General features: G+C 43.8%; 1 protein-coding gene, 1 non-coding gene and 1 pseudogene across 2 annotated transcripts; 1 reads left to right on the top strand and 2 right to left on the bottom strand.

The window, feature by feature from the left end:
* Positions 1–24,755: 24,755 nt before the first annotated feature.
* On the bottom strand, positions 24,756–24,830 carry Trnas-cga. The gene has a single exon. It is a non-coding gene; the product is annotated as a tRNA-Ser (tRNA).
* An 18,627-nt stretch (positions 24,831–43,457) lies between these two features.
* On the bottom strand, positions 43,458–209,477 carry LOC124716760 (organic solute transporter alpha-like protein). The gene is made up of 7 exons (XM_047243305.1): positions 209,393–209,477; positions 114,407–114,562; positions 83,665–83,816; positions 65,458–65,699; positions 48,555–48,651; positions 43,501–43,620; positions 43,458–43,463 (listed from the first exon to the last, which is right to left on the bottom strand). The coding sequence occupies exons 2-7, from the start codon at positions 114,498–114,500 to the stop codon at positions 43,458–43,460; spliced, it is 711 nt and encodes a 236-aa protein (XP_047099261.1). The 5' UTR covers positions 114,501–114,562; positions 209,393–209,477.
* A 16,199-nt stretch (positions 209,478–225,676) lies between these two features.
* LOC124717540 lies at positions 225,677–225,794 on the top strand (annotated as a pseudogene).
* The last annotated feature ends 13,810 nt before the right edge of the window (positions 225,795–239,604 follow it).

Genomic DNA, 239,604 nt, shown 5'->3' with positions numbered 1-239,604 from the left:
TGGTATCGTGTTGAAGCTGCATGGGCAGCTGTACCTTTACAAGCCATCCAAGTTCTGTCTGACTCAATGCCCAGGCGTATCAAGGCCGTTATTACGGCCAGAGGTGGTTGTTCTGGGTACTAATTTCTCAGGATCTATGCACCCAAATTGCTTGAAAATGTAATCACATGTCAGTTCCCAGTTCTAGTATAATATATTTGTCCAATGAATGCCCGTTTATCATCTGCATAGGGTGAGTCACCTAACATTACCGCTGGATATATTTCGTAAACCACATCAAATACTGACGAACCGATTCCACAGACCGATCGTGAGGAGTGGGGCTAGTGTAATTGGTTAATACAAACCATAAAAAAATGCACGGAAGTATGTTTTTTAACACAAACCTACGTTTTTTTAAATGGAACCCCGTTAGTTTTGTTAGCACATTTGAACATATAAACAAATACGTAATCAGTGCCGTTTGTTGCATTGTAAAATGATAATTACATCCAGAGATATTGTAAACTAAAGCTGACGCTTGAGTACCACTCCTCCGCTGTTCGATCGTGTGTATCGGACAGCACCGAATAACGTAGGGACCCAAAGGGAACGGTGATGGACCTTATGTACAGAAGAGACTGGAACAGCACATTACGTCCGCATGCTAACACCTTTTTATTGGTCTTTTTCACTGACGCACATGTACATTACCATGAGGGGTGAGGTACACGTACACGCGTGGTTTCCGTTTTGAATTACAGAGTGGAATAGAGTGTGTCCAGACATGTCAGGCCAATAGATGTTCAATGTGGTGGCCATCATTTGCTGCACACAATTGCAAGCTCTGGCGTAATGAATGTTGTACACGCCGCAGTACATCTGGTGTAATGTCGCCGCAGGCTGCCACAATACGTTGTTTCATATCCTCTGGGGCTGTAGGCACATCACGGTACACATTCTCCTTTAACGTACCCCACAGAAAGAAGTCCAGAAATGTAAAATCAGGAGAACGGGCTGGCCAATTTATGCGTCCTCCACGTCCTATGAAACGTCCGTCGAACATCCTGTCAAGGGTCAGCCTAGTGTTAATTACGGAATGTGCAGGTGCACCATCATGCTAATACCACATACGTCGACGCGTTTCCAGTGGGACATTTTCGAGCAACGTTGGCAGATCATTCTGTAGAAACGCGATGTATGTTGCAGCTGTTTGGGCCCCTGCAATGAAGTGAGGACCAATGAGGTGGTCGCCAATGATTCCGCACCATACATTTACAGTCCACGGTCGCTGTCGCTCTACCTGCCTGAGCCAGCGAGGATTGTCCACGGAGCAGTAATGCATGTTACGTAGATTCACTGCCCCGTGGTTTGTTAAACCCGCTTCATCGGTAAACAGGTAGAACTGCAACACATTCTCTGTTAATGCCCATTGACAGAATTGCACTCGATGATTAAAGTCATCACCATGTAATTGCTGATGTAGCGACACATGAAACGGGTGAAAGCGGTGACGATGCAGTATACGCATGACACTACTTTGACTCAGTCCACCGGCTCTCGCAATGTCCCGTGTACTCATGTGTGGGTTCATGGCAACAGCAGCTAACACACCAACTGCACCCGCTTCTCCTGTGACGGGCCTGTTACGGACCCTTTTGCGTGCTACGACCATACCTGTTGCATACAGTTGGCGGTAGATGTTTTGCAATGTGCGGCACGTTGGATGCTCTCTGTCCGGGTACCGTTCTGCATACACCCTGCAGGCTTCAGCTGCATTTAGTCGACACTCGCCATAGATGAGTATCATCTCCGCCTTTTCAGAGTTCGAATACACCATGGTCACAGTTCCTACAACACTACACTGTCACAGACGTCTGGTAACACGGTTTACTACAGTTGGTCTGCGTGCGAAGACGAATGCAGAATAACAATAGCAGCAAGCGCTACATGCGGACACTGCGACAGCTAGACCAAACCACAACAGTGCACTACAGCCACACTCGTAAACACGGTCGTCATCGTAAACATGTCCTTGCAGATGCTGCTCGCAGACCGTGGCCCGTGTTTGTTACAACACGCAACTGAACGTCGGAGGTTTCAAGCGTCTACTTTAGGTTACAATATCTCTGGATGTAATTAACATTTTACAATGCAACAAACGGCACTGATTACGTATTTTTTTATATGTTCAGATGTGCTAACAAAACTAACGTGGTTTCATTTTAAAAAATGTAGGTTTGTGTTAAAAAACATACTTTCGTGCATTTTTGTATGGTTTGTATTAAACAATTACACTAGCCCCTCTCCTCAGGTTCGGTCTGTGGTATCGGTTCGTCAGTATTTGATGTGGTTTACGAAATATATCCAGTGGTAACGTTAGGTGACTCACCCTGTATATGTGTGTGTGTGTGAGACAGAGAGAGAGAGAGAGAGAGAGAGAGAGAGAGAGAGAGAGAGAGAGAGAGTGTGTGTGTGTGTGTGTGTGTGTGTGTGTGTGTGTGTGTGTGTTCTCTGTGTGATGAATATGATTGGATGTACCTTTTAAAATCTAACATACTTAAATTATAACATATCAAATATTTGAGACTGGCTAAATTAATAATGTCTGAAAACAACAATAAACAAAAAATGGGGATCAGTAAAAGTAGAACAAGGATGATGTAATGTCGGTGAATGAAATTAGACAGTGAGAATTACACACACATCAAAAAAAGTTTTGCTTCACCTCGGTTCCGAAGGTGCCGGAACTTCCACAGAAAATTAGAATGGAGATCAACATAAACATCACTTGTGCCCTTTTTATTGGTCATGAAAACCACACATTGCATGCTGTACCACCATACAGCGAGACGCTCAGAGGTGGAGGTCCAGAATACTGTACACACCGGTACCTCTAATTCACAGTGAGACGTTCTATTTCACTGATGTATGCCTGTGCTCGTCGTGACATACTATCCACAAGGCACTGTTGGTCCAGATTGTCCCACTCCTCAACGGCGAATCGACGTAGATCGCTCAGAGTCGTTGGTGGGTCACGTCGTCCATAAACAGCTCTTTTCAATGTATCCCAGGCATGTCGATAGGGTTCATGTCTGGAGAACATGCTGGCCACCCTACTCGAGCGATGTGCACCATGGGGACGCGAATTGTCGTCCATGAAGACGAATGTCTCGCCAGTATGCTGCCGATATGGTTGCATCATCGGTCGGAGGATGGAATTCACGTACCGTACAGACGTTACGGCGTCTTCGAAGACCACCAACGGCGTCCATCGGTTCCTCATAATACCACCCTGAAACAGCAGGGGACCTCCAACTTGCTGCACTCGCCGGACAGTGTCTAAGGCTTTAAATCTGACCGGGTTGCCTTCAAACACGTCTCCGACGATCGTCTGGTTAAAGGATATGCGACACTCATCGGTGAAGAGAACGTGGAGCCAGTGCTGAGCGGTCCATTCGCCATGTTGTTGATTGATCTTGTAATTTTCAATTGGAGGCGCAGCGAAATCTCTGTTATTACCAGTTACCACAGATGATTAATTCTTCATGTCAGAATGTGTGTCTGTTTTGCTATTTTTATTTCCCAATTTATAAATTGCTTTTGTTGTTCTGGTTTCTTTGAAGCCAATAATAAAGGTTACGCTGTCTAAGATATTACATGGTGTGTCTGTTCTATGTACGTCGCTCGGATAAATTTTAGACCATTCCAGAAAGCATTTGTTCTTTCCGAATCGCTATGGACTAATGTGAACACTAAATTTTTTTTGTATTACCTTCTTATTGCTGCAACAACTTTTTCAAAATATTGGTAGTTGGTTTGTTAAATGTTTTGGTTAACTTATTAAAAAGCAGTTAACTTTTATGGTGTTGGGTTAGAGTTCAAAGTAATTAATTCTACCCTGAGACTTACGAGGGTTGTCCACGAGGGTTGTCCAGAAAGTAAGTTCCGATCTGTCGCGAAATGGAAATCACTGGGAAAATCCGGTAAAGCTTTGCACAGATGTGTTGGGCAGTGTCTCTAGTACGCCCGTCGATCGTGTGGCGTCGCTCTTTTCAGTTTTGAATGAACAGTGAGCACGTAAAGACGCGTATTGAATAGCGTCTCCCGCCAAGTATGAGGGCCTGGTTAGAGATTTCGCCTGTGTCATGCAGCCCACATAACACTACTGTCGAGCAGTTCCTTAGTCGTGCCAATTCTCGGCCGCACACTGCAGGGGCAATGAACGCTCCTGCAACGTTTCCGACCAGAAGTATTTGATCACCCACAAAACAGTCCGCAATTGGCTCCCCCTGAGTCTCATCTCTGCTCACAAGAACCGCTGGCTATGAAGACAAAATTTTTCCACAGACAACGAGCTGCAAACCAGTGCAGATAACTGGCCGAAAGCACAGGCGGCTGCTTTCTATGACGAGGATATTGGAAAGTAGATACAACATTATGACAAAACTCAAAGTTGGAGAGGCGAAGTAGGAGGAAGGTGTACCTAACTGCTCGAAATAAAACGTTTCTGGTTTTCACCGTGATTTCCATTTCGCGACCGATCGGAACTTACTTTCTGGACAACACTCGTATCTATTTGATGCACAGCTGTGTGTTGGAATTCCGTCTAATTAAAATAATCTGTGCTGCGGGGAGCCGTCGTTAGTAAGTCTCTTGTCGCCCATTGCTCGTGCGTGCTACGCAGGGTCGGGCCCCGCTTACTTACGCCCCGTCGGCTTGCTTAGCCGGGCTCTTCACGTCATCTGGTGTGCGTACGCTCGGCAGCCCTCGCCGCTGTCTGACTTTCTACATCTACATCTACATCCATACTCCGCAAGCCACCTGACAGTGTGTGGCGGAGGGTACCTTGAGTACCTCCATCTGTTCTCCCTTCTATTCCAGTCTCGTATTGTTCGTGGAAACAAGGATTGTCGGTATGCCTCTGTGTGGGCTCTAATCTCCCTGATTTTATCCTCATGGTCTCTCCGCGAGATATACGTAGGAGGGAGCAGTATACTGCTTGACTCCTCGGTGAAGGTATGTTCTCGAAACTTCAACAAAAGCTCGTACCGAGCTACTGAGCGTCTCTCCTGCAGAGTCTTCCACTGCAGTTTGTAACCTCCCCGCAAAAATGTAATAAATGAATGATGATAATAAAAATGTGCCAGAATGTTAACTTCCCTACAAAATTAAAGAATGATGATTGATCATAAACCCACAATAATATTAATTAGATAATAAACCATGAACCGTATGTAACATCTCAACAGAAATAATTAAGCCTGATAAATTTTATAAGGACAGAAGCGCTGACCTTCGGCCCTGTAATCAGAATAAAAAAGCAAAAATTCTTACCTCAATAAAAAACTGCATCTATATCTGCACTTAATTACATTCTTCTACATAGCTTCATGCAATGCTGGCGTATATTTAATTTTGATTCGTGGAGGAAATGCATAGGAAATATTCTTTAAATTGAAATGAATGTTTTTCTTTAAAAAAGTTAGTTTGTAAAAAAAATTATTATTGGGGCATTTTTTGAACAAATTAATTACAATTAACATACATTACCAGATGTGCGCAAAGCTGCGTCTTTACCTTCTATAACAATATACATCGTCCCGAACCGTGACCAGAGTCGCGACAAGAGCACGCCGCCGACGCATGCCGACTTCTGCTTAGTACAACCATCCACTCGATACTACTGTCGACTGACTACAACGTCTCCCGACTCGCTACACACAACAACTGTTCCTGCCGAGTCGCTACATGCAACAACTGTTCCTGCCGACTCGCTACGTGCTACTACGATAAATAACTCTCTGGTCAGAGATTCTGTCATGCCTCGCCATTGCTGGTAATGAATACATACGTGTTTCAAGTTTATCTATCATCTCCGTAACGCTTTCGAGATTATTAAATGATCCTGTAACAAAGCGCGCTGCTCTCCGTTGGACCTTCTCTATCTCTTCTATCAACCCCACTTGGTACGAATCCCACACTGCTGAGCAGTATTCAAGCAGTGGGCGAACAAGCGTACTGTAGCCTACTTCCTTTGTTTTCGGATTGCATTTCCTTAGGATTCTTCCAATGAATGTCAGTCTGGCATCTACTTTACCGACGATCAACTTTATATGATCATTCCATTTTAAATCACTCCTAATGCATACTCCCAAATAATTTATGGAATTAACTGCTTCCAGTTGCGGACCTGCTATATTGTAGCTAACTGATAAGGGATCTTTCTTTCTATGTATTCGCAGCACATTACACTTGTCTACATTGAGATTCAATTGCCATTCCCTGCACCATGCAACAATTCGCTGCAGATCCTCCTGCATTTCAGTACAATTTTCCATTGTTACAACCTCTCGATATACCACAGCATCATCCGCAAAAAGCCTCAGTGAACTTCCGATGTCATCCACAAGGTCATTTATGTATATTGTGAATAGCAATGTGTAACCTCCCCCTCACTTATCTACCTTAATGACAGTGAAAAATTAAACCGCGTGTACCTAATGGAAATTTGGGAAAGCAATCGTCACCGAAGTTAATCTGTCAGTAAAGAGGGAGGAAAGGGTTACATCTAAATGAAAGGAAAAATGGAAATGAAACTGGTGGAAATTAATTTTGAAAAAGGGGTAAAGTTAATAAAGAAAGTAAATGTGCGGCCATTACGTAAACAATTAACTAGCGGTAATTAGATATTTGAGATTTGGGGGAAATTACGGTCGCCAGTCCTAAGGACAATTACTATAGTAACTGAAAAAGAAAGGTTATTACACATATAATTAGCACTAGAAGCGTGGCAACTGAAGGTTGACACGTGTAGTGTGAAAACTGAAAGTTTGTCAGAAGTAATAAATTTCGCTACACTCTGACTTAATTTAGCAAAAGAATTAATAAACCTGGAAAATCGAAAGTTAATTTAGTGACTGAAGTTAATAGTGAGCTTTCTTTCTGAAGCACATCGAAATTCGGTAAAATACGGTTAGTCTTGGACTACCTCAACAATCATTTCAAAAGCAACTTGACTCTACGCAATTTAGAAATAAGAGATTTAACTTTGAACTTGAATTAAATGCTTCTTAACAATTAACAATAGTAGAATTTTGTACGTACCAAGCTGAGCTGCAGTCACAGGTAAGCTAAAATACGGTAACAAAACTCGCACTCTTAATTTGTGCTTGTGTAATCTAAATATTGTAGCCAGTTATGACTACTTTAACTGAACTTTGAAATTAAAGCAGTGAAATCGAATTATAATGCTTTAATGCTGGCGTTTGAATTTCAACGACATTCGGGTTCATTTCGGAAAAGGAAGGGAATGCAATTGGGACAATGAGCAAAAAGGTTCACGCTACGTTGCTGTAATTTTGTAATTTGAACAGTTTGAAAAGCTGAGGTCTGCCATACAGTTCTGAAACTTTACGTGCTTTTAGTCTTCCTTGTTGGTTGATTGAAGGTTTGAAGTCGCTGATCGAGGAGGTGGCGACAGTCACTCATTGTCGGCCGTCGCTGCTGCAGAAGCTGGATGCTGGCGCGCTTTCTTCTCGACACAGTCACCAGGCGAAACGGGCTCTTGATGTGTGCCAGCTAATGCTTCCCGTCCGCGACACCGTGCTAGAAACTACCATAGCCAGTCGATCGCAATTACATGCTGCCAAACCCCGAAAGCCCGGCAACTTGCGGGAGCGTCACACAACACACCTGCTCAATCGCACTACTCCAGCCACACTCCCCCTCTCTGCCCGCGCTCCACGCGACAGCGTTAACACTACCGAAGATCCTACACACTTAGGTTCTCCACACGACCTATCGATGTATTCGTTCGATAGCATAGTTTTCCCTACGCAAGACCCAGCGTAAAATACAAATAATATTTACAAAACAAACCAATTATACATCAACGTAAATGCATATATATATATATATATATATATATATATATATATATATATATATATATATGTATATATATATATATACAAATATTAAAACAACTACAATATATAAAGACACAGAAATGTTATATCTTCAGGTAACAAAATAAGGAAAAAATTATGGTACAATAGATGGAAATAGGATGATATGCATTTCCGGCGTTACAAACGGTCCTACGACACTCCCCTGCGGCACACCTGAAATCACTCTTACTTCGGAAGACTTCTCTCCATTGAGAATGACACGCTGCGTTCTGTTATCTAGGAACTCTTCAATCCAATCACACAATTGGTCTGATAGTCCATATGCTCTTACTTTGTTCATTAAACGACTGTAGGGAACCGTATCGAACGCCTTGCGGAAGTCAAGAAAGACGGTATCTATCGGGGAACCCGTGTCTATGGTCCTCTGAGTCTCGTGGACGAACAGCGCGAGCTGGGTTTCACACAATCGTCTTTTTCGAAACCCATGCTGATTCCTACAGAGTAGATTTCTAGTCTGCACAAAAGTCATTATACTCGATCATAAAACGTGTTCCAAAATTCTACAACTGATCCACGTTAGAGATATAGGTCTATAGTTCTGCACATCTGTTCGACGTCCCTTCTTGAAAACGGGGACGATCCGTTCCCCTTTCCATTCCTTTGGAATGCTACGCTCTTCTAGACACCTACGGTACACCGCTACAAGAAGGGGGGCAAGTTCCTTCGCGTACTCTGTGTAAAATCGAACTGGTATACCATCAGGTCCAGCGATTTTAATTGTTTCTCTATCCCTCTGTCGTCTATTTCGATATCTACCATTTTGTCATCAGTGCGACAATCTAGAGAAGGAACTACAGTGTAGTCTTCCTCTGTGAAACAGTTTTGGAAAAAGTCGTTTAGTATTTCGGCCTTTAGTCTGTCATCCTCTGCTTCAGTACCATTTTGGTCACAGAGTGTCTGGACATTTTGTTTTGATCCACCTACCGCTTTGACATAAGACCAAAATTTCTTAGGATTTTCTGCCAAGTCAGTACATAGAACTTTACTTTCGAATTCACTGAACGCCTTTCGCATGGCCCTCCTCACATTACGTATTTCGCGCTGTTTCCTCCAACTGCTTACTGTCGCTGTTCAAGTGAAGTTTATACTTGGAATAATTCTCGATTTGTACCCGTTAGCTCGTGACCTTCACCTTAAGGAAATTTTGACCTGCGGCCATACGAAGAAGGTATCGTCCACGTATCTCCAGAAGCACGTTGGTTGCAAAGCTGAAGTCCTCAGTGCCATAGCCTCGAAGTCCTCCATAAATAAATTGGCGACTATGGGTGACAAAGGACTACCCATAGCCACTCCGTCATTCTGTTCGTATGGCCGCATGGACGTGATGCTCTTAACAGGTTTTTGGACCACTTCAACTGTCTTCATCCCCGTATCAAATTTACTATGGAGGTTGAAAATGATGGGATGCTTCCATTTTTAGACGTAATGGTTTATAAAAAACCAGATGGAACTTTGGGACACAGCGTTCACCGAAAGCCGACACACACAGATTTGTATCTGCACCCTAAGAGTTGTCATCCACCACACCAACGTAGTGGCGTCCTGAGGACTTTGGTACGGAGAGCATATGCCATTTCCGACGCAGACAGCTTAACCCAAGAACTTGAGCGTTTGATGACTGTTTTTAAGGAAAATGGATACACTGAGAGTCAGATTCGTCGGGCTATGGAATTTGGACCGTCTCCGGAGGTGTCCGAAGAGGAACATAGATCTGTGGCCTTTCTTCCTTATGCTGGAGGCTTATCGTTTAAGATTGGACGAATTTTAAGGAGTTTTAACATTAAGAGTGTGTTCCGTCCACCCTCTAAGATTAGGGCTCTGCTCGGCTCTGTGAAGGATGATTTGGGACTTAGAAAACCCGGGGTGTACAAAATCCCGTGTCAATGTGGGAAAGCTTACGTTGGTCGTTCTATTCGCACAGTGAATGACAGGTGTGTGGAACATCGCCGTCACACGAGGCTACAACAGCCGGAAAAATCGGCCGTAGCAGAACACTGCCTGAATGAGAGACACAAAATGAAATTTGAGGAAACTGTTGTAATTGCCAACATTTCCGGCTTTTGGAATAGCGTGTATAAAGAGGCGATCGAAATTAGGTTGGCTGATAATTTAATCAACAGGGACAATGGGTTTCCTCTTAGTAAAACGTGGAACCCTGTATTATCTCGCATTAAAACAGAACGTTCTTCGGTGCGGCCTTGATTGCGATATATCGTTGCCAGCAGTGTTTCACTAAGGGCGGCGCCACCTCCCTGTTTTGGAAGTCAGAAACCGTGATGGGCGGCGCATGCGCCGTGTACTGAACGGTGGCCTATATAGGACGTCGAATTGCAATCTTGCGTCAGTTCTCAGCGGGACTCATCAGCAGAAGCAGCATTCCCTGAAGATGGCGAACAGTTGGATCGCCGAAATATCGAGTCAAGTTGATTTTAGGATCCGGCAGCGAACCCGAAAAGACTTTCAAGTCTAATGGAATGTTGTCTACTCCCGGGGCCTTGTTTCGACAGGTCTTTCAGTGCTCTGTCAAACTCTTCACGCAATATCATATCCCCCATTTCATCTTCATCTACCTCCACTTCCATTTCCATAATATTGTCCTCAAGAACATCGCCCCTGTATAGACCCTCTACATACTCCTTCCACCTTTCTGCTTTCCCTTCTTTGCTTAGAATTGGGTTTCCATCTGAGCTCTTGATATTCATACAAGTGGTTCTCTTTTCTCCAAAGGTCTCTTTAATTTTCCTGTAGGCAGTATCTATCTTAACCCTAGTGAGAAAAACCTCTACACCCTTACATTTGTCCTCTAGCCATCCCTGCTTAACCACTTTGCACTTCCTGTCGATCTCATTTATGAGACGTTTGTATTCCTTTTTGCCTGCTTCACTTACTGCCTTTTTATATTTTCTCCTTTCATCAATTAAATTGAGTATCTCTTCTGTTACCCATGGATTTCTACTAGCCCTCGTCTTTTTACCTACTTGATCCTCTGCTGCCTTCACTATTTCATTCCTCAAAGCTACTCATTCTTCTTCTACTGTATTTCTTTCCGCATTCCTGTCAATTGTTCCCTTACGCTCTCCCTGAAACGCTGTACAACCTCTGGTTCTTTCAGTTTATCCAGGTCCCATCTCCTTAAATTCCCACCTTTTTGCAGTTTCTTCAGTTTTATTCTACAGTTCATAACCAATAGATTGTGGTCAGAGTCCAAATCTGCCCCAGGATGACCTAAGTGTTCGTTAACATTTGAAAATGCACTACTTCGCGCGGAGTAGCCGTGCGGTCTTAGGCGTCTTGTCACGGTCCGCGCGGCTCCCTCCGCCGGAGGTTCGAGCCCTCCCTCGGGCGTGAGTGTGTGTGTCGTCCTTAGCGTAAGTTAGTTTTGGTAGTGTGTAAGCTTAGGGACCGATGACCTCAGCAGTTTCGTCTCATCAGACCTTACCACAAATTTCCAAATTTTGCACTACTTCAAGGAATAATGTAGATATTGAAAGCGAAGACGAGTGCAAAAAATCAGCCAGCAGATGACGCTGGACAGCGGCACGTCAGTAAGGCTCCATGAGAATCGTGTACGAGGTGTGTTCAAAAATTTCCGAAATTTTTTCCACAAAATTTTTCTGCCGTTTTACTTATTGTGCATGATCTCTTTCGAAATACTCTCCTCCACAATTGATACACTGCTGCTACTCTTGGTACGCCTATTTCTGGATCGCGCGAAACTCCGTTTGCGAATCTTCTTTTATCTCGTCTTTCGTTGCAAATCTTCGTCTTCTCGACGGGGTTTTCAACTTTGGAAATTAAAAAAGAAGTCCGCAGGGATCAGGTCTCGAGAGTACGGATGATGAGGCAGCGTGGTGATTTCTTTTTTTTGTGCCATAGTCACTTACCAACAGGCATGAATGTGCGCGTGCGTTGTCGTGAAGCAAGAGCCATGAAGAGCCTGCCTGTTTAGCTGGGTGATAACGTGTTCGCCTCCCCTGCAAACGGGCCCGGGTTCGATTCCCACCCGGGTAGGAGATTTTCCTCAGCTCGCGAACGGGGAGTTGTCCTCATCATCATTTCATCCTCGTCACCGTCGAGGACAACATACTGTGTTCTGTTATTTAAGAAGTCTTCGATCCACTCACATATCTACGAACTTACTTCATATGCTCGCTTCCATGCCCATGTCCACGAGTGCATCCAGAACTCTTCATCCCTTGATTGTAGGTAGTGTTTGCAGGGTTTCCCTCACTTCAAAAATAGTGTAGGCGGTCTCTCTGATACAAATGGTTCAAATGGCTCTGAGCACTAATGGACTTAACGTCTGAAGTCATCAGTCATCTAGAACTTAGAACTACTTAAACCTAACTAACCTAAGAACATCACACACATCCATGGGGATTAATCGAGCGGTCTAAGGCGCTGCAGTCATGGACTGTGCGGCTTGTCCCGGCGGAGGTTCGAGTCCTCCCTCGGGCATGGGTGTGTGTGTTTGTCCTTAGGATAATTTAGGTTAAGTAGTGTGTAAGCTTAGCGACTGATGACCTTAGCAGTTAAGTCCCACAAGATTTCACACACATTTGAACATTTCAACACATCCATGCCCGATGCAGGATTCGAACCTGCGACCGTAGCGGTCGCGAGGTTCCAGACTGTAGCGCCTAGAACCGCTCGACCACTCCGGCCGGCCTCTCTGAAAAGTGTTGCCACCATGGAATTACTACTCTCCGTGAAGCTAGGGTGTTCTTCATATCCGGTTCTGAAATTAAGTTCCGTCTGATCTATATGAAACCTCTTGCATTCGCTACAGTTAATTTTGTAGATCCCAGACCTCGAGAAGACATTCCCTTCTACATCTACATCTACATCTACATCTACATTTATACTCCGCAAACCACCCAACGGTGTGTGGCGGGGGGCACTTTACGTGCCACTGTCATTACCTCCCTTTCCTGTTCCAGTCGCGTATGGTTCGCGGGAAGAACGACTGTCTGAAAGCCTCCGTGCGCGCTCTAATCTCCCTAATTTTACATTCGTGATCTCCTCGGGAGGTATATGTAGGGGGAAGCAATATATTCGATACCTCATCCAGAAACGCACCCTCTCGAAACCTGGCGAGCAAGCTACACCGCGATGCAGAGCGCCTCTCTTGCAGAGTCTGCCACTTGAGTTTATTAAACATCTCCGTAACGCTATCACGGTTACCAAATAACCCTGTGACGAAACGCGCCGCTCTTCTTTGGATCTTCTCTATTTCCTCCGTCAGACCGATCTGGTACGGATCCCACACTGATGAGCAATACTCAAGTATAGGTCGAACGAGTGTTTTGTAAGCCACCTCCTTTGTTGATGGACTACATTTTCTAAGCACTCTCCCAATGAATCTCAACCTGGTACCCGCCTTACCAACAATTAACTTTATATGATCATTCCACTTCAAATCGTTCTGCACGCATACTCCCAGATATTTTACAGAAGTAACTGCTACCAGTGTTTGTTCCGCTATCATGTAAAGGATCCTTCTTTCTATGTATTCGCAATACATTACATTTGTCTATGTTAAGGGTCAGTTGCCACTCCCTGCACCAAGTGCCTATCCGCTGCAGATCTTCCTGCATTTCGCTACAATTTTCTAATGCTGCAACTTCTCTGTATACTACAGCATCATCCGCGAAAAGCCGCATGGAACTTCTGACACTATCTACTAGGTCATTTATATATATTGTGAAAAGCAATGGTCCCATAACACTCCCCTGTGGCACACCAGAGGTTACTTTAACGTCTGTAGACGTCTCTCCATTGATAACAACATGCTGTGTTCTGTTTGCTAAAAACTCTTCAATCCAGCCACACAGCTGGTCTGATATTCCGTAGGCTCTTACTTTGTTTATCAGGCGACAGTGCGGAACTGTATCGAACGCCTTCCGGAAGTCAAGAAAAATAGCATCTATCTGGGAGCCTGTATCTGATATTTTCTGGGTCTCATGAACAAATAAAGCGAGTTGGGTCTCACACGATCGCTGTTTCCGGAATCCATGTTGATTCCTACATAGTAGATTCTGGGTTTCCAAAAACGACATGATACTCGAGCAAAAAACATGTTCTAAAATTCTACAACAGATCGACTTACCCAGTGTGTGCTCAGTATGGAAGCAACTGTTTGAATCCACTAATAATAAATGGAATTTACACAGATAAATTAAAGAAAAGTAGAGCGAGAGCCCATACTGACATTACCTTGGCTGTAGAACTTCTGACACTATCTACTAGGTCATTTATATATATTGTGAAAAGCAATGGTCCCATAACACTCCCCTGTAATGAAGAAAACTAAACATGCCTCGGTACCGTATACTTGTTAACATCTCGGATAGAATCACTCGGGTTTTTAAAAGAAGATCAACAGTAAATATCAGCTACCGTGCCTCTCATCCAAATTCAGTTCCACTTGAGTTCCAGCCCGATCACCGCCAGTGTTGTTGTCACAAGTGCAGCCCTGTCTACTGTACACTCGCAACTCAAATGGAAATTTATTAATGTGTTAATGCGTTTTTCGGGCATGTATTGATTGCAATTTTCCTCCCACCGCTCTTTGTCCATTTCCTTCCCCGCCTCTCTCTGTCCATGTCTTCCTCCTTCTCTTTCCCGCATCTCTCTGTTCATACCCTCCTCTTTCCTCCCCCCCCCCTCTCTGTCCTTCTCCTCATTCCCCCTCTATGTGTCCATCTTCTCCCCCCTCCCACTCTGTCTACCTCTTCTTTCCCCTTCTCTCGCCACACTACCACACTCACCCCAATAGGAGAATGGTGGTTCTTACCCCCACAATATTTCCTCCCAGATGGGAAGTAACTTTAGTACTACATTTGGTTGAAATCGTTTTGAGAAAGGGTGACCTTCTTGCCAGTGGATTTGCCCGCATACGCACAGATCAAAGACAAACATCAAAAAAAGTTTTGCGTCACCTCGGTTCCGAGAGTTCCGGAACCTGTACAGAAAATTGGAATAGAGATCAACATAAACATCATTTCCACCCTTTCTATTCCTCATGAAAACCACACATTCCATTTGTACCACTATACAGCGGAACCTTCAGAGGTGGTGGTCGAGGTTGCAGTACACACCAGTAGCTCCAATACCCAGTACTATGTTCTCTTGCACTGATGCACGCCTCTATTCGTCGTGGCATACTATCCACAAGTCCATCAAGGCACTGTTGGTCCAGAGTGTCCCACTCCTCAACGGCGATTCGGCAGGTGGGTCACGTCGTCGATAAACATCATTTTCAATCTATCCGAGGCATGTTGAATAGGATTCGTGTATTGAGAACATGCTGGCCACTCTGGTCAAGCGACGTCGTTATCCTGAAGCAAGTCATTCACAAGATGTGCACACTGGGGGAGCAAATTGTCGTCCATGATGACGAATGACTCGCCAATATGCTGCCGATATGATTGCACTATCTGTCGGAGGATGGCATTCACGTATCGTATTGCCGTTACGGCGCCTTCCATGACCACCAGCGGCGTACGTCGGCCCCACATAATGCCACCCCAAAACAGCAGGGAACCTCCACCTTGCTGCACTTTCTGGACAGTGTGTCTAAGGCGTTCAACCTGACCACGCTGCCTCAAACACGTCTGCGACGATCGTCTGTTTGAAGGCATATGCGACACTCATCGGTGATGAGAACGTGACGCCAATCCTGAGCGGTCCATTCGGCATATTGTTGGGCCCATCTGTACCGCGCTATATGGTGTCGTCGTTGCAAAGATGGACCTCGCCATGGCCGTCGGAAGTGAAGTTGCACATCATGCAGCCTATTGTGCACAGTTTTAGTCGTAACACGACGTCCTGTGGCTGCATTAAAAGTATTACTCAACATGTTGGGATCCTCTGAGCCATAATCCCTAGGTAGCAGTCATCCACTGCAGTAGTAAGTAGCCCTTGGGCGGCCTGAGCGAGGCATGTCATCGACAGTTCCTGTCTCTCTGTATCTCCTCCATGTCCGAACCATCGGTTTCGTTCACTCCGAGACGCCTGGACACTTCCTTTGTTGAGAGCCCTTCCTGGCACAAAGTAACAATGTGAACGCGATCGATCCGTGGTATTGACCGTCTAGTCATGGTAGAACTACAGACAACAGGAGCCGTGTACCTCCTTCCTGGTGGAATGACTGGAACTGATCGGCTGTTGGATCCCCCTGTGCTCATGCATGGTTGTTTATATCTTTGGGCTGGTTTAGTGATATATCTGGTCAAAGGGACAGTCATCGTCTATCTCCTCTGGAAACCAGGGTGATGCAAAACGTTTCCTAATGTGTGTATATGTCATACGTATTAACATATTTTACATGTTCTAGTGCACACATATGGAGGGAAAAAATCGCAGTACCAAAAACTAATTAATGTAGAGAGATGAAATTTCGAGAACGCATTTGTCTAGGTAACAAATGTAAGTGGTTCCTATTGCAAGATCACAGGTTTATGTAAGAGAGAGGTACGCTATGCTGGTACATTAATAATCAGTGTAACCTCCAGAATGTTAAATGCAAGCATACAAACGTGCATGCATTGTTCTGTACAGGTGCCGGATGTCAGTGTCTGGGGTAGAGTTCCCTGCCCGTTGCACTTGGTCGGTCAACACAGGGACGGTTAATGATGTTGGTGGATGCGGCTGAAGTTGTCATCCGATGATGACCCATACATGCTGGATTGGAGACAGATCTGGTGATCGAGCAGGCCAAGGCAACATGTTGTCACTCTGTAGAGCATGCTGGGTTATAAAAGCGGTATGTGTGCGAGCGTTATCCTGTTAGAAAGTACTGCTAGTAACGCTTTTCTTGAATGGCAACACAACAGGTCGAATCATCAGACTGATGTACAGTTTTGCTGTCAGGGTGTTTAGGATAACCACGAGAGTGCTCCCACTGTCATACGAAGTCGAACCCCAGATGTCGGTCCAATGTGCCTAGCATGCGTACAGGTTGGTTGCAGGCCTTCAACTGACCTTCTTGTAATAAACTCATAATAAACTCACGGCAATCATCAGAAAACACAACAGACCTCCACCCTGCCCTCCACTGAGCTCTCGCTTGACAACTCTGAAGTCCCAAATGGCGGTGGTTTCAGATCAGTGGAATGCACGCTACAGGGCATCTGGCTCCGAACTGTCCTTGAAGTAACCGCTTTATAACAGTTCATTGTGTCACTGTGGTGCCAACTGCTGCTAATATTGCTGCTGCTGATGCAGTACGATGCGCCGGAGTCTTACCCCAAACACTATGGTCTTCCATCTCGGTAGTGCCACGTCGCCGTCTGGAGCCCGGTCTTCTGGTGACCGTTCATTCTCGTGACCACCACTGCCACCAGGCATGTACAGTGGCTACATTCCTGACAAGTCTTTCTTTCTGGAGTATCGAAGAAGGTACATCCAGCTTCTCGTAGCCCCATTACACGACCTCGCTCAGTGAGCGATTTTTTTTTTCTGTCAGTGTATTTCACCTGTCTCTATAGCGACTGTAGCCCTCGAGTTTCATTTTCATGCAGCTCAATGCCTATGACGTCGTCTATCCTGAACTATTTGTCATACAATCACATAATTTTGAGAATATCTCCAGTGGTGTATGTACACTATGTGTTCAAAAATATCTGGACACCTGGCTGAAAAGGACTTACAAGTTCGTGGCGCCCTCCATCGGTAATGCTGGAATTCAGTATGTTGTTGGCCCACCCTCAGTCTTGATGACAGCTTCCACTCTCGCAGGCATACGTTCAATCAGGTGCTGGAAGGTTTCTTGGGGAATGGCAGCCCATTCTTCAGGGAGTGCTCCACTGAGGAGATGTATAGATGTCCGTCGGTGAGGCCGGGCACGAAGTCGGCGTTCCAAAACATCACAGACATGTTCTATACGATTCAGATCAGGACTCTGTGCAGGCCAGTCCATTACAGGGATGTTATTGTCATGTAACACTCCACCCATCACTTATCTGGTTTTAGTATGTGTTCACCCCAGGTAATTGACTAACAGATCAACAGAGAGTGCATAACTACTGCAATGTCAGATAACGCAAAGAAAGTAATAATGCCCTGTGACTCCTGATTGAATGGCGGTGGCAGTGTTGACATTAATTAATTCAGAATTGATCCCTTTTAATTAAAAGGGGTGCACATTGATGTTATATTCAGCTATTGAACACCAGATGTAAATTTTGAACATAAAATTAATTAAGAAAGTGACCTGGGATTTTAACTACTTGGTTGAAAACAGATGCAGTCGACTAACTCACGACCTTCAATCATCACATTCCATGACTCTCCTAACAGGCAGTGGTAATAAATTGCATTTGCGTGGAGTAAAGCGTGATAAATCAAAAGTAATTGCTATCGACTGACCCAGGCGTAATATGAAGTGCGAGAAGAATGCTACAATTCATGGCCCATGAAACCCTCGTCGAAACTTTGCCGACGTGATCCAACAAATTAATTAGTGGCTGGAGCGGGCGCAATATCACCGAATTCAGCATGGCGGAGTGGTGTCGTTGTGCAGACGACGGCCGACCTCGTGGTGGTGCAAGGCTGCGCTCGTCTATTCACTCCTAGCTATCTTGCTCAGTACGTAGCTGATCCAGAACTTCCTATCTTCAGGCTCAATCGTTCCATTTGCTAAGTCCTAAAGTGCAGAGATGCTCACTCTTTCTCAGGCAAGCTGAGTAAAGAACGCTACGTCTGTAGTCTAGGCAAGCTGGGAATGGAAGACCACTACGGAGACTTTTCCCAGTCTGCTCTTCGCCTTGGTTTCCTCTCCAGCAAAATCACTTAGCCAATTGCAGTGCAAGTCGCGTTAAATATGCGTCGCTTCCCAGCGCCGACCAATACCTGCTCTGGGAAGTGAACAAATTCCCATAAAATTTCCCTTCCTCTCAACTTCTGCTATTTACCTCCTCCCAGGCCACCCATCAAGGTTAGCGTCTGCACAAACACCAATTTTTCCGGAATTCTGACTCTTAGGAGAGTACTTCAAATTCCTTGGTCCTACGTTCCCATCAGAGACCGACGTATTTCATTCTGTCGCTCTTCACCTGATTTACTTCAGACTCTGCAGACCGTGAATTCAGCATGAAGTTGCTATAGTCATGAACACACATATTTTGACCTCTGTTGACCGCTCCACTGTAGCTTTGCGCGGCTTTCTCACATGTTTCACTGAAAACTGGACAACGGACATTTATCAATAGGTGTACAAGTTCTCCGTCTGCTTACCGGTACACCAGCATGGGGTCAACCACCCACTCACTGTCACTCATCTTAAGGCAGCTGGAGGCCACGCCCTGTTACCGCTTTCTCAGAGCTTGAGCCATACTAAGCTGCCTATTGTCGCTTCCCTTCGACACTCCCCCGCCGGCCACAGTCTTTCAAATACTTCCCTGGGATAAACTAGCCTCCAGTAAATCGACGCATTTCCACGAAGTTTTCATGTCGTGTGAATTACTTTAAAACCATCACCCGACATTAATTATTCCAATACGTCCATACTATACCGTCTACAAGATGCATTGTGCCTTGTCAGTCATTTTTGTTCAGCCCTACTGTTCGCTCAACGTGAGTTAGGTGACCTTTATGACTTCATGTAAGGGGCATAGTTCTTTCCATCTCTCGCTTCCCACGGCCGGGTTCCTGGGTTCGATTCCCGGCAGGGTTAGGGATTTTCTCTGTGATGTCCTTAGGTTAGTTAGGTTTAAGTAGTTCTAAGTTCTAGGGGACTGATGACCATAGATGTTAAGTCCCATAGTGCTCAGAGCCATTTGAACCATCTTTCCATCTTACACCACTCCGCCACAGGCCGTGCATCATGAACAGGTGCTCGATCGCGTTCAAAGATGCAAGCGCCATCCCCGAATTGTTCATCAACAGTGGGAAGCAAGAAGGTGCTTAAAACATCAGTGGAGGCCTGTGCTGTAATAGTGCCAAGCCCCCTCCATGAAAAACACGAGCACACCATAACACCACCGCCTCAGAATTTTACTGTTGGAACTACACACGCTGGCAGATGACGTTCACCGGGCATTCACCATACCCACACCATGCCATCGGATCGCCACATTGTGTGCCGTGATTCGTCATGGCACACATCGTTTTTCCACTGTTCAATCGTCCAATGTTTATGCTCCTTACACCAAGCGAGGCGACTTTTGACATTTACCGGCGTGATGTGTGGCTTATGAGCTCGAACATGAAAGTTTTCTCACCTCCCCCCTAACTGTCATCGTACTTGCAGTGGATCCTGATGCAATTTGGAATTCGTGTGTGATGGTCTGGATAGATGTCTCTATCAGTTAACAAATGAGGACGGCCTGTAGGTTTTTGTGCTGTACCTATCCCTTCACGTTTCCTCTTCACTGTCACATCGGAAACAGTGGACCTAGGGATGTTTAGGAATGTGGAAACCTCGCGTACAGACGTATGACACAAGTGGCACCCAATCACCTGACCACGTTCGAAGTCCGTGACTTCCGCGGAGCGCCCCATTGTGCTCTCTTACGATGTCTGATGACTACTGAGGTCGATGATATGGAGTACCTGGCAGCAGGTGGCAGCACAATGCACCTACTCTGAAAAACGTATGTTTTTGGGACTGTCCGGATACTTTTGATCACGTAGTGTAGCTACTGTCTGCGAAACGTGCTCTGAATAGTGTTGGTATCAAACAAGTAATAAAAATGGAATGTTACGCTTCATGCCGCAGTTCTGATTCATGAACAGCGAAAATGTATCAAGCGATAAACTTTTATTCGTTCATCATTTGTGGGGGTTGTCAAAGAAAAATCGAAAAGTCTCGATATTATGTGTAATGCTTGTCGCAAGTCACAACGTATTCTCATTCTCAAATACTGGATGAATAAAATGTGGGTGTTTGCACATAATGGGCTACATTGTCTTTTCATCCCACTCCCTACTCTTTCATAAGCAGGTGGTTTTTACCCCTACAGCAGTTCTTTCCAGATAGTATCTGATATATGTACCAAGTTAGTTAAAAATGGTCATGTATTTTCAGTGAAGATGTGGAATTTATATACATTTGTACATATATGCATCCATTATTATAATATGTGTGTATTCTTCCTAGCTTACGGTGTAGGCACAATAACAAAAATTTCATTATTTCCGTTCGTTTATAGAGTTGCAGTTTGAATGGCCAACAGAGCAGGTAAATCTGAATACTATTCTCTTGTCGCTTGTATTGGAGCTTCTGCATGAGGGGGATTGAACAAGAACAGCAGTGAGTGACGACAAGTCTTTATCAACCTGTCTGTGTACTACCGCTCAGAAGATTGATGCTGATTGAACTGGTCTTCACGTAAGGATAGAGTTCAAGCTCAAGAAAACCGAGCGAGGTGGCGCAGTGGTTAGCACACTGAACTCGCATTCGGGAGGACGACGGTTCAATCCCGTCTCCGGCCATCCTGATTTAGGTTTTCCGTGATTTCCCTAAATCGCTTCAGGCAAATGCCGGGATGGTTCCTTTGAAAGGGTACGGCCGATTTCCTTCCCCATCCTTCCCTCACCTGAGCTTGCGCTCCGTCTCTAATGATCTCCTCCTTCAAGCTCAAGAAACCAGTCGCGTCACTGATATGCAAAGACATAAAAGTGCTTTAGTAGTGCGAGAAGTCTCGATTTTTGTTGTGTGTGTGTGTGTGTGTGTGTGTGTGTGTGTGTGTGTGTTTCAGGCTAGTACTATTGTTCAAAACCAAGTCAGTCAAATTCTTTAATATACTTCTAAATGAAATTTTGAGCGAACCAAAAATTGTTCTGTTAGCAACTTCCAACTAAATTAGGAACGGTTCACTATTACATCAAAATATAGCAATGTGGTGGTGACTAGGAGGTTGTGGAGGCTTTATCACCGTTTGGGATTGTCTTGCAATCCTCGAAATGGTTTATGAAGCTTTGTCTTGCTTACACAGACGTGAAAAGCTGAAAAATAAGTTTAGACATTAAAAATATAGAAAAGTAGAGGTTTGCAGACAACTATGTGTTATTTTCCACATATTTACTACAGAAGACAAATACGATAATAAATTAAATTTGGAGCAGTATTTTAGCTTACGAGTATGTATGTATACTGGAAACACACATACACATTTTTCACGATGATAGTTCCAGTATTTCCATATCTTAAGTCCAGCACAAACACACAGCTTGGCACTTCTTCGTCCTGAAAATGTGTGTTGAAGTGGCTCTCAGGATATGATTTCAGTAACTTCCTTATCAAGACATTTGTTTGGTGTCACGATGTGGAGTGGATGTCTCATCACGACTAGGTAGCCACTGTGCAGTAACTGCTGTCACAGGAACAATTTGTGTCGTGCGTCAGGATAGAGGAATGGGGCGGGGGGGGGGGGGGCGGCGAAGGAGGGGGGATCATGTCAATGTAATACAGCGACGCCATCACATTCACTTCATCCCCAATGATCGCCAAGTGTGGTGACGTCTTTAGAGTAGAGCCACTATTCTGCCTGGGCACCTGCAGTGACGGAGTTCAGCTGAGTCCGGACTGGTGAAACTTTTGAAAAGCAACCAAAATTGCCAAGTGGGTGCTTGTCGCGGTAGTAGCCAGCTGTGTCCATTACGGTGATAGCTTTGCAGCAGAATCAGTATCTCTACTGAGCGGTTTTTATTGTGGGGACCAAAAGCAGCTGGCATTTCCATGTCTTTGGAGGAGAGCAGCCACAAGCACTATCTATGTTTAATGAGGCAAGTCTAGCATGGTGATAACTTTGGTATGGAGCTATAGACCTTTCTAGGTGCCAACTATGACACAGCAAGGTAAGTTGAGTGCGCTGATGCCTGCATAGTAGAACCACTGTCCTCTGCAGGGGTGTCTGAACCTGGGGACTAGCTGTGCCAAGTGTGGGGATGCTTACTCAGTAGAGTCAACGTGTGGCTAGTGTAACTGGCACCTGCTAGGTCCATCCTGGACTATCCACACTAGAAAGCTTCTGTCATGGGGACCACCTGCATCTGAACTGTCAAGTTAATCACCGACCTTAGGCACCTGCACAGATGGATGTCAGTAAACTGCAACATACTATGTGTCTGCTATTACTGGGCCAAGCTAGATAAAGTGTTGTGATATCTTTAATATAGAGCCACTATTACAGGCAGCCACTATGATGGTGGCCATGTTAGTCTGACTTTGAAAATGCCTTCAGAACAGTCATGAACATGCTATACATCATTTATGATAGAACACAGCTCAGCCTGTTCATAGTATTCATAGAGTCAACTAATAACCACCACTACGTGGCTACCATGACTGATGTTGATTGAGGGTGTAATGTCTGTGCAGTAGAGCGATCCTCTATCTCTAGAAACTACAATAACGGAGAAGTTGACAGTCCCATGTACGTACATGCTGCTTGGCAGGTGTGGTGGTATTGGGCAGTAGAGAATACCTGGTGATATGTGGACAAGACCTGTCATCCACGTAGGCAGTTGCCTAATAATAGCGCCATAATATTAGCGAAGTAGAGGATCATTCCTACTATGAAGCTACTATGAGAGACAATAGTGAAGACTGGTGTCATGATGCCTTTGTGGTGGTTCTTCATTCCCTCTACGCGATTGTGGTTGCTGGTTTTGGGTGAGAGTAACTTATTGAGACAGAAAACCAGTTGAATGCTAATATGGAAGTATGCAGCTTTGCCCACTACCAAACCTCATGTAGAGTAGTTTACCACAAATTCTACTTGCAGTTGCAATGTCTGGGTGGGCTAAGTGAGTTTTGTCAACGACTTAAAGTCATATGAAGTGGTTGGCCACCTTTTCTACTGGCTAATTACAATGTCTGGGGCAGGTTCAGTGAACATTGTTGTCGTCTCCCCCGTAGTGAGGTCAGGTGGTTATCATAATCTTTTCTGTCAAGTAGAGGTCCTGCAGACGGCTATGGTGGCAGGTAGTCATTTAAGCCCATTATGGAACAATCTTGCGTGTAGAGGCACCATTCGCAGTTTATAGCCGTCACGACAGAGGCTTGCTGGACCTGGTGTGGTGTCTTGCGAGGAGCAGAGCTAGGCGGCTACTATGGCGGGCGCATGTCGGGTGTGGCGTGGTGAAGTCTGCGGCGAAGTGGTGGCGTCCCGACTCAGTCGGCGGATGCTCGTGAGGACGATCTTGGGCAGATCGCGACGGTACAGATCTCGCCCCCACGCAGCCATCGCCAGGTTGATCACCAGCAGAGCCATGTCCACCACCACTGAAACAGCAAAGTCATCACCTACACTGACGGAAATGGAAAGCGTTACGCTGTGAATGCCATTACCGAACACTACCGACTGAAACTCCAATATTGACGTGCTTTTTGGATATGTTAATTAAAGATTCATGTTTATGTGAACTTCAGTACTTACAGTACAGACAAAAAGGCCATCCTACATCAACATGCATAGTGCAGTGCATGTTGGAGGGCATGACATACCATTACTAGTCATTTCGTTCCATGTTGCACTCGCAAATGGAGTTTGGGAGAAGCGACTAAACGACTGTTTGAAGCACCCGCAAGCGTCCTAATTTCTCGCAGCTTATCTTCATCATCCCTACGGGAAATGTGCGTTGTCGGCAGTAGAACGATCTGCAGACGGCCTCAAATGCCGTTTTTGTCAATTTCCACAGTAGTTCTTTGCGAGAAGAGCGTCATCTTCCCTTGTTTCTTTCTTCCCATTTGAGTTCAAGAAGCGTCTCTGTAATGCACGTATGTATGTAGAATGAAATTTTCACTCTACAGCAGAGTGTGCACTGATATGAAACTTCCTGGCAGATTAAAACTGTGTGCCGGACCGAGACTCGAACTCGGGACCTTTGCCTTTCGCGGGCAAGTGCTCTACCAACTGAGCTATCCAAGCACGACTCACGCCCCGTCCTCACAGCTCTACTTCTGCCAGTACTTCGTCTCCTACCTTCCAAACTTTACAGAAGCTCTCCTGCGAACCTTGCAGAACTAGCACTCCTGAAAGAAAGGCTATTGCGGAGACATGGCTTAGCCACAGCCTGGGGGATGTTTCTAGAATGAAATTTTCACTCTACAGCGGAGTGTGCACTGATATGGTAGAGCACTTGCCCGCGAAAGGCAAAGGTCCCGAGTTCGAGTCTCGGTCCGGCACACGGTTTTAATCTGCCAGGAAGTTATGTATGTATATATTAAACTGGGGACCTAGAAACGACGGAGAGGCTTCGTCCCACCGTAGTCCTCAGTGGTTCACAACCTCACAACAGGCCACAGCAGTCTACCTCCCCCTCCCCCCCCCCCCCCCCCACCGCCACCCCACACCGATCCAGGGGTTACTGTGCGGCTTGGCCCCCAGTGGACTCCCTGAGAAACATCCCATACCAGACGAGTGTAACCCCGAATGTTTGCGTGGGAGAGTAAGTGTGGTGTACGCGTATGTGGAAATGGTGGTTGCGCAGCAATCGCCGACACAGTGTGACTGAGGCGGAATAAGGAGAGCCAACCCGCATTCGGCGAAGTAGATGGAAAACCGCCTTAAAAACCATCCACAGGCTGGCCGGCACACTGAACCTCGACACTAATCCGCCGGGTGGTTTCCTGCCGGAGACCAGCACGGCTTTCCACTGGGTGAGCAGCTCGTTAGACTGCACGGTTAGCCAGGAGGGCTATCTCCATGATACTTGCGTGCTGGTCGAATCTACTGACAACGAACCTAGCTGCAAGCTCCTGAATTTTTTCGATGTGTTCCTTAAATTCAGCCTGGTGAGATCCCAAACACTCGACCAGTACTCAACAATTGGTGGCACTAGTATTCCACATGCGGTTTCCTTTGTAGATGAGCTGTACTTTTCCAAAATTCTTGAAGTAAACTGAATTCGAACTTTCGCCTTCTACTATTCTTACATGCTCTTTCCGTTTCATATTCCTTTGCAACGTTACGGCAATGTATCTAATCGACGTGATTGTGTAAAGCAGCACACCTCTAATGCTGTATTCGAACACTGCAGGCTTCTTCCTATTCATTCGCATTAACTTTCATTTCTCTACATTTAGAGCAAGTAAATCATACCAACTAGAATTTTTTTCTAACTCATCTTGCATATTCCTACAATCACTCAATGACGACACATTTCCGTACGTCAGAGCGTCATGAGACACAGCTGCAGATTGCTGTCCACCTCGTCCGTCACATCATATATATATATATATATATATATATATATATATATATATATATATATATATATATATATAGAGAGAGAGAGAGAGAGAGAGAGAGAGAGAGAGAGATAGAGAGAGAGAGAGAGAGAGAGAGAGAGAGAGAGAGAATTATTGTTATTTTCGTATCAGGAGGAAGGTCATCTGCTGTGCAGGTGGCTGGACACCGTCGATATTAAAGCATATGTTGAACAGTCTGTCCTTCCCCACAGTCACATTGGGTTTTGTTTTCTTCAATGTATCCCAATTTCGCCGGGTTAACCCGTGTTCTGCCCACTCCTGACCTCAGACTATGCAAGGACTTCCACATTGGCCAATTCTCACCTCCACCAGGCTGTAAAAACCCTGAAAATCTTTAATAACCAGGAGGGCTGAATGTCTCGGTCCTCCACAGTTGCAGCCTGGCTTTTTCATCAGTGGATGTTGGTTTCTCCGATGCACTAAAGAAACTTTACCTTGATCTTAGCCATTGTAGGTAGTTTCCCATTCATAAGGTGCGTTTTTCCCGCTCCAGTTTTGTCCTTTCTCTGTTTGCTGCTTTTTCTCTTTTAACAGGTGGTGCAGTTCCTGCAAGGTGGTAGAGCCATTCGACAGGAGTTGACTTCAAGCACCCTGTTATAATCCTGCATCTGTCGTTTACTGCGATGTCCACCTGTTTGGCATGTGCTGACTTATAGCAAAAAACAGGACAGGCATACTCCGCAGCGGAGTAGCATAATGTCACTGCAGAAGTTCGTATAGTTTCAGCTTGACTGCCCCACTGTGATCCGGGCAGTTTTCTCTGTAGGCTGTTCTTGGTGGAGACTTTTGGTTTGAAATTCATGCAGTGTTTCTGAACGTTAGAGACCTGTGAAGTGTATTCCCATCTATTCTGAAGTGTCACAGTCTTCCAATTTAACCCCAGACCATTCTACTTTTAACTTGCAAAAAAAAAAAAAAAAACAAAAAAAATTTATAGAGAGTAAGAGTAGTCTTATCACATTTCTCTAGGGCACTCCTGATGATACCCTTGTTTCAGATAACATTCACCATTGACAAGTTGATTGCGTATTTCTAGATTTCCGGAAAGCTTTAGACACTGTTCCTCACAAGCGACTTCTAATCAAGCTGCGGGCCTATTGGGTATCGTCTCAGTTCTGCGACTGGATTCGTGAATTCCTGTCAGGAAGGTCGCAGTTCGTAGTAATAGACGGCAAATCGTCGAGTAAAACTGAAGTGATATCAGGTGTTCCCCAGGAAAGCGTCCTGGGACCTCTGCTGTTCCTGATCTATATAAATGACCTGGGTGACTTTGAGCAGTTCTCTTAGGTTGTTCGCAGATGATGCTGTAATTTACCGTCTAGTAAGGTCATCCGAATACCAGTATCAGTTGCAAAGCGATTTAGAAAAGATTGCTGTATGGTGTGGCGACGCTAAATAACGAAAAGTGTGAGGTGATCCTCATGAGTTACAAAATATATCCGTTGGAATTCGATTACTCGATAAATAGTACAATTCTCAAGGCTGTCAATTGAACTAAGTACCTGGGTGTTAAACTTACGAACAACTTCAGTTGGAAAGACCACATAAATAATATTGTGGGGAAGGCGAGCCAAAGGTTGCGTTTCATTGACAGGACACTTAGAAGATGCAACAAGTCCACTAAAGAGACAGCTTACACTACACTCGTTCGTGCTCTGTTAGAATATCGCTGCGCGGTGTGGGATCCTTACCAGGTGGGATTGACGGAGGATATCGAAAGGGCGCAAAAATGGGCAGCTCGTTTTGTATTATCACGTAATAGTGGAGAGAGTGTGGCAGATATGATACGCGAGTTGGGATGGAAGTCATTAAAGCAAAGATGTTTTTCGTCGCGGCAAGATCTATTTACGAAATTTCAGTCACCAACTTTCTCTTCCGAATGCGAAAATATTTTGTTGAGCCCAACCTACATAGGTAGGAATGATCATCAAAATAAAATAAGAGAAATCAGAGCTCGAACAGAAAGGTTTAGGTGTTCGCTTTTCCCGCGCGCTGTTCGGGAGTGGAATGGCAGAGAGATGGTATGATTGTGGTTCGATGAACCCTCTGCCAAGCACTTAAATGTGAATTGCAGAGTAATCATGTAGTTGTAGACGTACTGGGTTCTGTTACTTAAGAAGTCTTCGAGCCACACACAAGCCGTATGCTTGGATCTTCGTCAACAGTCTGCGGTGGGGTGCCGTCTCAAACGCTTTCCGGAAATCTAGAAATATGGAATCTGCCTGTTGCTCTCCACTATGGTTTGTAGGTTTGCTTTCTAAATCCGTTCTCATTTGTGGGAAAAAGCTTTGTCTTCTTATGGAAGTTTAATATATTCGAACTCAGAATGTGTTTCTCGGTTTCTCGGACAAACCGCGGGACTGCTACGGTCGCAGGTTCGAATCCTGCCTCGGGCATCGGTGTGTGTGATGTCCTTAGGTTAGTTAGGTTTAAGTAGTTCTAAGTTCTAGGGGACTGATGACCTAAGATGTTGAGTCCCATAGTGCTCAGAGCCATTTTTTTTTGTTTTTTTTGTTTTTTTTTTTTTGTTTCTTGGACTATGCAGCAAACCAGTGTTAAGGATATTGATCTGAAAGACACATTGCGCTTTCTTCCGGTTGGTATGAACTTTGCGCTGGGCGAGAAATTCGCAATAAACACACGCTCAACAATGGGTCAATGGCGCTGAGTACTCTCTGTTATATCGAACTGGTATTTCATCTGGACCTGGCGCCTTATTTGTTTTCAACTCTGTCCGCTGCTGTGAATGACGTGAGGACATGGCCTTATCTAATGTTACTGGATCGTTTCATATGGAGATCGCAACGCAGTGTGCCCAGAAGCTGTTCAAATGGTTCAAATGGCTCTGAGCACTATGGGACTTAACATCTGAGGTCATCGGTCCCATAGACTTAGAACTACTTAAACCTAACCAACCAAAGGACAGCACACACATCCATGCCCGAGGCAGGATTCGAACCTGCGACCGTAGCAGCAGCGCGGTTCCGGACTGACGAGCCTAGAACCGCTCGGCCACAACGGCCGGCCGAGAAGCTGTGTACGCTAGATAATCACCATCTACGCTAAAGTGACAGGGGTCATTGGATGTAACCTGACATCGTGTCGAACCTTCTGTTGCCCGTTGTAGTGCAGCATCTCGCTATATGATGCTCTCAACAAGTCGTTGGAAGTCACCTGCAGAAATACTGAAATATACCGTCCGTAACTGCGAAAGTGTTGCAGTGCAGGATTTTGTGCACAAACTGACCTCTCGATTATGTCTCATAATGGCCGAAGAGATTCATGTCGGGCTCTCTGAGTGGCAAATCATTCACTCGAATTGTCCAGTCACCAGCACTTGTGGGCTGGTGACATGACGCATTGTCATCCATAAAAATTCCATTGCTGTTTGTGAATACGAAGTACAAGAATGGCTGCAAATAGTCTCCAAGAAGCCCAACATAAACTCTTCGAGTCAATGATCGGTTCACTGGGACCAGAGGACCCAGTCTATTCCATATAAACACAGCCCACACCATTTTGGAGCCACGACCAGCTTGCACAGTGCCTTATTGATAAGTTGGGTCCATGGCTTCGTGGGATCTTCGCCACACTCGAACCCTACTATCAGCTTTTACCAACTGAAATAGGGACTCATCTGACCAGGCCACGGTTTTCCAGTCGCCGGGGTCCAACCGATGTGTTCACAAGGCGAAGAGGTGCTGCAGGCGATGTCGTGCTGTTAGCAAAGGCACTCGTGTCGGTCATCTGCTGCCAAAGTCCATCAACGCCACTTTTCGCCGCACTGTGCTATCGGATTCGTTTGTCTTACGTCTCTCGTCGATACGTGCTGTTATTTGACGCAGTGTTGCTTGTCTGTTAGCACTGACAACTCTACGCAAACGCCGCTGCTTTCGGTCGTTAAGTGGAGGCCATCAGCCACTGCGTTGGCTGTGGTGAGAAGTGATGCCTGAAAAGTGGTATTCTCGGTACACTCTTAACACTGTGGATCTCACAGTACTGAATTCCCTAAAGATTTTGGAAATGGAATGCCCTATGCGTCTAGCTGCAACTATCATTCTGTGTTCGAAGTCTGTTCAAAAAATGGCTCTAAGAACTATGGCACTTAACTTCTGAGGTCATCATTCCTCTAGAACATAGAACTATTTAAACCTAACTAATTTAAGGACAGCACACTCATCCATACCCTAGGCAGGATTCGAAACTGCGACCATAGGGGTAGCGCGGTTCCAGACTGTAGCGCCTAGAACCGCTCGGCCAAACCGGCCGGCTTCGAAGTCTGTTTCTAGAATGAAATTTTCACTCTACAGCGGAGTGTGCGCTGATATGAAACTTCCTGGCATATTAAAACTGTGTGCCGGACCGAGACTCGAACTCGGGACCTTTGCCTTTCGCGGGCAAGTGCTCTACCAACTGAGCTACCGAAGCACGACTCACGCCCCGTCCTCAGAGCTTTAAATCTGCCAGTACCTCGTCTCCTACCTTCCAAACTTTACAGAAGTTCTCCTGCGAACCTTGCAGAACTAGCACTCCTGCAGAGACATGGCTTAGCCACAGCATGGGGGTTGTTTCTAGAATGAAATTTTCACAGCTACCCAAACACGAGTTCGAGTGTCGGTCCGGCACACACTTTTAATCTGCCAGGAAGTTTCATAGCAGCGCACACTCCGCTGCAGAGTGAAAATCTCATTCTGCAAACATCCCCCAGGCTGTGGCTAGGCCATGTCTCCGCAATATCCTTTCATTCAGGAGTGCTAGTTCTGTAAGGTTCGCAGGAGAGCTTCTGAAAAGTTTGGAAGGTAGGAGACGAGGTACTGACAGAAGTGAAGCTGTGAGGACGGGGCGTGAGTCGTGCTTGGGTAGCTCAGTTGGTAGAGCACCTGCCCGCGAGCGGCAAAGGTCCCGAGTTCGAGTCTCGGTCCGGCACACAGTTTTAATCTGTCAGGAAGTTTCGAAGTCTGTTGATTCCCATCTTGCGGCAATAATTACGTCGGAAACTTTTTGACGTGATACACCTGAGTACAAATGACTGCTCAGCGTATGCACTGCCCTTTAATACGTTGCGTACGCGATAATACCGCCAACTGTACATGTGCGAATCGCTATTCCGTGACTTTTTGTCACCTCAGTATACAGCACGTTGAGATAAGACGAATCACTGGAATGAGAGACACGGGAGCGTCATAGAGAAAGCTGATAGACGTAGCTGCCCCTGTGGGCGTTCTTCGCCCCGCACACCGTTGGTCTTGAGTTCGGGGCGCTAGCCGCTGCCTAATTGCTGGCATAGCCTGGCTCAGCGATCACGTGACTCTGACAACCGGCGCGGCGAGGCCTCAACATATGGCCACGAGGCATCGCATACTGTCTGTAGAGCATGCGCCGCACCACCGCAGCAACAACGGCGTTAACGCTCGGAGTCGTTGGTCAGTAAATGGTAGTAGGCTACAATTTCCTCTTGCATTGCTAATTCCGCGCCAACCGCAGTATCAGAGAACAAGTCGCACAAGCTCGAATCTGGGGGCGGGGGGGGGGGGGGGGGACGGGGGGGAGGCATTTTAAGGTGGCGCCACATTCATAGACTTGAAACAAACAAAAAAAAAGAAACATATTCATCATTTTGACACGCATCCCACTTGGTTCTTGAAAGTTTTGAACACTTTCCAAATCAGCCAAAACTAAATATGGTACTCTCCTATAGATAGGCCACTTTCATACCAAATAGCAAACTTATTTAAAAACAAGAAAAATATCACAATCAGTTTTTCCACAAATAATAAATTACAACAAAAAGTAATCCATGATGTAAATACCTCCAAGAGTCCCTACTGTAAATCAGAAACATACAAACTCAAACGTGATACATGCCATAATTCTACATTGGACAGACAGGCAGAAGTTTTAAAATTGGATACAAAGAACACATTGATGCTCTGAGACTTGGTAACTTGAACAAATCAGCATTTGCAGCCCATATTGCTGAAGAAAACCATTCAGTGGGAAACATTGAGGACAACTTAAAAATTTTGCATCTAGCAGAAAAAGGAGCCACTATGAATATATTTGAAGAATTAGAAACACACACACACAAAAACAGCACCCCAGACTATATCCTTAACGAACAAACAGAGTTAGCTAACACCCCTTTCCTGAAAAATTTCCAAAACTTACCTTCCAGCCTCCAAAGCAAATAATATTAGTACACCTATCTGCAGATCAAGTAGCAAATTTATATGTTACTATAATTCTCATGATGCTCAATATAATTAAATAATATACTATTTTACCTATACAGTTCTATATATATATATATATATATACACTCCTGGAAATTGAAATAAGAACACCGTGAATTCATTGTCCCAGAAAGGGGAAACTTTATTGACACATTCCTGGGGTCAGATACATCACATGATCACACTGACAGAACCACAGGCACATAGACACAGGCAACAGAGCATGCACAATGTCGGCACTAGTACAGTGTATATCCACCTTTCGCAGCAATGCAGGCTGCTATTCTCCCATGGAGACGATCGTAGAGATGCTGGATGTAGTCCTGTGGAACGGCTTGCCATGCCATTTCCACCTGGCGCCTCAGTTGGACCAGCGTTCGTGCTGGACGTGCAGACCGCGTGAGACGACGCTTCATCCAGTCCCAAACATGCTCAATGGAGGACAGATCCGGAGATCTTGCTGGCCAGGGTAGTTGACTTACACCTTCTAGAGCACGTTGGGTGGCACGGGATACATGCGGACGTGCATTGTCCTGTTGGAACAGCAAGTTCCCTTGCCGGTCTAGGAATGGTAGAACGATGGGTTCGATGACGGTTTGGATGTACCGTGCACTATTCACTGTCCCCTCGACGATCACCAGTGGTGTACGGCCAGTGTAGGAGATCGCTCCCACACCATGATGCCGGGTGTTGGCCCTGTGTGCCTCGGTCGTATGCAGTCCTGATTGTGGCGCTCACCTGCACGGCGCCAAACACGCATACGACCATCATTGGCACCAAGGCTGAAGCGACTCTCATCGCTGAAGACGACACGTCTCCATTCGTCCCTCCATTCACGCCTGTCGCGACACCACTGGAGGCGGGCTGCACGATGTTGGGGCGTGAGCGGAAGACGGCCTAACGGTGTGCGGGACCGTAGCCCAGCTTCATGGAGACGGTTGCGAATGGTCCTCGCCGATACCCCAGGAGCAACAGTGTCCCTAATTTGCTGGGAAGTGGCGGTGCGGTCCCCTACGGCACTGCGTAGGATCCTACGGTCTTGGCGTGCATCCGTGCGTCGCTGCGGTCCGGTCCCAGGTCGACGGGCACGTGCACCTTCCGCCGACCACTGGCGACAACATCGATGTACTGTGGAGACCTCACGCCCCACGTGTTGAGCAATTCGGCGGTACGTCCACCCGGCCTCCCGCATGCCCACTATACGCCCTCGCTCAAAGTCCGTCAACTGCACATACGGTTCACGTCCACGCTGTCGCAGCATGCTACCAGTGTTAAAGACTGCGATGGAGCTCCGTATGCCACGGCAAACTGGCTGACACTGACGGCGGCGGTGCACAAATGCTGCGCAGCTAGCGCCATTCGACGGCCAACACCGCGGTTCCTGGTGTGTCCGCTGTGCCGTGCGTGTGATCATTGCTTGTACAGCCCTCTCGCAGTGTCCGGAGCAAGTATGGTGGGTCTGACACACCGGTGTCAATGTGTTCTTTTTTCCATTTCCAGGAGTGTATATATAACTTTACAATTATTTTAGCATCATCAAAAAAAATCAATGTCTCTGTACTAGTGTAAAGGCATTACAGTTGTGTAAATGAATATATGATCCTTTCCAAACATAGGACATCATCGTCAAATGTTACGATTTATCATAGCATCTGTGATACTCATATGTTTGTAAGCTCTTTGTATGTATCAAAACATGTGGTGCGTGGTAGAAATCATCTCAGTGACAAATCTTAAGTGTTCAGTGAGAACAATTTACGTGTGCAACAATAAGAATGCAGTGGGAATGCATTTACATCTGCTGGACGAATTTTATGAAAACGAACACTCGAAACCGACGTTTCACGTAAGTCACATGCAACGAAAATCTGTAACGCAACCATCTGTATGTGGCGTGTTTATAATTATGTATTATTTATATTTTAGGACAATTAATCTATAGAAAACACACCACATCTCATAAAGAAAGCATGTAAACCGTCTGAGGATGAATCACAACGATTCGAAACCGGTAACGGTAGCCTTTGAATAAAGGAACTGAAAGTAAATTTGTGGCTGGTTGCTGTCCTAACACCATCAAAATTTGTCTTCAAACAACAGCCACGGTCTCTATCATGTCATCACATGACAAAATTGCACATTCTAAGTTGATTTCTGCGCGAATCGTAAGTTTATTTTTGAATGCGTGCATAGTCTACATGATTTCTCTGCCAGGGGAATCCCCGTCGCATCTAGAAATAAAAAACTTTCCCGCAGACAGAAGGGGACGGGGCTATACAAGCTGAGCCATATAAACCCGAAAAGGTGAATACTATTTGCTGATTGTTTATGTGGTTGACTGGGTGATCAAATGATCAGCAGTGTTATAATTATTAGCTAAACCTATAGATTCAGACTACCAGAGTCGAAATAAACGATTCACAGAAACAACAGGTAAGAAAGATTACATATTCTCGGTGTGTTCAAGAAAACGAAATTTTGACACTGTGCCATTACACGGGTAATCGTTAGTATAGCCCTCGAAACCTTTAAGAATTAAACTTGTGGGGATGTCCATTACAGTCGGATATACTTTGTGTCACGTGAGAGTGGGAAAGTCAAAGCAGATAGTAATTCATGACGTCATCTCAAGTCCAGAATTTTTTGTTGTGAAATCTTTGCTGAGTGATTGACACAGTATACATGTAAATCATTTCCAAAAATGGTTCAAATGGCTCTGAGCAAGATGGGACTTAACATCTGAGGTCATCAGTCCCCTAGAACTTAGAACTACTTAAACCTAACTAACCTAAGGACATCACACACATCCATGCCCGAGGCAGGATTCGAACCTGCGACCGTAGCGGTCGCGCGGTTCCAGACTGTAGGGCCTAGAACCGCTCAGCCAATCTGGCCAGCAAATCATTTCCAAATTTTATTAGTTATTTATGGAGTAAAGAATTCAATTAAGTACACTATTTTTTAGGATCAATAGGTAATGAGTCTTTATGACATGGATATAAATGTGTTTTGACAAAGCAAATCACAATGCTACGATATGCGTGATATTTTTTCTCTTTGAGAAGGATGATACCTTCTGAGTTTCTCGAGTGCGCTGACAAGTCGTAATCGAGTGCGGGTCCTCTGTAATGTTTATGAATGGACATAGAACTGATTATTCACATCCCGGAGTTAGTTTAGAAAATATTCTAGGGAACCACGGCCAAACTTTGTTACAAACAAATCGCGCGCGGACTTTGAAATATCGGCGCGAAGTGTGAGATATGCGGTAGGCTATCGCACTTTATAGTCGCATGAAGGATTAAGTGACACTCACCACGATTTATTGGCTTTAACTAAATAAGAATCATCAAAAACTTATCGGAAGGGATACTAAGTGTTCTTGATGCTTAAAGCAAGTGTGAGGTGACAGATATTAATCGCGGAATAGTCAGTTGGTTGATACTTTGCTTGACAACCCATAAACAGATTGTGACAGAATTATCGGAACGATCATTTCAGTCATTAGTGACTGTTGTCTACACAGTTTTGTGTAGTCAGCACATACACAACTTTCCCACTAGAGCGCGCCCCGCTAAGCAAAACAGCACAGGCGCAGCGCTCGTCCATCTCCGCACTACGAGATGGCGCTGCCATAGAGACGGACCAAATTCTGCATCCGCCAATCCGCGTATTAATATGTAACGCAGCCAGTGAGATTGCTGCTTACGTAGAACCTTTTCTCTTCGCAGATCACACTCGCGCACTCATACCTGAATGCTCGAGGTATTTGTGGTGTCACCGCCAGACACCACACTTACTAGGTGGTAGCTTAAATCGGCCGCGGTCCATTTAGTACATGTCGGACCCGCGTGTCGCCACTGTGTGATCGCAGACCTAGCGCCACCACAAGGCAGGTCTCGAGATACGGACGAGCTCTCGCCCCAGTTGTACGACGACATTGCTAGCGAAAATACGGACGAAGCCTTCCTCTCATTTGCCGAGAGACAGTTAGAATAGCCTTCTGCTAAGTCTATGGCTACGACCTAGCAAGGCGCCATTAGCCTTACATAGTTTGAGAGTTATAGTATAAATGTCTCAAGAAGAACGCTGTAGTCATCAACTAATAAAGTTAAGTATAAAGCAGCTACGTACTTTTCTTGCTACCATTCAATAGTTATCCTGTTCCAGAATTCACGCCCGTCTGCGTTAGATAGCGTGCCTATCGGCCCCCTCAAAATAACACTGTGTCGGCACTTCTGTCGACACATCAGTATTATAATAAGTGTACAGACCTACGATTAGAGAGTCTGCATTTGTCTGCACCACTCTGTACCAGTCTGCATTAGTATGTACCAGTCTGTACGAGTTCTACATTTGTCTGTACCAGTCTAGAGTCAAGTTTCAGTCTGCGCCTAATAAGATACCATATTGCTGTACATAGCCATGAAGATAAATGTATAGACACTTTTGTCAAGAATCAGAGATATATGTGAGAATAAGATTAACGTACCACCAAAGGAAGTTCAGATTGTCAATTGTAAATAGTATCCAGAACCAAGTTAAGTAATTTTTATGCTTGTTATTTTAATAAATGTGTGTGAAAATCAATCAAGTTCTGTTTAAAGTTGGTCACCGTTAATCTGCTACTCTCAGCGTGCAAGTGGCATTTCTATGACCTAACGGCAGAATATAAACACGCTACGATAAGACCACGAAACATATTGCTGACACTCACCTACTTCGTTAGAGCAACAGGTCAAATAATCTGATGGTGTGTGTACTGAAGGTCTTACAGTACGCACACCACAGTGACCATTACACACACACCAGAAAACTAACTACTCTCGTTGTGAATGACATTTGGAACGGATGAGATTTGTTTCACCTCCTTAGGATCAATAAACTTGTTTCGAAGTTGAAACTTCACAAACTGTGTCGTGTTCCTTCAGTTTGGTAGAACGATAGACATTATAGTCTACACTACTATTTATTTATTTTTTTAAACAGAGCACTTACCTTTTTCTTTTAGAGGAATGTTTCTGCTCCAGTCATCAATCTTCTCAAAACGGAGATAAGGGTGACACTCACACATAGCACTACGTTATCGTGATCAACCGCACACATGTGCCCCCTTTCTCCCTCCCTTTTTTGTGTTGAAAACCTGAGATATAGCCGCGGTACGACGAAGGAAGAAGGAAGAGGAGGAGAGAGAGGGAAGGGAAAGGAAGAGAGGGCCAAAAAGGCGAGGTCACAACACAAAATTTTTGCCACATCGCTACATTACTAAGGGGCAGTTTTACAGTCCCCTGCTAGCAGCCGCATTAATTTCTACTCTTAGAATAGCTTGGAAAGCGTCCTACGAACACGTAATAACGCCTAACCGGAGAATAAACGAGGGATAACTGTACCTGTGATTCTGGCAGGGTTAGTGAAGTTAACCGGAGAACAAGTTTCGCCAGTGGCAGGAATAGTTACAGAACTATTGATGACGGGATTGTTTGTTTCAACGAGGAAGGAGAAAAAGGGGGTCGTCTCACAAATTACACAGAATCGCCAAAGAAAGTGATACATCCGTGCGTATTCAAATAGATATCTAAACAGGCAGAATACGGCGCTGCGGTCGGTAATTTCCATAAAAGACAACAAGTGTCTGATGCAGTAGTTAGATCGGTTATTGTTGCTACAATGGCAGGTTATCAAGATTTAAGTGAGTTTCAACGTAGCGTTATAGTCGGCGCACGAGCGATGGTACATAGAAACTGCGAGGTAACGATGAAGTGGGAATTTTTCCATATGACCATTTCACGAGTGTACCGTGAATATCAGGAATCCGGTAAAACATGATCACTGCGGCCGGCTAAAGATCCAGCAAGAACGGGATCAATGACGACTGAAGAGAATCGTTCAACATGACAGAAGTGCAACTCTTCCGCAAATTTCTGCAGATTTCAGTGCTTGGCCATCAGCAAGTGTCATCGTACGAACCATTCAACAAAACATCATCGATATGGGCTTTCGGAGCCGAAGGCACATTCGTGTACCGTTGATGACTGCACGACACAAAGCTTACCGCCATCCCTGGGTCCGTCAGAGCTGACATTGGACTGTTGATGACTGGAAACATGTTGCCTTGTCGAAAGAGTCTCGTCTCAAATTGTATCGAGCGGATGGATGTGTACAGGTATGGAGACAACATCACGAATCCATGGATCCTGGATGACGGGAGGAGACTGCTGAAGCTGGTGGAGGCTCTGTACTGGTGTGGGGCGTGTGTAATTGGAGTGATATGGGACCTCCGATATGTCTAGATACGACTCTGACTTCTGACACATACCTAAACATCCTGTCTGATCACGTGCATCCATTCATGTCCATTGTGCACTCCGACGGACTTGGGCAATTCCAGCAGGACAATGCGATACCCAACACATCTAGAATTGCTACAGAGTGGCTCCAGGAACACTCTTCTGAGTGTTTTACAGACAGCCCTGCAGGATTCATGGTGTCAGTTCCCTCCAGCACTACTTCAGACGTTAGTCGAGTCCATGCCACGTCATGTTGCCGCACTTCTGCATGATCGCGGGGGCCCTTCACTATATTAGGCAGATATACCAGTTTCTTTGGCTCTTCAGTGTATATGGAAGAATATGACGATTTTAAATTTATATGAAAATTTCAGCATATGATTGAAATGTCAAAGAATTTCCTGACATGAAACTTTTTGCTTGTTGTAGGCCTAACAGACAATTGGTATGTTACTTCATTAATTATGTTCTGTCATGTTATGTATGTAAATGACGTACATAAAAATTACAATTTGTACCAAAACAGTGTCCCTTATTTTGCGTGTGTTACAACTGCTGCGATATTAGAAAGTCCATTTTGTTTTATCCAGTAGACAGTGAGAAACCAGACGTAATCAAATCCAGAAACTACACCAGTCTGGGGTACTAATCGTATTAACAGGTATTTTAGTATTAGACAACGACATTTCGACTTTCCACGTAGCGTAACGTTTGACGACCTTTGATAAGGTGATAGATTCTTTCGCAGAAAGGAAAACACGCCGTGTTAGGCTGTAGCAAGATTAGACAAAAAAATTATGGGACATAAGGACTGAAGAAATGTGAACTGTGCCGCGCGGGGTAGCCGCGCGGTCTAAGGCGTCTTGTCACAGTCCGCGGGGCTCCCCCAGTCGGAGGCTCGAGTCGTCCCTCGGGCATGGGTGTGTGTGTTGTCCTTAGCGTAAGTTAAAGCTAGATTAAGTAGTGTGTAAGTTGACCGATGACCCCAGAAGTTTGGCCCGATAAGACCTTCCCACAAATTTCATTTTAATGTGAACTGTCTTGTTTGTCTCTTGTATTTACTGGTTTTATGTTTCTTATATTTAATTTCATGTGACACAAAAGTTATTAGCCAATAAACAATTAAGAGTGCAAATTTTCTGAACAGTTCTGATTTTCCCAGTCATTAATAATCCCACCCAGTATTCATTGTGAGTTTTTTAAAGGGTGAGGGGGGTAGGATGTCAGACCGACCGACTTGGAGTAGCAAAGGCACCACAGGACATTTTAATTTCCACTGTCCTGAATATCGGTTTGATGGCTTCCATTACAAAATATACACGTTTGAATTCCACAGTCCGAAATACAGTATCGTGAGGTATAGAATGCTGCGTGAAGAGTCTTGGCACTGCACTTTAACTATCATGTCTTACATTTTCTCGAACAAAAATCTTTTATATGTCAAACTCTTGCGCTATAAAGTGAACATATTTTTGAAAAATCGATTTTTTAGAGTTTTTGAACTCTTGTCTCAAACGCTCGAGAGGGTGGGTGGGTGGGGGGGGGGGGCACCTTCAAGTTTTAGCCCCGGGCTGGAGTGAAGTCAGCTGTGACCACGCCTGTAACACTTGCGCCACCGAGAGGAGGAGGCTCATGGTGTAAATTGAATCTCACGAGGCAACGTCACCATGGTGACATCACATTTTAAGTAAGAAAAGTTATACGTACAAGACGTCGGACCCGGCAATCGATCCCCTCGCGAATACTTGGGCCATAATTCTGGCAGTACGCACTTATGATCTTCTGAAAGTACAGATTCTAACTTGCGCGTGGACCGGTTGGTTGTTACTCGCTCCGCCACACTGCTGAAGCGTAAAGCTAGGAATGGCGGTTATAGCTGAAACCGGTTTTCAGTTATACCGTTTTTTTTTCTCCAGTTTATACTGGCTCTTAAAACCGATAAAATAAACCAGTTTTTGAAATAATCAGTCTTTTTATTGCTATTATTTCCAGCAATAAAAGTAGACTGAACAGCGATTGAAAATTTCTAATAAAGGTGAAGGATTAGGAGACAGTGGTCGACGATGAGGCTGATTCTGTGGCAGAAATCGGTCTCAGAGTCTCCAGCAAAGATTGAGAAGATATAGTAAGCGGGCAGGACAACGGCGACAGCTAAAGGTCACCAACTGACGACTTTCGTATATCGTCACTTTTGACTATTTTGCAAGGTTGTGTTTATTTTGGCACAAGATAGTATACACAGTTGATAGTACAGTAGAAACAACGTAAAGAATACAGAACGTAAACAACTGCAACAGGCGTACCCATAGACAAAAATGTTCTTTTTCCACTTAACGGATTTGCACACACTTTCTGACGAATGGGTAATGTGCTCAGTATGGGATGTGACCACCTCTGGCAGAAATACAGGAATGACACCGACACGGCATGCTGAGAATGACGTCGTCAGTCTCATTTTGAGGCAATAACGCCCATTCTTCCCGCAGAGCTGCTCGCATTCTTGGAGAGTGGTTGGTGGACGCTAACGTGATGCAGCCCGTCTCCCTAGTGCATCCCAGACACCCTCTACAGAATTCAAATCGGGAGAGCGAGCAGACCGAGCCATGAGTGCAATATCTTGCGTCTCCAAGAAAACATCAGCCACCCGTCTCATACGGGGTCAAGCATTATCGTCCATCAGTAAGAGGTCTGGACCCACAGCACCTCGGGACAACTTCACGTGAAGTCCCAAGATCTCATCGCAATACCTGACGGAAGTTAAATCTTGCTGATTCACCCGTATAATTTCATGAAGAGGAGTTCGAGCGGTCAACATAACCCCTGCCCACACCATTAAGGATCCACTTCTACATCGATATTTTCCCGCAATGTTTGGATCGGATTTCGGAATCCACGTTCCCTCCAGATGCGAATGCGTCGAAAATTATTTACCACACCAAATCGAGACTCATCTGTGAAAAGAACATTGGGCCACTGTTCGACCGTCCAGTCGGAAAACTGACGACTCGACTCTGGACCTTCCCTTCTGTGAAGACATACAGCGGGTCTCCAACAGTAAAGGCCACTCTTCTGAAGCCTTCTGTACACCGCTTACCTCGAAAAAACACGTCCAGTGGATGCTACGGGCTCAGATGCCAGTTGCCATGCAGTTCAAAGGCAGTACCATCGCACCCTTACAGCCAAATAACGGTCCTCTTTTTTCGACGTCACAAATGGTCGGCCCTGCCTGGTCTTCGGTGTTTCGGTCTCTATAAACGGTCACTATACCCCAGAAACAACGGAATGATTCACATTAAGCCACTGGTCCATATCAGTTTGCGGCTGTCCTGCTTCCGTTCTTCCTAAGGCCCTCCACCACAGATAGTCTGATAGGTATCTTCTCTGTGCCATACTGCACCGTCTGTGACTGTGCACACAGCGACGGTGGATGTGGGACTACCCGGCAGACACTACCCCGTTTGATAGGTGCCCTGACATCATTGCCGTGGTTGTCCATCTTCCGTGCAAAACACGATCGTACGAACATCTGCTGACAGTTTGTATGATTGTATCGTGAATTAGACACAGGAAGGGGAAATAGCGGTTTGTTGCTTTAATTTTGCACACCAGTGTAGATAGTGTCAATTTTTCAACTTCATATTAAGTGTTCAGATATTACCGCAAGTTTACAGCATGTCAATAAAGCTGTGTGTATACCAATCAAATTTACCGACTCTTACAAGAGACGTCGTGGATGTTTTATAATTATTTGACATCGCAAGTTTGCTATGCCCCTGCCGTTTTTAATTTTTTAAATGAGGCATTATACTCAACTGCTACGGCAGTCCGTAAAATACTGCCAAGCTTGGGAGGATGTCATTCTGCAATAAAACCTACATCCACTGACGACAGCGAGAAAATACCGTACAGACCAGATGGGGGCAAGTATTCCACGTACACGTACTCGTCCCGAATTAGCCATGAAGGCCCAAAGTACCGACTGGCCGCCTTGTCAACCTCAGCCCACAGGCGTCACTAGATGCGAGTATCGGGAATTTGGTCAGCACACCGCTCTCCCGGCCGTATGTCGGTTTTTGAGACTGGAGGCACTACGTCCCGATCAAGCAGCTCCTCAGTTTGCCTCACAAGGGCAGAGCTCACCCCGCTTGCCAACAGCGCTCAGCAGAATGGATGGTCACCCATCCAATTGCTAGCCCAGCCCGACAGCGCTTATGTTTGGGGATCTGGAGGGAACCGGTGTTACCGCTGCGGCAAGGCCATCGGTGAAGCAATTCAAAGTCAGATTTGTTACTGGCAGGTTCAAACAACACACAAATTTCACAGAAATGCCTTGGAAACTCAAATGGGAATCCATGGAGGAAAGACGACATTCTTTTAGAGGAACACCAATGAGAAAATTTAGATAACTGGCATTTGAAGCTGAATTGAACAATTCTACTGTCACCAAAATACGTTTCGCACAAGGCAGAAGAAGATAAGACAAACTGGGGCTCGTACAGAAGCATATATACAGTCTGTTTTCGCTCGCTTTGTTTGCGATCGAGGTAGAAGAGGAAACGACTAGTACTGGTACAGGGTATCCTCTAGTACACAGGTTATTGTGGCTCGGGGAGCATGTAGGTGTAGATGTAAAATGTGAAGAGGTTAGGAAATGTAGCAGAGTTGCTCGGTGTGTGCTTACTGTGGCAGTAGAGTGCCGGGGTGAGGGGTGGGTAGCAGGCCAGCGCCGCTGCTATTGGCCGGGAGACGGCCTTGAGCATCGCATTCAGGGCTACCACCACCTGCATGGCGACGAACTTGGACCTCACGCGGTGCTCGGCGAGGGCATCCCCGAGCAATGACAGAAACATGTTGGCGCCCCACAGCGCCACCATCAGCGAAACCATGGGCACCACCTGCACCCATTGGTAAACTGCCTGGTACACCGCCTGTGGAAATGTGGTTCAGATTATTTCTGACACACACACAGAATAGTGCAAGAAAGCGAATTTTTCTGAATTGGTCTTCTTAACCTAGAGTAGACTTTACAGATACTACAGTATTCCGGGGAAGATAAATCAATTAACCCAAAAGTTCCTATTATCGATTACACTATTAGCACCATCTGCATCCATTAGCACATCATCAAGTACACTATATAACCATTTGAGAAGTTTAAAAATAATTTATGTAATCTTAGTAAACTCACACAGTTTCAGGACATCATTTATCTTCAGTGATGCATGATTGCATTTTGTCAATACAAGCCAGTGCAATGTTTATAAAATTTTTTGAGTTTCAAGTCATACAAATAACTGTTCCCAGTTTTTTAGCATGTCACCATCAGATGAAACAATAAATAACCTCTATATACAACTACAGACTGATTTTACTATTATAGGTAGAAGTGAAAGGCGTTAGCAGAAGACAACAAAACAAGCAAATACTCCTAATAAAGATAGGTCCAGGAATCAATGGTTTCCTTGACACAACATTTACACAAGTGCAGTCATGCCAGTGTTATCATACTGTTAATGATGTCTGGGTGATATTCTTTACAGTGAAAATGTGTGTAGGGTGTACATGCATGGTGGTGAATCAGCTCACTTTCATGTGGCTGTTTGGCAACCTGCATTCTGAATCTTCGACAATAAGTGTATTGGTGGAGGATCACCAATAACATTTCCTCTGAGGACCCCTGACTTGCACCCACCGGATTTTTGTGTGGGAATATTGAAAAGCTATAGTGTACACGTAACGTGTATCCACAGGACATGTGGCCTGTATTTGAAGAAGTGTCATGATGATCTCTCCATTGGCAAAAGATTCCGGAATAGACTCCCATTCGGATCTCCGGGAGGGGACTGCCAAGGGGGAGGTCACCATGAGAAAAAGATTGAATAATCAACGAAAGGATAACGTTCTACGAGTCGGAGCGTGGAATGTCAGAAGCTTGATCGTGGTAGGGAAACTAGAAAATCCGAAAAGGGAAATGCAAAGGCTCAATCTAGATATAGCAGGGGCCAGTGAAGTGAAGTGGAAGGAAGACAAGGATTTCAGGTCAGATAAGTATCGGGTAATATCAACTGCAGCAGAAAATGGTATAACAGGTGTAGGATTCGTTATGAATAGGAAGGTAGGGCAGAGGGTGTGTTACTATGAAGAGTTCAGTGACCAGGTTGTTCTAATCAGAATCGACAGCAGACCAACACCGACAACGATAGTTCAGGTATACACGCCGACGTCGCAAGCTGAAGATGAACAGATAGAGAAAGTGTATGAGGATATTGAAAGGGTAATGCAGTATGTAAAGGTGGACGAAAATCTAATAGTCATGGGCGACTGGAATGCAGTTGTAGGGGAAGAAGTAGAAGAAAAGGTTACAGGAGAATATGGGCTTGGGACAAGGAATGAAAGAGGAGAGGGACTAATTGAGTTCTGTAACAAGTTTCAGCTAGTAATAGCGAATACCCTGTTCAAGAATCACAAGAGGAGGAGGTATACTTGGAAAAGGCCGAGGATACGGGAAGATTTCAATTAGATTACATCATGGTCAGACAGAGATTCCAAAATCAGATACTGGATTGTAAGGCGTACCCAGGAGCAGATATAGACTCAGATCACAATATAGTAGTGATGAAGAGTAGGCTGAAGGTCAAGACATTAGTCAGGAAGAATCAATACGCAAAGAAGTGGGATACGGAAGTACTAAGGAATGACGAGATACGTTTGAAGTTCTCTAACGCTATAGATACAGCAATAAGGAATAGCGCAGTAGGCAGTACAGTTGTAGAGGAATGGACATCTCTAAAAAGGGCCATCACAGAAGTTGAGAAAGAAAACATAGGTACAAAGAAGGTAGCTGCGAAGAAACCATGGGTAACAGAAGAAATACTTCAGTTGATTGATGAAAGGAGGAAGTACAAACATGTTCCGGGAAAATCAGGAATACAGAAATACAAGTCGCTGAGGAATGAAATAAATAGGAAGTGCAGGGAAGCTAAGACTAAATGGCTGCAGGAAAAATGTGAAGACATCGAAAAAGATATGATTGTCGGAAGGACAAACTCAGCATACACGAAACTCAAAACAACCTTTGGTGACATTAAAAGCAACGGTGGTAACATTAAGAGTGCAACGGGAATTCCACTGTTAAATGCAGAGGAGAAAGCAGATAGGTGGAAAGAATACATTGAAAGCCTCTATGAGGATGAAGATTTGTCTGATGTGATAGAAGAAGAAACAGAAGTCGATTTAGAAGAGATAGGGGGTCCAGTATTAGAATCGAAATTTAAAAGAGCTTTGGAGGACTTACGGTCAAATAAGGCAGAAGGGATAGATAACATTCCATCAGAAGTTCTAAAATCATTGGGGGAAGTGGCAACAAAACGACTATTCACGTTGGTGTGTAGAATATACGAGTCTGACGATATACCATCTGACTTTCGGAAAAGCATCATCCACACAATTCCGAAGACGGCAAGAGCTGACAAGTGCGAGAATTATCGCACAATCAGCTTAACAGCTCATGCATAGAAGCTGCTTACAAGAATAATATACAGAAGAATGGAAAAGAAAATTGAGAATGCGCTAGGTGACGATCAGTTTGGCTTTAGGAAAAGTAAAGGGATGAGAGAGGCAATTCTGACGCTACGGCTAATAATGGAAGCAAGGCTAAAGAAAAATCAAGACACTTTCATAGGACTTGTTGACCTGGAAAAAGCGTTTGACAATATAAAATGGTGCAAGCTGTTCGAGATTCTGAAAAAAGTAGGGGTAAGCTATAGGGAGAGACGGGTCATATACAATATGTACAACAACCAAGAGGGAATAATAAGAGCGGACAATCAAGAACGAAGTGCTCGTATTAAGAAGGGTGTAAGACAAGGCTGTAGCCTTTCGCCCCTACTCTTCAATCTGTACATCGAGGAAGCAATGATGGAAATAAAAGAAAGGTTCACGAGTGGAATTAAAGTACAAGGTGAAAGGATATCAATGATACGATTCGCTGATGACATTGCTATCCTGAGTGAAAGTGAAGAAGAATTAAATGATCTGCTGAACGGAATGAACCGTCTAATGAGTACACAGTATGGTTTGAGAGGAAATCGGAGAAAGACGAAAGTAATGAGAAGAAGTAGAAATGAGAACAGCGAGAAACTTAACATCAGGATTGATGGTCACGAAGTCAATGAAGTTAAGGAATTCTGCTACCTAGGCAGTAAAATAACCAATGACGGACGGAGCAAGGAGGACATCAAAAGCAGACTCGCTATGGCAAAAAAGGCATTTCTGACCAAGAGAAGTCTACTAATATCAAATACCGGCCTTAATTTGAGGAAGAAATTTCTGAGGATGTACGTCTTGAGTATAGCATTGTATGGTAGTGAAACATGGACTGTGGGAAAACCGGAACAGAAGAGAATCGAAGCATTTGAGATGTGGTGCTATAGACGAATGTTGAAAATTAGGTGGACTGATAAGGTAAGGAATGAGGAGGTTCTAAGCAGAATCGGAGAGGAAAGGAATATGTGGAAAACACTGATAAGGAGAAGGGACAGGATGATAGGACATCTGCTAAGACATGAGGGAATGACTTCCATGGTACTAGAGGGAGCTGTTGAGGGTAAAAACTGTAGAGGAAGACAGAGATTGGAATACGTCAAGCAAATAATTGAGGACGTAGGTTGCAAGTGCTACTCTGAGATGAAGAGGTTAGCACAGGAAAGGAATTCGTGGCGGGCCGCATGAAACCAGTCAGTAGACTGATGACAAAAAAAAAAAAAAAATAGTGTACTACAGCCCGTTGATAGTGCTGATGAACTGTGGGAACACGGGGATTGTTGTTAGGGCATTCGGAACAGGTGTGGAACTTTTGGCATCGATGAAGAGACGCACTGAAGCCTACCTTCACAAGAACAGTAGCCATGTGGGACAATTGTCATAATGTGTTTGTCCTCACGTGAATGTAACCAGCATGGATCCTAAGGACTCAGTTATAATGTGTTCATATACTCAGATAAATATTTGCTTGTTTCATTGTCATCTACTGATGTCTTTCATTCGCACTTAAAGTAGTTACAGACCCTGTTTAGATACTTCAATAGATTACTCAGAAACTTGTCAAAGTACACCAGGGGAGGAGGTATGCTCACAAAGTAAACATATCCAGATTGTAGTAACTGATGTCTATGGCTAACCACATAATAATACAAAGATAATACAAATGGTTCAAATGGGTCTGAGCACTATGCGACTTAACTTCTGAGGTCATCAGTCGCCTAGAACTTAGAACTAATTAAACCTAACTAACCTAAGGACATCATACACATCCATGCCTGAGGCTGGATTCGAACCTGCGACCGTAGCGGTCGCTCGGTTCCAGACTGTAGAGCCTAGAACCGCACGGCCACTCCGGCTGGCAAAGATGATACATCTTAAATCGCAAATATAGAATAAAATATTTACAACATAAAATTTATTTTCAGATATACCGTTCTTGTAGTGAAAATTGGTACAGCATTAGGATGCACTTATTAAACTTGAAGTTTTTCTAATTAAAAAAGTATCCACATTAATTGTTCAGTGAACAAAGTGATTCCTGTAACAATGCTTCATTTCAGAGTAATTTCTGATCTGTTATGCGATTCTTCCCTCCTTTGAGTAATTCAGTATGTAGTTTGGTTTCCCAAGGTGGTAACTGAAACTTTATGGTTACCCATGTATATGTGTGAAGACGTGATTAATGGAGGATGTTGGAGGAGACCTATGACCATCAGCAGATGCCAAATGGCAGACGAAGGTGACGGCTATAAGCGAGAGTGGTTATCTTTTTAACACAGCACATGGCAGTCATGCTTTAGCAAAGCGCCAGGAGACCCACCTGGTCCTCAGCCAAGAGGACGAAGAGCACCAGGTCGATGAGCCACTGCACCACTGGCAGCTGCAGGATGAGCACCCGGATCCTCGTCAGGCTGCTCCTGGGAACCACAACCAAAGCAAACGGTCAGTCGACGTTAGGCAGCTCCCACACCCTACGTCAGCTTACACTCTAGGATACTGTGAGTAGTGGTTCAATGGCAGTTATTTATTATTTATTTCATTAACAGTACCGAGTAACCCACCACCTTGAAATGTATGGTGAGTCAGATGCTACTAAACCTAATAGAAAAGACTTCTTATTGTTACAATCTTATTGATATGCAGTTTTTAATGCTATTTTAAATACTATAAATAACACAATATATAAAAATTTCTCTGAGTTACAGAGAATTTAATGGTTCACGATTGTTAATGAGGTTGTATATAATTTGTTTCTGCCTAGTTGAGGAGAATATAATTTATATAATGTAAGTATCAAAAGAAGTGTTGAGCTGTGCTGCGGCTCGCGTTGGTGCCGTCTGTAGGTTTCCGCCCTCTGTTGGAGGCCACACTGTATCCTTTAGTTGGCATGGTTGCGGTTGTTTGTCTTCTTCTCGTTTCGCAAGTGTCGCCTGTCTGTTACTGGCAGTTATCGACATGCAGTATCTGTTGTCCTATCTTTGGTGTGACGTCGTGATTCTTCCGGGTCGTCTGAGTGGGCAGTTTGGTGTGGGACTCAGGAGGAGCCAGGTCCGCACAGCGCGGGAACACGCAGGGACCGCTGGCGGCACGCATGGACTGCCGGATGGAAGGGCTGTGGTCACGAGGGTGCACGGCCTCGTCGTAAACCAAATTCAGCAAGCGTGAAGAAGAGAGCATTTTAATGCGAATAGAACAGAGTCAGCCACCTGTGTGTGCCCCATAGTGCGTTTGTGATGTTGTGACAGGTTACCATTGCGCCATCATGTGCAGTTCTGTGGATATTCGTACCGCTTAGTACTTGAAGTCCCTACTGTGTTAAAAGCACTTGGCTCAGTAATTTGACAGTGAGGTTACTCAGCTGTGAATTAATAAAGCAGTGAAGAGATTTGTTTCATTCTGCCAACCGTCCTCAGAGTTGTCACAGTGAGTTCAGTGTGCATTTGTGTGCCTAATGAATTTGATGTCGCTCATTTTGTACTTGGTTTTGGCTCACTTTGCGATTGTTTGTGCAATGACGTGTGGTTTCTGATTCTGGTTGGTTACGTTTCGGTTTTTCTTCGCACGCAAATCGAGTGTGGCTGTAGTTACTGTTAGTTTGTCTGGTGTTCTGTACTGTGATTGGTTTGTTCAGATTTTCGGTTCTGTGGAATCGGACGGAAATATGGCAGCGGTTCCTTTCTCGTCCCAGGCACTCTAAATATTTTATTCTGGGGGCGTAGTGCAGACCGCCAGTTCCGGCTTTGGCGTATTGTTCCATCGTTGTCTTTGGTTTGTCGGACGTCCGGTAGCTTCAGCAAGTTATCATTAGTCACTCGCTGGACTGCCACTAGTCTGAGTTACCATCTGGCGAAGTGAATGCAACTCTTGGGCAGCTTATCTCATCGTTCGCGAAAGTGTTTGTTGCCGGACCTCCTCAGAGGTCGTTATTGGAGCACCGTCTGGATTAGTTGCTTGTTTTTTTAAATTAACTTTTGCTATTGTATTTGCTGTTTTATAGAATGTTTCAATTTTTTTTTATAATTTTGTTGCCGATCCTGGCGTTTAAGGCCTTCAGCCGTGATTGTGGCCATTTGCCTTAAAATTCTAATTTGTACTGGCGGTTTAGCAATAAGCCTTAAAACCTTATTTACTGCCATTCCTGTGTCTGATATCTTCTGCTGTGTTTATGGCTACATACCTTTTAATATTTCAATACTCGTAAGTTGTAATTGCAGCGAGTTCTTAAACATTCTTAATTTATTGCCATTCTTGGTGAGTAAGACCAGCTGTGATCACAGTGGCCTGTTTTCTAACATTATATGTATCCGTATTTTATAGTGATTTGCAAACGTGTAACGCAATTAAACCACTATTATTTACACAGTTGTTTATTGCTTCGTTGATAACGTGTGGTATTTTTTATTTATTGTTGAGTCTGGAATTACTGTTTTAAAAATAAATGTGTGCAACTGAAAAAGGCAACCAATAGTAACTGATGACGGCCCCGTCCATAATCGTAACCGAATTCTGCCTTCCTTCATAAACCAGGTTTCAAGTGTGATGCAATAAGTGTGGCAAAAATAAGTTGCAGTATGTAGAATAAAGTGATATGCTACCTTTGGATGTGTAATATGGTCTAAGTAGCGTGCTGGTTGATAGCAGCCTAGTTGTACCTACTTCATATGAGAGGGTCTCAGTAGAACCTCGAGCTGTTCTCATCTCAAATAATGTGTGCTTATGTAGGTTTGCTATTCTTGTGTGTATTGATTTATTACTTGGAATTATGCATCTTACTGTGTGATATTCAATAGTTGTTTGTTTGTCTAGTTGTTGGTAGTTGTGCTATATTCTGTGTGATACATCAGATACATACACACCTGGTGTTATACAAATTATATACTGACTGAGCATTTGATACATGGAATACATAAATTTTAGCTTTATGTGAAGAATAAACTTATGGTTGTAAATTTATTAGTAGAAAGAGAATGTAGTTCATTGCTAATTGAGTGCAGTATTTCTTAAACCATACGTTACATTTTCAGTTTTATGCATGGTTTATACAGAAAAAATTTGATAAGTAACATAAATTGATTGTAGCTTTACATAAAAAAGAGGGTATACTTCTGCCAATTGAGTGCAGTATTTCTTAAACCATACGTTACATTTTCAGTTTTATGCATGGTTTATACAGAAAAAATTTGATAAGTAACATAAATTGATTGTAGCTTTACATAAAGAAGAGGGTATACTTCTGCCAATTGAGTGCAGTATTTCTTAAACCATACGTTACATTTTCAGTTTTATGACTGGTTTATACAGGAAAAATTTGATAAGTAATATAAATTGATTGTAGCTTTACATAAAGAAGAGGGCATACTTCTGCCAACAGATAATGAGACGAATAATACAGTATTGCTTGTGTACAGTGTACTATAAACAATACACAATGTTTCATTGGGGAGATGGAGCCTCGATATAAAAGTTCTTCTAGCCTTTTCCTCCCGAGCATGGTTACCTTATTACTCAAGTATTAGTATGTGGTGTCAGTGTTTGTGTCAGCGCTTTTCTTGTTTTACGATTGTTACTCCCTGTTGTATTGTTTGTGGCTGTGTTATGGCATACAGTGTCATGTGTTGTTGGTTTGGGTCACTTAAATGTTGATCCCAACTGAGTCATGCTCACTTAGTGTGTTGGTTCCTTCCTCAGTGTGAGAATCTGTTATTATGCTTGTGTTCTCCAGTGTTAAGAAACAATATCAGATGACATCAGTGTGTTTCCAAGTTTATTCTGAATTTCTTTGCAGATTAAAACTCCTTGCTTGGCTGACTGCTTGAACGCAATGTCTCCTCTGTTGACTCGGATTTTGTGTATTGATACACTAAACTGTTTTGATCTGTAAAAAATATTCATAACTGTATAATACTTTCCACTGTTCGGTGGAAGGTGTGTGTGTGTGTGTGTGTGTGTGTGTGTGTGTGTGTGTGTGTGTATGTGCGCGCGCCCTAATGCACACACATGCCTGTGTGTGTACTTGGTTTATAGGCACTCAACAAAGGGGTTACTCACTAAAATAATTAGACAGATGTGGTTAAAACATGTAAAACTTTAATACAATAAAAAAATCCGCTTCAGTTACAAGTAATTTCGTTTTTATTGCACGACCGGTTTCTAACTCTAAAGCTCCATCGTCAGTTGCGATCAAATAATTTTATTATGGCACCTGAAAATCTTCCTTCAGGCTTCAAAACTGGTCATGCAATTAATAATACATTACTGGCAGCTGAACCAGATTATTTTATTTTGTTAATATGTTCCTCAGTTGCGAGCATTTGCTCCATCAAGTATTTGGATACAAAACTTGAACAGATGCTAAAATACATTCTTATTTAAAATTGCACTCATTTTCTCCCAGCCTCAATCATCGACACCATCGTGTTTACACTTTTTCGCAACTTCTAAGATTCTGCAAATTGCTCTTATGTTCCAAAATATTTTTAAGCATGGATAACACAAGATAAAATCAACAACAATGAGACAGAGACATATTGCTTGAAAAATATACGTAAAAGAAAGATGGATGAACCAACCACCTTGATTCCAAGTTACGTGGTCTACCCTCATATTTCAAAGACCAAGTGGAATACTTCAAAGAATCTTAAAACTGGTACCAAATTGGTCAACTAAAATGTGGCGAACTGTGACTACATGCCACGTGCCTAACACTGGAGGGACCTCTTGCAGGATTAAGAAGACATGCATCAGATGGCTGTGTACTAAACATAGGCAAATGAAAGAATCCTACCTTGTCTGTGTGTTTGTGAGGGGATGTGCCATTGCTGCATTTTTGAGTTCACTACCCTTAGCTTATTGCCCACCACGTCCACCCATCCTTCTTCCCAGCTATGCATGACCCTGTATCTCGGCGGTGAGGTGACAGAACGTGGGATGGCAGGTAGAGATCAGAAGTGGGGTCTAAATGCTTTAAACTCGCCAACAGTCCTATGATGTTATCTTCATAGTGTCTATTTCCGTCCACTTGGAGACTCACCATACTCCGCTGCTGCCCATTTAACTGAAAACGTGTTGCATGAGTATGTTGTTGGCTACAGGAGGACTATATCAGTGTAGAAATGATAATGAATACATGACTTCACAAGTGTATCCGAGAATTCCCAACATTGCCACTAGATAGAGAACTGATGGGCATGACGATTATTTTACCAATGCATTGACCAACAAGTTAGCAGAGAATATTGTAGAATACTGTTATTCATGTGTATATACTTGCTTTTTCCCTTCAGCTTTGCTTGTTTAAGCATTTGACACCTATATTTCACACATCTCCTCCCCACTCTCTCTGTCCACATTTTCCTCCCTCCTTCCATCTCTCTGTGCATCTCATCTTCTCCAACTGTCCATCTCCTCATCCCTACTCTCCCTGTCTCTCCATATGCTTCTCAATCTATACCATCCCCTCTCTCTGAACATATTTTGTAATCCTCCCCACCCTCTCTTCGAACATCTCCCCCTCTTCCTTCTCCACATACCCATTATCCCACCTTATCTTTCAACTGCCTTAAGAATCTCCTCCTCCTCTCTCCTCTCTCTGTCCATCTCCTCCTCCCATTCTCTGTCTATCTCCTCCAATATCTCTCTTTGTCCATCTCATCCACCCTCACACTCCTTCTGGCCACTACATCCTCCCACCTCTCTCACTACCCATCATTTCCAGCCCATCTCTATCTGCATAGCAATGCCCATTCGCATGCATAGCTCCTGTACGACTTACCAATATATCACGTACAACACACATCCTTTCCCTCTGTGTGATCATCTCATTCTCTGTCCGCCCATCTCCTGTGCCATCTGTCTTTCCATCTCCTCTTGCCTCCTCTCAGTATACATCTCCTCCTCCCTCCCTCTCTTTGTCTCCCACCTCATCTCTCCTTATTCATCTCCACATTCCACCTGTACTATCCATTCCTCCTGCGCCCGCCCCATACCTATCTCTTCCTCCCCCTCTCCTTATCCATGTCTTCCTACTCTCCCTCTGTGTACATACCGTTCTATCCATGTCAAACGTTTCCATTCCATGTCCATGTGCATATGTAGCACCTGAAAAATCGGCCCATGAAGCAGCATAATACTACTGCCACAACATGCACATTGTGCCTACACATTATTAGCTCAAAAATTTGTTTTCCTTTTTTGCTGTGGCATATACACTACTGGCCATTAAAATTGCTACACCACGAAGATTACGAGCTACAGACGCGAAATTTAACCGACAGGAAGAAGATGCTGTGATACGCAAACGATTATCTTTTCAGAGCATTCACACAAGGTTGGCGCTGGTGGCGACACCTACAACGTGCTGACATCAGGAAAGTTTCCAACCGATTTCTCACACACAAACAGCAGTTGACCGGCGCTGCCTGGTGAAACGTTGTTGTGATGCCTCGTGTAAGGTGGAGAAATGTGTACCACCACTTTTTCGACTTTGATAAAGGTCGGATTGTAGCCTATCGCGATTGTGGTTTATCGTATCGCAACATTGCTGCCCGCGTTGGTCGAGATCCAATGACAGTTAGCAGAATATGGAATCGGTGGGTTCAGGAGGGTAATACGGAACGCTGTGCTGGATCCCAACGGCCTCGTATCACTAGCAGTCGAGATGACAGGCGTCTTGGTTGTAACGGATTGTGCAGCCACGTCTCGATCCCTGAGTCAACAGATGGGGACGTTTGTAAGACAACAACCATCTGCACGAACAGTTCGATGACGTTTGCAGCAGCATGGACTATCAGCTCAGAGACCATGGCTGCGGTTACCCTTGACGCTGCATCACAGACAGGAGCGCCTGTGATGGTGTACTCAAAGACGAACCTGGGTGCACGAATGGCAAAACGTCATTTTTTCGGATGAATCCAGGTTCGGTTTACAGCATCATGATGGTCGCATCCGTGTTTGGCGACATCGCGGCGAACGCACATTGGAAGCATGTATTCGTCATCGCCATACTGGCGTACCACCCGGCGTGATGGTATGGGGTGTCATTGGTTACACGTCTCGATCACCTCTTATTCGCATTGAGGGCACTTTGAACAGTGGACGTTACATTTCAGATGCGTTACGACCCGTGGCTCCACCCTTCATTCGATCCCTGCGAAACCCTACATTTCAGCAGCATAATGCACGACCGCATGTTGCAGGTCCTGTACGGGCCTTTCTGGATACAGAAAATGTTCGACTGCTGCCCTGGCCAGCACATTCTCCAGATCTTTCACCAACTGAAAACGTCTGGTCAATGGTGGCCGAGCAACTGGCTCGTCATAATACGTCAGTCACTACTCTTGATGAACTGTGGTATCGTGTTGAAGCTGCATTGGCAACTCTACCTCTACACGCCAACCAAGCTCTGTTTGACTCAATGCCCAGGCGTATCAACGCCGTTATTACGGCCAGAGGTGGTTGTTCTGGGTACAGATTGCTCAGGATCTATGCACCCAAATTGCGTGAAAATGTAATCACATGTCAGTTCTAGTATAATATATTTGTCTAATGAATACCCGTTTATCATCTGCATTTCTTCTTGGTGTAGCAATTTTAATGGCCAGTAGTGTATCGCCGCATGGGATTAGCCGAGAGGTCTAACGCGCTGCAGTCATGGACTGTGCGGCTGGTCCCGGCGGAGGTTCGAGTCCTCCCTCGGGCATGGGTGTGCGTGTTTGTCCGTAGGATAATTTAGGTTAAATAGTGTGTAAGCTTAGGGACTGATGACCTTAGCAGTTAAGTCCCTTAAGATTTCACACACATTTGAACCATTTGAACAGTAGTGTATCATTGAACTGGGATCCTAGTCTATGCTTTGGATGCATCGCTCACTCAGGGACTGACTTTGTTGATGAACACAGAGAGCGACGAAACTGACTTGGTGAGTGTTGTTTTAGACTGCTTGTCTCTTACCTTGGTTGTAACACTGTCGGCCGGTTCTGTCCCCACTATGTCGTTGATCTGGGAGCCTGGTCGATGCTTTGGTTGCATCGTTTTAAATGGTTCAAATGGCTCTGAGCACTATGGTACTTAACATCTGAGGTCATCAGTCCCATAGAACTTAGAAATACTTAAACCTAACTAACATAAGGACACTTCACTCAAAACTTCCGGGCTGATAGGCCGTGGTCGAAGTATAAAACTCTTCCCTGATGTTTCGTCTCCGACTGCGGGAGACATCCACGGAGGTTCAGCTGCGAACTGCGAAGAGAACTCGAGGAAGCGGTGATTATATAGGCAGTACAGAGGGTGCCACTGTCGATCACGTGGCGTCGGCTATGTCTCTGGTAATGCCAACATTCTCGACTGAAAGTAATCGATCGTCACGCTTGCGGTGCAACGCTGACATCCAAATTTTATCCAGTTTAACACCTTCGTCTTTCCTGTTAAAATTCACGATGTTTATCAATCTCGATAGCCTCTCTATACAAGCCTGCATAATAATGCGAGGTTTTTGATATGACGCTCGTCTCACTGAATTTTATTTCGTGATCACCTTCCTGGTAAACATGTTCCACTACGGCCGATTTATCCGTGTGACCCAAGCGGCAATTCCTCTTATGTTCAACAAGACGGGTGTTCACACTTCTACTTGTGGTACCGATGTAAATCTGCCCACAACTACAAGGAATTTTATACACCCCCGGTGTAGCCCAAGGGTGTCGTGCATCTTTCGCCGACCTTAAAAATTCTTTTATGTTCCTGGTGGGTCTGAAAATAGTTTCCACCCCATACTTGCCTAAAACTTTCCCAATGCGATCTGTGACCTTAATAATGAATGGAAGAAAAACTTTGCCCTTGGACGACTGTTGTTCGTCGTTACTCCTGATTCTCTGCCTAGAGCGAAGTTGGTTGTTTCGGGGAAGGAGACCAGACAGCGAGGTCATCGGTCCCATCGTATTAGGGAAGGACGGGGAAGGAAGTCGGTCGTGCCCTTTGAAAGGAACCATCCCGGAATTTGCCTGGAGCGATTTAGGGAAATCACGGAAAACCTAAATCAGGATGGCCGGACGCGGGATTGAACCGTCGTCCTCCCGAATGCGAGTCCAGTGTCTAGGCACCTACAGCGAAGTGCTCGATCTATATCCTTGCTAGAATAGCCATTCTTCACGAAAGTTGACAGTAGATGTTCAATCTCATCTTTTAAATAAACAGGTTCACAAAGTTTGTACGCCCTGTCTACCAAAGTTTTCATTACACCTCTTTTTTTTTCTGGGGTGGTGGTTTGAATCTTTGTGTAGATAACGATCAATATGTGTGGACTTTCTATACACCTTATGGCCCAACGTTCCGTCCCGTCAGCTTTAACTCCGTGGATGTCTCCCGCAGTCGGAGATGAAACGTCAGGACAGAGTTTTATCCTTCGACCACGGCCTATCAGCTCGGAAGTTTTAAGTGAAGACAATACTGGCCATGAAAGCTTACATTGTATGATCATAACCTAAGGACATCACACACATCCATGCCCGAGGCAGGATTCGAACCTGAGACCGCAGAGTTAGCGCTGTTCGAGACTGAAGCGCCTAAAACCGCTCAGCCACACCGGCCGGCTGCATAGTTTTACTTGCTCAGGATCAGGCATCTTGTCTGTTTGGCTAAAATTGTGGACGTCGTGCTGAGGAGGTTTCTGCATTGGGCAGTTGCTTATTTAACTTATTTGCTGGGTGCGCTGTAGCCTCCTACTATAAGATGGGTTGGACGGCGGGTTAATTTTAAATAATTTTGCGGTCAGCCAGGAAACGATGGAGGACAAGTCCACATTCCTCTTATGTTCAATGAAATTAATGTTTCTACACTCTGTTTAGTCATTGGTATCAGGAACTATGATTATAGATAAAAGTTTTGACTTCTGTCTGATTAGTATATGCAGTAAAAGTTCACACGCACAAACACAGTAACATACCACATAATAATAATAATGACCGTATCATAGAAGCGCTATGAGCAGTTCAGAGGTGACCCCTACGGTAAATTGCTCGCCTTAAAAGTGGAAAATAATCTCGCCACTTGCCCCGCAGTTTGGTCAACATTACTGGCGGCATGCAAACAGTTACTTGCGTGAAATCTGAGCGAGGCAGGACGGTGTACAGTCCTCGCGAGTTCACTTCCTATTTGTATCGAAAATACGCATTTGGTAGCAGCCTGGCTGTGACGTCATTGATAGCTGGGTGCGAAGCGTGTCTGTTATTGCCTCGCAGGCCTTACTTATATACGGGCGCAGCGGACGCCGAAGGGGACACCTGCCTTCATCCGCTCTATCCTCGGGCAGCGGCATCTAAATGGCCGCTTTCACGGACAAGTATTATTTAATAACTCGGTCATGAATCAATTTAATATCTTCATAATGTTTATATCAATGGAGTTAAGTTACCTTTAATTACAGAAAAAGTTTTAGATCGACTGCCGGCGATAATTTTTAGAATGGAACCTATGGCAGAACGTGACCTCTGAACTATTTATTGGTATCTACGCCAAAGTCTTGAAACTTGTTATACCTTTATTACTTAATTGATGTAATCACGTGCTGTATCTAGAATTAATATACACTGAAGAGCCAAAGAAACTAGCATAGCCATCCATATTCAAATACAGAGATATGTAAACAGGCAGAATACGGCACTGCGGTCGGAAACTCCCATATAAGACATCAAGTGTCTACCGTAATTTACCATCCTCCACACCTACAAATCCGTCCCATCCTCTGTTATGCCAGTCCCACCAGGATATCTGCCCCCCGCCCTCCAAATTCTATAAGTCCCTCCAGATCCTCGAGCACCATGCACTCCGCTTCGCCTTCTGTATACGCCTCCCATCCCCCACGCGGATCCTCTATGACCTCATTCCTTTCCCCCATCTGCTCCTATTCCTCGAACATATCCACATCCTCTAAACCTCCCGCTGCCTTTATCCCTCTCACCCCCTGGTTGCTCCTCTCCTCTCCCATCCCTGCACCCCGCCACGTCTTCACTGTTGTATCCCTCCTACCATCTCTACAACCTTCATCTCCTTTCCCAAGGTGGCTTCCATCAACTCCCCCTCCCGGATGATGCCCTCTCTCCCACCATTTATCCCTCCTATCAACTCTGATCCTCTCCTCCCTCCTTTCCTCCGTCCTTTCCCTGGGCTCCCTCTTCCCCTCTTCCATCCTGTGTTTCTCCCTGCCTAACCTCTCCCTACCTCCCTTCTCCCTTCTCCCCCCTGAGTCCTTTTGATTTCCTGTCCTCTGCCTTCCCCACTCCCTGTCGCGTCTGCCCAGCACCCCCACCCCTCTTATGAGTCCTCATCCTCCATTGGCTCCTTTCCCCCTCCCCCCCTTCGCTTTTCCTCACCTTCTCCCCTTTTTTATTTTCCCATCATCTGTCAGTTTCCTCCCACCTGCTCTCGGCTGTGGTATGTCATATTTTAGTGCAGTGTTCCAGTGACTGTTCAGTGTTATTTCATCTTTTCCCGTGTTGCAAACAGAAACTGTGCTGTTGCTGTGTGTGAATTTTATGTATTTTGCGATCAGAAACCGGACTGTCGCTGTGTTTTTTAATTGTGTGTCTATTGTTTTACCTGTCTGCTTCATATGTATTTTATTAGCATCATCATCCCTTTGTTCTCTGTTTTAAGTTCCACGATTTTTTTCGCCATGTTACCCTTTGTCTCCGATTTTGTCGCCTGTTTTTTTATTTCATATTATCTTCTCCTTCTTTAAAACAAAGTCTGTAGGCTGAAGAGCGGCATACTAAGCTGCTGCCAGCCCGCCCCCTTTGGGGGAAATCGAAATTCAATAAAGAAAAAAAAAATGCCGTAATTGTTAGATCGGTTACTGTTGCTACAGTGGCAGGTTATCAAGATTTAAGTGAGTTTGAACGTGGTCGACGAATGAGTAATGGGACACAGCATGTAGCGATGAGATGAGGGTTTTTCCGTACGATCATTTCACGAGTGTACTGTATATATCAGGAATCCGGCAAAGCATCAAATCTCTGATATCGTTGCGGCCAGAAAAAGATCCTGGAAGAACGGGACCAACAACGACTGAAGAGAACCTTTCAACGTGACAGAAGTGCAACCCTTCACAAATTGCTGCAGATTTCAATGCTTGACCAATCAAAAGGTGTCAGCGTGCGAACCATTCAACGAAAATTAATTGATATGGGCTGTCGGAGCCGTAGGCCCACTTGTGTACGCTTGATGACTGCATAACACATAGCTTTACGCCTCGCCTGCGACCGTCGACATCGACGTTGGACTGTTTATGGCTGGAAACATATTGCATGGTCGGACGAGACTCGTTTCAACGGGTAAGGAGACAACCTCATGAATCCAGGGACCATGCAAGTCAGCAGAGAATTGTTCAAGCTGGTCGAGGCTCTGTAATGGTGTGGCGCATGTGCAGTTGGAGTGATGTGGGACCTCTGATACACCTAGATACGACTTCGACAGGTGACAAGCACGTAAGCAGCCTATCTGATTACCTGCATCCATTCATGTCCACTGTGCATTCCGACGGACTTGGGCAATGCCAGCAGGAGAATGCGACACCCCACACGTCCAGAATTGCTACAGAGTGGCTCCAGAAAACTCTTCTGAGCTTAAACATTTCCGCTGGTCAATAAACTCCCAAGACATGAACATTATTGAGGATACCTGGAATGCCTTGCAACGTGCTGTTCATAAGAGATCTCCTCCTGCTCGTACTCTTACAGATTTATGGACAGCCGTGCAGGATTCACGGTTCATTTCCCTCCAGCACTACATCGGACATTAATCGAGTCGTGTTGCGACACATCTGCGTGCTCACGGGGGCCCTACACAATATTAAGCAGATGTACCAGTTTCTTTGGCTCTTCAGTGTATTTCGTTGAGATATAACGAGTCAGAAGCTACCAGTACCTAGCCCTCCATATTCTTCGTGGTGTTGGACCCAAAGATGATCCATAACCACAGTGTTTATCCACTACACCAATCAAAAATTCAGGCTGTCAGACGGCTGTTATCACAGCACAGGCTGAAGCTTTACCAGTCTGAAAATACCGTATTTGTCCACTCATTACGACATACTCGTTTTCATGCGTCCTAAGCAGTTTGCCAACATCATTTGGCACTGGACTGTCGACGTCGTCAGGTCCACAAGACCTTCAGCGCTCCAGTGTCGAGACAGAACAGCTTTCTGCTACAGACGGACAGATAAGACGGGGAATGCCCGATGCTCTGCGGTACTAGCTCGTAACTGTGGGCGATTCTTTCCAAGCAAGCAACACAGCTTCAGCGGCATACTCGTATAAGCATGGCAGACCTGTGTGGTTCAGACTTATCATTCTCTTTTGTTCGAACCCACTCGTGTCATAATACCGCGTCCTTTAACGTCAGCAGTACTTCTCATGTTTTCACCTCCACTCATTCTGAAAGCGTAGTGTCTCAGTACTGCAGCTAAACCTTACGAGTAATTATTAATATCGTGTCAGAAACATAGATATAAACACAATTTACGCAATTTTTGACAGATCTACACAGTTAATATAATCTTTGGCCAAAATTGGCCACTTTCAAGGCAATTTTCAACACCTAGTGAAGGTCAACGTACGTTCAGGTGGCTGGACACAGTTGACTCTGAATCATATGTTGAAGAGTCTATTCTTCCCCGCAGTCACATTGGATTTTGTTTTCTTCAATGTAGCAGGTGTTGACAGATGTGAAAATTACCGAACTATCAGTTTAATAAGTCACAGCTGCAAAATACTAACGCGAATTCTTTACAGACGAATGGAAAAACTGGTAGAAGCCGACCTCGGGGAAGATCAGTTTGGATTCTGTAGAAATGTTGGAACATGTAAGGCAATACTGAGTCTACGACTTATCTTAGAAGGAAGATTAAGGAAAGGCAAACTTACGTTTCTAGCATTTGTAGACTTAGAGAAAGCTTTTGACAATGTTGACTGGAATACTCTCTTTCAAATTCTGAAGGTGGCAGGGATAAAATACAGGGAGCGAAAGGCTATTTACAATTTGTACAGAGAGCAGATGGCAGTTATAAAGAGTCGAGGGACATGAAAGGGACGCAGTGGTTGGGAAGGGAGTGAGACAGGGTTGTAGCCTCTCCCCGATGCTATTCAATCTGTATATTCAGCAAGCAGTAAAGGAAACGAAAGAAAAGTTCGGATTAGGTATTAAAATCCATGGAGAAGAAGTAAAAACTTTGAGGTTTGCTGATGACATTGTCATTCTGTCAGAGACAGCAAAGGACTTGGAAGAGCGGTTGAACGGAATGGACAGTGTCTTGAAAGGAGGGTGGGTATAAGATGAACATCAACAAAAGCAAAACGAGGATAATTGAATGTAGTCGAATTTAATCGGGTGATGCTGTGGGAATTAGATTAGGAAATGAGACACTTAAAGCAGTAAAGGAGTTTTGCTATTTGGGGAGCAAAATAACTGATGATGGTCGAAGTAGAGAGGATATAGTATGTAGACTGGCAATGGCAAGGAAAGCGTTTCTGAAGAAGAGAAATTTGTTAACATGGAGTATTGATTTAAGTGTCAGGAAGTCGTTTCTGAAAGTATTTGTATGGAGTGTAGCCATGTATGGAAATGAAACATGGACGATAAATAATTTAGACAAGAAGAGAATAGAAGCTTTCGAAATGTGGTGCTACAGAAAAATGCTGAACATTAGATGGGTAGATCACATAACTAATGAGGAGGTATTAAATAGAATTGGGGAGAAGAGAAATTTGTGGCACAAACTGGCTAAAAGAAGGGATCGATTAGTGGGACACATTATGAGACATCAAGAGATCACCAATGTAGTACTGGAGTGAAGTGTGGAGGGTAAAAATCGTAGAGGGAGACCAAGAGATGAATACACTAAGCAGATTCAGATGGATGTAGGTTGCAGTAGGTGCTGGGAGATGAAGAGGCTTGCACAGGATAGAGTAGCATGGAGAGCTGCATCAAACCAGTCTCAGGACTGAAGACCACAACAACAACAACCCCCATTCTGCCAGGTTAACTCGTGATCTGCCTACTTCTGACCTCGGCCTATCCAACGATTTCCAGGTTGGCCAATTATCATCATGACCTGGAGTTAAAGATTCAGAAAATCTTTTCCTACCAGGAGAGTGGGATGTCTCAGCCCTCCACAGTTGCAGCATGGCATCTTCATTGGTGGTTGTTAGTTCTTCCGATGTTCTGAGGAAACTTTTCCTTGACAGTGGTTGGGGGTAGGGTTGTTGCCCATGCGTGTGATGCGTTTTTTCTTGCCCCGTTTCGTTCTTTCTGCGATTTCTAATTTCTCTTCGAACAGCAGATGGTGTAGTTCCTCCAAGTAACCTGTTCTAATTCGGTATGTGTTGTTTAGGGCAATATCCATCTGTCTGGAATGTGCTGACTTATACCAAACGGGAGAGGCATACTCTGCAGAGAGTAGCATAATGCCGTTGCTGCACTGTGATCTGGCCAGTTTTCTCAGTAGTTTGTTCCTGGTAGAGACTTTTGATTTGAAATTCATGCAGTCTTTTTTTAACTCTGGAGATCCGTCAAGTGTTATTCCTCGCGATTTTGGAGAGTCACAGTGTTCAAATTTAATCCCCGTCCATTTTATCTTTAACTTACGGGTGTTTTCCCAATTTCTCATATGGAAAGCACACACTTGTGTCTTTGATGAGATTGGTTTAGGCTGGTTTATTCTGTAGTATTTTGACTTATCTTCAAGAGGAGGGTGAGAAAGAACAGAACAATTTGTAAGTATACTGTTTATTCCTCTAGTAATGCTCTTAGTGGAACACTCTGCTTGAGGACCACACTTTACAGTGAAATCGCCATTAAAAGTCTCACATGGCCTCGCAATATGACAGGCTACTTGAAAGCTTAGGATATAAGACAGGAGGCATGTTTGATCAGGAATGAAGCACCGATATATCTCTATCGTATCTGGACCAAATTTCAGAGACTATATCATTCCCAGCACTAGCTTAAGGGGAGGTTTACTATCTCTTGGTTCAAAAAAACGATTTTTTTAAATCGCATTTTTGGATCCATAAAGTGTTTGGAATCCACCCCGGAAACGGTCTTTCCGAATACGGAACGGAAATGTTTGTTTTTCGCGGTTGAACAAAAAAATGCACCTGCCTAAAATCAGCCTTTTCCACGCACCGGTTTTTTTCCTTCGGAGGGCGACTTATTGTCCCGGTGCTTGGGAGGAATCACACAAAATTCAAATGAAAGTTTAAGCGAGTGTGTTCGGAAGTTATCCCCCAAGCATTTGCATTCTGTTGCGAAGATTGTGGAGACTGCAAATTCTGAATACCATGACAACGTCGGACGTCACCCTGGGACTCTATTCGACGCAGTTCGCCAAGCATTCGGACGACCACCGATTTCAACCGGCCGAGAACCGCTTGTCACCGGCCGTACGAGCGGATCTGGAGCAGCGCAGGATGGCGGCTAAGATCGAGCAGAACGCCCTCTGTGAGGAAGAGGAAGAGGAAGGACTAGTTTATGGACGCAGAATAGCAGATTGAACGTAAGTTGCATAATACTGCATTTATATGTAGCCAAAACTTCAAACGCGTTTTTCTCGCAATGATGTTTTTTATCGCGTGGTATGGTAACTTCAAATCTACTGAACCGATTGGTGTGATTATTTGTTTCCGACGAAGCTAATTAAATTGTCTAGGAGTTGTACCACTTTTATTCCGATCAATCAACAATAAATATTTTTACTTGGTCGATGAAATCGAAAAATGGATGAAAAAATTGTTTTTTTTTTTTCAAATGACTGCCATTCTTTTCCTCTGGTCCAAATAACTTAAGTGAGGTACAACTGCTAAGGAATCTTATATACTTGGCTAACGTCAACTCAATTTTGATTTCAGACGAGCCGGCTGACCTGTGACATACCGCGCTTGGAGGTCTACATCGAAATTTTGTTTCGTTCCGACGGCACTTCCGCCTTTGCTCTTCGACATTTCCGGTCGAAAAAATTCCAGTTTGTAGAGGAAATATCGATAAACATTTTGACTAAATTCAGCATTGATATCTCTAAGACATCCCGAGAAAAAAATTCTTAAGGAACGTGCTTTTTTCGAGCCAAAGATAGTAAACCTCTCCTTAATGCTACGTGATTCAGCGCGACCGTAGAAACACATGTTACGACCTGAGGCAAGGTACGAGTCTTGTGTTGAGGTTAAGGCGGTACGCACTTGGAGACCTCTAGCGGCGAGCAGCAGAGACGGCAGCACGGACAGCAGCAGCAGGGCCCCGTGATTGGCTGGAAGGCGGCTGGACGCAGCTTGAGGGTCAGCTCCTCCTCACCGCCGCCGTACGCCACCAGCAAGCAGAAGAATTTGTACAGGCACACCACGAAGGTGCCCTGCAGCACCACCTCCACCAGGAAGTCGGCACGTGGCACCAGCAGCGACAGGAACACGATCACTGCACCCACCTACGGCATCATCACATGTCTTGTTCAATGACTGGACAGCAGACATCATGGACACTATGTGCATCGCCTTCTCCAGGAAGTTCACAGGCGACAGCAATACTGACTGCAATATGGTTGGGACACCTGTCATCGGCTCCAGGCGCCAAATTTGGAGATTCTACGTTATGAGGAGCGTCACTTCCACCAACAAGTTAGCTTGTGACTTTATCAACATGAGAACTGTTCCTCGGCACCAGCTCTGCAAACCACCCTTGGTACTCTCCACACAGAAAACATCATACAGCATTTTCAGCAGAATACCATCCTCCAAGAAGTTGACATGGGGCCTCAGAACTGATAGGAACACACCTCTCTCTGGCCTAACAATCCACATTTGGTGACTTGACAGCAGAAACTTGCAAGTAATCAAAACTAATTACGTCTCAGTAAGATGCTGGCAATTGGCATAAGCGCTGAGGGGAGCTTGCTCAGCACTCCTACTTGTGCTTCTAAACACCATGTTTGGTAACTGAACAGTTGACAACATGGACATTACCAGCAGCATCAAGTCTGATACGCCCTGCTAAATCCGCAGGACAGGACAGGACAGATAGAATAAATTGTGGAAAGGGACCAAAATAAGGGGCTGTCAGTTACACTGGGAGATATGACACTGCGTGAAGAGTTTGACAGAGCACTGAAGGACCTGAGTCGAAACAAGGCCCCCAGAGTAGACAACATTCCATTAGAACTACTGACAGCATTCGGAGAGCCAGTCCTGACCAAACTCTACCATCTGATGAGCAAGGTTTATGAGACAGGCGAAATACCCTCAGACTTCAAGAAGAATATAATAATTCCAATCCCAAAGAAAGCAGGTGTTTACAGATGTGAAAATTACCGAACTATCAGTTTAATAAGTCACAGCTGCAAAATACTAACGCGTATTCTTTACAGGCGAATGGAAAAACTGGTAGAAGCCGACCTCGGGGAAGATCAGTTTGGATTCCATAGAAATGTTGGAACACGTAAGGCAATACTGAGTCTACGACTTATCTTAGAAGGAAGATTAAGGAAAGGCAAACTTACGTTTCTAGCATTTGTAGACTTAGAGAAAGCTTTTGACAATGTTGACTGGAATACTCTCTTTCAAATTCTGAAGGTGGCGGGGGTAAAATACAGGGAGCGAAAGGCTATTTACAATTTGTACAGAAAGCAGATGGCAGTTATAAGAGTCGAGGGGTATGAAAGGGAAGCAGTGGTTGGGAAGGGAGTGAGACAGGGTTGTAGCCTATCCCCAATTGTAATTCTGTCAGAGACAGTAAAGGACTTGGAAGCGCAGTTGAACGGAATGGACAGTGTCTTGAAAGGAGGGAATAAGATGAACAACAACAAAGGCAAAACGAGGATAATGGAATGTAGTCGAATTATGTCGGGTGATGCTGAGGGAATTAGATTAAGAAATGAGACACTTAAAGTAGTAAAGGAGTTTTGCTTTTTGGGGAGCAAAATAACTGATGATGGTCGAAGTAGAGAGGATATAAAATGTAGACTGGCAATGGCAAGGAAAGCGTTTCTGAAGAAGAAAAAGTTGTTAACATCGAGTATAGATTTAAATATCAGGAAGTCGTTTCTGAAAGTATTTGTATAGAGTGTAGCCATGTATCGAAGTGAAACGTGGACGATAAATAATTTAGACAAGAAGAGAATAGAAGCTTTCGAAATGTGGTGCTACAGAATAATGCAGAAGATTAGATGGGTAGATCACATTACTAATGAGAAGGTATTGAATAGAACTGGGGAGAAGAGGAGCTTGTGGCACAACTTGACTAGGAGAAGGGATCGGTTGGTAGGGCATGTTCTGAGACATCGAGGGATCACCAGTTTAGTATTGGAGGGCAGCGTGGAGGGTAAAAATTGTAGAGGGAGACCAAGAGATAAATACACTAAGCAGATTCAGAAGGATGTAGGCTGCAGTAGGTAGTGGGAGATGAAGTAGCATGGAGAGCTGCATCAAACCAGTCTCAGGACTGAAGACCACAACAACAACAACAGTTACACTGAAACATACAACTTTATTATTTGATCAAACATCACAAGAGCCCAAAAAAAATTTTTAATTATACAACTTTAATCTTTGGGACTTAATTACTGGCTGAAAGCCCCTTTATTTAAAAATGGCTAAAGGCCAATAACTTAAAACGCAAGCACAATCAGAAATTTAAAAGGCAAGCCTTATCTTAAAACAGTTCTTTAGTTAGGCTGAAATAAACAAGCTAAATTCAAATCGGCTGAAGGCCGAAGACTTAAAAATTCAAAAATTTTCTAAAATGCCAATGAAACATTAGTTTAAACTAGGCTGAAGGCATTAAGAGCAAAACAGCTCTAATTTAAAACAAAAATCGGCAAGAAGCCATACAAGTACAAACAAAAAGAAGAAATTAAAAAAATAAGGCAGTACACAAAAGGGCACCCAGATGTTCGAGGGTCGGCCTGTAATTCAATGACTAATGCACGTTTAGGTGAGACAGGCAGTCGGGCCAACCATTCATGATCCGACGACAACGCAACCGACCGACATTCAGCGGACCCACCGACAAAATAACTTCCACTTCACCTGACCAGGGCACAACAGGGAGTTCAACGGAACAAGGTAGAAGATATTGGCGCTCACAACCAATCATACACAGAGCTGTCAAGCTACACACCATGCTGGACAGCAAAAACGCAATGATGAAATTATATTGCCTGAAATTTACGTCAACGGCCAGGGCAGGTAACTGGAACATTAATGGCCACAAGGCAGAAGATTGCACTGGAGCACTTGAATTCAAATAACCAGATACAGTGAAACTCCACTGGACGGTGGCTAGAATTTTCCAACTTGAAAACCAAGTTGTTGCTCGCAGGAATAACCCAACAGCCGACAACGAACTCCAAACGACACAATGTGAACAGTCTTGACTTGCTGGTAGAGTAAATCAAAACTCAGCTTTTATGTCCAGTGTCGGTGAGCCACGGACCTCGTAGCAATGGGAACAGCGCCACACACTCTGACACCGCATAGAGACCGCCAGCGGGCCCAGCCATACTGTGCCCCACCGAGAATTCCTCACTGCTCCACACCAACCGACCGACTCCTCAGAGCCAGTATGTCAACAACATTTAAAATAACTTGTCCATCAAAATCACACAAACTACACACAGTTTCACGAACACTTGCACGAAGGACCAGACAATGCTAACTGCAGTGACTGTACAATAGCAGGGACGAATCATGAGTCGGCTCACACAGCCAACCTATAAGCGATCGCCAGCCAAATACACGTCGTCCGGCAAGACGACCGACCGACGACCAACCAAAGTCGTCGCCACTCCAGTCATGTGTGTCGGCAACCGTCGGGCGAGTCATGGTGGTCCAGACCTTACTGCTGCTGCGCCCTGACTGAACTTGTGCCACGTGACAACTCAAACACTGACAGGTCCGAACTAACTGCTGGCATGTTCCAATTGGCTTCGACACACGACGACTGGGAAGTCTAGCAGTCTCGCAAAGATAATACAGCAGAGCTTATATCGATAAGTGCTGCTGCTACCGCTCACGGGCAGGCAAAGAAGCAACTCAGTGACACAAGTAATTGAAACTAACATAACGAAGTGGCAGTACGGCTAAAACAGGATGTTGAATAAGAGATGGCAAGAACACGAGCCACGCTCAGCTCAACGTCCTCCAAGAAGTTGACATACACAACCAGCAAACAATCAGTACTCCTATACCCTTGGACCCATGCACCACGTTTGCTGAATGGACAGTGAACATCGTGGCCATTACAGCTAGCACTACCAGGAAGTCGCTGCAAAGTACCACCACTGACATTACTGTACACAACACTCTCACCTCCAGCTCCACACATGTTCTTTGACTAGATAGAACACATCACTGACATTACCCACAAACCGGGCTGATTATCAATTTGACCTGTAGCACCAACAGCAACAAGAAGATGGTCACCGAATCCACCTGTAGCATTAAGCAGCTTGCTTGACAGCCATTTGGACAGTACACTCATTGAACATTGCATGCGTCACTGTGCCCACCAAGGAGGTCTTGTGTTGGTAGACGCAAGATGGAACTTGTCAGGCGACATTACCAAATCCATGTGTTGCTAAATCTTTACCTTTTGGACATGCACATGGACATCCAAACGGATGAGGAAATAATAAACAATGCTGCACGAAAGTATTGCCAAACATACGATCCGAAATTATACCTCTTAATTCTTTAGGCCATCTGTTATAATTGCTGTTACACGCCCGCCGAAGTGGCCGTGCGGTTCTAGGCGCTGCAGTCTGGAACCGCGAGACCGCTACGGTCGCAGGTTCGAATCCTGCCTCGAGCATGGATGTGTGTGATGTCCTTAGGTTAATTAGGTTTAACTAGTTTTAAGTTCTAGGGGACTAATGACCTCAGTAGTTGAGTCCCATAGTGGTCAGAGCCATTTTGCTATAACACGAGGAAGGATAGAAAGTTATGAAATATTGTTTGTTGTCCGTGAACAGTGTACGGTGATTTTTGGTGCACAAGATGCGAAATTTAAATATGAATAGTTGCCACCTTTGACAGTAATAACGGAGGATGACGGTTTAAATCTCAGTCCAATCATCCAGGCCGCGAGGGATTAGCCGCGCGGTCTCAGGGGCTGCAGTCATGGACTGTGCGGCTGATCACGGCGGAGGTTCGAGTCCTTCCTCGGGCATGGGTGTGTTCGTCCTTAGGATAATTTATGTTAAGTAGGGTGTAAACTTAGGGACTGATGACCTTAGCAGTTAAGTCTCATAAGATTTCACACAAAAAAACAATCATCCAGATTTAGGTTTTCCGCTTTTTCCCAAGTTTTCTCCATACAAATCCCGGGATGGTTCCTTTGAAAATGCCAAGGCCGATTTCCTTCCACATTCTTTCACAATCCGAGCTTGTGCTCAGTCACTAATGAACGTGATGTGGACAGGATTTTAAACTCTTACATATTTCTTCTTCCCTTGTAGTAATAACGGATCTCACCTAGTTTCGCATAGACTCAAACTGAGTCTGTACAACTGATACAAATAAGTCATCCTGCGCTGCTTCATTTCAGTGCCAGAGTTCATCAATCACAAGTGGCTTGTGAGTCCTGTCACGCCAGTCTCTTGGTGGCGCATTGGCACGGTTGTCAGAGTTTATTGACATAAGAGATCAAGTATTTATTGTAAGAGTTGACATGGCTGCTAAATTTTATTAATGTAAGAAGTGTCTTGGACAGTATGAAAAGAAAGGAAATGCGATTAAGTAATAATGTGTAACACGAAATACAGACACAGTGCTGGGAAGGAAGAATGAGTGAGACCAAAAAGCATGGCAAACTTAGCTGTTACTACATGCATAAGAGAAAGAAATGAGGGACGGCCAAGCCCAATGCCCTAGGATAGCAGACCCATACGTAATAGCAGCCAAAGCAAGGAAGGGCTAGGCCAGGTGGGGCGTTTCCAAACTGTTCGACAAGCTTCGAGTAACTTGTGGATATATTTCGACGATTAAACAGACTTTCAGTAACAGCTGGGGAAAGCAAGACAGCTAGAGAAACTCCCCCAAGACCCTGAAAAACCGCTTTATAAATGGCCAGTCGGGGTCAGTCACAGCAGTCACAGTAAGAGTCACTGTTATCGGGGAGGTACCGAGTCGCTGGGATTCATCACTATGGAGCTACGGTGCGATGGTTCTGCAGACAGTAAACATAGACACAGAAATGAGCATACCTGGAGTAGAGAAACAACTGAAAGATTTCAAAACAAATAATAAAATCACCAGGTCCGGATGAAACCCCAGTTTGATTTTGCAAAGAGTGAAAATGGTTCAAATGACTCTCAGCACTATGGGACTTAACTTTTAAGGTCATCAGTCCCCTAGAACTTACAACTACTTAAACCTAACTAACCTAAGGACATCACACACATCCATGCCCAAGGTGGGATTCGAACTTGCGACCGTAGCGGTCACGCGGTTCCAGACTGTAGCGCCTAGAACCGCACGGCCACCCCAGCTTACAAAGAGTACTCCAGGCATTGGCTCCTTTCGTAGCTTGCATTTTTCGTGGATCTCTCGTCCAGCACAAAGTTACAAGCGACTGAAAAAAAGCGCAGGTGACTCCAGTACATAAGAAAGGAAAAAGAACGGATCCGCAAAATTACAGACCAATATCGCTAAACTCTGTTTGATGAGGAATCCTTGAACATATTCTCAGTTGGAACGCAATACACCTTCTTGAGACTAGGAAGCTTATCTTTACGACTCAGCATGGTTCTAGAAAGCTTCGCTCGTGCGAAACTCAGCTTGCCCTTTTCTCACATGATATGGATGAAGGATGAAGGGCAACAGGGAGATTCCAAATATCTACATTTCAGGAAAGCATTTGACACGGTGCCCAATTGCAGCCTGTTAACGAACGTACGAGCAAATGGAATAAGGCCAGAATGAGATTTTCACTCTGCAGCGGTGCGCTGATATGAACCTTCCTGGCAGATTAAAACTGTGTGCCGGACCGAGATTCGAACTCGGGGCCTTTGCCTTTCGCGGGCAAGTGCTCTACCAACTAAGCTACCCAAGCACGACTCACGCCCCGTCCTCACAGCTTTACTTCTGCCAGTACCTCGCCTCCTACCTTCCAAACTTAACAGAAGCTCTCCTGCGATTCCTGCAGAACTAGCACTCCTGAAAGAAAGGATATTGCGGAGACATGGCTTAGCCACAGCCTGAGGGATGTTTCCAGAATGAGATTTTCACTCTGCAGCGGAGTGTGCACTGATATGAAACTTTCCCGCGAAAGGCAAAGGTCCCGAGTTCGAGTCTCGGTCCGACACACAGTTTCAATCTGCCAGGAAGTTTCATATCAGAGCACATTCCGCTGCAGAGTGAAAATCTCATTCTGGAAACATCCCCCAGGCTGTGGCTAAGCCATTTCTCCGCAGTATCCTTTCTTTCAGGACTGCTAGTTCTACAGGGATCGCAGGAGAGCTTCTGTAAAGTTTGGAATGTAGGAGACGAGATACTGGCAGATTAAAGCTGTGAGGACGGGGCGTGAGTCGTGCTAGGGTAGCTCAGTTGGCCGCGAAAGGCAAAGGTCCCGAGTTCAAGTCTCGGTCCGGCACACAGTTTTAATCTGCCAGGAAGTTTCATGTGGACTAAGTCCTTAGATATATCAGTGGCTCGAAAGCTTCTTAAGTGATAGGATACAGTATGTTGTCCTTGACGGTGAGTGTTCATCAGACACAAAGGTACCGTCAGGAGTGCCCCAGGGAAGTGTGATAGGACGGCTGTTGCTCTCTGTATACACAAATGATTTGGTTGATAGGGTGAACAGCAGTCTGCGGTTGTTTGCTTATAATGCCGCGGTGTACGGTAAGATGTCGAAGATGAGTGACTGTAGGGAGATACGAGTTAGACAAAATTTGCAGTTTGTATCATAAATAGCAGTTAACCCTAAATGTGGGAAAATGTAACTTAATGCGGATGAGTAGGAAAAACAAACCACTAATGGTCGGATACAGCATTAGCAGTGTCATGCTTGATACAGTCAAGTCGGTTTGAAGATCTATCTATAACGTTGCAAAGTCATAACAGGCGAACGAGGTTGTGAGAACTGTGGTAGAGAAGGCAAGTGGTCGACTTCGGTTTATTGGAAGAGTTTTAGGAAAGAGTGGTTCACCTCTAAAGGAGACCGCATATAGGACGCTGGTGGGACCTATTCTTGAATACTGCTCGAGTGTTTGGGATCCGTACGACATTTGATTGAAGGAAGACGTCGAACCATTACAGAGGAGGGCTGCTAGATTTGTTACCAGTAGGTTCGAACAGGACGTAAGTTTTACAGAGATGCTTCGGCAATTAAAATGGTAATCCCTGGAACAAAGGCGGCGTTCTTTTCGAGTAAATTAAGAAAATTTAGAGAACCGGTATTTGAAGGTGACTGCCGAACTATTCTACTGCCACCAACATACATCGCGCGTAAGGACCACGAAGATATGATACGAGAAATTAGGGCCCATACAGAGGCACTATAGACAGTCGTTTTTCTCTCTCTCTATGTGCGAGTGGGACAGGAGGCGATGATGACAAGTAGTGGTACAGGGCACCCTCCACCACTCACCGGGCTTGCGGAGTATCTATGTAGATGTAGATGCAGATGTAAACATTCGAGGGAGGCAACTGACCTTCCGATAAGTGTCCACCACAGTCATTATCTTGTGTCTTCTGCCTGTTCGTGCGGAATAAGCACAGTAGAGTTTGTCATTAGAAGTAGCAACGAGTAATAGAATGAAACTTCCTCGCAGATTAAAACTGTGTGCCGGACCGAGACTCTAACTCGGGAACTTTGCCTTTCGCGGGCAAGTGCGAGTAGAGCACTTGCCCGCGAAAGGCAAAGGTCCCAAGTTCGAGTCTCGGACCGGCACACAGTTTTAATCTGCCACGAAGTTTCATATCAGCGCACACTCCGCTGCAGAGTGAAAGTCTCATTCTGGAAACATCCCCCAGGCTGTGGCAAGGTTCACAGGAGAGCTTCTGTAAAGTTTGGAAGGTAGGAGACGAGGTACTGGCAGAAGTAAAGCTGTGAGGACGGGGCGTGAGTCGTGATTGGGTAGCTCAGTTGGTAAGAGCACTTGCCCGCGAAAGGCAAAGGTCCCGAGTTCGAGTCTCGGTTCGGCACACAGTTTTAATCTGCCAGGAAGTTTCATACCAGCGCACACTCCGCTACAGAGTGAAAATCTCATTCAGTAATAGAATGTCTGTGCGTTAGAATATACAGGGAACAAGAGACGTCTTACATTTGTCTCCTAATGCGATTAAGGTGTCTAGCTGCATGAAGTGCAACGAGGGATAATTAGTATTTCTCTGTGCATCAGAATATAGGAAGCAATGAGCGCTGTCTCGCACTTGTTTTTTATCTCGGTTCGAGTATTTGGTTGTGCATCATCGGACTGAGTCACAGCCAGAGCACTTGTCTCTGACAGTGAAAGGGAGACCTGAGGAAATGGGACATACTCGAAACGAATAACATACAGAATTGTAGAGATTAATCATTGACATGACAATTATTGAACGACATGAAATAAAATCATCATAACTTCTAAACGGTTTGCGTTAGGACGTTCAAACTGCACGGTGAAAGGACGGCCGGGGTGGCTGAGCGATTCTAGGCGCTACAGTCTGGAACCGCGCGACCGCTACGGTCGCAGGTTCGAATCCTGCCTTGGGCATGGATGTGTGCTATGTCCGTAGGTTAGTTAGGTTTAAGTATTTCTAAGTTGTAGGGGACTGATGACCTCAGAAGTTAAGTCCCATAGTGCTCAGAGCCATTTGAACCATTTTGATGTCCTGGAGGAGCAGTCTGGGGACCGCATTCTAGCTCTGGGGTACCCAGGGGCCACGCCTGGCCGCCATAATCTCCGGATCTGAACACATGTTGACATAAAAGTTTTCTGGGTTTGGTACCGCGTCATAATGTAAAAACTACTACTGCTATAGAAAAACTACGTTTCGGCCACGATTGCAGCGGCCTTCTTCTGGGTCTAATGGTGCGTTCTAGCTATGCAGTGTCCTTTATATTTTGTTAGTGTTCACTGCGCATGCCATTATGTCATAATTTTAAAAAGGTAATTAGTTTCATTGGTCACTTAAGGAAGGAGAGGGAACTTTATTTCGATAGGTTATTGCGGTGGAAGGAGACCGTGACCTCCGTTGTCTATTGGCTCTTGTGTTATGTACCATGATTGGTGGTCACCGTCGAATGAGAAGTTTGCTGCTGTTTACCAACTGCTGGACGCCGGCCGCGCGGCGGCAGTTACTCGCCGGTAGTGCTCGTGCCTCGTGTTGACAGTGCGGTCTGTTGGGCTCTGATTGCTGGCAGCCAAGATGGGGCAAGCCTGAGTCCATCCTCTCTGCTCATGCTCTTAGGGTCTTTAAGTATTTCGATGGCCTCTCTGATTTTGCGTTTCGTCGTAATTGGCTGCTTGGCCAACACACAGGCTTCGCTGAATTTTATTTCCTTTCCGCAGTCATGGTGATGTTCTGCCACTGTGGATTTATTGTGTTGCCCTAGACGAATATAACGCTCGTGCTCCCGAATGCGCGTTACTATTGCCCTACCAGTCTCGCCGATGTATGCCTCTCCACATTCGCATTCCATCTTGTAAACACCTGCAGTGTGTAATGCATCCACCTTGTCCTTGGTGGAACCTAGCACGTCCTGGATCCTACGACCAGACCACATGCTGGTCTATATTAAAGACATTATGTATAACACCAACCCGAAAATCACTGCTGAGCTGAAAACAGCCGTTCAGGAGGTCATCGACAGCATCGATGTTCCGACACTTCAACTGGTCATGCAGAATTTCGCTATTCGTCTGCGCCACATCATGGCCAATGGTGCCGGGCACATCGAACATGTCATTACCTGAATCCGAATATCTGTAGTAACGTTTACATACTGAATAAAGTGAGTGCACGCCGTAGTTTGTAACTAATTTATTTTTCATATAGTTCAATAATAGTCAAGCTGTAAAAAGCCACTGTAAGACAGCTGTCTGAGCAGGAGTCAGATATTGAGTAAAAAAAGTGTTCTTACCCATTTTGTACCAGGAGGCGTATGCACCGTTATTCACTTCCTAGATAGGCAGAGAACTTCTCCTCCCCTTTCCAATGTCGGCTCTGCTGAGTATCCTGGGAGACATTCCTTTCCTACTCTGTTACAGGTAATTTAGCAGATCTCAGTCCACAGTGTTGTCAAACGTCCTGACTGCGCCACATAGCCCACACCTTCATCCACAGCTGGTGGGACGCGGCACCCCTTGACCGAGTGTTTCCAGCAGGTGAGGGGCGTGACGCGGAGAACGTGCTGGCCACGGCAACAGCCGACTGCCGCGAGAAATTATTTAAATAGTTTGGTCAACTTATTCCATGCGGCGGCGTGGTTCTTTTCGTCCCTTTACGACGAACCTGCACCTACCTGTAAACATTGTCTCAGTAGATCATCAGTAGGAAAGCCGAGTGAAACCTACTGTACTTCGACGTGAACCAGGCTGCAATTACAGTCACTAATCTATGTATCGGGAGAAACACGAAATGAAACGTTGGAAATTTAGTCCTCAATTAATATATTCTGAAACTTAGGTGAACAAGTATCACTGCCAAGCCTGTGCTAGTCTTAACACAGTCACTCACAATCCCTTTCACTCACGTTAGCAAGTTTATGGTGTTGCATTTCCCGAAAACGTAATAGCTACAAAAATACTGATTGTTTTTGATTGAGAATGCTCGCCAAATATTAAGTCTGTCGGTACCTAATGCAGTCACAGTTTTTAGCCACCGACCTGCTCAATACGCCACGCGGAATGTATGTCTTTTCTCGTCACAAAATTCACTTAAATATTCCGAAATTTCTACACGCCCATCGGAATAATTATGCCGTCACTTTACCACACTTTTGATGCATGAAACACTGCTAGATCGGGCAACTTATCGTTTCCATCGGAACTACTACTACACACGTCCGAACTGTTTATGGCTAGGCTCCGACTCCTCTCTAGAATACTCTAAGTCTTCTCTACCAGCAGAGAAAGGCGCGCGAAGAATATTGCTTTACCATTGGTCAGTTTACTCAACAGCCAATAGCAAAACAACATTCTACCGCGTCAGTCCGTGCTTTTCATCAATAACCAATCGCACTTTTTACCGACGTAATTTTCTAATATGCTGAAGTTTTGTTTATGCATAAAGTTATTTACTATTGTTATTTATACCTGAATTAACTGTCCCTTTACCATAAACTTACTTTACAAATCTATTCTACAAAAATCCCCTTTGTCCATATCCATACTTCTTCGAAATGTTCCCACACTAAATCCTACTACATAACTCGTTAAACAATTATCTTAATATTAACCTTAAACCACACTCACGCATCATTCATACTGCTGAAACACATTTATAACATTTTATCTACACAAAAAAGACATAATAACACTTTATGAAAATACTAGAACAGTTTATCAAAAACATTCTATTACTTTAGTGCACTCCAGTGGACGCAATCGAAACTAAAATCACAGTCTCCCTTTCCAATATTGTCCTCTATCGGCTGATACATAAACTACGTGCGCGTCCAGTCTCGCGTCACCATCTGTCACTATCCAGCTCTGAGACACTTCTCCCACTTAACCGCTTCCAAGACAGGATCGTTATACGGCGCTACGCCTCAACCAGACTTGGAGGAAAATGTGATGAGCACTGCGGAAGGCGGCCGCCATGTCAGTACCACGCAGTCGGCCCACCCGTACAGGGTAAGCCACACGACCGTGTGGAACATTCTCGTGTGCAGGACTTACTAGCGATAGACTTTCCACAGAGGGAGCAGCTTTGTCACTGGTTTCTTCACCAAGCAACCACGATTCTGGGATTTTTCACCTATGAGGCCACCTTTATGCAGAGCGGTATCGTCATCTTTCATGACAGTCATCTGTGGGACAGTGTGCTCAACTCCCATGATATGGTGACAGCGAATCATCATGCAGCCAGAATGTGGGACGGCTTTTTTTGTGGTTTTAGGACGCGCAACTACAGTGGTCATTAGCGCCCAGACTAAATTATGAATGCGCTGCGACGCACAATGTTAAAACAGCAACAAAAAGGGACTACACTATAAAAGCCACATTAACAGGCAAGGCATTAAAAGAAAACAGCATAATCAAATGTCCTTAGACAGGTTTGTCAAGTGGATAAAACGAAGAAAGCGAGCAGCTGCTCCTGGGTCATCCGCTAAAATGGCATCCAGAGTACATGGCAGGCCAAGATCAACGCGCAGTGTATTAAAATTCGGACAGGACGTTAAAAATGTGGCGTACCGTCAGCAACTGCCCACATGGGCAGAACGGCGCCGGCGCAGCTGTCAGCAGATGGCGGTGGCTGAACCGGCAGTGTCCAATCCCTAACCGGACCAAAAGGACCTCCTCCCGCCGAGAAGGGCGTGAAGAGGTCGTCCAAACCGCGGGGAGAGGTTTCAAGGCCCGAAGCTTGTTTTCAGTAAGTGTAGACCAATCGGCATGCCACAGGGGAACCGACATGGCCAGGAACCCACAGAAACGTAACCGGAGAACCGTCGTCTGCCAGCTGCTGAAGAGAGCGTTGCATCCAATGCACGAAAGGGTTAACCGGATACGGATCACTGAGGCTCTGGATGGCGCTCAGGGAATCAGAGCAGATGACATGTGCAGCGGCGGATATAAAGAACAGCCTGATAGAGGGCAAAGAGCTCAGCTGTGAAGACCAAACAATGGCCATGGAGCCGGTATTTGAAACTGTGTGCCCCAACAATAAAAGAGCACCCGTCATTTGTCTTAGAGCCATCTGTATAAATGTGGGACAGAATAATTGGCGACCGCATTTTGGGATGTCACCTAACAGGCCGGAATTTTCGACCTTTCTTGCAGGTGACTTTGCCTTCCCCGTTGGGAGAAGTGCCATCGATGATTCGAAGGGTTGTGTGGCTGCTACATGATGGTGCTACAGCCCACCTCGTCGTTAACGTCCAGACGCATCTGAATCATGTCTTCCCTGGTCAATGTATCAGACGATGCGGTCCAGTTGCATGACCTGCTCATGCATCGGATCTCAACCCGTGCAATAACTGGTTACGGAGCTATTTCAGAAGTAACATGTATGCAGAGCGCATTTCAGATGTGGAGACAGTGGAGCACCATATTCATGCTGCCTTTGACACTGTTTGAATGCAGCCTGGTTGATGCGATCGTGTGAGACAGGACATGCTATGGCACATACACGCATGCATTGAGGCACATAGAAACCATTTTCAACACGTACTGTAATGGTGGCTGCATGGTACAGCACGTATTAGACCGCAGTCTCTGAACAATGTATAGTTGAATAAATGATCTCTATCGGGGAAACTACGCATTTCCGGACATAAGTTCATTAGACCTTTCTTGTTCCATATCGTCTCATCTATTAGTCCCTAGAGTTTGTACACTGTGAAAAAATCACCCTGTATAAGAACTGTAGCGACCTTCACGCAACATCCAACCACTTGAAAATGGCAGAGGACAGCTAGTGGGGAGTTAATCACTTGATGAGGCGTGAAACCCGAGATTACTTTATTGTTCTGAAAAAGTTACGCTTTAACTGGGACTCAGTGCATATCGTATGCGAAGCTGATGAATAACGCTGTCGTAGTACTAATCGCACACTTTAAACTCAATGCCCTGGAAGCAGCAGCCAGTGCACTATGACCCGATCATAAACTTTCGCTCCCAGCGTCCACCACATAGTGTTCAAGTTAAAATGAGCAATTAGGTGAGCACAGAATTGTACGAGGGTTGATCCAGAAGTAAGGTTTCGAAAGAGCTCCAGCCACACTGGAAGGTGTTACGTGAAATCTGTCAACACTGCTCTGTGCGGCTGTTCCCCCACTCTCGATTCCACCCAGCCGCACTTCACTGCACCCACTCAGTATTGGCTCAGCAGCCACCCATGATGGAGGTTCCCATTGTTGATCTCTCCAAGTACGAGATTCGTTCTGTAATTCGGTTTTTGCACTCCACTTGGGGACATTCGTCATGAGCTGACACAAGTGTATATTCGTTCGATACGTCCGAAAATGGTGCAGGAAGTTTAGTGTCAGTTGGAAGAAGGTCCACGATGAAGAGTAGAGTGGAAGACCTTCAGTGTTGGTGGCGGTTATCGAGATGGTCCAATGCAAAGTGTTTCAAAACAGGAGGATCACCGTCTGTGAACTTGTTGCTCAGATTATTGGGAGATCTTACACCAAAGCTGAAAGAACTTTAACAGAAAAATTCACTGTGCTCGCCAGTTTCTTCAAAAGTGTCAAGAAGATAAGGAAGGATTATTGGACTCCATTGTTACGGGAGATGAAAGAAAAATCCAAATGATGGCGTAAGTCAAAAATGGTTCAAATAGCTCTAAGTACTATGGGAGTTAACATCTGAGGTCATCAGTCTCATAGACTTAGAAGTACTTAAACCTTAGTAACCTAACGACATCACACACATCCATGTCCGAGGCAGAATTCGAGCCTGCGACCGTAGCAGCAGCTTGGTTCTGGACTGAAGGCCCTAGAACAGCTCGGCCACAGCGGCCGGCTATGGCGTCAGTCGGGTTCACCACTCGCAAAGCAATTCAAGCAAAGTCCCGCTGGTAAAACCATGGCCACTGTTTTGGAGGCGTACAGGGATACTGGTGATGTATTTCAGGGAACCTGGAACAATAATCAACTCAGGCAGTTGGTGTGAAAGACTACAGAAACTCAGGCGAGCTATCCAGGAACGTCGGAGGGGATGACTGACAGAAGGTGCAATGCTGCTTGACGATAACATCCGACCTCACATATCCCCCAAACCTAGAAACTTTTGACAAACTTTGCTTGGACTGTCATGTCCAACCTACCTTACAGCCCACACCCCACTTGCTCCCCAAGTTAACCCTTTCGTGGGCAAAATTATTGAGCAGTTTTTTAATGAATGGAGAGCAGATAGTAGTTAACAGATAGGTATATTTATCATACAAAATATGAAATTTGCTCCAACGGTGAAAGTGAGGTCACACAACAAGGTGGGAAGTATTCTTCCCACTGCCCTTCCTTGGAGTTAAATAACAAAAACAACTTTTTTTATTTATGTCATATTTATTTGATAAATTTACTTCTCTTGTTACAATGATTGTTCACAATTACTTGCCTTGAAATTTTCTGAAACATGGGTCTTTGCAAAGTGGTATTTGACAATATGTACAAACACAGTGAGTGCTCTTTTCTGCAGCTTTGGTACTACAATGACGGCACGTCCAGTAGGTTTCTCCTAAAATGGGTTGATGCTTCCCTACAGCCACATGACAAAAATCTTCAGGTACTTTACCCTTTTTTGCCAGAAAGACAGGTTTTTGTCCACGCCTTTTTTGGGATGAGAATCCAGCAATCAATTGTCTGGCTAGATGGATCCTGTATGTGAGCTGATCATGCTGTCCACTTTCTCTTTTGCTTATTTTCCACAGGATAAAACTGTTCACTGCAGCAACGTCCACCAGGAAATAAAATATTCTGTGCCACCATTTTACAGAACGTCTGACAATAGCATACTTTTCTCGTAATTGATCAAAATTATCGACACCACCGATTATTTTGTTGTATTCTGCCACAACTTCAGGACAAGAAATCTCTGCACTAGTACCATCCTTGTTTTTCCTTTTCACTGTGGCTGTTTCTCATGGGTCATGAACTGAGGACAGGAAGGTGACTGGACGTTTATCCATCCATTTTACAGCAGAAATGGTTCCTTTTGTTTCAAACTGGTATTCTCCTCGTTCCGATTTTACGTGTCCCTTCATAAATGTGAGTATATCAAAAGTATTTACCTTATACTACAGCTTTGAGGAAAAAAATCACAAAATGTCACGCAAACAGCACTGAAAGGCTCCTCTACAGAGCAACACTCAGTTATACAATGGCTCTGCGCGAAGGTACAGCAAAAACGGCGGGAACTTCCGACTGGAAGTAGTACCCTATACTGATCACTAGGTGGTAGCACCGTACAGAGGTGGGAACTGTGAATCCCACGGGACTAGGAGCGAGTTCATTGTAGTGGGAAGCATGTTTCCCACGGCTCATGAAAGGGTTAACGGAACACATGGATGGCCAACACTCCTGGAGCGACGATGAAGACAAAGAAGAGGTAAAATGCTTCCTCACCAGGGTGGATGTGGAATTCTACATGGAGATACAGAAATTGGAGACACATCTATAAAAATGCATAGAAAAAGATGGGGATTATGTATACAAATAGAGCTAAATTTATTCTTTCCAACGATATAAATTTCCATGAGAATAAAGGATACTGTGTATTGGTCAAAATGAAGGGAACCTTACATCTGGATTTTTTTTTCAGCATGTTGATGCAGTATAAATTTGAAAACTGAATAAATCACGGAATAATGTAGATAGAGAGATACAAATTGACACACATGCTTGGAATGACATGGAGTTTTATTAGAACCAAAAAAACTATAAACGTTCAAAAAATGTCCGACAGATGGCGCTTCATCTGATCAGAATAGCAATAATTAGCATAACAAAGTAAGACAAGCAAAGATGATGTTCTTTACAGAAAATGCTCAATATGTCCACCATCATTCCTCAACAATAGCTGTAGTCGAGGAATAATATTGTGAACAGCACTGTAAAGCATGTCCGGAGTTATGGTGAGGCATTGGCGTCGGATGTTGTCTTTCAGCATCCCTAGAGATGTCGGTCGATCACGATACACTTGCGACTTCAGGTAGCCCCAAACCCAATAATTGCACGGACTGAGGTCTGGGGACCTGGGAGGCCAAGCACGGCGAAAGTGGCGGCTGAGCGCACGATCATCACCAAACGACGCGCGCAAGAGTTCTTCAACGCGTCTAGCAATATGGGGTGGAGCCCATCCTGCATAAACATCGTACGTTCCAGCAGGTATCAGCCAGGCTGGGAATGATGCGATTCTGTAACATATGGGCGTACCTCCCACCCATCACGGTAGCAGTTTTTCTGTCCAGCGCCATCTGTCGGACATTTTGTGAACTTTGTTTTTCTTTGGTTCTGATAAAGCCCCATGTCATTCTAAGCATGTGTGTCAATTTTTACCTCTCTATCTATATTATTCCGTGGTTTATTAAGTTTTCAAATTTATACTGACTTTTTGATCACCCTGTACACTTGGGTCCAGAGTTTTTTTTTTTTTTTTTTTTTTTTTTTTTTTTTTTTTTTTTTTTTTTTTTTTTTTTTTTTTTGCTAAATAATTCATTAGGCCTCGGATAGACAGCAATAGTCACAAATGTCCTTACAGTTATCATCGCAGAGTGTGGCTGCTGGAGTGGAGTTTGACTACTCACCGGGTGTATGGCGAGCACGGCGGCGGTGTCGCCTTTGACCTCGCGGGGCGCCCGCTGGACGATGTCCCTCATGGTGGTGGAGTACAGGGTTATAGTGATGGCCACCACAGCCAGGGCGGTGCACACCAGCACGATGATGAGCGGGTCCACAGCTGCGGGCACACACACCACATACCGCCGTTTGAGTCTCGTACAGATCCCTGTATGGAGGACATAGTGATAGACATCCCTGGGGTATTGAAGTAGCAGAATGGGTTGAAAATAAATAAATCCCCAGGTCCTGATGGGATTCCAATTCGGTTTTACAGAGAGTACACTACTGCGTTGGCTCCTTACTTAGCTTGCATTTATCGCGAATCTCTTGCCCAATGTAAAGTCCCGAGCGACTGGAAAAAAGCGCAGGCGACGCCTGTATACAGGGTGTTACAAAAAGGTACGGCCAAACTTTCAGGAAACATTCCTCACACACAAGTAAAGAAAATATGTTATGTGGACATGTGTCCGGAAACGCTTAATTTCCATGTCAGAGCTCATTTTAGTTTCGTCAGTAAGTACTGTACTTCCTCGATTCACCGCCAGTTGGCCCAATGGTAATTGGGTAATGTTGACTTCGGTGCTTGTGTTGACATGCGACTCATTGCTCTACAGTACTAGCATCAAGCACATCAGCACGTAGCATCAACGGGTTAGTGTTCATCACGAACGTGCAGTCAGTGCAATGTTTACAAATGCGGAGTTGGCAGATGCCCATTTGATGTATGGATTAGCACGGGGCAATAGCCGTGGCGCGGTACGTTTGTATCGAGACAGATTTCCAGAACGAAGGTGTCCCGACAGGAAGACGTTCGAAGCAATTGATCGGCCTCTTAGGGAGCACGGAGCATTCCAGCCTATGACTCGCGACTGGGGAAGACCTAGAACGACGAGGACACCTGCAATGGACGAGGCAATTCTTCGTGCAGTTTACGATAACCATAATGTCAGCGTCAGAGATGTTGCTGCTGTACAAGGTAACGTTGACCACGTCACTGTATGGAGAGTGCTACGGGAGAACCAGTTGTTTCCGTACCATGTACAGCGTGTGCAGGCACTATCAGCAGCTGATTGGCCTCCATTCTGCGAATGGTTCATCCAACAATGTGTCAATCCTCATATCAGTGCAAATGTTCTCTTTACGGATGAGGCTTCATTCCAACGTGATCAAATTGTAAATTTTCACAATCAACATGTGTGGGCTGACGAGAATCCGCGCGCAATTGTGCAATCACGTCATCGACACAGATTTTCTGTGAACGTTTGGGCAGGCATTGTTGGTGATGTCTTGATTGGCCCCCATGTTCTTCCACCTACGCTCAATGGAGCACGTTATCATGATTTCATACGGGATACTCTACCTGTGCTGCTAGAACATGTGACTTTACAAGTATGACACAACATGTGGTTCATGCACGATGGAGCTGCTGCACATTTCAGTCGAAGTGTTCGTACGCTTCTCAACAACAGATTCAGTGACCGATGTATTGGTAGAGGCGGACCAATTCCATGGCCTCCACGCTCTCCTGACCTCAATCCTCTTGACTTTCATTTATGGGGGCATTTGAAAGCTCTTGTCTACGCAACCCCGGTACCAAATGTAGAGACGCTTCGTGCTCGTATTGCGTACGGCTGTGATACAATACGCCATTCTCCAGGGCTGCATCAGCGCATCAGGGATTCCATGCGACGGAGGGTGGATGCATGTATCCTCGCTAACGGAGGAGTTTCTGTTGATCTATCGGTAAGTCGTTCTCAGTTTATTATTGAGAAACATGTTTCAAATAGGCAGCTTTCGTGGAAAGTGAATCAGGGTAGCGTAACTGTATAGGGAACATATCACCTTTAGAAGGCGTGTTGAGAAAGTAAGTGGACTGTGGCCAAAACAGGGCGTGGTGTTAGCGGGGGACCCTGTGACCACAGCAAGCATCCCAGGGACACGGTAGTAGTTAAGGGTGGGGCGGTGGGAGGGGGGGGGGGGTATGACGTCAAACAGGCACCACAGGACATTTTAATTTCCACTGTCTATACTTTTACAAATAAATTCATAAAACTTTGCCAGCGTGACCAGGAAGGATTCGGGATTCACACTCATAGCAGTGGAAGTTCAAACACACGAAAAATAATATTTTTTAAATGTGAAATTTCATAATTTTTTTCACTTACTGTTGGCTGCATTTGTTGCTATAGGCACAGTTTTCTTCATAAGTAAGAGAGATTCTTCGATGAATTTTGCACGGCTTACAAACCATACTTACAGGTGTATGAAACTCTAGAATATTAAAAAACTAGAAACCCGCCTCGATTGCGAAAAAAGCACCTAGTGTTAACCTAAGTTTCGGCGTAGATAACTACACCTTCTTCAGAACAATAAAATCCACAAGTGCCTAAGAAGACCTTTGTCAATGATTAAAAGAACACCATAGCTGTACATTTATGAACGAAAAAAAGGAAAACACAAAGAGTACATATGTACAAAGTAAAAACCACTACTTAACTTAATGGTGTATGCTCCACCTCACACCAGCCTATGTTCGATGGGCTATGACCCGCCTTAAACTGCAGCTACAAACGGTCGCTCACTTCATGGCGGGTCATGGCCCATCGAACATAGGCCGGTGTGAGGTGGAGCGTACACCATTAAGTTAATTAGTGGTTTTGACTTTGTACATATGTACTGTTTGTGTTTTCCTTTTTTTCGTTCATAAATGTATAGCTATGGTGTTCTTTTAATCATTGACAAAGGTCTTCTTAGGCACTTGTGAATTTTATTGTTCTGAAGAAGGTGTAGTTATCTACGCCGAAACCTAGGTTAACACTAGGTGCTTTTTTCGCAATCGAGGCGGGTTTCTAGTTTTTGATATATTAACCAACGATTGCTGACGCGCTGCGATGCTGAAGGTTCTTAAACTCTAGAATAAACTTAATCTATGGAAAAATTAATGGGCTGTTACGTTTTAAACTTCGTGTTTAGGGAAAACTCGAATTTTATAGTTAATTATCTCAATTTTTACAACAGTTTTTAACAGATTTGGGAAATTCTAGAGTTTCATACACCTATAAGTATGGCTTTTATGCTACGCAAAATTCATCGAAGAATCTGTCTTACTTATGAAGAAAAGTGTACCTACAGCAACAAATGCAGCCAATACCAAGTGAAAAAATGATGAAATTTCACATGTAAAAAAATTTGTTTTGTTATGTTTTTGAACTTGCTCTGCTATGAGTGTGAATCCTGAATCCTTCCTGGTCATGCTGACAAAGTTTTATGAATTTATTTGTAAAAGTATAGACAGTGCAAATTAAAATGTTCTGTGGTGCCTCGCCTGCTCCAAGTCGGCCCGTTTCACGTCCTACCCCCCCTTAACCGAAGTAGTGGCATCCAGCTGCGTGAAAGATGTCGGTAAGAAATCCAGCCAAGTGCGAGCCACGTGCTGTGGTTCGCTTTATATTCGCGGAAAGAATAGCACAACGAGTGTGTTTAAGTGGTGGAGGGAGTTAAGTGAGGCAGAAATAATGTTCATGACAAACAGGGGAGTGAGAGAACCTACAGTTTGACTGTTGAGTTGGCAAAAAAATAGAGCAAACTGTCCGTGAAAACCGCCCCTTGAGAGTGGATGAAATTTCTGCCATGTTTCCGCAACTCTCCAGAATTTTCTTATACGAGACACTCACCGAAGCGCTGATTTATCGAAAACTGTTGCACAATATGGGTCCCAAAACACTTGACAGAGCAGCACAGGAAAAATCGGGTGAGTAGCGCCCGCGAGGCCATTGAACGACTCGAATTGGAAGCTGAGGAAATTCTGAGCTCTGTTGTGACTGGAGGTAACACATAAGTGGCTCACTACACTCCCGAGGCAAAAAGACAGCGGCACAATGGCGATACAGCAGCTCCCCGTCCGCCAAAGAATTCAAAACCACAATTTCTGGCACAAAAATCGTAGCCACTGTTTTGGGACCGGAAAGGCATCATTTAGGTCGAATTTCTGTCTCGGGGAGAGATCATCAACGCACAACGATATTGTGAGAGCCGAAAAATCTCAAAAGCAGCATTCAAAACAAAATGAGGGCGATGTTGACGAGAAGAGTGTCCTTGTTGCACGACAACGCCGGTCCTCACACTGCCTTTGCAGCCAAGGCGCTCTTGGATTCATTTTGTTCGGCACTTTTCGACCCCTCCCACCTCCCCGTATTCTCCTGACTTGGCGCCTTCGGATTATCATGTATCCACCTCCCTGAAGGCGCACGTGAGTGGAATTATCAACCTACGAGCATGTGCGGAAAGAGGTTGTGAAGTGCTCGAAGGAGCTAGCGGGAGAGTTCTTCGAGGAGGGTTTAAAGAAGCTTTCAAGGGGATGCTGATTAGGTGGAAAAATAGTTAACAAGAGAATCAACAATATCCTGTATTTTTTTTTTTCAAATACGCTTCTTTTAAAATATAAAAATGTAGAACACTTACTTTCTGTTATACCGGAGACAATGTAGCCCCTGACGGCCGGCAACCCACATAACACCACAGAGGACGAGGTTGCCTATGGCCAAAGGCGTACCCAAAAGCGCCATGGTAAACATCGGTTATTTACACACAAGATAATGCAAGCAGACATTCCGAGAACTACTTCCTGCAGGGGGAGCCACGGCCTGCAGGAAGTATCACTACGACGAAATCTGATTGGCTGGAGACAGCTATTTAGGGGCTAGAACCAGACCCGAAGTTCAGTTCACGCCGGATGCCGACCTCGTGTCCTGCAACCATCGAAAATTACGTCTTCGTCTCGGAGTTGGACTGTTACTAGTGTGTGAGTGTGTTACCACGAACTTTTGTGGAAAATAAGAAGTGAACTTTTGTTTTCCTCAATTAGGAGACTTTTTTCGTTATTGTTACTTTTCGTTTGTGTATTAAGTTTTCTACCTTGCGGAACTTCCATCAATAAAAGTTGTGTTGTGAAAAACTGCGAAATGTCAGTCACAACACTTTCTCAACATGTCTCGTATATTATAAACGCCGACGAAAGAGACCATCCAAAGCTTCGAGTGTCTTGCGCCTTTTCCTGAAAGAAGACCTAGCGCTCGTTCATTTCTGCGAAAACGACAACTATCTGTGTCACGTACTTGGATAAGTTGGAAACCTGGTTTTTCACAGCAGGGCGAAAGGCCATTACAATGTCTCCCGCACGTAAGAGCATTTCCTAACAGTGAGCTGCCTCAGCGATGGATCCAAAGGAGTGTGCAGGTCTAGCTTTGCACCACTGGCCCCTTAGGCCGCTTCCTCAGGCGACATCTGATCTTTTTCTTTTCTTTTCTGACTCTTAAAGAATCTCTGTGTGTGGTTTCCCTTCCAACAGCTTTCGGTGAAGTACGACGTCACAGAGCGACGTCAATGAGACATGCTCACCGAAGTATGGGACGAGTTTGACCATCTCTGGATGTTTGTTGCACCTGGTGGAAGGCACGTTGGACATTGCAACGACTGAGATACATTCGATCTTTCATCTCCTCATCAAATATTAATTCCAAACGTAAGATACGACAGTGACTTGCAAGCGTTTACTGAGTGATGTTAGCAAAATGTTTTTATTGACGTTTTGTGAAAATATGTTTCATGTTATCTTCAACTAGCAGCTTCAGAGCTGCAGGTTCGAATCCTGCCTCGGGCATGGATGTGTGTGATGTCCTTAGGTTAGTTAGGTTTAATTAATTCTAAGTTCTAGGCGACTAATGACCTCAGAAGCTAAGTCGCATAGTGCTCAGAGCCATTTGAACCAAGCTTCAGAGCCGCCAATCAGCCTCGAGGTCTAGGAAAAGAAGTACCTCGATGAAGGAACGAAAACGTTGGAAGCGTCGAACAGTCGCCAAACGGCACGGAGACTACACCTGGCTGTTGCCGTGCCCAGGAAAAGGAAAACTGAATTGTATTCCTGCAGGACAAAAGTGTAGAAATCTAAAAAGACATGACTATCGGAAGGTCTGATTCAGCACAGTGAAAAATCAAAACAATCGTCGGTGAAATTAAAAGCAACGGCAATAACATTAAGAGCGTATGGAAATTCCACTACTAATGCGGTTGAGATAGGTGGAAATACGCTGAAGAGCCAAAGAAACTGGCACACCTACCGAATATCGTGTACGGCTGCCGAGAGCACGCAGAAGAGCCGCAACACGACGTGATATGGACTCGACTAATGTCTGAAGTAGTGCTGGAGGGTATTCACACCACGAGTCCTGTAGGGCTGTCCATAACTCTGTAAGAGTACGAGATCTCTTTTGAACAGCACATTGCAAGACGTGGCAGATATACTCAATAATGCTCATGTCTGGGTAATTTGGTGGCCAGCGGAAGTCTCTAAGCTCCGAAGAGTATTCCTGTAGCTACTCTGTAGTAATTCTGGACCTATGGGATGTCGGATTGTCCTGCTGTAGCTGCCCAAGTCCGTCGGTATGCATAATGGACCTGAATGGATGCATGTCATCAGAAAGGATGCTTACGTCAGAGTCGTATCTAGACGTATCAGGGGCCCCATATCAATCCAGCTGTACACGTCCCACACCATTACAGAGCCTCCATCAGCTTTAACAGCCCCCTGCTGACATGAAGGATCCACGACTTCATGAGGTTGTCTCCATACCCGTACAAGTCCATCCGCTCGATACAATTTGAAACGAGACTCGTCCGACCAGGCAACATGTTTCCAGTCACCAACAGTCCAATATCGGTGTTGACGGGCCCAGGAGAGGCGTAAAGCTTTGTGTCCTCCAATCATGAATGGTACACGAGTGGGCCTTCGGTACCGAAAGCCCATATCGATGATGTTTCGTTGAATGGTTCGCAAGCTGACACTCGTTGATGGCCCAGCAGTGAAATCTGCAGCAATTTTCGGAATGGTTGCACTTCTGTCACGTTCAATCATTCTCTTCAGTCATCGTTGGTCCCGTTCTGGCAGGCCTGCCGGAGTGACCGAGCGGTTCTAGGCGCTTCAGTCTGGAACAGCGCGACCGCTACGGTCGCAGGTTCGAATCCTTCCTCGGACATGGATGTGTGTGATGTCCTTAGGTTAGTTAGGTTTAAGTAGTTCTAAGTTGTAGGGGACTGATGACCTCAGATGTTAAGTCCCATAGTGCTCAGAGCCATTTGAACCATTTGAACCGTTCTGGCAGGATCTTTTTCCGACAGCAGCAAAGTCGCACATTTGATGTTTTACCGAATTCCTGATATTCACGGTACACTTGTGAAATGGTCGTACAGGAAAACCGCCACTTCATCGCTACCTCGGAGAAGATGTGCCCCATCGCTCTTGCCGCGACAATAACATCACGTTCAAACTCACTTAAATCTTGATAATCTACAATTGTATCAACAGTAACCGATCTAACAACTGCGCCACAGACTTGTATTATATAGACGTTGCCGACCGCAGCGCCGTATTCTGCATTTTTACATATCTCTGCAATTGAATACGCATGCCTATACCAGTTTCCTTGGTGCTTCAGTGTAGTACGCTGGAGGTCTTTATGAGGGGGAGGACATGCCTGATGCCGCGATAGAAGAAGAAACAGGAGCCCACAGGAGAGAGGTAGGGGGTCCAATACTAGAATCAGAATTTAAAAGAGCTTTGCAAGACGTAAGATCAAATAAGTCACAAGGGATAGATAGCATCCCATCGATGTTTCCAAAATCATTGGTGGACGTGATAACAAAACAACTATCCATGTTGGTGTGTTGAATGTCTACATAATTCCGAAGATAGCCGGAGCCAACAAGTGCGAGAATTATTGTACCATCGGCTTAGAAGCTCAGACATCCCAATAATATACAGAATAATGGTAAAGAAAATTGAGGATGATTCAGATGACGTTCAATTTGGCTTTAGGAACGGTTAAGTCACCAGAGAGGCACCTCTGAGGTTGTGGTTGATAATGGAAGTAAGACTGAAGAAAAGTCAAGACACATTCATAGAATTTGTTATCATAGAAAAAAGCATTCGACAATGTAAAATCGTGCAAGATGTCGTAATCCTGAGAAAAATAGTGGTAAGTTATAGGGAAAGACGGGTAGCACACAATATGTAGAAGAAATAAGAGGGAACAAAAAGACTTGAAGAGCAAGAACGAAATGCTCTGATTAGAAAGGATGTCAGGCCAAGATATAGTCTTTCGCCCCTCCTGTCGGATCTATAAATCGAAGTAGCAACGACGGAAAGTGAAAGTGAAGAAGAATTACTCGAATTGTTGAACTGACTGACCTGTCTAATGAGTTCACATGTGATTTGAGAGGAAATCGAAGGAAGTCGAAAGTAGCAGAAATGAGAACAGCGAGAAGCTTAAATTCTGTATTGGGGACCACAGGGTTGATGAAATTAAGGAATTCTGCTTCCTATGCATCAACATAACCCGTGATGGACGGAGGAAGGAGGACACCGAAAAAAAGGGTATTCCTGGCCAAGAGAAGTCTGCTAATATCAAAAGTAGGCTTTAATTTGAGGGAGAAATTTCTGAGAATGTACGTTTGGAGCACAGCACTGTTTGCCAGTGAAGCATGGACTGTGGGAAAGCAGGAACGGAAGAGAATCGAAGTGTTTGAGATGTTATGCTTCAGTTAAATGTTGAATATTAGGTGGACTCATAAGGCAAGTACTCAGGAAGTTCTCTGCGCAATTGGCGAGGAAAGGAATATATGAAAAACACTGACAAGAAGAAGGGACAGGACCGTAGGACATACGTTAAGACACTAGGGTACTAAAGGGTGCTGTGTAGGGTAAAAGCTGTAGAGGAAGACAGAGACGGGAATTCGAGAAATAATTAAGGACGTAGCGTACTGTACGTTCAGAACAGTGGAAAGGTCTCTGTTGGATTCCTTTCATGTTAATTTCTTAAATCTGTTGTCTTTTACGGCATACATTCCACTTCTAAATTTACTGTGGTGTTTCTGACTCTATCTGGGAGGAGACTGAGCAGTGGAACGAGTTACTTTTACACATAATCAAGAACGATCTGTCACACTACTACACTTTAAAACACAGTTTATATGTAATTCATGTCACACAGTCTCACACAGAACCTACACCCGCTTTCTTTTATATACTGTATATGATAAGATACTGTCATCCCCATTTCCTTCCGTGTGAAAGGCTGAATGAGCAAATGTATTTCTACTTGCATGCTTGATGGTAGCACACAAGCCTGTCTGCTAGAGAACAGTAGGACCAACGTCGGGACAGGTAGCTACGCTTTCTAAAAGCAAAGAGGTTTCTATTCTTGGTATGATCCTGTCCGTCCCTTGTCATGTTGGTATAGGAAGCTGCCTCTCTGGTCACTTCCGTTTATACCTGTGAGGCACTCTCAGCAGGGGCAGTCTGTCCGCGGCGAGCGTCTGAAGTGGTAAGATCTCCGGCTGAGCGCGCCTCTGCTAAGTCCGTAGGACAATGGATTTTTTAAGTTCAGCCTAACTGAAAATTTAATCACATTTATTTCAGGTTAAATATGTTATCTTAAAGTGCAACGCAGTGTAATTCGAGTGTGAAGTTCAGAATATCTTCTAGTAGTTGCTTCGTCACTACTTTGTGAGTAAGGTGGAACCACGTGTTGATGATCCGTAACTCTAACTAAGATCATCAATCGTAAATGCGAACGTCTCGTCTTGACAATATTTTTCAATTTAGCAACTTTTTTATGTTCAACCCACGTCGGGTGTACTTTGTGAGACCAGTACCACGTACTTATACAACTGTTTGGCCCATCAGGTTAATAGTAAGACGATAGTAACCAGTTCGAGGTTTTTCTTTTGTAAATTGCGTTTCGATGTAATTTATTTTAATTATCAAAATTATTGTGGAGTTACACTCTTTGTGTAAACCAAGTTGACTACGTGAAGCATGTGGTGTACTCATCAAAGTAGCCCTCAGCTATTCTTTTCGGGAAGATTTCACAGAGAGTTAGTATGAATTTAGTATACCAGTGTGTGGTAATTTCATGACGGACAGGATTGCGCTACAAACGTAACTTCTTCGGACGAAAATTGAATCGGTTGGTTGTGGTTAATTTCCTCTTGCACATGTTTCAACGTTCTTCGTGTGTTATTTTATGAATGCAGTGTTGTATGCAAGCTCCCAATCTTGGCTCCATATTTGATGTGTTCCGTAAGATTACAAACTCACATTTTCACAATCCTAAATAAGGCACCAGTTTAGTTATGAATCAAGTTTAATATGCTGAAAGTTTAACAGAACAATGATAAATGTTAAAATAAATGTCCAAATATAAACTGATTTATTTAAATATTCTTTATATATACATATCACCGGTTGTCGTAAGATGACTATTAAAAGATTATAATTAATGTTAGTCTGGTTGGGAATTTGGTAAGCTAGACTGGATACCTGGTGAAACACTTCCTCAGTAATGCAAGGTTGACTTCCCCAGATAGCTCACAGCTTTTAACCCGCTTTTATTGTCTTGAATATCAGCACCACTTTCAGAACAACTTAATGCATCAACATTACACAGTACTGATGCATTACAACAGCGGCTCGATGTGGCGACCACCAAGATTGTTACAGACGTTGTACCTACGAAGCATTGGTACACACTCTCCATCCCACCTGATACCTCTTCAGTTTCTGGTGCAGCGGCCAGAATCCGTGCCAGCACATCTTCCTCTGTCGCTACAATTAGGTAGACGTTAGATGAGGTGAGGAGACCGTCTGATTTAGTACACGTCATCCTGTCTACCCTATTGCATACCAGGAGAAGCAACTCTGAGACTTTTCCCTCTCCCTCAGCAGACGTGTACGCGTTACACATCTCAACTGAAGCCGTCGTTAAACGAAAGGGGTGCGTCTCCGGACATGGGTTTCTATTCAGAATCTTACGTATTCACTCTCTTCTACTAGTCCAAGAAGTTTGTCACGGGAATTTCCGAACACCCTGTATAAGTCTCCACACATTTCGTTCGCGAAAACTGTTGCAACTGACAGAGGAATAACGCGTGCGACTTCAGAATTTTACTGTCCATACAACCTCTTCCATGGCAGCAGATTTAGCAGAAAGCGCTTCTTGATAAATGGATTTTAAAAGGTTTGTGACGATAGATCGCTGGACTGCCTCTTTTTGTGCAGACTGTAACACCACAGTAAGATATTATGTAATATTTCTTTCTTTCTTCTTCTGATTAATTATGCTTTGCATAAAGCGTATTTTCTTTAATATGTGCTCTTTGATATGTTGTACTATGTTTTCTTTTTACTGACTAATTCCTTTGGTTGTATTTAGAAATGGACGATTTTTGGTTAAATGATTTTGTATTGTGCTTTTTTTATTCCAGTCTATGATCACAAATGAATTCTTTAGACGATGACCGGTTTCAGTCTGTAATGACCATCCTCAGATTTATTTTACACCATATCCTAAAGTGATACGGCCATAATGGCATCGTCAAAACATATAAATATAATCAGCATAGCATCGTCACATAGATTTAAAATATGGTGCAGAATAAGCTACATCGTCCACATAGTGATTATTGCCAACTAGCTACTCAGACTGAAACCGGTCATCGTCTAAAGAATTCATTTGTGATCATAGACGGGAATAAAAAAAGCATTTTACAGTATTGGATCACTGTTTGTACACGCGATTCTGTCGCAGTTGCTGATTTTGTATTGTTTTGTTAATATGGGTAACTGCAATGTTTGCTTAAAAATGTTTACTTGCTACTTTCTAACCGCTGATCCACACTTAGGGCTCTTGGTTCATGTTATGGTAAAATGATGGAGTGGTTCCCCTCTACAACGGAAGCCATTTAGCGCGCGCAAATTGCGGTTGGTGCGACTGAAAAGGTGTGCATGAGTGTCAGTCGGAGGCTAGCTACCGTACAGTTGGCAGCTAGTGATTGGAAAGTGCATTGTGCAGGTGCCGAGAGAGGCTTCTAATGCTTGGATTTATTACGCCAAAGACTCGGGTGGATAAATGGATTTAATACAGTGCTCTGTGGCCTGAATTTATTATGAAATCTGATGATCGTCGCCATAAAAAAAATAACAGAGCATATCAATTACAACTCCAACTCCATCTTCCATCATATACTCGCCACCAGTATTGCGCAATCACTGTGACAAAGAGGAGCAATGATATATTTGTAAAGTGATGGATCAGCACACTTAGTATGTGCAAATACAAGGTAACTCATACTAAAATTTATGTACCTACCCTGATTTTTTCCCTATCAGAAAACCTATCAGGATCCTCTCCTTTTGAACTATGATTTCCGGGTGTCCAGATTGCGAGAAATGATTATAAAAAAAAAGGAAAGACAATTATTTGATTAAATTTTTTCGAAATTGAGTGCAATAGGTTATTTAAAATTATTGTGGACTGAACTTCTTCATTTTAAAGTTTTGTGATCTCTTAAAATTACTTGCTTAAACCCTGGTTTCAAAAGTAAACAACATATATGATAACAAACAGACAACAAACCATTTTGAGGTCAGTTTAAAGTAAATATCCTTAATGACTGGTTTGAAAAGCAATACCTAGTGAATATATTGACTGTAGAATCTGTTAAAAAATGCACACAAGGTGAGTCAATTTACAAAGAACTGTTTTCCTAAGTTGGCATTCTTTATATTGTTCAAGAAAGTGTGTTTAGTTTGCTTTACCATAGTAGTCAAGATTAGGGGGCCTCCCATTGAAAGTTGCTCAAAATGCACAAAGTACTTGATTATAGAAAGTTCCAACTACTCTTGAAATTTACGTTGAGTTTTGTGCACATTGTATGCTGAAAGGTGTAATATCAGTTTATGAGCACCCACTTACTATTTTATCCTCACTGACAGTTAAGTTACAGTGAATGTCATTATCCATGAAAACAGTTACTTCTTTGCTTTTAAAGAATAGTATGGATTTTACTGCATGTGAATTTTATTTAAATCTGTATTGTGTAGAAAATATCTGATGAAATAAGACTAGGCCCATGCCCAAATTCCAATTCAGCAGTGACTTGCTTTTGTAGTGTTGATGAAGTTGTTCAGTTCTGGCAAAGTATTTAATATTGATGAGTGTGACAGCGTCTTTTGTGATTGTGAGAACGTGAACATCTTTCTGCTACTGCTTTTATCCATAACAACTTTTTTTTTCTTGTGACTGGATTCGTTGCACTTTCGTGGGAAAGAAGTATAGGCTGAGTTTTTCCACTAAAACTCTTTACTTTTTCAAAAAAAAAAAGAAATTTTGCTCATTTCTGTGCCTAATTAGGCTGGCGACCGTATTCTATTTCTTTTGTGCAAGTTTAGTTATTTGCAACAGTTTCTAAATAGGATCAGTTACCTTCAGTGCGTTTACGTAACTTCAATTTCATGTCCGATAAGCAAAACCCTTTAGGCATTTCACGGTCAATTCTGCAAAAATCCTCACAGAGGGTAACATTATATTGCATCCTAATACCATAATTGATTATAAATATAGTACCAGTACACAAACGGTGCAGTGTCTTATACGTGGCTTTTCCTGTGACAGGCCTAGTAGTTGTGTTCGGGCATAGTGTGTAGAAAACCAAATTTGCTAATTCATAACGAACACGCTTAGGCACTATAAGACAGCTACTACACCTGTGAACGTCGTTCATACCACGAAGAGAAAACGAAGGGTAAGCAGCGCTCATACCACCATTCTGACAAACTGAAGACAGCTGTAGGCAACCGAAAAATACAACACCGCAATCCCAATAAGGGGAGGCTCTGACATGTGGGTCGCCGATTTTGATTTTTGCAAGGAAGTTCTATACTGAAAATAAAGAGATGTGTTTCGGCTAGATTTTGGAAAAAAAAATCTATATCAAAGTCGATGATGGAAAATCGTGTTTTCAACGCTGTGCAGCGAAAGGTCGAAGTAATATAATGTGGAGTCCAAAACGAATAATATAAGAGTTATTAATGTTTTCGTGTTCCCATGCTGTCACTTGGGTTGGCGTCACTGTAAGAGTCTAGCAGAGTGGAGTCGGCGGTCGATCGGTCAAAGCATTAGATTAGCAAACCGCTGGCCAGTGTTCGATTCTCTCTCATGACTTTTTTTCATTCTGTAATATTCTGAGAATCAGAATACTTTTCTTTGTCTTTTTTTTTAAATAAAACATCCTGATGTGTGATTAATAATCAAGTAACAATATAGAAAACAAGTATTTATAATGCGTTGACAGCTATTTTCATCGTGATAGATAGTACAAAAGCACACCTACACGATATTATTTCGTAATCCTAACTGATTCTCGCAATCAGTGGGGTGAAACGTATCATAGAAACAGGCAAAACATAAATATTTCTCGCACCATGCGGATCACACGAGTAAAATCTCGTTGCATTGACATGTTTTTCTGTACACTGTTCGTGGAAAAACAGAGCTAAAAACAGAGTTGTCAGATATCACTTTGGATGGGTAACAAGCCTATAAAACAATATCTAGAAAGATAGGCGCGGATATCTGGTCATGAACCAAAACATGAATTCTCACAGCATCCGCGCTGTCTTGCAGTTCTCTGCCCTGCTGTGATGTGGCATGGTTCTCAAGTGATCCGATGAAATTCTTTACCTCTCGGAAAAAGTAAACGTCACACGGTTGACAAAGACAGGTACATTTCGGAGCTATCACTTTCACGCCGCAGGTCGGTCGAGCAACATCTTCTACAGAAGTCCTATCGTAGTGTGTCATGTATCACAATGACTGTCAGTATGGTATGTATACTACACACATCAATAAATGTTTTTCATCACCCCTGTTCCCAGAACTCATGAAGACAGACGTTGACTGTGGATATCGTGTCACAGGCACAGTGCCATTGACTGTTCAGAGATGTCACTAAACCTACCCAAAGACGTAAACAATCATGCATGAGCAGCGCCTATTAGACGGAGGGGTTCCAACAGCCGATCAGTTTCAGTCATTCCACTAGCAAGGAGGTACACGGCTCGTTTTGTCTGTAGTTCAACTATGTCTAGACGGTCAATACCGCGATTCGATCGCGTCTGCATTGTTACTTTGTGCCAGAAAGAGCTCCCAACAAGGGAAGTGTCCAGGCGTCTCGGAGTGAACCAAAGCAATGTTGTTCCAACATGGAGGAGATATAGAGAGACAGGAATTGTCGATGACATGCCTAGCTAAGGCCGCCCAAGGCCTACTACTGCAGTGGATGACCGCTACCTACGGATTATGGCTCGGAATAACCCTGACAGCAACGCCACTATGTTGAATAATGTTTTTCGTGCAGCCACAGGACGTCGTGTTACGACTCAAACTGTGCGCAACAGGCTTCATGATGCGCAATTTCACTCCCGACGTCCATGGCGAGGTCTATCTTTACAACCACAACACCACGGAGCGCGGTACAAATAGGACCAACAACATGCCAAATGGACCGCTCAGAATTGGCATCAAGTTCTATTCACCGATGAGTGTCGCATATGCCTTCTACAAGACAAGCATCGAAGACGTGTTTGGAGGCTACCCGGCCAGGCTGAACGCTCTAGACACACTGCTCAGCGAGTACAACAAGGTGGAGGTCCCCTGCTGTTTTGGGGTGGCATTATGTGGGGCCGACGTACGCCGCTGTTGGTCATGGAAGGCGCCGTAACGGCTGTACGATATGTGAACTCCATCCTCCGACCGATAATGCAACCATGCCGATAGCATATTAGAGAGGCATTTGTCTTCATGGACGACAATTTGCGCCCCCATCGTGCACGTCTTTTGAATGACTTCCTTCAGGATAATGACATCTCTCGACTAGCATGTTCTCCAGACATGAACCCTATCGAACATGCTTGGGATAGATTGAAAAGGGCTATTTATGGACGACGTGAGCCTCCAACCACTCCGAGGAATGTACGCCGAATCGCTATCGACGAGTGGGACAGTGCCTTGAAAAACTTGTGGATAGTGTGCCACGACGAATACAGGCATGCATCAATGCAACAGGACGTGCTACTGGGTATACAGGTACAGGTGTGTACAGTAGTCTGGACCACCACCTCTGAAAGTCTCGCTGTATGGTGGTACAACATGCAATGTGTGATTTTCATTAACTAATGAAATGATGTTTATGTTGATGCCTATTCCAATTTTCTGTACAGATACCGGAACTCTCGGAACCGAGGTGATGCAAAACATCACACCTTCCGATGTTTTACTGAGAAAAGGAAAGAAAGGTATTCCCATTATCAGAATATTATCAGATATACCGACAAATATATCGAATGAAAAAAAGCCACTTCCAAGACACGGATCAGTAGTGTGACAGTCGCGACTGCTCGACCACCGACCGCGCTCTGCTAGATTTCTTCAATGAGGGATATCCGAATTACAGCATAAAAACCCAAATCGTTGACAGCTAACATTATTTCCTTTGGGCCCCGTATTATATTAATTAAAATATTTGTTTTTAGACGATCTTTCGCTATATAGCATTAAAAATACGATTTTCCGTCATTAACTTAGACCTCGATTTTTTTTCAAAACTAGGGAGTGTCTAGAAGGAAGCCAACAAACGTGTCTGTTTATTTTCAATATACAGGGCGAAGAAAAATACGAGCACTCGGACTTCGAAACGTGATTCCACATATACCAGCAGTATAAAAATTTCTATTATATAATTAGGTCCTGCGCGTATTTCGGACAGTAAATGGACGTTAAAGATTGGCAATGTGGCAATGTAATCAGATGTCCGGTAACTACCTCTGTCAGCAGAAACAACAGCGCTGTGCAGTTGGTGCAGTAGATGGCGTTTTGTGTTAGCATGCAGGAAGACTAGGGTTCGATTCTGAATCGAGGCTTATTTGTTTCTATTTGTAAAAAGTAGTCTGCGTGGTACGGTATCTGGCGTCTTAATCTTCATACAACGATTACAGTGGGTCTTCTGCAAAATATTTGCAGTTATGTACTACGACACAGAAATGGAAGCACAGTCGTTTTCATTGGTCAGCTTTTAAAGAAACATATCCCTGAGAAGGAATATTTGTTGCAGTTGTTAGATCTGTTACTGCTGCTACAGTGGCATGTTATCAAGATTTAAGTGAGTTTGGAGGTTTTATAGTCGGTGCATGAGCGATGGAACACAGCCTCTTCGAGGGAGCGATGAAGTGGGTATTTTCCCGTAAGACCACTTCACGAGTGTACCGTGAATATCAGGAATCCGGTAAAACATCAAATTTCCGCCATCGCTGCGGCCGGAAAAAGATCCTACAAGAACCAGACCAATGACGACTAAAGAGAATCGTTCAGCATGACAGAAGTCCACGCCTTTCCACAAATTGCTCCAGATTTCAATGCTCTTCAATGCTGCCTCATTAACAAGTGTCATCGTGCGAAACATTCAAGGAAACATTATCGATATGGGCTTTTGAAGCCGAAGGCCCGCTCGTGTACCCTTGATGACTGCACGACACGAATCTTTACGCCTCTCCTGAACCCATCAACACCGACATTGGACTGTTGATGACTGGTAACATGTTGCCTGGTTGGTCGAGTCTCGTTTCAAATTGTATCGAGCGGATAAACGTGTACAGGTGTGGAGACAATCTCATGAATCCGTGGACCCTGCATGTCAGCAGGCGATTGTTCAAGCTGGTGGAGACTCTGTAATGGTGTGGGGCGTGTGCAGTTGTGGTGATATGGGAGCCCTGATAGTCTAGATACGATTCTAACAGGTGACATTACGTAAGCATTCTGTCTGATCACCTGCATCCATTCATGTCCATTGTGCTAGACGGACTTGGGCATTTGCAGCAGGATAATGCGATGCCCCACACATCAAGAATTGCTACAGAGTGGCTCCAGAAACACGCTGCTGAGTTTCAACACTTCAGCTAGTCACCGAACTCCCCAGACATGAATGTTATTGAGCATATTTGAGATGTCTTGCAGCGTGGTATTCAGAAGATATCTCCATCCCCTCGTACTCTTACGGATTTATGGACAGTCATGCATATTTCAGATTGTCAATTCCCTCCAGCACTACTTCAGAGATTAGTCGAGTCCATGGCACGTCGTGTTGCGGTACTTCTGCGTAGTTGCCGGGGCCCTACACGACATGAGGCAGGTGTGCTAGTTTCTTTGGCTGTTCAGTGAATATCTCATATTCATAAACATACATACAGAAACTGAATAACACATAACTCCATTTCTTATAGAGATACGGTGAGACGAGTGATAATTAAGATATTCTTACAATGTACTGGTGATTGTGAGGGAACCTGCGTAAGCCACATAACCTTCATAGTTTAAAGTTTTGGCAGCATCTCAACAAGCAAGAAATGAAACTAATAATAAACTACTTTCACTGGAACATGATGTCTACTTCCGCCGCCCCTCTGTAAATTAAAAAGCCACAGTTGAACCTATTTACGATTAAAAAATAAAATGTCGATATAATAGTGTAACGTTGTTACTGCATAACATCCCTATTTGAAGGCATTCGTACTGAGTTCTTAACTCATTACATTTAATATTTACAAACTACCACACGTGAAATATTATATTTCAATTTTTCTGTCATATATAAATATCTCTGTACTCATTAATTACTGTTCGGTACACTTCTTACATGCAGTATCAAATATTCTATAAGAAACATTGTAGAAAGTTTAGTGAATAGTTTAATCGCCCACAAGGAAAACATTGCCGTGTCCTCAGAGTTGAGGAGAACATGGCAGACGATTCAGCCTATTATATAGGAGCTATACGGCGGGGCAGTCGGCTGTGGTGAGCTTAAGGTGGCTGTTACTTGTGTAGAAACGCAGCCCGGCTTGCAGTTGCTAGAGGCACGTGGGTCTCGAAGGGCCCTATGAGCTGATCACGAGGCTGTGTGCTATTTCGAAATTTGTGGAGCCTGCGATGAATAGTGACAATGTGGCAGACTATTAAGGGAGATTCGTCAATTAATCTTACTTTGGTTCCCCATCATCACCGTGTTCATTTTAGCTGATGTAGAGCTAAACTAGTAAAGGTGGTTTTCCCCTATCGAGTCCTCCAGAAAGAGGTGAGCATTTTTTACTGCTTTTACTCTTCCTGCGCTTCAGTTGTATCTGAAAGCCGAGTTAAGTATATTCACATGTCAACGTTTGAGGAGCTGCACTCCCTCATGTTTTAGTTACGCTGGTTGCTTTTGGTAACAAATCTTTTTTTTTTTTTTGTGGTAAGGTCTTGTGGGACCAAACTGCTGAGGTCATAGGTCCCTTAGCTACTTAATCTAAAACTAACCTGCGCTACGCACAACACACACACCCGTGCCCGAGGGAGGACTCGAACCTCCGACGGGAGGGGGAAGCCGCGCGGACCGTGATAAGACGCGCAGCTAATCCGTGCGACAACAAATCTATGTTTCAGGTATTTCCACCCAAATGTTCCTCATTGTTAACACATTGTAAAGGCCACCTTGGTGACGCATGCTTTGTTAAAAGCCAAGCAAGCAGTTATTTGACAGCGGGGCTTGTACCTATGAGTTACTATTTGGAACCAGGCTCCTATGCAATTTGGGTTTTAATTAGTCCTGCTTTAAGCTAGCCATTGTTTTAATTTGTCATGCTGCAAGCTAGTCAATGGCAATTATTACTTAGTGTTAGTTACGGAAAGTCGCTTTTTAATTCTAAACTGTCACCACTGTTTCTGACGAAATGCGCCAGCTTCTAAAGATAGATACAGTTGAAACAACTGTGTGCCGGAGATTTACGTTATTTGCTTTGTATGTATTCAAGTTTTACAATTTGAAGAGTTCAATAGCTGAAGTTATGTAATTATTGTTGCGCCTTTTAAAATCTGCAGTGAACTTTGCTATAACGTCTTTTACAAGCTTTAATAATTTGTATAGTAATTGCGAGTTCATTCTTCTGGAATTGGATTACATCAGAATTAAACGAGGTTATAACTCAGGCTTCAACTTGCAGAGTTGTTACCTAAGGTCCATGGAACTTATTTCAGTTTCGAAACCTTCTTTTTCTGAGTTACAGTCCGTGTGTACAGCTTGTAAATTGAGCTTGATTTCATGTGCATTGCCGTCAAACTCTTAAGCTGTTATTCTTATAGCATAGTGTCATTAGAAACTGTAATATGAAGTAAGGGTATGTGACGTGTAACTGTGCAGGAAAACGAAGTTTTGAGCATTAATATTAAAATCCTATATTTCTGTATTAACTTTTTTTTTGTGTAAAGCAATTTCGCCCCAGTACGTTACCTCTTCCTCCCTGCTCCTACCCACTACACGAGGTACATGAAAACTGTGGTGTACGAGACACCCGTCCAGTCAGTGCCAAGATCCTGTGACACGAATGCGAGGAACAGCCGGATCGTCCGCGATGCACGTGGAATCTTACAAAGGGGTCGCAAGAGACCATGAGGCGCTACACAAAATGTACTGAAATTGGTTCAAAATGGTGCAAATGGCTCTAAGCACTATGGGACTTAACATCTGAGGTCATCAGTCCCATAGACTTCGTAAACTGCTGTTTCCTGACAGTAGTGTATAATGTCCTCTTTACTCCTTGCCTAGCTTGTGTGGTCCCAATTGCCAGCGCCCTCCTCCGCATTCCAGAGACGCTAGCACGCAAACAACGCGTTTTCCAACGTAAATTTATTGGCATAATGTGCTCACGTAGTTCGCATCTACCAACCATCACGCTCTGCAGCTCACGTAGCGCGTTCAATAAGTAATGCAACACATTTTACTTTCTGAGATCAAATTGATTTTATTCCGGATTCCCGTACAACACCCAATTCCTCACTCCTTCGACTGAAAACCCAATTTTTCAGTATAACCTCCGATCAATGCGATGGCCTTACGCCACTTTATTGCGAGAGCCTGTATGCCCGCGTAGCATCACTCCACTGGTCGACATCGGAACCAAAGTCTTGCTGCATCAGTAACCTTCCCATCATACAAGTACTCTTCCCATGGAGCGCATCCTTCATTGGGGGGCCAAAGAGATGAAAGTCGGAGTGTGCGAGTTCTGGGCTGTAGGGTGGGTGAGGAAGAACAGTCCAGTGAATTATTGTGAACTCCTCTCGGATGCTATTATGAAGCCTTGTGTTGGCATGGTGAACGAGAAACTTGTTTGTACTTTTATGGCGACGAAGACGCTGAAGTCATTTCTTCAGTTTTCTGAGGGTAGCACAATACACCTCGGAATTGATTGTTCAAACAGAACAACCCCTTCAGAGATCAAGATGAGTGTTGCCATGACTTTACTGCGCAAAGACTGTCGCTTTTTCTTCGGAGGAGAGGTGGTGCGGCGTGTGAGTTAACGAGCATTGCGCTTTCATTTAAGTATACAGACGAAATAGTCAGCTTGCAGGAATTGTGAAACGAACCCTGTCGTCCAGGACCGCGTCCCATAAAGGGCTCAGATTCACCGCGAGGTGGGGAAACTCAGAGGCGTCTATTGTCTATTGAGGCCTAAGCGCTGTAGTGTACGAGTGAGACAGACGAGAACCTACGTCACAGGGAAACCCAGTAAAAGCCGTTTGTGGCCAAGGTGACGTAGCAACGTTAAATATGGCAGACGTAAGATCGGTCATAAAGGGAAACATATAAAAACTATTTAATTCTGTAGTAGTGCAGGGAATCAAGCCACAGTAATTTTAATCTGCCATCCTCCATGAATTTTCATGGTGATCTCAACAAAACTTGAATACTGATCATATCTATAACAGTTTAGAATTTACAGCTAAAGTGAAATTAACAAGTTTTGTAACAAAGACCTGAATGCTAAAATCTGAACGCTTTGGTCGATCTTAACGATCGACATTTCATACAGAAGGGCATCATTAGAATGACAAATGTTGCAAATATTAACTCTGTAACTTAATTTGTTTAAAATATATAGTAAATTTAAATTATCAGTATTTACAGTTAAGAATCAGATTGTCATTTCCTCCACACAAAACACACTGAACAATGACAGCATGACACCTTATAGAATCATCAGGTTGTAAAGTTTAATGCATAATAGTTACTTTCGTTCTTTATTTATTTATCAGAAAGCACATTGGTGGAAGGCTACTGGCCGTGACATTCAAAGTTAAGAAGGAAATTGTATTGGTTTTATGTAAAAGAATTTAACAATGGCTATTATTGTTACTTTATTTAGAACGTGAAAGTGGTCAAGCTTTGATTGTTTAAATATGGTAAAATGTAAAATACTGTAGAAAAAGCTTTAGCCAATCAGATGGACGGCTTCAGGCAAGGGAACTGCCCTATATAACGGCACTTTGCGGGCAGGCGTGTCAATTAGCATCATATTAATTAAAATCGGGGATAAATAGGCTTTATTTTGGAAGAATTAAAAAGGGGAAAGTAATACGAAACTTTAATAACTGCACAGTATTACTAAGAAGAAATATGATGAAAAGTAATAAAAAGCAAAGTAGCACATACCAAGCGGGACAGATAGATATAGGGGTGCGTTTGTTTTTTTAATACATATAAAAGAACATGTAACACATTATTGAGCTCTCTACCTTCAGTTATCGCGATCGGGCTAGTCGATGAAAAAGTGGTACGAGACTGCGAAATTCATTAAGGAGATTATTTAAAGACTCTTCAAGCACGATTAATTTACATTACGTGTGACGAAGTGATCAGGGACGTTTATTGTCGGGTGAAGTGAAAATGATTCCGACAACATAATTCGAACTTTGTGTTAGCTGGGAAAAATACTGTTGGGAAACTATTATGGTTGTGGAACCCACGAAAGTTGTACGCAACGGCAAGCTACAGTTTACGTAATTCTGCATTTTATAAAATTGTGAAACGCGTGTGCGTGGAACATTAAGAGAATCTTATCCTTGGACGGTTGCGGGGGTAACTGATACAAACAACGCGCCAGCATAAAAATAGTTCTGTTATTAACTACCAGATATTAATTAACGGAGACCAAAAATACTAAAAACAGCGCATACATCGTTAAATTGAACCCTGCGTGTGAAAGACAATCGCATCGAACATTTCCAGAGCGAAGAATAGACATTTAAGTGCCGAATTGAGAGCCTGGGTCGTGTCGATATTTGGACATTATGTGACACGCGTTATTCAGAACACGATATCGACCATTCTAATACTGAAAAATAGGATCATCACCTCCAATCCCGATTCATATTTCATATTTAGTTAGTGAAAAGAAATGTGTTAATAAACAAACTACATTTCAATTTTATCCACGATTTTGTCTCCATTACGTAGCCTTGACTACATGATAAACAATATCTGTGGAAGTTTTATACAACGTATCGTCATAATATTTAGCCAACCAATATTGTGGGACACCAAAAAATGTAAATGCATGAAATTGTTCTTACAGCGGATGTCTAATGTGTGAGTGCGACGAACTATATTGAGAAACTGAACATCCATTACGTACTTGCATGTTTATCTGCGAAAATGGTCCTTGTAGGTACATCAGTATAGAGTTCGAATAGAATCGCTGGAACATTGCAAACCATTCAGATAAATCGAACATCTAAATATGTATAATGCTGGTATCACCAGGATGTGTTCTTTCTCATCCACGTGGCAGTAATTGAATTAAGAGACAGCCGGGAATAACATTTAAATCAATTGACGACCATTGAGCTAGAGTCACGAATTTTCAAACGTCCACTGCCATGTATGAAGGCGAGTGACACCACGAGTGCTAACGTCGATCGAGGAGTGTCTTCGTGATCGCATTTAAGGACATTGAGCGGTCAGACCTAGTCAGTTGAGCGAGGAGTTTCGCCGCGCGGGAAACACGGCCGGGGACGAGCAGAGGGAGTTCTGGTCAAGACACAAAAGAGGACAGTTCGGCTGGAGACATCAAAAGGTACAGTTAAGATGCAGAAGCGAAAGCGGACGGTCGGTCTTCAGGGAGTTAGGAAGTAAAACGGATAATTTCGCTTTGTGTGGTATCGCGGGACTTAGTCTCTGAGCGGTGAGCAGCCGCGCGCCTGGTGTGAACTCTAACCTTTCGCATAGTTAACGAGGTGGAGTATCGAACTTGTAATTTGCGATGAGATTGTGAATGTCGAACTGTGTCAAATGGATATGCGCACGAGTGTAACAGTAACTCTAAATAGGACCACTTTCGCTGTTAGTTTGCTTTCTGAATAAACATTATCCTAGCAAAATCGCAACTGTGTGACCACGTCATTTACGGATCGTTAATTTAGTTCCCGATATTATTATTACTTTTATTATATGTTATAGTAACTCTGTATTTCGGAAACTTGCCATCAGCTAGACAATTTAACCAAAGGGTCACAAGTATCTAATTTTGGGCATCTAATGCGACACGTGCGGTTCAAACCCTAGACGAGTTTCAGCCAAGACATTTCGATGAAGGGGAACCGCATGTGAGCCCGAACATCTTAGGGGTGTTAGCTCGCAGGCGCCACTGCATTGGTTGCCATTTTGTTTCCCTTTATAAGTGAGAACCTATGTTTCATCACCTGTTACAATGTTCTACAAAAAATTGTCGCTCTGAGCCTCGTAACACGAAAGCAATTCAGCTCTTTATGGTCTTCGGTTAGGCGGCGAAGTAGCCAGTGGGCACAAGCCATTGAGTACCCCAACTGGTGGACGAGGCTGTCAGCACTACCAACAGAGACGTCCAGTTAAGCAGCGAGGAGTTTGATCGTGATCCATCGATCACAATGAGAGTGTCCGCACGTTCCAACATTGCAGGAGTCACAGCTGTGTGCGGCCGACCGGCACGCGAGAGATCGGACTTGCGCGCCCTTGTTGCGATGATGACAGAAGTCTCGCCCACCGACTCGCCGTGCTTTTGTTCACTGCCAGGTCGCCGTAGACATTCTGCAAGCGCCTATGAATATCTGCGATGCTCTGGTTTCCCGCCAAAACAAACTCAATGACAGCTCTCTGCCTGCAACGCAGTTCCGTTACAGACGCCATCTTGAAAGTTACGTGTAGCACTGCCAGCTATCGAAACTTAATGAAACGATAGGGACTAAGGCGGGGATAACCCGTGACCTCTCACAACAAATTCCACACTTTTTTCAACCGAAACTGGCCAAGAAAAATATGTCTTGCTCTACTTATTGAGCGCCTCGCGTACCTTCTGATACGCTCTGAATGCATGCAAGTAAACGAATAACCTTGCACCATTGGATGGTTGTTATGAAAACAAAGGTTTTGCAGTCCTGCGGATAAGTTAACAATCCGTCCCCAGAAGCTGTGTAGAGGATATAGACTTGGGAAATCTGATAAATCTTGTAACGTTACGCATATGTAAGCGATGTAATCGGCTGAGGCCTGGCGGGCCCAGGGCATAGGTCGTAAGGCGTAGCGCCCAGGGCATAGGGCGCTCTGCGGCCGCGCTGGCTGGATGGCGGTTTCTGCGCACCCACGTGCAGAGACCACGAGAGCGTCGCCGGAAACGCGTAGATTCCAGTGCTGGAAATTTGGACGGCCGATGCTCGCACTGCCTTCGTGCAGGAAATGGTGGAGTGTCAGACTATCTTACGGATAGATGGAGAACAGCTCTTCGAGACTCTATCAGAATTCAAAATCAAATATTAATGCAAAACTGAAAACATTAGTGATCCCAGAAAAATGAGACGCATCCAGTGACACTACAATTTCTCAATATCTTTCAAAGCTACACAAGCTAATATCTCACAGTGAACAAACATTTATAAATGGTTCAAATGGCTCTGACCACTATGGGACTCAACTTCTGAGGTCATCAGTCCCCTAGAACTTAGAACTACTTAAACCTAACTACCCTAAAGACATCACACACATCCATGCCCGAGGCAGGATTCGAACCTGCGACCGTGGCGGTCGCGTGGCTCCAGACTGTAGCGCCTAGACCCGCTCGGCCACCCAGGCCGGTCAAACATTTATAAAATCAACCTCTGAATTAACAGCTTTTAATCGCTTGATGCGGTTTCAAGATACGATATCTCAGATGATAGCATTGCACTATAGCTGTCATCCTTGAAAGTTACGTGTCTCTAAGTTATTTACTGATTTACGACGTCCTTTATATCTTTTTCATTATGCAAATGATTGTCAGAACACCGTATTCGCCGGCCGGTGTGGCCGAGCAGTTCTAAGCGCTACAGTCTGCAATCGAGCGACCACTACAGTTGCAGGTTCGAATCCTGCCTCGGGCATGGATGTGTGTGATGTGCTTAGGTTAGTTAGGTTTAAGTAGTTCTAAGTTCTAGGGGACTGATGACCTTAGAAGTTAAGTCCCATAGTGCTCAGAGCCATTCGAACCATTTTTTGAACACCGTATTCTTCACATTTACACAGATAATGAATTCTCCATGAATGCCTCATATTTTGTGATACATGTTTCTTTTTTAAATTTTTTTTGACGAATAGTTTACTACTTGGCAGGTAACTTTATTTAAATGTTGATCGCAGGTCCTATTAAAAAACTTTGCTAATTTAAAGAGGTCAATCGCATGTGTCAGCGGACAGCAACTTTGTAAAAGAATGCCAAAAGACACTTCTCACAAACAGGCCTAAATAATTGTTTAAACTGCACTATGTGATCAAAAGTATCCGGACAGCCCCAGAAACATACGTTTTTAATATTAGGTGCATTGTGCTGCCATCTATTGCCAGGTACTCCATATCAGTAGTCATTAGACATCGTGAGAGGGCAGAATGGGGCGCCCCGAGGAACTCACGGACCTCGAACGTCGTCAGGTGATTGGGTGTCACTTGTGTCATACGTCTGTACGCGAGATTTCCACACCCCTAAACAACCCTAGGTCTACTATTTCCGATGTGATAGTGAAGTGGAAACGTGAAGGGACACCTACAGCACAAAAGCGTACAGGCCGACCTCGTCAATTCACTGACAGAGACCGCCGACAGTTGAAGAAGGTCGAAATGTGTAATAGCCAGACATCTCTCCAGACCACCACACAGGAATTTCAAACTGCAAGTACTAAGACAGATAGGCGGAAGATGATAAAACTTGGATTTGATGGTCGAGCGGCTGCTCGCAAGCCACACATCACGACGGTAAATGCCAAACGACGCCTCTCTTGGTGTAAGGAGCCCAAACATTGGACGATTAAACAGTGGAAAAAAAATTATGTGGAGTGAAGAATCACGTTATACAATGAAGGGATCCGATGGCAGAGTGTGGGTGAACGTCATCTCCCAGCGTGTGTACTGCTGACAGTAAAATTCGGAGGTGGTGGTGTTATGGTGTGGTCGTGTTTTTCATCGAGGGGCTTGCACCCCTTGTTTTCCATGGCACTATCACAGCACTGGCCTACATTGATGTTTTAAGCACTTTCTTGCTTCCTATTGTTGAACAGCAATTCGGGGATGGCGACTGCATCTTTCAACACTGTCAAGCACCTGTTCATAATACACGGCCTGTGGCGGAGTGGTTACACGACAATAACATCCCCCTAATGTCTGCACAGACTCATGACCTGAATCCTGTAGAACACCTTTAGGATGTTTTGGAACGCCGACTTCTTGCCGGGCCTCACCGACCGACATCGATACCTCTCCTCAGTGCAGCACTATCCGAAGAATTTGCTGCCATTCGCCAAGAAAGCTACCAGCACGTCATTGAACGTATGCCTGCGAGAGTGGAAGCTGTCATCAAGCCTAAAGGTGGGCCAACACCATACTGAAATCCAGCATTACCGATGGAGGGCGCCACGAACTTGTAGGTCTTTTCAGTCGGGTGTTCGCATACTTTTGATCACATAGTGTATATTTAATGACAATTCGTTGTCATTTAATTTGAGCGAACTTGCGTTAGAATGCTGGGTTATTTATTTATGAACGAACTATTACCCAAACAATATATACGAATCAGGAGACCCCGGGTTCAAGTCCCGGTTGAGGCACACATTTTCAACTGTCCCCGTTGACTTCTATCAACGCCAGTATGCAGCAAGGATATTTATTTCATTTCTTTGTAATTCCAAAGAAAATGCTTCATCTGTAGGGCCCGCGAGCGCACAGAACGGCCGCAACACGACGTGCCATGGTCTCGACTAATGTTTGCAGTGGTTCTGGAGGGAACTCACACCATGAGTCCTGCAGGGCTGTCCATAAATCCGTAAGAGTACGAGGCGGTGGGTATCTTTTCTGAACAGCACGTTGCAAGGTATCCCAGATTTGCTCAATTCGTGTCAGGGAAGTTTGGTGGCCAGTGGAAGTGTTTAAAACCAGAAGAGTGTTCCTGGAGCCACTCTGTAGCAGTTCTGGGTGTGTGGGGTGTCGCATTGTCCTGCTGGAATTGCCCAAGTCCGTCGGAATGCACTATGGACATGAATGGATTCAGGTGATCAGACAGGATGCTTACGCATCTGTCACCTGTGAGAGTCGTTTCTAGACGTATCTGGGTTCCCATATCGCTCCAACACACACGCGCCAAACCGTTACAGAGGGTCCAGCAGCTTGAACAGTCCCCAGCCGACATGCAGTGTCCGTGGATTCATGAGGTTGTCACCATGCCCGTACGCGTCCATCCGCTCCATACAATTTGAAAAAAGACTCGTCCGACCAGGGAATATGTTTCCTGTCATCAACAGTCCAATGTCGGTGTTAACAGGCCCAGGGGAGGCGTAAAGCTTTGTGTCGTGCAGTCATCCAGCGTACACGAGTGGGCCTTCACCTCCGAAAACCCGTATCGATGATGTTTGAACGGTTTGAACGGTTCGCATGCTGACACTTGTTGACAGCCCAGCATTGAAATCTGCAGCAATTTGCTGAAGGATTGCACTTCTGCCCCGTTGAACGATGCTCTTCAATCGTCGTTGGTCCCGTTCTCGGCAGGATCTTTTTCCACCGACAATGATGTCCGACACTTGATGTTTTACCGGATTCCTGATATTCATGGTACACTCGTGGTCTTATGGAAAATCCCTACTTCATCGCTCCCTCGGAGATACTGTGTCCCATCGCTCGTGCGCCGACTATACCACCACGTTCAGTCTCACTTAAATCCTGATAACCTCCATTTGTAGCAGCAGTAGCAGATCTAGCAATTGCGCCAGACACTTGTTGCCTTATACAGGCGTTGGCTATTGCATCGCCGTTTTCTGCCTGTTTACATATCTCTGTATTTGAATACGCATGCCTATACCAGATTCTTTGGCGTTTCAGTGTATATTGTAAATGGTCTGAATGTGACACAATGCTTATAACATTTCTTTATTTAACAATTGTTGTAATATTTTGGTCCGGGAAGTGGCCAAGTGAGTCAAATCATGTCTATAGAGCTTGAGAACGATGTATTTTTGGTGGGGATTGGCTTCAGTCAGTGGGAGCTGGATAGAGGCGGAACGTTGCTGGAGTCAAGCGAAGACCGGGACTTCTCGAGTGAAGAATTCAAGGCTTCGATTCTGGACACTTTATGTCGAGTTTTGAAGAATGCAGACCTGCCTGTGAAACAGTGTTTTAGTCGGTCGTGTGGCTGATAGATTCTAGGCGGTGAAAGGCCGCTACCAACTTCTGAAGGTTCGAATGTGCTCCAGAGTTGGACTCTAATTATTTCCACTTGATTTACGGATTTGAGAATAGACAGAGTATGTGTTACTGTTCTTTGTATCGCGTGTGTTAATCTGTGAATCGTTGAACTCAGCTCTTAACAGTTTTTAGCTGGTGAATATTTCGTGTACTGTGATCACGAAATGGATTTAGTTTACGCGACTCTTTGATGAATATTTGGTTTTGGATTTTGCTGCCATTCTGGTAACAGTCTCAACGTGGCTTTACTGCATTCGATAAGGGTACTTACTGTCTGCGTTTTACTGAATATCATATTTCCACTTCCCCTTTATCTGAGATGTCTTTTCCTGAATAAATATTATTCAACATAATTATCTGTCGTCTACATCAATTACAGTCGTTAGAACAGAACCCTTGTTATACAGTTATTCATTTTACTTTTATGTCGTATCTCTGCATTTTATTAACTCGCATTTCTAGCCAATGTATAGACTATTTGGATATTTGTGGTAAGGTCGTAAGGGACCAAACTGCTGAGGTCATCTGTCCCTGGCCGGCCGCGGTGGGCGAGCAGTTCTAGGCGCTTCAGCCCGGAACCGCGCGACTGCTACGGTCGCAGGTTCGAATCCTGCCTCGGGCATGGATGCGTGTGATGTCCTTAGGTTAGTTAGGTTTAAGTTCAAAAATGGCTCTGAGCACTATGGGACTCAACTGCTGAGGTCATTAGTCCCCTAGAACTTAGAACTAGTTAAACCTAACTAACCTAAGGACATCACAAACAGCCATGCCCAAGGCAGGATTCGAACCTGCGACCGTAGCGGTCTTGCGGATCCAGACTGCAGCGCCTTTAACCGCACGGCCACTTCGGCCGGCATAGGTTTAAGTAGTTCTAAGTTCTAGGGGACTGATGACCTCAGATGTTTAGTTATACTACAATGACTACATCGAGCTATTCTATTTAAACAGAGTTGTGCATAGCCCCAGTACCTAAAGTGCGTGTAACCGCAGGTTAAAAAAAAATAGAAAGACGCAACACTTTTGCTCGTATAGACTGCTGTTTAGGAAGAGCAACTACATTAGCAGTAACAGCTAGGTACCCTCGCAGTGTTTTTTGAAACACTATAAAGTTGAAGATGTCGGTGGCGACTCATCGTGAAGTCCAGCTCCTCCTCATCGGAATACGCACACACACACACACACACACACACACACACACACACACACACACACACACATACTCACCTCCATAGTATTCACGCAGTGAAGGCAGAGAGTCGGGGTTGCAGTATGTAGTATTCCCGACACTCCACGAGTCTGCCGCCGTGTCTGAAGCCATGACGGAGTCCGCTCACACGCCGAGGGGTAGCCGACTGCGCTGCATCTCCTCCACACTCCGGCCTGGGAAAGGTAAACAACTTTTACACGCATACACTATTGGCCCTTGAAACAGAAGCACAATGAAAGTTGTATGTAACAAGCGTTAAACTGGCATGGCGAGTACTACATGCTTCGGTATGTAAGTGATTATCACTTCAGAGCAAAATTTGGAAATTTGTGGTAAGGTCGTATGGGACCAAACTGCCGAGGTCATCGGCCCCTGGCCAGCCGCGGTGGCCGAGCAGTTCTAGGTGCTTCAGTCCGGAACCGCGCGACTGCTACTGTCGCAGGTTCGAATCCTGCCTCGGGCATGGATGCGTGTGATGGCCTTAGTTAGATTTAGGGGGAGTAGGACGTCAAACGGGCCGACATGGAGCAGGAGAGGCACCACAGGACATTTTAATTTCCGCTGTCTATTCTTGTACGGAGCTCAAAAACGTAACAAAACACATTTTTTTACATGTGAAATTTCATCATTTTTCACTTACTACTGGTTGCATTTGTTGCTAAAGGTACACTTTTCTTCCTAAGTAAGAGAAATTCTTCGATGACTTTTCCACAGCATACAAACCATAGTTAAAGGTATATGAAACTCTAGAAGTTATTTAATTTATGAAAAAATGAATGAACTGTTACATTTTCAACTTCAGATTTAGAAAAACTCAAGTTTTATAGTTAGTTATCTCAATTTTTTCCACAGTTTTTAATAGATTTGGAAATTTTAGAGTTTCATACACCTGCAACTACTGTTTGTATGCTATGAAAAATTCATTGAAGAATCTCTCTTACTTAGGAAGGAAAGTTTACCTATAGCAACAAATGCAGCCAGTAATAAGTGAAAAAATGATGAAATTTCACATGTAAAAAAAGGTGTTTTCCTACTTTTTGAACTTCCACTGCAATGAGTGTGAGTCCTCAATCCTTCGTGGTCATGGTGACAAAGTTTTATGAACTTATTTGTAAAAGTATAGACAGTAGAAATTAAAATGTCCTGTGGTGACTCCTGCTCCAAGTCGGCCCGTTTGACGTCCTACCCCCTTTAAGTAGTTCTAAGTTCTAGGGGGCTGATGACCTCAGATGTTAGGTCCCGTAGTTCTCAGAACCATTCGAACCGTTTTTCATTGGTCCCTAAGCTTACGCACTAACTTAAACTGACTTACGCTAAGGACAACACACACACACATCCATGCCCGAGGGAGAGCTCGAACCTCGACGGGGGAAGTCGCCCGGACCGTGACAAGTCGCCTGAGACCGTGCTGCTACCCCGCGCGGCTATTTCAGCGCAATCTCACAAAATAAGAGTGGCGCTAGTAACGGGGGTTGGGCAAAAAAGTAGACAACAAACACAACGTATTACCATGCCCAACATTGTGGAGGAAACACGTTGGCGTTCAAAATAGACTCCACTCGTCTCGGAAGGGGTAAATACAGGCCCTCTACAGTTTTCAAGGGGACCTTATACCATTTTTCCTTAAAAATAGTGGCAAGCTCAGATAACGATGACGGTGGTGCATAGCAATGGCGCACCTAAGTAGACCATAAGGCTCAATAAGACTGAGATCTGGTGACTGCAGCGGCAAGAGGAGATACGAAAGCTCACTTTCGTGCTCACAAAACCATTCCTGAACCATGCTGCCCGTGTGAATAGGGGCTGTGTCGTCGTAGAGCAGAGCGTCAGCATTGGGGAACAAACATTGTACCACGGGATGGGCCTGACAACAAAAACCGTCACATAATCCTTGGCAGTAAGTAATGCGACTTTGGGGAACAACCATGGGTCAGATGGAACACCACAGTGCTGCCCAAATCATCACCGAACTCCTCTGTCGAAACGTAACCTCGGACAGAAGTCCGAAATGGCGAGGAAAATTTGAAAATTTGTGGTAAGTTGCTATGGGACCACACTGCTGTGGTCATCGGTCCCTAGTCTTACACACTACTTAATCCAACTTAAACTGCGAGGGTAGTTTGAAAAGTTCTCGGAACGGAATAGAAAAAACGTACTTACACCAGTGAAACTTTTTTATTTGTCAATGTAGTCTCCTTGCAGATTAATGCACTTCGTCTAACGAAGTTTCCTCCAGGCCCGCAAAATAATTGTCAACTCCGGCTATCAATTCTTAGTTTGAAGTGAATCTTCGTCCACCAAGAAAAATTTTCAGTGTGGAGAAGAGATGGAAGTCTGACGGAGACATATCAGGTGAATGAGGCGCGTGTGGCAACAATGCATACCTTAGTTCGTGTAATTTTGCCATGGCGACGGCACATGTGTGCGGACGCGCGTCAAGAGTCGCAACACCCATCTTGCAGATAATTTTTTCATTTCTAATTCTTCAGTTAAATGTGATATTGAAACGTCCCTTTAGAAAAATTTATGAATTACTGTGCTGATAAATCTCTTACATCATTTGATTTTCCACTGCTGGTGGCTCACCTCCAACTGCACAACGCTACGGGCCGTTCACACGCAACTGCCCAACACTACAATGGCGAATATTCCAACAATGCCAACCAGCCACAGACTGCACACAGCACAGCCAGTGATTTTCATACAGAGCGCTAGCTGCGCAAAACTGAACGTACTCTGACATTTCTCTCTTAACTTATTCTGATCATCACTAAACTGACACACAGTATTTTTAGAGTAACGCAATCTTTCAAAAATCCCTACAAAAGAATGGCCCTGATTAACAATAACCTATACCTTTCATAAATCACTTACCTCACAAAAATCTTAATTACTCGAACTACTGCAATACAGCGAGCGCCAATACTGCCAGCTAAATAAAAGATTCTAACTACTGAAGGCACTAACTACTGATAGGCATACTTAGCAAATGAAAGATTTTTGATAGAGAACAAACAATGTATTTACCTTAATAGTGTTCAAAAGTCATAATTTATATATATCAGTTCTTGACATCCAGTCTTACAAATTTACTCTCTTTGACGGACACACGTCCAGATCATCCGCTCTCAAAATTGTGCCATCTCTCCCCCCACATCCACTACTGCTGGCGGCTCACCTCCAACTGCGCAACGCTACGCGCTGTTCACCCAGTCTTACAAATTTACTCTTTCTGATGGACACACGTCCAGATCATCCGCTCTCAAAACCCTGCCATCTCTCTTCCCACATCCACTAGTGCTGGTGGCTCACCTCCAACTGCACAACGCTACGGGCTGTTCACATGCAACTGCCCAACACTACAATAGCGAATATTCCAACAATACCAACCAGCCACAGACTGCACACAGCACAGCCAGTGATTTTCATACAGAGCGCTAGGTGACGTTACCAACATAAAAACCTAAACAGCCTACTTACAATATATCCTTTCAGACGACACCTGGCAAGCGTGAGCAATTTCACGAACTTTCAATTGGCGATCCTCCGTAACCATTTTGTGCACTTTTGCAATGTTTCTGGAGTAGTGACACATCTTGACCGACCACTGCACGGATCATCATCTAAGTCCTCCCGGCACAATTTAAATTCATTTGTGCACTTGGCAACAGTTGAATATGAAGGAGCAGAGTCCCCCCACTGTACTCTGGAGATCGGTATGAATGTCTTTTGCTTTCATATCTTTTTTTACGAAGTACTTAATCACTGCTCGAATGTCGATTTTTTCCATCATCACAAATCACTACCCGGTAACTACAAGAGCCACGTCACCTCCACAGCTCTCTTCCAAGAGCACTGACGTGGCACGTGTTTACAGCCAACAGTCCAATGAATATCACGTGGACAACTCGTTGCGATAGCGCTGACCTCTTGTGATTATTCCGAGAACTTTTCAAACCACCCTCGTAACTTCCGCTAAGGACAACACTCACACCCACGCCCAAGGGAGGACTCTTAACTTCCGACCGGGGGAACCGCACGAGACCGCTGCGTGGTCTAGGGCGCCTTACCACGGTTAGCGCGAAACGGCGTGAAACAAGACCTGCCCGTCTACATGAGTTTCTTCCATTATTCCAAGTTTTATAGCTTCCGCACCACGTTTTCCTGTTGCATCACTGATGTCCTGTTTTGGAATTCCAATTCCCCATGCAATTCCTTGCTCATGGTGCTCCCTCCGCGTTCTTTTGGTGCTGACAGCTTCCGCGCCGAGCGGGATTAGCGGAGCGGTCTAGGCGCTGCAGTCATGGACTGTGCGGCTGGTACCGGCGGACGCTCGAGTCCTCCCTCGCGCATGGGTGTGTGTGTTTGTCCTTAGGATAATATAGGTTAAGTAGTGTGTAAGCTTAGGGACTGATGACCTTAGCAATTAAATCCCATAAGATTTCACACACATTTGTTTTTGACACCTTTCGCAAGTGCGACATTCAGTACAGCAGCGACTTTCGCTGCTGCCGCCACTTTATTTTTCGTCACAATCGTCTTCAAGGACCGCCCATCACGATCACTCAACACATACTCCCGTCCGCATTATGTTTTTCCGCTTTCCCTAACTGCGGTATAAATCTTCTACACAGTGTCTCTCGAAACATCTCGTGTCCGTTGCTTATGGAAGCACCCACCATACGTGCAGAGGCCGACAATTTTCCCACGTTAGAATTCACGTAGGTCCGGCATAATGCACTCGCAACTACCCAGAACACAGCCTGCCCGGCTAGCCGCGCGTTCTCCCGGGTTAGATTCCCGGCGGGGTCAGGGATTTTCTCTGCCTCGTGATGACTGGGTGTTGTGTGATGTCCTTAGGTTAGTTAGGTTTAAGTAGTTCTAAGTTCTAGGGGACTGATGGCCATAGATGTTAAGTCCCATAGTACTCAGAGCCATTTGAACCATTTTTTAGCCGCGCGTTCTAACGCACTGTTTCCTGAGCGGGAAGGCGTGCGGGTTCCCGGCACGAAACTGCCTGGAGGATGAGTGTCGAGGTCCGGTGTGCCAGGCAGCCTGTGGATGGTTTTTAAGGCTATTTACCATCTGCCTTGGCGAAAGCGGGGTGGTTCCCCTTATTCCGCCTCAGTTACTGCGAAAACACTGTCTCCATGTATGCATACACCGTAATTACTCTACCACTCAAATATTTGGGGTTACATATCATTGACGTCGGTTTGCTGTAGAGTTTTGGAGCATATACTGTATTCAAACATTATGAATCACCTCGAAGGGAACGATCTATTGATACGTAATCAGCATGGTTTCAGAAAACATCGTTCTTGTGCAACGCAGCTACCTCTTTATTCGCACGAAGTAATGGCCGCTATCGACAGGGGATCTCAAGTTGATTCCGTATTTCTATATTTCCGGAAAGCTTTTGACACCGTTCCTCACAAGCGACTTCTACCTATGGGGTATCGTCTCAGTTGTGCGACTGGATTCATGATTACCTGTCAGGAAGGTCGCAGTTCGTAGTAATAGACGGCAAATCATCGAGTAAAACTGAAGTGATATCAGGTGTTCCCCAGGGAAGCGTCCTGGGACATCTGCTGTTCCTGATCTATATAAATGACCTGGGTGACAATCTGAGCAGTTCTCTTAGGTTGTTCGCAGATGATGCTGTAATTTACCGTCCAGTATGGTCATCCGAAGACCAGTATCAGTTGCAAAGCGATTTAGAAAAGATTGCTGTATGGTGTGGCAGATGGCAGTTGACGCTAAATAACGAAAAGTGTGAGGTGATCCACGTGATTTCCAAAAGAAATCCGTTGGAATTCGATTACTAGATAAATAGTACAATTCTCAAGGTTGTCAATTCAACTAAGTACGTGGGTGTTAAAATTACGAACAACTTCAGTTGGAAAGACCACATAGATAATATTGTGGGGAAGGCGAGCCAAAGGTTGCGTTCTATTGGCAGGACACTTAGAAGATGCAACAAGTCCACTAAAGAGACAGCTTACACTACACTCGTTCGTCCTCTGTTAGAATACTGCTGCGTGGTGTGGGATCCTTACCAGGTGGGATTAACGGAGGACATCGAAAGGGTGCAAAAAAGGGCAGGTCGTTTTGTATTATCACGTAATAGAGGAGAGAGTGTGGCAGATATGATACGCGAGTTGGGATGGAAGTCATTAAAGCAAAGACGTTTTTCGTCGCGGCGGGGTTTATTTACGAAATTTCAGTCACCAACTTTCTCTTCCGAATGCGAAAATATTTTGCTGAGACCAACCTACATAGGTAGGAATCATCATCAAAATAAAATAAATCAGAGCTCGAACAGAAAGGTTTAGGTGTTCGTTTTTCCCGCGCGCTGTTCGGGAGTGGAATGGTAGAGAGATAGTATGGTTGTGGTTCGATGAACCCTCTGCCAAGCACTTAAATGTGAATTGCAGAGTAATCATGTAGATTCCGCCTCAGTTACACTATGTCGGCGATTGCTGCGCAAACACTGTCTCCATGTATTACTCTACCACTCAAACATTTGGGGTTACACTCGTCTGGTATGAGACGGAAGGGACGGAGTGAGGGGGGATGGGTCCACTAGGGGCCGAACCACACAGTAACCCTGGGTTCGGTGTGGGGCGGCGGTGAGGTGGGTGGACTGCTGTGGCCTGTTGTGGGGTTGTGACCCCATCGTTTCTATGTCCCCAGTTTAATACACAATACACCTAGAACATTGCGCTGTGCAGGGTAGCCACGAAGTCTAGAGTGCCTTGCCACGGTACGCATGGCTCCCCCATTGGAGGTTCGAGTCCTCCCTCGGGCATGGGTCTACGTGTTGTCGTTAAAGTTAGATTAAGTAGTGTGTAAGCCTAGGGACCGATGATCTCAGCAGTTTGGTCCCATAGGAACTTACCACAAATTTCCAAATTTCTACCACCCAGAAAACGGTAGCGACCATGACTGACACGTGGAACGTATTGAGGACATTTCACAGGTGCCGTCCATGGTCAAATACAACAGTGCGACGTTCTGACTTGGCCGTCACGTGCATTTATGTTCTAGTATGCATTTCTAGCGGTGTTTCCATATTTTCGTCCAGTCCTTGTGGATCCATATGCATTATAAATTAGTCCCCCTCTGTCCTTTTCTGTCTATATGTTCAGACCGATGTCAGGAACTACCAAATGGTTACAATTAAATTGCAGCTACTCACAGAGGTCCAGTGCAGGATGTAATTATCGTATGGCACCAATCTCGGTAGATATTCTAACGCATCAGTGTGGAAACAATTTACACTGGCAAAAATTAGTTCCGATTTTGGCCATCAGGTGTAAGCCTGCCGCAGTAGAGCACCTCGCTGACATCAGCAGTACTTACATTGAACAAACTGTGTAAGTGGCGATAAATAGCAACTTCAACATCATTCATTTTTCACTTGCTTGACCTTTTCTGCCATCGCCTCGTTCCTAATTCATTACATATGGAAACATTGCTATATGTATTTCTTACATTCACAGTGCTGTATTTGCACCTATTGGCCAAAACGGGAACTAATTTTTCCCATCGTAAATTGGTTCCACATTAACGCATTAGAACGATAATTACAGCCCACACTGTACATCTGTGAGTAGTTGCACTTTAATTATAACCACCCTATACTAAGGGAGTTTGCTGTTTTGCTGTGGTTTTCACTAATAGACATACAAATTTACGAGGTAGATTTGTATACATCATTTACTAGCGAACCTGGCAATGCTTCGCAATTGCTAAACTTGTGCAGGAATTTGATATATTTCCTAAACTCCTTCGCCCTCTCTCTGCCAACCTGCTCCATCCTCCTCTCTTTGTCAATTTTCTACACCGCTCATTCACCTTTCTGTGCATCGACTCCTCCCTATCCCTCCCCCCCTCCATCACTCTTCTCTATGCATGCTCTCCTTCCCTAGTTAGTTAGTTAGTTACGTGTCCATTGATCAATGTCACAGGAACCATTTTGATGTGTAATATGTCAAGTGCATGAGAAATGCACACATGAATTAAGGTTTTTTTTTTAAATTTTTATTACCCACCCCATTCCCTTAAATGGCACAAAATGCATGTATTATACCTACAGATACATTTATTCCTATTGTGAATTAATCTTTGATATAGAAGGAGTTGTCAAGGAGATGTGGTTGCAATTTATTTTTGAAACTATTACTGCTGTCTACCCGACATTTTATTTGATCTAGTAATTTATAGAAAAGTTTCATAGAAGTATATTTTACCCCCTTTCTGCGCCAACGATAGGTTAAATAGAGTATATTGTAAATCCTCCTACCATCTGGTATTGTAATCATGAAAGACACTGTTGTTTTTATACTGGTCCATGTTGTTTACTGAGTAAATGTACTGTGAGGCTGTTGTAAGAATTCCTAACCTTTAAACAGATGCCTACAAATGTACGATTATGAGCCCCACACATTATTCTAACCACTTTCTTTTGAGCAGTGAATACCTTTTGCCTAAGTGTTGAGTTACCCCAAAATGTTATTCCATATGATATCAGAGAGTGAAAGTATGCAAAGTATGATACCTTGCTAATTTCTATATCCTCAAAATTATCAATTATTCTGATTGCAAAAGTTTCTGAACTTAGTCGCTTTAGGAGATCCAGAATACTAATTTTCCAATTAAGATTCTCATCTATATGTACATTCAAAAACCTAATACGCACTACCCTGGCTACTAAGTTCTGTAGATGTGTTAAATTTATTCAAGGTACTGTACTCCTTGCAGTAGATAATTGGATGTACTTTGTTTTTCCAAAGTTCAGAGCAAGCCCATTTGCAGAAAACCAATCAGTAACTTTTCTAATGACATTATTTTTCTATTGGAGTTTCTTTTACTGACTTAATAATGATGCTTGTATCATCAGCAAACAGTTTCAGTTTATCTTCTTGTTTCAGATAAGAAGCGATGTGATGAACATATATCAAGAACAGAAGTGGAGCCATGAGCGAACCCTCTGGAACGCCTAATGTAATTTCACCCCAATTGGATGAAGTGGGAAACTTCCTTAAATCACTTAAACCATATAAAGAAAGTTTTCGCTTCCTGTTCTGTAGATATGATTTAAACCACTCATACACTGTTCCATTTATACCATAGAATTGTAATTTCTGTAACATAATGCCACGGTTCACAAAAACAAATGCTTTGCATAAGTCACAGAAAATTTCTGTTGGTGACATTTTACTATTTAAAAACTCTGTTATGTGGGCAGTGAAATTGTGTATTGCTGTTTCAGTAGAACAGCAGTTTTGAAATTCAAACTCTGATTTACTAAGCATCCCATTGCTGTTGAGATGGCTAACCCCTCTTGAGTACATTACTTACTTGGTGATTTTTGAGAGCGCTCTAAGCAAGGATACTGGCCAGTAATTATTGACATTTATGGTGTCCCCTTTTTTGTAGAGAGGCTTGAAAATAGCATATTTTAACCTGTCTGGGAGAATACCTTGAGTTAGTGATGCATTACAGATGTGACTCTGAACATCAGCTGTAACTGCTTCATATTGCTTTAATATCTTGTTAGAGATATCATCTACTCCAACAGAACATTTATTTTTCAAAGATTTAATGATTTTCCTTATTTCACAAGACGCTGTTAAATGAAAATTAATCTGACAAGAATTTCTCAAAACTGACTCTTCCATGTATTGTTTGGCTTTTTCATTTGAACTATTCTGACCAATTTTTTCACCTACACTTAAGAAATTATTGTTAAATACAGTAACTACTTGTGTACTGCTGGTTAAGATGGCCTTATTCTCTTTAACAGTAATAATACCTACACCAGTGGTTACTTTTCCTGTCTGTCTTCTAACAACATTCCATATTAATTTGATTTTCTTGTCCGAGTTGTTAATTTCATCTCTAATATACATATTTTTTGATTTTCTGACAACTTTTTTCAGCATGTTACAATAATTTTTATAGTGTAAAATTACTTCTGGGTCTTCACTAATTTTTGGTGTCTCATACAATTTTCTTCTTCTTTCTCCAATACCAGTAGTGAACCAAGGTTTCTTTGAAAACTGTTTGGTGTTACCTTCAGTAATCTTTTTGGGGAAACAATGTTCGAAATGGTAATTAGATTTATCAAGAATTATGTTGCATTTATCATTAGCATTTGGCTCATTATATACATCTCCCCAACTAACATTTCTTAAACTTTCTATAGATACTGGGCTGACCAGCCTTACACTTTTACTTAATGGTTTCTGAACTGTACACCCTACTAGATTTTGTAGGTTAATCAATAGTGCATCATGGCATGATAATCCATTTATCACAGGGAAAGCATGTGTTAGTTTTACATCCTCTTGCTCTAAATATACATTATCTTTTATAGTGCTTCTGTCTTGAGCAATACATGTAGGGAAGTCGATAATTGATTCTAAGTTATATGTCATTAATAACACATCTAATTCACTTTTCCTATCAGAATTGTTTAGAACGTTTACATTGAACTCACCACAGATTAATAACTTCTTCTTTTTGTCTGACAGACGGCATAATTGGGAGTCAGACTTTTTATGAATAGCTCCCAAACTCCCAATGGGGACTGCACACTCTTGCTAATATCAACACTACATTATCTAGCTGTAGTTCATATGCACAGATTTCAAACTGCTGATTGACACGAAATTTATTTACTTCTACAGTTTTGTACTTATACCCTTGTTTCGTGTAAATGGCAACTCCTTTTTTATCCATGATAGATCTGCAAGTGTAAATGCTAAATTATACCCATTTATACTGACACTTTCCATCCCCATAGTTACATGGTGTTCAGACAGACAAAGTATATCAATCTCATTCTTATTTTTGAAATCATCTAAACACACTATCAGCTCATCTACTTTATTTTTTATTCCCCTGATATTTTGATGAAGTAGTATCAACATACTTCATCAAAGTTGATACTACCCTTAGCTTTATCCCTATTTAGTGTACATGAAGCTTCTTTTATTCTATTTTGTTTGATTGTTGTCTGTCTGGACTTTTGCTTTAACCTAAGAAACCTGTTTGCCTGGTACCATTAACCACAGGGATCATCCCTTGTTTGACTGTGGCCTCCATCACAGTATATGCTAGTAGAGAAGCTAACTTGTCTTTCCCCTATTTAGGTGCAGGCCATGTGAGTGTAACCCCACCTACCGATATCATCAACTGGAACAACACTTATGTGAGATTTTGCCAGAGTCTGGAGCATCCCGTTCAGCTCAGTGTTAACATGCCTTACAGCAGTGTTTGCCCAGGCCCGATCATGGTGCTGAAAGACCTCCACAAATCACACATTTGTGTGCCCAATTTCTGCTCCTATTTTGTCCAGGTCACTTCTCATACTATATCTTGGATTCAAAGCCAGGCTGTTTCCTGCTCCACCAACTATAATTACCTGATCTTGCTTCTCAAAGTCCCTGCATAGCTGACCTAAGTTTTCTGTCACCTGGCTAAGGCTAGCACTTAGTTTCACAAAACTTGTGACCTGGTATTCTGCGCCTAATTTCTCCTTAAGCTGCTGGCCTACACCCCTCCCATGACTGCTACCTAGAATCAGAATTCTTCTTTTCCTATTCTGATTTGATCTCGATGTCTTTTTTCTTTAAGCTAATATTCTGCTTCAACATACATTCAACTACATCTGGATGAAGCTCTTCCTACACTACTTCAGATAGCAAGCCAAACTGATTTACTAACTTAATTTCTAAAGGTTTTTCAACATTTTCCCTTTTTCGCCCTTTGGTTGCTGTCTTTTCCCAGCACCCCGTTTCTTTTTCTTCCTTCCAAATTCGCGTTTTCTAATTCAGCCTTAAGGGTACAAATTTTTGCCTCTTATTCAGCGATTTTTCTGACCTTTCTACATAACGTACATTGCCATGGAAGAGCCTCATTATCTGCCACCGTTCCCTCGCCGCTACATTCGCCCCAATGAAACCATAACAGCCCCTGCTTCAGATTTCTAGGCAAACACCACATTTGTCGCACATGGTTTGATAGAAAAATTTACGCAAAATTTACCCAAAAGCAGAGAATAACTTGGCAAAAGAGCACTGAAGTTTCGTAGCCTGTATCAATACGTAACTAAACGCTAACGTAAACAAACAACTTACTTCCGAAAGCTTTAATCAACATCGTAAACTCTATATGACAGACACGAATTAATGTAACTTTGAAGCGCTAAGTCTCGTCAAAAAAATAAAGATCTACACTCACCCGAAATTTACGCCTAAAATGCAAACAAAATTAACGACTATCGTCCTTTACAAAATACTTTCTTTTCGATCTAAATACGCTCAGAAAAGCAAACCTTCAATAGATAGCGTAGCGAAGAAGTAATTGCACCAGTCTAAAATGTAATATTAACTAAATTAGAAGAAGTAATTGCACCAGTCTAAAATGTAATATTAACTAAATTAGCTGTTATTTCAATGTTAATCACTTAACTTGGAGAGAGTTCCGTGGACGTGTGTCTGTCAGATTGTGAACTAACCTTGATTGGGAATGGACGTCGCTTAAGATGATGGCTACATCGACAGGGATCATTGGTATACAAGACTTTCAACTGATGGATCTGTGAGGATAGTAGCTTAAATGACGTATTTCACATAGATTTAATCTGTGAACGGGTAGGGCTACAGAATTTCGGACAATTCAGATGTCGAATTAGTGTTCTAATCATAAGCCGATAAGCGGTAAGTACACATTTCTTGTTTTCTGTGGAAACGACGCCGAGGAAGAAAACAAAACAGTACGTTGTTTCGTATACAATTTTTGTTTGAAATTGTATCTCAACAGCAAGGATATACACGTGAGAAACAACTTATCTAATGGTTTACAGACCTTCCTATCGTAGCTGAAACTGACTGCAAGAAAGGAAACGAAATCGCACTATTTCACATCACAGCACAACATGTTATTTCTCACAGCCAGTTTTTACAGAACAGCTGTATATTATCGTTTGAAAAAATATATATAGCTAATGTTTATCTAAATGATTGTCTGTGTATCGTGTGAAAATTTTAAATAAATCGGTCGAGAATCTGTTGAGAGGATTGTTAACGTTTTCAGTGCATATAATGCATATATTATTTATTATGTATTAAAAATACAGGGTGACAATTATTGAACTATATGAAAAATAGACGTAAATTATTTACAAACAACGGAGTGCACACACTTTATTCAACATGTAAACGTCGCTACAGATATTCGGATTTAGGTTATAACATGATCGATATACCTGCCATCATTCGCGATGATGTGGCCCAGATGAATAGCGAAATTCTGCATGAGCCGTTAAACTGTCGGAACATTGATGAAGTCGATGACCTCCTGAATGGCTGTTTTCAGCTCAGCAATGGTTTTGGGGTTATTGCTGTACATCTTGTCTTTAATACATCTCCACAAGAAGGATACAATTGTGTTCAGATCCGGAGAATATGGCGACAAATCGAGGCCCATGCTAGTGGCCTCTGGGTACCCCAGAACCATAATGCGGTCCCCAAAGTGCTTCGCAGGACATCAGACATTTCCCTGCTTCGATGGGGTCGAGCTCCGTCTTGCATGAACCATATCTTGTCGAAATCAGGGTCACTTTGGATAATGAGGATGAAATCATCGTCCAAAGCCTTCACGTAGTGTTTGGTAGTCACCGTATCGCATCGATTATTCCATGCCTGGACACTGCACACTACACAGTCAGCTGTTGAGCGTGAAGAGACTCCTTGATCGCGAAATGCGGATTCTCAGTTCCCCAAATGCGCCAATTTTTTCCGGTTATTATTGACGAACCCATCCAAATGAAAGTGGGCTTCATCGCTAAACCAAACCAAACAGTGCATACTAATTCCCATCATGCCCCGCGGCCAACCGTGTACTTTGAACGTCCTAACGCAAACCGTTCAAAAGTTACGACGATTTTATTTCATACAGTTCAATAATGGCCAACTGTATGTAGCCTATGTCCGTCCGAAAATTTATTAGAGTATCGTTTCAAATTTGAAGTAAATCGGTCAAGAACATGTTGAGAGTTTTTCCAACAACGTTTTCCCTTTACGCAGTGTATATATATTAAAGACATATATAGCCTATGTCAATCCACAGGTTTATTAGGGTATCATTTAAAAATATAAAGTAAATTGGTCAACTATTTTCTGAGTGTCTTCATGTAGCAGTATAGATTACTGCTGCGCCAGACTAATTGTACAACCGTAAATACTTGGTGCTACTCGTGCGAAGCCGAAACGGGTGGATAGTTCCGTATATAAAGACAGTTTACACTAATGGGCTCGGCATTTGGAAACACTAGACTATCTGTGCGTTGGCTGTTTGTGAGAACACCGTGTTACACAGTGTGTGAAAGGAGAGGAATCCGCCATAAAACTTGATTTTTTCACAATCAATCGCCTTGCAAACATCACAAAAAATACCAGCTGGCGATATACTACTATTTGAGGCTTGTACTATCTGATGAAGCCAATGGCCTTGCCGCAGTGGTAACACCGGTTCCCGTCAGATCACCGAAGTTAAGTACTGTCGTGCTGAGCTAGCACTTGGATGGGTGACCATCCAGTCTGCCGAGCGCTGTTGGCATGCAGCGTGCACTCAGCCCTTGTGAGGCAAACTGAGGAGCTACTTGATTGAAATGTAGCGGCACCTGTCTCGGAAACTGACGTACGGCCGGGAGAGCGGTGTGTTGACCACATGCCACTCCTCGGTGCCGTTGTCCTTCATGTCCTGTTCGGGCGGAGTTTAGTTTAGTTTTACTATTAGATGAGTTAATGTATTGGTAGTATAATCAGACACTACTAGTATTATAACAAATCGCATTAGAGAGGAAGCGACAGAAGAGCTGGTAAACGATACTTCCAAAGAATTATTAAATGGTTCTCTGAAAATGGACACGTCTTAAATTTTGAAAAAACACACTACATTCAGTTCTGTACAACAAATGAAGTCATACCAACAATTGATGTAGCACATGAATAGGAGTCCGCGTAAAGGGTAGGGTGCTCCAAGTGTGTCGGTATACATATTAACGAAAACTTCCTGGAAGAAGCACATTACTGAGCTTCTCAAACAATTAAGTTTAGCTACTTTCGTTCTCCGCATAATTACTAATTTTGGAAACAAACATAACAACCTCTTGACATGTTTGACATATTTCCTTTCAGTAATGTCGTACGGAATAATTTTCCGTGCTGAGTAGTGAGAAAGTATTAACTTGCACAAAAGCGATAAGGAAGAAAAATATGTGTTTCCAGAATGAGATTTTCACTCTGCAGCGGAGTGTGCGCTGATATGAAACTTCCTGGCAGATTAAAACTGTGTGCCCGACCGAGACTCGAACTCGGGACCTATTGCCTTTCGCGGGCAAGTGCTCTACCATCTGAGCTACCGAAGCACTACCTACGCCCGGTACTCACTGGAGACGAGATACTGGCAGAAGTAAAGCTGTGAGTACCGGGCGTGAGTCGTGCTTCGGTAGCTCAGATGGTAGAGCACTTGCCCGCGAAAAGCAAAGGTCCCGAGTTCGAGTCTCGGTCGGGCACACAGTTTTAATCTGCCAGAAAGTTTCAAAATATGTATTGTTTACCCACGGACGTAATGTAGGCACGTCTTCACGCCATCGTCACAGTATATGTATCCGTTAATGACATTCGTCGTAAGTAATCCATCACAACTTCAGAAGAATGGTGATGTTCATGCATACAATACTAGGAGGGGGGGGAATGACTTTTATTACCCATTGTTAAAGCTCAGAAAGGAGTTCAGAATGCAGCAACAAAAATTTTTGCTGATTTGCCAAGTAACATAAATGACTGACAGGTAGCGAAACAAGTATGAAATCTAATTTAAAATCATTTCTCCTGGAGAACACCATCTATTCCGTACAGCGAAAAACCATTCCGACGTTGCAAATTTCACTTTTTTTATTCGCTCGATGACTAGTTTCGGGGCGGGACCCATTTTCAAATCATCGTACCATGGTTAAGAATAGTATTTCTGAAAATGCAAAAATGTGCAAACGAACAATTACAGCGCATACAGATACTGTACCTCTGTAACAAAGTTACTTTTGACATGGTTTTTGCATTTTCGGAAATACCATTTCTGACTATGTGATGATGATTTGAAACTGGGTCCCGGGCCGAAATTAGTCCTCGAGTGAATAAAAAGTGAAATTTGCAGCTTGGTACTGGTTTTTCGTTGTACTGTTTATCAGAAGTTGCTGACCTGCAGCTATTCCAGCGTGCTGAATGTTCTTCCTTCCATTCCGTTGATGAATTTTTGCTTAAAAACTGGCAGTTAGTAATTCAGTTAAGTGTAGTTGCACGTGTTGGACTAAACCAACAATATGTTCACTAATGGTAACACTAAACATCTATACGTACCCTGTAAAGTGACTCGTTCCACACCTTTTCGATAAATGAATCGTCCCTCCACATCACATCTATAGACGGATCGTTAAAATGATCTATGGAACACATAATTAACTAATTAACTATCAGGATCCTGACCTATCGAGACGGTGGTTCACCGTTATGCAATTCCATCACTCACGCTGGAATCACCCAACTGGAATCGATGGTTGCAGGAGGGCCCTACTTAGGGCCAACGTATTGCAGGATCATAGCGCCCCTACTAGACTAGCGCCCGAAAGGACAGATATATTGGTCACTCGACAGTCAATGTAGTATCGGTAGCTGGACCGACACTGTGAAGTGGATTGCTGAAAAAGAAAGCTTAACTAAAGCTGTGGCCGATAGTGCACGTTCGGCATAGAGCAGACGGGCGTGAAGTCTGGAACATGAGAACTTATGAATGAATAAGAAGAAAAGTATGTAGATGCTTTTTACTTATCTTTTCTTTATTCCTTGGAATACATCGCTCTTGAATACTAGTAAGCTATAGGCACTGATACAATTGGCTCCTTGCTAGTTCGTAGCCATTAACGTCTGATGGCTATTCTGTCTCTCGGCTAATGAGAGAGAAAGGCTTCGTACCACTGGGCGATAGCTAGGTTCGCGTACAACTGGGCGGTAGCTTGGTCCTCGTACAACTGGGGTCGAGTCCACTCTCGTATCACGAGACCTGCCTTGGTGGTGGCGCTAGGTCTGCGATCACAGTGGCGACACGCGGGTCCGACATGTACTACATGGACCGCGGCCGATTTAAACTACCACCTAGCAAGTGTGGTGTCTGGCGGTGACACCACAGTCAATTTGTTTTTACATTATATTGTGTGGACTGAAGTACAATTTATTATTGTGAGCATCGTAAATATTGGTTTAAACCATACTGTATACTCAGTCAGGTCAAATTTTTTAACAGTCATAATAACTTTGTATTCACAATAAAGGATGACAGACAAAACAGTTGCGGTCATCCTTTATTGTGAAGAATTTCAACAGTTGCTGTTTCCGCCATGTTTAAAATCTTGATAACTTTGTATGGTAGCACTCATTATTTTTCGTTTCCTGTGCTAACAGTGGCAGTTTTATCTAAGATTTCCATTTTGTAATTAAATTACCATCAAACCATGCTATTAGCTCTTCCGACTTTTTTTTTGCCTTTCGAATGGATTGGAAACCAAGTAACAAAAATGTAAAAAGGAGACAAAGACAAAATATCAAAAATGAATGAAATAAACTGAATGGTTAAGTCGAGTTCCTGCTACATTTCCATTACGACCAATATTCTCCTTCTTGTTGCATCTCTTCCTTCGGAAGGAATTCTGTACAGTTTTCCTCCCTTTTCGCCTCGAAGTGGAGAGCTAAAAGCAGTGCATTGAGGCATTATTCGACTTCGAAGATACACGCCACATCCTATGCGCATAACGTTTGGGCCCACAATGGCTGCTATTGCCAGGTGACGCGATTTCAGGTAATCCTGAACTGCGGATGTCGGCAAACGCAGGGGAGGAGCATAGCCATACTTTCCTTTATACAGAGCTTTAGATGCTATTGCAGAGACATCTAGTGGTACACTGAGGTACTCTCACGAATGTAGTGCATTTCATGTCACTTATGACGTTCACAGCAACAGTCAGCGTAGAGATTGTGCTACGTGATTGTGGCGGATTGTGACAGGTTTCTTTTTTTTTTCTAGTAATCATATTGAGGTGATCACTATCAGTGGAAGTAACTATATCTGAATGTACTGTGACGTAAATTTGAACCTGTACAATTCCTTTTGTGAGTGCTTTCGAAATGAAACATGGAGCAGTATGTGCTTTTCTTATAAATTTATTAAATTTTAGGTCCACTTTTGCTTCTTATTTAGGATGATAATTTGGTTTAGGTTATATTAGTCCATCGAATTTTCGAGATGTTGTATTGTGTCAAGAAAAGTGTGACATTCCTTTCAGGTATATCTTATGAAATGATGGGTAGTTGAAAACTTTATGTCCCAGTGGTTTGAAAGTTAAACTTCGTCATGAAAACAACTGAATGTTTCCAATTTGCCATTTTCTTGCATTTGTTGCTTACTGTGATAATAAAGGATAATTTAGTGAATTTTTTTAAAATCATATTCCAAACTGAAACCACCAACTTAAAATACACTCCTGGAAATTGAAATAAGAACACCGTGAATTCATCGTCCCAGGAAGGGGAAACTTTATTGACACATTCCTGGGGTCAGATACATCACATGATCACACTGACAGAACCACAGGCACATAGACACAGGCAACAGAGCATGCACAATGTCGGCACTAGGACAGTGTATATCCACCTTTCGCAGCAATGCAGGCTGCTATTCTCTCATGGAGACGATCGTAGAGATGCTGGATGTAGTCCTGTGGAACGGCTTGCCATGCCATTTCCACCTGGCGCCTCAGTTGGACCAGCGTTCGTGCTGGACGTGCAGACCGCGTGAGACGACGCTTCATCCAGTCCCAAACATGCTCAATGGGGGACAGATCCGGAGATCTTGCTGGCCAGGGTAGTTGACTTACACCTTCTAGAGCACGTTGGGTGGCACGGGATACATGCGGACGTGCATTGTCCTGTTGGAACAGCAAGTTCCCTTGCCGGTCTAGGAATGGTAGAACGATGGGTTCGATGACGGTTTGGATGTACCGTGCACTATTCAGTGTCCCCTCGACGATCACCAGTGCTACACGGCCAGTGTAGGAGATCGCTCCCCACACCATGATGCCGGGTGTTGGCTCTGTGTGCCTCGGTCGTATGCAGTCCTGATTGTGGCGCTCACCTGCACGGCGCCAAACACGCATACGACCATCATTGGCACCAAGGCAGAAGCGACTCTCATCGCTGAGGACGACACGTCTCCATTCGTCCCTCCATTCACGCCTGTCGCGACACCACTGGAGGCGGGCTGCACGATGTTGGGGCGTGAGCGGAAGACGGCCTAACGGTGTGCGGGACCGTAGCCCAGCTTCATGGAGACGGTTGCGAATGGTCCTCGCCGAAACCCCAGGAGCAACAGTGTCCCTAATTTGCTGGGAAGTGGCGGTGCAGTCCCCTACGGCACTGCGTAGGATCCTACGGTCTTGGCGTGCATCCGTGCGTCATTGCGGTCCGGTCCCAGGTCGATGGGCACGTGCACCTTCCGCCGACCACTGGCGACAACATCGATGTACTGTGGAGACCTCACGCCCCACGTGTTGAGCAATTCGGCGGTACGTCCACCCGGCCTCCCGCATGCCCACTATACGCCCTCGCTCAAAGTCCGTCAACTGCACATACGGTTAACGTCCACGCTGTCGCGGCATGCTATCAGTGTTAAAGACTGCGATGGAGCTCCGTATGCCACGGCAAACTGGCTGACACTGACGGCGGCGGTGCACAAATGCTGCGCAGCTAGCGCCATTCGACGGCCAACACCGCGGTTCCTGGTGTGTCCGCTGTGCCGTGCGTGTGATCATTGCTTGTACAGCCCTCTCGCAGTGTCCGGAGCAAGTATGGTGGGTCTGACACACCGGTGTCAATGTGTTCTTTTTTCCATTTCCAGGAGTGTAATTGATTGTTTTCTTTTGGCATATACAGGGGATAGGCAAAAAAACGTGACCAGTGGTAGTAACGGGATGGTTGTGTTTGACGGTCAACAACGCAGGTAAGGCACGTGTCGGGATGGACTGTGCGTGTTCAGTAGGGACCAGGCATCAGTGCAGGTTGTTTACGAGTAGTGCACACTTCGTATTTGCATCCAGAGGCGAAGGTCGACGGGTAAGGAAAGACCTAACAGAGTTCCAAAGAGGGCAGATTGTGGGGGCTCGGTTAGCTGGAGCATCAGTAGCAACCAACTTACTGAATGTTTCAAGAGCAAATGTTTCAACAGTCATGACAATCTACACAAAACATGGATAGACATCATCGAGTAAACGTCATAGTGGGCCCAAATCAAAACTAAATGACATAAATCGTCGTACGCTAACACGAATTGGGTCAAAACAACACAAAATTACGGCGGCTAAAGTGACTTCAGAGAACAATAGCCGACTTCGACACTGTACGCCGAGAGCTCTATAAAGCGAATATTGCTGTACCGAAAACACCAGTGACGACAACAAACGCAAAGAAGAGTAAAACATGGTGTTAGGAGAATAAATCCTGGACGGCTGATCAGTGGAAACACGTCATATGGTCCGACCAGTTTTCGTAATTTCCAACATAGGACCAGGTTTACGTCTCGAGAACACCAAAAGAAGACTACAGTCCTAATTGCTTGATTGCAACGGTTAAGCGTGGAGGCGGAAGTGTGATGGTGTGGGCAGCCATATCATGGTATTCTGCTGGCCCCAACATTACTCTCAAAGGCCGTGTTACAGCTAACGATTATGTGAACATTTTAGGTGATCAGGTGCACCCCATGATCCAAATGCTGTTCCCCAACAATGATGCCATATTTCAGGACGATAATGCACCCATTCACACAGCCAGGAGAGTACAATCGTGGTATGAGGAGCATGCAACTGAACTGCAGCGTTTTCCCTGGCCACCACAGTCCCCAGACTTTAACATTATCGTACCCTTGTGGTTGGTATTGGAGGGCAGACTCCGGAGCAGATTTCCGCCACCTATGTCACTACATGAGTTATAAGAGGTTCTGAATGAAGAGTGAAATAACATTCCACTGGAGACTATACAATCATTACATGCCAGTATTCCAATAAGAGTCACAGCTGTATTACGGGCAACTGGGGTCCAAGCCCGTATTAATTGAAAGCACCACTTCCCCTGCTCGCCAGACTGCACAGTACTCCAAAAGGAGCGAAAAATTATGGGGTACAAGACCCTGGACCGGCTGACTTTCCAAGAGGCTAAACGTAAACTTGAATGATTGCATCCCATGCGGTTGACATCCACATATGCTGCACCAGTGTCTACATCACCCTCTCATGTGCCGGTAGTTCCACACTCCCTGCCACATACAGTGGGCTGTCCAGGCCACCTGAATACATCTACCCCCTTGGTGATAGGGGGCACGTCTTCTTCTGTATGCTCCTAAAGCACCTGCTTTGGGAGCAATACCACCCAAACGCTTGGGGCATCGGTCCTCTCGTGCACAAGGGGTCCCTTCGGTCTCTCCATTCCAAGATCTCTCCAAATGCCACATTGGACACTCAGCTGTGGCAAAATGAGCCACATGCTGCTGGTCGAAGGGCTTCACGATCTTCCTCCATTCCTGAAGCTACTTCGGAGATGACAGATGCCCTCCCAGCAATCCCCTACAGAGAAGTGAGGGAGCAAGCAACTGAAGAAGTCTACTAAGAAACAGGACCCTCCAGTGTTCCCAACACCCCCACTCCCTGCCAGTTCTGCATCTGAGGACAAGGTGGAGATTTTAGTGTCCCCTGGGGATGTGGCTCTCACCGACTTCTCATCCGCAATGGCGACAGATCTCAACTGGTGGCGGCAGGTGTATCTATGACACTACATATCTTCCCCAATTCCAGAAAGCTTCATCCTTCAGTGGAACTGCAGCTTCCGCCCAGCTGAGTTACGACAACTTTTAAGTGTTACATCTGCTTTTTGCATTGACCTTCAGGAAACCTGGTTTCCTGCAATGCAGACCCCCTGCCCTGCGTGGCAATCGGGGCTACTACAAAACCGTCCTGTCTGTGACAGACTGCCAGGTGGCATTTGCATCTTTGTCCTTAACCTCTGTCTGTAGCGAACCTGTGCTCCTTCAAACGCCTTTCAAAGCTGTGGCTGTCAGGGTGAGGACAATGCAGAAAAGTACCATATGTAATATCTTCCTCCCTCCAAATGGTGACACACTGCCCCACGTATTGGCTGCACCCATTTCGCAACTGCCCCCACCTTTTCTCCTTCTGGGTGATTTTAACGCCCATAATCCTTTGTGGGGTAGAACCAAGGTTACTGGCCATAGCAAAGATGTTGAAGATCTACTAAATCGACCTTTGCCTCCTAAATACAGATGCTCCCATACATTTCAGTGTGGCACATGACACATGTTCAGCTATTGATCTCTCAGTTTGCGGTCCTGGCCTTCTCCCATCTATCCACCAGAAGCACTTGACGACTTGTGTGGTAGTGACCCATTTCCATGCTCCCTGTCCCTACCCCAGCGTCCCTCATCTCACTGCTTGCGAAGGTGGGCTCCTCCCAAGGCAGACTGGGTACTTTCACATCCGCTACCACCACTAAATCGCTGTTGCATGCCGCCATCGATGAGGTGATTCACACCAATACCATTATTGCCACAGCTGAATGGGCAATCCCTTGTTTCTCCAGTTGCTCCCAGCGGAAGTCAGTGGCTTGGTGGTCGCCTGAAATCGCTGTTGCCATTAGAGACTGCAGGCTCTACAATGTCAAATCCCTAGAGAACCTCATTGCCTTCAAACGGCTTCATGCCCAGGTTCGCTTCCTCATCAAACGAAAGAAGCAGGAGTGTTGAGAACGCTATGTTTCCACCATTGGAACACGAACCTCCCCTTCCCAGGTTTGGGCAAAGCTCTGCCGGCTTTATGGCTATCAGACCCCTGCAAGTGTCCCTGGAACTTTCATAAATGGAGCTGTTATCTGCCGATCCAGCTGTAATCACAGAGCGTCTTGCTGAGCATTATGCTTGCATCTCTGCATCTGAGAATTATCACCCCACCTTTCGTCTCCTCAAACAGAGGGTGGAACGACAACACGTCTCTTTTGCTCCACGCCACCCTGAGCCATATAATGCTCTCTTCAGTTCGTGGGAATTTCTCTGTGCTCTTGCTGACTGTGCTGACACATCCTCTGGCCGAGACCGCATCCATTCGCAAATGCTGAAACATCTGTCACAGGATTCCCAGCGCCACCTCCTTGCCGTCTTCAACCGTATCTAGAGCGATGGAGGGAAAGTCATCCCCATCCCAGTGCTAAAACCTGGCAAGAATCCACTAGATGTTGATAGCTATCATCCTATCAGCCTAGCCAACGTTCTGTGCAAGCTACTCGAATGTATGGTGAGCCAGCAGTTGTGTTGTTTCGAGGCCTTTTGGCTCCGTGTCAGCGCGGTTTTCGCCAAAGACGCTCCGCCATCGACAACTTAGTGCACCTGGAGTCTGCCATCCGATCGGCCTTTTCCCGGCAGACAATACCTTATTGCTGTCTTTTTCGACCTGACGTAGGCCCATGATACCACCTGGTGACAGCTCATCCTCGCCACTCTACATGAGCAGGGTCTCCGGGGCCTGCTCCCGATTTTTATGCAGAACTTTTTGTCGCGCCGCACTTTCAGAGTTCGTCTTGATGCATCCCACAGTGCACCAAATATACAAGAGAATGGGATCCCGTAGGGCTCTGTCCTGAATTTCCACTTTTTGAAATTGCCGTCAATGGTCTCGCATTTGCAGTAAGATCATCAGTTTGTCCCCTCCGTATCCTGACGACTTTTATATTTCCTTCGGCCCGTCTCCTATTGTTGTGGCCGATCGCCGGCTGCAGGGGGCTATACAGAAGGCACAGTCGCGGGCCGTTTCTCTCGCCGCTTTCAGTTTTCGGCCGCCAAAACTTGCATCATGCACTTCTGTCGTCGTCGTATTATCCATCCCCATCCAGAACTTACTAGATGTGGTGGAGACTTACCGCCTTTTGGGACTGGTATTCGACTCCCATTTAACTTGGCTTCCCCATCTTAGTCAGCTTAAGGACAAGTGCTGGTGGCACCTTAATATTATTCGATGCCTGAGCCACACCGACTGGGGTGCTAATCGTCCTACACTGCTGCAGCTGTACAAAGCCCTTGTACAGTCCCGTATTGACTATGGAAGCGTGGTGCAAGGTGCAGCATCGACCTCCTAACTCCATCTGCTGGACCATATCCACCACTGTGGAGTTTGGCTCGCGACAGGAGCCTTCCGAAAGAGCCCCGTGAACAGCCTCCTTGTGGAAACTGGCGTTCCTCCATTGTGGCTCTGGCGGCAACTATTGCTTGCAAATTATGCTGCCCACATTCGCAGTTCACCTCGCCATCCAAATTACCATCTCCTTTTTCCTAACACGGCGATCCATCTCCCACAACAGAGGCCCAGCGTGTCCGACCCCTTCTGAATGAAATTGACGCTTTACCACAACCACCTTTCCTGTGGGTCCACTTATCTCCATGCTCCATACTGCAGCCACGGCTTTGCCTGGACCTATCAGAAGGCCCAAAAGGCTCTGTTCCACCAGAGGCCCTCCACCAACAATTTCTCTCTTATGTCAGTGAGTTCCAGGGTTTAGAAATAGTCTCCACCACAGACGACGGTCTTGTTGGCTTCCCTGACACTCACGCTGGATATACTGAACAGCACTCCTTGCCGGATGGCTGCAGTGTTTTCACTGCAGAGGTAGTAGCCATTAATCGCGCACTCGAGCATATCCGCTCCTGCGCCGGTGAGTTCTTTGTCATCTGCAGTGACTCCTTAAGCAGTTTACAAGCTCTCGACCAGTGCTTCCCTCGACATCCTTTGGTAATGACCATCCATGAGTCTCTTTATGACCTCTGCAACACTGGACATTCCGTGAACTTCATTTGGACCCCAGAACATTTGGGGATACCGGACAGTGAACCTGCTGACCGCCTGGCCTAACAGGCTACCAGTAGACCATCTCTGGAGATTGTCCTTCCAGAGACCGATTTGCGATCGCAGCAATGTTTTTGCGATCTGGGATACTGAGTGATGCACCCTCAGCACACCAAATAAACTCCGTGTTATCAAGGAGATAACAAATGTGTGGCGGTCATCCACGCGAGCCACTCGCAGGGAGTCTGTTGTCCTTTGCCAGCTCCGCATCGGCCGTACGTGGCTAATACATGGTCACCTCCTCCATCACGAGGACCCACCTCGGTGTCGCTGTGGCTCCCACATGACTGTCGTCCACATCTTGTTCGACTGCCCACTTTTAGCCGGTCTGCGGCGGACTTTTACCCTTCCCAGAGTCCTAACTCCGTTGTTGGACGACAATGCCTCAACAGCAGGTTTAGTTTTACGTTTTATTCGTGAGGGGTGGTTTTATCGTACCATCTAAGGTTGGGTGTCTGCCCTTCTTCCCGAGACCTCCACCCCTCCATTTTAACTGTCACCATTTTTTTGCATTTATTTGTCTTGGCGTTCGTCTTTTTCCTATGTGTGTTCATCTCGTCTTGCCTTTTTGGGGTGGACATTTTAGAGTGCTGCAGAATGGCTGGCTCATGATCTTTTATTCTTGTGATAGAGCATCTGCTCTTTGGTTTTCGTACTTTCTTCTACTTTTCGTTGTGGTACACGTTTTCCCCCTTTCTTGTTCGTTTCTTTCGTTTTCCTTTTCGTTGTGGTTTCCCATTCCTTTTAACCCCGTTTACTTTCTCACACTAAATTTGGGAGTTGTCTTACCTCGCGGCTTGTTTTCGTCCGAAAAAAGGGGCTGATGACCCTGTAGTTTGGTCCCTTCATACCCCAAACCAACCAACTAACCTTTTGCAAGTATAAAACTTTTGTTTTGTTTAATCCCCAAGGCCGGCCGATGGTGGCCGAGCGGTTCTAGGCGCTTCAGTCTGGAACCGCGCGACCGCTACGGTCGCAGGTTCGAATCCTGCCTCGGATATGGATGTGTGTGATGTCCTTAGGTTAGTTAGGTTTAAGTACCTCTAAGTTCTAGGGGACTGATGACCTGAGATGTTAAGTCCCATAGTGTTCAGAGTCATTTTTTAATGTCCTAACATGTTTCACGACGGGTTTTGCATCTTCGTTGCTCTTTCTCTTTGATAATTGCTGAAATATACATATATCAGCGAAAAAATTCTCAAATCAGAGCACAAAAAGACTTGAAAATTTTTCCGTTTATTTAACAGATTATAAGATTCTGAATAAAAAATAGAGTACCAGTTTATTCCACCCTCTTCAGCACCTTTAAAAAATTTCCGAAAAATTTTGCATGCGAACAAACTCGCGCCTTTTTTTCTAACGTGCAACTCACTCAGACTGCCATAAGGTCCCCTAATTGTTACTCACTCACACCGTCTGGTCCATCGCCGTGAAGCTCTCAATGAACATCCACGCCCATATGCCCCTTCCCACTCACTAGTTCTACCAAACTCATTATCACTATTTTTTTGTGTCTCTGTCACTGTCTCCTACGTCACAACCTCAGTCCCCTTTGTTCTCTCCTGCTACTGCTGTCTCCTCTCTCTGTCACTGTCTCCCTCTTGCTCTCTCTTAATGCTACTACCTCATTCACACCCACCTAGTGCTCTCGCTTCCTCATTGTCATTATCACATATCCTGTCTCTCATTATTGACGTTCTCGTCCACTTCCACGTTTTTCTGTGTATTCCTATCGCACTGGGATTGATTTCTCCCCTCTTTTCCTATGACTGCTCTGTCACATTCAACCATGTTCCACTGCCACTGTGTCCATCTCTATCATACTGCCACTGCCTCCTTCGCACTTTCTATACCCCTACCACATCTACACCTACATCTACATGGATACTATGCAAACCACACTTAAGTGCCTGGCAGAGGGTTCACGGGAGCAACATCAAAACAATTCTCTATTATTCCACTCTCGAACAGCGCGCAGAAAAAAACGAACACCGGCGTGCGAACTCTGATTTCCCTTATTTCATTATAATTACAGTTTCTCCCTATGTAGGTCGGTGTCAGAAAAATGACTTCACATTCGGAGAAGAAAGTTGGTAATTGAAATTTCGTGAGAAGATTCCGCCGCAACGAAAAACGCCTTTTTTTAATTATGTCCATCCCAAATCCTGTATCATTTCAGTGACACTCTCTCCCCTATTTCGCGGTAATACAAAACGTGCTGCCCTTCTTTAAATTTTCTCGATGCACTCCGTTAATCATATCTAGTAAGGATCTCCCACCACTCAGCAGTATTCTAAAAGAGGACGGACAAGCGTAGTCTAGGCAGTCTCTTTAGTATATCTGCTACATTTTCTAAGTGTCCTGTAACTACAACGCAGTTTTTGTTTGCCTTCCCCACGACATTTTCTGTGTGTTCTTTCCACTTTAAAGTTGTTCGTAACTCCTATTCCTATTCAAATGAGTTGCAAACACAGTTCCCAAATCGTTGGATTGGACGGGTAGAAGATGTGTCGTGACCGGCTCTTTCGCCAGACTTGACGCCCCTGAATTTTTTCTTGTGGGGATTCGTAAAAGACTTTGTTTATAAAGACGTTCCAACTACACCTGAAGATATGCGAGAGAGAATTTTCAGAGCGTGTGCTTCGGTAAATGCCGAAGTGATAGGGAATACCACTCAATCCACGATAAGAAGATTGCAGCACTGCATTGATACCAATGGTCATCACTTCGAACACCATCTGAGAATGGACGTTCATTCCACATTTTTGTCCTTACACATCATTGGATTCGTCTCTATAGCCTCTATCAGAAAATAAGTACCAAATTATAGCATCCCATTTAAAAAAAAAGAACAAAGTTGACCATACCTGTGACGTGCACACGGGAGTACGACGGTTCAAACCCACGTCCGGCCATCCCGATTTAGGTTTTGCGTAATTTCCCTAAATCGCTTCAGGCAAATGCCGGAATGGTCCTTTGAAAGGGCACGGCCTATTTCCTTCCCATCCTTTCCTAATTCGAGCTTGTGCACCGTCTCTAATGACCTCCTTGTCGATGGGACGTTAAACACAAATCTCCTCCGTCCCCTTTATATCTCTGACGCGACCCCATGTAGCAACAAAAAACCAACGTCATATTATGGCCCCCGTTGTCTCATGCGACATTTGTCCCACAAACTTTTCGGCTACTATCATGCTCTCGGAGTTATTCTAGGTGGCAATGGTTCCTGTATATAAGAAACAGCAGAGGGCCTAGAACACTATCTTGGGGAACGCCAGAAATCATTTCTGTTTTATTCGATCACTTTCCGTCAGTTACTACGAACTGTGACCTCGCTGACAAGAAATCACGAATCCAGTCATGTAACTTAGACGTTATTCCATAAGTACGCAAGCTTACTATGAGCCGCTTGCGTGGTTAGTATCTAAAGCCATTTGGAAATCTGTAAATACGAAATCAACTTGAAATCCCTTGTCAGTAGCAATCAGCTCTTCGTCTGAGTAAAGAGCTAGTTGTTTTTCACAAGAACGATGTTTTCTAAATCCATGTTGACTGTGTGCCAATAGACCGTTCTCTTCGAGGTAATTCATAGTGTTCGACACAATATATGTTCCAAAACCGTGTTGCATATCGATGTTTATGGTATGGATTACCCCCTCTACCTTCCTTGAATATTGGCGTGACCTGTGCAACTTTCCAGTCTTTGGATACGAATCTGTCGTCGAGCGAGTGATTGTATATGATAATTAAGTATGGAGCTATTTCATCAGCATATTCTGAAAGGAACACTTGCTTCTGTTAAGTAATTTAAGTTGCTTCATTACTCCCAGGACATTTACTTCTACTTTACTCACGTTCTGTTCTTGATTCGAATTCTGGAATATTTACTTCCTCTTCTTTGGTTAAAGAAATTTCGAAAGGCTGTGTTTAGTAACTCAATTTTAACAGCACTGTCATAGATAGTATTTCCATTGCTATCGCGCATAGAAGGCATTGGTTCTGAAACGTCCCCTTTGAACAATTGTACAAGACTGTGCTTAACCTGACACACAATATTTTTAGCGCAACGCAATCTGACTTTCAGAAATCCCTACAAAAGAATGGCCCTGACTAACATTAACCTATGCATTTCACAAATCGCTTACCTCACAAAAATCTTGGTTACTCGAACTACTGCAATACAGCGAGTGCCACTACTGCCAGCTAAATAAAAGATTCAAACTATGGAAGGCACTAACTACTGATAGGGATAGTTAGCAAATGAAAGATATTAATAGAGAACAAACAATGTATTTACCTTAATATCATCAAAAGTCATAATATATATAGCAGTTCATCACAAATTATAAAACTCCGCCATCTCTCTCCCCACATCCACCATTGCTGGCGGCTCACCTCCAACTGCGCAACGCTATGCGCTGTTCACATCCTGCTGCCCAACACTACAATGGCAGACAACAATTCAAACTAGACACAGACTGCACACAGCACAGCCAGTGATTTTTATACAGAGGTGGCGTTACCAATAAAAAAAACCTAAACAGCCTAACAAAATCAAAATCAAATCAATACACAGTACAAAAGAGAAATCCGGGAAGTACAAGATCAGTTGACGCAGGTAATACAAGAACTACATATTTCAGAGGTCACTCGCGCTCCAACACGGGAAGAGGGACTTAGAAATACGGAAAAGCCGCAAAATAATAACACAGGGCATTTCGGAAATTATGAAAGAAATTGGCAATGTGCACCGAATTTTGAGATGGAACCGTCGACACAACGTAACAATGACCGATATGCGACTCGCCGACACGATGATTTTGACTATAAGCTGTTCATTACTACACGTAAATTCAAAACATTTCAGAATTCTGGCAACGACATTCATCCACAAGCATTGCTCCATCAATTCTCTCATTGTTTTCCTCCCAACTGGTCATTGGAGCACAGATTAGAATTTATGTGTGGCTACTTAGAGAATGAACCAGCTGTAAGAATGCGATCGGTCATTCACGATTGCCACAGTGAAGGAGAATTTTACCATGCCTTCCTCTCAGCATATTGGTCTCAAGCCACACAAGACCGAGTAAAACATGGCATCATAATGATGAAACATTTCGAACAATCTGAATTTTCCAGTCTTGTGAAATATTTTGAAGACATGTTGCACAAGAATCAGTATCTTTCAAACCCATACAGCCCCTCAGAACTCATCCACATTTGCTTAATCAAATTACCTGAACATTTACGGCATATTATTTTGGCAGGACGTTGCAAAGACGACATAGAAGCTTTTCAGGGGCTCTTACAAAAACTGGAAATTGACACTGACATTCGCGGAACGCGAAAACAGGAGCACAACAATTGCAGGTCACATCCGTCACAATTCCGCGATGACAGAAATAATAACTGGACACGACAAGGCTATTCTCACAACACATATCGTGACCAAAACAGACACCACCCATATGACAACCGTTGGCAGAGTAGTAATAATTACAGGGAAAGATCACCTCTCCGCGGTAGTGACTATCACAGAGACAATCGGAGAAACAGACAATTTGGGAACCAAAATAATTATTATCAAGGGAGACAGAATAACTTTAGATGCAACGGTCCAGCGCGCAGTTACGATTCAGGGAGAAATTCTCCACCACATGACCGACAAGAAAGAAACTATGGCATCTACCAACATGACGACAGACGATATGATCGTAACGACAGACCTGAATTGCATCAGAACTAGCGGGATTCAAACAGAGCAGGGCCCTTTCGACAACGTGAATTTGTAGAAGTTCGGTCTCCTAATCCCAATAACGGCGCGCGCCAACAAAGAAACAGACAATGACTCGCACCGCAGGCAGCCACCTGCGCCGGCTGGCTCAGGAAAAAATAGCATACACGCTAACCTTGAGAAAAATTTTAGCATTCCTTACCTACGTATACAACATGATAATTGCATTCAAATCAAACTGTGAGTACTAGGATGAATAAAGGTTTACACCACATTTCACATGTAAAACCGTTTATTGAAAGATAATCCGTTTTTTTACTTAGTCTTTGCCATAAAACTTTCACTTCACATTTCTAGTATGCTTTGTCAGACTTAAGAAACTGTTAACATGCAACAATGTTTGAAGTTAAATATCCAGTCTAGAACCTAGGGAACATTTTTAAACAGAAATTACGAATGCATTGTTATAGTGAACAGACGACACAATGTTGTTATTTGTACCTTCTTGCTTGTTAGTTGCACGATTACGTAACGACTATAAGGCTCACATACTTACAACATTTATCAGTACTGCTAATGAGATTTTAATGCAACATTTTGGTTTACTTGAAATTTGGTGTATCATGAGGTAAGTACATTGGCTTCTGCAGAACTTAGCCCATATGAAACGTTCCCTTTGAACAATTGTGCAAGACTGTGCTTAACCTGACACACAATATTTTTAGCGCAACGCAATCTGACTTTCAGAAATCCCTACAAAAGAATGGCCCTGACTAACATTAACCTATGCATTTCACAAATCGCTTACCTCACAAAAATCTTGGTTACTCGAACTACTGCAATACAGCGAGTGCCACTACTGCCAGCTAAACTAAAGATTCAAACTATGGAAGACACTAACTACTGATAGGGATAGTTAGCAAATGAAAGATATTAATAGAGAACAAACAATGTATTTACCTTAATATCATCAAAAGTCATAATATATATAGCAGCTCATCACAAATTACAAAACTCCGCCATCTCTCTCCCCACATCCACCACTGCTGGCGGCTCACCTCCAACTGCGCAACGCTATGCGCTGTTCACATCCTGCTGCCGCTGCCCAACACTACAATGGCAGACAACAATGCAAACTAGACACAGACTGCACGCAGCACAGCCAGTGATTTTTATACAGAGGTGGCGTTACCAATAAAAAAACCTAAACAGTCTACTTACAGTTCAAAAAATGGCTCTGAGTACTATGGGACTTAACATCTGAGGTCATCAGTCCCCTAGAACTTAGAACTACTTAAACCTAACTAACCTAAGGACATCACACACATCCAAGCCCGAGGCAGGATTCGAACCTGCGACCGTAGCGGTCGCGCTGTTTCAGACTGCAGCGCCTAGAACGGCTCGGCTACAACAGCCGGCGGCATTGATAGTGTCTTGCCGCTAGCATACTTTACATACGACCAGAGTCTCTCTGGATTTTCTACCAAGTTTCGAGACAACGTTTCACTGTGAAAACTATTATAAGCATCTCGCACTGATGTTCGCGCTAAATTTCGAGCTTCTGCGAAAGATCGCCAGTCTTGGAGATTTTTCGTTCATTTAAATTTGACATACATTTTTCGTTGTTTCTGCAACAGTGTTCTGACGTGTTTTGTGTGCAAAGGAGGATCAGCTCCTTCGCTTGTTAATTTATTTGGTATAAATCTCTTAATTTCTGTCGATACTATTTCTTTGAATTGAAGTCTCATTTGGTCTACACTTACATTGTTAATTTGAAAGGCGTGGAGATTGTCTCTCAGAAGGCGTCCAGTGAATTTTTATCTGCTTTTTTGAATAGATACATATTTCGTTTATTTTTGGAGGATTTGTCTACTATCTTCCAGTATTTATTACTTTTCAGACTCTTTCCCTCTCCCACTGCCTCCTTCGCCTTTAGCGTAAAAAGCGCCAAAATGTTCGCATACCAAAGTTGTCGGGAACATTTTTATAGGTGCTGAGGAAGGTAGATTGAAGCATGTTTCCACTGGTTCCCTGCTGCAGCAGGGCATGGGACTCGTATGACAACAAATGCATTGGCCAGTAAAATTTACTTAGGTGAAATTGAAATAACGCAATACTAATTTAACACCCCAGATCGAATTTTATGTGCAAAAAAATTTTGTATGTGCTTCAGTACTACAACATGGGGTTCCCAGATGATAACGGACAAACTTTACAGCATATTTCTCCGTGCTACGTCACTTTGTAAACTACGTTTCCGTCTCACATCAAATTCTGCGTGCGTATTTTACGTGTACTAGTTGGGTAACTTCGAACCGCTGTATCGCGGAAACGGATATAGATATGAAGAAAACTTGCAACGATGTTCGAGTCCGGGATCTTAGAAATATATCGTAGCCGGCCAGGGTGGCCGAGCGGTTCTAGGCGCCACAGTCTGGAACCGCACGACCGCTAAGGTCGTAGGTTCGAATCTTACCTCGGGCATGAATGTGTGTGATTCCTTAGGTTAGTTAGGTTTACGTAGTTCTAAGTTCTAGGGGACTGATGACCTTAGAAGTTAAGTCCCATAGTGCTCAGAGCCATTTTTTAAATATATCGTAAACATTTCACCCATTCGCTGCGCTTAAGCTTCTTGGAATCGTCGAATGGGTTTCGGTCCACTGGCAACGGCGAAAATATGGTAAAAAACCATCTTTTTGCTGTTTTCCGAGGAACCGCCCAACAACTAAAGGTGCCTCCACAAGTGCCATCAAGCCCACTGTAGGACACATCAAAAAGCAAAAGAACCAAACGATTTTCTACAGTTGCCTAAGCGGGAGGAAGTGTGTAATACTCGTACTTTGACCTTGCACTGTAGGATAGTGACATTAGGACGATTCTTCTATTGGCTACAAATGGTCCCAGTCCAAGGAAAATCCAATACACTTGACCCTATGTTCTTATCAGCTATAAAAACCGAAGTATGGCCACCGGAAAATCCATTTTTATGCCGCGATGTTGTGAAACACATTAGGCACGCATGCTGTTGCAAGCATATCGACGAGGAACGAGTTGATAGATTTTGTTGTTGTCTAGATTACATGTGTACTTTGTCTCACTTTTACATGATATGTGCCCTGTGGGTGCTAACGGAAATCAGTTACAGTGGCCAAGCAGCCAAGTATGTTGATACTAATACAGCATGTCATTTGCTACATAAGGATATTACAGGAACGCTTGAATTTCAGACCACCTCAGTGGAAATAACCACCACCCTAGTGACATAGACGTCCAGATCTTAAAACGCATCATCATCTGCAACGCTTATTAACATTAACAGAATTTTTGCTACTAGTCTTCTGACTAGTTTGATGCGGTCCACCACGAATTTCTCTCCCGTGCCAGCATCTTCATCTCAGAGTAGCACTTGCAACCTACACCCTCTATTATTTGTTGGATGTATTTCTCTGTCTTCTTCCACAGTTTTTGCCCTCTACAGCTCGCTCTAGTACCATGGGAGTCATTCCCTGACGTCTTAAAGATATCCTACCATACTGTCTCTTCTTATCCTCAGTGTTTTCCATACATTCCTTTCCTCTCCGATTCTGCTCAGAACCTCCTCTTCTCAGAACCGTATGAGTCCACCTAATTGATAACATTCTTCTCTTGTACCACGTCTCAAATTTATGCATTCCCTTCTGTTCCGGTTTTCCCACAGTCCATGTTTCACTACCATACAATGCAGTGTTCGAACCGTACATTCTCAGAAATTTCTTCGTCAAAGTAAGGCCTAAGTTTGATACTCGTAGACTTTTCTTACCCAGAATACCCATTTTCTAGCTCTAGTCTGCTTTTAATGTCCTCCTTGCTCCGTCCGTCATTGGTTATCTTGCTGCCTAAGTAGCAGAATTCCTTCGTTTACATCTTGATCATTAGCCCTGATGTCCTCCCCGATAGCTGAGTGGTCAGCGTGAAGGATTGCCGTCCTAAGAGCCCGGGTTCGATTCCCGGCTGGGTCGGGGATTTTCTCCGCTCAGGGACTGGATGTTGTGCTGTCTTCATTATCACTTCTTCCCCATCCGGCGCGCAGGTCGCCCAATGTGGCGTCGAACGTAATAAGACCTGCACCAAGGCGGTCGGACCTGTTGCGTAAGGGGCCTCCCGGCCAATGACACCAAATGCTCATTTCCATTTACCGTAACATTGTAATAAGATATCCAATACACAAGTAGGACTCACTTCCAACAGAGTTACTTTCGTCTTTCTTCGATTTGCTCTGAATCCATATTCTACACTCATTAGAGCGTTCATCCCATTCAGCAGGCACTATAATTCTTCTTCACTTTCACTCAGTATGAACCCGTCATCACCGAATCTTATCGTTGATATCCTTCCACTTTGAACTTTGATTCCACTCTTGAACCTTTCTTTTATTTCCTTCATTGCTTCTTCGATGTATATGTTGAACAGTAGGAGCGAAAGATTACATCCCTGTCTTGCACTTTTTAAGGGAGATATAATGGATTTTGGTCCAAAAAATCGATTTTTCAAAAATCATATTTTCTTGATCTACCCAGTTTATTCTATGTTGTGTGTAAATTTTATCGTGATGGCAGCTTTAGAAATGCCTTTAAATTGTTAAACTGATTAACTCTGCAGTGGCGGCCACTCCCACCTTTTCCGACATTTAGGAAATTGCGTGCTCCAGCGGAATTTTTTGTCAGTGTTGGGCTGCTTTCTTTCGATATTTTTGGATGACATCTATATCTCTGACTGACATCTATATCTTTGCCTGAAATTTTCCTTGCGTGTGGTTTATTTACGCTTTGACAATACTAATACATTAGTAGGTGGAAGGTTGAATTCGCAAACCTTTACGTGGAAGTCAAGATTTATGTATAATGGGTGGTGGAAAAACTGTGTTTAGGAAACGGAAGTTTTCGTTAAAATAAAGGAAATAATGGCAGAACTGAAGTGCTGAAGACAGTTGGTGTAGATCCTGGTCTGCTTACAACAAAAGCGTTTTACACCATCGACGAGAGCAGGGTCGAGAAAGCTAGCAGATCAGTGTCTTACCTGCAAATACGGGCCAGGCGGATTCAAAGAGGAGAGAAGAGAAACGTGCAGGATGAGGAGTATCAGTATGGGACCTGAATGAAAAGGGGTCAAACATCTCCGTTTCGATTTACCTACCAAAAATAGGAAGCAGCTAGAAATGAACAACATAAGCTCTCAGCTTCAGCATCGAAGCTCGGGACTTGAGAATTGTGCAGGTGCATGAATGATGTTAATATGGATTTCACTGGATTCAGACTTATTGATTTAGAGCTTCTCTGCCAGGCTATAAAGTTTTCATGTTCATGTGTTAGCTGTGCAAATACGGAACGCATGATTGTTGTTGAACGAAGAAGAGTGGGAAAGGCTTGTGATTTTAAATTAATTTTTAATTCGTGAGGCTATGAATATTCATTTTTCTCCTCCAAAAAAACTGACTCTGTTACCTATGAAAGCAATTTTAGGTTAGCATATGCCCTGAGACGCCTTGGGCAGGTAGGGAAGGAGGTAATTTATTGTGTGGTTTTCTGAACATGCCTCCACCTTGAGGAAGGTTTGAAAAAGTAAATAAAGAAATGTCTGATGCTGTATGCGATACTGCCAAAGTTTCCATGACGAAAGCAGTGGAGCAATTGGTGGAAATAAACCAAAAATAAATAGATCCTGGGCAGATATTCAAGACAGTGAATCTCTTACAAATGTTACTGACTTGTGTGTGTGTGTGTGTGTGTGTGTGTGTGTGTGTGTGTGTGTGTGTGTGTGTAGATAGGACCTGAATGAAAAGGGGTCAAACATCTCCGTATGGAATTGCATCTGTTATTGGTATTGACTAAGGTAAAGTTCTAGATGTAAAAATTATGTCTAAATACTGCCACCAGTGCGCAACAAAGAAAATGTCCAACAATGAAGATTGTGAGAAACTATGACAAGAAAAAGCATGCAGTAGCATGCTCTAAAAATTATAGTGGGTCAAGTGACGGTATGGAAGCTGCTGTAGTCGTGAGGATGTTCTTCAAATCTGAGGACCAGTATAGTGTTAGATATACTAAACACCTTCGTGATGGGTACTCCTCTACGTTCAAAGCTCTGACAGATAAAAATCCATACAATACAATAGAAAAGTTAGAATGTGTTGGCCACATCTGAAAGAGGCTTGGTGGTCGGCTTCGTCGCTTGCTCAAAGACAAAAAAGGTAAAGTACTTGAGGGTGAAAACCACTATGAGGTAAAGGTAGGATTACTCTGAAAGGGAGAGCTATCAGGAAAAACACACATAATTTAGAGGCAATGAGGCGTGCTGTGTGGGCCCTTTTTTCCACAAACTATCCACTGACCAAACATCAATGTACAGACTGTATCCGAAAGACGATTGGAGTAAGTTCAACAACAGAAATCAGACGTATTCAATAAACATTACCAGAACCTGTTATGAATGCAATTAACCCCACATTCAGGTTTCTTGCGAGCCCTGATTTACTGAGGAAGTGTCTTCATGGAAAGACTCAAAATGCAAATGAAAGCCTCAATAATTTAATTTAGATTGTTGTTGTTGTTGTTGTTGTTGTTGTTGCGGTCTTCAGTCCTGAGACTGGTTTGATGCAGCCCTCCATGCTACTCTATCCTGTGCAAGCTTCTTCATCTCCCAGTACTTACTGCAGCCTACATCCTTCTGAATCTGCTTAGTGTATTCATCTCTTAGTCTCCCTTTACGAGTTTTACCCTCCACGCTGCCCTCCAATACTAAGTTGGTGATCCCTCGATGTCTCAGAACATGTCCTACCAACCGATCCCTTCTCCTAGTCAAGTTGTGCCACAAGCTCCTCTTCTCCCCAGTTCTATTCAATACCTCCTCAGTAGTTATGTGATCTACCCATATAATCTTCAGCATTCTTCTGTAGCACCACATTTCAAAAGCTTCTATTGCCTTTTTGTCTAAACTATTTATCGTCCACGTTTCATTTCCATACATGGGTACACACCATACAAATACTTTCAGAAACGACTTCCTGACATTTAAATCTATACTCGATGTTATCAAATTTTTCTTCTTCAGAAACGCTTTCCTTCCCATTGCCAGTCTACATTTTATATCCTCTCTACTTCGACCATCATCAGTTATTTTGCTCCCCAAATAGCAAAACTCCTTTACTACCTTGTCTCATTTCCTAATATAATTCCCTCAGCATCACCCGACTTTATTCGACTACATTCCATTATCCTCGTTTTGCTTTTGTTGATGTACATCTTATACCCTCCTTTCAAGATACTGTCCATTCCGTTCAACCGCTCTTCCAAGTCCTTTGCTGTCTTTGACAGAATTACAATGTCATCGGCGAACCTCAAAGTTTTTATTTCTTCTCCATGGATTTTAATACCTACTCCGAACTTTTCTTTTGTTTCCTTTATTGCTTGCTCAATATACAGATTGAATAATATCGGGGATAGGATACAACCCTATCTCACTCCCTTCCCAACCACTGCTTCCCTTTCATACCCCTCGACTCTAATAACTGCCATTTGCTTTCTGTACAAATTGAAAATAGTCTTTCGCTCCCTGTATTTTACCCCTGCCACCTTCAGAATTTGAAAGAGAGTATTCCAGTTAACATTGTCAAAAGCTTTCTCTAAGTCTACAAATGCTAGAAACGTGGGTTTGCCTTTTCTTAATCTTTCTTCTAAGATAAGTCGTGGGGACAGTATTGCCTCACGTGTTCCAACATTTCTATGGAATCCAAATTGATCTTCCCCAAGGTCGGCTTCTATCAGATTTTCCATTCGTCTGTAAAGAATTCGCGTTAGTATTTTGCAGCTGTGACTTATTAAACTCATTGTTCGGTAATTTTCACATCTGTCAACACCTGCTTTCTTTGGGATTGTAATTATTATATTCTTCTTGAAGTCGAGGGTATTTCGCCTGTCTCATAAATCTTGCTAACCAGATGGTAGAGTTTTGTCAGGACTGGCTCTCCCAAGGCTCTCAGTAGTTCTAATGGAATGTTATCTACTCTGGGGGCCTTGCTTCGACTCAGGTCCTTCAGTGCTCTGTCAAACTCTTCACGCAGTATGATATTTCCCATCTTCATCTACATTCTCTTCCATTTCTATAAAATTGTCCTCAAGTACATCGCCCTTGTATAGACCCTCTATATACTACTTCCACCTTTCTGCTTTCCCTTCTTTGCTTATAACTGGGTTTCCATCAAAGCTCTTGATATTCATGCATGTGGTTCTCCTTTCTCCAAAGGTCTCTTTAACTTTCCTGTAGGCAGTATCTATCTTAACCCTAGTGAAATAAGCCTCTACGTCCTTACATTTATCCTCTAGCCATCCCTGCTTAGCAATTTTGCTCTTCCTGTCGAACTCATTTTTGAGACGTTTGTATTCTTTTTTGCCTGCTTCATTTACTGAATTTTTATTTTCTCTCCTTTCATCAGTTAAATTCAATATTTCTTCTGGTAGCCAAGGGTTTCTACTTGCCCTCGTCTTTTTACCTATTTGATCCTCTGCTGCCTTCACTATTTCATCCCTCAAAGCTAACCTTTCTTCTTCTACTGTATTTCTTTCCCCCATCCTGTCAGCTGTTCCTTTATGCTCTCCCTGAAACTCTGTACAACCTCTGGTTCTTTCAGTTGATCCAGGTCCCATCTCCTTAAATTCCCACTTTTTTGCAGTTTCTTCACTTTTAATCTATAGTTCATATCCAATAGATTGTGGTCAGAGTCCTCATCTGCCCCTGGAAATGTCTTACAACTTAAAGCCTGGTTCGTAAATCTCTGTCTGACCATTATATAATCTATCTGATACCTTTTAGTATCTCCGGGGTTCTTCCACGTATACAGCCTTCTTTCATGATTCTTGAACCAAGTGTTGGCTATGATGAAGTTATGCTCTGCGCCAAATTCTACCAGGCGGCTTCCTCTTTCTTAGCCCCAATCCACATTCACCTACTATGTTTCCTTCTCTACCCTTTCCTACTCTCGCATTCCAGTCACCCATGACTATTAAATTTTCGTCTCCCTTCACTACCTGAATAATATCTTTTATCTCATCATACATTTCATCAATTTCTTCGTCATCTGCAGAGCTAGTTGGCATATAAACTTGTACTACTGTAGTAGGTGTGGGCTTCGTGTTTATCTTGGCCACAATAATGCGTTCAATATGCTGTTTGTAGTAGCTTACCCATACTCCTATTTTTTTATTCATTATTAAACCTACTCCTGCATTACCCCTATTTGATTTTGTATTTATAACCCTGTAATCACCTGACAAAAAGTCTTATTCCTCCTGCCACCGAACATCACTAATTCCCACTATATCTAACTTTAACCTATCCATTTCCCTTTTTAAATTTTCTAACCTACCTGCCCGATTAAGCGATCTGACATTCCACGCTCCGATCCGTAGAACGCCAGTTTTCTTTCTGCTGATATCGACGTCCTCTTGAGTAGTCCCCGCCCAGAGATCCGAATGGGGGACTATTTTACCTCCGGAATATTTTACCCAAGAGGACGCCATCATCATTTAATCATACAGTAAAGCTGCATGCACTCGGGAAAAATTACGGCTGTAGTTTCCCCTTGATGTCAGCCGTTCGCAGTACCAGAACAGCAAGGCCATTTTGGTTAGTGTTACAAGGCCAGATCCAGACTGATGCCCCTGCAACTACTGAAAAGGCTGCTGCCCCTCTTCAGGAACCACACGTTTGTCTGGCCTCTCAACAGATACCCCTCCGTTGCTGTAGCACATACGGTACGGCTATCTGTATCATTGAGGCACACAAGCCTCCCCACCAACGGCAAGGTCCATGGTTCATGGGGGGGAAATTGAATTAGATGCTCAAAATTAACATTCTGTGGACTTGAAATACTCAAAATAGGTGTCTATGATGAAGTTTTTGTTAAAATCAAGGAAATAATGGCTGAACTGAAGTGCTGAAGAGAGTTCGTATAGATCCTGGTCTGCTTACAGCAAAAGCATTTTACACCATCGACGAGAGCAGGGTCAAGAAAGCTAACAGATCAGTACCTCACCTGCAAATACAGGCCAGGCGGATTCGAAGAGGAGAGAAGGGAAACCTGGAGGATGAGAAGTATCAGTATGGAGGATTTTGAAATTGAGGTAAGCTTTTTACATGTAGAAGTATGAGAAGAAAATCTTTGAGCCTCATTTTCTCTGTTTTATATTTTTTACGCTATTACAAGACTTTCCTCAAAAAGTATATCCGCTAATGCTGCAAAATTTCAGGAACTGTTCGCAACGGGTTTCTGTCTCCCTGGAACTGAAATATACGAGATCCTGCAATTACATTCTGATTTTTAGATGATTGTATGTAGCATAAAAGGAAATTTTGAATGTGCAAAATTGAAAACTCTGTTAATGATACAATTTATACCATAAACTAACAACTGTAGTTCAGTGGTCTTATAACCTTCTCAGGACATTACCATAAAATTTTCAGTTTAATTGCATGATTAGAATCTGAGTTATGGCTTTTTATAGAAAATACAATTAAAAAAATTGAAAATTCAAATTTATGGCAAAATATTAATCCTGCATATTTTATTATATTTTTCTGTTAAAACACAGCTCTTTTTCTTTACATATACAAAACTTTAGATTTGTACATTAATAAATATGGCTGTAATGATTTTTTTTTAAAAAATGTTTACATTTTCTGTTACATCCCCCTTTAATTCGAGCTCTTTGTTCATAGTCTTCTATTCTTATTATTGCCTCTTCGATCTCGTGCATGTTGTATATTACCCGTCTATCCCTATGGCTTACCCCTATTTATCTCCAAATTGTGACGGCGTGGTTAAATGCCTAAGTCCTTGAAGAGATACCTACATCACATCCGTGGGTGAAAACCCACGTACTGTTCTAACTGCATGCTTTTGTGATTCAACGCTTTCTTTCTGAGTGATGAGTTTCCCCAGAAAATTATTCCGTACGGTCTTATTGTGTGGAAATATGCAAAATATGGCAGGAGGTTGATACATTTATTTCCAAGATTAGCTATTATACAAAGAGCAAAAGCCAGTAACTTAATTGTTTTAGAAGCTCGTAACATGCCTCTTTCAGTTCAAATTTTCTTCAATACGTAGACCCAAAAATCTGCAGGATTCTACCCAGTTTACTGGCTCGTGCTCAAGTGTTTCATTGTTGGTATGACTCTATTTGTTGTACGGAAATGAATGTAGGTTTTTTTTCAAAATTTAGGGAAAGTACATTTTCAAAGAATGTCCTAATAAATCTTTGGAAAATATCATTTAGCAAGTCTTTTCCTGCTTTATCTCTATTTGAATTTATTATAACACTAGTACCGTCTGCAAAAATTACCAATTTTTCTTCCCTGTGGCACCCCTTTTTTGATTTTTTTTTCCATGGTCAAAGAAGTTTTTTCCGTTTCCGACGTTGCCTGAATAATTCAGCACAACATTTTTCATTCCGTCTGGTAAGTATGGTTTAAACCAGCTGTGTGTAATGCCATCAGAAGTAGATTCTTTTCTTACGGATTACCAAGATCCATGCAATCAAAACGCCTTGGAACGATGGAACGATCACAAAAAATACCAACGGCCCATATATTATTATGTAAAGCTTGCACTGTTTGATGGGTGAATGTATAAATAGCATTGTCAGTCGAGCAGTTTTTCTGGAATCCAAACTGTGATATGCATTGTAAGTTGCTTCCACTGCAGTATATGACTACTCTTGAGTGCATTACTTTTTCGAATATTATGGAAAAATATGACTTTTGTATCCCGCCTGGAAGGCGGTGCGTGGGTAGGAGCAGGAGCAGGAAACGGTAAAATACGTCGGTACTGCACGTAAGTAAAAGTGGTTTACTTGCCTGAATATATACAGTGGCATACATAACTTTGTCCAGATGAGCACAGTCTCAAGCTGAAGCGAAGTGTCCCGGCCGTCTGCTCTTCATCAAATGGGGTGAATCTACCGTGGTGCTCGTAGAGCTGAACAGCGCCTGCTGGAGGGCGCTGTCGTCGTTGTCTGTCGTAGTGCCAACTTAACTGGCAGCTACGCCGTGGCATCCTAGCTATCGATACCACAATGACAGTAAGAAAACTGGGCGATAATTTTTTAAGTCTGTCTTGTCACCTTTATTATGAAGTGGTTTAATAATAGCATATTTTCACTTGTCTGTAGAAATTTCCTGTGCCATTGACGCATTGCATGTATCATTAAACACATTACTTATTAAGTTGGAACGACTTTTCACTATTATGTTCGAAATTCCATCAGCCTCACTTTTATACTCGTATGAAATTCAAAGAAGGATGTGGCTGCAACTTGTAGTTGCTTGAAGTTTTGTGGAATGACATTTTTAACACATTACCTTGTTTCTTCAATTGAATCATTTAATCCTATATTTACTACGACACTTAGAAAGCCATTGTTAAAAGTACTTGTAACTTGTAGATTATTAATCACAACATTGTCATTTATTTTAATTGTTATGGAATCTTCTTCACTGACGCCTGTTCTATCTCCCATGTTATTTAATGTTATTAATCCGAGATGACAAAAGTCATGAATACCTGCTAATGTCGTGTCGGACCTCCTTTTGCCCGGCAAAGTGGAGCAGCTGGACATGGCATGGACTCAAGAGTCGGAAGCCCCTGCTGAAATACGAGGGGTGTTTGAAAAGTCCGTGCAAAAATAAAAACTGCTTACGTGTTTGGGGTAACCCTTTTTTATTTTTCGACATGGACTCCTTTTAGACTTAAACACTTCGTCCAACGCTGTTCTAATTTGTTGATCCCTTCCGAAAAATAGGAATTGTCCAAGTTTGCAAAATAGCTATCATTTGCTGCAATTATCTCCTCATTTGACTAAAATCTTTGTCCCGCCAGTCATTTCTTCAAATTGGGGAACAAATAGCAGTCCGAGGGAGCCAAGTCTGGAGAACAGGGGGGGACGTGAAACGAGTTGAAATCATATTTCCTTTAATTTTGCGACCACGACTGCTGAGGTGTGTGCTGGGGCTCTGTAGTGATGGAAAAGGACTTTTTCGCGGTCCAATCGCCGGCATTTTTCTTGCAGCTCGGGTTTTCAAACAGCCCAACAGCGATGAATAATATTCACCTGTAATAGTTTTACCCTTTTCCAGATGGTGAATATTATCCCTTGAGAATCCCAAAAGGCAGTCGCAATAACCTTTCTGGCCGAAGGAATGATCTTCACACTTTTTTGGTGCAGATTCTCACTTGGTAACCCATTGTTTAGATTGTTGTTTGGTCTCAGGAGTATAGTAACGTATCCATGTTTCATCCACAGTCAGAGCTTAAAGTTTTGCGGATTCTTCCTGAACAGCTGCAAACCATTCTTGCAACACTTCACAAGATTCTGTTGTTGGTCAAACGTGAGCAATCGCGAAACCCATCTTGCAGATAGCTTTCTCACATCCAAACGTTTGTGCAAAATATTATGTACCCGTTCATTCGAGATGCCCACAAACACTTTAACACTTCTGTCATCTGTCACCATATCAAGGATTTTATCAATGATTTCTGGAGTCTTAACCTCTACAGGGCGTCCAGAACGTTCAGCATCACTTGTGCCCATATGGCCACTCCGAAAATTTTGAAACCACTTATAAACTGTTCTAATCGAAGGTGCAGAGTCACCAAAATGTTTATGAAGCTTCTCTTTAGTCTCTTGAGGCGTTTTGCCGTTCATAAAGTAACGTTTAATCACCACACGAAATTCTTTTTCGTCCATTTTTTGACAATCACTCGACTTTCTTGATTCACACGAATGCCAAACACAAAGAAATAGACCAATATGGCTGAAACTTGGTGTGCGTTCTTTCCAAAGATGCTACTAACTAAACATGACCTCGATACGCGCCGGTGGTGCCATCTCCCGGACTTCGCACGTATTTTTCAAACGCCCCTCGTACTAAGCCATGCTCTCTCCATAGCCATCCATAAGTGCGACAGTGTTCCCGGTGCAGCATTTTGTACACTAGATAACATCTTGATTGCATCCCGTGAATGTTCAATGAGATACATGTTGGTGGATCTTGGTGGCCATATCATTCGCTCGAACTGGCCAAAATGTTCCTCTAACCAATCGCGAACAGTTTGCTCGAACTGTCCACAATGTTCCTCAAACCAATCGCGAACAGTTGTGGCCTAGTGAGATGACGCATTGTCATCCATAAAAGTTGCATCGTAGTTTGGGAACATGAAGCCCGATAATGGCTGCAAGTGGTCTCCAAGTAGCCGAACACCGCCATTTCCAGTCAATGATTGGTTCAGTTGGACCAGATGACCCATTCCATTCCGTGTAAACACAGTCGACACCATATTGTACAGTACCTTGTTGACAAGTTGTATCCATAGCTTCGTGGGCTCTGCGCCACACTCGAACCCTATCATCAGCTCTTGCCAACTGAAGTCGGGACTCATCTGACCAAGCCAAGGTTTTTCAGTGGCTAAAGTCAACCAATATGGTCACGATCCCAGGAGAGACACTGTGGGGATGTGGCGCTATTAGCAAAGGCACTCGCTTCGGTCGTCTGCTGCCATAGTCCATTAACGCCAAATTTCGCCGCACTGTCCTAACACATACGTTGGCCGTATGGCCCACATTGATTTTTCAGATCATTTCGCGCAGTGTTGCTTGTCTGTTAGCACTGACAACTCTACGCAAACGCCGCCGCTCTCGGTCGTTAGGTGAAGGCCTTCAGCCCGGTCAGAGGTAATGCCAGAAATCTGGTATTGTCGGCACACTCTTGACACTGTTGATCTCGGAATATTGGATTACGTAACGATTTCAGAGACTGAATGTCCTGTGCATCTAGCTCCAACTACCATTCCGCGTTGAGAGTCTGTTAATTCCAGTGGTACGGCCATAATCACTTCAGAAATCTTTCCATGTGCATCGCCTGAGTATAAATGACAGCTCTGCCAATGCACTGCCCTTTTATACCCTGTGTACGCGACATTACCGCCATCTCTATACGTGCACATCACTATCCCATGACTTTTGTCGTCTCGGTGCTTCTGCATTATTTATTTATTTATCTCGTGACATCTAGTAGTCACTTGCGCATTACATCGGGGTGTCAGCATACTTTTCATCAGATTATAAAAATTTCTTCTGATATGTCCCCGCTTCCCTCCCCCCCCCCCCCCCCCCACTCCCCCCTGCCGGCTCCAAAGCTGCCCTCTGACCTGCCACTGCCACGCCTTTGAGGCTCAGCTCATACTAACAGAAAGCTTTCGCAGCTCACAGAGACCTCAAGGAGGTAAAAACACACACTACACTATGTAGACCACATTTTCACATTACGACAGATTTTGGAGACACATTGGGAAAAATCAAAAAATATAGGATTAATATCTAGAAAATTCGTATGATACTGTTCCAAGAAAATAACTTTAGAGAGCACTACATATGACAAACATAAAATACAACAGATGAATAAAGATAACATTTGCCAAGTGAAAGTTGCTAATAAAGTTTCACAGAAATTTAGAACAAGCAAAGGCCTTTTACAGGACTGTCCCATGTCACCATTATTATTTAAAACCTATATAGATATTAGCCTCAAAACATGGTCTCGTAAATGTAATGGTATGGGATTAGAAATAAGAGATGGAGTTTACCTACATCATTTATTGTTTGTTGATGGTCAAGTAGTCGTAGCACAAGATGGGGAGGATGCTAACTGTGTGTGCAATCAACTAGCAGTAGCATACAAAACTTGGGGTTTGAAGATTAATTACCGAAAAACAGAATACTTGACTAATGATTCAGATGAGCTATACATTGAAGCAAAGAAAATCAAAAAGCTAAACATGGGACCGAGTTCGAGTCTCGCTCCGGCACACTGTTTTAATCTGCCAGGAAGTTTCATATCAGCGCACACTCCGCTGCAGAGTGAAAATCTAGTTCTAAAAAGCTAAATACTTAGTTATTTGGGATCCATTTTAGAAATCGAGGGAAAATCAGAGTCAGAAATCAATAAAAGAATTAGTAGCGGACGGAACGTCATTGGGATGCTTAACTCAGTCTTATGGAGCAGGAATGTAATGAGCAGAACTAAAAAATTAATATACAAATCTATATTAGAGAGTGTGGTTCTGTATGGAACGGAGACCTGGACAATTGGCCTGAAGCACATTAAAAAATTACAAGCGCTAGAGATGGAGTTCTGCAGAAGATCGGCAAGACCCTCCAGGAAATATAAGATAAGGAACACCTAAATAATAAGGAGAATGGAAATAATAGAAAGAATATATGACGTAATGGATAGGAAGAAATTACAGTGGTACAGGCATGTACGACGAATGGAGGAAGCCAGAACACCAAAATTGATACTGGAGTGGGAACCGGAGGGGAGAAGAAGAAGAGGACGACCTATGACCACCTGGCTCCAAAATGCGCAGCACACAATGAGGAGAATTGGCGCTGAGGAAGAGGACACACAAGATCGAAACACCTGGAGGAATATTTTGAAATTATAGTTTAAGAACGTTTATTCTTTATATAGTAATTTCCGAGTAAATTATTATGTTGGAGATAAGCCTTTGTAATGAGGAAAAGCACAATATAATAAAAAAATAAAATACTCTGAACTGGAGCGTGTCTGCACCGCAATCACGGGACAAAGTCAGGTCGAGTAATAAACTCCGTTAGTCATAAGAATAAACCTTACATTACACTATGTATTCTTCCGCGTCTGCTGGAACCTCATTGGATTTCGGTTCACGTGGAGCAGAACCCAAGCTGTCCCGAGCAAAGTTCGATAAAGAGGATACATTTTAAGCTGTGCGTTACTCGTACATTTCGTATAAAGATAACATTTGCCAAGTAAAAGTTGGTAATTAACTTCCACAGAATAATACGGGACAACACCATTTAACTTGGACAGCTCTCGCCAGCCACCTGGTCCAACTAACCTGCAGTGATGTGAACAGTTGTGTGATAAAGACCGAAACACTCCCTCATTAGAACTCACCGTTATTGACTAGTCGATTATAGCCTAACAGTTTAGAATAGTCTGACCGTGTGCAACTGATAAAGGCTGATCGGTTAATATTTACACGGGAGTTTTTTCGTATAAAATCCAGCAACGCTAATCAGGGTGTCAGGTAGCAACAATCGGTACGTACATTGTTGTTAATGAACTTTACATTTTGTCTAAACACCTCGAATGAGGCAGTTACTCCCTTCGTCTGACAAAATAATAACGGTTCACTCGTTACAGGTGCCTTATTAATGTCGTCACACGCCAACGTTCTTCATGGAGCACTGAATGCAGAATCCTCACTGCAGTCCAAATCGTGGGTGTCCGGCCAACACCACCTAGACTACAGGCCTGCGCGCACACCTGTGACGTCACGTACTGATGGCCAGGTCTGTATCGGAACGTTCCTGTTAAGCACTCTGCAGCTACACGAACTTTACGAGTTTCAGAATTGAGACCGCATAGGGATTCTCGTGCTTTCCTCTTCTACATGGCCTTGTAATGAAGGTATGTAAATTTATATCATTGCGTAAAGTAACTGAACAAAACTGCCTTATGATTTTTCTAGATGTAAAATTATTTTGACGATATGCCTTAAATACGCGTTTCTGTCTTTTACCTCCGGAGCTGTTTTCTTGCAGTAAAAAATCGGCAATATGCAATAACAAGCAGACGTTTTCGGTTTTAAATAAAGCAGCTGGAGCTCCTACAGAATTTAAGAATTTGTTTCCCTAGTTATTTTCGTAAATTTTCCCCTCCACTTCAAAATTTGCTGACTTCACACGAAACTCAAATCATTCGACGAAATGGAGCGCCTCCTGACGTAATGTTCAATAAATCAAGAAACCCGAAAAAATATTTTATTTCCCTGTTTCTCCAGAACTTTAGAAACTTAAACATGAAAAGATTATTTCTCCTATATCCTTGACTGAAATTCTTGTCACAGAGTGCTCTTAATTTAATCACAATGCACTTACATCGAAATTCTGCTTTCTACACTGCTTAATCTGTCGAACACTGAATTCATTAAAGCCATTTTCTAAGGTAGTTTACTCAAACTGAAATTATTTCCGAACAGCTGTATATGTACAACTGAACAAAATCATTCTGTAGCTCTTCCAAATAAAAGTACTGGAAACTCAATAATCTGGTAGGAATGATAAGGAATACTAAACATTTTCGAGCCACACTAATTAATGTAACTATTCTGTGTGCAATAGTTGCTTCGTATTACCCTCGCAGCAATGGTCCAGAATTAAGAAACAAATTATACTGGCACATGATACATGTTGTTGTTGTTGTGGTCTTCAGTCCTGAGACTGTTTTGATGCAGCTCTCCATCCGACTCTATCCTGTGCAAGCTTCTTCATCTCCCAGCACCTACTGCAACCTACATCCTTCTGAATCTGCTTAGTGTATTGATCTCTTAGTCTCCCTCCACGATTTTTACCCTCCACGCTGCCCTCCAATGCTAAATTTGTGATCCCTTGATGTCTCAGAACATGTCCTACCAACCTTCTTTTTGTCAAGTTGTGCCACAAACTTCTCTTCTCCCCAATCCTATTCAATACCTCCTCATTAGTTACGTGATCTACCCACCTTATCTTCAGCATTCTGCTGTAGCACCACATTACGAAAGCTTCTATTCTCTTCTTGTCCAAACTAGTTATCGTCCATGTTTCACTTCCATACATGGCTAAACTCCATACAAATACTTTCAGAAACGACTTCCTGACACTTAAATCTATACTCGATGTTAACAAATTTCTCTTCTTCAGAAACGATTTCCTTGCCATTGCCAGTCTACATTTTATATCCTCTCTACTTCGACCATCATCAGTTATTTTACTCCCTAAATAGCAAAACTCCTTTACTACTTTAAGTGTCTCATTCCCTAATCTAATCCCCTCAGCATCACCCGATTTAATTTGACTACATTCCATTATCCTCGTTTTGCTTTTGTTGATGTTCATCTTATATCCTCCTTTCAAGACATTGTCCATTCCGTTCAACTGCTCTTCCAAGTCCTTTGCTGTCTCTGACAGAATTACAATGTCATCGGCGAACCTCAAAGTTTTTATTTCTTCTCCATGGATCTTAATACCTACTCCGAATTTTTCTTTTGTTTCCTTTACTGCTTGCTCAATATACAGATTGAATAACATCGGGGAGAGGCTACAACCCTGTCTTACTCCCTTCCCAACCACTGCTTCCCTTTCATGTCCCTCGACTCTTATAACTGCCATCTGGTTTCTGTACAAATTGTAAATAGCCTTTCGCTCCCAGTATTTTACCCCTGCCGCCTTCAGAATTTGAAAGAGAGTATTCCAGTTAACTTTGTCAAAAGCTTTCTCTAAGCCTACAAATGCTAGAAACGTAGGTTTGCCTTTTCTTAATCTTTCTTCTAAGATAAGTCTTAAGGTTAGTATTGCCTCACGTGTTCCAACATTTCTACGGAATCCAAACTGATCTTCCCCGAGGTCTTCTTCTACCAGTTTTTCCATTCGTCTGTAAAGAATTCGCGTTAGTATTTTGCAGCTGTGACTTATTAAACAGATAGTTCGGTAATTTTCACATCTGTCAACACCTGCTTTCTTTGGGATTGGAATTATTATATTCTTCTTGAAGTCTGTGGGTATTTCGCCTGTCTCATACATCTTGCTCACCAGATGGTAGAGTTTTGTCGTGACTGGTTCTCCCAAGGCCATCAGTAGTTCTAATGGAATGTTGTCTACTCCCGGGCCCTTGTTTCGACTCAGGTCTTTCAGTGCTCTGTCAAACTCTTCACGCAGTATCTTATCTCCCATTTCATCTTCATCTACATCCTCTTCTATTTCCATAATATTGTCCTCAAGTACATTGCCCTTGTATAAACCCTCTATATACTCCTTCCACCTTTCTGTTTTCCCTTCTTTGCTTAGAACTGGGTTGCCATCTGAGCTCTTGATAATCATACAAGTGGTTCTCTTCTCTCCAAAGGTCTCTTTAATTTTCCTGTAGGCAGTATCTATCTTACCCCTAGTGAGACAAGCCTCTACATCCTTACATTTGTCCTCTAGCCATCCCTGCTTAGCCATTTTGCACTTCCTGTCGATCTCATTTTTGAGACGTTTGTATTCCTTTTTGCCTGCTTCATTTACTGCATTTTTATATTTTCTCCCTTCATCAATTAAATTCAATATTTCTTCAGTTACCCAAGGATTTCTATTAGCCCTCGTCTTTTTACCTACTTGATCCTCTGCTGCCTTCACTACTTCATCCCTCAGAGCTACCCATTCTTCTTCTACTGTATTTCTTTCCCCCATTCCTGTCAATTGTTCCCTTATGCTCTCCTTTAAACTCTGTAGAACCTCTGGTTCTTTCAGTTTATCCAGGTCCCATCTCCTTAAATTCCCGCCTTTTTGCAGTTTCTTCAGTTTCAATTTGCAGTTCATAACCAATAGATTGTGGTCATAATCCACATCTGCCCCTGGAAATGCCTTACAATTTAAAACCTGGTTCCTAAATCTCTGTATTACCATTATGTAATCAATCTGATACCTTTTAGTATCTCCAGGATTCTTCCAGGTATACAACCTTCTTTCATGATTCTTGAACCAAGTGTTAGCTATGATTAAGTTATGCTCTGTGCAAAATTCTACAAGGCGGCTTCATCTTTCATTTCTTCCTCCCAATCCATATTCACCTACTATGTTTCCTTCTCTCCCTTTTCGTACTGACGAATTCCAGTCACCCATGACAATTAAATTTTCGTCTCCCTTCACTACCTGAATAATTTCTTTTATCTCGTCATACATTTCATCAATTTCTTCATAACTGCTTTTAAAAACAACTGGCAAATGTGGTGCAATGAAAACAAATAACACGCTATAAATTTTTTGTCATTTGGTTAACCGTGAATGATGCGTAGACACAAATTCCTGACTGGGAATAGCTGCAATCCAGCGATTTCACAACTTCACACATTTGGGAAATCGAAACATGTGCACTTTCATGCCTTTTTGGGATTTATAATTTCCCTGGAAAAAGGGAATGCAACACTTGTATCCCATACTTCGAAGAACTGTAGGCGAATCCTTTATGAAATATATATCAATTTCACGTGGCACACACTTTCAACACAACATACACGCCAACATGTGTGCTGACTACAGATAAGATGGCCAACAGTTTGTGACGTCACGTGCAAATATGGCCGATGTGCGTAGGCCTTGTATCTAGAAGGCTTTGGTCCGGCGCGGTTGTCGCGTAATCACGGTGCATAAACGAACACTTAAACGCATCAACAAATCAATGTCATGTCCGTATTTGCTGGACATCAGGCCCTCGGCGTTGGGTGACACGCGCAGCCGTTAAACACTTGTAAGCGCGGTCGGCTGTCCTGCCGAAATCCGCCCTGCACGTATAGCAGTCAACAACTTACTTGCTCGGAGTCTCAACACTGGCTTCTTGGGGCACCGGGCGCTCGACTATCGATAGTACGTACTGCGACCTGCGTGAGGCAAAGATATATTGTTCTCAATGTGTAAGGGGCTGTTGACCCCTTACAAGACGTAAAAAGAGACGAGCAGAGAACCATGTGGCCTTGGATATCATTTAATTTTTGAACGGAAGCAAATAATGGCAACATTCAGAAGAAACGCTTCTTAGGTGATCTGCTGGAAAACATACCATGCTCTCGACCTTAACTAGCATAGTACTGTAATTAACAATCTGCTGTCTGGCGACACCACAGCGGTGTCCTGGGCGAAATACCGGTCAACACCCGGCGACACCACAGTGGTGTCGTGTGCGTGGTATCGCTCAGTGGCCGGCGACACCACAGTCGTGTCATGAGCACAGTATCTCTCGGTGGCCGGTGACAGTACTTTGGTATCTTTTGCATCCAACTGGTGTTTTCTTTAGGTAACAATAAGTTACACACGTCAACAAGTTTTATTTTTGTTTTTCTAATTACTTGTACACTTTCATCGTGGCAGACGAAAGAGACGACACGATTATTTACGATGAATGCGTGGTCGTCTTGTCTGACGTTCCGGACGACTTGGCCGATTGGGAAGAAGACATTGGATATCAAAAAAATGACAGTAAAGCAGAATCCTTGGAAGATAGTGAAATACGTCCAAGAAGAATTAGTTGCCAACTGATTCGGATGAATCAGACGAAGAAGACAGTGCATAGTAGTCAGACACTGATTTACTGAGGACCGATAATAAACTTGAATGATCTCCAGGTCCAAACATATTTCCCAAAGATATACAGAGCGTCGAGGATTCGTAGAATTATATATTGGGAACGATCTATTTGAGTATTTTAGCAACGAAACCAACAAGTACCACAGTCAAAATTGCAATAGAAGGAAACTGGATTTTAAAAATGCCAAATTTGTCGACGTCACTGGACCCAAACTCAGAAATTTTTTTTGCGCTTGCTATCCTTATGGGAACTGTAGAAAAAGTAAGGATCGATGGTTATTGGTCAACGTACACGTTGATAGACGCGCCGATATTTCGCAAAACGATGTCCCGCAACAGATTCAGACAAATATCATCATTTTCACTTTTTCCGACAGCAACAATAAACTGCATAATGCTGACCAGCTTTTCAAAGTGCAATTCGTAATTGATTACTTTTCCAAAAAGTATAAAGAAACGTTTAATCCAAGTCAAAACATCTCAGTTGCTTAAGGAATGATACCGTTGCTTGGACAATTAAATTTTAAAGTTTAGAATTCGTCGATAATTACGAAATATGGGATACTCATTCGGATGCTGTGTGATTCGAGTACGGGATACATTTCCTCATTCACGACATATTCCGGCGCGGGACAGCCTTTAGGAAAAACAGTGATGGTACTATTGACACCTTGTGATGGAATGTGGCATCACCTCTGTATGGATAACTATTATAACAGTGTAGAACTTGCAGAGAAGTTATTTGAGAAGAAAATTCGAGATTGTGGAACGATACGGCAAAATAGAGGATTTTCGGAAAACTTAAAGCGCGCAAAAGTCAATGTGGTTGAAGCTTGTCACCAACGGAAAGGTGACAAGCGGCCGGCGACAAGCCAAGTAGTCCGAATTGGCGCTGCCGGCGCCAAGCGAATAAGTTTGTACGAGACGTGCGGACGGCAAAGTGTTAAAAACGAGAGTGACGAAAATTCCTGACTGGTATTTCTTCTGCATGAGCTATGTGCGGCGTAAAAGCGAACTGTTGGGATTTCACCATGTAGTTAAATATTGAAGCCACTGAAAGTATTAAGGGTCAGTCGTCTGTTAATATTTGAAATCCTTCCATATCGGACTCCGAGGAACAGGGGTACATTTCAGCGCTGCCACGTTGATAACGACGCGATCAGCAATAGAATCTCAAGCTACCAAATATCCACATTTCCTCCTCTTTTATGACTTGCTGTTCTGCATTTAGCCATCGCCCTCCAGTGACGAGTCACAAAGCTTCGTGCATTAGTTGCAGTAAGTTTGCCAGTTTGAATGTCTTGTTATTTCTCGTGATATATCCCTTAACGTGGCTCCAGATCAATTCTGTTGGGTTCAGATAACAGTGCTACGATGACAACTGTAAGAATGGAGCATTTGTACAGTACGCTCGACTCTGTGAAAATTATTGTTTCCCTGTTTCTACGACGCTTATCATTTGGCTCGTGTGATATTTCTATAAAATAATGGGCGTATTCAGGCAAAGAATATTTGATTTTTCATTTTTCTCCAAAAAATTAAATTGTGTCATGTTTCCTTAACTTCAAAATCTTTAACAATTTTTTATAATATATCGATAATTAAGAATGTGTATTTGCAATGAAAACCGAAATCCTGCGTGTGCCCTGTAATTAGAAACTAGAAGACGCCCATTCTTATGAAAAAATGATGGTTAAGTATAAGTTACTTACCACATACACAAATCAAAGAAAGTTTTGCATCACCCCAGGGCCTGCCCCCCCCCCCCCCCCAATTGTAAGTTGTCCAAAATGTATAAAGTTACTTGATTAATAAATATACCAACTGCTTTTAAAGTTTATGTTGAGTTTTGTGCACATTGTGTGATAAAAAGTGTAATATCAGATTCGGAGCCCCCTACTTACTGTTTTTATTACTGAATATTACTGAAGGTAAAGCTACTATGAGTGCCCTTATTCACAAATACAATTACAACATTGCTTACTAAGGAACGTGTGAATCTTAATGCAAGTGAATTTTAATTAAATTTGTGCTGTGTAGAAATTATCTAATGAAATAAGACTAGGCCCATGTCTATTACTAGTTAAGTAATGAATTACAATTGCTGTGATGATGAAATAATTCAGGTTTGGCAAAGTATTTACTGTTGATGACTTGTAAAGTGTCATTTGTGTTTGTGAGAACTTCAATATCTCACAATAACTGCTTTTATCCACTATAACATTTTTCTGCTTGTGATACGGTTCATTACACTTTCGTAAGAAAGGAGTATAGATGGTGTTTTTCCACCATAACTATTTACTTTCTCATCAAAAGAGATGTTTCTCATTTCTATGCCTAATTTCCTTATCTTTTAAATAAATTTGAATAGTTAAAAAAATTATCTAAATTGGACATGACACTTTCTTTGTTTTACACAACTTTAATTTCAAGTCTTATAAGCAAAAACCCTTTAGGCATTTTACGTTTAAATCTGTGGATATTGTATCACAGACACAATCCCTTTGACTGTTCAGACATGTCACTAAACCCGCACCAACCGGCCGCGGTGGCCGAGCGGTTCTAGGTGACTGCTGCAGTCGCAGGTTAGAATCCTGCCTCGGGCACGGATGTGTGTGATGTCCTTAGGTTAGTTAGGTTTAAGAAGTTCTAAGTTCTAGGGGACTGATGACCTCAGATGTTAAGTCCCATAGTGCTCAGAACCATTTGAACCAAACCAGCCAAAAGATGTAAACAACCATGAATAAGCAGCGCCTATAAGACGGAGGGGGTCCGAGAGGGTGTCCGACAGCCGATCAATTCCAGTCATTCCACCAGGAAGGAGGTACACGGCTCGTGTTGTCTGTAGTTCAACCATGCCTTTGTGGTCAATACCGCGGTTCGATCGCGTCCGCATTGTTACTTTCTGCGAGGAAGGGCTCTCAATAAGGGAAGTGTCCAGACGTCTTCGAGTGAACCAAAGCGATGTTGTTCGGACATGGAGGAGATACAGAGAGACAGGAACTGTCGATGACATGCCTCAGTCAGGCCGCCGAAGGGCTACTACTGCAGCGGATGACCGCTACCGACGGATTATTTCTCGGAGGAACCTTGATAGTAACGCCACCATGTTGAATAATAGTTTTCGTGCAGCCACGGGACGTCGTGTTACGACTCAAACTGTGCGCAATAGGCTGCTTGATGCGCAACTTCACTCTCGACATGCATGGCGAGGTCCATCGTTGCAACCACGACACCGTGCAGCGCGGTACAGATGGGCCCAGCAACATGCCTAATGGACCGCTCAGGTTGGCATCCCGTTCTCTTCACCAATGAGTGTCACATATGCCTTCCACCAGATAATCGTCGGAGACGCGTTTGGAGGCAAACTGGTCAATCTGAACGCCTTAGACACACTGTCCAGCGAGTGCAGCAGGGTGGAGGTTCCCCGACGTTTTGTGGTGGAGTTATGTGGGGCCAACGTATGCCGCTGGTGGTCATACAAGGCGCCGTAACGGCTGTACGATACGTGAATGCCATCCGACGATAGTGCAACCATATCTGCAGCATATGGGCGAGGCATTCGTCTTCATGGACGACGCCATCATCGTGCACATCTTGTGAATGATTTCCTACAGGACAACGACATCGCTCGACCACACAGGCCAGCATGTTCTCCAGACATGAAGCCTTTCGAACGTGCCTGGGATAGATTGAAAAGGGCTGTTTATGGACGACGTGACCCGCCAAACACTCTGAGGGATCTACGCCGCTGAGGAGTTGGACAATCTGGACCAACAGTGCCTTGATGAACTTGTAGATAGTATGCCACGACGAATACAGGCATGCATCAATGCAAGAGGACGTGCTACTGGGTATTAGAGGTACCAGTGTGTACAGCAGTCTGGACCACCGCCTCTGAAGGTCTCGCTGTGTGGTGGTACAACATGCAATGTGTGGTTTTATTGAGCAATAAAAAGTGCAGAAATGTTGTTTATGTCGATCTCCATTTCATTTTTTTGGTCCGGTTCTGGATCTCTCGGAACCGAGGTGATGCAAAAACTTTTTTCGATGTGTGTATTTGATAAGATGAATTTCATATTTAAATGATTTAGGCATTCAAACACAACAAAAAGCTATAGATCATAACAGGTTTCGGAATCGCCGCTGACCTGTCCATTCGGTTTTCAATCAACGACACTACCCATCACGCTACAAGTGTACGTCAGATACTGCTCCGTATTTTTAGTATATCGTGTCTCTCGAAAAACATCGAAGCTGATTTTTCTTTGTAATGTTGTGAAAAACATTAAGGACACCTTGTTTCTAGCCATTAACGGTGTTTCGCGCGCGTGTTTCACTATGAAGCAGGAAGCAATGTCATCCATTTTCGCGCTACATATGAACAGCGAGACAATCAGAACACATGTAGCGCTTACAGAGACTGTGACTGTACATTATTTTTGAAATAAGAATTACGTAGCTAAAGAATGATTGAGAAACACGTTGTCGGCTGTGATGTCTTAAAGTTTCATTTACAGTAATAATATATCTAATCAATAAGTTGGGTCTACTTCCAAGAGCGGAACAACACTAGTGTACGAGAGTTATGGATGCTGACCAATCATCGCGTTGGTGTTTGTTTACATCTGGTTTATTCTTATGATGAACGGAGTATAGTGTGGGACACCTGGAATTTCATGTATCCCAGCTCCTACTCTGAAGGAAGAATAGACACGCGGATGACAATGTAGCACCACGGCTCAAAAGTAATTTTGCGCAACTCGGGCGTGCGCCATACGTGTCCTGGTTTCTGCACCTGTAACACTGCAAGTGGATTCCTAGAAGTCGTTACGCTGCTGTGTACCGAGCCTACGATAGGCAAATCTTCAGACGTGACGTCACACTGCGAGCTGCTCAGCGCGTCACCAGATAACGGCCTGCGTCTCTGCCTTCCGCGCATACGGAACGGAGCGAAACTTTCCTTTGCTGTACCGTTTTGAGGACTTACGTCTTACAGCATTCAGGGTCTCAAATGGTTCAAATGGCTCTGAGCACTATGGGACTTAACTTCTGAGGTCATCATTCCCCTAGAACTTAGAACTACTTAAACCTAACTAACCTAAGGACATCACACACATCCATGCCCGAGGTAGGATTCGAACCTGCGAATGTAGCGGCCCTGCGGTTCCAGACTGTAGCGCCTAGAACCGCACGGCCACCCCGGCCGGCTTTCAGCTTCTCCTCCACAGCAAATACGGCTACAAAGTATCATTTTCTACTAATAATAGCCTGAAAAATAATCTTATTCATAACGTGAAACCGTTATTCTCCCTTGTCTATAAAATTAGCTGTGACACATGTCCAGTCTATTATATAGAACAAACAGGATGAGCAAGTGCTGTGCGGCTGGTCCCGGCGGAGGTTCGAGTTCTCCCTCGGGCAGAGGTGTGTGTGTTTGTCCTTAGGATAATTTAGGTTAAGCAGTGTGTAAGCTTAGGGACCGATGACCTTATCAGTTAAGTCCCACAAGATTTCACACACATAAAGAATTTCTCAACTCTTACTTTGCTGATCATTTATTAATTACAGGTCACAATCCTAAAGGAGTTCAAAACGTCAAACTGAGAAGAAAGGCTCCAGACTTGATGCCCTTGAAGAATTAGAAATTTTCGAACACCCTTCTCTTAATGGCGGTCTCATTCTGAGTGAACACTTCCCGCTATATAACAAAAACTCTTTCGATGGTGTATGTAAAGATCTTACTTCGAAACGCCTAAAATCGACTCCTCTTTCTTGTCAGAGCAGACTCTAAAACATCGCCTTCCTCTCTCTTCTTTTTATTCATTACATTGTAATCATTTTCATTCAAAATGTAGAGAATAACTGCTCTTCCACTGTCTGTATAAATTTCACTTTGCATTATATGGGCTGTTGCCTTGTGAGATGATATTTAAAATATTTTTGTTAATGTAAGCAGCTGATTGCTTTGATCCTCAGTAGATGGCGCCACTTGTTCCGTGTCCACGTTGTGGCAACTTCCGCTTGTGGGCCACTTAGTCCGATGCCACCACCAGTTCCTGTTTCCTCAAATGGCTCTGAGCACTATGGGACTTAACATCTGAGGTCATCAGTCCCTTAGAGCTTAGAACTACTTAAACCTAACTAACCTAAGGACATCACACATCCATGCCCGAGGCAGGATTCGAACCTGCGACCGTAGTGGTCGCGCGGTTCTAGACTGAAGCGCCTAGAACCGCTCGGCCACACCGGCCGGCCTGTTTCCTCCCTTAGCGGCATACAGTGTGTTACGTCATATAGCTATAATTTTTGCTGGCAGGTACCACTGTTAGGTCAATTCCAATGTCTACATTTTTATACGGTTTAAATATTTTCTTCTTATAGAGTATTTTATAAGACAAAAAAATGGAAATGTCGTGTGGCTAGGGCCTCCCATCGGGTAGACCGTTCGCCTGATGCAGGTCTTTCGATTTGACGCCACTTCGGCGACCTGCGTGTCGATGGTGATGAAATGATGATGATTAGGACAACACAACACCCAGTCCCTGAGCGGAGAAAATTTCCGACCCAGCCGGGAATCGAACCCGGGCCCTTAGGATTAACAGTCTGTCACGCTGACCACTCAGCTACCAGAGCGGACATTTTATAAGACAAGAACATTTTACTTGTAATCTATTCATTTGTTACTACGTGTGAGTATAGTCACCTCATATACACTATGTGATCGTAAGTGCCCGGACACCCCCAATACCATACGTTTTTCGTGTTAGGTGCATTGTGCTGCCACCTACTGCCAGGTACGCCATATCAGCGACCTTAGTACTTATTAGACATCGTGAGAGAGCAGAATGGGGCTCTCCGCGGAACTCAGACTTCGAACGTGGTCAGGTGATTGGGTGTCACTTGTGTCGTACGTCTGTACGTGAGCTTCCCACACTCCTAAACATCTCTAGGTCCACTGTTTCCCATGTGATAGTGAAATGGAAACGCGAAGGGACACGTACAGCACAAAAGCGTACAGACAGACCTCTTCTGTTGACTGGCAGAGACCGCCGACAGTTAAAGAGGGTCGTAAAGCGTAATACGCAGACATCTATCCAGACCACCACACAGGAATTGCAAACTGCATCAGGATCCACTGGAAGTACTAGGGCAGTTGGGCGGTAGGTGAGAAAACATGGATTTCATGGTCGAGCGGCTGCTGATAAGCCACACATCACGCCAGTAAATGACATACGACGCCTCGCTTGGTGTAAGAAGCGTACACGTTGGACGATTGAACAGTGGAAAAACGTTTTGTGGAGTGACGAATCACGGTCCACAATGTGGAGATCCGATGGCAGGGTGTGGGTATGGCGACTGCCCGGTGAACGTCATCTGCCAGCGTGTGTAGTGCCAAAAATAAAATTCGGAGGCGGTTGCGTTACGGTGTGGTCGTGTTTGTTGTTTCGTGTGGCACTATCACAGAACAGGCCTACATTGATGTTTTAAGAACCTTCTTTCCCCACTGTTGAAGAGCGATTCGGGGATGGTGATTGCATCTTTCAACACGATCGGGCAACTGTTCATAATGCACGGCCTGTGGCCGAGTGGTTACACGACAGTAACATCCCTGTAATGGGCTGGCCTGCACAGAGTCCTGACCTGACTCCTGTAGAACATCTTTGGGATGTTTTGGAACGTCGATTTCCTGCCAGGCCTCACCGACCGACATCGATACCTCTTCTCAGTGCAGCACTCCGTGAAGAATGGGTTGCCATTCTCTAGGAAACCTTCCAGCACCTCATTGAACGTATGCCTGCGAGAGTGGAAGCTGTCATCAAGGCTAAGGGTGGGCCGAAACCATACTGAATTCCAGAATTACCGATGGAGGGCGCCACGAACTTGTAAGCCATTTTCAGCAAGATGTCCGGATACTTTTGATCACACAGTGCATCAGTTTGGTGTAATAAACATGTACTCTTCGTTTTTCTCAATCTTAATGGTTTTACAATCTTCTTGGATAATTGATTGGATTTGCTGGTCAAGACACCCATAGTCGTGGTCGAAACCAGGTCCAGGTAAAATCTTGTTGCAGCCGGTTGGATGTGTTGTACAAATCATATCTTGTACGGTTGCTGCCTCACAGCCATGTTTTTATCGCGCATCTAGCATCCACGGCATTTTGTGCGCACTATACATTCAGCGGCATATGTAAATACTGTCTGCGGAATGTGTTGAGTAATAAATTTAAATGTCATTCATGACTTGGCAGTTTTTCATGTGTGTCCGTGTTTATGACGTGTCGCACAATGACATAATCTTGTAGGTACATTTAGCGGCATATGAGGATACTGTATGCGAAATGTGTTGCGAATACAGTAAGGTTCAAAGAAGTAATAGATTTAAACGTCATGCATCATTCAACTGTTTTTCATGTATTTCTGTGTTTATAAGGTTGTATCACTTGAACTGTGTGTTGGACAATGATATAATTTTCACGCACATTAAGAGATATATGTAGATGCCGTCTGCAAGAATTAGTAATGAAGAAGTAATAAATTGAAACGTCATGCCTGAGAAGGCATTTTTCTGCATCAAGAGCGAAAATGTAATAAGCGATCAACTTTTACCCTTACATCACTTCGTGGGGGTTGTTAGCGAGAAAAAGTTTCGCAAGGACTTCAAGTCACCGAGTGCTGTCCTGAAATTTTTTTTTTTTGGTCCTCAGTCTACTGACTGGTTTGATGCGGCCCGCCACGAATTCCTTTCCTGTGCTAACCTCTTCATCTCAGAGTAGCACTTGCAACCTACGTCCTCAATTATTTGCTTGACGTATTCCAATCTCTGTCTTCCTCTACAGTTTTTGCCCTCTACAGCTCCCTCTAGTACCATGGAAGTCATTCCCTCATGTCTTAGCAGATGTCCTATCATCCTGTCCCTTCTCCTTATCAGTGTTTTCCACATATTCCTTTCCTCTCCGATTCTGCGTAGAACCTCCTCATTCCTTACCTTATCAGTCCACCTAATTTTCAACATTCGTCTATAGCACCACATCTCAAATGCTTCGATTCTCTTCTGTTCCGGTTTTCCCACAGTCCATGTTTCACTACCATACAATGCTGTACTCCAGACGTACATCCTCAGAAATTTCTTCCTCAAATTAAGGCCGGTATTTGATATTAGTAGACTTCTCTTGGCCAGAAATGCCTTTTTTGCCATAGCGAGTCTGCTTTTGATGTCCTCCTTGCTCCGTCCGTCATTGGTTATTTTACTGCCTAGGTAGCAGAATTCCTTAACTTCATTGACTTCGTCACCATCAATCCTGATGTTAAGTTTCTCGCTGTTCTCATTTCTACTACTTCTCATTACCTTCGTCTTTCTCCGATTTACTCTCAAACCATACTGTGTACTCATTAGACTGTTCATTCCGTTCAGCAGATCATTTAATTCTTCTTCACTTTCACTCAGGATAGCAATGTCATCAGCGAATCGTCTCATTGATGTCCTTTCAACTTGTATTTTAATTCCACTCCTGAACCTTTCTTTTATTTCCATCATTGCTTCCTCGATGTACAGATTGAAGAGTAGGGGCGAAAGGCTACAGTCTTGTCTTACACCCTTCTTAATACGAGCACTTCGTTCTTGATCGTCCACTCTTATTATTCCCTCTTGGTTGTTGTACATATTGTATATGACCCGTCTCTCCCTATGGCTTACCCCTACTTTTTTCAGAATCTCGAACAGCTTGCACCATTTTATATTGTCGAACGCTTTTTCCAGGTCGACAAATCCTATGAACGTGTCTTGATTTTTCTTTAGCCTTGCTTCCATTATCAGCCGTAACGTCAGAATTGCCTCTCTCGTCCCTTTACTGTTCCTAAAGCCAAACTGATCGTCACCGAGCGCATTCTCAATTTTCTTTTCCATTCTTCTGTATATTATTCTTGTAAGCAGCTCGATGCATGAGCTGTTAAGCTGATTGTGCGATAATTCTCGCACTTGTCAGCTCTTGCTGTCTTCGGAATTGTGTGGATGATGCTTTTCCGAAAGTCAGGTGGTATGTCGCCAGACTCATATATTCTACACACCAACGTGAATAGTCGTTTTGTTGCCACTTCCCCCAATGATTTTAGAAATTCTGATGGAATGTTATCTATCCCCTCTGCCTTATTGACCGTAAGTCCTCCAAAGCTCTTTTAAATTCCGATTCTAATACTGGATCCCCTATCTCTTCTAAATCGACTCCTGTTTCTTCTTCTATCACATCAGTCAAATCTTCACCCTAATAGAGGCTTTCAATGTATTCTTTCCACCTATCTGCTCTCTCCTCTGCATTTAACAGTGGAATTCCCGTTGCACTCTTAATGTTACCACCATTGCTTTTAATGTCACCAAAGATTGTTTTGACTTTCCTGTATGCTGAGTCTGTCCTTCCGACAATCATATCTTTTTGGATGTCTTCACATTTTTCCTGCAGCCATTTCGTCTTAGCTTCCCTGCACTTCCTATTTATTTCATTCCTCAGCGACTTGTATTTCTGTATCCCTGATTTTCCCGGAACATGTTTGTACTTCCTCCTTTCATCAGTCAACTGAAGTATTTCTTCTGTTACCCATGGTTTCTTCGCAGCTACCTTCTTTGTACCTATGTTTTCCTTCCCAACTTCTGTGATGGCCCTTTTTAGAGATGTCCATTCCTCTTCAACTGTACTGCCTTCTGCGCTATTCCTTATTGCTGTATCTATAGCGTTAGAGAACTTCAAACGTATCTCGTCATTCCTTAGTACTTCCGTATCCCACTTCTTTGCGTATTGATTCTTCCTGACTAATGTCTTGAACTTCAGCCTACTCTTAATCACTACTATATTGTGATCTGAGTCTATATCTGCTCCTGGGTACGCCTTACAATCCAGTATCTGATTTCGGAATCTCTGTCTGACCATGATGTAATCTAATTGAAATCTTCCCGTATCTACCGGCCTTTTCCAAGTATACCTCCTCCTCTTGTGATTCTTGAACAGGGTATTCGCTATTACTAGCTGAAACTTGTTACAGAACTCGTCCCAAGCCCATATTCTCCTGTAACCTTTTCTTCTTCTCCTTCCCCTACAACTGCATTCCAGTCGCCCATGACTATTAGATTTTCGTCCCCCTTTACATACTGCATTACCCTTTCAATATCCTCATACACTTTCTCTATCTGTTCATCTTCAGCTTGCGACGTCGGCGTGTATACCGGAACTATCGTTGTCGATGTTGGTCTGCTGTCGATTCTGATTAGAACAACCCGGTCACTGAACTGTTCACAGTAACACACCCTCTGCCCTACCTTCCTATTCATAACGAATCCTACACCTGTTATACCATTTTCTGCTGCTGTTGATATTACCCGATACTCATCTGACCAGAAATCCTTGTCTTCCTTCCACTTCACTGACCCCTACTATATCTAGATTGAGCCTTTGCATTTCCTTTTTCAGATTTTCTAGTTTCCCTACCACGTTCAAGCTTCTGACATTCCACGCCCCGACTCGTAGAACGTTATCCTTTCGTTGATTATTCAATCTTTTTCTCATGGTAACCTCCCCCTTGGCAGTCCCCTCCCGGAGATCCGAATGGGGGACTATTCCGGAATCTTTTGCCAATGGAGAGATCATCATGACACTTCTTCAATTACAGGCCACATGTCCTGTGGATACACGTTACGTGTCTTTAATGCAGTGGTTTCCATTGCCTTCTGCATCCTCATGTCGTTGATCATTGCTGATTCTTCCGCCTTTAGGGGCAATTTCCCACCCCTAGGACAAGAGAGTGTCCTGAACCTCTATCCGCTCCTCCGCCCTCTTTGACAAGGCCGTTGGCAGAATGAGGCTGACTTCTTATGCCGGAAGTCTTCGGCCGCCAATGCTGATTGTTTATCAAAATTTAGGCAGTGGCTGGGATCGAACCCGGGACCGAAGACGTTTTGATTATGAATCAAAGACGCTACCCCTAGACCACGGCCTTTTGAAATACCGTGTAAATAAAGTCATGATACTGTTGCACAATTATGAAACTCGTTTTCTGTTCGCTTATTATGAGCTGTGTAGGGATCGACACAGCATCTGTATACAACGACTGTGTGAAATCCACCTTTCTGTGTTCGTCCACGAGGTCCAGGAAGCAGTTTGGTGCGACTTCCCGAAAGCTGCAGTTCTGTAGTGCCGCATAGTGAACAAAGCACGAGCGTACAGAATATCGGACCAGCCGCGTGACTGAACAGAGCACATCTTTCTTAATTCCTGTTTGCAATAAACGTAAATAACCCAGCAGGGGTAAAGGTCCGCCTATGCCTATTGCTCATACACGTGTTTTACTCCCTGCGATAAGCTGAAAATTATGCTCCATTTTGTTGTATTTAAGTTTAATTTTGTTGTATTTATTGGCTGATTTTGTACCTACGTAAATTTAATGTTCCTACACGGATTGTAAGACACATTGACATGAACAGTGACACAATTAACAGAAAAGAGATCGAAATATGGTTCAACAGTTTGTGCACCGAACACTACTGCAATAGACACAAGTGAGCGTGTGTCACTCGTTAACACTTCTCCGTAGCATATAACTTTCGAAACTACAAACAATGGAAACTGGTCATAATGAACAAACATCCTAGAAATGGCGCTGATTTATTACTAGCAGCGAGACCCGGCGTTGTCCTTGTATTGATTTACAGCTGTGCGCCCACGCCTGTACCATGCATGACGTCATGTCTCCTCAACTATATGTACGACATATTTTTGTAAGTATATTCAGTGACATGTCTGGATACGGTTTGCGAAATTTGTTGTCAATAGACTCACTAACAAAGATGTAACAAATTTAAACGTCAAATATGATGCAGATTTTCACAAATGTCAGTATTTGACGTCAATCTCATAAATTACGTGTCGGGAAATTATATAATTTTGTAGGTACAATCAGCGGTACGTGTTGGGAATAGAATTAGTGGCAAAAAAGTAATAAATTTAAAGGTCAAGCATGATGTGGCATATTTTTCCGCATGTCGTGTTTATTATGTCATATCTCCTGAACCATATGTCGCACAAATGATATAATTTTGCAGCTACATTCAGTGGCATATGTGGATACTGTATGTAAAATATGTTTGGAATGGACTAAGGAGCAAATACGCAATAAATTTAAACGTGCTCCATGGGGCGACAATTTTTCACGCACCTCAGTGTTTTAAATCGTATCTATTGAATTACGTGTTGTACAGCGATCTAATTGTCCAGGTATATTAAGTGGTATACGTGGATACTGTCTGCAAAATGTGTTGCGAGAGGAGCTGGTTGTAAAGAAGTAATAACCCGAAACGTCATCCTTCATATGGCAGTTTTACTGCATGAACAGCGAAAATATAGTAAGCGAAAAACTTTTTCTCCTTTCATCATTTTGTGGGAGTTGTCAGCGAGAAAAAATTTCTTAACGGTTTGAAATTATGTGTGAAGTCTGTTTCGTTCGTGCTGTCATTCTCAAATGCTGGATGACTGAAAGCTGGGAATTTACGAGTCGCAGTAGGCTATGCTTCCTTTTCACCTCCCCCCTCCCCCGCACTGACGTATAAGTGTACCAAGTGGGGTTGAAATCGGTCCAGTGGATGTGGAAAACACACACATACACAGATTTTTATAATATGTATGAATTTAAGGCTCGACTGACCATAGGGAAGTTAAGACAGACACGTGGTATGTAATGTAAGTCAGGATGAGAATACAATACTTTTAGTTAATCTAATGAAGTGAAAAATTAACAAAAAAATGGTTCAAATGGCTCTGAGCACTATGGGACTTAACATCTATGGTCATCAGTCCCCTAGAACTTAGAACTACTGAAACCTAACTAACCTAAGGACAGCACACAACACCCAGTCATCACGAGGCAGAGAAAATCCCTGACCGGGAACCCGGGCGTGGAAAGCGAGAACGCTACCGCACGACCACGGCGGACGAAAATTTAACAGTGAATACAGTAATGTAGATCAGTATTCCGAAAATTCTTGCCAACTATAATAAAATGAGTCTAAACTCTGGTAGACCCACATTCAATTGGAAGACTGCAGGAAGCGAAAAAGATTTCCACATCTGGGCAGCTCGCAAAAGCAAGATAAATGTGACAAATATTCAACATAGGTAACTGAGCATAAAAGATGCATAGCCAAAGGAGTTAAATGCGTGCTGCTCGCAAGATGGACCGAGCTGCTGTCTAATCTAAACTTACATTCGTGAAGTACAGCGAAGTGGCACTCGCGAACAGAGGAGAGCAGGGAACCGGCTATAATCTTAACAGACATGCTGCCTCCAGAACACCCACAATGCCTCTGCCTCAGCTCCATTTGGTTGGGGGGGGGGGGGGACTGAGTGCTGCTGCCAGTGCGACGAACGAATATTTCCTCTTTTCTATGCGGAAACAGAGAAATGCCCAGAAACTCCGCTCTCAGACCTTGCAAAAAGCATCTTTACGTTATGTGAGGTCGGTACTGGTTTCGAACAGTCACTTTCCATTGTAATTTTCAGTGGCATTGTCAACGATGAAGATAACTGATCTGTCGTAATTTTTATATTAAGGTTGAAAATCTGGCAAGTCAAGATCGCAAATAAAGTTTTATTTTGATTACTAGTTTAGCTATCTGCAGATCATAAAAGCATTCTTGATTAGTGCAATTACCATGACGGCACAACACATCGCTAAAATCTTCTTTTTTATTTTTAAACTGATAGCATCCTTACAGAACAATTAGGTAAAATAACTTTCCATCGTTTTTTTTCAGTAACTAGGTTTTCATAAATGCAGAGAGAAGAATTTTTTCCTCGTAGACTTTCTTTTATTCTGTTTGGGAAAACATTATTTCTATGGTTACTTCATATTCTAGAAATAAAATGGAGCAAAGAGGCGTTAAGAGTCTTAATTCAGGCATACATTCCTGTATCACAATACGATATCTCAGAAATCGATCTTTGTGAGTAATATGCATATACAGCCACACGGTGATTTTCGATTTGTATAGTAATGCCTTAGCTTACGAAACTTCACGTTTGTTTTGATTGCAAAAAAAAAAAAAAATGGTTCAAATGGCTCTGAGCACTATGGGACAACATCTCAGGCCATCAGTCCCCTACAACTTAGAACTACTTAAACCTAACTAACCTAAGGACATCACACACATCCATGCCCGAGGCAGGATTCGAACCTGCGACCGTAGCAGTCACGCGGCTCCGGACTGAAGTGCCTAGAACCGCACGGCCACCGCGGCCGGCTTTTGATTGCATCTCTTGTTTATTTCAGCATGCCAGAAAAGAGAAACTGGCAGCGATAGGCGACAAAGTCCATGCAGTTTCGCCCAGTGCGATAGACGAGGACTGCAAAACTCTTGAGTAGCACATATATACCGTATATTCAAAGTTTGGAAAAATAACACAAGTACACCTTTAAGTACTGGTCCATTCAAGTGCAGCAAATTGCAGTGCATGTCCACAACAACTTTTGAAATGGTGGGCTGTGGTATTCTGTGGCTGAAAGCCATACTTTTACAAGATTCCCCATTCGCCAGGAAACGTAATGTTACAACCAGCCTGCACCATAACGGTGTTTACCGGTATGTTATCAGTGATCTAGGCAGGTATGATCACAAAACATATAAACATATGATTTAATTCTTACTTACAAGAATGTGAGAGAGCCTAAAAAAATGGTTCAAATGGCTCTGAGTACTATGGGACTTAACTTCTGAGGTCATCAGTCCCCTAGAACTTAGAACTACTTAAACCTAACCAACCTAAGGACATCACACACATCTTTGCAAAAACAGACATAATGTCTTATGAGATAACGGTGATGTGACGTAGCATGTGAAAGTTGCTGAATTTGGACGGGTTACTCCTGTAACTGAAATATCAGATCTGAAGATGGTTCTGAATGAACCGAAACCGGTCATACGAATAAAAAAAATTGCAATCAAGACGGATTTTAAGTAACATTATAACATCACATACATCCATGCCCGTGACAGGATTCCAACCTGCGACCATATCGGTCGCGCGGTTCCAGACTGTAGCGCCTAGCACTGCTCGGCCACCCCGGCCGGCTGAGATAGCCTCCCTCATGACGGTGTCTCACTTGCTAAATCTGTCTTCTATCATAAACAGCAGCTTCTCGAAAAAGGCCATGTCCATCCTCTCTAATGCTGCAACTTCTCTGTACACTACAGCATCATCCGCGAAAAGCCGCATGGAACTTCCGACACTATCTACTAGGTCATTTATATATATTGTGAAAAGCAATGGTCCCATAACACTCCCCTGTGACACGCCAGAGGTTACTTTAACGTCTGTAGACGTCTCTCCATTGAGAATAACATGCTGTATTCTGTTTGCTAAAAACTCTTCAATCCAGCCACACGGCTGATCTGATATCCCGTAGGCTCTTACTTTCCAGAATGAGATTTTCACTCTGCAGCGGAGTGTGTGCTGATATGAAACTTCCTGGCAGATTAGAATTGTGTGCCCGACCGAGACCCGAACTCGGGACCTTTGCCTTTCGCGGGCAAGTGCTCTACCATCTGAGCAACCGAAGCACGACTCACGGCCGGTACTCAAAGCTTTACTTCTGCCAGTATCTTGTCTCCTACCTTCCAAACTTTACAGAACCTCTCCTGCGAACCTTGCAGAACTAGCACTCCTGAAAGAAAGGATACAGAGGAGACATGGCTTAGCCACAGCCTGGGGGATGTTTCCATAATGAGATTTTCACTCTGCAGCGGAGTGTGCGCTGATATGAAACTTCCTGGCAGATTAAAACCGTGTGCCCGACCGGGACTCAAACTCGGGAACTTTGCCTTTCGCGGGAAAGTGCTCTACCGTCTGAGCTACCGAAGCACGACTCATATCAGCTCACACTCCGCTGCAGAGTGAAAATCTCATTCTTGTTGTTGTTGTGGTCTTCAGTCCTGAGACTGATTTGATGCAGCTCTCCATGGTACTCTATCCTACTAACCGGTCCCTTCTTCTAGTCAAGTTGTGCCACAAACTCCTCTTCTCCCCAATTCTATTCAATACCTCCTCATTAGTTATTTGATGTACCCATCTAATCTTCAGCATTCTTCTGTAGCACCAAATTTCTAAAGCTTCTATTCTCTTCTTGTCCAAACTATTTATCGTCCATGTTTCACTTCCATACATGGCTACACTCCATACAAATACTTTCAGAAACGACTTCCTGACACTTAAATCTATACTCGATGTTAAAAAATTTCTCTTCTTCAGAAACGCTTCTCTTGCCATTGCCAGTCTACATTTTATATCTTCTCTACTTCGACCATCATCAGTTATTTTGCTCCCCAAATAGCAAAACTCCTTTACTACTATAAGTGTCTCATTTCCTAATCTAATTCCCTCAGCATCACCCGACTTAATTCGACTACATTCTATTATACATTAGGTCAATTTATTTGAAATTTCACAATTAAAAACGTTAACTGTTTTTCATTTTCGTAATATAAAATTCAGAAAAGATCAGTATTTATTATATGTGTTGTTGTGTGAGTACATAAGTATGAGTGAGAGTGTGTATGTGGCATATACGAAAAAATTCAATATTATTTCGTGTTAAACATTATGTAACTATCTCATGGGAAAGTGTTAAACAAGCAAGTTGCAATGAAAAATGTAATTTCCCCACCGTGCTGATGACGTATGTCCAAGGGTACTTACTTTTATAAGAAGACAGCCAGAAAAGCCATTTGCAGAGTAATGATTTTCTAAAGTCATTTCAACATTAGTTTTCCTTTCGTTTGGCTTTGTTAAACATTTTATTAATATTTGCATGATGAAGTGACGTAAATGCATCTTGAGACGTGGCCCTCGTTACTGGCGCGCCAGTCTCCTGGATATCCATTATCGATCCTTCGATGTTTCTTATCTTTGCTTGCCGTGTTGTTTTCCGCATTCGCGGGGCGAGGGGCAGTTGACGTTTGCTCAGGCTACCTGCTGAGACGCCGCGAGGTACGAGGTGGAAGCAACCACGTATGTGTTGAGTTGGTTGTACGCGGTCTGCCGGTTCAGCATGGAGGATATGTGTTGGCTGCTTGTCTGTCTGCTCTCCTGATTTTGCTCGCCGTGCCTTGCGACCGCCTAGCTTGGGTTGCTGCCTGGTGTATCCTACACGAGCCATATCGGACGTCCAGCAGAAGTTAAGCAGCCTTGTTTCTTTAAAGAAAAGGAGCAAATGTATAAGACCCTTTGTAACCAATTTTGGTGGCCTCTTAAGTGTGGCCTTCGCGTTTACACTGCCTTTGGGGAGAGCTAATTCTTATAAATTTAAATAGTTGGGGCTCTCAGTCCTTTGTAATCTTTTCGGGGTTTTATTTGAATTTTCTCTTTGGGGTTCCTTCTTTGTGCGTGGATAAATTGTATATCGGGAAGTGACTCCTGGTTAAAACTCGGAGAAGGTGTTTGATGTTACTGCCGCTTTCGGCATTTGTCTTTTCAATTAAGCGTTGTCATTCCTTCGAGCGACCTGGAGTCACACCTCGTTAATTAATGCTGGTTTATGTGTACTTAATTTTGAATTGGCCATTTGAATTAATATTTTGGAGCGCAGTATAGCACTAAGGCAACCTCATTGTATACCACCTTGTGCCCCGGTCTAGTACCTTAATTTTCAGTGGCACGAGTTAGCTCCACTACCGGTTTTAGTGAAGTGCTCCCTTCAAAATCTTGTCTTGTATAAGTTTGCCCCATGTGTGTCTGGGAACACAGAGACGAGCTTTAGTATGACTTCAGTGTTAGTCACTTAATGGAATCTTCATTTTGGCTTTTGGCTGAAGAGTTTGGGTGGAGCGTAGAGTGTTTGATTCGTTATTCATTCAATTACTGTTAGTTTGTTTATTTAATGGGGAGCAAGACATTTAAAGACTGTTGATATACACTCCCCTAGTTGCGGGGTGTTGCTAAATCGTTCCAAATGGCCTACTACTTATACAATGGCAAGGCTGTTGATTAGTTGGTTACTGTGAGTACAAATTCACGCTATTTATTTGTTACCGAAATTGTTAAAGTCTCTGTGTCGTGATTCAATCACTAGCTACGTGTTTGAGCTAAATTGATGTAAACCTTACATTGCCTTCTTAAAATTTGTTGCCAGCAGAAACCCTTAAGATAACTAAGTTTTGTCACTGCTTATGTTAACCTTTACTGGGAGCAATATTTCATGTAGTTAAATTTTGACTTAAAATGTGTATTTCTCTGATGTAATAAAAGAGTGATAAAAGAAAAAAGCAAAGGGGCCTGGTCCTTCCCATTGTGTCCGGTTTGTAACACGTGTCACATCTGTGAATGTTGATTCGCGTAAGACAGTTTTAACGCGAAAAAGTTTTAAACCGATTGGCTGCTCATTTTGAACAACCAATCAGAGTTAAGCATTTCCCGCGCATTACAAGTAGTTATAGGCCCTGGAAGGAACGGCAGTGCGTGGGTCGCTGGCTGGATATCGAACGTGCAGGGCATGTTGGACGTGAACGTCTACATTATGAATAAAATGAAGAAATTATTGGTTTCTCGCGTCTGGATTGTATTGCCGACAAAACAGTTGCATTTACGGACAGATTGTGAAAATTTGAGCTTGGTGAAGCGATTTCTTAGAGAGCTAAACGCTTGTGAACTTTCGGGTTTTGTAAAATTCCGCGTGGCATGTTTCATATTCGTCTATGGAATATTTGGTGAGCAATTTCTGTATTACAAATCCACTGAAAAAGGACCGAATGTGAAACTCGTTTATTGTAGCAGAGTAATGACTGTAAATCGCGTACGGTAATAATTCGGGTCGAACTTGATAACATTCCTGCTGCCTTGTGTGTGTACGGGATTGAATGAACTGTGAGCTGACGACAGTGACAGTATTCGTTAATTAAATATGGGCTGATGGCAAGTGTTTAATTTCGAACCTAAAGAAATAAAAGAATTCGTTGCAGAATTTTGCATTTTTCTAAAGAGATGAAGCAATCGTCCTCCACCCGAAATTTGTTATAAGATATTACAGGATAGCTTGCTACCAGAGTTTACGCAGACTTTGCAAACGTAAGTATTGACGGAGTTTTTCTTCAACGCTGCTTTTAACACAGTCAGGACCGTATCTACGTATGTAGAGAAACGAGCTGGTGATCAGACGCCGTACTGAGGTAGGTGGAACTTTTGTAGTGCACAGTACGACGAGAGACAGTGATCAAACATTTATGCCACAATTCTAACCTGCGCCGCGACACACTTTCTCGAATTTGGAGGACTACAGAGGCAGCATGCCTCAATATTCCTGCAGTCGACCTCCAACGATTTGTTGAGTCCATGCAACGTGGAGTTGCCGCACTATGCCTGGCAAAACGTGGTTCCATGCCATGGTATTAGGAGGTATTCCATCACGTATGTACGTGTGTGTTCCACACTCCTGCTAAACCACTGCACCGATTTCAACCAAACTGGGTACATGTGTCACCCACTTCAGGTAACAATCACTGTGGGGATAAGAACCACCTACTTATCCCCGACCTCGGGGAACATAAGTTTGGATTCCGTAGAAATGTTGGAACACGTGAGGCAATACTGACCCTGAATCTTCCTGGCAGATTAAAACGGTGTGCCGGACCGAGACTCGAACTCGGGACCTTTGCCTTTCGCGGGCAAGTGCTCTATTGACTGAGCTACCCAACCATAACTCACGCCCCGTCCTCACAGCTTCACTTCTGCCAGTACCTCGTCTCCTACCTTCCAAACTTCACAGAAGCTCTCCTGCGAACCTTGCAGAAGTAGCACTCCTGGAAGAAAGGATATTCCGGAGACATGGCTTAGCCACAGCCTGGGGGATGTTTCTAGAATGAAATTTTCACTCTACAGCGGAGTGTGCGCTGATATGGCTGTGGCTGAGCCATGTCTCCGCAATATCCTTTCTTCCAGGAGTGCTACTTCTGTAAGTTCAAATGTGTGTAAAATCCTATGGGACTTAATTGCTAAGGTCATCAGTCCCTAAGCTTACACACTACTTAACCTAAATTATCCTAAGGACAAACACACACACCCATGCCCGAGGGAGGACTCGAACCTCCGCCGGGACCAGCCGCACAGTCCATGACTGCAGCGCCTTAGACCGCTCGGCTAATCCCACGCGGCTCTACTACTTCTGTAAGGTTCGCAGGAGAGCTTCTGTGAAGTTTGGCGGAATTAAAGCTGCGGGGACGGGCTGTGAGTCATGCTTGGGTAGCTCAGTTGGTAGAGCACTTGCCCGCGAAAGGCAAAGGTCCTGAATTCGAGTCTCGGTACGGCACACCGTTTTAATCAAGTTTCATATCAGCGCACACTCCGCTGTAGAGTGAAAATTTCATTCTAGAATACTGACCCGACGACTTATAATAGAAGATAGATTAAGGAAAGGCAAATCTAGGTTTCTAACATTTGTAGACTTAAGAGAAAGCTTTTGACAATGTTGACTGGAATACTCTCTTTCAAGTTCTGAAGGTGGCAGGGGTAAAATACAGGGAGCGAAAGTCTATTTACAATTTGTATAGAAACCAGATGGCAGTTATAAGAGCAGAGGGGCATGAAAGGGAAGCAGTGGTTGGGAAGGGAGTGTAGCCTATGCCCGATGTTATTCAATCTGCATTTTGAGCAAGCAGTAAAGGAAACAAAAGAAAAATTCGGAGTAGGTATTAAAATCCGTGAAGAAGAAATAACAACTTGAGGTTCGCCGATGACATTGTAATTCTGTCAGAGACAGCAAAGTACTTGGAAGAGCAGTTGAACGGAATGGACAGTGTCTTGAAAGGAGGGTATAAGATGAACATCAATAAGAGCAAAACGAGGATAAGGGAATGTAGTCGAATTAAGTCGGGTGATGCTGAGGAAATTAGATTAGGATATGAGACACTTAAAGTAATAAATGAATTTTGCTATTTGGGGAGCAAAATAACTGATGATGGTAGATGTAGAGAGGATATAAAATTTAGACTGGCAATGGCAAAGAAAGCGTTTCTGAAGAAGAGAAACTTGTTAACATCGAATATTGATTTAAGTGTCAGGAAGTCGTTTCTGAAAGTATTTGTCTGGAGTGTAGCCATGTATGGAAGTGAAACATGGACGATAAATAGCTTGGACAAGAAGAGAATAGAAGCTTTCGAAATGTGGTGCTACAGAAGAATGCTGAAGATTAGATGGGTAGATCACATAACTAATAAGGAGGTATTGAATAGAATCGGGGAAAAGAGAAATTTGTGGCACAACTTGAAGAAGGGATCGGTTTGTAGGACATGTTCTGAGGCATCAAGGGATTACCAATTTAGTATTGGAGGGCAGCGTGGACGGTAAACATCGTAGAGGGAGACCAAGAGATGAATACACTAAACAGATGCGGAAGGATGTGGGTTGCAGTAGGTACTGTGAGATGAAAAAGCTTGCACGGGATAGAGTAGCATGGAGAGCTGCATCAAACCAGTCTCTGGACTGAAGACTACAACAACAACAACATAGCTCAGGAGAATGACGTCATAAACAATGCATGAGAAACTGCCACATCATGCACGACGTGTAAATTTATTACTTCTTTGCTACTTACTGTATTCGCGACATATTTTGCTGGCAGTATCCACATATGCCGCTGAATGTACACAATTGTATCATTGTACGCCACGTAGTTCAAGAAATATGGTGTCTTGAATACAGAGATAGTGAAAAAATACAGATTCATATGCGAACTTCTTGTACATTTATTCTATACTACTGCGACACTCCTACAGTCGAGTGAATTTGAAATCCTTGATCCCTGGCAGCGCTTTTGCCAACTTTTAACTGCGAAGCGCCAACGGCTGTAGGCAAAATAATAGACGTCTAGAGACGTTCACAAATCACGTTGTAGATATGCGAAGCAGCTGTACCAAGCGTGTACAGAAACTGTACGGAATTACGTTTCTTAATTTGGATACAGTACTCGCACATTTCTACATTATGCGCATTCCTTCGTACGACTGATCTATAACTTTAAAGGTATTTTCACGAATACATGGAAATTAATCTTTTTTATACTTCACTAGAAATACAATCCATATTTTGTTTTTGTTTCTAATTAAAAAAATGGAGGAATAAATATCGGAGCAACGCCGAGTAGGTCAGCTAGTCTTTGATGAAAGAAACTTGCTTTTGTTGGGGAGGAATGAAAGCACTAACTGGGTTGTGTACCCAATACCGCCCACTAACGTGTGTCGAACATAGACCATACGTAGAACGCCCGCGCCTAATTTTCTTTCAGCTTTTCTAATTGTTTTACAGAACGTAAGCCTTCCAAGAAGCCGCATAATGAGAAAAATTGTTCAAATGGCTCTGAGCACTATGGGACTTAACATCTGTGGTCATCAGTCCCCTAGAACTTAGAACTACTTGAACCTAACTAACCTAAGGACATCACACACATCCATGCCCGAGGCAGGATTCGAACCTGCGACCGTAGAAGCCGCGCGGTCCCGGACTGAGAGCCTAGAACCGAAATGTTCTTTAGGTGACCTGGCCCTTTGTATAGTCTCATTCAGTCCCTAGAGGGTTCACTACTTCTTCTTTTTGGGGGGATCTAGAAGGACACGGTGTAAGAGGCCCATGATTAAAGAATTTGTTGCTAGCGCACTCGAGCAGATGTAATTTCGCTCACGCGCTGCCTGCGATATGTAAGGTATAAGAGAATCTCAGACCAGAGAGCAGTGTTGTATGCAGTAGGAACTGTGTGTCAGTAGTAGTAACTAGCAGTCGTGTGTATGGAGTTGGCAGGGCCGGTCGTGTGGACCGATGGCGGTGCCTGAGCGATGTAGTATAAGGTAAAAGCAGCCTCGCACATATGTATTATTGTTATATCAACTCCCATGTAAATGTTAAAAAAATCTCTTAATAATAATGTTTCTTATAAAAAAATTACTTTTGACAATCATTCATCGCAATTCAAAGAATTTATTAATTTCTCCAATCCATGGTGATCCTGATTACTGTAAAGAGGAATCAGTTGTTTCCTTTTATACACGACGAACCTATCGGCCAGCATTCCACTGGGATGTGCCAGAAAAATTTATTATAAGAGCAGATATATATGCGTTATCCGGCGACTTCATTGAGGTAAGAATTTTCTATTTACTCAGAATGATCCTTCAGGGCCATGACGCAGCACTGCTGACGTCCAAAATTTACCAGTTTAAATTCACAGTCAATTATTGAAAGTTTATAAGTGAGCCACACTTTTATTGAGAGGTTAGTCACATTGTATTTTTGGTAGGTTACTGAATTTATTTATTGGGATGTTACGCTAAAAGTGAATGAAATACATATTTTTGCTGTTGGAAGGTTACACTAAATGTCAATGATATACATACATTTTTTACTGTTACGAGGTTATTATACATATTATTTATGTGTTGGGAGGTTACAACGGATAGCATACGTAAAGAAAGTAATCATTATGAGGTGACACCTAATAGGTATGTAATACACATAACGTAGTGGTAATGCAGGTATGACTTCAACTGGCCGGCCGCTGTGGCCGAGCGGTTCTAGGCGCTTCAGTTCGGAACCACGTGGCTTCTACGGTCTCAAGTCCGGATCCTTCCTCGGGCATCGATGTGTGTGATGTCCTTAGTTAGGTTTTCGTAGTTCTAAGTCTATGGGACTGATGACCTCACATGTTAAGTCCCATAGTGCTTAGAGCCATTTGAACCATTTTGACTTTAACTGACCAAGGCTACAACGAAGGCTACCGTAGTGAACGCCTTCTTATGATAGGCTACGGTCGCCTACGATTGTTTTACAACTCTATTCATAACTGCCAGCATAGAGCAGCAGTGGAACAGGGACAAAAAATTTGGAGAACTGAAGTTGATATAGAACAATGAAGGCTCTACGAATTTTTGCAAAAGGAGAAGATGTTTTTGTTCTACGACAGAATGACGCTTTTACAAACATAAGTATTGTAAAAAGACTGAAGAAAACGTGAAATGGGAACAAGGAGATAACGAGGAATGTCTTGCGAAATCTGAAAATTGTTTTCTAGACTAATTTTATTTTCTTCTAAGTAAAAGTTTTTAAAGCGTTATATTTCTTTCTAGCAATAAATGTCAAACGATATGCAGTCGTTTTCGTTTTTGTGCTGATCTATCAAATAAACTGAAATTTTATACTTTTTTATGCCTGGGAACTTTGATGCATTTCTCGACCCAACACAATTTGAGTCCCATGAGTAGCGGCACGAAATATGACGTCACCCTGACACAGTACAGGTGAGCTATGAGTAAAGTACGACCACAGCGCATCCTAGTGACGGAAAGTTGCAGCTGTGGTTTCATACCTATCACGGGCATTTCCAGGTTACGTCTTACAGCGGTAGACCAGGGCCCACAGAAACTTGGTAAGAGTGTTCCTCTCTAGGTATGAAGGGCCCACTTCGTAACAGCTAGAACTGTTACAAATTTTATCGTGTTTTCAGCAGAGACTTGACAATGTCGCGCGGTTCAGAATGAAGAAATAGGAATGCTGAATGTTGAGGAAGCGTTTGGTCTACCAAAGTCAACAATTACATACCAACTTAGAAAAATCAGAGTATATGAAAATGATGTAACTGCAGTAGAAAAAAGGAAGGTCGGGAGAAAACCTGTGCTGACAGTACACTGTGTCTCACTCAAACCTCCCTGATTTCAAGGACCCAGGGGAGGAAAACCACAGTAGATACGAAAATGAAAAATGCACCACATAGTAGAGCATCTCAAAGAATTTATATTCACGCGTCAGATGTGCCAAGTATCGTCGCCAGAGTGCAGCATGGTCGCATGAAGTGAAAATGGCGACTCCACAGCAGTGAGCGCAAGCAGTAGTATGGTTTGCAGAAACAAAATCACCAAATATTGTGCAAAGAAATTATCGTCGCGTGTATGAATGTGATCCACCTGGTGTAAAAGTTAAGGAACGGTATCAGAAGTTTCTGGCAACGGGAAGTGTTCTGAAATATTCTGGCAGTGCACTTTACGGACTTTCAGAAGAGACAGTGGAGGACATCAGAGAAATGTTTCTCAGAAGCCACCGTAAGTCAATTCGTCAAGCATTTAGTCAACTTGATGTACCTCGATAAACACTGCATCGTGTAGTTCACCAGTGTCTTCGGTCTTCGTATGTGTGCTTTTTTTTTTTTTTTTTTTTGGTCATCAGTCTACTGACTGGTTTGTTGCGGCCCGCCACGAATTCCTTTCCTGTGCTAACCTCTTCATCTCAGAGTAGCAGTTGCAACCTATGTCCTCAATTATTTGCTTGACGTATTCCAGTCTCTGTCTTCCTCTACAGTTTTTGCCCTCTACAGCTCCCTTTAGTACCATGGAAGTCATTCCCTCATGTCTTACCAGACGTCCTATCATCCTGTCCCTTCTCCTTATCAGTGTTTTCCACATATTCCTTTCCTCTCTGATTCTGCGTAGAACCTCCTCATTCCTTACCTTATCAGTCCACCTAATTTTCAACATTCGTCTATAGCACCACATCTCAAATGCTTCGATTCTCTTCTGTTCCGGTTTTCCCACAGTCCATGTTTCACTACCATACAATGCTGTACTCCAGACGTACATCCTCAGAAATTTCTTCCTCAAATTAAGGCCGGTATTTGATATTAGTAGACTTCTCTTGGCCAGAAATGCCTTTTTTTTCCATAGCGAGTCTGCTTTTGATGTCCTCCTTGCTCTGTCCGTCATTGGTTATTTTACTGCCTAGGTAGCAGAATTCCTTAACTTCATTGACTTCGTGACCATCAATCCTGATGTTAAGTTTCTCGCTGTTCTTATTTCTACTACTTCTCATTACCTTCGTCTTTCTCCGATTTACTCTCAAACCATACTGTGTACTCATTAGACTGTTCATTCCGTTCAGCAGCTCATTTAATTCTTCTTCACTTTCACTCAGGATAGCAATGTCATCAGCGAATCGTCTCATTGATATCCTTTCACCTTGTATTTTAATTCCACTCCTGAACCTTTCTTTTATTTCCATCATTGCTTCCTCGATGTACAGATTGAAGAGTAGGGGCGAAAGGCTACAGCCTTGTCTTACACCCTTCTTAATACGAGCACTTCGTTCTTGATCGTCAACTCTTATTATTCCCTCTTGGTTGTTGTACATATTGTATATGACCCGTCTCTCCCTATAGCTTACCCCTACTTTTTTCAGAATCTCGAACAGCTTGCTTTTTCCAGGTCGACAAATCCCATGAAAGTGTCTTGATTTTTCTTTAGCCTTGCTTCCATTATTAGCCGGAACGTCAGAATTGCCTCTCTCGTCCCTTTACTTTTCCTAAAGCCAAACTGATCGTCACCTAGCGCATTCTCAATTTTCTTTTCCATTCTTCTGTATATTATTCTTGTAAGCAGCTTCGTTGCATGAGCTGTTAAGCTGATTGTGCGATAATTCTCGCACTTATCAGCTCTTGCCGTCTTCGGAATTGTGTGGATGATGCTTTTCCGAAAGTCAGATGGTATATCGCCAGACTCATAAATTCTACACACCAACGTGAATAGTCGTGAATAGTCGTTTTGTTGCCACTTCCCCCAATGATTTTAGAAATTCTGATGGAATGTTATCTATCCCTTCTGCCTTATTTGACCGTAAGTCCTCCAAAGCTGTTTTAAAATCCGATTCTAATACTGGATCCCCTATCTCTTCTAAATCGACTCCTGTTTCTTCTTCTGTCACATCAAATTTTCACCCTCATAGAGGCTTTCAGTGTATTCTTTCCACCTATCTGCTCTCTCCTCTGCATTTAACAGTGGAATTCCCGTTGCACTCTTAATGTTACCACCATTGCTTTTAATGTCACCAAAGGTTGTTTTGACTTTCCTGTATGCTGAGTCTGTCCTTCCGACTATCATATCTTTTTCGATGTCTTCACATTTTTCCTGCAGCCATTTCGTCTTAGCTTCCCTGCACTTCCTATTTATTTCATTCCTCAGCGAATTGTATTTCTGTATTCCTGATTTTCCCGGAACATGTTTGTACTTCCTCCTTTCATCAATCAACTGAAGTATTTCTTCTGTTACCCATGGTTTCTTCGCAGCTACCTTCTTTGTACCTATGTTTTCCTTCCCAACTTCTGTGATGGCCCTTTTTAGAGATGTCCATTCCTCTTCAACTGTACTGCCTTCTGCGCTATTCCTTATTGCTGTATCTATAGCGTTAGAGAACTTCAAACGTATCTCGTCATTCCTTAGTACTTCCGTATCCCACTTCTTTGCGTATTGATTCTTCCTGACTAATGTCTTGAACTTCAGCCTACTCTTAATCACTACTATATTGTGATCTGAGTCTATATCTGCTCCTGGGTACGCCTTACAATCCAGTATCTGATTTCGGAATCTCTGTCTGACCATGATGTAATCTAATTGAAATCTTCCCCTATCTCCCGGCGTTTTCCAAGTATACCTCCTCCTCTTGTAATTCTTGAACAGGGTATTCGCTATTACTAGCTGAAACTTGTTTCGGAACTCAATTAGTCTTTCTCCTCTTTCATTCCTTGTCCCAAGCCGATATTCTCCTGTAATCTTTCCTTCTACTCCTTCCCCTACAACTGCATTCCAGTCGCCCATGACTATTACATTTCCATCCCCCTTTACATACTGCATTACCCCTTCAATATCCTCATACACTTTCTCTATCTGTTCATCTTCAGCTTGCGACGTCGGCATGTATACCTGAACTATCGTTGTCGGTGTTGGTCTGCTGTCGATTCTGATTAGAACTACCCGGTCACTGAACTGTTCACAGTAACACACCCTCTGCCCTACCTTCCTATTCATAACGAATCCTACACCTGTTATACCATTTTCTGCTGCTGTTGATATTACCCGATACTCATCTGACCAGAAATCCTTGTTTCCTTCCACTTCACTTCACTGACCCCTACTATATCTAGATTGAGCCTTTGCATTTCCCTTTTCAGATTTTCTAGTTTCCCTACCACGTTCAAGCTTCTGACATTCCACGCCCCGACTCGTAGAACGTTATCCTTTCGTTGATTATTCAATCTTTTTCTCATGGTAATCTCTCCCTTGGCAGTCCCCTCCCGGAGATCCGAATGGGGGACTATTCCGGAATCTTTTGCCAATGGAGAGATCATCATGACACTTCTTCAATAACAGGCCACATGTCCTGTGGATACACGTTACGTGTCTTTAATGCAGTGGTTTCCATTGCCTTCTGCATCCTCATGTCGTTGATCATTGCTGATTCTTCCGCCTTTAGGGGCAATTTCCCACCCCTAGGACAAGAGACTGCCCTGAACCTCTATCCGCTCCTCCGCCCTCTTTGACAAGGCCGTTGGCAGAATGAGGCTGACTTCTTATGCCGGAAGTCTTCGGCCGCCAATGCTGATTATTTATCAAAATTTAGGCAGTGGCGGGGATCGAACCCGGGACCGAAGACGTTTTGATTATGAATAAAGACGCTACCCCTAGACGACGGGTCTTACAAAGTGCGAATTCTGCAACGACAAACCAACCCGACTACAGTTTCTTGCAGATATGCTGCAGCGTATTGATATGGATGCCAGCTTCCTGGAAAGATGTTTATTCTCAGATGAGGCAACCTTTCATCTATCAGAAAGGGTTAAAAGGCACAATGTTAGGATTTAAGGTTCGCAAAATTCGCACATTGTCATTGAACATGTTCGTGATAGCCCTAAACTAAACGTCTCGTATGGGCTAATGCATGACATAATTGTTGGACCGTTCTTCCTTGCAATGAGGTCAGTGTATCTGGGCATGTTGTAGCAGTTTCCGTATCCTCAGATGCAAGACTTGCAACCCAACATAATATTTCAACAAGAAGGAGCTCCGACGCTTTGGTCAACGGCCGTTCGCAAGTTCCTGGATAGGAAATTTCCCAAACGTTGGATCGGATGTGGAGGACCCATTGCCTGGCCACCACGTTCACCTTACATTACGCCGCTTGATTTCTTCGTGTGGGGATTCGTGAAGGACCGCGTGTATGCGACCAAAGTGGACGATATTCCTACATTGCGACGTCGTATCACTAATGCGATCGCAACAATAACAGAGGAACTGTTACAAAGAACTTGGCAAGAAATTGAATATAGACTCGATATTCTTCGTGCTACAAATGGTTCACATGTAGAGGTATATTGATGATAAATAAATAAATAAATTCTTTGAGATGCTCTACAATGTGGTGCATTTTTCATTGTCTTATGTACTGTGGTTTTTTTTTTCCCTGGGTCTTTGAAATCAGGGAGGTTTGAATGGGACACCGTGTAGGTTCAGAAATGGGAGAATGTCATTTACTGTACTGAAATGGCAAATAATTTTTTCCATGACTTGGAATGACAAAAACAGGATGGGTTTTCCAACTACGGTTTTTTAAATTAAGAAAAATCGTAGTCTAAATCAATTGGTTTTATTTTCCTACAGAGACACAGTAACTAATACAATGAATAAAACAGATCCAAGAATTTCAGCTACGGTACTTGTGGAAAGGGTGTCACACGAAGGTGCAGTTTATGACCGACATTATTTCATATACGAGGTGATTCAGATGCCCCTAACGATGTAGTTGTATGCTACCCGCAATGTCGCATCCACAATCAAAAACCCCAGGCGAGATTTTCATATTCTCTTGCTCGCTACACGCAAACTATTACTATCACAGAAAAAATGAACAGGACCTTTCTGTAGGAAATTTAACGTAGTAAAATTTCGTATTGGAATACGTTTTCGTTAGAAAAATGTACAAAGGTGACCTTCAAACGCACCCCACTCCCACACTCAGCGACTGCCGGGTATGATTTCTAGTATGTTGTTCATGGCACTCTCTCATACCACTGAACAAGAATGTACGACTGCCCGAATTATTTCCCACATTCCACCTTTTCTGGTCTTCGCTGACCGGCCTTATTATGCTCCCAACTTATCGAGCACTTACAAATTGTAAAACTGATGTTTGTGTAAATTTTACCTAACAGTTCTGTGTATTTTAACAGCATAATATAAACAGTTACATCGTTGTATTCTCCAGGTGTTCTGACTACGAAACTGCTGTGCTCGTAAGGGTTAAGTCTGGATCGAACTCTCAATGTAACTAGTTTTAGCGTAACGTTCGCAAAAGTCGTTTTTCTTTCGTTACTCTCACGATCCCGTTGAAATCATAATATTAACGAAATAGCAGACTATGGTTGTAGTGTAATAGCCCAATTACTAGACACCAAAAAAGATCGAATACCAGGAATAGTTCGTGTAGTCGGAAATATTTGTACAGTGGCAGGAGTGAGTGCAACGAACAACGTACTAGAAGTGCTGACTGTAGAGGGATGAGTGTGAGGTTGGAGATGCATTTGAAGATCACTTTAGTACGTTTTTCTTTAATAACTCGGAACCTGTGGCTTCCAGCGAAAACGTATCCCAATACAAAATTTAACTACATTAAATTTCATACAAAAAGGTCCTGCTCATTTTTACTCTAGAAGCATTAGTTTGCGAGTAGCGAGTGAGAGAATGTGAAAATTTCTCTCGTGGTTTCCAAAGGCCAGATATAACATTGCGGGTTGTATAAAACTATATTGGTAGGGGCAGCTGAATAACCTTTTATATATAGACAATATCTTAAGAAGTTGGAAACAAGAAGTACAACCAGGGTTACACATATTGGAATACGGAACTATAAACAACTGCCATTTTTCAGACGATCAGTTATTGTATTTGACGGTGAAAATAAATTACAATACGCCGTTCATGAATTGCACCTGCTGGTCAAAGAACGCAATATCGAAGTCTCAATTAATAAAACGTAGGTACCGGTAACGACATTTAAAACGGCTGAGGCAATCATATCTAAAACTGTTTTCAATAACAAAAAAAACTGAACAAGTTAAGAGATTTAATTATTTAGGAAAACAAATAGGTAATTACCATAATCGAGATATAGTGAACAAGCTTCATCAGTCTCAGTGTATAAGTGGTACTATTAACAGAACCTTAAATGACGACGACGATTCGACATTATCGATTACAGCTATTTGGCGACTTTGGAGTTGTCGTTCACTGAAAAAAATGTAATTTTTTCTTATTTCTTCTGGGTTCAATTAATCTTTGGTTAATACTTGTCAGTTTTATAACTAGTGTAGCTCAAAGAATAAAGGTTGTAAGCCGATGTAATGGTTATCACCTTTTAACAGATCTTTTGGGAACATTTTGATGTATGAACCACAGCTTCCGGTCACACACTTTTTCCTGAATTGTATTTTGTGTTGCAAGTGAAATAAAGCATGTTAATTATTTATCTACAGCACAGGTACACATATTCCGAAATAAAAACAAAATAGGAGTTTGACTTTTTTCTGGAAGTTATTTCCTCGAAGTAAAATTTCTCTTGATCAGAAAACTATGGAGAATTTTTTAAGACAAAAATATAAAAAAATCGATTTATGACACTTATCCATGTATTAGTTCTCGAAACATTCCTTCTTCTTGACAGAGGGGCAAACTCAGTACCGTCACGTGCAAGCCGTCTGCATATGCATCTACATCTACATCTACATCTACAGACACGCTCCGCAAGCCATCTTACTGTGTGTGGCGGGGAGTACCCTGTACCACTATTAGTTGTCTGCTCTCCTGTTCTACTCGCAAACAGAGCGAGGTAAAAACAGCTCTTTAAATGCCTCTGTATGAGCCCTAATTTCTCGTATCTTACAGTATCTTCGTGGTCCCTACGCGAAATGTATGTTGGCGACAGATGGATCGCTCTGCCGTCAGCTTCAAATGCTGGTTCTCTAAACTTTCACAGTAGTGTTCTTCGGAAAGAATGTGTTCTTCCCCCCAGGGATTCGCACTTGAGCTCTCGAAACATATCCACAACACTTGCATCCTGACCGATCAAACCGGTAACAAATCTACACTACTGCCCATTCAAATTGCTACACCAAGAAGAAATGCTGATGATAAACGGGTATTCATTAGACAAATATATTATACTAGAAGTGACATGTGATTACATTTTCACGCAATTTGAGTGCATAGATCCTGAGAAAACAGTACCCGGAACAACCATTTCTGGCCGTAATAACGGCCTTAATACGCCTGGGCATTGAGTCAAACAGAGCTTGAATGGCGTGTACAGGTACAGCTGCCCATGCAGCTTCAACACGATACCACAGTTCATCAAGAGTAGTGACTGGAGTATTGTGACGAGCCAGACGTTTTCGATTGGTGAGAGATCTGGACAATGTGTTGGCCTGGGCAGTAGTCGAACATTTTCTGTATCCAGAAAGGCCCGTACAGGACCTCCAACATGTGGTCGTGCATTATCCTGCTGAAATGTAGGGTTTCGCAGGGATCGGATGAAGGGTAGAGCCACGGGTCTTAATACATCTGAAATGTAACGTCCACTGTTCAAAGTGCCGTCAATGCGAACAAGAGGTGACCGAGTCGTGTAACCAATGGCACCCCATACCATCACGTCGGGTGATATGCCAGTATGGCGATGACGAATACTCGCTTCCCATGTGCGTTCACCGCGATGTCGCCAAACACAAAAAAATGACGTTTTGCCATTCGTGCACTCAGGTTCGTCGTTGAGTACACCATCGCAGGCGCTCCTGTCTGTGATGCGGCGTCAAGGGTAACCGCAGCCATGGTCTCCGAGCTGATAGTCCATGCTGCTGCAAACGTCGTCGAACTGTTCGTGCAGATGGTTGTTGTCTTGCAAACGTCCCCATGTGTTGACTCAGGAATCGAGACGTGGCTGCACGATCCCTAACAGCCATACGGATAAGATGCCTGTCATCTCGACTGCTAGTGGTGCGAGGCCGTTGGGATCCAGCACGGCGTTCCGTATTACCCTCCTGAACCCACCGATACTATATTCTGCTAACAGTCATTGGATCTCGACCAACGCGAGCAGCAATGTCTCGATACGATAACCGCAATCGCGATAGGCTACAATCCGACCTTTATCAAAGTCGTGATGGTGCGCATTTGTCCTCCTTACACGAGGCATCACAACGTTTTACCAGGCAACGCCGCCCATCTGCTGTTTGTGTATGAGAAATCGGTTGGAAACTTTCCTCATGTCAGCACGTTGTAGGTGTCGCCACCGGCGCCAAAATTGTGTGAATGCTGTGAACAGCTAATCATTCGCATATCACAGCATCTTCTTCCTGTCGGTTAAATTTCGCGTCTGTAGCTCGTCATCTTCGTGGTGTAGCAATTTTAATGGCCAGTAGTGTACCAGCTCGCCCCTGAATTGGTTAACACGCAGTTACGTTGCGCCTGCATCCACTAACACATAAGAAAATGACACTAATTTTATAAAAGACATATTTACGCCAGTGACTGTAACACTATCTTTATTTCACGATTGCAATTTCGGCCTTAGGCCATTATCAAGTGCAGATTTCAGTGGCTTTAAGCCATGTGAACTTAAAATGAGCTGACACATTTATATGTCGTTGTCATTGCTATTAAATACATTCGTCTTTCTACGTATCGGTATCATCCCATACAATACAGACGTAATTACCGATGATTCACGCGTTTCAGCGCTACGCCCGCTACATGTGGTCTTTCCATAACTGCTGAGGCGCCAACTGACTTTGACTCGACCCTCAGTCTAAAGCATTGGTAGCTCTCGACTCGCAGGGGAGTAGGTTTCTAACAAGAGCGAATCTTACCTAACGATCACTTTGATAAGTCATAGTCATAAGCAAGGAACTGACGTCAGTTACTCTATCTATCTATCGCTTGAGACTTTGTCCCACAGTTACGCAGAGTCAGCCGTCGTAAATCGGATTTGGCATGTTAATGGTTAAGGGGTGGCCGGATGCCCTTCCTGCCGCCACCCCATACCCCCCGGGACGGAATTAGTGTACCCCAACTGTCTGTGTTGAGTGTAATCCATGGAATAGTGCGAATGTGTTCAGATGTCTGCGAGCCGTGTAACTGAGGCGGAACATGGGGACCAGCCCGTTATTCACCTAGCGGGATGTGGAAAACCACCTAAAAACCACTTGCAGGCTGGCCGGCACACCGGCCCTCGTATTTAATCCGCCGGGCGTATTCAATGCGGGGCCGGCGCGCCTACCCGAGTCCAGGAAGCAGCGTGTTAGCGCTCTCGGCTACCCTGGCGGGTCGAACTGACGTCAATTACGAGGGGCGTTAAATAAGTATTGCAACGGATTTGTTCTCTGAAAGCAGGTTAGTTACATTCTTCCAACATACCATACTATTCCGCATTCTTTTGGCTACAAAACCCTATTTTTTCAGAAATCTTTCTCCAATGCGACAGCCTTCCGCCCCCTTACTGGGAGGGCCTGAATAGCCTCATGGTAGCACTCTACTGGTCGAGGTCGAAACCAACGTCTTGCTGCAACAGTAACCTCCCCACCGTCTAAGTACTGCTTCCTATGTAGTGCATCCTGCATTGCGCCAAACGTATGGAACTCGGGAGGTGCGAGATCCAGGCTGTAGGGTGAATGGGGAAGAACAATCCAATGAAGTTCTGTGAGCACCCCTTGGCTGTGCAGACGTCTCTGAGGCCTTCAATTTACGTGAAGATGGAGAAATCCGTTAGCATTTTTGTGGAGACGAACACGCTAAAGTCGTTTCTTCAGTTTCCTGAGGGTAGCACAATACGCTTCAGAGTTGATCGTTGCGCCTTGAGGAAGGACATCGAACAGAATAACCTGTTCAGAGTCACAGAAGACGACCATCCACCAGGGTAGCCAAGAGCACTAACACGCTGCTTCCTGGCCTCATGTAGGCACGCGGGCCCCGGATCAAATCCACCTGATGGATTAACGACGAGACCAGCCTGGATGTGGTTTTTAGGCGGTTTTCCACATCCCGCTAGGTGAATACCAGGCTGGTCCCCACGTTCCGCCTCACTTACACGCGTCGCAGACATTTGACACACGTCCGCACCATTTCCCGATTTACACTAGATGCAGACAGTTGGGGTACACTGATTCCATCCTGGGGGGTACGGGGTGGTCGCAGGAAGGGCAACTGGCCATCCCTAAAACTAACATTGCCAAATCCATTATAACCACGACGACCCTGCGATCGCTGCGGGACTATGGCATAAGCGAAAGAAAGAAAGAAGAAAGTCACAAAAGACCATCGCCATGATTTTCCCGGCTGAGGGTGCGGCTTTGAACTTTTTCTTTGGAGGAGAGGTGGTGTGACTCCACTGATGGATTACCGTTTTATTTCTGGTTCGAAGTGTTGAACACGTTTCATCGCCGTGATGATGTTCAACAAAAAATAGTCCCGATTAGTCTCGTAACGCGCAAGCAATTCAGATGGTCCTTCATTGGTCTTTATGGTCTTCTGTTAGGTGGCGAAGAACGCAGCGGGCATACACCTTTGAGTACTCCACGAGTGTGTCAACACTACCAGCAGAGACGTCGAGTTCTAAAGGGCGGTGTTTATGACCCGTCGATCACCTCGAATGAGAGTGTCCACACGTTCCAACACTGCAGGAGTCTGTGTGAGGTCGACCAGCACGCGCCGGTCGTTGTGGCCAAGCGGTTCTAGGCGCTTCAGTCTGGAACCGTGTGAACGCAACGTCGCAGGTTCGAATCCTGCCTCGGGCATGGATGTGTGTGATGTCCTTAGGTTAGTTAGGTTTACTTAGTTCTAAGTTCTAGGGGACTGATGACCTCATATGTTAAGTCCCATAGTGCTCAGACCCATTTGAACCATTTTTTTTCGCCCGGCACGCGGGTGATCGGACAGGCTTGCGTGACATGTTTGCGATGATGACAGAGGCCTCGCCTACCAACTTACCGTGCTTTTGTTCACTGCCAGGTCTCCGTAGACATTCTACAAGCGTCTACGACCACCTGCTGCGCTCCGGTTTTGCGCGAAAAGACACTCAGTGACAGCTCTCTCCTTGAAACGCACCACCGTTACAGACACAGACTTCTTATTGTGCCGACACCTGCCGGAACTTCATTAAACTGTGTTGGCTAAAGCGGGAGTATTCCACGGTGCCCTACAACAAATTCCGACTTTTTTTTCTATCGAAATTGAGCGCGAAAAAAAAATGTGTTGCATCACTGACTGAACGTCCTCGTACTTACAGTAGTATGAGAGACGCCAGGCTCACGTCTGATCTTTTGGGGTTCTGGAGAAATCTAGGGGCACACCAGCCAATGGTGACCTTACGACTTGTCTCAAAAGACAGGGAAATCTATATTCATAGCGAAATTACAATGAAATAAATACCCCTAGCTGCATACAGGCGTTGACATTAGTCAACGGGGACAGTTGAAAATGTGCCCCCCGACTGGGACTCGAACCCGCGATCTCCTGCTTACATGGAAGACGCTCTATCCATCTGAGCCACCGAGGACACACATGATGGTGTGACAGCAGGGACTTATCTCTGGCACGCCTCAAGTGAGACCCACATTCCCAGCTTATTGTCCCGCACTATATTCATAGTGCCCCTACCCATGTAAGCAGGAGATCCCGGTTTCGAGTCCCGGTCGAGGCAAACGTTTTCAACAGTCCACCTTGACTTATATCAACGACTGTATGCAGCTAGGGGTATTCATTTCATTGTAATTTCATTCTAACGAGCTGCATAGTCACCGATGGTATCTGTTCTTTCGGACATGTCCGAAAGAACAGAAACCACCTTCATAGACACGGTGGTCCATTGTTAGGTGACTGGGCCTAATATCTCACGAAATAAGCATCAAACGAAAAAACTACAAAGAACGAAACTCGTCTAGCTTGAAGGGGGAAACCAGATGGCTCTATGGTTGGCCCGCTAGATGGCGCTGCCATACGTCAAACGGATATCAACCCCCATCTTTTATTGCATATTCGTGTAGTACGTAAAGAAATATTAATGTTTTGGTTGGACCACTTTTTTCGCTTTGTCATAGATGGCGCTGTACTAGTCACAAACCTATAAGTACGTGGTATCACGTACATTGCGCCGGTGCGGACAGTATTTGCTTTGTGATACATTACCCGTGTTAAAATTGACCGTTTACAAATAGCAGAAAAGGTCGATATCGTGTTGATGTATGGTTATTGTGATCAAAATGTCCAACGGGCATGTGCTATGTATGCTGCTCGGTATCCTGGACGACATCATCCAAGTGCCCGGATCGTTCGCCAGATAGTTACGTTATTTAAGGAAACAGGAAGCGTTCAGCCTTATGTGAAACGTCAACCACGATCTGCAACAAATGATGATGCCCAAGTAGATGTTTTAGCTGCTGTCGCGGCTAATCCGCACATCAGTAGCAGACAAATTGCGCGAGAATCGGGAATCTCAAAAACTTCAGTGTTGAGAATGCTACATCAACATCGATTGCACCCGTACCATATTTCTATCCACCAGTAATTGCATGGCGACGACTCTGAACGTCGTGTACAGTTATGCCACTGGGTACAAGAGAAATTTCGGGACGATGGCAGATTTTTTGCAGGCGTTCTATTTAGCGACGAAGCGTCATTCACCAACAGCGGTAACGTAAACAGGCATAATATGCACTATTGGGCAACGGAAAACCCACGATGGCTGCGACAAGTGGAATATCAGCGACCTTGGCGGGTTAATGTATGGTGCGGCATTATGGGAGGAAGGATAATTGGCCCCCATTTTACCGACGGCAACCTAATGGTGCAATGTACGCTGATTTCCTAGGTAATGTTCTACCGATGTTACCACAACATGTTTCACTGCATGACAGAATGGCGATGTACTTGCAACATTATGGAAGTCCGGCACATAGCTCGCGTGCCGTTGAAGCGGTATTGAATAGCATATTTCATGACAGGTGCATTGGTCGTCGAAGCACCATACCATGGCCCGCACGTTCACCGGATCTGACGTTCCCGGATTTCTTTCTGTGGGGAAAGTTGAAGGATATTTGCTATCGTGATCCACCGACAACGCCTGACAACATGCGTCAGCGCATTGTCAATGCATGTGCGAACATTACGGAAGGCGAACTACTAGCTGTTGAGAGGAATGTTGTTACATGTATTGCCAAATGCATTGAGGTTGACGGACATAATTTTGAGCATTTATTGCATTAATGTGGTATTTACAGGAAATCACGCTGTAACAGCATGCGTTCTCAGAAATGATAATTTAATAAAGTTACATGTATAACATTGGAACAACCGAAATAAAATGTTCAAACGTACCTACGTCTGTATTTTAATTTAAAAAACCTACATGTTACCAACTGTTCGTCTAAAATAGTGAGCCATATGTTTGTGACTATTACAGCGCCATCTATCACAAAGCGAAAAAAGTGGTCCAACTAAGACATTCATATTTGTTTACGTACTACGCGAATATGTAATAAAAAATAGGGGTTCCTGTTTAAAAAAACGCAGTTGATATCCGTTGACCTATGGCAGCGCCACATAGCGGGCCAACCATAGCGCTATCTGGTTCCCCCCCCTCCCCCCCCAAGCTAGACAATTTTCGTTCTTTGTAGTTTTCGTTTGACTCTTATTTCGTGAGATATTCGGTCTGATCACGATCAATGGACGTAGTATTCGTAGCATTTGTAGATTTAGAGAAAGTTGTTGACTCTGTTGTCTTCAACAGGCAATTAAGTTATGTGTGTCTGGTTGGGAGGGGGGGAGGGAAGCGGCAAAGAGTCGTTGAGGTAAACCAAGGTTTGATTTTCAGTAAGCTGCTTCTAATGGGCGTAGGTTGCAGTAATTATGCGGAGATGAAGAGGCTTCCACAGGGTACGTTAGCGTGGAGGATTGCATCAAACCAATCTACCTCCTGGCGTACACAGCTTTCAGATAACTTCCGGGAATTCAGCCAGTTAACACTTCCAGCGACCGCCGATATTTCGGCGGGAGAACACCCCGCCATTTTCAAGGCAAACTGCAACGGACAGCCGGCGTACATGCAAATTTAAAACCTCGGTTCTCGGGCTGAATCAGGATAGACAACACACACACACACACACACACACACACACACACAAAACACTATTGGCACCAACGATGACCAGAGTCAGAGCTATCGATAGTGAGACTATGAATTAGCAGGTGAGGTAGGATTGATTCTGTCACTCTGTTTTTTGATAAGGGAGGGAGCCGGATTCCAAACAGAGTTTAAACAGAAACCTCCATCTCTGTTAACGAGGTTGCTCGCTAATTTAATCTCAACTGCCTCCCTAATAACACTGTCCTAATAGCTGGACGTGCATGCCAATATCTCGGTGTTATTATATAAAATGGGGTGACCAGTATCCAAGCAATGTTCGGCAATAGCAGATCTATTTGGCTGCTGTAATCGTGCGTGCCGTTTATGCGCAGTACATCGGTCCTCCACGGTCCTGATAGTTTGACCAATATATGCCATGCCGCAGCTACAAGGAATACGATATACACCCGCCTTACGCAGTCCAAGATCATCCTCTAATTTTAGATGGAGGTCGGAAAACACATGTCACATCGTATTTCCGTAAAATGCGACCGATCTTATTGGGCGTGTTTCCTACGTACATCTACATCTACATCTATACTCCGCGAGCCACCTTACGGTGTGTGGCGGAGGGTACTTATTGTACCACTATCTGATCCCCCCTTCCCTGTTCCATTCACGAATTGTGCGTGGGAAGAACGACTACTTGTAAGTCTCCGTATTTTCTCTAATTTCTCGGATCTTTTCGTTGTGATCATTACGCGAGATATATGTGGGCGGTAGTAATATGTTGCCCATCTCTTCCCGGAATGTGCTCTCTCGTAATTTCGATAATAAACCTCTCCGTATTGCGTAACGCCTTTCTTGAAGTGTCCGCCACTGGAGCTTGTTCAGCATCTCCGTAACGCTCTCGCGCTGACTAAATGTCCCCATGACGAATCGCGCTGCTTTTCGCTGGATCATGTCTATCTCTTCTATTAATCCAACCTGGTAAGGGTCCCATACTGATGAGCAATACTCAAGAATCGGACGAACAAGCGTTTTGTAAGCTACTTCTTTCGTCGATGAGTCACATTTTCTTAGAATTCTTCCTATGAATCTCAACCTGGCGCCTGCTTTTCCCACTATTTGTTTTATGTGATCATCCCACTTCAGATCGCTCCGGATAGTAACTCCTAAGTATTTTACGGTCGTTACCGCTTCCAATGATTTACCACCTATGGCATAATCGTACTGGAATGGATTTCTGCCCCTATGTATGCGCATTATATTACATTTATCTACGTTTAGGGAAAGCTGCCAGCTGTCGCACCATGCATTAATCCTCTGCAGGTCCTCCTGGAGTACGTACGAGTCTTCTGATGTTGCTACTTTCTTGTAGACAACCGTGTCATCTGCAAATAGCCTCACAGAGCTACCGATGTTGTCAACTAAGTCATTTATGTATATTGTAAACAATAAAGGTCCTATCACGCTTCCCTGCGGTACTCCCGAAATTACCTCTACATCTGCAGATTTTGAACCGTTAAGAATGACATGTTGTGTTCTTTCTTCTAGGAAATCCTGAATCCAATCACAAACCTGGTCCGATATTCCGTAAGCTCGTATGGCAAAAAGGCGGTAGACTTAGGTGTTGACTCAGAATTATCAATCACCCGATGTACAGTTGGTCGATAGCGCAACGCACGTTAAATCTGTCTAACACTAAACCATTTTGACGAAATGTAACTTCAAAATGGGACAGCTCAGCTGCCGGCTACTGCATCCTAGCGTAGCACGGCAAACTAAAGTAGGGCAGCTACTTGCAATGGTTATCGATTTCTCAACTGCGTCCGTCGTCACAGTAGAGAGAAATACCTTACCATACACGGTACTAGGGACACCCACGTTACTAACCGTGCTAGAGAAAGTACTGACAAGTGAAAGAGATCGTAAGCTCTGGGTTCTGTAGTCGATGCGTTCACTTACCGAGAACCGTAGAAATAATGAAGTGCAGAGTTCTAATTCCAGCAACGCAAAAGAAGTCACTCTTGAGCCACAGTGTGAAACTGTGGTGGAAGGCGAGAGCCGCGCGGGCAGCGGCCGTGTGTACAAAGGTGGCGGTTTTACTGCACGCTAGTTACCGCTGCGATGGCCCGCGAGATAGAAGCCCAGGGCTTTGTTCGCGTCGTCCCCAAGTAAGGCTGACGGGAAGGCGCTTACGTAACGCACTGCTGGAGATAGTTCGCGGAAAAACCTGCACTGTACGTCCCTGCGGCAAAATTACACGTCGTATGGAGACTTCAAACGTAACAACTTCTCAGAATAGAATGACCTCATACGAGACAACATGGGAAGGTGTTACTGAACTTCTCGTACTGTCAACTTCAGCACTAGATTTCATCTCCTAGTCTTCTCATCTTTCGGAAACAAATAAATGACCATCTTATATACAGTGATGTTTCCCCTCTGAACTAGGGGGGGGCCGCTGCAACTTCCTGGCGGTTTAACGCAGTGTACCGCCCGCCGAACCCGGAAGCTAGTCTTTCCCCAGGCTGCTCTGTTCCCTACTGAGCTATCCGGATCCACACATACAGTAACACTCTCCCTTAACTTCCAAATTTCATAGATGCTCTTCACAATACTGGTACGCATTGATAGTGTCAGACTGTGTGTGGTAGGAAAGACAGGGCCAAATGGAGACTGAACGTCATTCGTGTCGTGAACTTTCTGTTTATTTTAACAGAACATACTGAGTTAGATTTATTAAACAACTACTGGAAAAACGCCTCCAGTGTACTGATTACTACGAAACAGAATAATTTACAATCGAAAAACTGTACCAAACTGATTAACAGCAGACGGATGAAATAAAAGAATAAAAACTATAGCAGTATAATAAGAGAGCAAAAAATTCTTTCTCGAAAGAAACTTTAAGATTTACAATCCAAAATGGAATGTACTCCGCAGATAAGCATCACATAAGAAAATAGAAGATAGACGTGCAGATGATGCTGGTATAGTCACGGAGACAAAAGAAGATTCTTCCAAAATTTCAAAGAATCATTACACTAAATAACTCAAAAACCTTTCCCCCCGCCCGCCCCCCCACTCTCTCTCTCTCTCTCTCTCTCTCTCTCTCCACATTGGTACACCTACTCAACATTCTCTTTCACCTTCTCCTCCTCCACTCATTGTTGTTAAAAAAAGGTAATGCTGTGATCTTTATTGTTAATTTCATAAGTGGTGTTTCCTCCCCACATGAATCATGGACCTTGCCGTTGGTGGGGAGGCTTGCGTGCCTCAGCGATACAGATGGCCGTACCGTACAATCACAGGGCGTTTGCAATAAATCTGTACAAAAACATGCCCCATTAGCATTTACGAAAATGTTTCTAGTCTCTGACAATTTTGAGGCAAACCAGGCATAGTAAATCGTGTCTCGGTATATTGGTGACGATAATTGATGGTGAATTATAGAATGAATTTTTATACAATCTTCCCGGGAATTAATTTCACGATTCTCCTGTAACAATGCGCTGCAATTTTGCAAGCAACAGAAGAAGAAAAAAAAAAAAAAAGGCCAGAGCAGGAATCGAACACGAGACCTCTGGCGTAGGAGTTCCAGCACTAACCACGTAGGCCAGACGGCGGCTTCGGAATGGACTAAAATTTTATACTCATAAGTCACCTGCGAAACTTTGGATGGATTTTTCTCGGGATTTTCCGAATAGTGCGTCCTAATATTTTAACTACGTGAGGTGTTAGGGGTCCTCTTTCACCACACACAATTGCGGACAAATCCCCGACCCCACGGTCGTGCCGTCTCCTTGTAAGACACGAATAAATACATCGACGAGCTATACAACCCCGTCCTGGCAGGGCGTAGTGGTCTCGGATAGATTAAGTGGTGCAGTACCACCTGCACACGGCTGGCCGTTGGGCCGAGAGCGGAATAGGCTGCGCTTTCGGACGTTTCGCCTGCTCTATCAGACAGGCTGATTTCACCCTGGTCCTACCAAAAGAAACACAGATGGTAGCCTAACTAACAGAGGAATACAGAATTTAGTACAGGAATTGGGGCAGCAAATCGACAGTAAAAGTTATAGCAACAAGAGAAACAAGTAAATAATTTCCCAGTGAGTTAACGGAGTCAAATAGAGATGATGGAAGGAGAAGAAATGAATTAAAATTTGTGCTGCGGTCGAGACTCGAACCGGGGTCTTCTTGCTTGCTAGGCAGAAATACTAACCATTATTTTTTTTAAGCTCATTTTGTTCGTTTTCGTTCGTTGTATCTGCTCGGGGCGGACGTCGCAAGACACCCGTTTCAGTTTGCCGTGGATCCATGAACTCAGCTTTTTTTTTTTATTACAGAGAGCAACTAACCCTCTGACCGAACACGCTGAGTTACCGTGCCGGCAATAACAGACGCTTTGTTACAGGTCAGCACATTACCCCAGAGCTAGCGAAAAGGCATAAATGTTCAAATGTGTGTGAAATCTTATGGGACTTAACTGCTAAGGTCATCAGTCCCTAAGCTTACACACTACATAACGTAAATTATCCTAAGGACAAACACACACATCCATGCCCGAGGGAGGACTCGAACCTCCACCTGGACCAGCCGCACAGTCCATGACTGCAGCGCCTTAGGTCGCTCGGCTAATCCCACGCGGCAAACCATTACACCACCGCCGTACAGTGGTACGGCGGTGGTGTAATGGTTAGCATTTCTCCCTAGTAAGCAAGAAGACCCCGGTTCGAGTCCTTGCTGACCACAAATTTTAATTCATTTCTTCTGCTTCGATCATTATCATAGATAATGAAAAGATTTAAATGTATCAGGGAAACATTTGATTATAAGATCTCCTATGGTATAGGACTTCCCCATTGCGTCCAACGCTGGGTTGCTAGTCCAATGTCAGAGAACCCAGGCAGTAGTGACAATGTAAGGAAAATAAGCAGAAGATATGAAGTTTGCGTTGGGAAGGGCACTCAACTTGGGTAGTTCGTGCAGCACTGCTGACAATTGTACTGCAGTGGTGTAATGGTTAGCATTTCTGCCTACCAAGCAACAAGACCAGGGTTCGGGTCCCGGCCGCAGCTAGTCTTCTGCTTTCATCATTATCGTAGATAATGAAGAGACTTAAATGGCTCAGGGAAACATTTAGTTATAAGATCAAATTAGAGACACTTGTAAGTCGGCAAAAATCTAAACACAGTTCCAAATACGGATACGGAGCAGGAATTTCGACTGCCAACCACAAACTGTACCAAAGTTGCACCACGTGAGCGAGGGGTAAACAAACAACAGCCACGCGAAGCGGAGTGCTAAACCCCAAGCAGACGCGTTCGGTTGGCTAAAGAACCCCTGGCTAACGAACCTTTGGAATAACGCTACAGCCACGGATAAGATAGTAGTGACAAACTCAGAACAAAGTCCTCACTGAGAGAGACCTGGTAAGTAAGATAAAGAGACCCCACCCGTGGTGTTGTGGTCTTCAGTACTGAGACTGGTTTGATGCAGCTCTCCATGCTACTCTATCGTGTGCAAGCTTCTTCATCTCCCAGTACCTACTGCAGCCTACATCCTTCTGAATCTGCTTAGTGCATTCATCTCTTGGTCTCCCTCTACGATTTGTACCCTCCACGCTGCCCTCCAACACTAAATTGGTGATCCCTCGATGTCTCAGAACATGTCCTACCAACCTTCTTTTTGTCAAGTTGTGCCACAAGCTCCTCTCCTCCCCAGTTCTATTCATTACCTCCTCATTAGGTATGTGATCTACCCATTTAATCTTCAGCGTTCTTCTGTAGCACCACATTTCGAACGCTTCTATTCTCTTCTTGTCCAAACTATCGTCCACGTTTCACTTCCATACATGGCTACACTCCATACAAATACTTTCAGAAACGACTTCCTGACATTTAAATCAATACTCGATGGTAACAAATGTTTTCATTCACTTTTATGTAGGTTCGAAATTACGAGATTTCAAGTCTAAATTACGCGTGGTAATCTGATTGGCTGACATTAGAAATACCGCGAGTATAGAAATGCTCGATATGATCTGATTGGCTGCTTAACATACTAGCCAATAGGAATTGAGCGTTTCTCGTGCGTTTGAGTAGGGCTTCGTGCCTCAGATCTATGAGTCAAGAAAGTCGCTCGGGAGCCGTCTTCTCTTTAACACCTGCATTAAACCGCGCTGATCAAATTTGTACCAAAACAAAGAAATGAGCGCGTTTGATCGGTTTTCGTGTGGCTGACGAAAAGCGGCTACAGTGTTGGCTATTTTGTGAAAGTTTGAGCGTTATGGGTGGTTTATTTTCGGAGAACGTTTCACGTCGTCCATAAAGTCCCCGTGGCGTGTTTCGTCCAGCTTACGAGACGTGATGGCGAGAACTTCTTTACAAGAAACTGAACGACTGAATGTGTTAACTCGCAAACAGTCTTGTATTAGTGACTGTTTAGTACAATTAAAATATCGGGTCAGACTAAATACACTACTGGCCATTAAAATTGCTGCACAAAGAAGAAATGCAGATGATAAACGGGTATTCATTGGACAAATATATTATACTAGAACTGACATGTGATTACATTTTCACGCAATTTGGGTGCATAGATCCTGAGAAATCAGTACCAGAACAACCACCTCTGGCCGTAATAACGGTCTTGATACGCCTGGGCATTGAGTCAAACAGAGCTTGGATGGCGTGTACAGGTACAGCTGCCCATGCAGCTTCAACACGATACCACAGTTCATCAAGAGTAGGGACTGCCGTATTGTGACGGGCCAGTTGCTCGGCCATCGTTGACCAGAAGTTTTCAGTTGGTGAGAGATCTGGAGAATGTACTGGCCAGGGCAGCAGTCGAAAATTTTCTGTATCCAGAAATGCCCGTACAGGACCTGCAACATGCGGTCGTGCATTATCCTGCTGAAATGTAGGGCTTCGCAGGGATCGAATGAAGGGTAGAGCCACTGGTCGTAACACATCTGAAATGTAACGGCCACTGTTCAAAGTGCCGTCAATGCAAGCAAGATGTGACCGAGACGTGTAACCAATGGCACCCCATACCATCACGCCGTGTGATACACCAGTATGGCGATGACGAATACACGCTTCCAATCTGCGTTCACCGCTATGTCGCCAAACACGGATGCGACCATCATAATGCTGTAAACAGAAGCTGGATTCATCCGAAAAAAATGACGTTTTGCCATTCGTGCACCCAGGTTCGTCGTTGAATACACCATCGCAGGCGCTCCTGTCTGTGATGCAGCGTCAAGGGTAACGGCACCCATGGTCTCCGAGCTGATAGTCCATGCTGCTGCAAACGTCGTCGAACTGTTCGTGCAGATGTTTATTGTCTTGCAAACGTCCCCATCTGTTGAGTCAGGGATCGAGACGTGGCTGCACGATCCGTTACAGCCATGCGGATAAGATGCCTGTCATCTCGACTGCTAGTGATACGAGGCCGTTGGGATCCAGCACGGCGTTCCGTATTACCCTCCTCAACCCACCGATTCCATAATCTGCTAACAGTCATTGGATCTCGACCAACGCGAGCAGCAATGTCGCGATACGATAAACCACAATCGCGACAGGCTACAATCCGACCTTTATCAAAGTCGGAAACGTGATGGTACGCATTTCCCCTCCTTACACGAGGCATTACAACAACGTTTCACCAGGCAACGCCGGTCAATTGCTGTTTGTGTATGAGAAATCGGTTGGAAACTTTCCTCTTGTCAGTACGTTGTAGGTGTCGCCACCGGCGCCAACCTTAGGAGAATGCTTTGAAAAGCTAATGATTAGCATATCACAGCATCTTCTTCCTGTCGGTTAAATTTCGCGTCTGTAGTACGACGTCCTCGTGGTGTAGCAATTTTAATGGCCAGTAGTGTATATTCTGGCTGCTATTCGGTGTGAAATTCTTACAGAGACAATCAGTAATACTGCATAATTGATGTCGGGATATTAAATACGGACTTGATACCCATTATCCTTGTTTTAAAGACAGTAAACCAACTAGAAGCAAATTTTTGACATTTTTTTCAAACGACTCATACAAGTGGCCTTTGCGCGGTAGATATTTATTCGAATTTTCGTGAACGCTGCTTTTGTCGTCTAAACCAGTATCTGCCATCGCAGAGTGAAGGGTCAGACTACCTGAAGCTATCCAGGTACTGTAGGCACTGTTTAAAGGATAGTGAGAGATCAACTTGCGCTACCGCATACCGGAGGTTGCGGCGCGACCTACCGAATGCGCAGTGATTGGAATACCTTGGTTGTGCAGCCAGGGCTGGATCCTAAGGGAGGTAGGGAAATCCAAAGGGAGGTAGGGAAGGGATCGGTGAAGGGGGTCATTATACAGGTGTTCCAAAACTTGTCATACATTCCCACAGGAGACTGTATTTGTCAGAAATATGTCCAGGAAGCAATACCTGTTGCAATACGAGCCGTCTTGCTTGTGACCAGTAGTGCGTGGTATTCGGCGGTGTAGCCCGTCTCCCTGAACGGTTGTTATTTTGCAAGACAGTGGTGGTGGTACCAGCCAGAGCAGTGTAGCGATCTGCTGCATAAGTCAGCGGAAGCTGTGCTGCACATGAACTAGGCTAGCGCAACTAGATTAGTGAGTCCACGCAGTAGAGAAGGCTCCGCACGGTGGAGCCCTAATATTCCAGGAGGGTAATAGCATTTAGTGGCGCCAGTAGAACGCCACACCGCCAAGATCAGAGCGGCCATGGCCCACTAGTGCGTCAGGATGCAGACCCAGGATATGAGTGGCGTCGTTACACGCAACGAATATTCGAGATTATACCGTTTATTACTGGAGATACAAGTTGTTGCTGCTTTTTCCGCGCCGAATGGCGGCTACATAATCTGCAGAAAAAACCGCTGAATCCAACAGCAGACTCACGGCTGCCGATGGTGCTGCATCAGCTTGGAGTGGGAATCGATAGCTCTTTGAGACGGCGGTTATGCCGATCACTGGCGAGGTAGGCGCTCCGATATGTAGCTCTGCTTCTGATGATGGTGGTGACCATGACGTGTGTTTCACCTCCCAGGTCAATGCCCGTGATGTCCCCTCAGGTGGAGTGTGATGTCAGATTCCGTGTAGTCGTGTGTTGAAGACTGAATCTGGCCAGCCGGCACGGTAAACATCTCGGTCTTACTGTACTAACATTTTAGAATCCAGTATAGAATGTTTTCTTTATGAACATACATACACTACTGGCCATTAAAACTGATACACCCCAAAGATGACGTTCTACAGACGCGAAATTTAACCGACAGGAAGAAGATGCTGTGATATGCAAATGATTAGCTTTTCAGAGCATTCACACGAGGTTGGCGTCGGTGGCGACACCTGCAACGTGCTGACCTGAGGAACGTTTCCAACCGATTTCTCATGCACAAACAGCAGTTGACCGGCGTTGCCTGCTGAAACGTTGTCGTGATGCCTCGTGTAAGGAGGAGAAATGTGTACCATCACGTTTCCCACTTTGATAAAGGACGGATTGTAGCCTATCGCGGTTGTGGTTTATCGTATCGCGACATTGCTGCTCGCGTTGGTCGAGATCCAATGACTGTTAGGTGGGTTCAGGAGGGTAATACGGAACGCCGTGCTGGATCCCAACGGCTTCGTATCACTAGCAGTCGCGATGACAAGCATCTTATCCGCATGGCTGTAACGGATCGTGAAGCCACGTCTCGGTCCCCGAGTCAACAGATGGGGACGTTTGCAGGACAACAACCATCTGCACGAACAGTTCGACGACGTTTGCAGCAGCATGGACTATCAGCTCGGAGACCACAGCTGCGGTTACCCTTGACGCTGCATAACAAACAGGAGCGCCTGGGTGTACGAATGGCAAAACATTTTTTCGGATGAATCGAGGTTCTGTTTACAACTTCATCCGTGTTTGGCGACATCGCGGTGAAAGCGCATTGGAAGCGTGTATTCGTCGTCGCCATACTGGCGTATCACACTGCGTGATAGTATGAGGTGGCATTGGTTACACGTCTCGGTCACCTCTTGTTCGCATTGACGGCACTTTGAACAGTGGACGTGTTACGACCTGTGGCTCTACCCTTCATTCGATCCCTGGGAAATCCTACATTTCAGCAGGATAATGCACGACCACATGTTGCAGGTCCTGTACTGGCCTTTCTGGATATAGAAAATGTTCGACTGCTGCCCTGGCCAGCACATTCTCCAGATCTCTCACCAATTGAAAACGTCTGGTCAATGGTGGCCGAGCAACTGTCTCGCCACAATACGCCAGTCACTACTCTTGATGAACTGTGGTATCGTGTTGAAGTTGCATGGGCAGCTGTACCTGTACACGCTATCCAAGTTCTGTTTGACTTAATGCCCAGGCGTATCAAGGCCTTTATTACGGCCAGAGTTGGTTGTTCTTGGTACTGATTTCTCGGGATCTACGCACCCAAATTGCGTGAAAATGTCAGTTCTAGTATAATATATTTCTCCAATGACTACCCTTTTATCATCTGCATTTCTTCTTGGTGTAGCAACTTTAATGGCCAGTAGTGTATATTATAAAATTTCATTATTTTAAACATTATTTAGCTTTTCCTATACATAAACAGCAGCAGACTGTCTACAAATCTAAGCTTAGATAACAGTCCATATGTGCCACCACGCTTCCATGGAATATTTATACAGGCTCAGCGGTAGTATACCATTCTCGTGGGGACCCTAGGTCACATCCCATCTATTCCAGATCTCAACCAAGAGTGGGGCCCTGCCCAGCACTTTTATCAAGCCGGTATCCACATTGCACTTAACTGCACCATTTCGAAATGAACCAATGGGCATTCAGCCCGTTTCCCGACCACAAGTCAGGCAACCTCGCCTTTTTATAAATACGGAGTTAAACTCTAAGATTTTAAGGAAGGACGCACCATGAAGGAACTAGCCGAATGGGACGGAGACAGTAGATGTGATGTAGCAGTACAGACCAAGAAATGATTACAATATCAGCAAAGTTGGATGATTTATTCAAGAGACAGATATTCACTAACGCACTGACCCACCTCTGGCAATTATGCAAACAGTTACTCGGTTTGGCACTGACAGAGGTTTTAGATGTCGTGGCAAATTCTGTACAATCAGCGCGTTACATCGCCTAAATCGCGACATGGTTGGAGGGACCTTATAACGCTCGCTTGCTGTGACACAAATCAATGTTACTCTCTGGGAGGATTTTAAATTTTGACCGTGCGTGTCTCTAATGGATGGAGGTATCGGACAGTAATTTTGAATATATTGTAATTAATAGAAAAACTAGACAGGTTTTTACTTTGGAGATAATTATAGTTGCAAAGTTCATATATTAATGAAAAATCGAACGGTCACCAGCCCAATTAGGCACGTTAATTTGAAATATTATGTTCAAGGAAACTGAATATTAGTTAATCAAAATAGCCACGGGTATGCTGCCGCTCTATAGTGTCCAACGGGCACAATATTTCGGCGATCAAACACGTCGCCATCATCAGGTGAACTGTACGAATTTGTACGAATTTGTACATGGAGAACTTCGAGGAGGAAGCACTGTCGTCATCCGTATGGAAACCTACTTGCTTTTTCCGTTACGTGGACGACACGTTCGTCATCTGGCCACATGGTATGGATAAACTCCTTGACTTCCTTACACATCTAAACTCCATACACCCCAACATCCACACTGGACTCGCATTCGGGAGGACGACGGTTCAATCCCGTCTCCAGCCATTCTGATTTAGGTTTTCCGTGATTTCCCTAAATCGTTTCAGGCAAATGCCGGGATGGCTCCTTTGAAAGGGCACGGCCGATTTCCTTCCCACTCCTTCCCTAACCCGAGCTTGCGCTCCGTCTCTAATGACCTCGTTGTCGACGGGACGTTAAACACTAACTACCACCACCCAACATCAAATTCACTATGGAGACTGAAACGGAGGGTAAATTACCTTTCCTTGACGTCTTGGTCAAGAGAAGGGCTGACGGCACCCATAGGTCATGGGGTGTATCGGAAGGCTACGCACACTGATCTGTATTTGCATGCAGACAGCTGCCACCACCCTTCACAGAGGAATGGGGTACTTAAAACTCTAGTACATAGGGCGCGCACTATCTCTGACGCAGAGAGTCTACCCCAGGAATTGGAACATCTGAGAACTGTATTTCGAAAAAATGGGTACTCAGAGTGGCAGATTCAACGTGCTCTCCGCCCAACCACTGCAGCACAACCTGTTGAGATGGATGAAGTCACGAGGGAGGAGGTAGGCACTGCATTTATTCCATACACAGGCGCACTCTCGGGGAAAATCGCCCGCATTCTGAAGAAACACCGGGTCGGAACTGTGTTTTGTCCTCCAAATAAAACTCGTGCAGTGGTGGGGAGCGCCAAAGATGACCTCGGTTTGAGGAAGGCCGGCGTGTACCAGATGTCGTGTCAGTGCGGCAAGTCGTATATTGGTCAGACGATGCGTACCGTCGAGGATCGATGCCGTGAACACCAGAGGCACACTCGACTGATGTATCCGAGCAAGTCGGCGGTCGCTGAACATTGTTTGTCGGAAAATCACGCCATGGAGTATGACCGCACGAGGATTCTGGTACAGGCGTCGAGATACTGGGACAGCGTTGTTAGAGAGGCCATGGAAATTCGCACCAATGACGACCTCATAAACCGTGACTGTGGCTATAATCTTAGCAAGGCTTGGGAACCAGCGATCGGGTTAATCAAGAGTAAATCGAGCAGACGTATAGTTGTGACGACCACGGCGGACAGAGCCATCACACCGACGTCATCTCAGACGCCGTCGCAATCTGTTCCACCGCGCGACCGTGGCGCTGGGCGCGGACGGCGGAGGGCGCGCGCCGCGGGCGGAGGGTATTTAAATCGGCCGCCGCCGCGACCGAACCCAGTTCCCTCTGAGCAGCCATAGCGTACGGATCTCCGTGCCGGCACGTTCACAGGAGCTCAGTCCGTCAGTTCACCTGATGATGGCGACATGTTTGATCGCCGAAATATTGTGCCCGTTGGACACTATAGACCGGCAGCATACCCGTGGATATTTTGATTATCAAATACGCCAGGAGAAACTCAAGAATGAATATTAGTTGTTCATTATACTCCCATTTATAGCAAATTATCAGATTTCTTTAGTAGCAATAGTTACCAACCGTGCACAGGCATGGTGACCACTCCAGAGAGCGACCAAATGTTGTAAATTGCCCTGAAGATGACCCCATCGCGGGTTGAAACCGGTTGGCGGGAAAAATAAATAATGCGATTGTGACTGTCATTTTGAATAACTGATAATAATATTCCAATTATATTTCTAATATGAGAAGAATATGGTGGGGTCCCATAAGCTGATACTGTATCATTAGTGAAACTCCATGATTATTTCAGTAGTAAGGTTTCATTCAACTTAATTTAATTCTTAGCCTCACTTGTAATAGTTTGTTTTCATCCTCCAAAGCAAATTACCCAACACCGAGCTTGATTGACCCCAAGAACTATGCAACAGCCAAAACCACATCCGAGGCAAAATTCCATGCACAGTGGCTTGCAGTTGCCTTCCTTGGCACCCTCGGTGTGCACCGTGCAACGGCTAGCCACTGATTGCGTGCCGTTCCCACCAAGGAGCCGCCCAGTTCGACCTCCAAAACTGCCTTTTACATCGCTCCAAGACACTTCCGTTACGGAGGGACTTCCCTACATCTTTTACGTTACACAGTACAAGAGTCCTAAGCATGAACCAGCTTCCAACATACAATGTTTTCTTTATAAACATACATATATAATAAAATTAAATTATTTTAAACATTATTTAGCTTTTTCTATACATAAATTACAAACTTTAAAATTCCTGTCACAAATCAATGACCATAAGTAAAAAAGAACAAGCACTTCATTATCACAGATACACAGTTACATACTATAAACCTACTTCTAATCGATACAGGTGTTACCAAGTGCAGCCGGCCGGGGTGGCCGAGCGGTTCTAGGCGCTACAGTCTGGAGCCGCGCGACTGCTGCGGTCGCAGGTTCGAATCCTGCCTCGGGCATGGATGTTTGTGACGTCCTTAGGTTAGTTAGGTTTAAGTAGCTCTAGGTTCTAGGGGACTGATGACCTTAGAAGTAAAGTCCCATAGTGCTCAGAGCCATTTGAACCATTTTTTTTTTTTTTTTGTTACCACCTGCCAGTAACACACCAAATGTTCTCAGCTGGAGAGAGATCCGGCGAAGTTGTTCACCAAAGTGGGGTTTGGTAAGCACGAAGACAAGCAGTATAACCTCAGGGAGTGTGTCGGCGGCCATTATTTTGCTGAGATCTAAGTCCAGGATGGCTTGCCATAAAGGGCAAGAAAACGGGTCGTAGAATATCATCGACCTGGAATCTCATTCGTTGGAGCGGAACTGTCTCCAGTGATGAGTCCTGCATCGAACTGAGCCCTGGGCAGTGGTCGGATGGCAACCAAACTGTAACCTGACAGCCGGGAGTTAGGGTCTGGGACGTCACTTCTTTTCACAGCAGGATCCCTTTGGTTGACATCCGTGGCGCCCTTACAGCACAGTGGTACGTCGACCATATTCTACTCGCCGTTCTGTTGCCCTTCAATTGAGACGCTTGGAGCTTTATTGGAAGGACCCGCGAATCAGATTTGGAACATGTCGATGTAACGCGCTAATTGGACAGAATTAGCACGATATACCTCAGGTGGACATTCAGCAGCTCTATCAACTGCTTGATTGGGCCAGAGGTGGGAGAACGCGTTATTGACTTGAGCAGTTCGTAACGCTCTTTATCTTGAATAAATCGTTCATTTTTTCCAAAATTCTGATAATTTGTTTGTCAGTACATGTACATCACCTCTGTCTATTTCCGTCCCATTCTGCTGATTCCTTCGTGATTCGTCGTTTTTTTCTTTCTTTTCTTAGAGTGTGTTGTGTCGTATTCATAAAATATGGTAATAGGATGACCGCAGTGTGTGACGAGGTCGGGGTTGTAGGGCGTGGCTGGGTAGAAGAAGGTGGCTGTTTTTAGCAAGCTTCCTCCTTGTTGTTGGTTCTCCCAATACATTTTCTGGTAGCTCAGCCCCACCACTGGTGTCATGGTGGAGACGTGCTGATGCGCGCAGCCCGGGGAATGCGACGCCATGCTCGGTCAGCGGCTGCGCAGGCGGTAGGAGGTTAGCACCACGAGGCCCAGCCTAGCTCGTCTCCTGCAGATGCTGCGGCTCGTGTCGACGCCAGGAGTCGCCGGTGCAGCGGCGAGAAACGCCCTCCGCTGGCCGGTCATCGGGGACAGCATCACTGATGACGACGACGTAACAGCGACCGAACGCCCTATCGGTCGATCCAATGCCGACGCCCACCTCTGATGCCCTTAAATAGTGCAGGCCGCTGCTGAATCCGCCGGTTACGCGGCGCCGTGTTTATTGGAATGTTTCGATGAGTTGGCTAACGCAACCACGCCACACGCAGCCCGTGCCTGAGTAATTCTGCTAATGCTGCGTTCTGGCTGTTGATGGCTGCCATGCACGTAGACGCATACCGACGCTCGTTGCAAAACTGTGTCACCTGCATAACGCGCCGGTCAGCCTTCGTCCACCATCTGCCGTGAGGCTGGCGCATCGCGCACTGAAACACACTAAATCACAATTTCGCACCATAAAATGGTTCAAATGGCTCTGAGCACTATGCGACTGAACTTCTGAGGTCATCAGTCGCCTAGAACTTAGAACTAATTAAAGCTAACTAACTTAAGGAGATCACACACATCCATGCCCGAGGCAGGATTCGAACCTGCGACCGTAGCCGTTGCTCGCTTCCAGACTGTAGCGCCTAGAACCGCACATCCACTCTGGTCAGCCTTCGCACCATATTTCCTAAAAATAACCCTTTGTCCTCTACAACATACATCTCCCTTTAATAGGAGTGTTTTGTTGTGGAAATTTTTTACTGGAGGTCACTCACTGCACGAATGCTATTTCGCGCTATGATCACTGTCTGCCCACATGATATAAGAGGAACAGGTACACTGGACAAGCTTTGATCTCTGACCATCTGTTTGCTTACATGCTGGGCAGGAAAAAAAGCATGACGTCATTATACTCCACGCCCATCCTAAGCTACGGTCCCTTCCTTCCTCAGCTTTGGCCCACCTCTGGCCCCTACGCAAGGAGCTGACAGAGTTGTTGGGTGTCCCTCTGAGGGATATCGTGTCAATTCTGTCCAGTTAGCTCGTTTCATCGTCATGCACCACATCTGATTTGCGGGTGCTACCAACAATTAGCGCGTTAGATCGTCATACACCAGAGCTGATTCGCGGGTCCTTCCAATTAAGATTGTTGCGACAATGCTGTGGAAGTTTCGCTTGGAAGCCCGTTCGGATGCTCCATACAGATCTGATCTCTCGCCATGCCATTTCCATATTTTTGGAGCCCTGAGGAAAGACATTCCAACCCACACAATGCCAAGATTGTTTCGACAGCGTTATAGAAGTTTCGGTGGAAAGCCATGACATATTCGCCATACAGTCCAGATCTCTCCCCACGTGGTTTCCATATTTTGGAGCCATGAAGAAAGCAACTCGTTGCCGCCAATTCGCTTCAGACAAAGACATGCACGCCAGGGTACAGTCAAGGTTTAATAGTTTAACAAGCCTACCACAACAAAGGTCAAAAATTAAGTATGACTGTAGTGTTGCTCACGCTGCTAAATATTGCATTTTTGGGCAACAACAAAGTTATATTATGTGGCAGGTGTCATTAGAGCACAGTTAATAAAGTCATTTCTTGAAATAACGGATAAACTAGACACTCATCTTTTCGTCTTTCCCACGCTGGTCTCGTTGTGAACTCATGGCTCAATCGTCGAACATCTAGGTAGTGATGATTCCAAACTCGCATGCAAAGAGGCCTAGGTGTTATTCTGCGATATTCAAAAGTTTTATAGATGTGTTTCATAAACCATTCTTCAAGATTAAACTTTTGCAAGTTAGGGCAATGGTGATGTAAGAAAGTAATCAGCACTCCGAATTTAAGTTACACTTCGTTTTTATTACTTTTGTTGCAACATCACGTAACTCGTCCCAAAACATCACTTCACAATATAAAACATACTTGAAAATATCTTTCTCACTGTTAAAGTTCACATTTCAGAAACTGACTACAATTTGCATCATTTTAACATGACGACCAAAGCTTGCCCCTCTAATAACCACTTACGGGCCCAAAAAATAGGGGTTACAAATACGTCAAAGATCATAGTGACAAAAGAAAGACTACACATAAGAATAATATCATTGCAATATATACATATCGATGCATCAAAGTACCTCTGCATTAATGAAATGAAATCTGAATGTTGTCACAGAAATATGTTAACTATTTTACGAAAACACAGTAGAATATTGCTGGTATCGAGATGTTGAGGTGAGGTTACGTAATGGTTACGTAATTCAAGTACCATTTCAGTAGGTTACAGCAAACTTTTTTGATGAAGGCACTTACCGTCTCACAGTCAGATAAATCTGTTAAGAGCTGTGGCAATTACTTTTGAAATAATAAACACCTGAAGCGGTACTGTAGTACTCTCCATTTGAGCCTTTGAGGCAAATTTTTTTTTTTTACAAATTAATGTGCATGACATGCAGTTACCCATCTAGCCAGCTGGACGTGGAAAGTTGTTATTTTTCTGCCACCCTTCCTGTATGGATGTGAGTGACTGAAAGTAATTTTTTTGAGAGTAAAAGTATGGATCATTAACCAAAGATAAGTAAGTGGTGGTGGTGGTACTGAATTAGCAAATCCTTGACGCTAGGTGGTGCAAGAGTAGAGTTGACAGTGGCATGCTCGAGTTTCACCTGTTTCTGGAGGACGAGGCAGGGAACAGCCAATGAGCTGCGTCTTCCTCGTTTCGTTTGAATAGGTGGTCGTTGGGGTAGTTTTCCGCGATATTCGGCACTCAGCAGCGGGGAGACATAGGGTGAGGACGTGTCTCAGAAGCTGTGGCAGAAATGGTGAGATAACCTGGTTAAAAATGACTTATATTGTTGAAACCTTCCCGTCTGCTCTATATCTCTTTTGTTACGCAACCTTCCCTTCTACAATAACCTATGAAACCTTCCCTTAGGAGTTCTATCTCTTGCTCAATAATAACAAATGAAATCTTCCCTTTGAAATTAATTCTCTTTCTCAATCTTCGCATACAAATTTAAACGCTGCTTATTAAAAATAGGCAACGGCCTTGCCGCAGTGGATACACCGGTTCCCGTGAGATCACCGAAGTTAAGCCCTGTCGAGCGTGGTCAGCACTTGGATGGGTGACCATCCAGGCCGCCATGAGCTGTTGCCATTTTCGCGGTGCACTCAGCCTCGTGATGCCAATTGAGGAGCTACTCGACCGTATAGTAACGGCTTCGGTCAAGAATACCATTATAACGACTGGGAGAGCGGTGTGCTGACCCCATGTCCCTCCTATCCTCATCCTCCTCGGAGGATGACACGGCGGTCGGATGGTCCCGATGGGCCGCTTGTGGCCTGTGGACGGAGTGGTGGTTTTATTAAAAGTGATTTTCTGATTATTTCGTCGAAACATAGTGTGTGTCGTCGTCGTGGCCCTCAGTCGTTACCTGCAATAACCCAAAACTGTTCCTTACCCGTTTTTACTGTTACTGGATCGCTATCTGACTGCTACATCGAACTGCGACATGAATATATTTACTCTGCTTTCTATACTCTATTATCTGCCGGTGGGCTGTCATAATAAGTGGCTGTATTTATTACCAAAGCTGACGTTTTCTTTAATAGCAAAGCTGACATTATTCTTTAATTAATTTGACCGAAGCTACGTAATTCATAGTTAAACTTTTTCTTGACAACAATAAAATTTTGCAAAGTTTTACGTTGATGGTTTTTGGGATGGATTATAATCAGTTATGCAATATTGCTGGCAAAAATTAATTATATTCTGAATGAAATGATTTTACAAACGTTCAAATGGGACTTACTTTTTACAATAATCTTACAACTAGCATTGTGCAAACATACCTTCAGTAGTCTTGAGTTTCTCAAAAATTAATTCAATAATATTAGTTCCTCTTATGATAACAGTTAGCTGATGTCTCTGTACATCCGTTTATAATCTCTCGTAAATCATAGCTGGTGGCTGGCAGGCACACCGCTCCTCTCAACCTCTCGCTTCAGACCTGCTACCGACTCGCTTCACTTCTCGCAGTATACTGACCTCCTACGAACGCTAAAGTGCGGTCTCTCCCGCCAACAATGCTTTCTGGTGCAGACAATCGCTGCTACCATTACAAAATCTATCAATGCGCGGTTTTTCCCGGTCTTTTCTTATAACGTATGCATAGGCGGTCTCTCCCGCCCTTTTTAAAATTATATCAATGTGCGGTCTCTCCCGCCAACAATACTTTGGTGCAGACATTCCCTGCAACCACAATTATTTCCAAAATGACAAATATTAATTATTCCTACTTCATCCTATTAATAAAATATAAACATCTTTCATAAATTGTGGTCTGACAATAGACAATAGAAATATACACGTCTTACATTGTGTTAGACGTTACGCGGAATGTTGCCTTTCAAGTAGAGCTTGGACAGCATACACCGAGAGATTCGACAATTGTAATTATTTTGCAATATTGAAATAGCTGCGGTCGCGACGTCTCGCTTATAACAGACGACATTTCCCTTCAGCATTGGACTGTAACTTATGGTATTTCAGTTATTTCTATTTCTTAAATTAATAGTTTACATCAAATACTTCAGTTTGACATGTGTATTGAGAATATCTATTGAATTTAGAGGATTTTTTCCTTGTGGGTGACTGTTTGCAAATTTTGGCACCAGACCACTGTGGTACACAGACGAGTAGATACGTGCCTAAAGGCAATTTCAGTGCTTAATTACGTCACTACGAAAGAAAAATGCTTCTAGTCAGTGGCTTTTTCAGTGTTCTGCTAAATTACGTTATTTCGTGTGTGTTCTTGGGTGTCTGGTGGAGCCATGTGCTTTGCGCAAAATCATTTTAAGGGATGGGTTCTCACTCAATGCTAAGGAGTTGATTCATTGGTACTTGTCTTCTGATTATTGACATCGTAATGCTAAGGTAAAATTTTGCGTCAAAATATGAAAAAATTGTGTGTGATTTGTGCTATGTGCCATAGTAGAATTTTGAGTGCCAAGTGTGTTGGTGTTGTGTGCCGTAGTTTACAGAAGAGCTAATATGACGTAGAGTTTAGTGATCATTACCTTCTGTATGATGTGGAAATGCAGCTGTGGTTGTGTGGGTAATGCTGTTGAAATTTGCGCAAGGCAGGGCAGACTTTATTGTAACTCGCACAGCCACTCCGGCACTATACCATGTCCTTATAAGACAGCAAAGCTTAGAATTTGCATGCAGTTTGCAGTGTAGAGTCGTAAATGTGCTCGGTATGCGTGTCACCCATACATAATTAAATAAGCTCACCCTTTAGGTCATAAATATTGCGGAACCATTTTATTAACGTAGGACGGTTGCTGATATATTTTATGGTGTCATTACCAGTTTTTCTTTATTATGATTGCTAATAGATTTGATTTGTGAAAGATCATTTTTAATAGATTGCTTACCAAACGGAATATTCGAATGATCATGTGACATTGAACTTTGATGTAATGAAAACCTAATTTTGTTATTGAGTCAGATCTCGTGTTGATTAGCTAACATTTCACTAAGTGCCATCTTAAAATCGTCCTGAGACTTGGTAAAAGGATAGAAAGGGTTAACATTTTTTGAACTTTAATTTTGTATAGTATCTGAGTTAATGAATAAAGCATATCAAGGAAGAATCATATCTGATCCTCCCTCTGCATCGGCTGTACTGGAACTTGTTGATAGGAGGCTAGCGTTATCCGTTGCGTTGAAACAATAGTCTGGGTAGTGTAAGAGACTCACAAATCTGATAGAATACTCAAAACGGCCCTAAATAACTTGTAGAATAATGCCTAATGTCAAATCACGAGTTTCAAATGGTTCAAATGACTCTGAGCACTATGGGACTCAACATCTGAGGTCGTCAGTCCCCTAGACTGAGAACTACTTAAACCTAAGGACAACACACACATCCATGCCCGAGGCAGAATTCGAACCTGTGACCGTAGCAGCAGCGCGGTTCCGGACTGGAGCGCCTAGAACCGCTCGGTTACAGCGGGCGGCACGAGATTCCGTAATAACAAATATGAGCCAATGGAAGTTCGGTGGAAGTAGAGAATAGGTTACACAGTTTACTCTCTTTTCTTTTGTTTTGACCACAATACACTACAGTCTTCTGGGCGCATCTGTGGGTTATTTGATTGTCAGGTTAGGTGTCACATTCAACTAGAACACATTAAATATTTGTTCACTTTATTACATAAATTAATGAACTTCGCCAGATTCTTTGCTACAGGATTGCTTGATAAGTAACAGCTGTTATTGACTATTAAAGCATCACTTGATACGTGTGTTAACGAACTCTCTTCTTGCAATACATTGTTCCACATTCAAATGAACAAGTAGTTTAACCATAACGTTGCTCATATACCGGGTGATCAAAAAGTCAGTATAAATTTGAAAACTTAATAAACCACGTAATAATGTAGATAGGTAAAAATTGACACACATGCTTGAAATGAGACGTGGTTTTATTAGAACAAAAAAAAAAAAAAAAAAAAAAAAAAAACAAAGTTCACAAAAGGTCCGACAGATGGCGCTGGACAGCAAAAAGTCAGCGACTGCGCATGACAATCATGTTACAGAATCGCATCATCCCCAGCCTGGCTGATAAACACCTGCTGGAACGTACGATGTTTATGCAGGATGGCGCTCCACCCCATATTGCTAGACGCGTGAACGATCTCTTGCGCGCGTCGTTTGGTGATGATCGTGTGCTCAGCCGCCACTTTCGTCATGCTTGGCCTCCCAGGTCCCCAGACCTCAGTCCGTGCGATTATTGGCTTTGGGGTTACCTGAAGTCGCAAGTGTCTCGTGATCGACCGACATTTCTAGGGAAGCCTCACCATAACCCCGGACATGCTTTACAGTGCTGTTTACAACATTATTCCTCGATTACAGCTATTGTTGTGGAATGATGGTGGACATATTGAACATTTCCTGTAAAGAACATCATCTTTGCTTTGTATTACTTTGTTATGCTAATTATTACTATTCTGATCAGATGAAGCGCCATCTGTAGGAAATTTTTTGAACGTTTGTATTTTTTTGGTTCTAATAAAACCCCATGTCATTCCAAGCACGTGTATCAAATTTTACCTCTCTATCTATATTATTCCGTGAGTTATTTCAAATTTATACTGCCGTTTTGATCACCCGGTACTAAAATACTGAATCCTTCCGATGAGGTCAGGCGCTGTAACAGAGCGCTCACATGTCCGACACCATATTGACCTCAGTGTAACGACGCTGCTGTTGCGGACAGCGCAGGCGTGGTATTCAGGAGCGCCTACCATACGTCGTTGCGTATTGCAGCGAGAACTAACGTCTGTGGTACCGATTCACACTTTGGTGTGGCAGTGTGACCTCTGGACAATACTACATTTATCCACCGTCTCGTTTTCATTTGACTGGCCCTTATGTTAGCTTACTGCCAGTATCAATATTTCTAACAGCGTTACATACCAGGTGATTATAATTACCCGGTGATTATAATTAAACATTCCCTATTTAACACTGAGCAAGCAGTAAAGGAAACAAAAGAAAAGTTCGGAGTAGGTATTAAAATCCATGGAGAAGAAATAAGGACTTAGAAGAGCAGTTTAACGGAATGAATAGTGTCTTGAAGGGAGGGTATAAGATGAACATCTACAAAAGCAAAACAAGGATAATGCAATGTGTCGAATTAAGTCGAGTGATGCAGAGGGAATTAGATTAGGAAATGAGACACTTAAAGTAGTAAAGGAGTTTTGCTATAATCGATGATGGTCGAAGTAGAGAGGATATAAAATGTAGACTGGCAATGGCAAGGAAAGCGTTTCTGGAGAATAGAAATTTGTTAACATCGAGTATAGATTTAAGTGTCAGGAAGTCGTTTCTGAAAGTATTTGTATGGAGTGTAGCCATGTATGGAAGTGAAAAGTGGACGGTAAATAGTTTGGACAAGAAGAGAATAGAAGCTTTCGAAATTTGATGCTACAGAAGAATGCTGAAGATTAGATGGGTAGATCACATAACTAATGAGGAGGTATTGAATAGAATTGGGGAGAAGTGGAGTTTGTGGCACAACTTGACTAGAAGAAGGGATCGGTTGGTAGGACATGTTCTGAGACATCAAGGGACCACCAATTTAGTACTGGAGGGCAGCGTGGAGGGTAAAAATCGTAGAGGGAGACCAAGAGATGAGTACACTAAACAGATTCAGAAGGATGTAGGCTGCAGTAGGTACTGGAAGATGAAGAAGCTTGCACAGGATAGAGTAGCATGGAGAGCTGCATCAAACCAGTCTCAGGACTGAAGATCACAACAACAACAACTATTTAACACATTATAACACAGAAACTAATTACCGTATACGTATACCAAACTTGATAGCATTCATATCCAGAATAAGGAGTGCATGATTTCCATGCGTCACAGTGCCACCGTCCAGTTCCAACTATGGTCACCAAGTGCCGTGGTCACTCATCATGATTTGTAGCCTCACGCACCTGACCCGTCACAGTGAGCTTGTTGACGTGTCAACATGAGCTTCGACAAAAGGAGCATGGCATTATTGGTGAAGATCTGTTATCAAAACAACGGTAATGCTGCAGCTGCACTTAGAGAATATCGCTGGCTGAAAGGATTACGGAAGAGTCCTCTTTCGCCACCCGTTGTGCGGAGTACAACCACAGGTGGTTGATGGAATCGCTGCTGCAGTGGTAGACAACGCTGCAAGCAGTTCCCGATCGTCAGGCAGTGTGCATGTTGTATCATGACAGTTGAACATGATGGGGCCCTTTGTACAGAAGTTGCTTCGAACCATTCGGAAATGGTATCTGCACAAGATCCGCATCGTACAGCTGCTTGCAACACAGGACGCACAGCGACGTGTTGACTTCGCTCTCCACTTCCTTGCAAGGACTGAAGTGGACGAGGGCTGGCCCTGGACCATCCTACAGACAGATGGTCATTTTTCTCTGACAGATGAGGTGAACACACAGAATTGCCCAGTGGGGGATCTTCACCTCCAGTCACTGTGCATGAAGTTCCTCTGTATGCTGAACGTGTCACTGTATGTTGTGTGGGTTGATGACCACGTTTATCATTGGCCCATTCTTTTTTGAACATGTTGGTGCTCAAGGACCAAAGACGTGCAGTGTGACTGGCCAGCGTTAATGTGATTTGCTTTGCAAGCATGTCATACCCGCCCTACAGGAGAGAGACGCATTGAGCTCATCAGTTTTCATGCGAGATGGGGCCCCACCGCACATCGCTCGTGAAGTTCACCTGCTTCTACCAAACACATCTGGAAAAGATCGAATTATCACCTGATCGTTTCCAAATGCTTGGCTGGCACTGTCACCTGATCTCGCTCCATATGGTTGCTGGTTGTGGGGCTACCTGAAGGAGAGGGTTTACCAGGGGAACATTGACGCATGTGCTGATCTGAAGCGCAGAACATCAAGAGAGGTAGCGAGCATACTAACGGACATGCTTCGTTCTGCTGTGCAGAATACAATCCTGCGGTTTCAGACTCTTCTGATGGTCGCCATATTGAGCCCCTTTTGTAGCAGTAATGGTACCGGTATGTAATGGTCTGATCTACCATAGCAGCAGATTAAAAGCGTTTCAATTGAATTGGTTCTGAATTACTTCTATTCCCCATGTCCTTAACGTTAATGCCACCAAGTTTGGTATTCGTATGGTAATTAGTTTCTGGGTTATACGTGTTAAATGGGGAAAGTTTAATTATACCCAGCCGGGATATGAACATCATCCTCCTACTTCTATCATTACCATTATTACTATTATTAATTATTACTCACAATATAATACGTCTTTAAATTACAACTTCCTGATGTTGCAATGTTAATGGATATTAATGCCCTTAAGTAATTATAGAGTGATACACAATTTTTTTTCTGTTTGAGTCCAGTGTCGGAGTCATTCAGAGGCTCTTGAGATGTTGAGACTAAATAGATAGTTAAAGGAAAAAAAAAGTACGAGGTAAGGCAGGGTACCACCTGGTGGACATAACCCCAGGTGACGCGGAATATCGGCAGCCATGCGGAACTAATGGGCAGCGTTAATTAACAGTCGAGACCACGTCACAACTCTCTGCACAGCCAAGACTGTATCGAATACCATTGAAAAAGGCCTTTCTTTCCAAATCTGCGCTGCGTATGAGGTGGCGTCACCCAATCTGTCGCACACATTAGCATTTAAAGTGGCCAAATTAATTACCAGAAAAGTCCTGCTGCGCTCTGTCCTGGATATATTGAGCGGAACCGAGTATGACGCGGCCACAGCTGTGCGGTCTTTCTTCTCCGTTCGTTACAGGTCACATTCTCTCGATATTTGCTACTTCCCTCTCTCTAAATCTGATGTTCTTCCATGACACTATCTGGGGTGGTCAAGAATATCTTACATAAAACGAAGAGAAAGGCGCATTGTCTCACGTCATTGTTTAGTGATCTACGGTTCTATATTTCGAAACTGTGTGTGTGTGTGTGTGTGTGTGTGTGTAAAACAGGTAAAGCAATGCCAATGAATTCTTTGAAACTGGACAGACTTTCGTCGATAAACCACGAGTGTATTGTGAATTTGTATATCAAAGAGTAGATTCGTGGTTTTGTATTTGTATGAACGAGAGAACGAACATTGTAAGTTTTTTCAGCAGTGCTTAAACAAGTTGTATCGTATGGTATGTAGTTAAAGGTTTGTAGAATCCATTGCTCTTTGCTTTGTATGATGCCATTTTATGCTACAACGTCTCCTTCTTGCGTTACGGCCTCTGTAGGACCACGGGTAGCCCCTTCGTGGACTGCATTTTCCTCTTCTTCTCCCAGAACCTCTTCATTCTTTCTCTTCTTCTCTCCCGCTCTTCCTCCGAGATCTTCATTGTCCGTTTCTCCTGTCGGCTCCACTGCTGACACTCTAAGTTGTTCGTGTATTCTTCTCTGTCATTGATCTCCGGCATATTGGTCGGTGTATATTTGTTCTTCCAATTTTCCTTTCCTTTGACCTTGATCGTCAATTTCAACCAGTCCTTCCGAAGTTCAGCAACCCACTTGGTTCCTATCTTTCCCCATGACCTCCCTGTTGTTTCCCACACTCTCTTCGTCATTCTGTCCATACTCATCCTAACTACATGTCCAGCAAACCCTGCCCTTTTGAGTCTGATTTCCCCGGATAGTGTTATCATGTTCCAGTACAATTCTTCCCTTGGTCTTCGCATCCACCTCTTTCCACGACTTTTGGGACCCGGTATTTTTCTCAGTATTTTTCTCTCTTCTTTCACTAGTTGTTCTGCCCCATTTCTTCCTAGTGTCATCGTCTCAGCGGCATATAATACTGCATTCCTCACCGTTGCCTTGTAGTGGCTTATCTTTTCCTCTGTGGATATACTCTTTTTTTATTGTATATCTCTCTCATAATGCAGAACGCTGACATCTTCTTTATCCTCTCTTTTATTGCTCCTGTTCCTTCCTGTTATAAATTCATCCAGGTATTTAAATTTGTCCACCATCTGCACTGTGCCTTCCAGTGTTTCCCAGTCTGCAGTGGTATTTAATGTCTTTGTCTTGTTATAGGCGATCCTCAGTCCCACCTTTCTGGCTACCTTACTTAAGTTGTCGAGTTGTGTCTTTGCGTCTTCTTCCATGTCACTTACTATTGCTATGTCGTCCAGGCAGTCCGCTTGAGCCCTGTTGTCCTTTTTGTCCCCCACATGGATCTTTGGTATTCCCATTTCCTTGTTTATTGCTCTCCACTGCCTGATCACTTCGTCCAGTGCTATACTGAACAACAATGGTGACAATTCATCTCCCTGTTTAACACCAGTCTTGATCTTAAATTCTTCTGACAGTGCTCCTCTGAATCTCACCCTTACTTTTGTGTCTGTCAGAGTTTCTTTTATGAGTTCTTGTGTAGTTCCATCAAGTCCTGTGTTCTTCAGGATCCTAACAAGACTTCTTCACAGTGTTTGTCGTTGGGACGTTGGAAGCATCATTCTTCTATATATACATCTGCATTTTTAGCAGGTTCTTTAAATTTGTTTGCACAGTTTAAAAGGAATAATGTTTCACTGCTATTCCACGGTATTTTGAAATATCATTTATTTTTATAACAACTATTAGTACTCCTTTTATGGAATAGTCCGTGTCCTGTGAATTGCTGTGTTCATCGAACCTAACAGTTTTGCAACTTGTTTTTAAAAAATGTGTCTCATATTTGTACAGGAGATGGTACTGTTCAAAAAGATATATACAAACATATGCCCAGAAATGCCATGTGTCCTATGATAGACATATTTGAAAGTTCATTTACATGAAGATTATGTGCACTTGGACACACTGTCACTGCACAGTAAGTTGAATTCAGTCAGATTCATAATCAATAAACGATCGCTCATTTATTGCAGTGAAACAGAATGAGTGCTGTACACTAATGAAACCCGTATTTGGGTGAGTTCTGTATACAGACCAACTGAACACCCTGTAATAAACTCTTCTCTACATATCTGAATTTTAGAAAATGTCAGATTACAGTGACTCATCATTATTTTGCCAGTCACTTCTTATTAGGGGGAGCGAGAGTAATGTCGTTTCTGCTTATGTCGATATTCCTTTGTCGCTTATCTGCTCATGGTGTACTTGAAAGTCCCGCCAAAGACATTTTAAGGGTAGACTGATTTGTTTATTATTTCGGAATTTATGGGGAAATAGCCAGTGAAATACCAGAACAGGTAGGCTATCGGCATTGTCTGCTTTTTGAGTTCCACAAGGGTAGTAACACAAAAGTCGCTATCAAAAATATTTGCGCTGTTTATCCACGTGAAATAGACGTTCGTAAACGCCAAAAGTGTTTTTTTAACAATAAGTTCAAATCCAGTAATGTTGATTTTTCCGACTCTTGTCGACCAGGGCGAGCAACAACTTTAGCCAGTGGCGTGTTGCAGGAGAAAGTGGAAGGAAATGCGTGTCTGACAATCGAGGGACTGCCAGACGCTCTTAACCAATCTTGGTAGACAATCTAAGAACATTTGCAGCAGATTAGTAGAGAAAAACAAAGCTAACCGATCCGCCACGTGTAGCGCTTCAGCGACACAATGTAGAAGCGTTTCTTGGTCGCCTGATATCTTTGTCAATCCAAAAAGCAAAGGGTAGTAGCTCTCTCTCTCTGAACGAACCACCACGAAGTGCAGCTGAGCGAGTTTTACACTCTAAAAAGGCGCTTTTGTGCAAGCTGTGAATGCAAACCTTTAATGTGATCAACTGGATCGAGTGAATCAATCTTTAATTGAAAGGTTCGGAGCGAATTTCGTCAGAACAAGCAACACGATAACGAAAGACCGGCTTGCGCAAGACGAACCCTGGAAAAAATTAATGAATTGGTGTGGGAGCTACACACCCCGCATACTAGCCCGATATTACACCATCGGATTTCCAGTTATTCTAATCTCTACATTTTCTAAATGGAAAAAATGCGAAACTTTGGATGATGTCAAAAACACCATCTTCAGAAGTTTTCATCAAAAATTAATCAAATTAATCGATCTTTATCCATCTGGTATTGTATATTTGCACACTAGATGACAGAATGTTGTTGCTGACGAAGATGATACATCACTGAATAAAAATAAAATCTTGTTAACAATTTATCCGTTTGAATTTAACTCGCAAAAACATTACCTTCCAGTCCCCCTAATAATTTTAAATGTTTTTTGATATTAAAAACGTATACTGGCTGCTACGATGCAGAAGTAAAGATGGTGGGGCCAGAGGTACGTGATCTCCCTCTGGGCTTGAGAGAGGAGACCAAACAGCGATGTCAAGGGTTCGATCGGATTAAGGAAGGATGAGGAAGGAAATCGGCCGCGTCCTTTCACAGGGACCATCACGGCATTCGCCTCAAACGATTTAGGGAAATCACGCGTTTGAACAGTCGTCCTCCCGAATGCGAGACCAGTACCGATGTACGTCATGAGGTAGGGCAGGCACCGTATTCACACGTTTGGTTGCTGCGAAAGGAGTATAAACAAAGAGCAGAGTGGTATAAATAAACAGTAACGCTAACCACTTCAGTTGAACTTCTGAATCAGTTTAAATGGTTCAAATGGCTCTGACCACTATGGAACTTAACTTCTCAGGTCATCAGTCCCCTAGAACTTAGAACTAGTTAAACCTAACTAACCTAAGGACATCACACACATCCATGCCCGAGGCAGGATTCGAGCCTGCGACCGTAGCGGTCGCGCGGTTCCAGACTGAAGCGTCTACAACCGCTCGGCCACCCCGGCCGGCTCTGAATCAGTATTAAATTGCAAATACTACAGTCTTTAATTTCGCGAGACAAACGACAGACGAAATGAAATGAACATTTGTTGTAGTTAATTGGTCAAGCGAGAGCGCATGTGACTAAAGATGACGAAGAGAACTTTGACTTCATTGTGAATGGTTATCTTATTCTGACTTCGATTCGATTTTAATTTTTATTTCGTTCTCAGAGGATCAATTACACGGTCCAGTAATGTTACGTTCGACATCAACTTGCCATAACCATTCACAGACGCCAAGTGGCAGCACTAACAGTGAAAGGTACAGAAACCGTGTCGGGGGGCACGAGGAAAACAGTGCAGTCTTTGTCGTAATGCGAAAACGGAGTGATTTATCTGAGGTCCAAAAGGGCGTGATCATTGGAGCGGGGCCGAGTATGGAAGCGGTTCCGAAACATTAAGTTTCTAAACGGTTTGCGAGCTTCCGCGGTTAAAGTAAACTACTGGCCATTAAAATTGCTACACCACGAAGATGACGTGCTACAGACGCGAAATTTAACCGACAGGAAGAAGGTTCTGTGATATGCAAATGATTAGCTTTTCAGAGCATTCACGCAAGGCTGGCGCAGGTGACAACACCTACAACGTGCTGACATGAGGAGAGATTCCAACCAATTTCTCGTACACAAACAGCAGTTGACCGGCGTTGCCTGGTGAAACGTTGTGATGCCTCTTGTAAAGAGGAGAAATCATTATTATTATTATAATACAGAATAACCTACTACCTAATACATTAGTAGGTCCTATTATTAACTATTTCTAATTTTCTATCTGCAGCTAATGTTATGTTTAACGCTACAGTATTTTTACGATACACCACCACTATGAGAGTATTGTACTACTGCTTTGCTATGCTATTGTTTTACTACTGTACTTTAATTTTGTTTTTCTTCTATTGTTAAGATGCTAATGTCAAATGGTTACTTGTTATAACCATTCTAACTATTCTACCTGCAGCGTTACAACTGTGTCAGATTATGATACAAACCTATTTTATTGGTCGTTCCCACTGAGCTAATCCCAGTGGGAGTGCCCCTGACACTGGGCTGGCCAGAAACCTGGTCGCTGCAGTTTTATACTGTTTCTCTTATCCTAATTGTTGATCTTATAACTAACTTAATTCTAATGTCATAATCGGTGCTTGTCATATCCGGTAGTAATGTACTGCCCCCCAACCTATTCCGTAGACCTGGCGGATTCCAGCCGTGAAGCGACTGGCCCATTCCATGTCCCGACGGAACAGGGGGGCGTACGCGACAAATCTGGTGTTTAATTAATGATTATTACGGAGATATTCTTTGAGGACTTTAGTTGAGATATCATTAGTTAATTTGTTCAGAATTTCGAAGGTGTTTTCTTGCCTGAGCAGGTGGTACGCGTCGTTGTTCGGTAGTTGTTCCCTGAGTTGGTGTGCTACATCGTCGAAGAGGGGACACTCATACACCACATGGTCTGGAGTGCCCAGCACCGCTCCACAGTCACACGCTGATGCCGCCCTTCTCCCTAACCGACAGAGATATGTCGGGTAGGGTCCGTGGCCAGTAAGAAAGTGCAGTAGCCCCCTTGATGGTTTGATATAGGTCAATTCAAGGCGTTCCTTTATGCTTGGAAACAGCTCATGCGTTCTTCGGCCAGTTTCCTCGTTGTCCCAGAGTTCCTGCCACAATTCCATTCCCCTTCTTTTAATGCTTGGCTTATCCCCTACATATACCCCCATAATTTCTTCTCCCTTCTATTTTTCTTGACCCAGTACCAGGTAGCCTGTTCCCTAATTTTTATGTCCAAAGGACATATCCCCATCAGTACTGAGAGTGCCCCTCCTGGAGTTGTTCTGTATGCGCCTACTGACCGTAGGAGCATATTTCGCTGCACTCTTCTTACGGCCACGGCAGGCATGACCCTCGTGAGCCTGTGTGCCCAGACCACTGATCCGTAGCCTACGATGGATGTGAGAATGCTGTTATGATACAGTTTAATGAGATCAGGTGGGAGGTGAAATCTTTTGTGCCCTATTCCAATTAAGTTGTGTAATACTGTGAGCGAACGTTGTGTTACTGTGTCTATATGTGATGCATAGTTCCACCTCTCGTCGATGATGACACCAAGGTACCGAGCTTCTCTGCGCCTGAGGATTGGTAGGCCATTTATTCTGACGGTAGGGTTTCTTATAAGTTGACCCTTAAGCAGCAAGTAGGTAGACTTATTGGGTGCTATTGACATCTTAGTTTTATGACACCATGTTGTCAGTATTGTGATAGCTCTTTCTACCTTTGGCTCTAATTCTTCGCGACTATGGCCGCCAACCAGCAGAAGGAGGTCATCTGCGTAGGCTATGACCTCTAGTACATCTTCACTTCTCTTGAGTTCTTCCAAGAGTGGTTCCATATTTATGTCCCAAAAGAGTGGCCCCAGGACGGATCCCTGAGGACACCCCTTGGTGATTTTCTTACTAACTTTTCCACTAGGGGCCGATAGCCAAACCTCCCTGTCTTCACAATAGCTCCTCAGACAGCCATATAGTGGCCCTGGGCACTCCTTCTCCCGCAAGCAGCAGAAGAGCGAAGGCCACCACAGGTTGTCAAAGGCGCCACTGATGTCCACCATGATGCCAACTATGTACTTGTG

Source organism: Schistocerca piceifrons, chromosome 9 (genome assembly GCF_021461385.2).
Source record: "Schistocerca piceifrons isolate TAMUIC-IGC-003096 chromosome 9, iqSchPice1.1, whole genome shotgun sequence".
Taxonomy (NCBI): domain Eukaryota; kingdom Metazoa; phylum Arthropoda; class Insecta; order Orthoptera; family Acrididae; genus Schistocerca; species Schistocerca piceifrons.
The sequence above is the reverse complement of the archived record's forward strand: the minus strand, read 5'-3'. Positions and strand labels throughout refer to the sequence as shown.

Coding starts and splice junctions, on each gene's coding strand:
- LOC124716760 (XM_047243305.1), bottom strand. CDS start 114,500: ATGGCTTCAGACACGGCGGCAGACTCGTGGAGTGTCGGGAATACTACA. Junction 83,817..114,406: donor ACTGCGTGAATACTATGGAG/GTGAGTATGTGT, acceptor GTGTGCCCGCAG/CTGTGGACCCGCTCATCATC. Junction 43,621..48,554: donor TCCTCTTGGCTGAGGACCAG/GTGGGTCTCCTG, acceptor ACATTTCCACAG/GCGGTGTACCAGGCAGTTTA.